This window comes from Symphalangus syndactylus, chromosome 17, assembly GCF_028878055.3.
Source record: "Symphalangus syndactylus isolate Jambi chromosome 17, NHGRI_mSymSyn1-v2.1_pri, whole genome shotgun sequence".
Taxonomy (NCBI): Eukaryota; Metazoa; Chordata; class Mammalia; order Primates; family Hylobatidae; genus Symphalangus; species Symphalangus syndactylus.
Genome location: NC_072439.2, coordinates 13,054,604 through 13,305,136, shown reverse-complemented (window position 1 = coordinate 13,305,136; position 250,533 = coordinate 13,054,604). Strand labels below are relative to the sequence as shown.

General features: G+C 56.5%; 8 protein-coding genes and 1 non-coding gene across 24 annotated transcripts; 5 read left to right on the top strand and 4 right to left on the bottom strand.

Annotated features, from left to right (window-relative positions):
• Nucleotides 1-5,917: 5,917 nt before the first annotated feature.
• On the bottom strand, nt 5,918-12,023 carry HMG20B (high mobility group 20B). Of its 2 annotated transcripts, none has more exons than XM_055249049.2 (10): nt 11,945-12,023; nt 11,594-11,649; nt 11,141-11,249; nt 10,355-10,558; nt 9,290-9,410; nt 8,648-8,694; nt 8,328-8,400; nt 7,846-8,061; nt 6,868-7,000; nt 5,918-6,488 (listed from the first exon to the last, which is right to left on the bottom strand). In XM_055249049.2, exons 2-10 carry the CDS (start codon nt 11,629-11,631, stop codon nt 6,476-6,478), a joined length of 954 nt encoding a protein of 317 aa, XP_055105024.1. In that variant the 5' UTR covers nt 11,632-11,649; nt 11,945-12,023; the 3' UTR covers nt 5,918-6,475. The 2 variants fall into 2 exon arrangements, with proteins under 2 accessions (XP_055105024.1, XP_055105025.1); XM_055249050.2 differs by having other exon boundaries at nt 8,648-8,691; nt 11,945-12,009.
• Nucleotides 12,024-28,307: 16,284 nt separating this feature from the next.
• Nucleotides 28,308-41,747, top strand: MFSD12 (major facilitator superfamily domain containing 12). Of its 3 annotated transcripts, XM_055247493.2 has the most exons (10): nt 28,310-28,805; nt 34,741-34,951; nt 37,692-37,836; nt 37,913-38,095; nt 38,396-38,488; nt 38,579-38,671; nt 39,543-39,713; nt 39,794-39,888; nt 41,005-41,135; nt 41,253-41,747. In XM_055247493.2, the coding sequence occupies exons 1-10, from the start codon at nt 28,508-28,510 to the stop codon at nt 41,273-41,275; spliced, it is 1,443 nt and encodes a 480-aa protein (XP_055103468.1). In that variant the 5' UTR covers nt 28,310-28,507; the 3' UTR covers nt 41,276-41,747. The 3 variants fall into 3 exon arrangements, with proteins under 3 accessions (XP_063476750.1, XP_063476749.1, XP_055103468.1); XM_063620680.1 differs by lacking the exon at nt 37,913-38,095 and having other exon boundaries at nt 28,308-28,805; XM_063620679.1 differs by lacking the exon at nt 39,543-39,713 and having other exon boundaries at nt 28,309-28,805.
• On the bottom strand, nt 40,039-47,580 carry TEKTIP1 (tektin bundle interacting protein 1). Its single transcript, XM_055247233.2, is given in 5 exon segments — nt 40,039-42,048; nt 42,051-42,110; nt 42,259-42,384; nt 42,472-42,710; nt 46,662-47,580. Coding segments are annotated over 5 exon segments (861 nt in total). The 5' UTR covers nt 46,982-47,580; the 3' UTR covers nt 40,039-41,932.
• A 2,155-nt stretch (nt 47,581-49,735) lies between these two features.
• FZR1 (fizzy and cell division cycle 20 related 1) lies at nt 49,736-80,932 on the bottom strand. 2 transcript variants are annotated; one of them, XM_055247489.2, is made up of 14 exons: nt 80,727-80,932; nt 64,249-64,351; nt 61,149-61,274; nt 60,958-61,021; nt 60,755-60,882; nt 60,075-60,157; nt 59,384-59,567; nt 55,059-55,124; nt 54,102-54,204; nt 53,823-54,007; nt 53,273-53,506; nt 52,524-52,628; nt 51,405-51,506; nt 49,736-51,129 (listed from the first exon to the last, which is right to left on the bottom strand). In XM_055247489.2, the coding sequence occupies exons 2-14, from the start codon at nt 64,315-64,317 to the stop codon at nt 51,088-51,090; spliced, it is 1,491 nt and encodes a 496-aa protein (XP_055103464.1). In that variant the 5' UTR covers nt 64,318-64,351; nt 80,727-80,932; the 3' UTR covers nt 49,736-51,087. The 2 variants fall into 2 exon arrangements, with proteins under 2 accessions (XP_055103464.1, XP_055103465.1); XM_055247490.2 differs by having other exon boundaries at nt 51,414-51,506; nt 80,727-80,931.
• On the top strand, nt 65,992-66,060 carry LOC129467140 (small nucleolar RNA SNORD38). The gene has a single exon (XR_008652273.1). It is a non-coding gene; the product is annotated as a small nucleolar RNA SNORD38 (small nucleolar RNA).
• Nucleotides 80,933-81,057: 125 nt separating the features above from the next.
• DOHH (deoxyhypusine hydroxylase) lies at nt 81,058-98,349 on the top strand. 5 transcript variants are annotated; one of them, XM_055248763.2, is made up of 7 exons: nt 81,206-81,335; nt 86,782-86,915; nt 88,009-88,465; nt 92,390-92,734; nt 95,148-95,224; nt 96,786-97,023; nt 97,472-98,349. In XM_055248763.2, exons 4-7 carry the CDS (start codon nt 92,461-92,463, stop codon nt 97,789-97,791), a joined length of 909 nt encoding a protein of 302 aa, XP_055104738.1. In that variant the 5' UTR covers nt 81,206-81,335; nt 86,782-86,915; nt 88,009-88,465; nt 92,390-92,460; the 3' UTR covers nt 97,792-98,349. The 5 variants fall into 5 exon arrangements, with proteins under 5 accessions (XP_063476109.1, XP_055104738.1, XP_063476107.1 ...); XM_063620037.1 differs by having other exon boundaries at nt 88,009-88,542; XM_063620038.1 differs by lacking the exon at nt 81,206-81,335 and adding an exon at nt 84,416-84,684 and having other exon boundaries at nt 88,009-88,542.
• A 7,814-nt stretch (nt 98,350-106,163) lies between these two features.
• SMIM44 (small integral membrane protein 44) lies at nt 106,164-106,829 on the top strand. The gene is made up of 2 exons (XM_055247239.1): nt 106,164-106,365; nt 106,516-106,829. The coding sequence occupies exons 1-2, from the start codon at nt 106,164-106,166 to the stop codon at nt 106,755-106,757; spliced, it is 444 nt and encodes a 147-aa protein (XP_055103214.1). The 3' UTR covers nt 106,758-106,829.
• Nucleotides 106,830-108,984: 2,155 nt separating this feature from the next.
• SMIM24 (small integral membrane protein 24) lies at nt 108,985-114,236 on the top strand. Of its 2 annotated transcripts, XM_055247238.2 has the most exons (5): nt 108,985-109,159; nt 110,441-110,552; nt 110,903-110,962; nt 113,171-113,195; nt 113,250-114,236. In XM_055247238.2, the coding sequence occupies exons 1-5, from the start codon at nt 109,093-109,095 to the stop codon at nt 113,376-113,378; spliced, it is 393 nt and encodes a 130-aa protein (XP_055103213.1). In that variant the 5' UTR covers nt 108,985-109,092; the 3' UTR covers nt 113,379-114,236. The 2 variants fall into 2 exon arrangements, with proteins under 2 accessions (XP_055103213.1, XP_055103212.1); XM_055247237.2 differs by having other exon boundaries at nt 113,171-113,810.
• A 5,869-nt stretch (nt 114,237-120,105) lies between these two features.
• Nucleotides 120,106-225,885, bottom strand: NFIC (nuclear factor I C). Of its 7 annotated transcripts, none has more exons than XM_055248331.2 (11): nt 225,758-225,885; nt 203,284-203,815; nt 162,551-162,622; nt 154,469-154,543; nt 153,662-153,785; nt 152,875-152,999; nt 139,848-139,973; nt 136,215-136,399; nt 134,965-135,118; nt 132,632-132,717; nt 120,106-126,520 (listed from the first exon to the last, which is right to left on the bottom strand). In XM_055248331.2, the coding sequence occupies exons 1-11, from the start codon at nt 225,758-225,760 to the stop codon at nt 126,503-126,505; spliced, it is 1,500 nt and encodes a 499-aa protein (XP_055104306.1). In that variant the 5' UTR covers nt 225,761-225,885; the 3' UTR covers nt 120,106-126,502. The 7 variants fall into 7 exon arrangements, with proteins under 7 accessions (XP_055104306.1, XP_055104304.1, XP_055104305.1 ...); XM_055248329.2 differs by lacking the exon at nt 225,758-225,885 and adding an exon at nt 218,755-218,865; XM_055248330.2 differs by lacking the exon at nt 132,632-132,717 and having other exon boundaries at nt 225,758-225,853.
• Between the last annotated feature and the right edge of the window lie 24,648 nt (nt 225,886-250,533).

The window sequence follows — 250,533 nt, the reverse complement described above, 5'->3', positions numbered from 1 at the left end:
CTTGCAGCCCACAAGACCTAGCAAAACCTGCCTGTGCCCTCCCTGCCCTCCCCCTCTCCCTGTGTTCCCCCAGCTCCCTCGGCTCTAGCCACACGGGCCTCCTTGCTGTTCCTCCAATGTGCCAGGCACAGTCCTGCCCCAGGGGCTTTGCAGGGGCTGTGTCCTCTGCCCAGAGCACCTTTCCCCAACCTCTGCATGGTTCAATCCTCACCTCTGTCAGGTCCTTACTCTAATGTCGCCCCCTGTCATCATCTCCCAGACTCCCTCCTTGACTTTTTCTCCCAAGCATTTAATTTTTTTTTTTTTTTTTTAACCGAGTCTTGCTCTTGTTGCCCAGGCTGGAGTGCAGTGGCATTATCTCGGCTCACTGCAACCTCCGCCTCCTGAGTTCAAGCGATTCTTCTGCCCCAGCCTCCGGATTAGCTGGGATTACAGGCACCTGCCACCTTACCCAGCTAATTTTTTGTATTTTTAGTAGAGACAGGGGTTTCACCATGTTGGCCAGGATGATCTCGAACTCCTGACCTCAAGGAATCCTCCCACCTCAGCCTCCCAAAGTGCTGGGATTACAGGCGTGAGCCCCGGCGCCCGGCTGATATTTCATTTCATCTTGAGTCCTGCTTGTCCCCAGGACTGGAGGAATGTCAGCTCCAGGAGGGTGGGGGCTGTCCCCCTGCTCTGTCCCCATGCCCAGTGTCCAGGGCACAGTGCCTGGCATACAGCAGGTGCTCAGTGATCTTTGGTGAGGAATGAACGGATGTCCAGGTCACAGATGAAAGAGGAGACCCCAGGTACCAGGAGGCGTTGGTAAAAATCCGCTGGAATTCAATGCCGGGAACACCTACGTATCCATCAGATTCCTACCCAGGAATGTTGGCTCAATAAACAGCCATCCTGCCTGCAGTGGTGGGCCCTGCAGCAGAGCCAGACACAGCCTCCGCCTGGGAGGAGCCTCACAAACTGAACATGGGGAGAGAAAAGAAAGTAGCAAAAGGTTTTGGACGAGGTAAGAAAGTTTATGTAAGGCCGGGCGCGGTGGCTCATGCCTGTAATCCAGCACTTTGGAAGGCTGAGGCGGGCAGATCGCTTGTGGTCAGGAGTTCAAGACCAGCCTGGACAACACGGTGAAACCCCATCTCTACTAAAAACACAAAAATTAGCTGAGTGTGGTGGTGCACGCCTATAATCCCAGCTGCTCGGGAGGCTGAGGCAGAATTGCTTGAACCTGGGAGGCAGAGGTTGCAGTGAGCTGAGATCATGCCACTGCACTCCAGCCTGGACAATAGAGTGAGACTCTGTCTCAAAAAAAAAAAAAAAAGCCCGGGCCTGGTGGCTCGCCCCTGTAATCCCAGCACTTGGGGAGGCCAAGGAAGGCAGATCACAAGGTCAAGAGATCAAGACCATCCTGGCCAACATGATGAAACCCCATCTCTACTAAAAATACAAAAATTAAATTAGCTGGGTGTGGTGTCACGTGCCTGTAATCCCAGCTACTTGGGAGGCTGAGACAGGAGAATCGCTTGAACCCAGGAGGCAGAGGTTGCAGTGAGCCGAGATTGTGCCACTGCACTCCAGCCTGGGACAGACAGAGCGTGACTCCGTCTCAAAAAAAAAAAAAGAGAGGCCGGGCGCGGTGGCTCATGCCTGTAATCCCAGCACTTTGGGAGGCCGAGACGGGCGGATCACGAGGTCAGGAGATCGAGACCATCCTGGCTAACACGGTGAAACCCCGTCTCTACTAAAAATACAAAAAATTAGCCGGGCGTGGTGGCGGGCGCCTGTAGTCCCAGCTACTCAGGAGGCTGAGGCGGGAGAATGGCGTGAACCCGGGAGGCGGAGCTTGCAGTGAGCCGAGGTCGCGCCACTGCACTCCAGCCTGGGCGACAGAGCAAGACTCCGTCTCAAAAAAAAAAAAAAAGAGAGAAAGAGAGAGAGAGAGGGATTCACCTGCCTCAGTCTCCCAAGTAGCTGGAATTACAGGCATGCACCACCATCCTTGGCTATTTTTGTATTTTTAGTAGAGACTGGGTTTCACTATGTTGGCCAGGCTGGTCTGGAACTCTTGGTCTCAAGTGATCTGCCTGCCTCGGCCTCCCAAACTGCTGGAATTACAGGCGTGAGCCCCTGTGCCCAGCCCACACAACTTTTTGAATGTACCAAAACCTACCGGATTGTATACTGAAATTTTTTTTTAAATAAAAAACTGCTGCAAAATGGTATTTTCCAGGCCTGCCTAGAAATGGGAAACTCTAAATTTAAGGTGGTGGTACCTGTGCCAGGAAAGGGTGAAACTGGGGTGGGGAGTGAGGGGGGTTGGCAGTATCAGGTTGTCTGACTCGCCCATGGCGGCCGTAACAAAGCACCACAAACTGGATGGGGTGAGGTGGCTCTTGACTGTGATCCCAGCACTTTGGGAGGCTGTGGCGGAAGGATCACTTGAGCCCAGGAGTTTGAGACCAGCCTGAGGAACAAGGTGAGACCCCATCTCTATAAAAAATACAAAATTAGCTGGGTGTGGTGGCACGTGCCTGTAGTCCCAGCTGCTTGGGAAGCTGAGGTGGGAAGATTGCTTGAACCCAGGAGGTATAGGCTGCAGTGAGCTGTGATGGTATCTCTGCACTCCAGCCTGGGTGACAGAGCAAGATCCTGTCTCAAGCACAAAGAAACAGCTGGGTGCAGTGGCTTATGCCTGTAATCCTAGCACTTTGAGAGGCTGACCCTGATGGATCGCTTGAACCCCGTAGTTCAAGACCAGTCTGGGCAACATAGTGAGACCCCATCTCACAAATACCAATAAATTGGCTGGGTACAGTGGCTCATGCCTGTAATTCCAGCACTTTGGGAGGCTGAGGTGGGCGGATCACTTGAGGTCAAGAGTTTGAGATCAGCCTGGGCAACATGGTGAAACCCCGTCTCTACTCAAAATACAAAAATTAGCCGGGCGTGATGGCGAGTGCCTGTGATCCCAGCTACTCGGGAGGCTAAGGTGGGAGAATCACTTGAACCCGGGAGGTGGAGGTTGCAGTGACCTGAGATCCAGCCATTGCACTCCAGCCTGGGCAATAGAGCGAGACTCTGTCTCACAAAAAATAAATAAATAAAAAATTAGGCAGGAGTGATGGCAGGCACCTGTGGTCCCAGCTGCTCACGAGAACCAGGTGGGAGGATCACCTGAGCCCAGGAGATCGGCGCTGCAGTGAGCTATGATTGCGACACTGACTCCAGCCTAGGCAACATAGTGGGACCCTGTCTAAAAAAAAAAAGGCTGTCGGGCATGGTGGCTCACGCCTGTTATCCCAGCACTTTGGGAGGCTGGGGCGGGTGGATCACCTGAGGTCAGGAGTTCGAGACCATCCTGGCCGACATGGTGAAACCACATCTCTACTAAAATACAAAAAATGAGCCAGACATCGTGGTGGGCGCCTGTAATCCCAGCTACTCAGGAGGCTGGGGCAGGAGAATCGCTTGAACCTGGATGGTGGAGGTTGCAGTGAGCCAAGATCGTGCCATTGCACTCCAGCCTGGGTGACATGAGTGAAACTCAGTCTGAAAAAAAAAAAAAAAAGGCCGGGCGCGGTGGCTCATGCTTGTAATCCCAGCACTTTGGGAGGCCGAGGCGGGCGGATCACGAGGTCAGGAGATCGAGACCACAGTGAAACCCCGTCTCTACTAAAAATACAAAAAAATCAGCCGGGCGTGGTGGCGGGCGCCTGTAGTCCCAGCTACTCGGAGAGGCTGAGGCAGGAGAATGGCGTGAACCCGGGAGGCGGAGCTTGCAGTGAGCCGAGATCGGACCACTGCACTCCAGCCTGGGTGATAGAGCAAGACTCCGTCTCAAAAGAAAAAAAAAAAAAAAAAAGCAGCAGCAGCAACAATGTGGGATGGGGGTGGGCACAATGGCTCACACCTGTAATCCCAGCACTTTGGGAGGCCGAGGCAGGAGGACACTTGAGTCAGGAGTTCAAGATCAGCCTGGGCAACATAGTGAGACCCCCCCCCACTCCTAAAAAATAAAAAATAAAAACAAAGCACCACAAACAGGGAGACATAAAACAGCAGAAACTTATCCTCTCACAGCTCCAGAGGCCAGAATTCCACAATGAAGGTGTTGGCAGGGCCCCCGGAGCCCCTGGGTAGAATCCTTCCCGGCGTCCACAGCTTCCGGCTGTGGGTGGCCTTCCTTGATGTTCCTTGACTTCTAGACACATCACTCCAGTCTCGGCCTCTGTTGTCACTTGGCTGTCTCTTCTCTGTGTCTGTGTCTAAATTTTATCTTCTTATAAGGAGAGCAGTCATGTTGGACTTAGGGCCTATGCTACTCCGGTAATGACTTCATCTTAACTAATTATATCTGCAGTGACCCTATTTCCAAATAAGGTCACATTCAGAGGTTCTGGGGTTCAAATTATTCTCCGAATTTTTTAGGATGTCTTATGTATGCCATTAAACACAGAAGTCCCTGGAAAGGTTTCTCAATAAGCAACACACACACACACACACACACACACACACACACACACACACACGTACACAAAATAAGCCACACGCAGAACTCCCAGCAATCTGTATCTCCAAAAGAATGGAAAATGGGCATTCTACCGAAAACACGTACATGAATGTTCACAGCAGCATGACTCACAAGTAAATGGTAGAAATAGCCAAGTGTCCTTTGACAGATAGATGGGTCAATACGGTGGATTTATCCATACACTGGACCATGACTCAGCCGCCAAAAGGAATGAGGCTCTGATACAGGCCACAGCGTGGATAACTCTGGAGGACAATCATACTCAGTGAGAGAAGCCGGATACAAAAGGACATATAGGCCGGGCGCGGTGGCTCATACCTGTAATCCCAGCACTTTGGGAGGTGGAGGCGGGCAGATCACCTAGGTCGGGAGTTCGAAACCAGCCTAGCTAACACGGTGAAAATCCATCTCTACTAAAAATACAAAAAATTAGCTGGGTGTGGTGGCACACGCCTGTAGTCCTAGCTACTCAGGAGGCTGAGGCAGGAGAATTGCTTGAGCCAGGGAGGCGGAGGTTGCAGTGAGCCGAGATCGTGCCACCGCACTCCAGCCTGGGCGACGGAGCAAGACTCTGTCTCAAAAAAAAAAAAAAAAGGCCACACAGTGTGTGGTCCCATATCCAGGACACGTCAATCCACAGAGGCAGGAAGGGGATTTGTTGGTGCCAGGAGCTGGGGAGGGGATGAGAGTGACTGTTGATGAGGACAGGACTTCCTTTGGGGGTGATTAGAATGCGTTGAGATTAGATAAAGGTAACGATTGCACAAAATTGTGAATGTACTAAATGCCACTGAATTGTGCATTTTAAAATGGCTAAAATGGCCAGGCGTGGTGGCTCACACCTATAATCCCAGGGCTTTGGGAGGCTGAGGCAGGAGGATTGCTTGAGCCCAGGAGTTCAAGGCTGCAGTGAGCTATGATTGGGCCACTGCACTCCAGCCTGGGTGGCAGAGTGAGACCGCGTCTTTAATAAATAAACAAAATGGCTATAATGGTAAGTTTTGTGTTGCGTATTTCACACAATAAACAAAACTGTGGCCCACCCAAAGTCACTGTGCTACAAAGTGGACTTGAACCCCCGTGCGGACACAAGTTGAAGGATGAACTGAGCAGCCGTGACTGTCCCATGTGCTTCAAGTCCCCCACGTGTGCTGAGCCCACAATACACAACTTTAGGTGGGGGAGGGATGGAGACACCTGCTCTGCCATTGACTTGCTCTGCGAACCCCGGCAAGTTTGGGCTCCCATCTCCCTATCTGAGAAACTTCGAGGCTCTGCTAGAGGTAAAGAGAGCAGGCCTGGCGCCCCCAGCAGGGATGTCATGGGGGGCCCAGGCTGCACCTTCTGAACCCTCCACACCACCCCAAACAACCTTACACACTCACAAGCTTAAAACACAAATTTTACTTGTTTTTATTTAAAAAGTCCGGATCCAGCAGTGAGAAGGGGCCACCCCCACCAGGGTCCCTCAGCTGGAGGAGAGCAGGATGGGCAAAGCCGGCCCCCACCCATCTGGGGTACAGGCACGCGGGGGACACCCCAGGTAAGTCCCCACAAGGCAGCTTTCTATGTAGCCTATGGCACAGCCCCCCGTAGTAATTTGGGGGGTCCTGCCGTGTGCTAGGGGTGGGTTTTGTCTGCCCTGCGTCCCGGGGGTGGCCCGGAGAGCCAGTGTAGCGCGTGGCTGTCCTCCGAGGAGGGGCACCCTAGGCTGTGCGATTCTTCTGGGTGTATCGCGCAGCGAGTGCTTTTTCTGGGTTCAGGGGACTGGGGAGATTGAAAGCTAAAGAGATGCTGCAGAAATTTGATTTTAGGGGGGCTGGAGCCCCCAAGGTGCAGGATGGGACCAGGCCCCAAAGCGTGGACCCCCAGGCTCTCGTCCACGGGGTGGGGTGGGGCAGGGCCGCGCCCACAGCTTCTCCTCTGCATCGTGGGCCCGCCCACTCCTCACAGGTGCTCGCTGAAACGAGAGAGAGGAGGGCCCGGGATGAGGCCCTGGGGAACCCCAGAGACCATGGCCCATCAGCTGCTCCAACAGACGCCAGGGTTGGGGGACAGGCATCGAACCCATCTAACCCGGGCGCTGGGATCCACCCTGAGAAGCTTTAGGGAAGTTCTGGTGCCCCCGAGTGGGTCCCGCCGGCCCGGGGGTCTGGCAGAACATCCATGGCCATCCTAGCACTGGTGCATCGGGGGCGACCGCAGGTAGAGCCCTCCGGGAGGTGATCTCTAGTAAGCTGCGGAGTCCCACCCAGCAGCCCTTGCGGACCTGAGGAACCCCAGGGCGGGCACATCCGGGACCTGAACCCTGGCTCCGCCCCGCCTCGCCCGGCACACACCTGGCGACCTGGGCCAGGATTTCCTTGATGCGGACGATGAGCTTCTCGTGCTGGGCGGGGTCGCGCTCGATGGCTCCGTGCAGCCGGGCCATGTAGAAGTCCAGAGTGCCCAGCGTGGGCGTTTCGCCCGTGCCTGGGGGACAGGCGGGAGGGTCAGGCGAGGGTGCCGGGGAGTCGCGGGGCGGGGGCTCCAGGGGCAGAGGTAGGGGGTGACTTAGGGCGGGTCCGCGCGTGTGCTCAGAGGTCCGGACACGGCCAGCGCAGGAGGGGCGCAGCGTGGACTAAGGTAAGCTGGGGCAAGAGGATGGCGAGGACGGGGGCAGGGTGGGGACGCGGGGCTAGAGCTGCGGGCGTCCAGGGTCTGCTAAGGACAGTCACGGACGGAGGGAACGAGGTCGGGGAGGTGGGGATGACACCGGGGTGATGGGGTCGCGTGGGACGTGACTGGGGTGGTGGAGGGGCTCAGGGGTCAGCGGGGCGTGGGGAGGTGGGGTCAATGGGAGCGTGGCGTGGCGAGCGGGGAGGCTGGGTCAGTGCTCAGGCTGGTCGGGGGCTGGCGAGGGAGAGGGGCCAGCGAGGGTGGGGCCAGTAGGGAGCGGTGCCCGGAACCTCCGAGGTGGGGGCACAAAGGGGCTGCGGGAGGAAGCGAGTAAGCGGGGACGCGTCGGGAGAGGTCGTGGCCAGGAGGCGCGGTCGGTGGGGGCGAGGTCAGGGACCGGGCCGAGTAATGGGGCGCGGAGCGGAGCTCGGGGGTGGTCTGGGAAGAACCAGACGGAGCTATGGGGTAGGGGTGCGGGGGTCGGGGAGGAGGCGGAGCTGGGGGTGATGAGGGCGGGGCGATAGGCGGGGCCGGGTGACTGGGGAAGAGGGGACGGGGCGATGGGCGGGGCCGGGTGACTGGGGAAGGGGACAAGGGAGGGGGGAGGCGGGTGGGGCTGGGTGATCGGGGCGGGACTGGGGGATGGGCGTGGCCCGCACCCGGCACCGGCAGTGAGGCGAAGCTGGCGGTGAGCGCCTGGCGCACGGCCTGGAGCTGCTGCTGCAGCGCCAGCGTCCTCCGCTCCTCCAGCGCCAGCTCCTGCTCCAGACGCTCGCGCGCGCTGCTCATGCTCTGCGTGTGCCTCTGCAGTACCGCGTTCTGCTCCTCGAAGGCCACGTTCATCTTCCGCAAGCGCCGAAGCTCCGCCTCGCGCGCTGCGCCGAGGGGAGAGGGGTCAAAGCCTGCGCCTTCCCTCTCCCCTACCCCCGGGCTTTTGCCCGGGACGTGCCGCTGCCCAGGTTTCCCTCACTGCGCCCTCTGCCTCCTGCTCCACATCAGCTTCTGGAGCGACAGCGCGCGTCTGGACGCTCATAGGGAACCTCCCGATCCGCTTCCTCCAGCCTTGGGGCCCTCCTGGCCCACGCCCCCCTGCACCACCCAGTTCCACGGAGTTCGCATCAGGACCGCAGTTAACGCTCACCTTTGTTTTGGTCCAAGAACTCTTCAGTGAAGATGGGAACATCGAAGGTGGAGAAGCCATCGCAGTCCCCACCCTAAGACGAAGGGACAAGGTGGCAATTTACTGGTGGTAGGAGGCAGCCACGCTCTTTCTGGGTGTGCCCCAAGCCTAGGAGGGTCTCCTGGGGCACTCCGGTGGGAGTACAATCAACAGCGTCCCCACGGTGCAGCGGCACCGCCCCTGCTTGCACACATCTGGGCGAGCACTGGCTCTGACTCAGGGTTCTAGAAGCCTCCAGACCTTTCTCCCCCAGGTGCTTTGAGAGGAGGAAGCTCGCTTACCTTGTGTCCATTCAACAGAGTGTTCATGAGCCCAGAGCCCGAGTCTTCTGGCGGGAGAGGGGAAGGGAAGGGTCAGCCTCCCAGGCCGCCAGGGACCACGCCCTGCACCCTAGGTCAGCGCTGCTCAGCAGGCTCCAGCTCCGCACCTGAGTGCCCCGCGTCTGGGCATCCCCCATCGCTGTACCGAGTGAGCCCCCTTCACTCCTGTCTGGCTATGTATCTTTCCCCCGCCCAACCCACGGGACTGTGCCCCACGGAGGGAGACCCTGCCTGGGCTGAGGTCGCACCCCACAGAGCAGGACCCCAACTGCTCGCACCGGCCCCTCCCACCTTTCATTTTTCTTTTTTTGAGACGGAGTCTCGCCCTGTCGCCCCGGCTAGAGTGCAGTGGTGCAATCTTGGCTCACTGCAACCTCCACCTCCTGGGTTCAAGCAATTCTCCTGCCTCAGCCTCCCGAGTAGCTGGGATTACAGGCACCCGCCACCATGCCCAGGTAATTTTTGTATTTTTAGTGGCGGGGGGGGGGGTTCACCATGTTGGCCAGGCTGGTCTTGAACTCCTGACCTCAGGTGATCCACCCGCCTCGGCCTCCCAAAGTGCTGGGATTACAGGCGTGAGCCACCGCGCCCGACCCCTCCCACCTTTCTTGATCTTCTTCTCCTGGATCTTCTCCGTGCACATCTTATAGGCTTCAGACTGCTGGTACGCCCGCAGCTCCTTCATGTACTGCTGCTTCTCTCTCTCGGCCTCATCCAGGTACCGCTGGGGGGCAGCACCAGAAAGCTTGAAGCAGGGGAAGCCTCCAACGCCAGGACCCAGTCTTTATCACTCAGCTTTCACAGCACCCTCCCCTCTCCTGAACCTTCCAGAGCTCCCTATTGCCTCCAGGCAGACAGAACCGGCTCCTCAGCCTGTTGCTCAGGGACCTCCGAGCTCGCACATCACTTCCCATGCCCCGGACTCTTCCCCAACTCCAGCCCTGATAAACCACTCCCGGACGCGAGTCATGGGCAGGCACCCAACCTTCAACATATGCGGATGCCTGGACTCCCTCCCGCACCCGTTTCTCTCTTTGAAATCTCACTTACAGGGATGCAAAGCAGTGATGGCTTTTGTTACATTTCCGTGATGTTTTTGCAATTTTTAAACTAACAGGATATGAAAATCGGGTTTCACAAAAAATCCAGGCCCCATCCTGACTTAGACATATGTTTGTTGGTCATCCAGTTTTCAATCTGTCTTGCCGCTTGCTAGCCGCTCCCCCAAAAGCTGGTCATGGGCCGGCCATGGTGGCTAACGCCTTTAATATCAGTACTTTGGGAGGCTGAGGTGGGCGGGACATTTGAGGTCAAGAGTTCGAGACCAGCCTGGCCAACATGGCGAAACCCAATTTCTACTAAAAATACAAAAATTAGCAGGGCGTGGTGGCACGCGCCTGTAATCCCAGCTACCTGAGAGGCAGAGGCAGAATTGCTTGAACCCGGGAGGCGGAGGTTGCAGTGAGTCGAGATCACGCCACTGCACTCCAGCCTGGGCAACAGAGCAAGACTCCATCTCACACACACACACACAAAACAGCTGGTCATGGGTGGGCATTTCTCCAGGCAGAAGGAAAAACCCTACACGTGGAATCCTTTGGGGGTCGGGGCTACTGGAGGGTAGTCCGTGGACCCCGCCGGCCCTGCTTGGCGCCCCGCCCCGCCCACCTGCTTCTCCGTTGGCTGCAGCTTGCTCCACTCGGCGCCCAGCATCTTGGTGATCTCGGGAAAGGGCAGATCCGGGTGGCGCGTGCGGATCTGCTCGCGCCGCTCGTTCAGGAAGCGCACGTAACCCGTGACCGGTGCCTTGGGCCCATTCGGCAGAATCTTCTTCCGCTTCTTGCCCTTGGGCCAGCCGCGTTTCTTCACCGGCTGCAGAACCGGGCTGCGTCGTTGGGAGGGGGGCCTGGCGTACTGGGGCGGGGCTCAGAGGGGCATGGGCGGGGCCTAATGCTGTATAGGCGGGGATGGGGGCGGGGCCTAGCTGGGAGGAAGAACCCGGAAAAGATGGAGGTAGGGCCCGGTCAGCAGTCAGGACATGGTGGGTTAGAGGGATCCCTGGCCAGGGGTGAGGGGATCTGAGGAACTATGGGCCGAGGTTTGAGCACAGGGGTGGCGTTGACTTCAGTTGTGGGCGTGGCCTCTGCTTGGGGCGTGCTTTTTGCTGGAGAACGGGCCCACAGGACCAAGGGGAGGGTGCCGCCCCCAAGGAGTGTAAGTGGGCGGGACCTTAGAGTGGGCAGAGCTGGCATTGTGCGGTGGGTGGGGCCTGGACTTGGAGTGGCAGAGGACCTGTCAGGGGCGTGGCAGCTCGCACGGGGCGGGGTCTCAGCTTCCGGAGGAAAATCTGGGCTGTGGGCGGAGCCACGAGCAATTCAAATCCAGCCTGGGGCGGGGCTTCAAGGCTGGGGCGTGAGCCCGGGGCCTCCCCCAGCTCATGGCAGGGACTCTCACCTCCTCCTCGTGGGACCCCTTCTCGCCGGCGCGTGGACCCTCGCCGCGCTCTTGCTTGACAGTCACCACGAAGCCCCCATGCTGGCCCGGAGCCTTGCCGCCCGCCGGCCTGGAACCAAGGATACTGCGGTCAGCCCCGTCCCTAGTACCTCCCCTCCCCCAAAAGCCCATCCCAGAGCGTTTTGACCTCCGACGGCGGGGCTGCAGCGAGAGCGCAGGAGCCCGAGGAGGCAGGGTCTGATGGGGTCAGTATCCGGGGAAGGTGGGACAAGCGGGGCTCCTGGGAGGGACTGGAGGCCGAGGTGGGGGGTGCAGAATTGGGTGGAGGGAGAAGCCCCCTGACCCAGGTGGGGGAGTCTAGACTCCAGCGGGGGGAACTGGGTCAGGGGTTCAGGAGCTAGGCCTGCAGCCGGGAAGGTAGCGAGGGCGTGGGGAGGGGATCAGTGCACTCACGCGGCGGCCGCGCCGGGCTGCTTGGGGCCGTGGGACATGGCCGCTCCGGGCCGGACCTGGAACACGGACGCGGGCGGAGGTGAGTAGCGCCCGGGCCGCCCGATGGCAGACCGCGAACTGGGGTACCCCGCGATGGAGAGCCCTGGGATGCCGGGCCCGGAGCGCTGGGGGGGCCGGATCCGGGGGCGGGGAAGTCCTCGAGGGCGGGCGCCCCAAGAATCCTTTGTTGGGCGATTGCCCCCCGGGAGGCCTGGGCCGGTTCCCCCCGGGCCAGGAAAGACACCGGCCCGGCCCTGGGACCCCCGCACCCCCGCCCCCTCGCAGGGCCCGGAGTTCCGCGGCTGTTTTCACCTCCAAAGAAACTTTCCCGGACCTCCCGACTGCGCGACGCTCCAACCAACCGCCCGCAGCCCGCCCCCGCCGGCCGCCCCGCCCCTCCCCGCCCCCAGCATGCTAATGAAGGCCTCGGCGAACGGTCCCATTGGGTGAGGCCTTACCCCCGGGCGTGCCCATGCAGATACCGATCGGCGCGCCGGCCGGCGATTGGCTGGGGAGGCTGCTGAGCCGCGTGGGAGGTTGGTAAGGAAGGCGGCGGGCGGTGCGTCAAGTTCGGCTGCGCTCGGCCGCGCTCGGGACCAATCGGGAGCGCGTGGCGGACTTGCCGGGCGGAGCCTCTTAAAGGGCCAGTAGGAGAGGCGCGGACTCCTCCCTCTCTGAAGGCAAGACTCCCAGCCGCTGCCGGATGGGGCGACCGGCGGATCCGGGTCGGGCCCCGCCCCGGTTGCCATGGGGACGGAGGTGGGTTGCTAGGGTTAAGGTCCCGCGAGGCAGCCCCCAGCCCTAGGACAAGGTGGGACCTGTTCTTAACATCCTGCAAAACCTAGCGGAGAAGTTTCCTATTTATTTACCCAGGTTAGAGCCTCCGACGTCCGGAACCGAGGGCTTCTGGCCATAGGGACTGCTCTCCCTCTGGGGTCTCGGCTTTCCCTCCTGTGCAATGGGGACATCGCACGATACCCAGGACAGAGAGACTGGGATGCTACGAAGCTGAGAACTGGGTGTGGGTCAGGCAGGGGGAGGAGTTGGGAGCTGGGTTGGAAGTATTTGGGGAAAGATGGTGGTGAAGGGAGATTGCAAGGACTTCGTGAGGATGGGTCAGGAGGCTCCGCTCTGGTGGATCAGGGACCTCTCAGCAGCAGTCTAGGCTTCTGGCCCAAGTTGGGGCTGCTCATTTCCTCTTTTGTTTTTGAGACGGAGTCTCACTCTGTCACCCAGGCTGGAGTGCAGTGGCTGGATCTCGGCTCACTGCAACCTCTGCCTCCCGGGTTCAAGCAATTCTCTGCTTCAGCCTCCCGAGTAGCTGGGATTACACGCGCCTGCCACCACGCCCAGCTAATTTTTGTATTTTTAGTAGAGACGGGGGTTCAGCATCTTGGCCAGGCTGGTCTTGAACTCCTGACCTCGTGATCCACCCGCCTCGGCCTCCCAAAGTGGTGGGATTACAGACATGAGCCCCCACACCTGGCCCACTTCCTCTTCCTCAAGTCCCCTCAAATGTCACTTGCTCAGCCAGGCCTTCTCTGATTTTTTTTTTGTCTCTGTAAGTCGGCTTCCTCTCTGTGGCTTGCCTGTTTGGTTCATAGCAGTGCCCATGGTGGATGCTCAATACACATTCACTGAATCCGTCAAATGTCTAGGAGGCAGATGCAGCGGCTTTGGAAAACAGACTAGCATTTCTTCAAAGGGTTAAATAAATGTGGAATCACCATGCAATTCAGCAGTTCACTCCTAGGAATATACTCCAGACAACTGAAAACAGGTGTTCAAACAAAAGCGTGTACACAAGCGTGGGTAGCAGCATGATTCATAATAGCCAAAAAGTGAAAACAACTCAAATGTCCGCTAATGATGCATGGATCAATGACGTGATATATCCCTACAACAGAATATTATCGGCCATAGGCCGGGCGCAGTTGCTCACGCCTGTAATCCCAGCGCTTTGGGAGGCAGGTGGATCACTTGAGGTCAGGAGTTCGAGACCAGCCTGGCCAACATGGTGAAACCCCAGTTCTATTAAAAATACAAAAACTAGCCAGGCATGGTGGTGCATGCCTGTAATCCCAGCTACATGGGAGGCTGAGGCAGGAGAATCCCATGAATCGGGAGGCAGAGGTTGCAGTGAGCCAAGATTGTGCTACTGCACTCCAGCCTGGGCAACAAAGCAAGACTACGTCTCAAAATATATATATATTATCAGCCATAAAAAAAGGAGCGAGTCTCTGACACAAGTCACAGCATGGATGTACCTTGAAGACATCACAGTCAGTGAGAGACGCCAGACACAAAAGGCCACACAGTGTGTGATCAGAATGTTCAGGAAAGGCCCATCCACAGAGACAAGAGGGGGACGCGTGGGTGCCAGTGGGTGGGGAATGACCGCTGAGAGGGATGCGGTTTTCATTTGGGTGATGAAAGTATTTTACAAGTTGATTTCAGTGATGGCTGCATGACTCTGGAAATGTATTACAAACCATGGAATTGTATGCTTTAAATGGGTGCATTATATGTGAAGTAAGTCTCAATAAGCCCGTTGTCCTAAGATGCAGCCAGGGGCTGAGGAAGGCGAGCTGGCCCCAGAATCTGGACGGTTCCACACGCCAGATCTGGCTCTGTTGCTAAATCATCTGTCTGACCTCCCAGGCCTCCCCTGTGTCTCTCTGCCCGCTTAAAAATAGTCTAGGTGAGGCCGGGCACGGAGCCATCCCTCCCGGCCATAGTGAATAACAATTTAATTGAACATTTATTTTATTTTGTTTATTTATTTTATTTTATTTTACTTTTTTGAGATGGAGTCTTGCTCTGCTGCCCAGGCTGGAGTGCAGTGGCACGATCTCGGCTCACTGCAACCTCTGCCTCCTGGGTTCAAGCGATTCTCCTGCCTCAGCCTCCCAAGTAGCTACAGACATCCGCCACCACACTCGGCTAATTTTTTTTTTTTTTTTTTTTTTTTTTTTTTTTTTTTGATAGAGACAGGGTTTCACCATGTTGGCCAGGCTGGTCTCGAACTCCTGACCTCAGGTGGCTGCCCGTCTCGGCCTCCCAAGGTGCTAGATTACAGGTGTGAGCCACTGCACCCGGCCTTTTTGTTCGTTTTTTGTCATTTATTACTATGATTTATTTGCCAATTTTTATAGCATGAAGCCAGGAACAGTATACCAATTTATAATCCTAGAAGTGGAGGCTCTCTATTAAGGATGACTTGCCTTATAATTCTTTGGTTTTCTAATTAATTTTTATTATGCAAATCATGTTCACATCCATTTCACTTGTACAGAATTAAGGAAGTGCAGCTCAGCCCTCTTTAATTTCATTACATTTCCTATTGTCAGCTTATTGCTTTTCTTTTCCTTTTTTTTTTTTTTTTTTTTTTTTTGAGACAGAGTCTCGCTCTGTAGTCCAGGCTGGAGTGCAGTGGCGCGATCTCGGCTCACTGCAAGTTTCACCTCCCAGGTTCACACTGTTCTGCCTCAGCCTCCCAAGTAGCTGGGACTACAGGTGCACGCCGCCATGCCCGGCTAATTTTTTTTGTATTTTTTAGTGGAGACGGGGTTTCACCGTGTTAGCCAGGATGGTCTCGATCTCCTGACCTTGTGATCCACCTGCCTTGGCCTCCCAAAGCGCTGGGATTACAGACGTGAGCCACCGCGCCTGGCCTTTTTTTTTTTTTTTTTTTGAGACAGTTTCATTCGCCCAGGCTGCAGTGCAGTGGCATGATCTCGGCTCACTGCAACCTCCACCTCCCAGGTTCAAGCGATTCTCCTGCCTCAGCCTCCTGAGTAGCTGGGATTACAGGCACGTGCCACCAAACCCAGCTAATGTTTGTATTTTTAGTAGAGATGGGGGTGTCGCCACGTTGGCCAGGTGGGTCTTGAACTCCTGACCTCAGATGATCCGCCCACCTGGGCCTCCCAAAGTGCTGAGATTACAGGCGTGAGCCACTGCACCTGGCCGCATTTTCTTTTTCTTTTTTTTTTGAGACGGAGTCTGGCTCTGTTGCCCAGGCTGGAGTGCAGTGGCGCAATCTCGGCTCACTGCAAGCTCCGCCTCCCCGGTTCACGCCATTCTCCTGCCTCAGCCTCTCCGAGTAGCTGGGACAACAGGCGCCCGCCACCACGCCCAGCTAATTTTTTTTTTTTGTATTTTTAGTAGAGACGGGGTTTCACCGTGGTCTCGATCTCCTGACCTCGTGATCCGCCCGCCTCGGCCTCCCAAAGTGCTGGGATTACAAGCGTGAGCCACCGCGCCCGGCCCAGCCGCATTTCTTTTTAAAATATTTCCTAGCCACACACACACACATACACACACACACACACCACACTGCATTGGTTTGCTAGGCCTACAGTAATAATTATGACAAACTCAGGGGCTTAAACAAGAGAAGTTTATTGTTTCACAGTTCTGGAGGCCAGAAGTGCAAGAGGAGGGTGTGGGTAGGGCCGGGTCCTTCTGAGGGCGGGGGGAGAATCTGTCTCTGGTGTCTCCCAGTTTCTGACATTGGCCAGCAATCCTGGGCGTTTCTTGTCTTGTAGGAGTGACACCCCGATGCCTGCCTGCATCTTCACGTGGGGTTCTCCCTATGTGCGTGTCTGCACCCAAATTTCCTCTTTTGATAAGGACACCAGTCATATTGGGTCAGGGCCCGCCCTAATGATGTCATCTTAACTCATTGTATCTGCAATGACCTTTTTCCAAATACGGTCACATTCTGAGGCCTTGGGGATTAGGACAGCAACCTGTGCATTCTGTGGGGACATGATTCCACCCACAGCACATGCCTGCACACGTACACGTATGTGTACTCCTAATAAAGATGTGGGCTGGGCATGGTGGCTCACGCCTGTAATCCCAGCACTGCGGGAGGCTGAGGCTGGAGGATTGCTTGAACCTAGGAATTCGAGGCAGCCTGGACAACATAGTGAGACCCTGTCTCTAAAAAAAAATAATAATAATAATAAAAGTAAGCAAACAAATGTGAGGTCCTATTCCGCTGTGTATTATACCAGTGCCTTCATGCTGTAAGCTTCAACTGCAACCAGTTCTGTTTACTCAATAATGTCTCTCAGATAAAGGGTATTTTTTATTATTATTATTTTTTGAGACAAAGTGTCTCGCTGTGTCACCCAGGCTGGAGTGTAGTTGTGGGATCGCAGCTCACTGCAACCTCGAACTCCTGGGCTCAAGCGATTCTCCTGCTTCAGCCTCTCGAGCAGTTGGGACCACAGGTGTGCACCACCACACCTGGCTGATTATTTTAATTTTTGTACAGATGGGGTCTTGCTTTGTTGCCCAGCTCGCAGGCTAGAGTGCAGTGGCACCATTTCAGCTCACTGCAACCTCCGCCTCCTGTGTTCAAGTGATTCATCTGCCTCAGCCTTCAGAGCAGCCAGGATTACGGGCACACATCGCCATGCGAGACTCATTTTTGTATTTTTAGTAGAGATGAGGTTTTGCCGTGTTGGCCAGGCTGGTCTCAAACTCCTGGCCTCATGTGATCCTCCTGCCTCAGCCTCCCACAGTACCACAGTACTGGGATTACATGTCCCCAATAATTTTTTTTTTTTTTTTGAGACGGAGTCTCGCTTTGTTGTCCAGGCTGGAGTGCAGTGGTGTCATCTCTGCTCACTGCAAGCTCCGTCTCTCGGGTTCACGCCATTCTCCTGCCTCAGCCTCCCAGGTAGCTGGGACTACAGGTGCCCGCCACCACACCCAGCTAAGTTTTTGTATTTTTAGTAGAGACGGGATTTCACCGTGTTAGCCAGGATGGTCTCGATCTCCTGACCTTGTAATCCGCCCGCCTCGTCCTCCCCAAAGTGCTGGGATTACAGGCATGAGCCACCATGCCCGACCTTAAATTTTTAATAGATATTAATCAACATGGATGTTTGGACTTTTCTCCACCACCCAGGGAGAGTCAGGGTGTGGTTGGTTCTCCCAGGCCATGGACGATCTCAAACCTCCTGGGGCTTTTTATAGAGGGAATTTAATACAGGGCATTGCTTAGACAGATGCTGGAGAGCTGAGAAGGTGACAGGGAAGCTGAAAGAGAGCCACTGCACCAGCAGCCCCTGGCCCCAGGGCTGGCAGAACACAGGGCTGGTGGGACAAGGATCTCAGGCCTCTGAGGAGGGTCACCCCACTGCTGCTGGGCCCTCAGGAACTCAGGGAAGCAATCTGAGCCTCAACTGTGGGACTTGGGCAATTTACTAAACTTCTGTGCCTCAGTTTCTCCATCTGTTAACTGGGATAATTGCCTTGTCTACCTTTATGACGTTGCTGGCTCGGATTGTCCAGGGAGAATCAAATACCTGTTACAGAAAACGCTCTAGCTCAGTGGTTCTCATCCGGGGCCAATTCTGTCACAACAGGAAATACCTACTAATGTCTAGGGAGATTTTTCATTGTCCGACTAGGGGGTGCTACTGGCATCTACGTGGTTGAAGGCAGAGATCCTACGTGGCCCCCACCACAAAAAATGATATGGTCCCAAACGTCAGGAGTAGCGAGGTTGGTCAGGCACAGTGGCTTACGCCTGGAATCCCAGCACTTCAGGAAGCCGAGGCGGGCAGATCACCTGAGGTTCGGATCAGGGGTTCGAGACCAGCCTGGCCAACATGGCGAAACCCCATCTCCACTAAAATAACAAAAAACTTAGCCGGATGTGGTGGCACACGCCTATAATCCCAGCTACTCGGGAGGCTGAGGCAGGAGAACTGCTTGAACCCGGGAGGCGGAGGTTGCAGTGAGCTGAGATCGCACCAGTACACTCCTGCCTGGGCGACAGAGCAACTCTCCGTCTCAAAACAACAGCAACAACAAAAAGCTCGGAGTTCCAGGCCCCGCCGTGCCAGGAGGTCGCCGCGCTTCGTTACAGCTCCTCCCTGTTTTGCTGTCAGCACAAGGACTGACCAGCATCAATGTTAAAACATAAATCACAAGACTCACAGAATGCGCTCCTTCTGGCAACGGGAGACCAGATACTGAACAGGACCTAAGGCCAGGAGGGGCCTGGCGGAAACTGAGTCACGCAAAGACTGACTGAAGAGGCCGGGCACTTTGGGAGCCCGAGGCGGGCAGATCATGAGGTCAGGAGTTCGAGAGCAGCCTGACCAAGGTGGAGAAATCCCGTCTCTACTAAAAATACAAAAAATTAGCCGGGCGTGGTGGCTCATGCCTGTAATCCCAGCTACTCGGGAGGCTGAGGCAGGAGAATCACTTGAACCCGGGAGGCAGAGGTTGCAGTGAGCTGAGGTCTGGCCATTGCACTCCAGCCTGGGCAACAGAGTGAGACTCCATCTCAAAAAAAAAATTAGCTGGGCGTCGTGGTGGCCACCTATAATCACAGCTACTTGGGGGGTGGAGGCAGGAGAATCGCTTGAACCTGGGAGGCGGAGGTTGTGGTGACCTCAGATAGTGCCACTGCACTCCAGCCTGGGCGACAGGGTGAGACCCAGTCTCAAAAAAAAAAAAAAAAAAAAAAAAAAAAAAAAAAAAAAAAAGGTGGGAGGGAAGGAAGGACAGACTCCTTTTTTTTCTTTTCTTTTTTTTTTTTTTTGAGACAGAGTCTTGCTCTATTGCCCAAGCTGGAGTGCAGTGGCGCAATCTCAGCTCACCACAACCTCCACCTCCCAGGTTGAAGTGATTCTCCTGTCTCAGCCTCCTAAGTAGCTGGGATTACAGATGCGCGCCGGCACGTTGGGCTAATTTTTGTATTTTTAGTAGAGACGGGGTTTCACCATGTTGGTCAGGCTGGTCTCCAACTCCTGACCTTGCGATCCGGCCACCTCAGCCTCCCAAAGTGCTGAGATTACAGGCGTGAGCCACCGCGCCCGGCCAAGTTGTGTGGTTGAAGCCCCCTGGTATTCTATTTGGTCGGTGACTCTCACCTCACCCCCATTTTACAGAGAGGGCAACTAAAGCTTGGTGGCTTGTCAGAGACTGCCCAGATTTGATCCTGGCTTTGCTCCCCTGCTCCCCCGCCTCCACTGTGGTCGCCCTCAGATCTAAGGAAGTTTCAGTGCAGCCTCAGGAACCCTCACTGCTGCCCCCACCTCTGTCACCCCAGGCCTGGGTCACAGAAGATCAAGGAAGCCTCCGGTACTTGACATTCCCCACCCCAAGGCTGGGACTGCGGCCATCAGGACATCCGATCTCCGGCCAGGGGAGGGGGGACGCAGGCTTGGCGTCAGGGGGCCGCTGGTGATGGGCTGGGGACATCAAAGGCTGTGAGGATCTCTCCTGACTCCTCTGTCCTACCCCAAGGGCCTGAGCTTTCATCATGCCTTCCTGACATCTCTAGACAGGGCCTCTGATCTTTACCCCCACGTCCAACCCCCACTCTCTTTGGGGCACATGTCCTCTCCTGTGGCTTCCCCACGCACGCAGCTGAGGCCTTCGTTTGGAAGAAGCCACTCCTCATCTCCCACTGGACTTTTTAATCTGACTCAGTCCCACCCTCCCTCTAACCCCTACCATGGCTCCCTAGTGACCTCAGGGTAATGTCCCAACTCCTCACCTGCCATGTAACCGCCCTTCTTGGTCTGTCTCCTCTAGCCCTCTCCCTGATGAGGGGAACTGGGAGGGGTCATCCCTGTCTCCCCTCAAAAGCAGGGGCTTCAGAATCTTTGGGGCTCCTCAGCAAGACGTCAGACCTAGTTCCTGCTCACTCCACAAAGTCAGGGCTAGGAAATATTAGCTGGCTTCAAAGGGACAAAAACAGAGTCCAGGTGCCGAGGCCCATGCCTATAATCCCAACACTCCGGGATGCTGAGCCTCTGGGAGGACCACTTGAAGCCAGGTGGTCGGGACCAGCCTAGGCAAAACGATGAGGCCGCATCTCTACAAAAAATTTAAAAATACTTTGGGTGGCTGGGCGCAGTGGCTCACACCTGTAATCCCAGCACTTTGGGAGGCTGAGGCAGGGGGATCACGAGGTCAGGAGATCGAGACCATCCTGGCTAGCAGGGTGAAACGTCATCTCTACTAAAAATACAAAAAATTAGCCGGGTGTGGTGGCGGGCGCCTGTAGTCCCAGCTACTCGGAGAGGCTGAGGCAGGAGAATGGCGTGAACCCAGGAGGTGGAGCTTACAGTGAGCCGAGATGGCGCCACTGCACTCCAGCCTGGGGGACAGAGCAAGACTCCATCACAAACAAACAAAAATACTTTGGGTGGTCAGGCGCAGTGGCTCACGCCTGTAATCCCAGCACTTTGGGAGGCTGTGGCGGGTGGATCACCTGACGTCAGGAGTTCGAAAGCAGCCTGGCCAACATGGTGAAAATCATCTCTACTAAACATACAAAAATTATCCGGGGGTGGTGGCGCTTGCCTGTAGTCCCAGCTACTCAGGAGGCTGATACAGAATTGCTTGAACCCAGGAGGCAGGGGTTGCAGTAAGCGGAGACTGCGCCATTGCAGTCCAGCCCAGGTGACAAAGCAAGACTCTTGTCTTCAAAAACAAAAAAACTACGTTGGGTATGGTGATTCATGCCTGTGATCTCAGCACTTTGGGAGGTCAGGAATTTTGAGAACTGACCCACAACTTGGCGAAACAGCAACATGTAGAAACCCCGTCTCTACTAAAAGATACAAAAATAGCCGGGCCTGGTGGCAGGTGCCTGTAATCCCAGTTACTTGGGAGGCTGAGGCAGGAGAATCTCTTGAACCAGGGAGGTGGAGGTTGTGGTGAGCCGAGATCATGCTACTCCACCCCAGCCTGGGCGACAGAGCAAGACTCAGTCTCAAACAACAACCACAACGACAACAGCAAAAGGACAAGAATGCAGAGATGTGTTGGCGCTTTGACCACACCCTGCCTCCTCCGCTGGATCTGCCCCAAAGGGAGGCGGGATTGTGCGTGGTTCTTGACCTACAAAGGAGGCTGAAAAAGCAGTGGACAGTGAGGCACCTGTTCCTCCACACTCAGGTGGCATTCCACAGCCAGCACATAAACAAAGAGGTCACGTGGAGCTGAGTTCAAATCCCACATCTGCCTCTTGTTAGTCCCGTGCCCGCCCACAGGTCACGTCTGTGTGAAACTCAGTTTCCTTATCTGTAAAAGGGGCATGAAGGGCCGGGCATGGTGGCTCGCACCTGTAATCCCAGCACTTTGGGAGGCCGAGGTGGGCGGGTCACCTGAGGTCAGGAGTTTGAGACCAGCCCGGCCAAGATGGTGAAACCCCGTCTCTACTAAAAATACGAAAATAAGCTGGGCGTGATGGCCTGTGCCTGTAATCCCAGCTACTCGGGAGGCTGAGGCAGGAGAATCACTTGAACCTGGGAGGTGGAGGTTGCAGTGAGCCGAGATCGCGCCACTGCACTCCAGCCTGGCGACAAAGTGAGACTCCATCTCAAAAAAAAAACAAAGGCAGTGGCAGGGGCATGAAGGCTGCACACTGTGCCTCACGTCTGTAATCCCATCTCTTTGGGACCAGTCAGGTCAACATAGCAAGACTTCCATCTCTGACAAAATTAGCCAGCTGTGGTGGCAGGCACCTGTAGTCCAACCTGCTCAGGAGGCTGAGGCAGGAGGATCTCTGGAGCCTGGGAGGCCGAGGCTGCGGTGAGCTATGATCGCACCACTGCACTCCAGCCTGGGTGACAGAGCAAGATCCTGTCTCTAAAAATTAATAATAAAAGAGCATGAAGTGGTGTAAGACTTCCTAAGGATCTTGTGGGATGAAAGGAGATGAGGAATGGGAAAAACATTAGGCTAGTTTTTTTGTTTTTGTTTTGAGACTGAGTCTCACTGTGTCACCTAGGCTGGAGTGCAGTGGCGCGATCTTGGCTCACTGCAACCTCCACTTTCTGGGTTCAAGCGATTCTCCTGCCTCAGCCTCTGGAGTAGCTGGGATTACAGGTGCCCACCACCGTGCCTGGCTAATTACTGTAATTTTATTTTATTTTTTTTTTGAGATAGGGTCTTAGTCTGTCCCCCAGGCTAGAGTGCAGTGGCACGATCTCAGCTCACTGCAACCTCCACCTCTCGGATTCAAGTGGTTCTCCTGCCTCAGCCTCCTGAGTAGCTGGGATTATCAGTGCCTGCCACCACGCCCAGCTAATTTTTGTATTTTTAGTAGAGACGGGGTTTTACCATCTTGGCCAGGCTGGTCTCAAACTCCTGACCTTGTGATCCACCTGCCTTGGCCTCCCAAAATGCTGGGATTACAGGCGGGAGCCACTGCACCCGGCCCAATTTTTGTATTTTTAGTAGAGACGGGGGTCTCACCATGTTGGCCAGGCTGGGCTCGAACTGCTGACGTCAAGTGATCCCCTCGCCTCGGCCTCCCAAAGTGCTGGGATTACAGGCGGGAGCCAGGGCCCCCGGTCCCTAGGCTAATATTTCAAAAAGTCATCTTTCATTTCCCTTGGAGGACTCTAAAGGGGAACGTGCAAGGACTCTAAGGGGGAACGTGCCAAGCAGAGAGGAAGGAATTGGGGTTTTTATCTCTCCTCGTCCCTTTATCTCTCCGAGTCATCTGCCCCTTATCTCTCCTCCTTCCTTTCTAGGTTCTGTCTCTTGACCTCCTTTACCCCTCCCGCCCATTTTCAGTCTGGTTTTCATAAAACACTGTGACCTGCATCACCGTGGGCGGCCGGGGCTGTGGACCCCTTGGCTGTTTGAGCCTTGGGTTTTGTTTTCGTTTGGTTTTTGAGATGGATCTTCGCTCTGTCACCCAGGCTGGAGTGCAGTGGTGCGATCTCAGCTCACTGCAACCTCAGCCCTCCCGGGTTCAAGAGATTCTCCTGCCTCAGCCTCTCGAGTAGCTGGGATTACAGGCACAGCCACCACGCCCAGCTAATTTTGTATTTTTAGTAGAGATGGGTTTTCACCATGTTGGGCAGGTTGGTCTCAAACTCCTGGTCTCAAGTGATCTGCCCACCTTGGCCTCCTAAAATGTTGGGATTACAGGCTTGAGCCACCGCACCTGGCCTAATTTTTAAAATTTTTTTGTAGAGATAGGGTCTCAGCACATTGCCCAGGCTGGTCTTGAACTCCTGGGATCAAGCAATCCTCTCACCTCGGCCTACCAAAGTTCTGGGATTACAGGCATGAGCCACCATGCCAGGCCAGTTATATAACTCCTGTACCCATTCTAGATCAGGGGAAACCCAGGCTCCAAGAGGTTAAAAGACCTTCCTTCCTTCCTTCCTTCCTTCCTTCCTTCCTTCCTTCCTTCCTTCCCTCCCTCCCTCCCTCCCTCCCTCCCTTCTTTCTTTCCCTTTCTTTCTTTCTTTCTTTCTTTCTTTCTTTCTTTCTTTCTTTCTCTTTCTTTCTTTCTTTCTTTTTCTTTCTTTCTTTCTTTCTTCCTTTCTTCCTTTCTCTCTTTCTTCCTTTCTTTCTTTCCCTCTCTAGCCCAGGCTACAATCGACTCGGCTTGCTGCTGCCCGCGCCACAGACTGCCTGGGACTGCCGGCGCGTGCGACCGCTGCCTGCCTTTTCTCCTTTGGATGCAGGCACGCGTTCGCCATTCTTGGCCACGCTGGTCGCCAGCTCCTGACGCCGACTGCTCTGCCCGCCTCAGCCTCCCGAGGTACTGGGACTACAGACGGAATCTCGCTCACCCAGTGCTTGGTGTTGCCCGGGCTGGAGTGCGGTGGCGTGGTCTGGCCTCGCGGCAGCCTCTACCCCCCGGCCGCCTGCCTTGGCCTGCCAGGGTGCTGGGATTGCAACCCCTGCCCGGCCGCCGCCCCATCTGGAAAGTGAGGAGCGCCTCTGCCCAGCCGCCCCATCTGGGAGGTGAGGAGCACCTCTGCCTGGCCGCCCCGTCTGGGAAGTGAGGAGCGCCTCTGCCCGGCCACCCACCGTCTGGGAAGTGAGGAGCGCCTCTGCCCGGCCGCCCCGTCTGGGAAGTGAGGAGCGCCTCTGCCCGGCCACCCACCGTCTGGGAAGTGAGGAGCGCCTCTGCCCGGCCACCGTCCGGGAGGAAGTGAGGAGCGCCTCTGCCCGGCCGCCCCGTCCGGGAGGAAGTGAGGAGCGCCTCTGCCCGGCCGCCCCGTCCGGGAGGAAGTGAGGAGCGCCTCTGCCCGGCCGCCCCGTCTGGGAAGTGAGGAGCGCCTCTGCCCGGCCGCCCCGTCCGGGAAGAAATGAGGAGCGCCTCTGCCCGGGCGCCCCATCCGGGAAGAAGTGAGGAGCGCCTCTGCCCGGCCACCCATCGTCTGGGAAGTGAGGAGCGCCTCTGCCCGGCCACCCACCGTCTGGGAAGTGAGGAGCGCCTCTGCCCGGCCGCCCCGTCCGGGAAGAAGTGAGGAGCGCCTCTGCCCGGCCGCCCCGTCCGGGAGGAAGTGAGGAGCGCCTCTGCCCGGCTGCCCCGTCGGGAAGAAGTGAGGAGCGCCTCTGCCCGGCCGCCCCGTCCGGGAAGAAGTGAGGAGCGCCTCTGCCCGGCCGCCCCGTCTGGGAGGTGAGGAGCGCCTCTGCCCGGCCACCCATCGTCTGGGAGGTGAGGAGCGCCTCTGCCCGGCCACCCATCGTCTGGAAAGTGAGGAGCGCCTCTGCCCGGCTGCCTCATCTGGGAAGTGAGGAGTGCCTCTGCCCGGCCACCCATCGTCTGGGAGGTGAGGAGCGCCTCTGCCCGGCCGCCCATCGTCTGGGAAGTGAGGAGCGCCTCTGCCCGGCCACCCATCGTCTGGGAAGTGAGGAGCGCCTCTGCCCGACCACCCATCGTCTGGGAAGTGAGGAGCGCCTCTGCCCGGCCACCTATCGTCTGGGAAGAAGTGAGGAGCGTCTCTGCCTGGCCGCCCCGTCTGGGAAGTGAGGAGCGCCTCTGCCCGGCCACCTATCGTCTGGGAAGAAGTGAGGAGCGTCTCTGCCTGGCCGCCCCGTCTGGGAAGTGAGGAGCCCCTCTGCCCGGCCGCCCCGTGTCTGAGTAGAAGTGAGGAGCTCCTCTGCCTGGCCGCTCCGTCTGGGAGGTCTACCACGGAGGCCAGAAGCAATGTGGGGGCTGGACGTGGTGGCTCACGCCTGTGGTCCCAGCACTCTGGGGGGCGAGGTGGGTTGATCACTTCGGGCTAGGAGTTCGAGACCAGTCTGGCCAACTTGGCGAAACATGAAGAATACAACAGACAAACCAACCAACCAACTCAATGACAACAAAACAGGTCCACCCTGGAGTCATACTCTAATTTTTTCTATTTTCCTCCCTTTCTGATCCTTTATCCCACTTTCTTTTTCTTCCTCTTCCTTCTCCCTCTTCTTTGTCAAATAGAGGATTGAGTTATTATCACTGATCCATATAAAGTCCCTCTCTCATTTATTTTAACTCCCACCCCCATTTCTATTCCCCGACTTCCCATGTGCAACCTTCCTAATATGTTTGATACGCATCTTTTTGTTTGTATGTATTTTTAGAAAATGTTTATTGTTTTTGTATGCAAAAAAAATTAATAAAAAAAAATATATATATTAAAAAAAAAAAAAAAAAAAGACTTGTCCCAGGCTGGACGCAGTGGCTCACGCCTGTAATCCCAGCACTTTGGGAGGCCAAGGCGGGAGGATCACCTGAGGTCAGGAGTTTGAGACCAGCCTGACTAATATGGTGAAATCCTGTCTCTATTAAAAATACAAAAATTAGTCAGGCATGGTGGCGGGCGCCTGTAATCCCAGCTACTCAGGAGGCTGAGGAAGGAGAATCTCTTGAACCCAGGAGGCGGAGGTTGCAGTGAGCTGAGATCCTGCCACTGCACTCCAGCCTGGGAGATAGAGCGAGACTCTGTCTCAAAAAAAAAAAAAAAAAAAAAAGACTTGTCCCAAATAGAGCAGCAGAGAATCAGTGGAACCAAGTCTGGATCCAACGATTCTTCTTCCAGACTGCAAGGACCTTTTGTTTTGTTTTGTTTTAGAGCTGGGGTCTTGCTGTTGCCCTGGTTGGAGTGCAGTGGTGCAATCATACCTCACTGCAGACTGCAAGGTCTACAAATACTGCTGTAGGCCGGGTGCGGTGGCTCATGACTGTAATCCCAACACTTTGGGAGGCCAAGGTGGGTGGGTCTCTTGAGGTCAGAAGTTTCAGACCAGCCTGGCCAATATGGGGAAACCCCATCTCTACTAAAAATACAAAAATTAACTGGGCGTGGTTGTGGGTGCCTGTAGTCCCAGCTACTCGGGAGGCTGAGGCAGGAGAATTGCTTGAACTCGGGAGGTGGAGGCTGCAGTGAGCTGAGATCACAACACAGCACTCCAGCCTGGGTGACAGAGGAGACTCCATCTCAAAAAGAGAGAGAGAGACAGAAAGAAAGAAACTGCTGGAGACCCGATGCAGAGGCTCATGTTTGTAATCCCAGAGCTTCTGGAGGCCAGGGTGGGAGGCTTGCTTGAGACCAGGAGTTTGAGGCCAACCCTAAGCATCATAGTGAGACCCCATCTCTCCAAAATTAAAAATACAAAAATTAGCCACGTGGTGATGCGTGCCTGTAGTCCTAGCTACCCAGGAGGCTGAGACAGGAGGATTACTTGAGCCCTGAAGATTGAGGCTGCAGTGAGCCATGATTGCACTAATGCACTGCAGCCTGGGCCACAGAGCAAGACCGTTTCTTTCTTCCTTTTTTTTTTTTTTTTTTTGAGGCGGCGTTTCACTCTTGCTATCCAGGCTGGAGTGCAATGGCGCGGTCTTGGCTCACTGCAGCCTCCGCCTCCTGGGTCAAGCGATTCTCCCGCCTCAGCCTCCAAAGTAGCTGGGATTACAGGCACCTGTCACCACGCCCGGCTAATTTTTGTATTTTTAATAGAGACGGGTTTCACCATGTTGGCCAGGCTGGTCTCAAACTCCTGACCTCAGGTGATCTGCCCGCCTCGGCCTCCCAAAGTGCTGGGATTACAGGCGTGAGTCACCGCGCCCGTCTCAAGACCCTGTTTCTAAAATAAAAAGAAGAAAGAAGAGAAAATGCTGCTGGAAGGAGTAGGGCCTGAGTTAGTGGGAACAGCACGCACCACCTGGAGGAACTTGAAACCCTCAGTCCGGTGACCCGTTTGTGGGAGGACGTTGGTTGGAGGGGGACGGTCGCGCGCACAGGCCTGGGAGTCACAGACGCCTGACTCACTGCGCGCCTCGGGCAACTCTGTTCCTTGCCTGTAGAATGGGAGTGAAATTTGCTCCACCACGTGGGGCTCGTGGCAGGCAACGCTCGTTAAAGGCCAGCTGGTACTATTATGTTGATTACCCCCATTATTACCGTTAGTAACCAATTAATTAGTGTTGTTGCGTCCTCTCCGCGCCGGATCACGTCTCTCTAGGCCGGAGAGTCAGCGGACCCCGGAAGTCAGGGGACCCAGAGGCCAGCTCGGGCTCAGACCTCCCCCGAACCCCAAATCCAGAGCCCATTCCGCCCGCTCCACCCCGGCCCGCAGTGGGCTGTCCAGCTCCGGGTGGACTGGGGTGGCGCGGGCCTGGAGGCCGGGTCTGGGTGGGAGCCGGCGGTGCCCCCTGGTCCATTTCCTTCCCCAGTCTATGGGGGTGCCGGCCACTCACGCTGCGGGGTAGGGGGTCGCTCTCATACCCGGCGGGCGCTAGGACCGCGCGGGCGCCCGGCGTAGAGGCGGAACGAGCCCCGCGGCCACGCCCCTCCCTGGCGACTGGCTGCGGTTCCCCGGGGCGCGGCTCCGATTGGCTCAGGCGCCGGAACCTCTCCGCCCCGCCCCGCCCCGCCCGGCGCAGTCCCCCGGCTCTGGGGCCCGGCGGCCGCAGAGTCGAGCGTGGGGCGGACGCCGCGGACGTGGGTGAGGGCGCGGCCGTAGGAGAGCGGAGTGCGGGGTGCCCGGCGCGTGGTGGGGGTCCCCGGCGCCTCCCCCCACGGCACCCCAGAAGGCCTGGCCGGGGTACCCTCCGCGGAGCCCGGGGGTGGGGGGCGCGTGCCCGGCGCCGCGATGGGCCCGGGACCCCCAGCGGCCGGAGCGGCGCCGTCCCCGCGGCCGCTGTCCCTGGTGGCGCGGCTGAGCTACGCCGTGGGCCATTTCCTCAACGACCTGTGCGCGTCCATGTGGTTCACCTACCTGCTGCTCTACCTGCACTCGGTGCGCGCCTACAGCTCCCGCGGCGCGGGGCTGCTGCTGCTGCTGGGCCAGGTGGCCGACGGGCTGTGCACACCCCTCGTGGGCTACGAGGCCGACCGCGCCGCCAGCTGCTGCGCCCGCTACGGCCCGCGCAAGGCCTGGCACTTGGTCGGTAAGCGTCCTGGCCCCGCCACCTGTCGGGCAGCCCCTCCGAGACTCCGCGACCCGGGAGCCTCTTCCCTCTGACCCGTCACTCGCCGTCTGCCTGCCCCGGGATCGGAGTCTCCCCTCGGTCTGTCTGTCCTGTGCCCCGAGCCTCCCTGCACTGTCTGTCCTCGGCCTTAACCTCCCCTATGTATCTGTCTGCCCTATGAGCTGAGTCTTCACTCCTCTGCCTGTCCCCTGGCCTGAACCTCCCCTACCTGTCTGTCTGTCTGTGCCCATGGCCTGAGCCTCCTCCATCAGTCCCACCACCCAGCCCCCTCTCTCTGCCTGCCTGGGACCTAAGTCTCCCCTGTTTGTCTGCCCCATGAGCTGAGTCTTCACCGCTGTCTGTTCCGTGGCCTGAGCCTCCCCCGTCTGTCTGACTACCCAGTGGCCCCTCTGTGGTGTCACTCCTGAGCCTCCCCTGCCTATCCCACCATCCATCCTCCCCCGTCTGTCTGCCCCATGGCCTGAGCCTCCCCCGTCTGACTGTGCAGTGCCTCCCCCATGTGTCTGAGTGTGCAGTGCCTCCCTCATCTGTCCAACTGTGCAGGGCCTCTCTATCTGCCTGAGCCATGAGCCTCCCCAACCTGTCTGCTTGACTGCCCCGTATCTCCTGTCTGTCCCTTGGCCCAGCCTCCGCTGTCTGTCTGCCTCAGAGCTGCTGTCTGACCTGCAGGGCCGTCACCATCTGACTACATGACTTTCTAGTGTCAATGCCTTTGTCCTTTTGACCTCCCGGGCCACCCTGAACCCTCTGGAGGGTTGGTGGTGACTGCTGAGCGCCTCCTCTGTCAGTCTGTCTAGGCTGAGCTCGTCTATTAGGGTGACCAACTGGGACAGCTATGGCTGAGGGACAGTCAGGCACCCTAGAGCCTCCTCTCTCTGTCTGTTCTGCCAGGGCAACCTGGTGCGTGGGCGGTTTGAGGGTGCTGCCCCGGGAGTTGAGAGTTGGGAGCTGCCTGGGTGGGACTGGAGGGTCAGGGGTCTCTGCCCTGTTCTTGCATTGCCTCTGTCTGGCCAGGGTCGGGGACCCCCTAGGTCTGGGGGAGGTGCCCTGATTACAGAGGACTGTTGGGAGGGCAGGAGGCTGGCGTCATGGGCTGGGTCACCCTGCCCCAGTGCCCATCAATAAGACTGCAGGGCTGCCTCCCAGCGGCCCTTCTCTCCCCGCCCGGACCCTGGGCCTGAAGATAGTCGGCCTCCTTCGCTGCTCTTCTTGCCCTCACAGAAGAAGTGCCGGTTGCGTCCTGGCATTTGGGACACGTGGCGTTTCAGCAGGCAGGGCCAGGAATCCTGCTCAGTTCTTGGAATTCCAGGCCACAGGAGGGGCAGGCGGGTGCCTCCTCACCCTTGGGAACAATGACTGGGGTGGGTGGTTGGACCCAGGCTCTGGGTGATGACATTTTTTGCAAGAGGCAGTGCATCTTCAGTGGTCTGAGGGTGGCAGGCTCCGCAGCAGGCCCAGCTTGGGGACTGGAGTTTCATGTTTCCTATGTCCGTGCTATTCCCGGGTTACCTGAGGCGGCGGCAGACAGGGAGGGGACTCGCTGTCCCTTCCTTTTTGGTTACGTTGGGATTGGTTGCTGAGCGAAGCCCAGGGCTCCCAATGCCTCTTTGATCATAATAGTTAGATAAGCTCTTTGACAGACACACGGGATAATTTCTGGGCAGGCTGGGTGCAGTGGCTCACCCCTGTCATCCCAGCACTTTGGGAGGCCTCCTCACCTGAGGTCAGGAGTTTGAGACCAGCCTGGCCAACATGGCAAAACCCTGTCTCTACTAAAGTACAAAAATTAGCTGGGCATGGTGGCGCACGCCTGTAATCCCAGCTACTTAGGAGGCTGAGGCGGGAGAATCGTTTGAACCTGGGAGGCAGAGGCTGTAGTCAGCCGAGATCGTGCCACTGCACTCCAGACACAGTGAGAGTCTGTCTCAAAAAAAAAAACAAACAAAAAAACAAAAACAAGAAAACACACAGAAAAAGCAACTGAAGGCTTTATGTTTTTCCAAAGCAGGCCTCGGGGAACAGGTGGTCCAACTGGACACCAAGGCGTCCACCGTCACCCCTCTTCCCCGCCTCGGGGAGGGCACGTGCCCCGGGAGCTGAGAGTCGGGGGCCACCTGGGTGGGCCTGGAGGGTAAAGAGGGTCTGTTGGGAGCAGAAACCCAGGCAGACGCTCTTGATACCTGAGCAGGTGGCTTGAGTGAAGGTCATCCTGGCAATGGCACCCACTTCTGTATTTCACCCCCAAGTCTGGGGCTGGTGGCTAAGGACTCACTTTGCCCTTGAACAAGTCCTGGGGGGCTCCCTCCCAATCCTGAGAGGACCCTCAGAGTCAGACACAAACACTCCTGTGGGTGGGCAGATGGCACAAATGGGCTTCAGAAGGAAGGACATTAGCTTTGAGGTTTTGAAGGATGGGTAGGAGTGTGTGGAGGGGCGCATTCCAAGTAGCAGAAACAGCTGTGGAAAAGGTAGGAACAGTCCTCACTTTGAAGCCGCGGAAGCAGGAAGTGGTTCAGAGTAGACGGAGCTTTTGCTGGTGCCCACGTGAACTCTATCTTCTCAGCTCCCTGTGGGGCAGGAACTTTTTCTTGTTGTCGTTGTTGAAACAGAGTCTCAGTCTGGAGTGTAGTAGCAGGATCTCAGCTCACTGCAACCTTCGCCACCCGAGTTCAAAGGATTTTCGTGCCTCAGCCTCCTGAGTAGCTGGGACTCCAAGCGTGTGCCACCAAAGCCGGCTAATTTTTAAATTTTTAGTAGAGACAAGGTTTCACCATATTGTCCAGGCTGGGCTTGAACTCCTGACCTCAAGTGATCTGCCTGTCTCAGCCTCCCACAGTTGGGATTACAGGTGTGAGCAACCGCGCCTGGCCATGGGCAGGAACTTTCAGTACCCTACTTTCTCTTCTTTTTTTTTTTTTTTTTTTTTTTAGCCAGAGTCTTGCTTTGTCGTCTCCTGGGCTGGAAGGCAGTGGCGTGATCTCAGCTCACTGCAACCTCAACCTCCTGGGTTTAAGCGATTCTCCTGCCTCAGCCTCCCGAGTAGCTGGGACTACAAGCGTGTGCTACCACGCCCGGCTAATTTTTGTATTTTTAGTAGAGACAGGGTTTCACCATGTTGATCAGGCTGGTCTCGAACTCCTGACCTCAGGTGATCCATCCGCCGCAGCCTCCCAAAGTGCTGGGATTACAGGCGTGAGCCACCGCACCCGGCCTCTTCTTTTCTTTTCCTTTCTCTTTCTGTTTCATTTCTTTTCATTGTTTTTTTTTCTTTTTTTTTTTTTTTTTTTTTTTTTTTTTGAGAGATGGAGTCTCACTGCAAGCTCCACCTCCCGGGTTCAAGGGATTCTCCTGCCTCAGCCTCCCCAGTAGCTGGGACTACAGGCGCCCGCCACCACGCCCGGCTAATTTTTTTTGCATTTTTAGTAGAGATGGGGTTTCGCCCTGTTAGCCAGGATGGTCTCGATCTCCTGACCTCATGATCCGCTCGCCTCGGCCTCCCAAAGTGCTGGGATGACAGGCGTGAGCCACCGCGCCCGGCCTTGCTTTTTTTTTTTTTTCTTGACAGGGTCTCGCTCTGTTGCCCAGACTGGAGCGCAGTGGCACGATCACGACTCACTGCAGCCTCGACCTCCTGGGTTCAAGCAGTCCTCCCACCTCAGCCTCCCGAAGTGCTGGGATTACATGATCCACCACTCCTGGCCACTATCCCTGTTTTCTGAAAACTGAGGCCTAGAGAGGCACAGTCACTTGCCCAAGGTCCCCTGGCCAGGCAGCCTGGCCCCAGCAATGGTTAACCCAGACTGGCCAGCGGCAACAGGGAGTCCGGCCAGGAAGGGACCTTCTCACTGGAGTCCACAGTTCATGCTCTGCCCCCGGATGACCTCCCCCAGGACCCCAGGAATCTGTGCAAACCCTCCCAGGCCCTAGTTCCGGGGAAACCAGCAGGAGAGGCTGGTTTCGGTTTCACTTCCCAATTCCAGTTCTCTGGGGGCAGGCCCAGGGTCTGGGGATGAGGTCACCTCCGGAGCCTGGAGGGAGGAAGGAGGTCCAGCCGCCAGGCTTGGTACAGGGACCCTTCCAGGTGCCCCAGGCTGGCAGGAGGGGAGTGCAGGGCTGCAGGGAAGGAGCCTGGCTCCGGCTCACTCTAGAGGCCTTGATTTTCCCATCTGGAAAATGAGGATAATGACACCCACGCCTCCAGGCTGTGTCAGCGCCACTGTTGTTTTTCACTGCTCAGAAGATACTGAAGTAACAGCCGGTTCGGTGCTTCACACCTGTAATCCCAGCACTTTGGGAGGCCGAGGCAGGCAGATCACTTGAGGCCAGGACTTTGAGTTCAGCCTGGCCAACGTGGTGAAACCCCGTCCCTACCAAAAATATAAACATTAGCTGGGTGTGGTGAGATGTGGTGGCGGGCGCCTGTAATCCCAGCTACACGGGAGGCTGAGGTGGGAGAATGGCTTGAACCCGGGAGGCAGAGGCTGCAATGAGCTGAGATCGCACCACTGCACTCCAGCCTGGGCAACAGAGCGAGACTCTGTCTCAAAAAAAAAAAAAAAAAAAGGCCAGGCGCAGTGGCTCACGTCTGTAATCCCAGCACTTTGGGAGGCCGAGGCGGGTGGATCACCTGAGGTCAGGCGTTGGAGACCAGGCTGGCCAACATGGTGAAACCCTGTCTCTACTAAAAATACAAAAATTAGCTGGGTATGGTGGCACGGGCCTGTAGTCCCAGCTACTTGGGAGGCTGAGGCAGGAGAATCGCTTGAATCCAGGGGGCAGAGGTTGCAGTGAGCTGAGATCTCGCCACTGCACTCCAGCCTGGGCGACAGAGCAAGAATCTGTCTTTAAAAATATATATATACATATATATATATATATGTATATATATAATTTTTTTTTTTTGCCCGAGTTCCATGCTGGGTCTCCCCAGGCCCCTTGGAGGCTGCTGTCTGCAGAGGGAAGTTGGCAGGAAGCCGGCAGACAGAGAATTCCCGGGTGCTCTGAAGGGTGAGGTAGGGGCAGCAGGGGCCAGGAGAGAGGTTTTTGAGGAGGTGACATTCCCGCTGAGCCCAGAGGTGAAAAGGAGCCGGTCTTGCTAACTGTGAGAGAAAGAGAGCTTCCCGAAGAGGCACGCCCATGCAAAGGCCCGGGGGCAGGACCGCCTGGTGTGTTGAAGGACTGTGAGGAGACCTGCATGGCTGGAGCAGAGAGAGAAGGGGGAGAGACGGAAGGGCAGAGCAGGGCACGGAGGGGACAGGGCAGGTCGCAAAGGGCTTCGTGGGCTGCGGGGAGGATCTTACATTTGTTCCAAGGTATCTTAGGGGTTTTTTCTGAGGATGCGAAGAGCTGGGACTTGCCACAGCAGATGTCAGTTGGGGACAAGTGCTATTTCCAGACTGTCACTGGAGGCCAGGGCAGTCTGGAGGCCAGTGTTCCAGAGAGTGGTCACCTTAGGAGCTGACAGGGATGGCGGAGCTTAAGGAGGGCAGGGTCCAGCCCAGCCCCGCCCAGCCCCACCTGGGCCTCCCGCTTCCCGAGGCCCCATGGGAGGCTTGATAGTGGCCGAGGGGGAGGAGCTGGGGGGGGCTGTGGCTGTAACCGGGGCACCTGTTGGGGGCAGGTTTCCGGGGGACCCCCTGCGCCTGGGTTCTTCTGACTTGCAGGCTGAGCCCAGGCACCTGGTGTCAGATTCCCCTTTTGTCACCAGGGGCCATAAGCCTGGGGGACCCCGGCTGCAGACCCTCGCTCCTGCGTGACTCTGTGCATGGCGGGGGGGGGGGTGGCAGTCTCCATCTGCGCCTCAGTTTCCCTCTCTCTTCCCTCCGTATCCTCACCCTGGGAACCCTGGCTGGTGCGGGACGGCCCTGTGACTGACCACCCCACCCGTCCACAGGCACTGTCTGCGTCGTGCTGTCCTTCCCCTTCATCTTCAGCCCCTGCCTGGGCTGCGGGGCGGCTACACCCGAGTGGGCTGCCCTCCTCTACTACGGCCCGTTCATCGTGATCTTCCAGTTTGGCTGGGCCTCCACACAGATCTCCCACCTCAGCCTCATCCCGGAGCTCGTCACCAACGACCATGAGAAGGTGGAGCTCACGGCACTAAGGTGGGAGCCTGGGCACCGTCCCCCACGGGCAGGGTGGGCCCCGGCTCGGCGTATCGGTCAGTGGCACTGTGTAATGAGTGGCCACAGACTCGGCAGCTCAAGACCACGCCGTCTTTTATGTTTATTTTTTTGAAAGGGGGTCTCACTCTGTTGCCCAGGCTGGAGTGCAGTGGTGTGATCTCGGCTGACTGCAGCCTCAACCTCCTAGGCTCGTGATCCTCCTGCCTCAGCCTCCTGAGTAGCTGGGACTACAGGAGTGTGACACTACACCCAGCTGTTTTTTAAAGTTTTTGTAGGCTGGGCACAGTGGCTCACACCTGTAATCCCAGCACTTTGGGAGGCCGAGGCGGGTGGATCACGAGGTCAGGAGATCGAGACCGTCCTGGCTAACACAGTGAAACCCCATCTCTACTAAAAATACAAAAAATTAGCCAGGTGCAGTGGTGGATGCCTGTAGTCCCAGCTACTCGGGAGGCTGAGGCAGGAGAATGGTGTGAACCCAGGAGGCGGAGCTTCCAGTGAGCCAAGATCGCGCCACTGCACTCCAGCCTGGGCAACAGAGTGAGACTCTGTCTCAAAAAAAAAAAAAAAAAAAAAAGTTTTTGTAGAGATGGGATCTCACTATATTGCCCAGGCTGGTCTTAAACTCGGGCTCAAGCGATCCTCCTGCCTTGGCCTCCCCAAGTGCTGGGATTACAGGCGTGAGCCACCACACTTGGCCATCACACATTTCTCCTCTCACAGTTTCTGGGGGTCAGGAGTCCAGCATGGCTGAGCTGGGGGGAGAGGGCTGTTGTGCTTCAGGGTCTATCTTGAGCCTGCATTCAAGGGGTTGCCCAGGGCTAGCGTCTTATGGAAGGCTGGGGGCGGTCCCTCCTCTGTGCTCACATGGTTGGTGGCAGAATTTGTGGTCTTGCACCTGTGGAGATCATGGTGGCTGCTGCTTCTGAGGCCAGCAGGGAGAATCTCTGATCCCAGGAAGCCCTAAGCCCTCTCTCCCAAAGGATCGCCTGATTTGGCCAGGCCCACCCATAATAGTCTCCCTTGAGACAGAATCTCCCTCTGTCAGCCAGGCTGGAGTGCAGTGGCACGATCTCGGCTAATTTTTTTTTGTATTTTTAGTAGACATGGGGTTTCACCATGTACCATGTTGGCCAGGCTGGTCTCGAACGCCTGACCTCAGGTGATCTGTCCGCCTTGGCCTCCCAAAGTGCTGGGATTACAGGAGTGAGCCACTGCGCCTGGCTTTTTTTTTTTTTTTTTTTTCTTTTTGACAAGAGTCTCACTCTGTCACCCAGGCTGGAGTGCAGTGGCACCATCTCGGCTCACTGCAACCTCCACCTACTGGGTTCAAGTGATTCTCCTGCCTCAGCCTCCCGAGTAGCTGGGACTACAGGCACCCGCCACCACCCCCGGCTAATTTTTATATTTTTAGTAGAGATTGGATTTCACCGTGTTGGCCAGGCTGGTCTTGAACTCCTGACCTCAGTGATCTGCCCGCCTCAGCCTCGCAAAGTGCTGGGATTACAGGCATGAGCCACCGCGCCTGGCCAGTAGTCTCCCTGTGGACACACCCGAGCTGACCAAGGTCCTTGGTTATAACACACTGCAAAGTCCCTTTCCCTCTGCCATAGAATGCCACTTAGCCCTGGCTACATCCTGGGAGTAACATCCATGGTGGACTTACAGGTCCTGCCGCCACGGGGAGGGGATGGGACAGGCAGGCTTCTCTGGGGCTGCCTTAGAATTCTTTCTGTTACACCTGGATACAGCGGTTGCCCGGCTTATCCGCTAACTTGCTAGAGGTGCTGGAAGAGGTTCTTCTGGTTATGAGGATGATGTTTTGAGCACCTGCTGTGTGCTTGGCTTAGTTCTAGGCCCTTAACATGAATCTCAACTTCTTTAATCCTCCTTGTGAGCTGGGAGGTGGGAACTGTTCTCTCCCGCGTATTCCAGAGGAGGACTCAGCCCCAGCTGGTGCCCAAAGCCAGGGTCCGCACAGTGCCTTCGTGTTGAGGGAGCCCGTTGTCTCCACATCTGCCTGTGTATCACCAGCTCCGCCCACTCTGGCCTCCTCCCCAACCCCGGATTTGAGTTCCCCATTATGGCCATGAGACAGAGGTGCAGGCGCTAACGACACAGGTTGCCCAATGCCCAGGGCCCGAGGGCCCCATCTGACCGGGGCCAGACCCCAGGCACTTCCTACGTGCCATCGCTTTGCCAGCTGACCCCCTGCTGTGCTCACGTGGCCTCCGGAGGTGGCATGGTTCCCGCTTTCAGAAAGAGAGACTGATTTGTGGTGGGATTCCAAGGGCCCCCTGGGGGGCTCTGTGCCTGGCCGGGCTGCGGGCAGGGGCTGGCCTGGATGCTTCTAGACCAGGGAGCCCTCGCCCTGTAGCTGCCCAGCATCTGGGGAAGAAGAATTCTTGAATTCTGGCCTCCGAGTCTCTGGGCTCTCAGACTTTTGGGTTGTAGCCTGGACTCCGCTTGGCCGAGTCACTGCACCCTGGTCTAGGCACAAAGGGTGGAGCTGCGGGTCACTGCTGTCCCGCGTTAGATAATGTGCAGGCTGGGGAAACTGAGGCCAGCACGGGCTTCCTGGAGGCCACCCAGTGTGGCAGTGGTTGGAATCACCTGTCAGTCAGGGGTTCCTCAGGCCTCTCTGATGGTGCAGCCATGTGGGGAGGAAGTGGCCCTGGTTCCTGGCATCTTGTTGAGTCCCTGCCCGCCTGCCCGCCAGGTATGCGTTCACCGTGGTGGCCAACATCACCGTCTACGGCGCTGCCTGGCTCCTGCTGCACCTGCAGGGCTCGTCACGGGTGGAGCCCGCCCAGGACATCAGCATCAGCGACCAGCTAGGGGGCCAGGACGTGCCCGTGTTCCGGGTGAGTCGCCTGAAGTCCTCAAGCCAGGGGTGGGGGCTGGGTCAGCTGCCACTGACTGCTTCTGCCGGGTCCCCAGAACCTGTCCCTGCTGGTGGTGGGTGTCGGCGCTGTGTTCTCACTGCTGTTCCACCTGGGCACCCGGGAGAGGCGCCGGCCGCACGTGGAGGAGCCAGGCGAGCACACCCCCCTGTTGGCCCCTGCCACCGCCCAGCCCCTGCTGCTCTGGAAGCACTGGCTCCGGGAGCCAGCTTTCTACCAGGTGCGTGCTGGGGGCGGTGGGGCTGGCGTGGACCTTCTCTCCCACCCACCGGGCCTTTGCTCTGTGGGGCAGCTGCGTCCAGACACACAGCACATGCAGCCCCTGGTGCAGCCCACACCGGGGCAGACATCACTCATCAAGTGCTGCTTTCCTCTCCCTGGCCCCCCCCCACTGGGCAGTCACTACCAATGGATCAAATGCCAGTTGCAGGGCACCCACCCCGGCCCCGATGTCCCCTGCTGGTGGGAGTGGAGAAGGCCCTCCTGACCCCTGCCAGTCCCTCTGTCGGTCTGCCCACAGGTGGGCATGCTGTACATGACCACCAGGCTCATCGTGAACCTGTCCCAGACCTACATGGCCATGTACCTCACCTACTCCCTCCACCTGCCCAAGGTGAGCAGATTGGGGCAGGGACGCTGGGATGGGACGGCGCCAACCTGGCGAGCCATGACTGACACGCCATGCCTGGCTCTGCCTCTGCAGAAGTTCATCGCGACCATCCCCCTGGTGATGTACCTCAGCGGCTTCTTCTCCTCCTTCCTCATGAAGCCTGTCAACAAGTGCATTGGGAGGAACGTGAGTAGGCGGGGACCGGGGACAGCCGGGGCGGAGGACGGGGTGCCCTGCAGCCCAGATCCCACCTGCTCCGGGTTCCAGTCTCAGATGCTCCCAGACCTCCGAGTTCCCGCCTTGTAGAAGCCCCAGATCTAGGCCGGGCGCGGTGGCTCACGCCTGTAATCCCAGCACTTTGGGAGGCCGAGGCGGGCGGATCACGAGGTCAGGAGATCGAGACCATCCTGGCTAATGTGGTGAAACCCCGTCTCTACTAAAAATACAAAAAAAATTAGCCGGGCGTGGTGGCGGGCACCTGTAGTCCCAGCTACTCGGGAGGCTGAGGTGGAAGAATGGCGTGAACCCGGGAGGCAGAGCTTGCAGTGAGCCGAGATCGCACCACTGCACCCAGCCTGGGTGACAGAGCGAGACTCTGTCTCAAAAAAAAAAAAACAAACAAAAAAAGGGAGCCCCGGATTTGGGAATGAGGAATTCTAGGATCCTGGCTTCTGTGTGTCTTGAGTTTATACACTTGCAGCCATAGAGCTCTGGCGCTTTCTGTCCACCCTGTGCAGCTACTGAGGGCTTGAAATGTGGCCGTGGGGACTGAGGCGAGTCCGTCGTTTGCTTTCGTTTTAACTGACCTGCCTTTAGGCAGAATAGCCACATGTCTCCAGCCGCTACGGCGTGGACAGAAAGCACAGCTTCAGCAGGGCGGATCTGCAGAGCCTTGGACTTGTCAGGGCCAGAGCCAGGGCTCCTTAGGGGACCATCCAGCTCATGCCTTGTTTGCTGGGGTTGGGGGTAGGGGTGGCGGATTGAAGACCAGAGAGGGCGGGCGCCAGGCTTGGGGGCACCCAGTGGCATGGGCCTGACCCTGGGGCTGTCCCTGCAGATGACCTACTTCTCTGGCCTCCTGGTGATCCTGGCCTTTGCCGCCTGGGTGGCGCTGGCGGAGGGACTGGGTGTGGCCGTGTACGCAGCGGCTGTGCTGCTGGGTGCTGGCTGTGCCACCATCCTCGTCACCTCGCTGTCCATGACGGCTGACCTCATTGGTCCCCACACGGTAGGGCTGGTAGTCGGGCGGGGGAGGCCGGGGCCTAGATCTCGGGGTGCACACTGACCACCTTGCCTGTGTCTCCACAGAACAGCGGAGCGTTCGTGTACGGCTCCATGAGCTTCTCGGATAAGGTGGCCAACGGGCTGGCAGTCATGGCCATCCAGAGCCTGCACCCTTGCCCGTGAGTGCCGCTGTTCGTTCATTCATTCTTTTGTTCAGCAAGAGGGTATTAAGCGCCTGCTGTGTGTCCAGCAGTGTTCTGGGTCTGGGCATCCAGCTGTGGACCAAGGACACCCACCCCAGTGGGAGTCATAGGCCGGGGAGACGTCTCGTGTCTTCCACTGAGCACTTCATTTATTCATTCAACAAACGTTGGGTCCGTGTGTGCAGTGCTGAAGACACCGTGCAGAAATAGATCGGGGGTGAGCCCAGCTGGAAGGCAGCCCCGAGTCCGTGTAACCCAGACCCACAGAACTCAGGGTTCAGACACGGATGGTTCTAGACCACGGCATCACAGCATTTACGCCTGTAGAGACCCAGGGCTTGGAAACCAAAGCCGGTCTGGGCCTGGCGCAGAGCCAGCTGTGTTAATAGTCACAGAGGTGAACGTGTGGTTGGGACCGGCGTGGGTGGTGTGTAAAGGTGAGAAGCCTGGACAGCCAGGGCAGGAAGTCAGGGAGGGCTTCTTGGAGGAGGTGACGTGGACCTGACACCTGCAGGATGTCAGAGCATTCCAGGCCAATGGGGAGGGACAAGTAGTGCCAAAGCCCTGGGGCGGGACCACACGTGGCGTGTTGGAGGAACAAGGAGGAGGCCCGTGTGGCTTGAGCAGAGGGAGGAGGGGAGGGCAGAGAGGGGACGGGGCAGGTCGTGCAGGGCCTGCTGGGCCATGGGGAGGACTTGGGCGCCATGGAGAGCTGTGGGCAGAAGACGGACAGGCCTTGACCCAGGCGCTCACAGACGCCCTCTGGTGGTTGCTGCCGGGAGGACAGCTGGTGGGGGAGAGGGTGGAGCCTGGGACCAGGGTCGGGGGCGGGGGGTGCGGGCGGGCCATGCTGGGGCTGGACCATGGGCAGACAGGGAAGGGGAGACGTGGTGGATTCGGCATGGACGCTGGAGGCCAGGCCGACAGGACTGGCCGAGCTGTTGGGTGTGGGACAGGAGGGAGGGAGTTGCAGGGACCCCAGCTCCTGGCTTGGACGGGATGGAGCCGCCGTCGGGTTGGAGGGGAGGAACAGTTTCAGCTTGGGTCGGGGGGTCCCCGCGGTGCCTACTCATCCCCCGCCTCCTCCCACAGCTCGGAGCTCTGCTGCAGGGCCTGCGTGAGCTTTTACCACTGGGCCATGGTGGCCGTGACGGGCGGTGTGGGCGTGGCCGCTGCCCTGTGTCTCTGCAGCCTCCTGCTGTGGCCGATCCGCCTGCGACGCTGTGAGTCCCGGCCCATCCCTCCCTTCCGAGACACCACACCAGGGTGGGGGCAGGGGCGGGGGTGGGCGTGGGCACCACCACACCCTCTCTAATGCCATTTCCACCCCTCCCTTGCAGGGGACCGTGACCCCCGGCCTTGACTCCTGACGGCCTCCTGCACCTGTGCAAGGGAACTGCAGGGACGCACAAGGATGCCCCCCAGGGCCTTGGGGAGAAGCCCCCACTGCCCCTCACTCTTCTCTGGACCCCCACCCTCCATCCTCACCCAGCTCCCAGGGATGGGGTCGGTTGAGGGCAGCAGGGATGCCCGCCAGGGCCTTCTGAATCCAGGGGCTTGCAAGGACCCCGTGGGTTTTGAGGGTGCCCCATTCTAATCCATCCCAGCCCTCTGGAGGATTTGGGTGCCCCTCGGCAGGGAGCAGGAAGTAGGAATCCCAGAAGGATCTGGGGGAACCCTAACCCTGAACTGAGTCCAGTTCACCCCTCATCTCTGGCCTGCAGGAGACTCAGCCACGGGGTGGTGGGCTGGGCCTGGACCCCGCCGTGGTGGGCAGCAGGGCTGCCCAGCAGGCTTGGTGGACTCTGCTGGCAGCGAATAAAGAGATGACAGTGGCCTGGCTCCTGTCTGCCGGGGTGGTGCCCTGAGCAGGGGTAGCCCAGGCATCTCAGCCCTGCCCTGGTTGTGGGCAGCCGGCGAGCCCAGCGTCTGCCTCTGTCCCGAGCCTCTGGTCCCCTGGGACTAGGTTAGTGCCCCCTCATCTGGGTGCAGAGAGTGGGTGCGTCCTGGCAGCATGCGTTTATCGGGGAGTGGGCGTGAGGGAAGGCGGGGGCTGCTGGCAGGTGGAGGGGTAGTACAGTTCCAGGCCCTGCTCCCAGTAGTTCTGGGCGGTGCCGGGTGGGCGCTGGGGTGCGGGGTAGGCACGTAGTCTGATGCCCTCCACAGTGGCTCCACCCTGTACCGGTTCCTTTTGATCACTGTGGGTGGGACCCGGGTCACCATGTGCCCCCACCTCCTCGCCGTTGGCCAGCAAGGGGCTCCTGGACCTCCCCGGGCATTTTCACCCTGGCCTAGGTGGCCTCGTCCCCCTGGCCTCCCAGGGACCTGCCCTGCACCTGACTTCACCATATTCCTTGCCCCGGATTGGCCTGTCTTTCCATAGTGCGCTCCCCCACCGGGTGCTGGGGGCCTGGTACCGGGCAGGGATGATGGGGTCGTGCCAGACAGTCTCCCGCAGGTGCTGGGTGTAGGCTGTGGTGGGACAGGGGCTGGCAGTCATTCCTGTCCCCCTCCAGCAGGCCCGGTGCCCAGGGCGGGGGGGGGGTGGTGGGCACTCACCCGATGGCATGCTGCGCTCACGGTGTTGGTAGCAGCCGTGCCAGCGGTTGTAGGCCTCGCAGAAGGGGCTGGCCGGGGCCCGCGGCAGGTTGTACCAGGCTTCCCAGGCGTCCGAGTTGGTCAGGCCTGTGTACCACAGCTGGCCGGCTGCGTCCTGTCCCATGGGTGTGTACTTCCAGCATATGGCCTGCCTGATGGCTGGTGGCCAGCGGGGACCCTCCAGGGACAGGTAGTCATCGCTGAGGGTGGGCAGGGGGCAGAGACTGAGCCCATGTCTACAGCAAGTGCTTTGACCCCTTTGCGATGTCTGCCAGGGTGGACGATGTACAGGCCTGGCCCATGGCGTGGGGCCTCCCTCCCTCGCCACTTGGTGTCTGTCCTTCAGCCCTGGACCCCTCACCCCAGAGCGGGTGCTTGAGGAGAGAGGCTGACTCCCCCTCTCCCCACACATCGCACCCCAAGCACCCAAGTCAGCACTAAACCTTTCTCTTCTGAGCTTTTCTTGCCTGGAGAAGAGGGAGGGGAGAGGACGAGGGCCCTGGCTACTCCTGGGTTCCTACAGTCCTTGTCCAGCCTCCAAGACCCACAAGTCCCTTCCTCTGGGAAGCCCCGCTGGCCTGGAGGTGCACCAAGAAGTGGTCTGGGGCTGGCACTGAGCCATGGCCCAGGGAAGACTGGAGGACCCACTAGGCCAGGTCTGTGGCTCATGCTTGTGAACCCAGCACTTTGGGAGGCTGAGGCAGGTGGATCATTTGAGGTCAGGAGTTCGAGACCACCCTGGCCAGCATGGTGAAACCCCACCTCTACTAAAAATATGAAAATTAGCCAGGCATGAGGGCGGGGGGGCGCCTGTAATCCCAGCTACTCGGGAGGCTGAGGCAGGAGAATCGCTTGAACCCGGGAAGTAGAGTTTGCAGTAAGCTGAGATCGTGCCACTGCACTCCAGCCTGGGCAACAGAGTGAGACTCTTCTGTCTCAAAAACAAAAAAGAGACTCAGAAATGTTTTATGCTTTGACCTTGCTCTTGGGAATATGTCCCAAGAAAGTCACCCCAGAGAACAAGGTTGTTGGCCCCAAGATAGTCTGGCAGGGCTCAATCTCATCTGCCCTGCACGGAAAGCCTGGTTCCAGCTCTCATGGCAGGAACTCGGCTTAAATCCTGACTAGACGCCCAGGTGCCTACAGAACATGGGAGTAGCCTGGTCAGTTACAGAGCCTGTTTGAGGGACCCCACATAGACATGGCTTTTCCACTAGAAAGGCAATTTCAAGATCTGGGGAACCTCCCCCTTTTGAAATGAATTGCAAGACACGTGTAGCTTTTAAAACGCAATTAAAACAGCACAAAATTGGCTGGGCGCGGTGGCTCATGCCTGTAATCCCAGCACTTTGGGAGGCCGAGGCAGGTGGATCACCTGAGGTAAGGAGTTCGAGACCAGCCTGGCCAACATGGTGAAACCCCGTCTCTACAAAAAATACAAAAATTAGCCAGGCATGGTGATGGACACCTGTGGTCCCAGCTACTCGGGAAGCTGAGGCAGGAGAATTAGCTTGAACCCGGGAGGCGGAGGTTGCATTGAGGCAAGATCGCGCCACTGCACTCCAGCCTGGGTGAGAGCGAGACTCTGTCTCAACACAAAAAGCAATTAAAACAGCACAGAATAATATTCAAAGAGAAATGAGCCCCTCACCTCTGCTGTCGGCCCCGTACCCACCTGCCACTCACTACTTTCTGGTGTTTCCTCCCAGGAGCAGGTGGTACCTGCACCCACCCCCGTTATTACACACTTGCGGGAGCCCGTTCACTGCATCTCCTTTTTTTTTTTTTTTTAAATAGAAATAGGGTCTCGCACCGGGTGCGGTGGCTCATGCCTGTAATCCCAGCACTGTGGGAGGCCGAAGCAGGTGGATCATGAAGTCAGGAGTTTGAGACCAGCCTGGCCAACATGGTGAAACACCATCTCTACTAAAAATACAAAAATTAGCCGGGCGCCTTTAATCCCAGCTACTCAGGAGGCTGAGGCAGGAGGATCGCTAGAACCCAGGAGGCAGAGGTTGCAGTGAGCAGAGATCATTCCACTGCACTCCAGTCTGGGCAACAGATCGAGACCCTCTTTTTTTTTTTTTTTTGAGACAGAGTCTTGCTCCGTTACCTAGGCTGGAGTGCAGTGGCACGATTTCGGCTCACTGCAGCCTTGACCTCCTGGGCTCAAGTGATCCCCCCACCTCAGCCTCCCAAGTAGCTGGCATTACAGGCACGTGCCACCATGCCTGATTTTTTTTTTTTTTTTTTTTTGAGACAGAGTCTTGCCCTGTCACCCAGGCTGGAGTGCAGTGGCGTGATCTCAGCTCACTGCAACCTCCGCCTCCCAAGTTCAAGTGATTCTCCTGCCTCAGCCTCCCGAGAAGCTGGGATTGCAGGTGCCTGCCACCACACGCGGCTAATTCTTGTATTTTTAGTACAGACGGGGTTTCACTATCTTGGCCAGGCTGGTCTTGAACTCCTGATCTCGTGATCCACCCGCCTCGGCCTCCCAAAATGTGGGGATTACAGGCGTGAGCCACTGTGCCTGGACTTTTTTTTTTTTTTTTTGAGACGGAGTTTCGCTCTTGTTGTCCAGGCTGGAGTGCAATGGCACGATCTCGGCTCACTGCAACCTCTGCCTCCCAGGTTCAAGTGATTCTCCTGCTTCAGCCTCCCGAGTAGCTGGGATTACAGGCATGAGCCACCATGCCTGGCTAATTTTGTATTTTTAGTAGAGACAGGGTTTCACCATGTTGGTCAGGCTGGTCTCAAACTCCTGACCTCAGGTGATCCGCCTGCCTCGGCCTCTTAAAGTGCTGGAATTACAGGCTGAGCCACTGCGCCTGGCTGCCTGGTTGATTTTTTAATTTTTTATAGAGATGGGGTCTCACAGCTAGGCGCAGTGCCTCACGCCTATAATCCCAGCACTTTGGGAGGCCAAGGTAGGCAGATCATGAGGTCAGGAGATCGAGACCATCCTGGCCAACACCTCGTCTCTACTAAAAATACATAATTAGCCAGGCGTGGTGGCGCATGCCTGTAATCCCAGCTACTTGGGAGGCTGAGGCAGGAGAAAGGCTTGAGCCAGGGAGCTGGAGGTTGCAGTAAGCCAAGATTGCACCATTGCACTCCAGTCTGGCAACAAGAGTGAGACTCCGTCCAAAAAAAAATAAAATACAAAAATTAGCTGGGCATGTAGCACAAACCTGTAGTCCTAGCTACTCAGAAGGCTTGAGACGGGAGAATCCTTGAACCTGGGAGGCAGAGGTTGCAGTGAGCCAAGATTGTGCCACTGCACCCTAGCATGGGCAACAGAGTGAGACTGTATCAAAAAAAAAAAAAAAAAGAGAGATGGGTCTCATTATGTTGCTCAAGCTGGTCTTGAACTCCTGGGCTCAAGTGATCCTCCTGTCTCAGCCTCCCAAAGTGCTGGGATTACAGGTGTGGGCCACCATGCTCAGCCACCATCTTGGTTTAATTTCTTTCCTTGGAAATGGAGCAAAGGGCTTTCACTCTTCTTTTTCATGGCTGCATAGTATTCCATAATTATTTAAACAATTGCTAATAGACACTGTATTGGGGTGACTGGTATACCCCCAAAATCACATCTGCCCAGAGCCTCAGGACATGGCCTTGTCTGGAAATGGTTTTAGCAGATGTAGCTAAGATGAAGTCACCCTGTGTTAGGATGGCCCCAAATCCAGTGCCTGGAGCCCTTATAAGGAGAGGGAAACTTGGATGCAGACAGGAAGGCCGGGTGAAGACAGAAGCAGAGACCGGGGGCCAAGGAGTGCCTGGGGTTGCCCAGAGCCACCACAGGCTGCGAGAGGTGTGGGACAGACTCCCTCAGCCACAGAAGGGCCCAGCCCCACACACGCCTGGATTTCAGAGGGCGGACATTTCTGTGGCCGAAGCTTCCAGTGCATTTGCAGTCCTTGGAAATGGCCAGACACATTTGTTCTCGGCCTGTCTCCAGGTCTGTGGCCCCCACAGTGAGCGGCCACAGGCCGGAGGGGAACAGGAAGAGCTGAAGGGGACGTCACACACATGAGCCTTTTAGGAATAATGAGTGACACGTGCAAGACCCCAAACCAAACCCCATGTAACCTGATACCCAGGGAGGGAGGGAGGGGCTGGGAGGGGCTCACCTGTAGAGAGGTGCTCACCTGTAGAGCGGTGCTGGGAAGCTGGCCTCGAGGATCCCCGAGGGGACACAGGGCTGGGCAGCCTCTTGCCTCAGGGTTTGCATGTCTGCCTGGGTCCCCAGGGCTCCTGCCAGGAAGGCCTCTGAGGCCACTGTTGACAGCATAAAGGCCACCCAGTGTCTCGGCAACCATGCTGACCGCTCCCTTCTCCCAGCTGCGGGGCGAGGTGGCCTCAAGGGAGGGGAGGGCTGGAGAGTCGTTCTGAGTAACAACTGGGGGTGACACAGTGTGGGTGGGCAGGGGCAGGGCCAGGGCCACTGCCAGGTGGGGTCTGTGGCCATGAGCCCCCAGCTCTATGCACCCCCAACCTGGGGTCTGGCCTCTCCATCTCCACACCCCCTTGAGGGGCTTCTGTCTCCCCCTGCACCTTCGATCGCAGGCACCTGGCACCCCAGCTCCTCTCTCCTCACCCATTCACATCCAGTCCGTTTGTAAAATACACCCAGGATGAGACCTGCACACGGCGCCTCACAGCAGCACAATTTGTGACAGCCCGGGGCAGAGAACACCGAACACCCAGTGAGGGTGAGGGGATCAGCACGGCGCGGCCACCCACGCACTGGAACGAGACTCAGCCACGAGGAGGTGCAAAGCTCTGACCCAGGCCACAGTGCAGATGCACCTTGAGGATGTCACACTCAGTGACAGACGCCAGACACAGAAGGGCACGCTGTGATCCCATTTCTAAGAAATGTCCAGGACAGACCGATCCACAGAGACAGGGAGAGGATTCGTGGGTGCCGGGACTGGGGAGGGGGATCTTAGGATGACTAGGTGACGTAATGGGGACAGGGCTGCCTTCTGGGTGATAAGAATGTTCTGGAATCAGAGGGGGTGGCTGCACGGAGTGGTGAAGGTACTGAACATGCCACCTCACTGTAAGATGGTAGATTTTGTATTTTACCACAATAAAAAGCAAAACAAAACAAAACAAAAACATAAAACGAAAACCAACAAACATCCAGAAACCTCCTGCCCTGCCCCTCCTCTGGCTGGGCCCGGCCTTGGGTGGGGGCGGAAACTGCACCCTGGTCTCAGCTTCCCCTGCCCATGTCAGGTCCCCACAAAGCCGACTCTGCCTTTCCCATCTGGACACGCACCCAGGAGCCCCACTCCCTTAGGGTACGTGCCCAAGTCCTCCCTGAGGCCCACAAGGCCCTGCACGCCCTGCCCTCCTCTCCTCACTCTGTTCCTCCCGCATACCAGGTGCCGTCCTGCCCCAGGGCCTTTGCATGGCTATGCCCTTTGCCTCTCACCCAGGCGTCCCTGCCTCCTCCAGCCCTGGCTGAAATGCTAGGCTTGTGGTGAGCCTCTGATCCAAGGCCGCCCTTTGCCAGGGCCCCCTCTCCATCCTTGTGATGCCGCCTCCTCACTTCCTCATAAGCTCCTCTGTCTCTGGGCTGTGCCCCCCATGCCAGCTCCACATGGGCCAGGTCTGCTCGGTTTCATCATCTCCAATGCCCAGGACGGGGCCTGCCCCGGCTCCCTCACCCTATTCTCAGGCACTGCGCAAGAGCGAGCCTCAAAACCACCTGGGGCCTCCTGGCAGCCAGGTACCCACACAGCCTCCCCTGCAGCCCCTGGCCCCAAGGCCTCCTGGCTCCCTCAGCCACTTCCCACCATTCCTCCTGTTCTCCTCCCAGACCCCGGGGAGGCACCAGCACCCCCTGGGCCAGGCTCCTGCCTCCTGCACCTCTCATCGCAGAACCTGTGGCAGCCTGAGTTTTTCAATTCTTTCCTTCTCACTGCACCAGCTACATTCCAGGATCAACAGAAAAGTCGCAGCCCGCCCTGCGGGGCCCTTGGTCAGCCTCCCCCTCCATCCAGGCATCTCCCAGCCACTGCCAGGGTCCCCCCAGGAAGCGATGGCCCCACTGGCCTTGATCTGCCTGTTGGGTGGAGTTGACAGCAGAGGCACCTGCCCCAGCGCTGCTGAGCGGCCCCCGTGCCCCGCAAGGCCTGACGTACGTACGCTCCCCTGGGGTCCCTCCACCTCTTCTCAGCTGTCCTGGGCCGTGGGGAACCAAAGCCCCCATTTCTACACGAGCCCTGGCCCATCATCATGGGCCCCTCCCACCACAGCCTTCACCCCACTTGCTCTGTCCCTCCTGGCCCCATCTCGCCAGCCCTGGGGGTGAACTCAGCCCAGCAGCGCCCACCCTCCCTCCCTGATGGTGTCAACCGAGCACCTCCTCCCTGCAACAGGGCCGTCCAGCTGGAGTGCTGGGACTCGCCTGGAGTCCAGTCCTTGGCCCTGCAGGACTGTGGCCGGCGCCCCGGCAGACGGGCCCGGGAGGGGTCTCTGTGGCCTTTGAGGGCTGAGTTCCCCATCTGTGAAATGCAGGCCTGGGAAGCCCCTCAGAAGCCGCCTCTGCAGCTCCAGGGCCAGATGGGGGCTCTAGGGCAGGACCGTGTGACCCCACCCAAGCCAGGGACCTAGAGCCAGCCAGCCCCGGCCACACATGAATCCACGTGTTTAATGACAGCATCACTGCATTACATGAGAAACAAGGCTGGTCTGTCCTGGGAGCTCCCCCGCCCCCTAGCATGGGCAGAACCAGCCCCAACACAAACCTCACGCCGTCCACCTGGCCCCGCAGTGGTTCCCAGTCCCAGGAGGAGCCTCCGAAGGCCCCTGTGGGTTGCGCACTGAGCCGGCCAAGCCCTGACGCCCACAGGGACAAGGCAGCTCTTTGGCAACTGCAGGGGCTGCTGTGGGCAGGGGCGGGCATGGGCGAAGCCAGGGTTGGTTTTCTTATTTAAAAACCTTGAAACAGTAAGACCTTGACCACTGAAAATCCACACTGCCACATGCACCAGCACCCCCTGAGCAGGCAAGCAGCGAGGGGTCTGCGCCCCACCTGGACAGAGGTGGGGACAGTCTCTCCAGTGAATGTGGAAGATCGACCCGCTTGAAATGACGGGGCTTTAAAACCAGGACCCCGTCCCCCAGGAGCAGTGAGTAGGTGGGTCCTGGCCCCTTCCCGTCTAGCCTCAAACATTTCCAGGACTGGTCAACAAAAACACAAAACAAATCCAAAGAAAAGTCACAAATACATATGTACACATGCACGCCAACCCCACTGGGGACAGACACCAGGCTGTTGGGACGTGGGGAGTGAGGGTTCCCAAGCACAGCAGGGTGGCGGGTGGGACCCTCCAACCCCAGCCCGCCCCACCCTCTCCACGTCCCCACCGATGAAATGGGAAGGGGCGGCGGGGGGTAGGGGAGGCAGTGCTCAGCTCAGGCCCCACTCCTCTGCCTTGCCTCCCTCCCTGCCTGCTGTGCGGCCTGGGAGCATGAGACAGAGGAGCAGAGGAGCCTGGGAAGCTTCTGGAAGGATGGAGGGCGCCCACCTCCTGGACCCCTTGGGTCTCCTTGGCTTCCCCACGGCTGTTGGCGCTGGTGGACAGGACAGGCGAAGACACGGGCAGCCTGGGGGTGGGGGCCGCACCACCGCTGGCCTCCACAGGACCCAGCCACCCAGCAGGCACAGGGGACGCAAGTCTTGCGCAGGGAAGGAGGACACTGGCCCTGTGAGGGCAGGTGTTGGCGAATGCACGAAGACATGGCATCTGTTGTGCTCCCCTCCAGCCAGGGCAGTGAGCAGGTCCGGGTTCAGTTCTCCTGGGGTGACAAGTCCAGAGCAGACGTCCTCCTCCGGTGTGAGGGCGACGCTTGGCCAGGATGCACAGGAACGTCTGAAGCCCACTGACTGCCGGGTGATGGCCATGACACAGATGCTTCCAGAGAGACTCCTGCTTCGAGCAGTGACAGCAGAGGTGGCTGCAAGGACGCCATGAAGCCCAGGCAGGGACTGTCTCCTGGATCCACAGGCCGGCTCCGCCAGTGGCCCCGAGCCACCTGCCCAGGCCTACACGCCTTGGTCTGGCCTTGGGGATGGTCTTGGGTTTGACATGGTGGGGCTGCAGCCATGAACGGGCAACCGGGGGTCTCAGGCCCCCTCCAATCAGCCCTGGCGTCTGGTGGTCTGTTCCGTGCAGACATGGACAGTTCCAAGAAGAGCAAGCGGCTCCGGTGGGCAGGTGATGAACAGACGGAGGCAGTGAGGGTCCCAGGGGGCGTCCATCACTCTGAGTACAGACGGTCTGAGCTGGAACCGTCCAATGTGGTTGTTGCCCTTTGGGAAGGGAGCCAGAGCCCCTGATGCTGAGGGTCCCCGACCACGTGCCCACCCCAGATACTGGTGGACATGGTTCACAATCAGGCATTTAATGAGACTCCAGGATCCTCGGGCCCAGCTCCCCGCCCGCCCGGCCGCCTTCCTCGGGGGACAAGCGCTGGGAAGGCAGGGTCCATGCAAGCTGAGGAGCTGGGGTCCTCCGACTCTGGACGGCTGGCGTAGTGTGGTCCTGCCCGGCAGGTTTACCGGATCCTGGTGAAGAGGTTGAGCACAGACACGGACTCCTGCAGACACATGGGGATGGGAGACGCGCTGAGCAGCAGCCCCAGGGAGGAAGCTGCCTGGTGGGAACCCAAGGCTTTGGGGCTTGGTCCTGAGGGGCCGGGAGGTGCCGGTTCAGCCTCGGCCTGCCACACTGCCCCCGACACATGACCCAGAATTTGAGGTGAGGGAAGCTCGGAAATGGGGGAACCCAGGGGAGGGTATGCCTGAGGACACAGTGGGGACAGGGACGACCCTGGGACAGGCTGGGGCGGGGGTGAGTGGCGCTGATACCGACCCACTTTACCTTTGTCGAACGGGTTTTGCTAAAGACGTTCCAGAACCTCAGGGTCTCGTCTCCAGCACCAGTGACGATGGCCTCCCCATCAGGGGACATTGCCTGTGGACAGGAGGGAAGCACCCCATGTCTCTGGGCCTCTAGGTGCCTCGGGACAGGGCTGGGGGACTGAAGGAGAGGGGAGCAAGGTGTGGGGTGACTGGGCCCCCCAGACTCTGGGGCCAGGAGGAAGGGGCAGGCTGGGGCCACCACAGGCAGAAACCGAGGTTGGAGCCTTTTTTTTTTTTTTTTTGATTTTAAGATGGGTCTGGCTCTGTCGCCCAGGATGGAGTGTGCAGTGGGACAATCCTGACTCACTGCAGCCTTGGCCTCCTGGGCTCAGGTGATCCTCCCACCTCAGCCTCCTGATTAGCCGGGACTACAAGCGCGCACCACCACACCTCATTTTATAAAAATGTTTTGTAGACACGGGGTCTTGCTATGTTGCCCAGGCTGGTCTTGAACTCCTGGGCTAAAGCGATCCTCCCACCCTGGCTTCCTGAAGTGCAGGGATTACAGGCGTGAGCCACCGCACCTGGCCAAGGTTGGAGCATTTTTGCAAAAACACAAAGGACACCCCCTTTGCAAGAGGGGCTCATCAACTCTGCACAGATGAGGGACTGTCAGATGCGCGGATGAAAGCACAGAACGTTTTTCAGGGAAGAAACGAGATCTTGGCAAGTGAGGGCACGTGGGGACAGGGACACCTCCTGGCCCCCTTCCAGCCACATGCACACAGTTACTGTGTAGGACGTTCACAGGGTCATCTGAGTGGTCAGCTGTGAGTTGTTTTTGGCTTTCCTCTTCACCCCTCTTTTTGGGGAAAATAAACAAAGAGGCTGAGGTCCTCCAGGAGGACATGCCTGCACCTGCAGGGCTGGGGAGTTCGGTAGAGCCCATTCCAACACTGGCAATACAACCAGCACCAGATGCCCTGACAGCCAGTCCCGGTGCTGGGTCCTGCGGGGTTTTAGATCTGCACACCAACCTCCCTAAGAACACAGGACAGGGTGCTCTGGGGCGGCCACGGCAGTTTGTCCAGAATCCCGGGGCACCTTGAAGTGCCTGCCGTGCACTCACCAGGTATAGCACGCGGTAGGAGTGCCCGGTCAGCTTGGCCACCTGGGTCAGGGAGGGGTACTTCCAGACAAGGATCTGGTTCTGTGAGTAGCCGTGCGTGCTCACCTGGAGGGCGGAGGGGGCGCTGCGGTCGGTGGCAGGGAATGAGGAAGGGCACTATGCCTGCTGCCTCACATGCACCCGCCTGAGCCCATGTGAGAGCTCGGAGCCGCCAGCCAGCCCGGGAGGAGCAGGGGATGCTGGGATGTGGCTCTGCCACCCAAGTCCGTCTGGGACGTGTGGAGGCCACAGGTGGAGCCCTCCACCCACCGCCAAAGGCTGGAGCCCAGCAAGGACCCAAACAGGGCCCACAGCTCCTCTGCCCCGCCTGCAAGTCATCCCTGAGACTGTCCTGGTGACACGCCCGGAGTGGCTGGAGCAGGCCAGGGCGCTCAATGGAGCCCGCTTCATCCTGGGCCTCCCCTCTAAGCAGAGGCAGCCATGGGAGCTCCCCGGCTCCTCACAGAACCGCCAGGTGTGGCTGTGATGGGGGCCCAGAGGCCCCAAGTCTTGCCCCAGGTGAGGCCCTGATGGCGCCCAGGGGCCTTGCTGTCCCCCAACTCCCTGCCTCCCCACCCGGCCTCCCTCGCCCATCTCCCTTCAGAGCGACTCTGACCCATCTCCCCACAGGCTGCTCTCAGATGGCAGGCAAGGGGCCAGCAGGACACACATCCTGAGGCCTGGTGGGAGGCCTGGCCGCCCATGCTCACCAGCTCGTTGGCGTGCTTGGACCAGGCCAGATTGCACACTTGGGAGCCTGTGTCGATACACTGCAGCGGCTGTCCTGTCAGCGTGTTCCAGAAGCGGATACAGCGGTCGGCTGTGCCGCCCCCTGAGGCCAGCAGCCCGTGCTGATGCGGGGACCAGGCGATGGCCTTCACGGCTGCCAGGTGCTCCGTATACTGCTGCACGGGGCTCAGGCTCGAGTGATTCCAGACCAGCAGCTGGGGAACAGGGGCTGTGAGGCCAGGGCTGTCCCAGCCCTGTGGTCCCATAGGCTGGTCCTCACAGGGGTGATGACCTGCCCCGGTACCCCACCCCACACCCCTCCTGCTGCTCCCTCAAGGACCCCTGAGGGCACACGCTCATCACCCTGTGCCGCAGGGCAGGACTGGCTGAGCAGGAAGGACAAGCCCGGGGCCCTGCTGATGGCTGTGGAGTGGGCCCCGCGCCCGCCCCCAGCCCAGGCTCTTCCGTTCCTGCCATCGTGAGGGGTGCGACTTCTGGGGAAGGGGAAGCCCAGGCTCTGGGCAGGGGTACCTTGTTGTCGTTGCCCCCTGAGGCGAGGAGCTGGTGGTCCGTGGACCACTTGAGCCCGCACACCTCCTGCCGGTGGCCCTGCAGCCGCCGCTCCGACTGCAGTGGCGGGGTGCGGATGTCCCTCTGCAGGATCATGCGGTCGCGGCTCCCGGACGATAGCTGCTCAGCGTTCCAGGCCAGCGCCCCTGGAGGCCAGGCGGAAGCGGGGATGAGCCTCTCCTGCCCTCGGGGAGCTGGGGCCTCAGGGAGCTCACCAGCCACGAGACCCGGGCTCCTCACCGACGCGTGCCGTGTGGCCCTCCAACATGGACAGCTTCTTCCCTGCGGCCGCATCCCAGATCTGCACAAAGCCCTTGTGTGTGCCCACCGCCACCAGGTTCCCCTAGGATCGAAGGCACGGGCGGAGCATCGGTGTCAGGTCTGGCTCGGGGACTGTGCCCATCCTGGACTTGGTCACGCCAGGCTCTCTCCTCACCAGGGCTTTGGGATGGTTTCTCTAAAGACTCTTGAATGCACGTCCCTTCGGAAGAAGCTTAAACCCCCCTCAGCACATTCTGGGGTGGCGGGCACAGGCGCACGCGGCGCCTGGGTTTGTCAGAGTCCAGCCAAGACTCAGGGTATGTGGACCTTCCCACATGGACATTTCACACAGAGGGAAGGAGAAACTGCAGACACCGAGCTCCAGGTTCCACACATGCCCAGGAGCTGGGCAACACGTGTTGCTGTCTGCGACTGACTTTGAGGCGCATGAAAATCTAAGATGGATGGAGGGAGGGTGAGCACACAGGCCTGGACACAGCGAGTGGTTACAAGCGCTAGGGGCAGCCCTGGGCAGCTCTGGGCGGGGGGCACAGACCCTCCCCATGACATGCTTCAAAGCTGCTGCTGAGATGTTTTCATCATAATCTAAAATGGAACTAAAGCCCACTCGACCCTGAGTGGAAAACGGAGCTCCAGGGGAGCGAGTCCCAGATGGGCAGGTCCCATGGAAGGAACTAGGGTGTTATTTCCCCACTGGTCCTGCCATCCTTTCTAGGGGCCGGGCGGGTGCCTGCCCATCCCTGTTACTCCCTCTACTAGGACCATACCAAGCCTGGGGACAGCGGGGGACACAGACCTATGCTTGGACACAGGCGACCTCAGGCCATGCACTAGCCCCTCTGGGTCTTCAAGGCCACCAACACTGTCAAGGGCCCATCAGATCTCCCAGGTGGGGGCCAAGCCCTCTGCACTCACCCGCTCAGACCAGCCCACGGAGGTCACTGAGTCCCCTTCCACCGAGAGGTCACAGAGCCGCGTCACCTGGAAGCAGAGGTCAGTGTGAGCTTTGCTGCTGGTCTCGAAGCCCCAGTCTATCCATGTGTACATTCAGCCCTCCACTGTCTCACCCATCCGCGCTCCCATCCACTCTCTCACCCATCCGCTCTCCCATCCACTCTCCCATCCACTCTCTCACCCATCCGCTCTCCCATCCACTCTCTCACCCATCCGCTCTCCCATCCACTCTCCCATCCACTCTCCCATCCGCTCTCCCATCCACTCTCCCATCCACTCTCTCATCCATCCACTCTCCCATCCATTCTCCCATCCACTCTCTCATCCATCCACTCTCCCATCCACTCTCTCACCCATCCGCTCTCCCATCCACTCTCTCATCCATCCACTCTCCCATCCACTCTCTCACCCATCCGCTCTCCCATCCACTCTCCCATCCGCTCTCCCATCCGCTCTCCCATCCGCTCTCCCATCCGCTCTCCCATCCACTCTCTCACCCATCCGCTCTCCCATCCGCTCTCCCATCCGCTCTCCCATCCGCTCTCCCATCCGCTCTCCCATCCGCTCTCTCATCCATCCACTCTCCCATCCACTCTCCCATCCACTCTCCCATCCGCTCTCCCATCCGCTCTCCCATCCACTCTCTCACCCATCCGCTCTCCCATCCACTCTCTCACCCATCCGCTCTCCCATCCGCTCTCCCATCCGCTCTCCCATCCACTCTCCCATCCACTTTCCCATCCACTCTCTCACCCATCCGCTCTCCCATCCACTCTCCCATCCACTCTCTCACCCATCCGCTCTCCCATCCACTCTCTCACCCATCCGCTCTCCCATCCACTCTCTCACCCATCCGCTCTCCCATCCACTCTCCCATCCGCTCTCCCATCCGCTCTCCCATCCGCTCTCCCATCCACTCTCCCATCCGCTCTCCCATCCGCTCTCCCATCCGCTCTCCCATCCGCTCTCCCATCCACTCTCCCATCCACTCACCCATCCGCTCTCCCATCCGCTCTCCCATCCACTCTCTCACCCATCCGCTCTCCCATCCGCTCTCCCATCCGCTCTCCCATCCGCTCTCCCATCCGCTCTCCCATCCGCTCTCCCATCCACTCTCTCACCCATCCGCTCTCCCATCCGCTCTCCCATCCGCTCTCCCATCCGCTCTCCCATCCACTCTCTCACCCATCCGCTCTCCCATCCGCTCTCCCATCCGCTCTCCCATCCGCTCTCCCATCCGCTCTCCCATCCGCTCTCTCATCCATCCACTCTCCCATCCGCTCTCCCATCCGCTCTCCCATCCGCTCTCTCATCCATCCACTCTCCCATCCACTCACCCATCCGCTCTCCCATCCACTCTCTCACCCATCCGCTCTCCCATCCGCTCTCCCATCCGCTCTCCCATCCGCTCTCTCATCCATCCACTCTCCCATCCGCTCTCCCATCCGCTCTCCCATCCGCTCTCTCATCCATCCACTCTCCCATCCACTCTCCCATCCACTCTCCCATCCGCTCTCCCATCCGCTCTCCCATCCGCTCTCCCATCCACTCTCTCACCCATCCGCTCTCCCATCCACTCTCCCATCCGCTCTCCCATCCGCTCTCCCATCCGCTCTCCCATCCGCTCTCCCATCCGCTCTCCCATCCGCTCTCCCATCCGCTCTCTCATCCATCCACTCTCCCATCCGCTCTCCCATCCGCTCTCCCATCCGCTCTCTCATCCATCCGCTCTCCCATCCACTCTCTCTCCCATCCACTCTCCCATCCACTCTCCCATCCGCTCTCCCATCCGCTCTCCCATCCGCTCTCCCATCCGCTCTCCCATCCGCTCTCCCATCCATCCACTCTCCCATCCGCTCTCCCATCCGCTCTCCCATCCGCTCTCTCATCCATCCGCTCTCCCATCCACTCTCTCACCCATCCGCTCTCCCATCCGCTCTCCCATCCACTCTCCCATCCACTCTCTCACCCATCCGCTCTCCCATCCACTCTCTCACCCATCCGCTCTCCCATCCGCTCTCCCATCCGCTCTCCCATCCACTCTCTCACCCATCCGCTCTCCCATCCGCTCTCCCATCCGCTCTCCCATCCGCTCTCCCATCCACTCTCTCACCCATCCGCTCTCCCATCCGCTCTCCCATCCGCTCTCCCATCCGCTCTCCCATCCACTCTCTCACCCATCCGCTCTCCCATCCACTCTCCCATCCGCTCTCCCATCCGCTCTCCCATCCGCTCTCCCATCCACTCTCTCACCCATCCGCTCTCCCATCCACTCTCCCACCCATCCGCTCTCCCATCCACTCTCCCATCCGCTCTCCCATCCACTCTCTCTCCCATCCACTCTCCCATCCGCTCTCCCATCCGCTCTCCCATCCACTCTCCCATCCGCTCTCCCATCCACTCTCCCATCCACTCTCTCACCCATCCGCTCTCCCATCCACTCTCTCACCCATCCGCTCTCCCATCCGCTCTCCCATCCGCTCTCCCATCCACTCTCTCACCCATCCGCTCTCCCATCCGCTCTCCCATCCGCTCTCCCATCCGCTCTCCCATCCACTCTCTCACCCATCCGCTCTCCCATCCACTCTCTCACCCATCCGCTCTCCCATCCGCTCTCCCATCCACTCTCTCACCCATCCGCTCTCCCATCCGCTCTCCCATCCGCTCTCCCATCCGCTCTCCCATCCACTCTCTCACCCATCCGCTCTCCCATCCACTCTCTCACCCATCCGCTCTCCCATCCGCTCTCCCATCCGCTCTCCCATCCACTCTCCCATCCACTCTCTCACCCATCCGCTCTCCCATCCACTCTCCCACCCATCCGCTCTCCCATCCACTCTCCCATCCGCTCTCCCATCCACTCTCTCTCCCATCCACTCTCCCATCCGCTCTCCCATCCGCTCTCCCATCCGCTCTCCCATCCACTCTCCCATCCGCTCTCCCATCCGCTCTCCCATCCGCTCTCCCATCCACTCTCCCATCCACTCTCTCTCCCATCCACTCTCCCATCCGCTCTCCCATCCGCTCTCCCATCCGCTCTCCCATCCACTCTCCCATCCACTCTCCCATCCGCTCTCCCATCCGCTCTCCCATCCGCTCTCCCATCCGCTCTCCCATCCACTCTCCCATCCACTCTCTCACCCATCCGCTCTCTCATCCGCTCTCCCATCCGCTCTCCCATCCGCTCTCCCATCCGCTCTCCCATCCACTCTCCCATCCACTCTCCCATCCACTCTCCCATCCACTCTCCCACCCGCTCTCCCACCCGCTCACCCATCCACTCTCCCATCCGCTCACCCATCCGCTCTCCCATCTGCTCAACCATCCACTCCCTCAACCACTCTCACCCATTCTCCCATCTGCTCACCCATCCGCTCTCCCATCCTCTCTCCCATCCACTCCCTCAACCACTCTATCCACTCTCCTGCCCACTCTCCTGTCCACTCATTCAGTCTCTCATCACTCCACGCCCATGGGGTCGCTGGGTTGGTCACTGCTGGGACCTGGCAGGCTCAAGCAGGATGTGGACAAAAGACACACACATGCAGGGGACACAGGCCTGCATGGGACGAGCAGAGGATGGGAGGAAGCTGCCCACAGCTGCAGGGCTCCTGCTGCCGGGAGAGGACGCTCAAATGGTGAGGGCAGGGCCCAGAAGGGTATGGGATGCTGCCGGCGGGAGCAGCTCATAGGCTGCAGGGAGGGCGCCAACCCTCGCTCTCCCAAAACTACTCGCATGGCGTTATCCCTGAAACCCCCACCCCAGCAGGCAGTGTCTGCTGCCGCCCTGCACCAGCAACCCAGGCTCCCTGTAGGGACCAGCAGGCCCCGTGCGCCCAGAGGCCACTCCAGGACAGCAGCCACTCGGTTGTCATAGTGGCCCCTGGGCTCAGCTAGGCTGGGACACCTGTCCCTTCTCCTCTATAGAGCTGAACAGAGATTGTGGCTCCAGTGGGGACCCCATGCTGCTGCAGATGCCACTGCTGGCTGGGAGGGCCGTGGCTGGGAGGGCTGTAGCTGGGAGGGCAGTGGCTGGGAGGGCTGGGAGGGTTGTGAGGGTTGTGAGGGCCGTGGCTGGGAGGCCCTGACTGGGAGGGCCATGGCTGGGAGGGCTGGGAGGTTAGTGGCTGGGAGGGCTGTGGCTGGGAGGCGGGGAGGCCCCAGCTAGGAGGGCCATGGCAGGCACCTGGCTCGTACTGATACTCCCTGGATCCCGGTGGGTACACTGAGGTCTGCTGGGAGCTGGGGAGGCCCCCGTGCACATGGACACCCCACGCAGCACCCACCTGGCTGGTACACGCGCTCCACAGGTACACGCAGGTGCCCAGCCCCACGCTGAGCACGTTGAGGGACGACCAGTCCACCAGATTGAGGTAGAAGTCGTCCTGCAGCTCGGGCGCGTCCAGCACCTTGAAGGGGATCTTGGAGATCTTGCGGGTGGGTTTCCGTGGGGACCGGAGCAGCTTCTGGCTACAGAGGCAGCCACGTAGCATCCATCAGCCACGGCACTTGGGTCACCTCTTGCAAATGCACGGCAAGTATCTCCTCCCCTGCCAGCCCCAGGAGCCCAGTCCGGCCCCTCCAATCACCACTGCCACCATGTGATCCTAAACCCGGGGACAGCCCCACAGCCCTTCACCCTCAGATGTCTGGCTGCCCTGGGCTCTCTTCCACAGCTGTGCTGGCTCTGCTGCCCACACCTCCCCCAGGCAGCCCTTCCTGACTACCCTGCCCCCTGTCTGAGGCCAACACTGCCAGGCCGTGGTGTGCCCTCGGTGAGGGGGTCTCTGGGCCGCTGTAGGCCGGGCATACACTTCTATTACTGACCATGGCCTCATGAGGGGCTGGGCCCCCTCCACTCTAAGGACTCTGCGGGAGGACAGTCACAGCTCCAGGCCACTATGCCCTGGGAAGCCCCCTTCAGCCTCACCCACCAGGACCTGCAGGGACACAGCTGCTGAGGAAGCCAGGACCCACCTCTTGTTGCTGACGGGAGACAGGGAGTAGGGAGACACGTCGTTGCCATCATCGGGGCTGGAGCGCTTGGTGCTGAGAGAATACTGCGGAGCGGGGGACACACCAGCTGAGCACATGCCCAGGCCGCAGGACCCTCAGAGCCCCCCCAGCAGCCCACGCTCCTGGTACAGCTCATAGCCCTAAGGCAGGTGCTGGGACCCTGTGCGGAGCAGCTGTGAACAGAAAGGCGCCTTCCGGGCAGGGACTGTGGACCCCCTCCCCTTCCGCCCTCTCTCGAGGGACCCAAGCCAGGCTCTGTGTGGTCCTGCCTTCGGGATCCCGGATCATGTGGACAGAGCGGGGCCCTGTGGGAGGACCCAGTGCTGCCTCCCGCGGGCAGGACCCCCACTGGCTTGGGTGTTCGGGACCCCAGGTAGCATCGGTGTGGGGAGAAAAAGCCCAAGAGGCTGAGCCTGGATTCCTCCTGCACCCCCACTTCCCAGTTCACCTGCTGGGCCTCCAGCCTCAGATCCCAGAGCACCAGGGCCCCTGACCTGACTAAGGAGCAGGGTCAGGGCAGGGGGCTGAGCTGCGGCCAGGCCCGAGAACCAGGCTGGGGGAGGCTGAGCTGGTGCCCGGGAGGTGGGGGCTGGGGAGGCTGCCACTGGGAGCCAACTCCCAGGGGGGTGCCGCAGGCTCACCGTGAACAGACCCTTCTTCTCAGGTGTGGAAGGTTGCAGCCTGCGGTCCTCAGTCTGCGGGTCCTGCACCTTCTCGATGCCGGCGCCCAGCAGCTCATTCTTGAGCAGGGCGGAGTAGGCCAGGCCGTCTGTGGGCACCAAGCACAGTGAGGCGGGGCAAGGTGGGGTGGGGGCCTGCAGGGCAGATGGGCTGGGACCCTAACCTTTGCCGTTGTCTGAGGTGGCGTCCTTGGCTTTCCGGTTCTGACTGGGAGACTTCTCATTCTCCTGCAGGGAGGAGAGCAGAGAGGGAGGGGTCGAGGCACCCGCTTGTTCCTGGCCCTAGAGCAAGGAGGCTAGGAGGGGCCCTGGGCCTCCCGGGGGGGTCCCATCTCCTGCCCAGCCGGCCCCTCACATTGATCCTGTGGAAGTTCACACTCCAGTTGGCTCCGGCTCTGGAGGGGATGAAGCGGTCTCCATGCTTGCTGGGCGAGGACACTGGGGAGCTGGCAGGTGTCAGGGTCCGCCGCATCTCTGTGACCTGAAGGGCATCAGCGGAGGGCTTTCTCTCAGCACTGAGAGCCCCCCGAGAGCGCCCCCAGGCCAGCCTCTCTCAGCCTCTGGCCACTGAGCAAAGGGGGCTTTGATCTTGAAAACCCAAGGGGTGGGCCAGGCGTGGTGGCTCATGCCTGTAATCCCAGCACTTTTGAGAGGCTGAGGCGGGCGGATCACGAGGTCAGGAGATCGAGACCATCTGGCTAACACGGTGAAATCCCGTCTCTACTAAAAATACAAAAAATTAGCCGAGCGTGGTGGTGGGCACCAGTTGTAGTCCCAGCTACTCGGGAGGCTGAGGCAAGAGAATGGCATGAAACCGGGAGGCGGAGCTGGCAGTGAGCTGAGATTGCGCCACTGTGCTCCAGGCTGGGCGACACAGCGAGACTCTGTCTCAAAAAAAAAAACAAACAAACAAAAAGAAAACCCAAGGGGTGGAGCCACACAGTCACTCGTGGTCACTCATGGTCAGGGATTTATGTGCCAGAAGCCTCCGGGAGATGCCAGGCCCACGGGCAGGCTCAGCCTCCCAACGCTGCCAGGCAGGAGGATGGAGAGGGCAGGGCCACAGGATGGGGTGGAGTGGCAGGAATGGGGGCCACGGCGGAGGGGACAGAGCCAGGGAGCACGAGACCCCATCTGCCCTCCCAGCGCCGCACAGGTGCCACGCATTCACTGTTTCTAAATGATCACAGACGCAGGCCTGGATAGCACAAGACATGGAACAGCTATGCCCAGAACCACCTGGGAGTGCGGTCCCCTCATCCCCATTTCCTGCCGCCCACAACACCCGTCTAACCCTCCAACCCCATGTGACTGTCCCCACACCACCCACAACACCTGTCTAACCCTCCAACCCCATGTGACTGTCCCTGCACCGCCCACAACACCCGTCTAACCCTCCAACCCCATGTGACTGTCCCCGCACCACCCACAACACCCATCTAACCCTTCAACCCCATCTGACTGTCCCCGCACCGTCCTTTTTCTATGAGGGGTCTGTTATGAGCTGACCAGTGTCCCAAAAAGGATACTGTGAAGTCCTGAGCCCCGCTACCTGGGAATGGGACTCTGTTTGGACACGAGTTTCTTGCAGATGTGACTATACTCAAGAGGAAGCCATTAGGGTGGGCCCTGATTTGATGACAAGCATCCTCATTAAGAAGAGGAAAACATGGACACAGAGACTCAGGGAGATGGTTCCGGGATGGACGCAGAGGCCAGAGGGACATGGTCACAGCCACGGATAGCAGGAGCCCCCAGAAGCTGGGAGAGGCAGGAAGGGTCCTCCCCTGGAGCCTCGAGAGGAAGCGTGGCCCTGCCCACACTGTGACCTCTGACTCCGGCCCCCCAGGACTGGGAGAGGTTCTGCGAGTGCTGCGTGGGCCCCGTCTGCGGCCTCTCTGGTGGAACCCCAGGAAACACAGGCTTGCATAGGGTCATATTCCATCTGCTGTCACATCTCCCTGCCCCCAGCCCGTGACGCCGTCATGGCCCTGACACTTTGGAGGGTTCCAGGGCTGTCTCTCTGCAGCCTGGCGCTCTGTCTGGGTCTGAAGGTGGTTCTGTGTCATGAAGTCCAGGCTGTGCTGGGTGACTGCGGGGCAGAAGGGGTGTGTGGAGAGCTCTCCCAAACTGCCAATGCCCGCTCCTGCCCCGTCTCCTGTGCACACCCTGGCCTGGCTGCATCTGTGAGACTCGAAGTGCACTGGACGGAGGGTGCTGGGTCCTCGCACTGCGCCCCGCCCTCCCACACACTGCTGGGCCCGCAGGGACACAGGGTGCTCATGCTCCCACTGTCCTCCTGGCAGCCCCGAGAGTGCTCTGGAGGCCGAGGGCCGGCACTGGGGCTGCTCCTGCTGCTGGGCACCGTGGTGCCCAGACCCTCTCTGTGCACACAGATACCCCTGTATTTATGCCTCTCTCTCTCTGAAATCCCTGAGATCGCAAAGACCCCTCTAATTCCACACCACTTTTCTTCTGCAGTGGCCCTGTCCCTTTACCAGTGGGGACCCTGCTACATCATGCACGATCCTGGATCTGCCTCCCTGGCTCTGCCCTGTGGAGGCCGCACTGCACAGGGGGAGAAGGCGGCTGTGGTGGGCTCCAGCAAGTCCTGGGATCCAGGCTTTGGGGTCTAAAGCTGAACGAAGCCTTGAAGGTGAGCCTGCCCCAGGCCTAGCCCAATGCCTGGGCACAGAGGTTGCTGGCACTGAGGGAGCCGCGATGGGACAGCCCTTCCCCACAGGCCCATGCCCCTCAGACCCATCTATGCAGGCCAGCCCATGGGGGAGGGACTCGGGACAATGGCAACTTCGTCTTTGAGAATAATGGCTCGGGCGTCTGTCACAGAGCAGGGACTGGTGGCTGTCCAGGCTAAGCCTGATGCTATTCTGACCCAGGCTTCGTGTTGTGTAGACAGCAACAGGAGTCTGGCCCCTCAGCCCCCAGCAGGAGTGGGGTGGGGAGGCAGATGAGGGATGTGGCTGTCACACAGCAACCGCCAGCCCCAAGAGCCTGTGTGGCCAGTGGCCTGCCCAGAGCACAGGGCAAGGCAAACAGCTGGGCTGGGGAGGCAGGATGGAGCGCAAGGAAGGACAATGCCAGGGCCCCCCAAATCCCACAGGGTTCCGGATGCGCCTGGGCCTAGGAGACAGGAACGGGTCTCCCTAAAGGCTCTGCAGGCTACCCTGTGCCTCTGCCCATGCGGCCACCCCACTCCACCACTCCGGGCCTTTTGCCTCCTCGTCCATCCAAGCCCCGCTGGGCTCTGACTATGGCCCTGGGGGTGGCAGCAACCCTGACAGCCCAGGAGGCGGAGGCCCCATGTGACCTGGGGGACCGGGACCCGAGTGGTCCGTGGGGCTTTAGCGACAGTGGGGGCACCTGAGGCTGCTGGCCAGGGCAGAGGCAGCTAGGGTAGGGGGAGCCACAGTGGTGGGCGGGGCGGGGGCACTCACGCGTGGCATCGTGTTCTCATTCTGGATGACGATCTGGCGAAGCAGGCGCCGCTCATAGTCCTGGTCCATGGCGAGGCAGGGCTCGGCCTGCAGCAAGGTTAGCCTGCAGCGGGAAGGGCAGGAGAGGTCAGTGGGGCAGGGCTGGCTGCCCGGGGACCACGGGACTCGCCTGCATCTCCAGGCCCTGGGAGCCACAGTGACTGTGGGCTCCTCCAGCCAGCCCTAGCCTCATCCTAGGTGAGGCTCCTCCAACCCAGGCCTCAGCTGCTGCCCACAGACCCTCCTAGCCTGTATATCCCACACCCTGTTCTCCTGCCCGGGAAAGGGGCTTTCTGCCCTGGAGGCCCCAGGAGGGAGGCAGGGGCTGGGGAGAGGCCTGGAGGTCCGACAAGGACTCTTCCCTGAGCGTGGGCAGCCTCCATGTCCCGAGGAGCCACAGGGACCCACGCGCGGGTGCATCTGCAAGGGGGTTCAACAAGCCACACCAGCTCTAAGGCAGTGTCCAAGAGCTGGCCACGCACAGGCCCCGGGCTAGCCACGTGGGTCCAGGCCAAGGTAGACCAAGTCACGGCTCCAGGGTCATCAGCCTCCTGTGGACAAGCCACATCCGCACTCAGCTACAACCAAGGTAACATCCAGGGGCCCATGCAGAGCCCACACGGGACCAGGCTCAGCCAAACCAGGAAGGCCCCTCCAAGGGGGCGGCATTTATGTTGAGGCGTGAAGAAAAGTGGCAGTGAGGAGACCGGCAAAGAACATTCCAGAGCGAGATGCACAGCCCAAGGCAGGAAGGGGGTTTGCACGAGAACAAAGTGAAGGTCCGTGCAGGCCATGGAGATAGAAGGTAGCCTAGGAACAACACTCTTCCCACCAGGGCCAGCAAACCACTGCCCGAGGCCATGTGCAGGCTGCCCGTCTGTAAATACAGTGGTTCTTTTTGTAGACAGGGTCTCCCTCTGTCACCCAGGCTGTAGTGCCATGGCACAATCACGGATCACTGCAGCCTCAACCTCCTGGGCTCAAGTGTGGTGGCATGCCACCTGTGGTCCCAGCTACTTGGGAGGCTGAGGTAGGAGGATCGCCTGAGGCTGGGAGTTTGAGGCTGCAGTAAGCTATGATCATGCCACTACACTCCAGCCTGGGTGACAGAGCAAGACTCTGTCTCAAGAAAAAAAAAAAAAAAAAAAAAGTGAAAAAATTTACCTAAAGTTTACCATCTTGACCACGTTTAAGTGTGCAGTTCTGGCCGGGCGCGGTGCCTCACGCCTGTAATCCCAACAGTTCGGGAGGCCGAGGTGGGTGGATCACGAGGTCAGGAATTTGAGACCAGCCTGGCCAACGTGGTGAAACCCCGTCTCTACTAAAAATACAAAAATTAGCTGGGTGTGATGGCGCATGCCTGTAATCCCAGCTACTCAGGAGGCTGAGGCAGGAGGATCGCTTGAACCCGGGAGGTGAAGGTTGCAGTGAGCTGAGATCATGCCACTGCACTCCTGCCTGGGTGACAGAGCGGGACTCTGTCTCAAAAAAAAAAAAAAAAAAACAAAAAAACGTAAAACGTACAGTTCAGTGGCGTTAATCACATTCCCGTGGTTGTGCAGCCACCACCACGGTCATCTCTAGAACTTTCTCATCTTCCCACACTGAAACTCTGTCCCCATGGAACACTCACTCCCCATCCCTCTCCCCAGTCCCTGGTGATTTCTTTGGCAGGTAAGTTCCTCAATCGTTAAACACAGTCTCTGTCAGTGATGAAAGCTTTGTCCCGTTCTGCTATTGACGTTAAGTGATGATAAAGTTACGTCTAAGGAAGAGAAACCCACAGTTACCACATGACCGAGCACTTCCTAGATACACACCCAGGAGAAGGGGAAAGGCACAGGAACTGGTACACAAATGCTCACAGACGCACAATTCACAACAGCCAAAAGACGGCAAAATCCTACATACGCATCAACAAGTGAGGGACGAACCAGCGCAGCCTTCCACATGCCGGAACACGACCCAGCCGTGAAAAGGAGCAAGGCTCTGACCCAGGCCACAGCGTGGACACGCCCTGAGGACGTTGCACCCTGTGAGAGACACTAGACACAAAAGATCTGGGAGGGCCCTGGAGGAGGCTGACTCACAGAGACCAGAAGGGCGGAAGCGACACCTGCCTTTTTAGGAAGCAGACACCTGAGGCATGCACGGGCTTGCGTCACCAGGTAGGGACAGACCCATGCGGGTTTGGTACTGCTCCTGTCATCCTGAGCACCACTCTGTCCTGAGATACTGAGGCGGTCAGCCTGATTGCCACCTCCACAGCCCCAGGCGGCCTCTGACGAGCTCCCGGCCTGGGGTTGGAGATAGGATCAACCACATGGCTGTTTCTTCTGCAAGAGCCCGCAGGCAGCGCTGCCTGGGCCCGCAGTCACGGGACACATGTGGTCCACATGGGGCTGGTCAGGCTCTGAGGGACAGGAGTGTACAGCCCACACTCCTGTGGTAGTGGGTTTTCGTGGCTTATCTCATGTCCCCTCTGCAAGGCCTCATGGATGGGTGCCAGCGCCCGCCGCCTGTGCAGAGGACACGAAGGCAGAGTGCAGGGCGGCAATGCCCACGACCACATAGAAGGCCCAGGGTCCTCTACATGGCTCAGCCCAAAGCACAGGGTGGCCCACACGGCCACAGAGCAATGGCCAGCAGCTCTCCCTCCTTCCAGCCTGCCCCCTACTGGGGCCAGGTCACGTCACCAGCCTCTTCCCCACCCCCTTCTCCCTCGCCCAGACTGGCCTCTCCCCACCCACAGTCCCCACCAGTTCTCCACAGGGCACAGCCGCCTCCCACAGCCCCAAAGGCCCACGTGTCCCCACCACACCCGACCACTCCTGGGCCAGCACTGGCCATCCCAGGACAAGAAGAGGCCTAAGCATCTGTCCCCAGGGAAGACAGCCTCTGGGGGACAATTTCCCGAGCCTGGAACCAGAGGGGCTATAGAGACCTGAGCCCCAGGAAAGCTGTGGCTGTAGGGGGCCCCCCAGGACTGATTTGCAGATGAACAGGGAATCTACGCAGATCCTGCGCCCCAGGAGAGCTGTGGGTGTGGGGCCCCCAAGGACCAATTCGCAGATGAAGGGGCATCTACACAGATCCTCCAGCACTTACAGAAAGGAAACCGCGGAGCAGAGGCCACTGGCAAAGGCAGTACTGTGGCATGAAAACCCCACCCTGGGGACAGGGGCTCCTGGGGGGGTCTCTGTCGGAAATGCAGTGCTTGGTCCAGGCCGTGCAGAGGTGGTGCGTGCAGCCACAAAGGACGTCAGCCATGGCCATGGTTGGGGAGGACAGCTGGAAACATCGGCTTCACAGGCAGCATCGCCCAGACAGTAGCTTGTACCCCTTGGCACACCAAAAACCAGGCAGGACCTGAACACTGAGCTTCAGTGCAGGGGTGAGGGAGCCGCTGCTCAGACTCCAGGAGTCCCAGAGCCAAGCGGCGAGGAAATTGTTCAAGTCCAGCAAATCTGAGGCCAGAGGGAGGCCAGCCCTCCGCCCTCCTTGGGGTAGATCAGCCACCACCGTCGACTCCATGCAGGTCACCCAGCACTGGCGGCTTCACAAGCCCCATGCAGCCAGCAGGTGACTCACCACATAGACGCGGCTGCCGCAGGGCAGAGACGATCCGGACTGCTAGGGGCGTAGGGTCCTGACCCCAGGACCTGTGCCTAGGCCACCTTGCAGGGCAGCAGGGACTCTGCAGGTGTGACTGAATGTTTCAGAGGGTAGCAGGTGTGGACAGGGCTTCCCAAGACACTTACGCTCCCCACGGTCCTTGGAGGCCCTCTCTCTGCCCAGCCCTGCGCAGGGTGCCCTGCCCTCTCTCTTTCCTCTCTGTGCCCCCATGGCCCCGACTTCTGACAGCCCCATCCTGTGTTGGATGTGGTGGCGAGGGTCATTCATTGTCCAGCACACATGAACGGAGCCCTCCCAACGAGAGGGCCACAGCCCCACCCACCCACTGGAGTGAGCTCCCTACTGGAGGGGGCAGTGGGAGAAAATCAAGCTGGTGGAGAAGCATTCCAGGTGGTGGCATGTGCTGCCAGGAAACACTTTTTTTTATGGAGACAGGGTCTCTAGCTCTGTCACCCAGGCTGGAATGCAGTAGTTTGATCATAGCTCACTGCAGCCTCCACCTCCTGGGCTCCAGCTATCTTCCTACCTCAGCCTTCCAAGTAGCTAGGACGAGAGACATGCACCACCATGCCTGTTAAAGGAAGTACATTTGTAAAAGTGGCCCCCAACAACCAGCTGCCAAAGTAAAAGCAAGATGGACAACGGCACCAGCAGACTCCAAATCCCAGCACAGGACAGTCTCCCCAAGACCTGGCACCTTGCAGAGGGACCCATGGGCACGGGAGCGCAGGCACAAGCGGAACGGCTCCAGGACTGCATTCCATGCCAGCACCGCCCCTGCTCCAGATCTGACTTTGCGGGTGAGGCCCAGCCCTTCTCGTGTCCTGGTGGGAGCCTCTCTGGCTTCTGTACCTTCAGCACCCTTGGCCAGGCCTTCTCCAACAACGGAAAAACCTTGTAATACAAATCTTACTCATTAAAGAACTTAGCTCCCAGGCACAGCAGGAGGATACCAGGAGTTTGAGATCAGCCAACATGGCGAGACCCTGTTTCTACAAAAAATACAAACATAGGCACTGTGGGGGGCTGAGGTGGACGGACCACCTGAGCTCAGGAGTTCGAGACCAGCCTGACCAACATGGTGCAACCTCGTCTCTACTAAAAAATAAAAATGAGCTGGGCATGGTGGCATATGCTTGTAATCCCAGCTACTTCGGAGGCTGAGGCAGGTGAATCGCTTGAACCTGGAAGGCGGAGGTTGCAGTGAGCAGAGATCGCGCCACTGCACTCCAGCCTGGGTGACAGAGTGAGACTCTGTCTCAAAAAAAAACAAAAAAAAAAACAAAAAAAAAAACAGTTAGTTGGGTGTGGTGGCATACATCTGTAGTCCCAGGACTCAGGAGGCTGAGGTGGAGGCTACAGTGAGCTGAGATTGCACCATTGCACTCCAGCCTGGACAACAGAGCAAGACACTGTCTCGGAAAGAAAAAAAAGAACTTAGTTTAGTTACAAATCACAGCATTTCAGATGACCCTTTTTTGTTTATTTTGTTTCACACAGAGACCTTGGTGATGCAGTTCATTTCCAGAGACCTAAGTGTGGACAAACAGGAGCGCCTTGGAGTTTTTATCTTTTTAAAATTTTTATTCAGTTATTTTTCTGAGATGGAGTCTCACTCTTTTTGCCCAGGCTGGAGTGCAGTAGTGCAATCTCGGCACACTGCAACCTCTGCCTCCCAGGTTCAAGCAATTCTCCTGCCTCAGCTTCTCAAGTAGCTGGGATTACAGGCACTTGCCACCACACCCAGCTATTTTTTTGTATTTTTAGTAGAGAGGGGGTTTCACCATGCTGGTCAGGCTAGTCTTGAACTCCTGACCTCAGGTGATCCACCCACCTCAGCCTCCCAAAGTGCTGGGATTACAGGTGTGAGCCACAGCGCCTGGCCAGGATTTTTATTTTTGAGACTGGGTCTCACTCTGTCACCCAGGCTGGAGAGCAGTGGTGCAATTATGGCTTACTGCAGCCTTTGCCTCCTAGGCTCAAGTGATCCTCCCGCCTCAGCCTCTGGAGGAGCTGGGATCACAGGCGTACTCCACCAGACCCAGCCACTTTTTGTATTTTTTGTAGAGATGGAGGCTTCCCATGTTGCCCAGGCTGGTCTCAAACTTCTGGGCTCAAGCGATCTGCCTGCCTCAGCCTCCCAGAGTGCTGGGGTTACAGGTGTGAGCCACCGCGCTCAGCTGGCATTTTTCCAGAATGAGAAAATGTAAACAAGTGTGACTGGCAGCAGTGGCGGTAACCGCATGCACTGAGGCACATGCTGGCAGAGTCTGGTTGTGATTGGCTAAATATCATCCCCCACCTTCCCCAGAACACTGATGCTACCCTGAAGTCAGCACTGAAAGCAAATACACAGGGCGCCAGCTGCAGCTGCACACGGCCCCTGGCACGCATCGCTGCGCAGCAGCACATGGCTGCACCTGAGAAGCCCTCCGGGTTAACAGAGACGCTGTGGGCCAATGACGCAAACGTTGCCAGGCGGGCGGCAGCTGTCAGTCTACTGGCCGCACAACTCACTCACGCTGCCCAAGGCTGGTGGGCAAAACCACAGGGCCCAGGCCTGCCCAGCAGCCTGAGACCCAGCTCCTGTCTGTCCCTGCAGTGAGGGCAGGGGTACACAAGGCAGGTGTGCAGACTGTCTTCCCACCTCCGAGATCTGGAGGGTCCTGTGTCCCGGGCCTGGGGCCTCCCGGGGCACCTCACCCGGACACTTGCCCAGTGCTGCTAGCGGCGCTCAGCTCAGCTCCGGGACCCCCAGCGACCCCTCTAAGCCCCTCACTCAGCTGTGCTGCAGGAAGAACAAAATCCAGGAGCCATAAGAGACATGGCTGTGGAATTCAACACCGGGAAAACTGGGAGTCCGCAGGGCAGACACACCACCAACACAGTTAAAAAACAGATGACAAACTGGGGGAAGCACCTGCCATCCACAGGACAGCCCAAAGTAGCAAAGGACACCAACAAACCGCACAGGGAAAGGACCAGTCCTCCCTCACAGTCGGGAGCTGCCAGTCCAACTGAGGACACCACCCTCCCGCCTGTCAGACGGGGGAGGCCGCGGGCTGGGGGACTCGGCCTCACCATCCCAGGCGTGGGGAGAGACAGCCACACGCACTCATGGTTGGCAGAAGCTGCAAACTGCTACGGCTTCAAAGGAAGGCAATTTGGCAACTGCTTCCAAAATTTAAAAAATGCACATCCTCTGTGATGCAGTATTTCTACTTCTAAGAATTTATCCTTAGAAACTCCGTGTACGTGTGTGCAGAGATGGAGTCACTGCAGCAGCTTGTCAGAATGGAAGATGCAAAAGGCCACCAGACAGGGGGCGGAAGAGGCTGTGAGACCCACTGCACAGAAAAATGGCCATGCAGAGCACACTGCTCCCAGAAGGTTCGAAAAGCGGCTGGTCATGGGGTGGGTGGGGAGAGGATGGAGAGGACGGAGATTGGGGAGAAAAGAAGCCTTATTTCTCCTGGCACCTCATTTTGTACTTCTTGAATTCTTTATTTTTTTTTTTAGAGACGGAGTCTGGCTTGTCACCCAGGCTGGACTGCAGTGGCGCGATCTCTGCTCACTGCAAGCTCTGCCTCCTGGTTCATGCCATTCTCCTGCCTCAGCTTCCCGAGTAGCTGGGACTACAGGCGCCCGTCACCATACCCGGCTAATTTTTTGTATTTTTAGTAGAGACAAGGTTTCACAGTGTTAGCCAGGATGGTCTCAATCTCCTGACCTCGTGATCCGCCCGCCTCGGCCTCCCAAAGTGCTGGGATTACAAGCGTGAGCCACCACGCCCGGCCTGTACTTCTAGAATTCTGTATCATGTGAACTGTGAGGTATTCAAAAAAATAAACCACGGGCAGAGATGGGCCAGGCGGGCTCCGGGTGAGACCGGGCACCACCACATTCTCACTCCTTTGCTGGATGCTCAGAAGGTTTCATCGTAAAGGGTTAGAGGAGAGAAATCAGGATCTTAAGTTGCTGTTAAGTAATTCCTGGGCACAGACAACGTGTGTGGCCGTGTGGAAAGGCTCAGACCGGATCGAGGGAGTTTAGCAGCAACCTGGACCCTCGCTGCAAATCAGCAGTGAATCAGTGAATGACTTGTGCTCCGCCAGTCCCTGGCCCAGGGGTGCCTGGTGGGGATGCTGCTGTGGCTCTGTCTGTGTGGCCGACACCTGCAGCTTGGTTGCCCTGGTCTGGGTGGTGGACCCGGGCCCTGGGCCACCGGGTTTCCTGCTGCCCCATCCCCTTGGCAGGGCACTGCCCGGTGGGTCCTGCAAACCCACTGGACCAGCTCATAGGGAAGGTCCACCTTTCACCCTCTGGGCCCCAGAATGAAGAGCCAGGAGGCCCCCTTCTGCCACTGCCCCAGGCAAGCCTTCAGTCTCCGAGCTTCTTCCTGTTCCCCTGGGAAATGGGCATGACCCAGTCACCTGACAAAACAGTGACAGGGCCCCTGTACAGAGGAAGACACCCTGGGATAAATACATGGAAAAAAATGGAGTCGGCCCCTGCTCACACCAGACACCAGAATAAGCCTCCGACGGGGCAGATAGCACAAACCAGGGGGACCCCAGGTCCTGAGACTCACTTCCTCTCTCCCTCCCACTCAGGGTGTGGATTTCAACGTGTGCAGCCTCCTGGGACCTCAGCAGGGCAGAGGATCATGGGACACAGAGTCTCTTGGGGGTCCACGGAATCCCATAACCCAGGGGGTCTTAACCAGGGTGATTCTGCCCCCAGGGTACGATATATGGTGATGTCTGGGGACATCTGTGGTTGTCATGACTGGGGGTACCCCTGGCGTGGAGTGGGTGGAGGCCAGGGATGCTGCTCAGCACCCTGCAGTGCCCAGAATGGCCCCACTCCAGAGAACGATCCGGCCCCAATGTCCACAGGATGCAGGGGCAGAGACCCTTGCTCTAGGGCAAAACCAGGGAAGTGACTTGAATGAGCGAGACCTGGAGAGTGTGGCCAGGCACCCCCAGCCCCATCCCCACTGCACCAGTGGGGAGAGGAGGAAAGGGAGCCGATGAGGCACTGTTTGTGGGGGCCAATGACACGGCACGATTTGTCTCTAGGCTCGACTTTGAGGTGTCCTGAGTGGGGACGCAAAGCGTGAGGGGCTGTCTGCCATGTAGACAGGGCCTGGGAACAGCACCGGTGCAAAGCCCCCAAGGTCTCACCCGGTGCTGGGTCTTCCTCAGGAACACAGCACTCTGGTTCCTGGAGGCCCAGCCAAGCTTCTAGTCCTGCAAGGCCTTGCTTGGCTGGAAAAACTGGTCCCCACTGTTTTCATATTTTTTTTCAGGCTCTTTATCGGACAAAAGGAATTGAAACATCCCAATGACGGATCTTTTATGACTCATGTGTTGAGGCTATGGTCTGGATGTGCCACCTATGGTATACACCAGGGTGTCCCCCAACCCCGGCCCTGTGGACACTGGGGCAGGACCACCTTGGGTAAGGGTAACTCCAGCCTGCAGGTGAGGCGGCACTTGCTACCCACAGGGGACATGGAGCAGGTAAGGGAGGAGGGAACACCGACCAGAGCTTCATGGGTGCCACCACATCCCGTGCGGGCTCCTGGCCCAGGGGCAGAGCATCGGAACACACGTGGGGCTAGGAAAGAGGCAAATCTTGCCCGTGCCCACCGGCTGGCACAGCTGGAAGCACTCAGTGTGCTTGACCGAATGTCCTCGGGACAGCAGGCGGGCAGGCGCCATCGCATCTTGGGGCCTGGGACAGCACCCTCTGCTCAAGGTCCCCATGCAGTTGGTGAGGGCAGAGCTGGGACGTGAATCCAGCCAGTCTGGGCCTGGCTCTATGCCCACCCCCTGGACCTTGTCCCAGGAGGCAAGGTGTCCTAGACTCAGTACTCGGCCCGGCCCTGCCCACGGGGAAGCTGCAAGGCACTGCCTTCTGCTGGAGTCTCCGCAGAGTGGTTCCAGCAGGAGGCCTCCAACTAAGGATCACTGGATGGTGGTGACAGAGCTCGGGGGTGGGCCAGGACACAGCCCCTCACAGGTCCCGACCCCTGCAAAGTTGCTGGATGGCGGTGACAGAGCCAGGGGGTGGGGTGGCTAACAGCCCTCACAGGTCCCAACGCCTGCAAAGTTGCAAAGTGCTCCTGCCTGAGGGGTCCCAGGTGCCCCCAGACCACCTGTGAGGCCCTGGCCCAGCTGCCCTCCCAGGGAGCCCCCTCCTCGTGTGAAAGGCAAGGGACTGCACTCGGTGCCTGGGCGTGATGTCTAGCCATCCTCTACGGGGCTGGAGAGAAGCACCAGATAAGAAAGACCCCCCACAGAAAAATGGGGGGTCACACAGCTATCCGCTGTCGCTCTCACTGGATCTGGGAGTTTCTGGGGGGGGGGGGTTTGCCTCCTACCCTGCGCCCAGGAGTGTCCTTTATGAAATACGGCTTCACAAGCGTCACCTCATCCCACTAATCTCATTCCCAGCTGCTCCTCAGAAGGGGACTCTAGATGGCTCTCTCGGGTCACATTTGGATGCCCTTGGTGTCATGATGCGATTAAGGGGGCAGTCGTGCCAGCCGCATAGATGGCCTTGTCAGAGCACGTGAGCCCCCCACCAGCACCACGCCACCCAGCACACGCGGCCCTTGGCCCTGCAACTCCAGGGACCCAAGGCGGGTGAAGCACCCAGACACCCTTATTGCCAGCCCTCCTTGTGCCCTCCCATGAAAGCAAACCAAGTCCCATGAAAAGGTTCTAGCAGGGTCCATCAGAAAGAGTGTGGGCTTTCCACGGGATCAGCCCAGGCTTTGAGTACCAGCTTCGACCCTTCCTGGCCACGAAGCTTTGGGCAGCTTCACCTCTTGGGACATCAGTCTCTTCATCAGTTAAGCAGGGATAACACTGCCTGCCTGGGAAGCTGTGAAATCAGGCATGAGGTCTACGAGGCAGCAGGCACCCGGCATGACCCAGAGAAGGTGCTTAGTGAGAGCTGGCTGGGCCCAGGACTCATGACAGGTGCATGTAGGGCCCCGGAGGTGCTCAGTGGATGCTGGCTGGGCCCGGAGCTGATGACAGGGGTACGCAGGTCCCCAGACTGCTCCCTGCTTCTTCATCCTTGGGCATGGCGGTGCCTTGGCAGCCAGGATGCTGCCCCAGTGACCTCCTGTCCAAAGATCATGACACTTATCTCCTCCCATGCTGCCCCCGTCAGTCTCAGAGAGGAGGGAGGACGTCAGAGAAATGGGGCTCCCGGGGCAGGTGGCCATGGTTGCAGAAGTGGACTGACACAGGGGAGAGGTGGCCTCTGGACCAGAACCAGAGCCGGTGCCTAGTGGAGAGACTGCTGAGACATAGAGATCTCTGCAGGGAGCAACCCCCACCTGCAGAAGAACAAGCTGAGCTGGCGGCCTCTGACCTCTACAAACGCAAAGATACAGCCAAGAGTAGCCAGGTAAAAAAGGGTGGGGCCCAGACCCTCGGCAGGGGACAGCGCGCCTTCCAGGGTGCCCGTGTGAGCCAATCCGAGGTGAGTTACTGTTGGAGGCCGGTGCCTGGGCCCCGGGAATACACCCCGTGTGCATCATTCATTTACTCACACCGCCACCTGCCAGCCGACACCTCCCCACCAACCAGCCATGTGCTATGTGGGTTCTAGGTGCTGACCCAGGCGCCGCAAAGCAGAGCCGAGCTGCTGCCCCCACTGGGTGTGCAGCCTATTTTTCTTTTCTTGTTTTTAAACTATAGACATGGGGGTCACGGTCTCCCTATGTTGCCCGGGCTGGTTTCGAACTCCTGGGCTTAAGCGATCCTCCTGCTGAGGCCTCCCAAAGTGCTGGGATTCCAGGCGTGAGCCTCTGCTCCTGGCCGGCAGGCAGTCTAGAGTAAACGGCAGTCTAGAGTGGATGAGAAGCATCTCTAGGGTCCTCTCGGCCAGCAGCTCTCACCCTCTTCCCTGTGTGGGGGACAGCTCCCACCTCCGGCACACTCCAGTGAGAAGTGCTCTCCACACTTCCAAATGGTGCCTGCAGAAAAAAGACCCGAGGTCTCTCATCTCCAGCCTCCTGGTACCACCGAGTACCCACAGCCCTGTCTGACTTGATGACACCTTCAGACCTAAAAGACACCTGGGTCTCCGGCAGCACAAAAGGCTGCAGTGCCCCACGTGAGGAGGAAGGCAGCATGGCACCACGCCTGCGGCCTCTCAGGATTGGATGGAGCGCCATCAGGTTCCCGAGGCCCGCACATCTCTGCGTCTCTGTCTGTCTCATGCAGCTCCCACCCACGGGTCCCAGGCGAGGTGAGGCGGCAGCAGTAGAAACCCAGTCCGGGGAGTTCAGGGCGGGGGCCCCAACCTCAGCGCTGTGGACCTTTGGGCCGGATCGCTTTCTATGGCAGGGAGTCCTGGGCTCTGCGGGGCGCTGAGCAGCATCACTGGCCTCCACTCACTCCGTGCCAGGAGCGCCCCCCGTTGTGACAACGCACAGATGTCCCGAGATGTTGCCCAGTGTTCTGTGGGGCGGAGTCACCCAGGTGGGGAATGCATGGATGAGGGGGATCCTGAGGGGGATCCTTAGGTGGAAGAGTTGCTCCCCAGGGCAAACAGACCAGCACTGGCCTCCCACACTCCTCAGCCCTCCAGTGAAAGCAGACAGATGCCCACTGCCCACCCTCTCTCTGCTCCCATCATCCTTCCACCACCGACCCAGCGGCCTGCAGGCTGGGGGGGATGAGAATATAGAGGTTCCCAGGCCAAATCTGATCTGGGAGAGAGGAAGATTCACCACAGAAGGGAATGTGTGCAAAACGGCACAGGAATCTGAACAGCCTGCCGCTCTCCAGAACCCAGCAGTGTGGCCGGGCATGCTGGCTCCGCCAGTAATCCCAGAGCTTTGGGAGGCCAGGGCAGGAGGATCACTTGAGCCCAGGAGTTCAAGACCAGCCTGAGCAACATGGCAAAACCCCGTCTCTACAGAAAATACAAACATTAACCAGGTATGGTGGCACGCCTGGAGTCCCAGCTACTCAGGAGACTGAGGTGGGCAGATCACCTGAGCCTGGAAGGTCGAGGCTGCAGTGAGTTGTGATTGCACCACTGCACTCCAGCCTAGGCAACAAAGTGAGACTCTATCTCAAAAAAAGAAAAAGAAAAAAATCAGAACCGTGCAGCAATTTGGGAAGGCTGGGGTGGAAGGGACATGCTGGGGGCGGGAGGACAAGATGGAAAGGTTAGAAGGCAGGTCTCTAGAGCTGGGCTCATGGTGGTTGCATGGGGGTGACACCATCAGACACGATCAGCCGGCGAGAGGAGGCACCAGCGCCTCAGTCACAGAGCAACAAGGACGGTCGCCACACAACCACCAGTGCCTGCCTCTTCGCAGCAGCTAGACTCACAACAGGCAGACACTGGAAACAGCACCAATGTCCACTGAATAAGGAGACGCACAAAACCCGGTGCCTCCACACCACGGAACATGACTCAGCCACGAAAAAGAGCAGGGCTCTGACTCAGGCCACAGCCTAGATGCACCTTGAGGACATCACACTCAGTGAGAGATGCCAGACACAAAGGGCCACACAATGTGGGATTCCATTTCTATGAAATGTCCGGGACAGGCCCAGCCACAGAGGCAGGGGAGACAGGTGGTGGTGGCTGATGGGGTCAAGGCTGGTTTCTTCCTGAGGTAATGAGAATGCTCTAGGATTGGACAGAGGTGATGGCGGCCCGAGCCTGTGAACACATAAAAACCAGGGAACTGCACGCTCTAAAGCAGTGAATCGTGCGGCAGGAGAAGTGTATCCAAATAAAGCTACTACGAGCAAAAATTACATAAAGTAAGAAGGGACAGTGAAGAAGCCTGAAGGAAGAACCAGACGGAGTAGGAAGCCAAGAGAGAGTGGGGGTGTTCACCGTTGTGGGGGCGGCGTGTCATTCGTGGTCAGTGGCGGCTGAGTGACTGAATGAGGCGTGGCCAGGCAGGCTGCTTATGTGCCCCTCATCCCATCCATGAATGAGGACACTGAGGCAGAGGAAGGCAGTCACCTGCCAAGGCACACAGGGACCTGGGGCTGCTGGGGACATGAACGTCCCTGGATGAGAACATAAGTGGCCCAGGAAGGGGCTCTGGCTCTGTGCTGAGTCCAGTGGCTGGGGAGAACAGTGACATGTGGGCAAGGCAGTGACAGGCAGAGTTGAGGAGCAGGTCACTGGTGACCACAGGGAGGTGTCGGGGGCAGAAGAGAGATGAGGTCAAACACTCCCTTTCCTGCTGACAGATGCCCAGGTCCCTGTGGCAGCGCCAACAGGGGGCCTGCTGTGGGCAAGCACACAGCCCAGGGCACTGCACAGGCCAGGGGCGGAGTGGGGACCAGGCAGGCACGCTCACTGCCCTCATGGGGCTCACAGTCCAGACATTGGGGACAGGCTGCTTTGTACTGGGCCATCCTGGGCACAGTGGGGCACTGAGCAGCATCCCTGGCTCAAATACTGCCAAGTGTCCCCTGGGGACAGAGAGCTTTGTCCCCGGGCGGTGGAGAGCTTTGCTCCAGGAGAAAGGAGTCACAGGGCTGGGATCAGTGAGTTCCTAGAAGACCAAGCCCCTGGATCTTCACCTCTGCCAGGAGTCCCCGGGAGCGGCCCTACCCACACAGACTTTCCATCCTCTCCCCTCTAAGCGACACCAAGCAAAAGGTCCTCAGAACCAATTCCATTCTGGGCCTCCCAAACCCAGAAGTTCTCAGTCTACAAAACCCCTCTACCAGAAACCCCATTAAACAGTAGGTGGTTTGAAAATCAATGTAAGGCCGAGCGCGGTGGCGCATGCCTGTAATCACAGCACTTTGGGAGGCCGAGGAGGGCAGATCGCCTGAGGTCAGCAGTTGGAGATCAGCCTGGCCAACATGGTGAAACCCTGTCTCTACTAAAAACACAAAAATAGCCGGGCGTGGTGTGCACACCTGTAATCCCAGCTACTTGGGAGGCTGAGGCAGGAGAATCACCTGAACCCGGGAGGCAGAGGTTGCAGTGAGCCGAGACAGCGCCACTACACTCCAGCCTAGAGCGAAACTCCATCTCAAAAAAAAAAAAAAAAAAAAAAAAAATCAGTGTAGCCCCACCTTGAAGACCAATCCGGCTTGTCTGTTTCTAGAAACTCCTCCTCCAAACCCCAAACCCCCACCCCCACCTAAACCCCCACCCCCACCACTGCCTGCAGCCAGGGCACAGGTTCTGAAATTTGACCTGGGAAGCAAGTCACAGGGGCAAACTGGTGGGCATCACCTTGCCAAGATACCCTCCCCAGTAAAGCACCGGACTTGCCTTTGAGCAAGTGTCTGCTCCCTTAGCAAAACCCTCTGCAACCCAACTCCGCTCGCTGCTCAAGGCGCCGGGCAGCGGCCAGTGGCCAGCACACCTGCCTCCACTTGGGATTCCGAAGGAAATGACAATCGGGTGTTGCCAAAACACACGGGCCCCTGACACAGAAGGAGGCCCACGCGGAATTCCACATGACAGACGGCCCCCGACACATCCACTCCGGGGACCAAACCTAGGTGATGCCGTCGGCTTCTATCCCCACCCCCACGCCGAGAGAGACCACCCCGCCTTCACTTCAAAGGCCCCGCAGGCTACCCTCATGCCGGTGGTGTGTGTCCTGGGTGGATGGTTTTGCCTTAAGTAAATCACTCTCCTTCAAAGCATATAGGTTGGGGTGGGGGCCTCACCACGGAGAGGCATGAGGTCATCGCCCGGTAGACTGCGGCGGGGCGGGGGAATCTGAACCAGAGAGGCGCCCTGAACCAGAGGATGAATTTGGGGTGGAGAAAACAGGGGAAAAGACAAAACAGATTTAGGCTGAACATCTGCATATTGGGGGTCTCAGGCCGTGGGGTGGGGATAGGTCTGGACGGTGGAAGAGAGGGAGCGGGTGTCGCGGGTTTGAGTAGCGGTAAAATGGCTCTGAATGGGGGACACACTCCATATTCTGGGGATCCGAGATGGCCAGGCATGCGTTTGGAAGAAGACACGGGGCAGGACGCAGGACGGAGGTTCAGTTCGGAGGAGGGAGGGGCTTGTGCATGGATAGCTCGTCTGAGGCTTTGGTGGGAGAGCTGGATTTGGGGGAAATGGGGGCTGGCAGGGGCACGCTGGGAGGATGGGGGAGCAGAAATCAGCGAGACGAGGTGAGACGGGGACATCCATGCACTCGACCCGTGCCTGCGGGGACTGGTGGACACAACAGTGACCACAGACACAGGTTTCCGGGTGTCCCGGGCTGGGACTGCATTTTACTGGGGCGAGGGGCTGGTTGCGGCCTGGGCGAGCCATCGCACACCACAGGCTCAGCGATGGGGGGGCGGCTTCATGTGGGCAGGACCCAAGCTGGGAGGGTCTGAACTGGGAAGTCCGCGGGGATGACAGGCCAGGGAGAAGTCACTCGGGTTAGGAGGCGGGGTCTGCTGTTCTAGGGGTGCGCAGTGGGGTCCCCTGGTTGGGGGTGCAGAGTTCAGCCTATTTTAAAAAGAACGGTGGACGCTGACGGCGGCTGCGGGGAGGTCACGACTTGCAGGTGGCGTGGGGTGGGGGTCACGGCCCGCCCCGACGTGGGGGGAACGCTCGGATTTGGGTGTTAACTCGGGAGACGGGGATGCTGAGGTCACCCAGGCCTAGTTCGGCCTGGGAGGCGGCATTCAAGGGGACTGGGGACTCCTGGAGGGGCCTGAGCTGGGGTGGGGGTTGCAGCCCACCCCGCCGTCCCGGCTTTCGGGGGTCGCAGTCGAGCTCCGCCACCTAGGGCCCGGGGGGCGGGTCCCCGACCCCGGCCGCCTCACCTGGCTCGCTGCCGTCGCTCGCTGGCTCCCGCCGACCCCGCCTCTCCTGGCACCGCACAGCGCCCGCCTCCGGCCTCCGCAGCTCCCGCAGGCCCGGCCGCGGCCGCCGCTGAGGGTATCCCGGGCTCCGCGGTCCCCAATATGGCGGCGGTCGCTCCTCCGCTGCCTCCCGGCTCCCTCCCTCCGCGGCGCGCGCTCGGCCGGCCGCGCGCACTCCCGCAACTCGACCACGCCCCCACGCCGGCGCGCGGCGAATCGCGGCCACGCCCCCCGCCTACCCCACACACACAGCCAGGCCCTGCCCACTCCGAGTGGCTGCGCCTGCGCGCGTTGGGCATCTCGGGAGGACGTGGCGTCTCCCGCAATTCAAATCAATACAGGAAGCGCGGCTCCACGCGTTGCCCAGGGCAACCACGGCCGGAAGAGGACGGGCGGGGTGCTAGACGTTGCAGAAATGGCTCTGGTAGATGGAGGGGGTGGTTGCCATTGAGGACAGTCGCGGAATGGGGCGCCCCAGGGCAGACCTTTCCTAGGGTAGATCGAAGCCAGGCACACCTCAGTGCGGCATTGACGTCGCGCCTAATGAGCGCAGATGGGACCCAACACCAGGTGCGTGTGCCGAACGTACAAACGTCACTGCTGAGAGTCATTCATTTATTCAACAAACATGCATCGCGCTCCTGCTAAGTGCTGCTCCTCCATGCCCCGGTGAGACAGCAGGGAACAAAACAGGTTTTTAGGCCAGGTGCGGTGAGTGAAGCCTCTAATCCCAGCACTTTGGGAGGCCGAGGCGGGCGGATCACCTGAGGTACGGAGTTAATCCCAGCTACTCGGGAGGTTGAGGCAGGAGAGTCCCTTGAACCCAGGAGGCAGAGGTTGCGGTGAGCCGAGATTGCGCCACTGCACTCCAGCCAGGGTGACAGAGCAACACTACGTCCTTTTTTTTTTTTTTGAGACGGAGTCTCGCTCTGTTGCCCAGGCTGGAGTGCAGTGGCGCAATCTCAGCTCACTGCAAGCTCAGCCTCCCGGGTTCACCCCATTCTCCTGCCTCAGCCTCTCCGAGTAGCTGGGACTACAGGCGCCCGCCACCACGCCCGGCTAATTTTTTTGTATTTTTAGTAGAGACGGGGTTTCACCTGGTCTCAATCTCCTGACCTCGTGATCCACTCGCCTCGGCCTCCCAAAGTGCTGGGATTACAAGCGTGAGCCACCGCGCCCGGCCTAACACTACGTCTTGAAAAAAAAAAAAACAGGTTTTAAAAAAAATTATGGGCCGGGCACGGTGGCTCACGCCTGTAATCACAGCACTTTGGGAGGCCAAGGCGGGTGGATCACCTGAGCTCAGGAGTTCGAGACCAGCCTGGCCAACATAGTGAAACCCCATCTCTACTAAAAATACAAAAAATTGGCCGGGCGTGGTGGCTCACGCTTGTAATCCCAGCACTTTGGGAGGCCGAGGCGGGCGGATCATGAGGTCAGGAGCTCGAGACCACGGTGAAACCCCGTCTCTACTAAAAATACAAAAAATTAGCCGGGCGTGGTGGCGGGCGCCTGTAGTCCCAGCTACTCGGAGAGGCTGAGGCAGGAGAATGGCGGGAACCCAGGAGGCGGAGCTTACAGTGAGCCGAGATCGCGCCACTGCACTCCAGCCTGGGTGACAGAGTGAGACTCCGTTTCAAAAAAAAAAAAACAAAAAAAATACAAAAAATTAGCCGAGCATCATGGCAGGCACCTGTAATCCCAGCTACTCGGGAGACTGAGGCAGGAGAATTGGTTGAACCCAGGAGGCAAAGGTTGCAGTGAGCCAAGATCGCACCATTGTACTCCAGCCTAGGCAACAGAGCAAGACTCAGTCTCAAAAAAAAAAAAAAAAAAGGTTAAACATAGAATTGCCACATGACACAGCAGTAACACTCCTAGGTATCTACCCAAGAGAAATAAACATGTAACATCCACGCAAAAACACACACCCATGTGCATAGCAACTTTATTCATAACAGCCACAAAGTGCACACAACCCAAATGTACATCAACAGATGAAGGGAAAATGCTCCATTCATACAATGACACGGTGTTTTGCAATATGAGGCAATGAGGGCCGGGCGCGGTGGCTCACGCTTGTAATCCCAGCACTTTGGGAGGCCGAGGCGGGTGGATCACGAGGTCAGGAGATCGAGACCACGGTGAAACCCCGTCTCTACTAAAAATACAAAAAAATTAGCCGGGCGTGGTGGCGGGCGCCTGTAGTCCCAGCTACTCGGAGAGGCTGAGGCAGGAGAATGGCGTGAACCCGGGAGGCGGAGCTTGCAGTGAGCCGAGATCGCGCCACTGCACTCCAGCCTGGGCGACAGAGCGAGACTCTGTCTCAAAAAAAAAAAAAAAAAAAAAAAAATATGAGGCAATGAGGCTCTGATACAGGCTACAGCTTTGATGAACCTCGAAAGCATCGTGCCCAGTGAAAGAAGCCAGACACAAAAAACCACATAGTGAGTGACTCCATTGATACGAAATGTCCAGATAAGCAAATCCATAGAGACAGGAAGAGGATTAGTGGTTGCCAGGGGCTGGGAGAGGGGGATCAGGAGTGACTGGAATGGACTTTATTTTGGGGGATTGATGGATATGTTCTAAAATTGATGTGATGGCCATGAGCTGTGGCTCACACCTGTAATCCCAGCACTTTGGGAGGCTGAGTCGGGCAGATCACTTGAGGTCAGGAGTTCGAGATCAGCCTGGCCAATCTGGTGAGACCCCATCTCTACTAAAAATACAAAAATCAGCCGGGTGTGGTGGCGCGCACCTGTAGTCCCAGCTACTTGGGAGACTGAGGCAGGGGAATCACTTGAACCCGGGAAGTGTAGGTTGCAGTGAGCCCAGATCATGCCACCACACTCCAGCCTGGGCATCAAAGCAAGACTCTGTCTCGAAAAAAAAAAAAAAAAAAAAGTTGGCCAGGCACGGTGGCTCACGCTTGTAATCCTAGCACTTTGGGAGGCCGAGGCGGGCGGATCACGAGGTCAGGAGATCGAGACCACGGTGAAACCCCGTCTCTACTAAAAATACAAAAAATTATCCGGGCATGGTGGCTGGTGCCTGTAGTCCCAGCTACTCGGGAGGCTGAGGCAGGAGAATGACGTGAACCCGGGAGGCGGAGCTTGCAGTGAGCCGAGATCGTGCCACTGTACTCCAGGCTGGGTGACACAGCCAGACTCTGTCTTGAAAAAAAATAAATAAATAAATAAATAAGAATAAAAATAAAATAGGAGAGGAGAGGGAGATTCTGACACAGAAATACAGAGACAGACACACAGGGGTCAAGGCAAGGTGATGACAGTGGCAGAGATTGGAGTGACGGAGCCACAAGCCGAGCAACACCAAGGACTGGTGGCCACGCCCAGAAGCTGGAAGAGGCAGGAAGGATCCTCCCCTGGAGCCTCGAGAGAGGGCACAGCTCTGCAGACAACTGGATTCCAGACTTCCGGCCCCCAGGGACTTGCTCAATCCCAGAGGACCCACAGAACAGAAGACGCAGACTTGGTTCTTCCGTGCTATCAGTTTCTCGCAGGTCTGCGGAGGCCAGATGCCAAGTTCTCTGACTTACACAGGCCTGGCTTTTGGCTGAGACCTCGATATCTGCGTCCTGCACCCTAAGATTATCTCCTTCTGGGGAGCATCCTTGGGGCCAGTCACACCTGGCACCCTGCCCTTGTAGCCTTCCTGAGTCAGCACAGCTCCTGGTCCACCGGAAGTCCTCCGTAAACAGCCTGCGCCACAAACATGTTGAGATGACGTCCTCGCAAGGCGGCTGAGGGCTGCAGTGATGCCTGTTATCTGCAGTCAGCTTTCCAACACATAGGAAGGCAATACAATAATTAAAAAAAAAAGGGGTGGACCGGGCGCAGTGGCTCACGCCTGTAATCCCCAGCACTTTGGGAGGCCGAGGCGGGCGGATCACGAGGTCAGCAGATTGCGAGCACCTTGGCTAACATGGTGAAACCCCGTCTCTACTAAAAATACAAAAAAATTAGCCGGGTGTGGTGGCGGGCGCCTGTAGTCCCAGCTACTCCGGAGGCAGAGGCAGGAGAATGGCGTGAACCCGGGAGGCGGAGCTTGCAGTGAGCCGAGATCGCGCCACTGCACTCCAGCCTGGGCGACAGTGTGAGACTGCGTCTCAAAAAAAAAAAAAAAAAAAGGGAGGAGTGTCAGCTCCATGAGGCTAGACACTGTGTCTGTTTTGTCCTGTGTCCTCTGTGCCCAGGACACTGTCTAGCACACAGTAGTTGCTCAATAAGTATTTGTGAATGTTGTCTTAAACTAGAAGTTGGCCTTCCAAAAGGATTTCTTTGCTATGCACAGCATTTTATGTTTTTTCATTAATTTTTTTTTTTTTTTTTTTTTTTGAGACGGAGTCTCGCTCTTTCACCCAGGCTGGAGTGCAGTGGCGCGATCTCGGCTCACTGCAGGCTCCGCCCCCCGGGGTTCACGCCATTCTCCTGCCTCAGCCTCCCGCGTAGCTGGGACTACAGGCGCCTGCCACCTCGCCCGGCTAATTTTTTTTTTGTATTTTTAGTAGAGACGGGGTTTCACCGTGTTAGCCAGGATGGTCTCGATCTCCTGACCTCGTGATCCGCCCGCCTCGGCCTCCCAAAGTGCTGGGATTACAGGCATGAGCCACCGCGCCCGGCCATTAATTTTTTTTAAATTATTTTTTGAGATGGAGTCTCACTCTGTCACCCAAGCTGGAATGCAGTGGCGTGATCTTGGCTCACTGCAACTTCCACCTCCTGGGTTCAAGCGATGCTCCTGCCTCAGACTCCTAAGTAGCTGGAATTACAGGCACCCGCCACCAGGCCTAGCTAATTTTAATATTTTTAGTAGAGATGGGGTTTCATCATGTTGGCCATGCTGGTCTTTAACTCCTGACCACAAGTGATCCACACGCCTTGGCCTCCCAAAGTGCTGGAATTACAGGCATGAGCTACCGTGTCCAGCCATGTTTTTTTATTAATTGCTCTTTTTTTTTTTTTTTTTGAGACGGGGTCTTGCTCTTCACCCAGGCTGGAATGCAGTGGTGTGATTACAGCTCACTGGATCCTTGAACTCCTGGACTCAAGCTATCAAGCCATCTGAGTACCTGGGCCTACAGGCATGAGCCACCATGCACAGTTGATTTTTTTTTTTTTTTTTTTTGAAGATGGAGTCTTGCTCTGTTGCCCAGGCTGGAGTGCAGTGACAGGATCTCAACTCATTATAACCTCTGTCTCCCAGGCTCAAGCAATTCTCCTGCCTCAGCCACCCAAGTAGCTGGGATTACAGGCTGAGCCACTGCGCCCAGCCAAATTAAAAAAAATTTTTTTCCTGTTGAGATGGGGGCTTACTACATTGCCCAGGCTGGTCTTGGAATCTTGGTCTCAAGCGATCATCCTCTCACCCCACAGCCTCCCAAAGTGCCAGGATTACAGGTATGAGCCACTACTCCTGGCAATCACCCACATTTTAAAAATAAGAGATTGCAAGCAGGGCACGGTAGCTCACGCCTGTAATCCCAGCACTTTGGGAGGCAAAGGCAGGTGGATCACCTGAGGTCAGGAGTTTGAGACCAGCCTGGCCAACATCGTGAATCCCTGTCTCTACTAAAAATACAAAAAGTTAGCTGGGTGTGGTGTTGCATGCCTGTAATCCCAGCTACTCGGGAGGCTGAAGCAGAAGAATCGCTTGAACCTGGGAGGCAGAGGTTGCAGTGAGCCGTGATTGTGCTGCTGTACTCCACCCTGGGTGAGAAAGTGAGACTCTGTCTCCAAAAAGAAAAAAAAAAAAGAAAAAAAATTAGGCGAGGTGGCATGCGTCTGTATCCCAGCTACTAGGGCAGCTGAGGTGGGAGAATCGCTTGAATTCGAGGCTGCAATGAGCACTGAGTGTACAACTGCACTCCTGCCTGGGTGACAGAGAGAGACTCTGTCTCTAAAAAATAAATAATTTAAAAACATTTAAAAAAAGAAAGAAAAGATAAAAAGCAAAAATAAATAATAAAAAAGCTCCCACTTTTCTTGTCTAGACAGCATTCTGGTGACACCAGTGAGGGTTTGGACCCCGATCCCCACGGGAGCAGTAAAGATGAGTGAGCTGATTGGATTCTGACTCTATTTCAGAGGGAGAGTCTACAGGCCCGTGGATGGATAGAAGGAAGAGGTGAGAACGATTAATGTGGGGTTCATCTCTCCAGCTGTTCCTCTCAAAATCTTGTACTCATCCTTAGGATTATTTTTCTAGATTCCCACATCCAATCCGTCTATAAATCCTGTTTGTTTCTTCTTGAAAATTAATCTGGCACCTGCATATTTCTGTTCTCTCTGCTTCTTTCTTTCTTTATTTTTTGAGATGGAGTTTTGCTCTTGTTGCCCAGGCTGGAGTGCAATGGCACGATCTCAGCTCACCACAACCTCCGCCTCTGAGGTTCAAGCGATGCTCCTGCCTCAGCCTCTCAAGTAGCTGGGATTACAGGCATGCCCCACCATGCCTGGCTAATTTTGTATTTTTAGTAGAGATGGGGTTTCTCCATGTTGGTCAGTCTGGTCTCAAACCCACGACCTCAGGTGATCTGCCCGCCTCGGCCTCCCAAAGTGCTGGGATTACAGGCGTGAGCCACCGTGCCCGACCTTGTTCTCTCTACTTCTAACCTTGCTCTTCCATTGTCTGTTTCCTTTTTTTTTGAGATGGAGTTTCACTCTTGTCGCCCAGGCTGGAGTGCAATGGCTCACCGCAACCTCTGCCTTCGGTGTTCAAGCGATTCTCCAGCCTCAGCCTCCTGAGTAGCTGGGATTACAGGCGCGCACCACCACACCCAGCTAATTTTTGTATTTTTAGTAGAGACGGGGGTTTCACCATGTTGGCCAGGCTGGTCTCGAACTCCTGACCTCAAATGATCCACCCACCTCGGCCTCCCAAAGTGTTGGCGTTACCGGTGTGAGCCACCGTACCCGGCCTCTTTCAGGTCTGTCTTCAAATGTCACCACCTCAGATTCTGGCCACCCTTCCTGAAACTGCACACCCTATACATACACCGCCCTTGGCTACCGAATTTTTTCTCGTTAGCCTTTTTTACCATCTAATAGGTATTGCATTTACTTATCGTGTTATTTTCTGTCTCTCTAACAACACTGGGAGGCGTACGAGGGTAAGGGCTGAAGGCTCTCTTGTCCTCAAGGCCCATGTACTATTTATTACGTACATGAATGAATGAACGACTGCATTTCTTCTTTTTTTTATTCCTCACCTACTTAAGGTTCGAGCTCCCTCAGCCCATTGGCCACGCCTCTGGAGTCTGACCACGCCTAGAAACACTGCGCATGCTCTGTCGCTAGCCAGCCCAGGCTCGGCGCTGAATCGGCACAAACCAGTCTCACTTCTCGTATCGCAGCGGGGAGGTTGGAGAGAATTTTTTCCCATAAAAGGGCATACGTTGCCCGTCCCCTTCCCCAAGGAATGCACTAGGAATACTGTTCCTGTGTTTGCATGAGCTGTGGCACCGCACCGACTCGGGCTTCCGGGCCTCCCTCCTGCACGGGAGCCTCTCACTAGGTCTCCCCCGGGGCTGCGTTGGTGCCGTCCGGCACGGTCACGTGGGCGAGAAAATGGCGGCCCCCAGACCGCACTGCGAGCGTCGCGGCAGGTGAAGAGGTGGTGGCAGAGGCGCATGCGGGTACTGGTCGGGCCGACAGGCCCTGAGTCTCCAGAGCTCGGTGAGGCGTCCCGGAGGCGGCGATCACGGTGTGGGGCCCGGGTCTGGCGGGCGGTGGCACCAGGATCGCCTCGTTAGGTAATCCGGTCTCAGGGATTCGTTGACTGTGGATGGGGCGGGTTAAGGGGTCTCGAGTCCCGGCGATCTCTTTCCTCTGGGATTTTTTACATGAAAGAGTGCCCGCCTCACGTCCTGAAGCTCCTATGTCGTACGATTGGGTCTCGATGGTCCCCAGTGCACTGCCAGCTCGCACAGGCCTGGCCTCTGATTTCTGATGACCCCTCTTTAAAGGTGTCACTCTCCTTTGATGGTCACCTGTGCTTAGGTGGCTACATTGCCCTCGTCAAGCCCAGGCAGCCTTGCTGACGCCACTGTTAACCAGAGAGGGCTGCCGGCATGCCATAGCCTGCCTGTCTTGAGATGAAGCATCCGCCAGGTTCTCAGCCGATCTGGAGGAAAGAGAGGGGTCCCTTCTCCCCTCCTTGGCTGTGTTCTTTCATCCTAAGTCATTCAACAAAGCGTTGGTGGTTTAGAGCCCGACTCTGGAGCCAGACTTCCTGGATTCCTAACTCTTCACGCTGCTCCCAAGCAAGTTCCCAAGCACAGTCCCAAACTGTGCCTCAGTTTCCTCACCTGTAAAATGGGGGCGATCTTAGTAACTACCACGTAGGGTAGTGATGTAGATCGAATGAATTAATGAATGTAAAGAGCATGGAGTGCCTGGCGCATAGCAAATGCTACATAAGTGTCAGCTGCTATTGTCACGGTTATCGTATTTAATTAATTTATTTATTTTGAGACAGGGTCTTGCTTTGTCGCTCAGTCTGGAGTGCAATGGCACGATCTCGGCTCACTGCAACCTCCGCCTCTCGAGTTCAGGCTATTCTCCTACCTCAGCCTCCCGAGTAGCTGGGATGGGGGTGCCCACCAGCACGCCCAGCTAATTTTTGTATTTTTAGTGGAGATGGGGTTTCACCATGTTGGTCAGCTGGTCTCGAACTCCTGAACTCAGATGGTCTGTCCACCTCAGCCTCCCAAAGCCAGTTATTGTTTTTATTGAGGCCCTACTGCGTGCAGGTCATTGCATTAAGTGCTGGCAATACAACAGTGACCAAGATAGACTCAGTCCCAGCCTTCAGAGTTCTATTCTAATGAGGGATAAGACCAGTCACAAGCAACTAAACCAATACTTTCCAATATGGTATCTAGGAGTCTTAGGCGCCATGGAGAAAAATAAAGCTGAATAAGCGAAAAGAGGTGGAAGAGTAACATTGTCCATTGTGATCAGGGAAGGCTTCCATGAGGAAATGACATTGGAGACTCAGGAAAGCGAGAGGATGAGCACGGGTGTTCCTGGACCAAACTGAGGGTCGGGCTGCTATTTCTCGTGGTCCAATAACGAGATGCAGATTAACTGGGGAGGAAGACAGTTTTTATTTCTCTAACCAGTTACAGGGAGAAGGCCTGGAAAATATCGCCAGACCAACTCAAAATGACAAAGTTTTCCAGAGCTTATATACCCTCTAAGCTATACATCTACATGTAAGAGTGCATTCATCTAAAGACTTAAGTGACTTCTTTTAATGGATAACCAAGATCTGAATCCTGAAGACTTTCCTTTGGAACCTCAGTAAATTTACTTAATCTAAATGGGTCCAGGTGCTGGGGTGATCACCCTTATCTCGTCTCCAATGGGTCCAGGTGCTGGGGTGATCACCCTTATCTTGTCTCCTGCTAAATCATGGAGGTTTGGAGAGTTCTTCAGACACCCAGTAAAACTTGTTTAATCCTAAACGGGTCACGTTAAGAATTCCTTCGTTATTGGCTGGGCACGGTGGCTCAAGCCTGTAATTCCAGCACTTTGGGAGGCTGAGGAGGTGGATCACCTGAGGTTGGGAGTTCGAGACCAGCCTGACCAACATGGAGAAACCCTGTCTCTACTAAAAATACAAAATTAGCCTGGCATGGTGGTGCATGCCTGTAATCCCAGCTACTCGGGAGGGTGAGGCAGGAGAATCACTTGAACCCTGGAAGCGCAGGTTGTGGTGAGCCAAGAAAATGCCACTACACTCCAGCCTGGGCAAAAGAGCAAAACTCTATCTCAAAAAAAAAAAAAAAAAATTCCTTCATTATCTAGTCATGCCTTAAGGCCCAGGAAAGGCCTGGGCAAAACTCTTGGTGGGCTTTTGTTACACTCCAGCCTTTGTATTAGGGCACTGGCTCTTTTAGCTTTTAATGTTTAACTTAACCACTCAGTCAGTGCTGAAACAGTTATGGAGGCCTGTGTTAGTGAGGCCTGGCCTGCTACGTGGGGACATCTAGGGAAGAACGTTCCTCATGGAGATCACAGCAAATGCAAAGGCCCTAGGGCTGGACTGGGCCCAGCATGTTGGAGGAACAGCAAGGAGGCTTGTGTGGCTGGAGCGGAGCTAGAGAGGGAAGAGGTGATGGGAGATGGTCATGAAGGGCCTTTGGGACTGTCAAGTAGTTGAGTGAGGAGGCATAGGAGGATTTTAAGCAAGGGAGTGATATGGTCCAGTTTACACATTTTTTTTTTTTTTTTTTGTTTTTTGAGACAGAGTCTCACTCTGTCGCCCAGGCTGGAGTGCAGTGGTGCAATCTCGGCTCACTGCAAGCTCCGCCTCCCGGGTTCACGCCATTCTCCAGCCTCAGCCTCTCCAAGTAGCTGGGACTACAGGCGCCTGCCACCACGCCCAGCTAATTTTTTTGTATTTTTAGTAGAGACGGGGTTTCACCGTGGTCTTGATCTCCTGACCTCGTGATCCACCCGCCTCGGCCTCCCAAAGTGCTGGGATTACAAGGGTGAGCCACCGCGCCTGGCGGTCCAGTTTACATATTGAAAGTTCTTCTGAATCTGTTATCTAAGCTGTGTAACAAAAATCCCCATAATGGCTGGGTGTAGTGGCTGATGCCTGTAATCCTAATGCTTTGGGAGGCTGAGGCAGGATGATCACTTGAGCCTGGGAGTTGGAGACCAGCCTGGGCAACACAGAAGTGAGACCCCATCTCTACAAATAATAATAAAAAAAAATTAGCTGGGCATGCTGGTGTGTGCCTGTAGACCCAGCCACTAGGGAGTCTGAGGCAGGAGGATCACTTGAGACTGGGAGTTCGAGGCTACAGTGAGCCGTGATCATGCTACTGTACTCCAGCCTGGCGACAGAACAAGATCCTGTCTCAAAAACAAACAAAAAAACATACTTGGTTACCTTCAACAACAGTAAACAGTGTGGCACACAGTTGCTCTGGGCCTGGCTTAGCTGGCTGGCTCTGGGTCTGGCCTCTGGTAAGGCCTCAGTGGAGACAGTCTGGGGCTGCATCATCTGAAGGTTTGCCTGGGGCTGGACGAGTTGCTGCCAGCCCACTTCTCTCACATGGCTGTTGGTGGGAGGGCTCAGTTTTTTGCCACGTGGGCCCCTACAAAAGACTGCTTGAGCATCCTCACAACATGGTCACTGGCTTCCCCTAGAGAGAGAACACGGATGAGACTGTTGTGCCTTTTATGCCCTAACCTTGGAAGTCTTGCTCTGTTCCATCTTCTTGGCATTCACATGGGTCAGCCCTGTTCAGAGTAGGAGGGGACTATATAAAGCCTTGAATATTGGGTGGGGATTGCTAGGGCCCTTTTGGGGGTCAGCTGTCCCTCTGGCTGCTGTGTGGAGAGCAGACAGTGGAGGTCATTTCTGATAGGCCTATAGGTGAGAGGCGGTGCAGAGACTGAGGCCCAGAGAGGGACAGCAACTTACAGAAGCCTGCACAGCTAGTAGGGGGGTTGGAGCTGAGCTTTCAGCGCAGATGCTCAGGTTGGTCAGTGGGTAGGAAGTTGCCCCACCCAGGTCCTAGGAACAAGCCAACGCACTGGTGAAGGGGGCTTCTAACCCGGGCTTTCATATTTCTGCCATAGGTTCTTACGTCCCGTGTCCCCAGGTTTAGCCTGAGCAGGGTTGTGGAAGGCCGGGGCCCATCGACAGCACGATGGTGACGGAGCAGGAGGTGGATGCCATCGGGCAGACGCTGGTGGACCCCAAGCAGCCCCTGCAGGCCCGCTTCCGGGCGCTGTTCACGCTGCGCGGGCTCGGCGGCCCAGGTGCCATTGCCTGGATCAGCCAGGCCTTCGGTGACGATTCTGCCCTGCTCAAGCACGAGCTGGCCTACTGCCTGGGCCAGATGCAGGATGCCCGCGCCATCCCCGTGCTGGTGGACGTGCTGCAAGACACCCGTCAGGAGCCCATGGTGCGCCATGAGGCAGGTGAGCACCTGTCTGTGTCCCGGGCAACTGCTCCCTCCTGCCTCACTTCTTCATGACCCCACATGTCCCCGTCCTCACTCAGGTGATAAATATCAGGGTGATCAACTGCCCCATAAAGCACCAGATAGTAAATACCTGCAGCTCTGCCGCCAGACAGCGACTCAATAAAGCCAGCGTAGGTAGTCTGTCACCAAATGGCTACGGCTGTGTGCCCAGACAACCTCAACTGGGCAGGGGGCGGTGGCTCAGGCCTGTAATCTTAGTACTTTGGGAGGCCCAGGAAGGTGGATCATTTGAACTCAAGAGTTCAAGACCATCCTGGGCAACATGGCAAAACCCTGTCTCTAGAAAAAATACAAAAATTAGCCAGGCATGGTGGCATGCACCTGTAGTCCCAGCCACTTGGGAGGCTGAGGCGGGAGAATCGCTGGAGCCCGGGAAGTCAAGGTTGCAGTGAGCCATGATCGTGCCACCACACTCCAGCCTGGGCCACAGAGTGAGATCCTGTCTGTAAAAAAACCAAAAAACAAACTTCATTTGTAAATGCTGAGATTTGAATTGCATATAAATTCCACCCATCAGGAAGTACTATCCCTTTGATTTTTTGTTTTAAACCATTTATTTGCTTGCTTTGAGTCAGAGTCTGGCTCTGTCGCCCAGGCTGGGGTACTGTGGTGCTGTCTTGGCTCACTGCAACCTTTGCCTCCCGGGTTCAAGTGATTCCCCTGCCTTAGCCTCCCAAGTAGCTAGCGTTACAGGTGTGTGCCACCACGCCTGGGTAATTTTTATATTTTTAGTAGAGATGGGTTTTGCCATGTTGGCCAGGCTGGCCTTGAACTCCTGGCCTCAAGTGATCCCTCCTGCCTCGGCCTCCCGAAGTGCTGGGATTACAGGCGTGAGCCATCGTGCCCAGCCTTAAACCCTTAAAAGTGTTTTAAAAACCATTCTTTGCTCATATAAAAGCAAGCGACAAGCCATAGATCCCCAACCCCTAATGTATATTAGATTTACTCCACTTATTGGACACACATTTAGTGAGCACCTACTGTATGCCAGGCTCTGTCATGTATGTAAGAGACAAAACAGTTACAATACAGATACAAGCTGGGCATCGTGGCTCACGCCTGTGGTCCCAGCTACTCAGGAGGCTGAGGCAGGAGGATTACTTGAGCCAGGGAGGTTGAGGCTGCAGTTAGCCATGATCACGCCACTGCACTCCAGCCTGGGCAACAGAGTGAGACCGTGTCTCAAAAAAATGGACTGTTCAGGTCGGGTGCGTTGGCTCACGCCTGTAATCCCAGCACTCTGGGAGGCTGAGGCAGGTGGATCACCTGAGGTCACGAGTTCAAGACTAGCCTGGCCAACATGGTGAAACCCCATCTCAACTAAAAATACAAAAAAAGTAGCTGGGCATGGTGGCCGGCGCCTGTAATCCCAGCTACTTCGGGAGGCTGAGGCAGGAAAATCACTTGAACCCAGGAGGCGCAGTTTGCAGTGAGTGGAGATCGCGCCATTGTACTCTAGCCTGGGTCACAAGAGCGAAGCTCTTTTTAAAAAAATAAAAAACAAAAGAAAGGACTCTTGTAGCAAGGGACCTAGACAGCAAAGGAGACCAGTGAGGCAGGTAGTTGGTGCGTCTGTGCCACTGGGACTGTGTTTCTGTAACCAGTGAACTCCTTTGCAATTAACGCGTGGGAGGTGCCTGACACAGAGCGTGTGTTGGCGCATACGGGACTCTTCCCGGCGGAGGGAGCCTGCCAGGCAGGTGCACAAATGCAAACCGCAACCTTCAGGAAAGGCAAAAGCCACCAGCTCAGCCGCCTCACAGGCAGGGCCCTTGAGCTCGATTCTGAGAAAATTCAAGGAACATCCGCACCTAGGGCTCTACGGAGAGCCGCCGACAGCCTTGCTCTGACCTGGGCTTGCGACGCCTGCACTTGCGCCTGTACCCGAACCCACCTAAGTGTAGCCCCAGTGGCCCCAAATTCTGGAGTCTCCAGCCGGCAGGCCCGGCCTGTTTTGGGCTTTTTTTTTTGAGACAGGGTCTCACTCTGTCGCCCATGCTGGAGTACACTGGTGTGATCATGGCTCACTGCAACTCTGACCTCCTGGGTTCTTGGAGCTGCTTGTCAGCTGTGATCCCGAGTCGTAGGGATATACTCGTCTCCCTGTCTCATGGTACGGGCCAGGATGGGCTCCATTTTGCTCTGAGCGGCAGGTGGGTGCGGTTCCAGGCAATGCCTTGCTCTGGGGAAGGGATGCTGATTGGTCCAGCGGGGAGCCTGTACCCACTGCTGCTCCAATCAGCCGTGGGGCAGAGCCGTGGGAGGGGTGTCCTCTGGTCCCACAGGTATCCGGGCATTTTCCACACATCCACCCCACCAACATGAGCTCTCCGGCTGCTTCTTCCCAGGGGAGGCCCTGGGGGCCATTGGGGACCCGGAAGTTCTAGAGCTCCTAAAGCAATATTCCTCGGATCCCGTCATTGAGGTAACCAGGTCCCCGCTTGTCTCCCTGCCAGTCTTGGGTCCCTGGGAAGCCCTGCCCAGCCCCGCCCCAGCCCGGACCTGGAGCAGTCTCAGACCCTCCCCATCTCTGGTTGCCAGGGTGACCACTTGGCCAAGGATGCCCCAGGGATTAGGGAGGCGAGGGCGACAATCCGGACAGACACTTGCTGCGCCCCATTTGGCAAAACGGCGACACCCAGCTTTGCTCACCCACTTCCATCCCGGGCCTTGAGCCCCTGAGCCGGCCTGACCCCCTTTCTCTGAACCCCCACGTCCAGTCCCTCTGCCAAGACCCCTCTGAACCCACCCAGTGCCCTCTACCTCTGATACCTTGCCCTGGCCTGCCAGACCTCTTCAGGGATCTCCTGCTACCTTCTAAAATTTCTTCTTGTTTTGTTTTTTTTTTTGAGATGGAGTCTCGCTCTGTCACCCAGGCTGGAGTGCAGTGGCGCAATCTTGGCTCACTGCAAGCTGTGCCTCCCAGGTTCATGCTATTCTCCTGCCTCAGCCTCCAGAGTAGCTGGCACTACAGGCACCCACCACCACGCTCAGCAAATTTTTTTGTATTTTTAGTAGAGACGGGGTTTCACCATGTTAGCCAGGATGGTCTCGATCTCCTGACCTCGTGATCCACCCGCCTCGGCCTCCCAAAGTGCTGGGATTACAGGCGTGAGCCACCGCGCCCGGCCCAAAAATGAAACAAATTTTTATTTTATTAGTTTTTTCTTTATAGAGACGAGGTCCTGCTCTGTCGCCCAGGCTGGTCTTGAACTCCTGGGCTCAAGCAATCCTCCTGCCTTGGTCTCCTTAACTGCTGGGATTATGGGCATGAGCCGCTTCATCCGGCCCCATCGTTCATTTTTGTGGCTGAGTCATGTTCCGTGGTGTGGACGGCCCATGCCGTGTCCACTCACTGTGGCTGGATGCTTGAATTATCTCTGCTTTTTAGCCGTTATGAGTTATGCCGCCACGGACATGCGTGTGCATGTGTTTGTGTAGACATGCCTGTTCCTTTCTCCCCTGCCACCTCTCGTCCACATCCCACCCCGACCCTCAGTCTCTCCTCCTCTGGGGCAGCAGGGGGTACGTGTGACACTCAATTCCGCTGTTCTGTTCCACGCTTAAAGCTCTCACGATACCTCATCACCTTTAGGACAAAATCCCAAGCCCTTACAGTGGCCGGCAAGCCTTACCCAGTCAGGCGGGGCCACACATGTTCCTTTGGCCCTCACCACTCCCGCAGGGTCCTGCCTCAGGGCCTTGGCACCGCTGCTTCCCCATCCCCGGGTCTCCACCTGACTCCCTCCCTAAGCTGGCTTAGGTCTCTGCCTCCACATCGCCTCCTCCCTGAGGCCCTCCCCAGCCCGCCAGTCCCCGAGTCACTCACAAGTCAGCCACCCCTGCTGGCTTACTTCCTGCCCGGAATGATGGGTTAGTCACCCTGCCAGTGTCTCTCTCCCCTGCTAAGCTGCCATCCCAGGGGGTGGGGAAGGGCCCCTGCGACCCCCCAGGGCCAACCCGCTGCCCGATACCCCTCCCCGCAGGTGGCCGAGACCTGCCAGCTGGCCGTGCGCAGGCTGGAGTGGCTGCAGCAGCACGGCGGGGAGCTGGCGGCGGGACCCTACCTCTCCGTGGACCCTGCCCCGCCGGCTGAGGAGCGTGACGTGGGGCGCCTGCGGGAGGTGCTGCTGGACGAGTCCCGGCCGCTCTTCGAGCGATACCGCGCCATGTTCGCCCTGCGCAACGCGGGAGGCGAGGAGGCCGCCCTGGCGCTGGCCGAGGGTGAGGAGGGGCTTCTGGGGTGGGGTCCTGGGCATTGCCTCGCTGTGAGGTTCAGTGATGGCATCTGTGCAGTGGGGCCGTGGCCTGTCCCCGGGAACGGCATCCCGGGCCTGGCCCCAAGCATTTCCCATGGGGCCTGTTAACCCGTGCAAGCGTCCCTCGGTCCCCATAGCTCCCAGCTTTTCCCGCCCCAATAGCTGCGGTCAGTTCCTCTGGGCAGCCCTAATCACTGGGGCTGGGGGCAGGGGTGTCTTCAAGATAGAACACCCCAGGTTGGGTGTGGTAGCTCACGCCTGTCGTCCCAGCACTTTGGGAGGCCGGGGTGGGAAGATCTCCAGGACTTGGAGACCTGCTTGGGCAAGATAGCAAGACCCCATGTCTCACAAAAGAAAAGACAGCTCCCCTTCCCACCCGTCCTGGTCCCAGCGAGTGTCCCTCTCCCCTGCAGGTCTGCACTGTGGGAGCGCCCTCTTCCGCCACGAGGTCGGCTACGTCCTGGGACAGCTGCAGCACGAGGCTGCGGTGCCCCAGCTGGCGGCCGCCCTGGCCCGGTGCGCCGAGAACCCCATGGTACGGCACGAGTGCGCGGAGGCCCTGGGCGCCATCGCCCGGCCCGCCTGCCTGGCCGCGCTGCAGGCTCACGCGGACGACCCAGAGCGCGTGGTGCGTGAGAGCTGCGAGGTGGCTCTGGACATGTATGAGCACGAGACCGGGCGGGCCTTCCAGTACGCGGACGGCCTGGAGCAGCTGCGCGGGGTCCCTTCCTAGGGCCCCGCCCTCACCTGGGGCTCCTCGAGGACTCTTGAGGGCCGCTCCTCCCCCGCAGAGCTTTGGCGTCTAAACCGGGTGTGTGTGAATCGGTGTCATCGCTTGTGTCTTGCTGGGCGCACGGTTGCGGTTGCTGTCCCCCTCCTCCGTCTGGGACCGAGGAGCTGCCCTTGTGCTGTGACTCCCTGAGTCCCCTGACCGCTCCCCGGGGCCTGGCGCAGGGCTGTAGCGTGGAAGTTTCCAGGCTTGGGGTGGGACTCTGCGGGAGGCTCCGGGATGCCCGGCTCAGGACAGGGGAGGACTGTGAGGGAAACCAGGGGAGGATCGCGAGGGAAGCCAGGGGCAGAGCTGGGGCTCTGGGAAGAGGCTGGCTTTGTGGTGGCTTCAGCTTCACTAGGAATTGGGCGCAGGGACTGGGGGTCTCTGACTCCCTACCCCGAGGCCTGGGTAGGGACGGGGTGGTGGTCCCTGAGTGGGTCAGGTAGGGCACAGGGACCAGGGAGGGACAAGCAGACCTCAAAGCGCTGCCCAGATGGAATATTAAATTATTTTTGCCAAGCATTGACTCCTCTGAGTGTATTGGGTGAGGGGAGCGTGGGTGGGAGGGAGGGGTGGCTTTGACTCCTCTGAGTGTATTGGGTGAGGGGAGCGTGGGAAGGAGGGAGGGGTGGGGGTTTTCAGGGAACGTTCCCCGAGAGTGTGTGGCTTCTGGGCGGGGGGGCGGGGGGACGGTTGTATCTGCAGCCATTGGCTCTGGGATCTGTCCTGCCACTGACTCTGAGCCACCATCAGCGATGGGCAGGCCTGCACCTGTTTTATGTACGGTTACCTGGTCAGATCTGCCCAGCCAACTCCCTCCAAGGGGGCTCTGGGGAAACTGCCCTCCAGCCTGGCCCTTCCCGGACCCCCATCTTCCCCCAGCTCCTGTTTTGGGTGCAGTGGGAGGGGTTCTGTGGTCCAGCTGAGAGCCCAGACATGGCTTCCTCTGCCGGCTCCCCCAGCCCTTCCATGTGTGGCTGGGGACAGCCCACTTACCTCTCTGTAAAATGGGCATAGCAGTAGAATCACAGGTGCAGAGCTCCTGGTCTGCAGCCAGAGAGGCCAAAACCAGAAGACAGGAGGCAAAACGCGACGGGAACCGACTATCCACTGAGCTGTGTTCTTCACTGGAGCGCTGGATCCTGCCCCGGGGCATCAGTTTAGCTTGTCATGGGGTGGGGGGTGGGAGTGTGCAGCTGGCATCTAGTCAGGTAGTCAGGGATGCTGGAAGACACCTTCCAGCACTCGGTCCCCACAACACAGAACGATCCGGCCCCAAATGAGTGCAGAGGTTGAGAAACCTGCGTGGAAGTCACATGTTTGATTATAGGTTTTTAATTTTAATTTATTCTATTATTTTTGTTGAGATGGAATTTCACTCTTATTACTCAGGCTGGAGTGCAATGGCATGATCTCGGCTCACTGCAACCTCCGCCTGCCGGGCTCAAGCATTTCTCCTGCCTCAGCTTAACAAGTAACTGGGATTACAGGCATGCACCATCACGCCCAGCTAAATTTTTTTTGTTTGTTTGTATTTTTTTTTTTTTCTTGAGATGGAGTCTCGCTCTGTTGCCCAGGCTGGAGTGCAGTGGCACGATCTCCACTCACTGCAGGCTCCGCCTCCTGAGTTCACGCCATTCTCCTGCCTCAGCCTCCCAAGTAGCTGGGACTACAGGCACATGCTGCCACGCCCAGCTAATTTTTTGTATTTTCAGTAGAAACGGGGTTTCACCGTGTTAGCCAGGATGGTCTCGATCTCCTGACCTCATGATCCGCCCGCCTCGGCCTCCCAAAGTGCTGGGATTACAGGTGTGAGCCACTGCACCTGGCCTGTTTGTATTTTTAGTAGAGACAGGCTTTCACCATGTTGGTCATGCTGTTCTCAAATTCCTGACCTCAGGTGATCCACCCACCTTGGCTTCCCAAAGTGCTGGGATTACAGGCATGAGCCACCACGCCCAGCTTTTTTTTCCCTCCCCCCGAGATGGAGTCTTGCTCTGTTGCCCAGGCTGGAGTGCATTGGCACAGTCTCAGCTCAATGCAACCTCTGCCTCCTGGGTTCAAGTGATTCTCCTGCCTCAGCCTCCCGAGTAGCTGGGACTACAGGCACGAGCTACCATGCATGCCCAGCTAATTTTTGTATTCTTAGTAGAGATGGGGTTTCACCACGCTGACCAGGCTGGTCTTGAACTCTTGACCTTGTGATCCGCCCGCCTTGGCCTCCCAAAGTGCTGAGATTACAGGCATGAGCCACTGCGCTTGGCTCACCACTTTTTTTTTTTTTTTTTAATTTTTATTTATTTATTTTTTTATGGAGAGGGTCTCGCCCTGTCTCCCAGGCTGTAGTGCAGTGGCCGATCACTGCAGCTTACTGCAGCCTCGACCTCCTGGGCTCAAGCAATCCTCCTATCTTGGCCTCCCAAGCAGTTGGGACCTCAGGTTTGCCCCCACCGTGCCTGACTAATATTTGTATTTTTTGTAGAGACGGGGTCGCAATATGTTTTGTTCTGTGTTGAGACAGGGTCTCACTCTGTTGCCCAGGCTGGAGTGCGGTGGTGCAATCTCAGCTCATTGCAACCTCTGCCTCCCAGGTTTAAGTGATTCTTGTACCTCAGCCTCCTGAGTAGCTGGGACTACAGGCACGTGCCTCCATGCCTGGCTGATTTTTGTATTTTTAGTAGAGACAGGGTTTCACCATGTTGGCCAGGCTGGTCTTGAACTCCTGGCCTCAAATGATCTGCCTTCCTCAGCCTCCCAAAGTGCTGGGATTATAGACATGAGCCACATGCCTGGCCATCTTGTTTATGTTTTAGAGACAGAGTGTTGCTCTGTTGCCCAGGCTGGAGAGCAGTGGCTCGATCTAAGCTCACTGCAACTTCTGTCTCCCAGGCTCAAGTGATCCTCCCACCTCAGCCTCCTGAGCAGCCAGCATCCATTCTACTGTAGTTCCGTGTGGCTCTCTCTCTTGCCATCTGTTCTCTCTGTCACTTTCTTGTTGGCCTCCAACCTCCCTCATCCTCACTCAGCTGATGACCTTGCTTTCGGCTTCAGTGAAAAAATCAAACAGACCTTCCGTGCACCCCCACCAACAGCTGTGCCCGCCTGCCTGTCCCCGTGCCATGCATGCTGCCTCCCCTCCTGCCCGCTAATGCTGGCTGATGAACTGTTGGTTCCGCTAGCCAAGACTTACCTAAGATCCTTATGGCTGTGCAACAAATTACTCCAAACTTAGCAGCTTCAAACAGCTGGACTTGGGTCACATCGTGTCCTCCCAAAAGGCTTGTCCAGGTGGTAACCCCTGGTACCCATAAATGTGACCTGATTTGGAAATAGAGTCTTTGCAGGTGTTGTTAAGGATCTCAGCATGAGATCATCCTGGATTTAGGGTAGACCCTAAATCCAATGACCGATGTCCTTATAGAGACAGAAAAGTAGACCTGAGTGCGGTGGCACATGCCTATAGTCCCAGCTACTGTAGAGGCCAAGGCAGGATCACTTATGCCCAGGAGTTCAAGACCAGCCTGGGCACCATAGTGAGACTGCATCTCTTTAAAAAAAAAAAAAGACAAGGCCGGATGCGGTGGCTCACACCTGTCATCCCAGCACTTTGGGAGGCTGAGGCAGGTGGATCACCTGAGGTCAGGAGTTCGAGACCAGCCTGGACAACATGGTGAAACCGCATCTCTACTGAAAATACAAAAATTAGCTGGGTGTGGTGGTGCACACCTGTAATCCCAGCTACTTAGGAGGCTGAGGCAGGAGAATCACTTGAACCCAAGAGGCAGAGGTTGCAGTGAGCTGAAATCACATGCCATTGCACTCCAGCCTGGGCGACAAGAGCAAGACTCCATCTTAAATAAAGAAGACAAGAAAACCCCCAGAGATAGAGGAAAGAAGGCAGATACCTTTCCTGTTGGTCACGAGTCTGGGAGCAGCAAGTGTATCTGGATGTTTCTGGCTTTGGGTGTTTCATGAGGTTGCAGTCAAGCTGTCGGCCAGGGCTGCCTCATCTGAAGGCTCAATTGAGGCCGAAGGAGCCACTTCCAAGGTGGCACCTTCCAATGCGACATTGGCTGCCTGAGCCACCTCTTTTGCTCACCAACTCCTGGTCCTTCTCATCAACTCAGCCATTACTTCAGCCATTCCCCCTTTTCTCTCCTGCTTCCTTGATTTCCTCTCTTTACCCATCAGCACAGACCAGCTGTAATTTTTTAAAAACAACAAGAAAAAGCTGGGCAAAGTGGCTCACACCTGTAATCCCGGCATTTTGTGAGGCTGAGGCAGGTAGGTCACTTGAGGTCAGGAGCTGGAGACCAGCCTGTCCAACATAGTGAAATCCTGTCTCTGCTAAAAATACAGACATTAACTGGGCATGGTGGCCCACGCTTGTAGTCCCAGCTACCCGGAAGGCTGAGGTATGAGAATTGCTTAAACCTGGGAAGTGGAGGTTGCAATGAGCCGAGATCGCCCCACTGCACTCCAGCCTGGGCAACAGAGGGAGACGGAGTCTTAAAGCAACAACACCAACAACAGCAAGAAAAACAAAACCCTGGAAACTAGTCTCAGCTACTTGGGAGGCTGAAGCAGGAGAACCACTTGAACCTGGGAGGCAGAGGTTGCAGTGAGCAGAGATCATACCACTGCACTCCAGCCTGGGTGACAGAGCGGAGACTCTGTCTCAAAAACAAACAAAATTCAAATATAAAAAGCCACCCTCACCGGGCGCAGTGGCTCATGCCTGTAATCCCAGCACTTTGGGAGGCTGAGGCGAGTGGATCACAAGGTCAGGAGATCGAGACCATCCTGGCTAACACGGTGAAACGCCGTCTCTACTAAAAGCACACAAAAAAAATTAGCTGGGCGTGGTGGCGGGCACCTGTAGTCTCAGCTATTCGGGAGGCTGAGGCAGGAGAATAGTGTGAACCCGGGAGGCGGAGCTTGCAGTGAGCAGAGATCGCGCCACTGCACTCCAGCCTGGGCAACAGAGAGAAACTATTTCTCAAAAAAATAAATAAATAAATAAAATAAAATAAAAAAAGCCACCCCCTTTTTTGGTAGAGACAAAATCTAGCTCTGTCACCCAGGCTGGAGTACAGTGGCATAATCTTAGCTCACTGCAGCCTCCAGCTCCTGGGCTTAAGCAATCTTCCTGACTCAGCCTCCCAAGTCCCTGGGACTACAGACGTGAGCCACTGTGCCTGGCAAGGGTCGCTCTCTTTTTTGTTTGTTTGTTTTTGAGATGGAGTCTCGCTCTGTCACGCAGGCTGGAGTGTAGTGGTGGGATCTCGGCTCACTGCAACCTCCGCCTCCCGGGTTCAAGCGATTCTCCTGCCTCAGCCTCCCGAGTAGCTGAGATTATAGGTGCGTGTCACCACGCCTGGCTAATTTTTGTATTTTTAGTAAAAGATGAGGTTTCACCATGTTGGTCAGGCTGGTCTTGAACTCCTGACCTCGTGATCAGCGTTCCTCAGCCTCCCAAAGTGCTGGGATTACAGGCTTGAGCCACCATGCCTGGAAAGGCTCACGCTTCTACACATCGTTGCATTTCCTCCTCCCAACACCCCAGGAAACTTTACCCACCCCATTGTAGAGAGAAGCCAGGGAACCCTGGAGAGCCAAGGTCATGCTGTGACAGGCAGAGCTGGGATTTGAACCCAGGTCTTCCTCACCACCACCTCCTACTGCCTTGTCCTGGCTCCCTGGCCCCTGGCTGCACGGAATTCCTTGTGTTTCTCCCCAGGTTTCTCCTCCGCAGTGTTCCTAACTCAGGAAATGGCAACACCATCATTGCAGGCATTTAGCCTAAAAACAGGTTTGGTTAATGAAAAATCGATCCGAAGGGTGGGTGCGGTGGCACATGCCTGTAATCCCAGCACTTTGTAAGGCTGAGGCAGGAGGATCGCTTGAGCCCAGGAGTTAAAGAGCAGCCTGGGTAACATAGTGAGACCCTGTTTCTATAAAAAAAAAATACGGCCAGGCGCGGTGGCTCAGGCTTGTAATCCCAGCACTTTGGGAGGCCGAGGCAGGCGGATCACGAGGTCAGGAGATCGAGACCACAGTGAAACCCCGTCTCTACTAAAAATACAAAAAATTAGCCGGGTGTGGTGGCGGGGGCCTGTAGTCCCAGCTACTCGGAGAGGCTGAGGCAGAAGAATGGCGTGAACCCGGGAGGCGGAGCTTGCAGTGAGCCGAGATTGCGCCACTGCACTCCAGCCTGGGCGACAGAGTGAGACTCTGTCTCAAAAAAAAAAAAAAAATACAGAAAATTAGGTAGGTGTGGTGGCACAGACCTGTAGTCCCAGCTACTCAGGAGGCTGAGGCAGGAAGATCGCTTGAACCTGGGCAGTCAAGGCTGCAATGAGCCAAGATCCCACCACTGCACCACAGCACTCCAGCCTGGGTGACAGAGCAAGGCCCTGTCTCAAAAAAAAAGGTCCATCTCAAATCTGCCCACTTTCCTTCCACTAGGACCAGCTCAGTCCCCTCCTGGCTACCCCCTGGCCCCCACAGTCTGTTCCCCCCAAAGCAGCCACCAGGGGGCACCTGTGAGCACCTGGGTCCCGACCCGTCCCTCCTCTGCCTACAGCCCTCCATGGCTCCCACCTTCCTCAGGGTCTAGGCCAAAGTCTTCCTCACAGCCTACAGGGCCCTGCAGGACCTGCCCTGACAGCTCCCCATCTTCCCCTCCCCCCCACTCCCCCGGCTCACTCTGCTCCAGCCACACTGGCCTCCTCACTGTTCCCCCAACACGCCAGACACAGTCCTGCCCCAGGGCCTTTGCAGGGGCTGTGCCCTCTGCTTGGAACTCTCTTTCCCCTGGATCTCCCATGGCTGGTTCCCTTTTTCCTCCAGGTCTTTGCTCAAATATCACCTCCTCAGTGATGGCTTGGCAGCCCTATTTTTTTTTTTTTCTTTTTTGAGATAGTCTCACTCTGTCACCCAGGTTGTAGTACAGTGGTGCAATCATAACTCACTGTGGCCTTGAACTTCTGGGCTCAAGCAATCCTCCTGCCTCAGCCTCCTGAGTAGCTAGTACTACAGGCACGCACCACGCCTGGCTAGTTTTTAAAGTTTTTGTAGAGATGCAGTCTTGCTATGTTGCCCAGGGAGGTCTTGAACTCCTGGCTCAAGTGATCCTCTTGCCTCAGCCTCCCAAAGTGTTGGGACTACAGGCGTGAGCCACTGCGCCCAGCCACACCTCCCTTTCTAACCTAATATGTCATTTATTCTAAGGTTACGTCTCTTTCTTAGCATCCATCTCCCTCCCTGGAATGTCCGATTTTGATCTATTTTTTTTTCCTTTTATTATTTTTTATTTTTTTGATACAGAGTTTCGCTTTGTTGCCCAGGCTGGAGTGCAGTGGGATGATCTCGGCTCACTACAACCTCCACCTCCCAGGTTCAAGCAATTCTCGTGCCTCAGCCTCCCGAGTAGCTGGGACTACAGGCGCCCGCCACCATGTCCAGCTAGTTTTTGCATTTTTAGTAGAGACTGGGTTTCACCATGTTGGCCGGGCTGGTCTCGAACTCCTGTCTCAAGTGATCCGCCCACCTCAGCCTTCCAAAGTGCTGGGATTACAGGCGTGAGCTACTGCGCCCGGCCTGGTCTTTCTTACTCATAGCTGTGTCCCAGCACCTAAGAGAGTGCCCAGTCATAGTCACTGCTCAATACATATTCGATGAATGAATGAAGAGCCAGGCACAGTGGCGAGGACCTTTAGTTCCTGCTACTCGGGAGACTGAGGCGGGAGGATTGCTTGAGCCCAGGAGGTTGAGGGTGCCGTGAGCTATGATCGCGTCACTGCACTCCAGCACCCAGGGTGACAGAGCGAGACCCTGTCTCAAAAATAATAACAATATTAGCCAGGCGTGGTGGCGTGCACCTGTAATCCCAGCTACTCTGGAGGCTGAGGTGGGAGAATCACTTGCACCCGGGAGGCGGAGGTCGCAGTGAGCTGAGATCTCGCCTTTGCACTCCAGCCTGGGTGACAAGAGTGAAACTCCGTCTCAAAAAAAATTAAATAAATAAAATAAAATAATAATAATTAAAAAGATGAATGAATGAAGAGAGTGAGCCTGCCATGAGGAAATCTGGGCAGGGCGTTCCCGGGAGAAGGAAGCGCAGATGCGGAGGTCCCGAGGTGGGGACGGCTGGGCAGAGTTGTGGCTGGAGCTGAGCAGGTAGGTTGCCGGCGGGCGGAAGTGGTTTACAATGCGATTAACCCAGGCAGATGGTGGCCGTGGGGCAGCCGCCCAATCCTCTTAGCTCAAAGCCCCTTAATACTTCCGCTGTGTGGGTCACCTCCGGGCCTCCCCTGTGCCGGGCGGACACCATGCCGGGGCTGGCGGCCGAGGGGGAGGCCGAGGGCTGGAGCCCGTCCCCGCCACTGTACGAGGAGTACCGGCCGCCGCCCCTGGACAGCATCCGCCTGCCCAGGTACGTGCTGTACCTGCTGCTGGCCACGCTGGTGGTGGTGGCCGTCGCCTACGCCATCGTTGGGCACCTGATCAAAGACCTCGCCCACGACCTGGCCGGTGAGCTGCCCCCACCGAAACCTAGCCGGGGCTGATGCTGGGTCACCCTGGGTGGGTGGTCGGGGGATCCAAGGGCTTCTCCTAGCTGAGAAGGGGACAGAGGAGGGTGGCTGGGGCCGGGGAGTTGCCTCACCAGCTCCCTTGCCGCAGACTGGGTGTTTGGCCCGAAGCCAGACCAGGAGGCAGCACCCCGGGAGCTGCGCCCCAGCCTGACCGGCGAGGACTTGGAGGGGCTGGACCTGCAGCTGGCCCTGGCCTGGCAGGGCGAGGAGGAAGCTGGCGGGGGTGGCGAGGGAGCCCCCTCTGAACCCCCGCCTCCTCCGGAGCCCCGACGCCCCTCCATTGCCTTCAAGGACCCCCCATCCCGAAGCTCCTTCTGGAATCTGATGTGAACTTGAATCCTGAATCCGGGTTCCAGACGCTTTGGCGGTCATGTAGACAGAACTTATGCGCGCCGGAGCCCTTTCTGCAAACCCTGAGCTGCCCGGTCGCAGCGGATGGCTTTCTCCTTCCCAGCCGGCAGGTTCCGGGGGTTGGACGCTGGCGACTTTCACATACTCAGAGCCTGCCCGGCTCAGCCTCAGCCGAGCCATCAGCAAACTCTAAACTAGAAACACTAGGGCGATTTAAAACCTTGTAATATTATCAGCCAACCTCACCGAGTGCTTAGCGCGTACCTGCCGCTGTGCAGAGCAGGCTTTTTCTATGCAATATCTCATTTAATCCTCCAAGGTAGGACTGATCGCCTCCATTTAACAGATGGGGAAACCGAGGCATGCAATGATGAAGTGGCTTCGCCGAGGTCTCAGAGCACAGAGTGCTTTTCTCAGAAAAAGCCCAGGCAACTGACTGACTTTGGAGGGCAGGATCTCCAAGGCGGGTCCCGCCCTCACCCCCCTCTGCTGGGCTCCCCTATCTCCAAATCTTCTCCAGCCCCCACCTCGGCTGCTGGGTCTGCTTGTCTCTGGGGGGTGGTCCTGACTTCCTAACCAGATCGAGAGCTCCCAGACAGCACCAAGGCCTCCTTCCCTTCCCAGCCCTGCACAAGATGGGATACACAGTCAGAGTTTAATAGATGCCTGCCTGGCTGGTTCAAGCAGACCTGTGGCCGTCTTGCGGCTGGGATGTGTGAGCCACGTCCTGCTGTGTGGCCGTTCTGCTCAGCGGTCATCCGCAGACCTCTGGAAGAGAGGGAGTGTCAGCGACTCAGCAGGTGCTCCATAAACACCTGTGCGACGACGCTGGGCCTTCCTACCACTCGTCTGGGCCGTGGCTGCTCCCGTGTCAGCTGGGGCGGGGTCCCCCTTTGCCCGGGCAGGGCCCGCTATCTAATCAGCCGAGGCACCAAGGTTGAGGACAGGAGAGCCTGGAGCCTGAGTCATCAGCCCTCCGGGGCATCCCCACATGAGAGCATCCAAGTTTGCAGGTGGACCACGGGCATGTGGCCTCCGCACACCTTTCCTGTCCCTGTGTGCTCCCACGGCTGCTTGTGGGTCCTCAGGGGCCAAGAGCCTGGGCGAGGCAGGATAACATGGGGGCGAGGCAGACCTGGCTTCAAATCCCAGGGCAGACCTGCTGCGTGACCTTGATTGTCCTGGGCTCTGCACAATGAGACCGGCACCATTTCACGGGGCATTAAGAAAAGGAAATGCGATCTGTGAAACTGCCGAGCACGGAGCCTCGTGTGTACCCTGAGAGCACAAAAGGTGACTCTCAAATTTGCTTTTAGAGACAAGGTCTTGTTCTGTCGCCCAGGCTGGAGTGCAGTGGTGCAGTCGTAGCTTGCTGCAGCCTCGAACTCCTGGGCTCAAGCGATCCTCTCACCTCAGTCTCTTTGAGTAGCTGGGACTACAGGTGCAGGCCACCATGCTCAGCTAAGTTTTACATTTTTTATTTTAGAGACGGGAGGAGGTTGGTCTGGAACTCCTGGCCTCAAGTGATTCTCCCGCCTTGGCCTCCCAGAGTGCTGGGATTACAGGCGTGAGACACCGTACCGGGCCTTGGTGACTCTTTATATTTCTATTTTTGTATTTCTTTTGAGACAGGGTCTTCTGTCACCCAGGCTGGAGTGCGGTGGTGCGACCATAACTGGCTGCAGCCTCAAACTCCTGGGCTCAAGTGATCCTCCCACTTCAGCACACCCTAGTAGCTGGGACTGCAGGTGCCTGCCACGCCTGGCTAATTTTTCTATTTTTGTAGAGATAGGGCTTCACAAAGTTGCCCAGGTTGGGCTCAAGGATCCGCCCGCCTTGGCCTCTCAATGTGGTGGTATTACAGGCGTGAGGCGCCGGGCGGGCGCACCTTTCTTAAGATATTCCAGTTGTATTTGTGAGTTCCCCCTGTGTCCAGAGTGGCAGGGGGCCTGGGCCCGGACGGGAGGTCGCAGCCATCTCAGCTCAGCCCCTGCAGCAGGGATCATGAGGGGGTGGCCCTGAGGCTGATGGTCCCCAGGGCAGGGTGCAGGGAGGAGGGACTCCCTCAGTTAATTGTTACACAGGTCCAGAGTCTGGCCTCCCGGAGGGAGAGCGATGGGGCAGGAGCTGGCAGGGGAGGGACAGGATGCCCAACCAGGTGGTGCCAGGGGCGGGTCCCGCTCCCAGGTCTCAGGCATCCCCCGCCCCGGGACCGCCTGTGCCTTATCACGGGCAGGCAGGGCCTCGCCCTCACCAAACCTGTGGACGCCGACCCGGGACCGCCGCTGTCTGACTACTGGCTCGCTCGACCGTCATGGAGTCCCTGGGGGCCCTTCTGGTGCTGGAGTTTCTGCTCCTCTCCCCGGTGGAGGCCCAGCAGGGTAGGTGCAGGAGGGCGGGAGGGGGCGTCGCGGGATGGGGGAGTTGGTCAGGTGATCACCATCTCCCAGTTTTCCATGGTGAGAAAAAGGAGAGGGGGCAGGAAGAAAAGGAAGGGGGGCTTGGAGGCCCTCCTCAACCCCCGCAGTCCCGCCCGGCCTCCCCCTCGCTGGGCTCTGCCCTCTTCTATAGGGGCCCCCACACCGCCCACCTGAGCCTTTCCCCTCTCCAGCCCTTCTGAGCACACCTGGCTGAACACCCCCACCCCCTTGAGCTCGGCCCCACTCTGAGCTCCCGCCTCCTTTACAAGCCCCTCCCCATCTGAGCCCCCTCCTCTTTTGTAAACCACTCCTTCTCACTCCTCCTCCTTTACAAACCTCTCCCCGAGCCCCTCCTCCTCTGTAAGCCCCTCCCCTCTGAGCTCCTCCTCCTTTATAAGCCCCTCCCACTCTGAGCCCCCTAGTTCACAAGCCCCTCCCCATCTGAGACGCTTCCTCTTCTGTAAGCCCCTCCTTCTCACTCCCCTCCTTTATAAGCCTCTCCCCGAGCCCCCTCCTTTGTTGTAAGCCCCTCCCCTCTGAGCTCCTCCTTCTTTATAAGCCCCTCCTTCTGAGCCTCTGCCTCCTTTATAAGCCCCTCCCACTCTGAGACCCTCTCCCCTTATAAGCACCTCCCCTCTGAGCTCCTCCTTTATAAGCCCCTCCCCCTAAGCCTCTGCCTCCTTTTATAAGCTCCTCCCAAGAGCTCCTTTGTTGTAAGCCCCAACCCCCCAGACTCTTCTTTATAAGCCCCTCCCCATCTGAGACCCTCTTCTTCACAAGCCCCCCCCATCTGAGCCCCCTCCTCCTTCATAAGCCCCTCCTCTGAGCTCGTCCTCCTTTATAAACCCCACCCCTGAGCCTCTCCTTTTTCATAAGCCCCTCCCCTCTGAGTTCCTCCTTTATAAGCCCCTCCCTTGAGCCTCCACCTGCATTATAAGCCCCGCCCCTTCTGAGTCCTCCTGATTTGTAAACTCTGTCCCCTCTGAGTCCCCCTTCTTTTATAAGCCCCTCCCCTCTCTGGTCCCCCAGGCTCCCTCCCACTCTGGTAAGGTACCCTCCCCCTCTCTAAACCCTCCCAACCCCCCCTAAGCCATCCTGGTCTCTGAAGCTCTGTCCCTTTCCAATATCCTCTCTGTCGGAGCACCCCCAGTGACCTTCTCTCTCTCCTTGCTAGGGTGGTGGGGGAATGGGGGTCTTCTGCCCTGTCCTTCCTCTGAGTCAAACCTCCCCAACTTCCTGCAGCCACGAAGCATCGCCTGAAGCCGTGGCTCGTGGGCCTGGCTGCGGTAGTCGGCTTCCTGTTCATCGTCTATTTGGTCTTGCTGGCCAACCGCCTCTGGTGCTCCAAGGCCAGGTGGGCGCCCGCCCCCACCCCGCTGCCCCCACAGCCCTGCCCAAAGCGCTGCCCCCGTCCCCAGCTTCCCAACCCTCTCTGGTACCCCCATCACCAGCCTCGAAGTCCAAAGTTCTCCCATTTCCCTGCTGCTCCTCCAACCCTACTCTCAGAGCCCAGACCCCAGGCCTGCACCCGCCCCTCTCCCCAAGACAACCAGCCTGGCAGCCCAGCCCTTCCTTGCGTCCTGGGGTTCATGAGCCCCGGCTGGGAGGTTGAGACAGAGGCTGAGGCTGTCACACAGCTTCCTTCCCTTTACCGCCCCCCTACTCCCCTCCCGCCCCCTCCCACCTTTCCCTTTATCTCTGCAGGGCTGAGGACGAGGAGGAGACCACGTTCAGAATGGAGTCCAACCTATACCAGGACCAGAGGTACTATGCGTGCGGGTGTCAGGGGTCTGTGTGAGCCCCTCCTCGGGGTGGGGGAATGGGTGTGCACAGATGACCTTACTGTCCTGAATCCTTCAAGCACATTCCTGCCCTGGGACCTTCACCTTTCCTGTATCTTCTGCCAGCTCCTTCTCCTCCTCCAGTCCCCACTCAGGGGTTTCTAGCCTGGCCACGAGCCTTCCTGACACTGTCCCCACCCCCAAGTCTGATTCACACTTATCACCAGCGGAGCTGTCTTAGTCGTTCACTAATTTTGAGACATTATGTGGTGCCTTCCAGTTGTACAGGCAACTTAGCTTTGGTCCTGGCTGTGTCCTCATACCCAGCATTGGGCCTGGAACACAGGAGGTGCTTAATAAATACCTGTTGAAGAAGACTGTGGTGTAGTATTGTGTAGGTGTCTGTACAAGGCCTAGGTATGGGCAACCCACCTGGACTCAGTGTCTCCTATGGCTCTGACTTCTTCCCAACCTGAGGAATCCCATAGAGGGCTCAGGGACACAGACATCCATCATCCATCCACCCATCAGCCACTCATCCACCCACTCACCCATTCACCCACTCACCCATCCATTCATCACCCACCATCCATTCATCACCCATCCATCCATCACCCATCCATCCATCACCTACCCATCCACCCACCCACAATCCATCCACCCACCATCCATCTATTATCCACCCATCCATCCATCCATCCATCCATCCATCTATTCACTCACCCAGCTGCCCACCCACCCATCCATTCACTTACCACTTATCCACCCGCTCATCCATCCATCCATCACCCATCCATCCATCACCTACCCATCCACCCACCACTATCCATCCACCCACCACCCATCATCCATCCATCCATCCATCCATCACCCATGTATTCACTCACCCACCCCCCCACCCATCCATTCACCAACCCATCCACCCACTCACCCATCCACCCACCCGCTCATCTGTTCACACACCCATCCATCTACCCACGCATCTATCCGTCAGCCATCCATTCACCATCCATCCACCCACCCATCTATTCATCCACCCATCAATCTATCATCCATCCATCCATCCATCCATCCATCCATCCATTCATCCATCCAGGGCTGGGGGCTCTGTCTTGGGCAAAGGCTTGGGGACAGGAGTAGGAGAGTGGGAGGTGGGAGGTGACCAGCCTGGCTGGGAGAGTCTCAGCTGAGTCCAAGATGTGCCTGAGGGAGAGGACCTGAGTGGTGGCTTTGTCTAAGACCTGGCTCAGCCCCAGTAAAATATGATTCCTATTCCCAGGATATACTGGGGGATCTGGATCCCACCTGTGCACCTGTACCTGTAGCTTCCTTTCTGCCTTTTTCATTCCTCCATCCATCCACCCAACCATCCACCTGTACATCCATCTATCAGTCTGCCCATGCAGTCCTCACCCTCCAACCACCCATCCATAAGTCCACCTACCCGTTAGCCCATTGATCTGTCCACTCACGGACACACCCACCCACCCATCTATGCATCCATCGAATTATGCAGTCTTCACTCTCCAACTGTCCATCTATCAGTCTACCTATCCATTAGCTCATTGATCCATTCCCCCACCTACAGTCTCATTCATCCTCCATCTACCTATCCATTGATATGTCATTCTCTTCTTCCTCCAATTCATCCACTCATCTACTTATTAATCTGTCCCTCCCTCCATGCAACCATCAGTTCACCTAACTGCTTATCTACTCATCCATCCATCCATCCACTTATACATTCGTTCATTGATCTATACATCCGTCTATACTCCCATCCACCATTCTCCATTCTCCATCCCCCCATCCACTGATCCATCATTCTCTCCTTCCTGTAATGTATCCATTTATCTTCCAATTTATTTGTCATCTGCCCAGCCACTGCACCCAGCCTCAAAAGCAGCCTCCTTCGCCAGGGGTAAACTGAGTCCCAAGAGGCAACAGGGGCCCTTTGGCTTATGTCCATCCATCCATCCATCCATCCCTCCCTCCCTCTATGGAGCAATTGAGTCTTAGTTGCTGTCTTTGTGAAATGGAAATCGTGAAGCTGCATATTTAGGGTTATTCTGAAGACTCACTGAGATACTGCTTGTAAAACACTCATCACATGGGCTGGCTCAAGTGAGTGGCCATTAAATAGGAGTGTCTCTGTTTCTTATTATGGTTTGGGGCTTTTGTATCCCTACAGTGAAGACAAGGGAGAGAAGAAAGAGGCCAAGGAGAAAGGAGAGAAGAAAGAGGCCAAGGAGAAAGTAGAGAAGAAAGAGGCCAAGGAGAAAGAAGAGAAGAGGAAGAAGCAGAAAAAGGCAGCGAAGGAAGGAGAGAGCAACTTGGGACTGGATCTGGAGGAAAAAGAGCCCAGAGACCATGAGAGAGCAAAGAACACAGCCTTGTGAAGATTCCTGGCTGCCTCTTCCAGGCAGTCCCTCAGAGATGCCTCTTCTGCCCCCTAAAAGCAATGTCCTGGACTGGAAGCCCGTGAAATGACTCCATCTGGGATTCAGAATACAGTGTTCTCAAGTGAAGAAGGCTTGGAACCAACCCCACCTCCCTCAATGGGGGCTCTCTGGGCAAACATGGTTTTCATGCACCCCTCTTCCTGAGCTTGGTCGCTGCCTGGTGATTTTTCTTTATACTCGGAGAGCATCCCTGGTTGAAGTGACACCCGCAATCCTCCACGATCTCGTGGCTCCACCTGCTTCTACCCGCTGCCTGATTTCTTTTCTTTCTGCCTAACATCTACCGACCAGAGCTTCCCCTCTCCCATGCACCCACTCCCAGCTGAGAGCTGCTTCCCGATGGCCTGCATTAAAGCATTCGTAAGAGTCCTTTGGAAGGGCTCCTGTCATCTCTTGGGACTCAGTTTACCTCTGGGGAAGGAGGCTGCTTTTGGGGTGGGGGGCGATGGCTGGGCGGATGGTATGGAGGCTCAGGCTGCACAGGTGCCCAGACACCCTGAGCAGATTAAACACACCCCCGGCAATCTGGTTTTTTGCTATCCTGAGCCCTGGACTTTGAGCCCTGAGCACCGTCTCCAGGGAAATCTTTGCTCCTTCCCCCACCTCCCCATGTTTTGGGGCACGTGACTTTGTTCCTGGGAGCTGTATCTTGGGAGGGTGCGGGTGCCCCAGGGCCCTGCAATATCTTGGAAAGGGACTAGCACTTCCTTTTCCCAGTTTCTGTTCTCCTGCTTCCCCTCACCTTCTCCAGGCCCTGGACCTTGCCCGAACAATGACCATTTCTCTTTTATTTGAGATGGAGTCTCGCTCTGTCACCCAGGCTGCAATGCGATGGTGTGATCTCGGCTCACTGCAACTTCCGCCTTCCAGGTTCCATCAATTCTCCAGCCTCAGCCGGGCCACAGTGACCATTTCTTAATGAGGACCTTTTTCTTTTTTCTTTTTTTTTTTTTTAGACAAAGTCTCACTCTGTCGCCCAGGCTGGAGTGCAGTGGTGCAATCTCAGCTCACTGCAACCTCTGCCTCCTGGGTTCAAGTGATTCTCCTGCCTCAGCCTCCCAAGTAGCTGGGATTACAGGCACGCACCACCACCCCTGGCTAATTTTTGCATTTTTAGTCAACATGGGGTTTCACCATGTTGGCCAGGCTGGTCTTGAACTCCTGACCTCAGGTGATCCGCCCACCTCGGCCTCCCAAAGTGCTGGGATTACAGGCATGAGCCACCAGGCCCAGCCCATTTCTTTTTTTTCTGTTTTTTGAGATGGAGTTTAGCTCTTGTTGCCCAGGCTGGAGTGTAGTGGTGTGATCTCGGCTCACTGCAACCTCTGCCTCTCGGGTTCAAGTGATTCTTCTGCCTCAGCCTCCTGAGTAGCTGGGATTACAGGCGTGAGCCACCGCTCCCAGCCTGGCCCATTTCTTAACGAGGACCTTGATAAAGGCTGGCATTGGGGCTTTGTTGTGGGGTCTGGGGCAGGGGCTGGGGTTCTGGTAGGATTCAGCTCAGAGGGTGGGGAGCTTCACTTGGAGAACTCTTCTAAGACCATCCACTAGGGGGTGAAAAATCCTCAATAAATAACTGGTATCCCTGCAATCCCAGTGCTTTGGGAGGTGAGGGTAGGATCACTTCAGGCCAGGAGTTCAAGACCAGCCTGGGCAACACAGCAAGACCTGTCTTTACAAAAATAAAATTTATTTTATTATTTTGTTTTTAATTTTATTTTTAATTTTTATTTTTTTTGAGATGGAGTCTCGCTCTGTCGCCCAGGCTGGAGTGCAGTGGCGTGATCTTGGCTCACTGCAACCTCCGCCTCCCGGTTTCAAGCGATTCTCCTGCCCCAGCCTCCCGAGCAGCTGGGATTACAGGCGCCCGCCACCACGCCCGGCTAATTTTTTTGGTATTTTTTAGTAGAGATGGAGTTTCACCGTATTAGCCAGGATGGTTATTTTTTGAGACAAGATCTCTGTTTCCCAGGCTGGAGTGCAGGGGCAGGACTTTTCCACTAGGGGGCGCTTGGAAATTAAAAAAAATTAAATATTTTGTAGAGACAGGGTCTTGCTCTATTGCCCAGGCTGGAGTGCAGTGGTTCCATCATAGCTCATTGCAGCCTTGACCTTCTGGGCTCAAGCAATCCTGCTGCCTCAGCCTCCTGAGTAGCTGGGACCACAGGCACGTATCACCACACTCAGCTTTTTTTTTATTTTTTTATTTTTGAGGCGGAGTCTCCGTCACCCAGGCTGGAGTGCAGTGGCACGATCTCGGCTCACTGCAATCTCCACCTCCCAAGTTCAAGGAATTCTCATGCCTTAGCCTCCTGAGTAGCTTGGATTACAGGCATCTGCCACCACACCTGGCTAATTTATACGTTTTTAGTAGAGACGGGGTTTCGCAGTGTTGCCCAGGCTGGTCTCGAACTCCCAGGCTCAAGCAATCCGCCCTCCTCAGCCTCCAAAAGTGCCAGGATTACAGTTGTGAGCCACCGTGCCTGGCTAATTTTATTTTTATTTTTTGATAGAGCTAGGGTCTCGCTATGTTACCCAGGCTGGTCTCGAACTCCTGACTTCAAGCAATCCTCCCATCTCGGGTCTCCCAAATTGCTAGGATTACAGGCATGAACCACTGCACCCAGCTGCATTTGGAATTTTTTTGCGGGGGCATTTTGGGTGGTCACAAGCCTGCGCCCGTTTTAGGGTGGGGAGTCAGGGGTGACCAACCCAACAGTCTGCAGTACTGGGACAGCCCTCACCTCCCAGGCCAGGAATCTCATCACCCAGGGGCCAAGGGTGATGAGACACGACCAAGGCTTTCCGTAAGATCCAAGGGGAGGCTAAGTTTCCACCCCGCTGAGTTTCCACCCCAGCTCCAGCTGATCCCCTGACTCCAGCTGAGACCCCCTGACCCCGGCTCAACTCCTGCTCTACAAGAAGCCTCCTCTGGCCTGGCTGGAGCCCCACTTTCCCCCTGCAGAGAGGAGCTGGGATGGGGGAGGTGGGGGGGGGGGGGGGTCCCCGGTCTGCCCACAAGGGGGCGCCAAAACCTCGCTGCTGAGGGTAGTGGGGGCCACCCAAGTTGGGAGTGGGACGTGGGAAGGGACCTCGGACCCCCCATCCTCTGTGTCCTCGGTGCCTGTCACCAGGAAGCGGCGTGGGGCCGTGTCAGCGAGGACGCACTGTGCCTGCTGCCCTGTCAATGCACCTTACCTCGCTTCTTTGTGCCTCAGTTTCCCCATTTGCAAAAAAGGATCGTCCCCGCCTTGTGGTCTCGTGGGTAGGATGGAAGAAGCCCATGGGGCAAAGTGAGTTTTTCTGGCCCAACTTGGGGTCTCTTGGGGTTTTGGAGTGGGGGGCAGGATGGAGGGCCCCATCTCAGCCCCCCAAGAAATAGCCTCTCATACTCTTTGTTTTTTGTTTTTGTTTTTTGAGACAGGGTCTTGCTCTCTCGCCCAGGCTGAAGTGCAGTGGCGCGATCTTGGCTCACCGCAGCCTCTACCTACCAGGCTCGAGGGATCTTCCCACCTCCGCCTCTCAAGTAGCTGGGACTACAGGAATGCACTACCATGCCGGCTATTTTTTTTTTTTTTTTTTTTTTTTTGAGATAGGGTCTTGCCCCATTGCCCAGGCTGGAGCGCAGTGGTGCGATCTCTACCACCCAGGTTCAAGCAATTCTCCCGCCTCAGCTTCCTGAGTAGCTGGGATTACAGGGGTGCACCACCAACCCGGCTAACTTTTGTATTTTTAGTAAAGACAGGGTTTCACCATATTGTCTAGGCTAGTCTTAAACTCCTGACCTCAAGTGATCCACCTGCCTCTCAAAGTGCTGGGATTGCAGGTGTGAGCTACCACACCTGTCCCCTCTCACACTTTTTTTTTTTGTTGTGTTTTTTTTTTTTTTTTTTTTTTTTTGAGACAGAGTCTTGCTCTGTCGCCCAGGCTGGAGTGCAGTGGCGCGATCTTGGCTCACTGCAACCTCTGCCTCCCAGGTTCACGCCATTCTCCTGCCTCAGCCTCCCGAGTAGCTGGGACTACAGGTGCCCACCACCACGCCTGGCTAATTTTTTTGCATTTTTAGTAGAGACGGGGTTTCACCGTGTCAGACAGGATGATCTCGATCTCCTGACCTCATGATCCGCCTGCCTTGGCCTCCCAAAGTGCTGGGATTACAGGTATGAGCCACCGCACCTGACCACACTTTTTTTTTTTTTTTTTTTTTTTTTTTTTTTTTTTGAGTCTCCCTCTGTTTCCTAGGCTGGAGTGCAATGGTGAGATATTGATTCACTGCAACCTCTACCTCCTGGGCTCAAGCGATTCTTGTGCCTCAGCCTCCTGAGTAGCTGGGATTACAGGCGCATGCCACCGCACCTGGCTAATTTTTGTATTTTTAGTAGAGATGGGGTTTCGCCAAGTTGCCAGGCTGGTCTCGAACTCCTGGGCTCAAGGGATCCAAGTGCCTTGGCCTCCCAAAGTGCTGGGACTGCAGGCGTGAGCCACCGCACCCAGCCCCTCTCACACCCCTGATTCTCCCGGGCCCCAGCCTCCCTCCCCTCTGACCTCAGTATGGAAGGGGCCCCCGGGCTGGAGGGACAGAGCTGGACACGGTCATGCCCCTGAGTGGTCAGGGCTGGGTCAGGAGGGATTGGGGGTAGAAGCTCTGCTGGGGCAGGTGGGGAAGGCTTCCTGGAGGAGGGTGTGTTGGAACCAAGTTGGGGCCCATCCTTCTGCCCCCAGCCCTCCATGGCTCCCACCTCCTTCAGGGGAAAAGTCCAAGTTTTTCCTATGGCCCACAAGGCCCTGCACGACCTGCCCCGTCCCTTCCCTGCCCTTCAGTCCTCCCTCCATCCCTCTCCTCACTCTGCTCCAGCCACACGCAGCTCCTCACTGTTCCTCCAATGAAGCAGGCATGGTCCAGCCCCGGGGCCTTTGCGGGAGCTGTGACTTCTGCCAGAATTTCAGGATGCTCCTTCCCTCCCTCCCTCCGGGCCTGTCTAGATGGGACCACTCCCCACGCTTCCTCTGCTCATTGGCCTACTCATCACTTACCTCCTCTGACATCTTTTACTTCTATTTGATTGATTGATTGATTGATCGATTGATTGGAGACAGCATCTTGCTCTGTTGCACTCCAGGCTGGACAGCAGTGGTGCAATCACAGCTCACTGCAGCCTCAACCTCCAGGGATCAAATAATCCTCCTGCCTCAGCCTCCTGAGACTGCAGGTGTATCACCACGCCCAGCTAACTTTTTAAGTTTATTTGTACAGATGGGGTCTCACTATGTTGCCCAGGTTGGTCCTGAACTCTTTGACTCAAGCGATCCTCCTGCCTTGGCCTCCCAAATTGCTGGGACTACAGGCATGAGTCGCTGCACGCGGCCACTTCTATTTGTTGTTCATTGTTCTTCCTGACCTGGAGGAAGCTGTAGGCTCCAAGAGGGGAGCTGAACTTCAGTGTTTTGTTCACTGCTGGGTCCTAGGGCTTGGCACTCAGGAGATGCTCAGGAAGTCTTTGCTCAATGACTGGGAGTTTGCCAGGTGGCAAGAGAAGGCATTTTGTGCGTTTACTGAGCACCGACTGTGTGCCAGGCTTGGATTACTCCAAGGAGCAAGGGAGGTGGCGGAATCCCCTGTGCCTGGCATGGAGTGGGTGCTCCGTAGATGCCTCATGGAATTCACCGATAGCTCTGAGACTGCTGGGGGAGGGAACCAGGCTGGAGAAAGGTGGGAAGGCTTCCTGGCAGAAGAGGACACCAGTGTGAAAGGTCTGCACAGATGGGGAGGCAGGAATGAGCAAAGGCCCAGGGGTGTGAAACGGCCCATCCTACAAACGGGAAGAGGTTACAGCCACCAGGGGCATTGCTGGGACAGGTCTGGCCTCGGAAGCTCATTCAAAGCCACCATCTAAAGTGGGTCTCCCCCAGCCCTGGGCACTGTGGACATGGGTGCTGGATCAGTCTCTGGGGTGGGGCCATCCTGGGCACTGCAGGGTGCTGAGCGGCGTCCCTGGCCTCTACCCACTCCATGCCAGGAGCACGCCCCAGTCATGACAACCACGGATGTCTCAGACATCACCCAGTGTCCTCTGGGGGGCAGGATCGCCCTTGGGTGAGACTCCCTGGGTTAGGGGATTTCATGGACCCCCCAGTAGACTGCGTCCCATGATCCTCCACCCTGCTGAGGTCCTAGGAGGCTGCACACATTGGAATCCACACCCTGAGTGGGGAGGGAGCGAGGAGGAGAATCCTAGGAGCTACAGGCCTCCCTGGTTTCTGTCATCCACCCCATTGGGAGCTTACCCTGTGTCTACTGTGAGCAGGGAGCAAATCTGATTTTTTTTCCCTCCAAACAATCAAAGCAGGTCTCTCCGCGCCAGGCACTGTGGACGTCTTGTGTGGATGAACCTTGGTCCCGGGCACTGCAGAATGCTGAGCAGTGTCCCTGACCTCCACCCACTCCACGCCAGGAGCATCCCCCAGTCGTGGCAACCACAAATGCCCCCAGATATTGTCTAATGCCCCCGGGGGACACTTGATCTGAAGCTTTCAGAATCCCAGCCTGCCCGTTCACAGGGTTTGGGGGTCCCCCCCAGCTCCCTGCAGCCTCTGCCCCTCACTTTTCCAAAGGACACAGAGCAACCCCCACGGGACACGGAAAAGAGGACCCAGGACAGCCAGAAAGAGTCGAAGCATAGCTTGTTTAATTTTTATACATTTTTTCTTTTTTCTTTTTTTTTGTCTTTTATTGAATCTTTTATGGAATCCCCCTTTTTTCTTTTTTTTTTCTTTTTTTTTTTTTTGCATAGGGAACAAATAAACAAAATAATGACAGCCAGAGTCACTTTCTGTAAATGGTACTTAGGTAGGCGCGTCCGCGAAAACCAAAATGACTGCATAATATACAAGGTTATGATTGGAGTATGATGTGAGGGGCGGGGCGGGGTGGGGGGGAGAGCCGGCGGGTCTGCCCAGGTGTCCCCTTGTCCCCCTCCTGTCCTCGCCATCGAGAGGAGAAGTAGGAGGAGGAGGGGAGGGCGGGGGACCCGCTGGAACCTTCTCTGGATTGGGTTCATGAGCATTTTTGTGGGTGTGTATGTGTGTGTTATCCGGTGTGCAGTAAGCAGAAAGCTAGAAGGAGTAAACTATCCTGGTGATATCAGTAAAATACAAAATGGAAACAACAACAAAAAAATCTCAAAGGGAAAAGGAAAGGAAAAGCAACACCACCCAAAGAGTAAGGGAGGGGAAAAAATAAAGAAAAAAAAAAAACCCAAAGGAAAATGTTTTGTCCCTCCCTCCTGCCAGCTGCCCCCCAACCCCCCACTGTATGCCCTGCCCCATCCTGTCCCCCGGAGCCTTTGCTTGTTCTTTCTCTGTGTGAGAATGCTTGGGGCTGGGTGGGCAGGAAGCTGGGGGCACAGGCTGGGACCCCTGGACTTGAAGGGGCTTTGGTTTTAGGGGGGCCTGGCTGGGACCCAAGACGAGAGGATGGCGTGTGGATGCAGTTGAGGGGCCGGGGCAGCCCATGTCCCCTTTTCGGAGGGCTCTCTTCCAGCCAGGAGATGTGCATGGAAGGCTGGGGGGGTGGTGGCTTGGGGGTGCATGACTTCCTTCCTCTCCGGGGGCCCTTATTCCTGTTGGATCCCCTTCCTTCCTGTCTCAGGTGTGAGCAAAGCCTTGGGGAGAGGGCTGCCAGGGACGGGGGGTGGGGCAGGAGAATCCCAAAGCCACACCAGCAGACATGTGAGGCACTGCTTGGGAAAAGTCTGTTTTGGTATCACTGGCAACAAGTCCTGCTGGTACTGCTTTGGGTCTGCCTCCTCACCTCTCCCTGGGGGGAGGTCAAGGGTGGTGGATGACCCCACACTCTGTACCACTGAGCAATGGATGGGCAGTGGTGTCAGTTTGGAGGTGAGACTCTCAGGAAGTGTTTGACATGGCAGAAATGGGGAAAGACGGAAGGATGCGGAGGAAGCTGGATTGAGAGACGTATGTCCCAGCGCCCTCCAAAGAGAAAGTAAAATCCGGGGTCTCAGAGAGAGAATCCAGACCAAGATAAAAGGTAGCCACTGTATATTCTGTATTATGAGAAACAAATTCCAAAATTATATATATGTATAGTATAGCCCTACACTGGAGGTCAAAGTACCATTGGGGAGGCCAGGGTGGGGAGGGGGCCTGCTTGCTGTCTCTTCTGGAGGGCTGGACAGTTGCTCCTGCCTCCAGGACCTGTCTGGCAAGGGACAGTCGGGTGCAGCCAAGTCTGTCTGTGCCTGGGATGCTGCTGTGTCTCAAGGTCCTGGGGCAGGGAAGGTGGAATTGTCTGCCGCCTGGGGACCTGCAGGGGGACCCAGGTCTGGCCCCTAAGTGGCTCTCCCAACCGAGTCTCCTTTGGCATTCCTTTGGGATCTGATTGTCTAGCCCAGGGGGGGGCCCTGGGGTCAGAACCTGGGCATGAAGGACTCCAGATCCTGCTCTCCCCAGGCAAATAGGGCTGGGTCTTCCTACTCCTCCATGCCCCATCTCCACCCGGGTCATTGTCAGGTGCCCCGGCAGAAGGGGGACAATTTGCATATATTTGGGAGCCCTCCCTATTCTTTCCCACAGCATGGGCAGACCCCAGAGTGAGACTGGGGTTGGGGGGGCCTGGCATAGGTGTGGTGTCCATAGCAGGGGTGGGTGATGGGGGCTTCAAGAGGGGGGTGGGACAAGATTTGAGAAGATGTCAGTTTCATACATGTAAAAAAAAAAAAAAAACCAACCCAAAACCAACACTCCCTCCTCCATCCAGGGATGATGGCACCCCCTTTTGTGAACCCAAACTGCAGAGGTGGGCGTGGAATCCTGCTTCCTGGTGTTTTTGTCTTACTCTGTCTGCAGCAAGGTGCCTGGGAATTTTGCCCTACAGGGACCCTGCAGCTTTTCCAAGAAACAGGGAGGCGGGGAGAACTAAACCACCCACAACACGCTGCCTGGCATGGGCTTTTGCCTGCTGCACTCAGCCAAGGTGCCAAGTGAGCCCAGGAGGCAAGCTCGGGGTGAGAAGGGTGGCGCCCAGCCCAGGACTCTGGGCCCCCGGGTGTGGGCTGTGCAGGGACGTGATGGTCCCGATGGTGATGGTGCCACCCACTCCCTTTGCCACCAGTTGCTCCCAGTTCCCTGGCAAGACAGATTTGCTCAGGAGGGGGGCAGAAAAAAAAAAAGCTAGAAATCAGCTACATGGATGCTGTGCACAGCCAGCCCGGGCTCTCTGGCCAGTGGATATTACTTAAGGACAGTGTCGTGGCCAGCTGTGGTGGTCTGGACTCTCCCTCTGTGTCGCCTGGGGAGACTGCTGAGGTGACTTTTTGGAAGAAAACACGAGATGAGTGTATGATGGTGGCTGTGGAGACCACCCAAAATCCCGGGGTTGGGGGCAATGGTGAATGAATGGGACCATCTGCGTGGGTCCCTACACGAGATGCTTGGAGGGGCTGGAGGTGGTGAGGGCTGCAGGTTGGAGAATCCCAGCCCTGGGTCCTCCCTGCCTGGCTGCCCCACTAACCATCTGGCTATTGTCTTAGCTTTGGTCAAGTAAAAAGCAAAGGAAGCTGGAGTTAAAAACAAAAAGAAAAGAAAAAAAAAGAACAAGAGAAAATAAAATCAAGGACAAGACAACAGCATGGTCGGCCACCGGACCACGGCCTGTGACTCGGTGCCGCCTGGCTGTCCCTGCGCCCTGCCGGACCCTCGGCTGGGCCTCCAATGGCTGAACCAGGCCCGTGGGTACAGACAGACGACAGATATTGCATATATCAGGTTTTGTTTTTGTTTCATACCGGATACCCTTCATATTCACAGCTGGAAGACAGAGACAGGGGATGGGGGACAAAGGAGAGGGTGGGAGAGAATGCCACCTGGGGTTGTCTCCGGATAGGGGAAAAGAGGTGCTTTGGCAAGAAGGGTGGGGGTGCACGGGGCAGGGGAGAGGGGGTGCCTCTGAGGTGGGTGTGGAACAGCATTTGACCCTGAGCCAGGGGTACGCCAGCCTGCATGAAAAGTGGGGAGCGGGGAATCTGGCTGCGGGCGGGGTGGCCACCCCATGGTTGGAGGGACAGCCTGCAGTGGGTTGGTGAATGGTGTCTAGGGGCCGGCCCATGGCCTAGGGACCAATCAGAGAGGAGAGCCCTTTTCCGGGGCCAAGATGGGCCCCGGAGGTCTGTCCTCTGGGCAGGGGATTCAGAAATGACCCCTCTGGGTACCCGAGAGCAGGGTTGGGGGTGGTAGAGGCTGAGCACCAGGGGGCACCCCTGAATACAGCAGGAGGGGAGACAGGACCAAGGACAGCCAGGGGCTGGGTAGACTTGGGGGCAATTGTTTTCAGTGGCTTGATTTTTAGATTTTTAGCGTGGTTTTTCTTCCTTTTTTTTTTTTTTTTTAGATTCTCACTTTCTTTTTATTTTTTACAAATAGAAATACATCCCTTTTCAATTTTTATTTTTTATTTCATGTCACTGTTTTGTCTTTTTTTTTTTTAACTACACGAGCAGAACATGCAGCTATGTGTGTGCGCTGATATTGTTTAAAGGTAATACTTATTCTCGGAAGGCAAGGCACATCTTGTGGTAGAAAATTTCGTGCAAATTAGGAAACATGGAATTTTTTTAAAGGTTTTTTTTGTATCTTTTTTTTTTTTTTTTTAAAGAGGAAGTGGGGGGTAGAGGGGGCGAGGGACAGGGAGATAGAGCCAGGGATAATCTGCCATGCATGTGTGTCAGCGCCGCCAGCTGACCTCGGGAACCAGGTCGCAGGAGTCCTTGACTAAGCACCATGCAAAGTTAGGTAAAGAGTTGGTTCTCGTCGCGCCCTGACCCCTCGGGAGCCCGGCTGGCCTCCCTCCGCCACTCCACGACCCCCACACCCTGGCTGAGAAGCTTCCGGACAACCCACTGGCACAACCCGACCACCCCCTCCCCCGCCCGCCCTCCTGGAGAGCGGCCCACGCTTTGATCCCCAAGGGCCACCGGGGGAGCGGGGCCCCGAGGACAGACGGACGGACGGACGGACCAAGGGCTCGAGGCCAGAGGATGACGAACCTCTCTTGGGCGTGATGGGGAAGGGTCCTGGGTCTTTCTCTTTAGGAGCGAGCGGGTTCGCCAAGCTCCTGAGGCTCGTTTGGGAGGAGAGTCTGGTTTTCGGGCGCAGGGGGGTGGGGCTAGGGGCAGGTGAGACCCGGAGACCTGCCCTGGCTTTTTGGCCTGGGTCGGGGGAGGGGGCCGTGGTGGGGGGAGTTTTTCCCTAGGCATGGAGGTCAGTTGGGGCTGGGCTGGGTGGGCCGGGGAGGGGTCCTTGTGTTTGAACTCGGTGGCCCTAAAAACACCTAACACCCCTCCCAGGCCTCCCCTAAAGATGGCGATCCTGGGGTGGGGGTGGAGGTGTGGATGGGGCCAGGGAGCCGGGGTGGGGGGGGCACCTGGCGTCCCCAGCTTAGTGTTTTTGGAGCGGCTCAACGGAAAAACGCTTAGCAGATGGGAGGCCCCCCCTACGCGGCCGCAGGGGGCCCCGAGGTGCGACGCCGAACCCCCCGAAAACCCTCCCGTTCCGAGCGGGGACCGCTGGCGTCGGCCTCCTCTCTCCTCTGGGGGCCCAGCCGTGACGCACGTCCCCCGGCTGGGCCCCGCGTCGGGGGGAGGTGATGAAAGTGCAAACAGCAGTCCCCCTTCGCTGGGAGGCACCAGGGAGGGGGGACGCTCCAGAATGTAAGGCACTGGCAGCGGAGGCGTGGGGGGCGCACCGGTTTCCCCAGAGCCCACCCCCGCGCCCCGGCAGGGCAGGACGCTTGGGAGGTGACGCCCAGCTGTGCCCCTCGGGCCACGCAGGGGCCCCATCTCTCTAGCTCTGGGGATGGGGCACGGCGATGAGGGTTGACTGGAGGGGCTGGTGGAGGAGCTGGAGGGGAGGGGGAGGAGGCCCGTGGCCATTCCGTGTCCCAGCTGGATAAAGGGGGGGGCGGGTGGTGGGAATCAGGCACTTAAACCACTCGCTCTCACCTCCCACCGCCAGGGGCTGATGGGGGCGCTCCAGATGGGCACCCCCAACTCGGGGAGCTCTGGGTGTCCCGGCTCCTCCATCCCCTTCCTCGGAAAGTGCATTTCTTACAGTGTGTGCAATGTGGGTCCCTCCCTTTGGGGGTGTGAGCCGGGCGAGGTGGGGGGGCCTCCTATGCCGGGGGTGGGGGGTGGGGGGGCCGGGGCCAATTGCATAGACTTCTCCTCCCAAACGGGCGGGCGCGAGGGCTGAAAGAGTCCCCAGCGAGACAGCGAGTCGGCCGGCGCTTTGGGAGGGGCTTGTGGGGAGGTCCCACGGCAGGCAGGGCCCCCTCGAGGGGCAGCAGGTGCCTGGGCCTCGCTTCCTCCCCTGGCCAGGGCTAGCAAGCGCCACGCACCCCCGTGACAACACCACTCGCCTGCCCCACCCTGCCCGCCTCTGCGGTCTCCGCTGCCCGGCGGGGGTCCGCTGTGTCTCCCTTTCCCGCCAATGGCTGCGTCCTCGGTGGGGAGTGAGGGGCCGGTCCGTGTCCGGCAGAGGCGCGGGGGCCCGGGGAGAGGTGGCCTTGCTGGGTGTCGCGCCTGTCGGCCCTGGGCACAGGCTCCAGGCTGTGCTCACCTGGTGTCCGGACAGAGCCAGGGCCTCCGGGGCGCGGGCGGGCGGCCGGCGTCTGTCCTTCCCGAGCAGCAGGCGGAGAGGAGATGAATAATTTAGGAAGAAGCCCTGTCCCGGGTCTCCCGTGGGGGTGGCAGGGCCTGGCCCTCCAGTCCTGCGGCCTTGGCGTCCCGAGAGGTGGAAACATTGCGTCTTTACCTTGTGTCTTCTTGCTTGGGTGGGTTTTTATTTTTTCTTCTTCTTCTTTTTCCTTTTTTTTCTTTTCCTCCTGCGTGTGTGCGTCTATGTGTTTTGTCTTTTCGGCCGGGCTGGGAGTCGGCAGGGGTGTTCTTGTTCACTCTAATTTTCCACCGAAAACGTGGGCCAGGGGCCGGCTGTGCTGCCCCCTGGGATTCCTGGGACGATGGAGAAGGGGCGAGGGAAGAAGACCTTTGCTATCCCAGATACCAGGACTGAGTGGCCCAGTGGCGACAGAGAGAGGGAGAGAGAGAGAGAGAGAGAAAGGGAGAGAAGTCGAGGGGTCAGACTCTGCTGCAGACATGGTTTACCTCTTCCCACACTCACCCCCCACCTCCTGCAACCCTGTGACCTCAGTTTCCCCATCCCAGGCTCTAACAACCTGCTGGGTGACCCATGGCAAGTGACTCTGTCTCTGAGGAAGGCTGCCAGACACAGTACAGGATGCCCAGTGAAACTGCAGTTCTGGTTAACACAGAATTCTTTTAGTATAAGTCTAGCCCATGCAACACTGGGGATATACTTATACAAAAAAAGATCCATTTATCTGGAACTGTATTTGATATTTTATTTATTATTTTATTTTATTTTATTTTTTGAGATGGGGTTTCGCTTTTGTTGCCCAGGCTGGAGTGCAATGGCATGATATTGGCGTACTACAACCTCTGCCTCCCGGGTTCAAGCAATTCTCTGCCTCAGCCTCCCGAGTAGCTGGGATTACAGGCGTCCACCAACATGCCTAGATAATTTTTGTATTTTTAGTAGAGATGGGGTTTCACCATGTTGGCCAGGCTGGTCTCAAACTCCTGACCTCAAGTGATTCACCTGCCTTGGCCTCCCAAAGTGCTGGAATTACAGGTGTGAGCCAGCGCTCCCGGTCTGGAACTTAATCTTACTTTATTATATTATTATTTATTTATTTATTGAGACGGAGTCTCACTCTGCTGCCAGACTGGAGTGCAGAGGCATGATTTTGGCTCACCGAAACCTCTGCCTCCCAGGTTCAAGTGATTCTCTTGCCTCAGCCTCCCAAGCAGCTGGGATTACAGGTGCGTGCCACCACACTCAGCTAATTTTTGTATTTTTAGTAGAGACGGGGTTTCACCATGTTGGCCAGGATGGTCTCACTCTCTTGACCTCGTGATCCCCCCGCCTCGGCCTGCCAAAGTGCTGGGATTACAGACGTGAGCCACTCTGCCTGGCCTTTATTTTATATTTTAAAAATTATTTTCTTCTCTATTTATTATTTATTTCTGAGACACAGTCTTGCTCTGTTGCCCAGGCTGGAATGCAGTGCTGTGATCTTGGCTCTCTACAACCTCTGCTTCCTGGGTTCAAGTGATCCTTGTGCCTTAGCCTCCCAAGTAGCTGGGATTACAGGCCTGCCCCACCACACCCAGCTAATTTTTGTATTCTTAGTAGAGACTGGGTTTCGCCATGTTGGCTGGGCTGGTCTTGAACTCCTGGCCTCAAGTGATCCGCCCACCTTGGCCTCCCAAAGTGCTGGGATTACAGCCGTGAGCCACTGTGGCCAGCCAATTTATTATTTTATTTTATTTTGAGACAGGGTCTCGCTCTGTTGCCCAGGCTGGAGTGCAGTGGTGCCATCATAGCTCACTGCAGCCTCCACCTCCTGGGCTCAAGTGATCCTCCCACCTCAGCCTCCCGAGTAGCTGGGACCACAGGTATGTACCACCACACTTGACTAGTTTTGTTTTTGTTTTTGTTTTTTTTTTTGTAGAGATGGGGCTTTGCCATGTAGACCAGGCTGGTCTTGAACTCCTTCCTCCCAAAGTGCTAGGATTACAGACATGAGCCACCACATCAGCTGCCTTGTTTACTTTATAAAGAGTTTTTTTGTTGATTTTTTGAGACAGCGTCTCGCTCTTGTCACCAGGCTGGAGTGCAGTGGCGCGATCTTGGCTCACTGCAACCTCTGCCTCCCGGGTTCAAGTGATTCTCTTGCCTCAGCCTCCCAAGTAGCTGGGATTACAGGCATGCGCCGTCACACCCAGCTAATTTTTGTATTTTTGGTAGAAACGGGGTTTCTTCATGTTGGCCAGGTTGGTCTCAAACTCCTGACCTCAGCTTATTCGTTTGCCTTGGCCTCCCAAAGTGCTGGGATTACAGGCATGAGCCACCGCACACGGCCTCGAGAATGTTTTTAAAAAGTAAACAAGAGGCTGGGTGCGGTGGCTCATGCCTGTAATCCCAGCGCTTTGGGAGGCCAAGGTGGGTGGCTCACCTGGGGTCAGGGGTTCGAGACCAGCCTGGCCAACATGGTGAAACCCTGTCTCTACTAAAAAATACAAAAATTAGCCAGGCGTGGTGGCACGTGCCTGTAATCCCAGCTACTTGGGAGGCTGAGGCAGGAGAATCGTCTGAATCCAGGGGGCGGAGGTTGCAGTCAGCCAAGATCGTGCCATTGCACTCCAGCCTGGGTAACATAAGACTCTGTCTCAAAAAAACAAAAAAACAAAAAAAACAAAAAAAATTCTCCTCTTTAATGATGCGCCCAGTACCCCCATGAAGGAGGGAGTAGGTCTCCCTCCACTGCTCTGTTTTGTGTGAAGAAAGTGAGGCCCAGAGAAGTCAAGGAACTTGCCCAAGGTCACCAGCATGGAAGTGGCAGAGTGGGAGCTTGAACTCAGGCCTGTCTGGCTCTGGCTCTCATTTCTGCTCCGGCCCAGGGCCAAGCCCCTCGCCTGCCTCTCAGGACTCCCTTGGCATCTTCTGAGCACTGTCCTGGGCGTCCAGGGCCCATCCTGTCACAGGTCCCCCGGATGGCCCCCCCTCGCCCCACAGAAGCTCACTAAGCACAGCGGGGCTGAGGATGACTCTCAACCTCCCAGAGGCGGGAGACCGAGGCTAAGGGAGGGGAGGTCTGCATGGGGCTGTACCCAAGGTCACGTCATTTGGGGACAGCTCCAGCCTCAGTCTCTGCAGAGAAGCCGCTGTCCAGACCCCTGCCCTGGAAAGGCAAACTCCAACCCCAGATGGAGCATCCAGGGTGGACTGTGAGGGGAGGGCTGTGCCTCTGGACCTGGGGAGACCCCTCCGCTCCCCCACTGAGGTTAGAGGCGGGGCCTGCCCCCACCCCTGCAGCAAATCATTCAACAGAGCCCGTCCAACCAGGCAGCCACTGGGCCAGCCCATCTAACTGGCACCACAGTGGTTCCCAGCGCTCCACCTCCAGCCAAGTTCAAGTTCATCTTGGCCATTACCTCATGTCTGGTTTCTGTTGGCAACCGACAGACTCTGGGCGTGACCCTCCCCGTGGTGGACCATCCTCCCCTCAGCCCTTCCTCCCTCCTCCCTCCCCTCCCCTCCCCTCCCCTTTCTGCCTGGCTGTGGCCCCAGCAATGAGGCAGGGGTGGGGTGGGGGCGCCCTCAACTCCACATCCTCCCACTCAGCTGAGGGGAGACTGAGGCAGTGGGTGTGAAGGGTGAGGTTCGGGCTCTGGTATCCTGCTGGCCTGGCTGCAGCCGCCTGTGTGGCTCCGAGCATGTGGCTCAACGCCTGCCTTGCCTCCCACCCTCGGTTTACCCACCTGCTTACGTGGGCTCCCGTGCAGGAGAAATGTAGGGACGTGGAGGACATCACAGAGGGGAGGGGCCGGGGCCTCAGAGCCACCCAGCTTCACAGTGGGGGGATTGATAGGGAAGGACACGGGGGGATGGGTGGGTAACTGACCAGGGCGAGATCAATTAGCATAGATCTTGGGGAGGGATATTGATGGGGGGAGAGTCCATGGACTGGGGGGTGTCGGGAGCTGGAGAGGCAGAGGGAAAGGCGCGCCCACCCAGGCTTTGAAGGAGGAGGGGGCAGAGGGAAGCGAATCCGCCAGGAATAGAGGAGGCGGAGGCAGAAGTGCTGACTGGCCAGAATCAGAAATGAGAGGCCTCCAAGCTCAGGGCCCTTTGAGCGGGAGTGGGGTGAGGGGAGAGCGGGGTCTCACTGCTTCTTCCCTCCCTCTCTCCGGGGTCTGCAGGGAGGCAGCGGCGCACGGCCTCACCCCAGGTGCTCTTAGTCCAGTCAGGGCAGCGGCAATGTGGTCCTCCCCAGAACTGTGCTCCCCGGACACCCAGTTTGGGGACCTCACCTTCCCCCCAACCCATGCCCCGCTGAGAGCCTCTTGACAATGTGTCACCTCCCTTCTGTGCCCCAGAAAGTTCTGACTCCCAGGCCTGGCGGGTGGCCACTCCCTCCCTCTAAACCCTTCTAGGGCTCCCCACTACCCCAGAGCAAAGCCCACATCACCTGTCTGGCCCCTGCCACCGGAGGTCTCTCACATTCCAGCCAGTTCCCAACCCCCCACACACCATTGCCTATGCTGGGCCCCCTGCCAGTGCCGCCCCACACCCCATTCTGCCAGCCCTGGTCTCACCCTTTCTGGGTCCCCAGAGGGGTCCAGCCAGTCAAGAGAGGGATGCTGAGAAAGGTGCCGCCCTTGCCTGCCTCAGTTTCCCTTCCCTCCCAGGCTCGGGTGGGGTGGAGCTGGAGCCAGCGCAGTCTGAGAGAAGGGTCCTGGGCCCTGGCGGGAGGGCCTGGTCAGAGGGTTTGGTCCAAGGCAGAAGCTGGGGAAGGGTTAAGCGAGCGGGCTGGGCCTCCTCCCACCGCAGCTTTTATTAGCTTTGGTTTCTGAACCACTTAAGACATTCCCAGCCTCCCGCTGGGGGAGGGAGAGATGTGGGGTGCGGGTGGCAGAGGTAATGCTGGGCTCCATCAGCACCAGGCGGGGGAGAGGTTGGCCACAGGGGGCCCAAATCCCAAAGCGAGGAGTCGTGGACATCTGCTCGCTGGGGGACCGTGACCAAGTCACTCCCTTCTCCGGGGCTCTGTGGGTGCAAGGCAGGGTGCTTAATATTTAGGGGGTGTGGGGAAGTCTGAACCTTTCGGTGCCCTTTCTGTCCCCCAGTGCCCTTCAAAGGCTCTTGGTGCGGGTGCCCAAGGCCAGAGGAAGAGACAGAGGTTCAGAGTGGGTGAGCCAGCGCTGGGCTGAAGCCCTGGCTCCTGATCCAGGATTCCCTCCACCCATAGCACACGGGTCTCCTCTGAACTCAGGAGAAGCAGCCTCAATCCCTGCTTCCTCCTCCGGCTGGTTTTGTGGAGCCTGGGAGGAGAGGGAGGGGCTGCCTACAGGCGTCCTGGGTACCCAGCACAGGGAGGGAGGCGGAATGCCATGTCCCCTCCCCCACCCCCCGTCCGCTCAGCCAGGACAGCCCCGCAGGGTCCTGGGGAGGCCCTTGCCCGTGGGCTCTGCAGCAGGAAACCTCCCTCAGTGGCCGGAAGATTTGAACACAGCCCCTGGGGACCCCATACATCTCTACGCTCTGCAGTTCTGTGGCCACCGGGTAGCCCAGAGCTCGTTTTTCTCTGTGTCTGGACCTCCAGGGCCGTGCCTGCGGCAGCTGCTCCTACATCCTCCAACCCTGTCCCCAACACAAACCGGGGAGAGAGCAGAGGCTCAAAGGTCCAGCCGCTTACCCAGAACCCGCAGACGCGCTCACACGCTCCTGGCCTACACAGAGCCCCTTATGGGGGTGGGGGGTGAGGGACACCTGGGCCTGGGGCTAAGGCTGCCCTCCCATGCCCCCACTCCCTAGACTACTGTGCAGCCTCAGGCAACTCACTTCCCCTCTCTGAGCCTCCTCTGTCAACCGCCTGCCTGCCTGCCTGCCTTCTAGGGGTGGGGGGACCCCGGCCATGCTCACTCAGCTGCAGCCGTCTGAACATGAATGAGCATGAACACTGGCCCCTGCCCCATCCTGTCTGTCCCACTGACGAAGCCTCTCTGCCCCGACCCCGCACACTGGCTTTGATGTGGGCTGAAGCCTGGGATGGGGGCTTGGATGCTGTCCTGGGAGTCCCCACGCCCCGCCATGGGCTGCCTCAGTTTCCCCCGGCCACCCCGTGGTCCCTCTAGGCCTTGGCGTGGATGGAGGGGACAGTGATGTGCTGTGTGACCCTGGGCAGATCCCCTTGTCTCTCTGGGCCTCAGTTTTCCCATCTATACCATGGGAAGCAGGTGGTAATGACACTGGTCCCATAGCTCTACCACGACGGTCTCCAGGAGACGCCCCTGGGGACCCCACAGGCTGAGTCTGGGGCCACACCCCATCCCCCCAGGACCAAGGTGGAGGGAAATTTGGCCTCAGGGAGAGGCCAGGTGGGGGCTCGAGGCCCAGGTGGGGTGTGGGAGGCTGGCGCCCCTGTGCCGGGGGTGTGGCGTGGGACCCAGCAGGCCCTCTTCGCCCTGAGCCCCCCGGGCCGGCCCCTCTGCCCTGCCCCTCCCGCCCCCCCCAGCCGGCCTCTCGGCCCCTACCTGTGCCTGATAAATGCCCGCAGGATCCCTTGGTCCTAATCCCACAAAGGAACGGTTTGCAGGGGACGTGTCGGGCGGAGAGTAGGCTGCAGGGAGGAGAGAGACCGAGAGCCCGTTAGCGAGGGGTTGCGGGAGCTGGGGCGGCCCTGGCCCCAGAGAGGGTGGCCACCGCCAGGCGTCACACAGCCGGGCCTCTGCACCCGGTGCCTGGGGTCTCCGAGCCTGCCGCCCTCCCCCGGTTGAACCGGGCCCCCTTGAAAGGCCTGAGGTCCTTGGGAGGCAGGGATCCTGACTCGAGGGGCCTGGGGGTCACGGCTGAGATCGCCCAGGTGGGCGGGGTGTCTGCTGAGAGGGAAGGCAGGATGGCTCCGTAATTCACAAAACCGCCCGTGAATTATTCAGGGTGTGCAGTGCCCGCCCGGTCCTGCCACTGAGGGCTGCCTCTGCGTGGGGTGCATGAATTATTGAGGGCGTTTTATTTATTAATCTTCCGAGAGGGCAGAGGGAGGGCTGGGTGTGTGCATACATACAGATGTGCATATTTATATTTCAGTCTCAGCGATTATATTTTGTCAGCGTGTGAGTAACTCACGGCCTGGTGCTACAGCGGGGATGGGGGCCTCAGACAGGCTGGGACCCAGGTAGGGGGAGAAGAAGCTGCAACAGGCGGGGTCCCCAAGTTGTCCTGGCTGGGGTTGGGGGGAGCTGGAGGCAGCGAGGCTTACGGGGAGAAGCAGGGGTAGATTTGCAGTTAAGAGCCCCGGTGCAGGGAAAAGGGGGTGGAATCCATGCCTATCCTGCATTTATTAAGTGTCTACTGTATGCCAGGCTCTGGGCATGATCCCACCGAGCCCTGAGCAGATCCTACGCAGTATCCTGCATCTATTAAGTGTCTACTGTATGCCAGGCTCTGGGCGTGATCCCATCGAGCCCTGAGTGGATCCTACGCAGTATCCTGCATTTATTAAGTGTCTACTGTATACCAGGCTCTGGGCATGATCCCACTGAGCCCTGACTGGATCCTATGCAGTCAACACTCCCATTTCACAGATGAGCAGGCAGGGACAGCTGGCAAGAATGACCACAGCTGCCTGACACCACGCAGCATCAGGTGCCATACGGAATGTCCTCTCTGCCTCCCTGACCCACATCACCGGCTTGTTCCCCACTGCCCTGTGAATTGGGCACCAAGGTGAACACATTTTGCAGCTGAGAAAACTGAGGCTCAGAGAGGGGAAGACACCTGCCTGAGGTCACACAGCAAGAGAGCTGCAGAGGCGGGATTCCAGCCCAGGGTGGATTTGGGGCTGATCCCCTCCAGCCAGTGATCAGAAGAAGCCGGTTTTTATGGGCAGGCAGCCCGGGTTCTGGCACGCAGTGGGGACGGGGGGAGGAACGCCGGGGCAGGGAGAAGAGGAGCTGAGGGCACCTAGAAGGAACCGCGGCCACCAACTGCTTGGGTGGGGTGGGGGTCTCATTTGGAGAGTGAGGGACAGAGATGCTCAAAAATGGGGTTGAGGGGCAGATGGAGTCCATGGGGAGAGCTCTCTGGGTTCAGAGATGTCTGGCGCCCTGTGAGGGTGGGTGACCCACCCAAGCCTGCATGGGGGTCGCGGGGAGAGTCTGGGGGTAGAGCCACTGCGGAATAACGGGGTGGACCTCAGGACAGGGATGCCAGGACCGAGGGGCCGTCCAGCGGCCACCCAGAACCACATCCAGAGAGTGCAAAAGTCCAGAAGGTGCAGCGGCCGCCAACCCAGGGGCTTCCGGGTCAGGTGGACAGGCGAAGAGGGTCCCATCTAAAGGTGTGGTCCAGCCCAGGCCACCCAAAGGAACTGGGCCTGGTGTAGCTCCTTTCTCCCCAAGAAGCCAGAACTCTGGAAATGTTTACGTAAAACGTCCTGATTTTAAAATGATCACAACTGATTCTCCTTTGCCACAAACAAAAGACCAGTCTGGGGGTCGAGTCTGGCCCTTGGGCCGCCACTGTGAGATCGGTGTCCACTGTCAGCTGCTTGACACACCAGGGAGGGTTTTTGACGGCCCACGGCAGGCACCGGGGTCCCCCAGGCGATTCGGCGAAGGGGACAGACCCTGGACTCTCACCCTGGACTCTCACCCTGGCCTGTGGCTTGGTCTGGCCAGCCCTTAAGGCTGCCTCAGCCCTACATGGGCCCAACCACGTGGCCCCTGGGCTGTTTTCTGGAGACCCACCAAACTCGCCAGGCCCCGCAGGGTCGGGTCTGACCTCTGACCTGGCAGTGGGGCTGGGGAGGGGACAGGCCCCCCTGCGGACATCCGCCCCACCAGGGCACCGCTTCCCGCGTGCTTACAAGGCGAGGTCGGCGACGTGGCTCCTCCCTCGGAGGTGGTGGCGGGTTTGGTGGCAGGGGGGAGCGCCAGCCGTGGCAGCCCCGGGGGCGGAGGTGCCAGCATCTGAGCAGAAAGGCAGTGGCTGGGCATTTTGAGCTGACCACTTCCATTTAACTGGGGGAACAGAGAGACACGTGGTTAAGGGGTGGGCTCCCCCTCTACCTCGGGCTGCTGGCGCCGGCCGCCCCCGGCTCTGTGCACGGCCCGGGCGGGGTGGCAGGCTGGGGGGCCAGGGCGCGGGTGTGAGCATGGCGGGTTTGGTGGGTCTGAGGACAGCCGGAGGTGGAGGGGCCTGGGGATGCCCGCTTGCTGGTGTCACTCAAAGCCCGGCACTACTGGGGCCGTGCTCACTGCATCTCCTCCGTAAACCCCCTGCACGCCAACTCAACTGACTTCCTTCCGAACAGTGCCACCGCCTCCTAACAGCAGGTTCTCTGCGTTTTTCCTAATTCACTGTGAGCACGCCATCATCCACCATCATCCACGGCCTGGCCCGTGGTTCCAAAGTCCGAAAAGCTCTGAACATCCAAAGCTTCCTGTGGAGTCTGGCAAACGCTGTCTTACTCGAACTGAGTTTGGTGGTTTTTTTGTAATCAATTTCTTTCTGCCCCCCCGCCCCCCAATCTTTTTTTCTTTTTGAGACAGGCTCTCGCTCTGTCACCCAGGCTGGGGTGCAGTGGCACAATCACAGCTCACAGCAACCTCGACCTCCCAGGTTCAAGCGATCCTCCCACCTCAGCCTCCTGAGTAGCTGGGACTACAGGCGCCCGCCACCATGCCTGGCTCATTTTGAAGTTTTTTTTTTGTAGAAACTGGGTCACGCTATGCTGCCCAGGTTGGTCTTGAACTCTGGGCTTATGCAATCCTTCCGCCTTGGCCTCCTAAAGCGCTGGGATCACAGGCGTGAGCCGCTATGCCCAGTCCTTCCCTGCCTTGTGTTAACATGAGTACGACTCATGCAGTTGCTGGGACCTACGGGTGCCACCCAGACCCCACAGGGTGCGCCGTGACGCGTCTGAAACCCTGACATCCGAAAGCATCTCAATTCTGACCCAATCCAGCTGCCTCCCAGCACGACAGAGGAGGGGACTTCAGAACCGAGTCCTCAAGACCCTTTTAAGCAGAGGTTGTGCCTTCGTGTGAGCACGTGGCCCCCGGGAGGTCACCTGGAGCCGCCAAGAGAGGCCTGAACACGCCCCGCCCGACTCACCGGTCCAGGTTGCTGGCTGGCTGGGTCGCAGGCCAGCGAGACAAGATCTTTGAGCGGGTCCTGGGGGTTGAGATGAGGTGGGTAGCGGATGGCCGTGTGGGGGAAGTAGGTGGAGGCCGTCTGGGGTAGGATGGACGTCGTAGGGAAATGCAGAGCGGAGGACGGGTGTGGGCTCCGGGCGATCCCTGCAGAGACAGTGGGAAGCGGGGGTTACTTGGGGGCTCCAGCCGGTCTGCTCTGTGACCGTGTGACTGTGTGTCTGTGGGTGTGATTCCTGCCTGCATCTCAGTGCATTTAGTAATATAACCACCAAAAAAACCCAGCAGCACTGACCACATTTACGCCTAAATTCCCCGACTCCCACGGCAACCCCACTGGGGCTGTGATATTATCCTTGTGTTTTAATTTAATTTTTTAGTTTTGTAGAGATGGGGGTCTTGCTATGTTGCCCAGGCAGGTCTCGAACTCCTGGGCTCAAGTGATCCTCCCTCCTCGGCCTCCCAAAGTGCGGGGATTACAGGTGTAACCGACTGAGCCTGGCGTTTTTGTTTGTTTGTTTGTTTGTTTTTGAGACAGTCTCCCTCTGTCACCCAGGCCAGAGTGCAGTGGTATGACCTCAGCTCACTGCAACCTCCACCTCCTGGGTTCAAGCAATTCTGCCTCAGCCTCCCAAGTAGCTGGGATTACAAGTGCACACCACCATGCCCGGCTAACTTTTGTATTTTTAGTAGAGATGGGGTTTCACCATGTTGGCCAGGCTGGTCTCGAACTCCTGACCTCAGGTGATCCGCCCACTTTGGCCTCCCAAAGTGCTGGGATTACAGGCGTGAGCCACTGCACCTGGCCCCGTCTTTTTTTTTTTTTAACAGAGGATGACAGGGTGGCCTTCAGGGGATGTGTCACCTGCCTGGGGCCATACGGCATCAGGTGGCAGACCCGGAATTTGAACCCAGCCCATCTGGCCCCACAGTCTACACTATAAACCTAGGGTTGGCAAGCTCTTTCTACAAATGGCTGAATAGTGATCTTTTTTTTTTTTTTTTAAAGAGATAGAATCTCACTTTGTCACCCAGGCTGGAGTGCAGGGGCATGCTCATGGCTCCCTGCAGCCTCGACCTCCTGACCTCAGGTGATCCTCCTGCCTCGGCCTCCTGACCTCAGGTGATCCTCCTGCCTCAGCCTCCTGACCTCAGGTGATCCTCCTGCCTTGGCCTCCTGACCTCAGGTGATCCTCCTGCCTCGGCCCCCTGAGTAGCAGGGACTGCCAGCGTGTCCCACCACGCCTGGCTAATTTTTTGTATTTTTAGTAGAGATGAGGTTTCATCATGTTGCCCAAGCTGGTCTCAAACTCCTGGACTCAAGCAATCCACCCGCCTCAGCCTCCCAAAGTGCTGGGATTACAGGCATGAGCCACTGTGCCCGGCCTAATTCCAGCACATAAAGAAATCCCATCTCCATCAGCCGTCACTCCTCACCTCCTCCCCCAGCCCCAGCACCCATACATCCCCTTCCTGCCTCTGTGGCTGGGCCTGTCCTGGACATTTCATAGAAATGAGATCACATGCTGTGTGGCCTTTTTGTCTGGCTTCTCTTACTGAGCATGACGTCCTCAAGGTGGCCTGCGTCAGAGCCTTGTGCCTTTTCATGGCTGAGTCATATTCTATTGTGGTGCCTGCCTTTTCCTCTTCCTATACAGTTCAGTGATTTTTAGTATTTTCACTATTTATAGCAATCACTCCCCCGTCTCCCCAGCCTCTGGCCAGATAGTAAATATTTTTGGCTTTTGGCCACATGGTCTCTGCTGTAATTACTCAGCTCTGCCAAGACAGGGTGGGAGCTGCCACAGGACATATACAAAGACGTGGTCGTGGCTGTGTGCCAATAAAACTTTATTCGTAAGAACAGGCAACCAGGGGGCCGGCGTTTGCTGACCCCTGGCCCAAATGACTGCTTTGATTTGCGTCTGCCTCTTTGTGTGCATGACTGTGTAAAGAACTACATATTTTATCACTAGAACATGAGGTGGTAAGCAATATTTGAGGCTTCCTACAATTCACCCCCCTTAATCCCAATGGCAACCATGGGAAGTGATTTTTTTGTTTTGTTTTTTTCAGATGGAGTCTTGCTCTGTTGCCCAGGATGGAGTGCAGAGGCGCAATCTCGGCTCACTGTAGCCTCCGCCTCCCAGGTTCAAGAAATTCTTGTGCCTCAGCCTCCTGAGTAGCTGGGATCACAGGCACGCATCACCACACTGAGCTAATTTTTGTATTTTAGTAGAAACGAGGTTTCACCATGTTGTCCAGGCTGGTCTTGAACTCCTGACCTCAGGTGATCCGCCTGCCTTGGCATCCCAAAGTGCTGGGATTAAGGTGTGAACCACTGTGCCTGGCCGAGGTGGAGATGTCTCTCTCTTTTTTTTTTTTTTGAGATAGAGTCTCGCTGTGTTGCCCAGGCTGGAGTGCAGTGGCACGATCTTGGCTCATTGCAAGCTCCACCTCCCGGGTTCATGCTATTCTCCTGCTTCAGCCTCCCAAGTAGCTGGGACTACAGGTGCCTGCCATCATGCCCGGATAATTTTTTGTATTTTTAGTAGAGACGGGGTTTCACCATGTTAGCCAGGATGGTCTCGATCTCCTGACCTCATAATCCGCCCGCCTTGAACTCCCGAAGTGCTGGGATTACAGGCGTAAGCGACCGCACTTGGCCTTCTTTTTTTTTTTTTTTTGAGACAGGGTCTTGCTCTGTTGCCCAGGCTGGAGTGCAATGGCGTGAACTCGGCTCACTGCAACCTCTGCCTCCCGGGTTCAAGCGATTCTCCTGCCTCAGCCTCCCAAGTAGCTGGGACTACAGGTGCATGCCACCACACTCAGCTAATTTTTGTATTTTTAGTAGACAAGGGGTTTCACCATGTTGGCCAGGCTGGTCTTGAACACCTGACCTTGTGATCCGCCTGCCTCGGCCTCTCAAAGTGCTGGAATTACAGGCATGAGCCACCGAGCCTAGCCTTTTATTTTGAGATGGAATCTTACTCTGTTGCCCAGGCTGGAGTGCAGTGGTATGATCTCTGCTCACTGCAACCTCCGCCTCCCAGGTTCAAGCAATTCTCCTGCCTCAGCCTCCCCAGTAGCTGGCACAGGTGCGCGCCACCACGCCTGGCTAATTTTTGTATTTTTATTAGAGATGGGGTTTCACCATGTTGGCCAGGCTGGTCTCGAACTCCTGACCTCAGGTGATCCACCCACCTCAGCCTCCCAAAGTGCTGGGATTACAGGCGTGAGCCACTGTGCCCCGGCCTCATCGGCAGCTTCTGATACTGCCTGTCCATCAGTGTCTGGGGTTGGAATGCGGGGATTAGATCGAGACAGGGGGTGAGGGGAGTGAGGTGAAGTTAGGTTGCAGCCTCTTCTTATACAGGGGGGAAACTGAGGCTCAAAGGGACTGAGTCCAACCTCTCAGCTGGGCTGGAACAAGGCCCTGGGCACTCTCCACTACGGCACCTCTATGGGTTTTTGCCCACCTGGAAGACTACAGCAATAGGACTCATGGTCAGATATCCAGTGGGACTTCCCTGGCTGTGAGAGGCCTGATTGGAGGGCCCGCCGCCCCTCCCCGCCAGGGGCCCGTGGCGCTTACCGCTGTGCACGGCGATGACAGGCCGGTGGTGCTGGGTGAAGCTGGAGAGACGGGGAGAGTCCTGGGGGGACGGGCTGTTGAATGGTGACTTGTCCATCTCTGTCTTCTTCACCGGGGACGAAATGCCTGTGGAGGGGACGGGACGAGAGAGTCACAGGCTGGTCACACCCTGGGAGCCCTGGACCTTCCCCGAAGCCAAACTCCGCAGGGATAGAAGCCTCCTCACCCCGCCTCCTCCTCCCCCAGAATCCTGAGCGGGAGACAGCCCATCACACAGAGGAGTAAACGGAGGCTCAGAGCAGAGAAGGGGCTGGACAGGGCGGCACAGCCGGGGGATAGAGAGCTGGGTATCAACACGTGCCCCTGGGCCTCGCTCCCAGCCCTCGCCTACTTTCCTTCCAGAGAAATGGGAAGGCTCAGGGCTGCCCCATCACCTAGGAGTCACCCGAGCCCTAGAGAAGGCGGCAGGGAGGGCAGAGACAGATCCGAAGCCCAATTAGACCTTGACTGGCTAAGGGCGCACAGACAAGCCCCAGCTCAGCTCTGCCTTCCCTCATCCACGCGGGAGGAAGGAACGGAGCCTCCCTGGGGCTGAAGTGAGGTGCATCCACCCTCTGCAGTGACTTGCTGGCATCACTCTGCAGACAGGGGCCTCACTACCTCCCAGGCTGCCTGGGACAAAAGCCCCAACAGCCCCCAACTCAGCAGCTCAGCCCCTCACACCTTCCTCAGTGAATCAACGAATGAAGAAACAGACGGAGGCCGGGCACGGTGGCTCATGCCTGTAATCCCAGTGCTTTGGGAGGCTGACGTGGGCAGATCACTTGAGGCCAGGAGTTCAAGACCAGCCTGGCCAACATGATGAAACCCTCTCTGCACTGAAAATACAAAAATGAGGTGGGTGTGGTGGCAGGTGCCTGTAATCCCAGCTACTTGGGAGGCTGAGGCAGGAGAATTGCTTGAACCTGGGAGGCGGAGGTTGCAGTGAGCCGAGATCACGCCACTATACTCCAGCCAGGGCTACAGAGTGAGACTCCATCTCAAACACAAAAAACAGATGGATAGTTGGGTGCAGGGGCTCACGCCTGTAATCCCAGCACTTTGGGAGGCTGAGGCGAGTGTATCACCTGAGGTGAGGAGTTTGAGACCAGCCTGGTCGACATGGCGAAACCCCGTCTCTACTAAAAATACAAAAATTAGCCGGGTGTGGTGGTGGGCGTTTGTAATCCCAGCTACTTGGGAGGCTGAGGCAGGAGAATCGCTTGAACTCAAGAAGCAGAGGTTGCAGTGGGCCGAGATCACACCATTGCACTCCAGCCCAGGCAACAAGAATGAAAACTGTGAAACTCTGTCTCAAAAACAAACAAGCAAGTAAACAAACAAACAAAAAACTGATGGATGGACTCAGGGAGGCTCACCCACCAAACATCGGCTTCCCTCCCCCTCCAGGCACCCCCCTGGAAAGCCCCTGGGTGTGGGGGGAGCAGGTGGTCCAGGGTTCAAACCCCGGCTGGCCATGAGGCTGTGTGACCTGGGGCGAGCTGCCACATCCACCCCTTTTCATAAAACAGGGGATTCTGTAAAGCTCTGGAATTTCCATCGGGAGCAGTGTGGGAGTGGCGGCTGTGAGGATTGGGCCAGGGGTGCCTGTGCAGGTGAAGCCCACGGCCGTCCCAGATCCCTGGGCATCAGGGCATTCTCTGAGGATGCCTTCAGCCCTGCTTTCCGAGGGAACGTCAGCCACCCAGCTCGAAGAATGTTAGTTACTGCAGGAGCCGCTGCTGTTGCTGCTGTTTGGGGTGAGTGGGGAGATGACAGGGTGCCCCTTGACACTTTCATCCTGTCTTCAAAATGAAGCGGGAACACAGAGCCCCAAAGAGGGCCATTTTGGGTATTTCCAGGAGGCTGGGGTGGAGTCCCAGCTTTGGAGCCGAAATGCCTGGCCTTCTGGGGGCTGTGTCTCTCTCTCTTTTTTTCTTTGAGATAGAGTCTCGCTCTGTCGCCCTGGCTGGAGTGCAGTGGTGCGATCTTGGCTCACTGCAACCTCCGCCTCCCAGGTTCAAGAGATTCTCCTGCCTCAGCCTCCCGAGTAGCTGGGATTACAGGCGCCCACCGCCACGCCTGGGTCATTTTTGTATTTTTAGTAGAGACGGTGTTTCATCATGTTGGTCAGGCTGGTCTCAAACTCCTGGCCTCAGGTGATCCGCCTACCTCGGCCTCCCAAAGTGCTGGGATTATAGGCATGAGCCACTGCGCCTGGCCAATTTGTCACCCAGGCTAGAGTGCAGAGGCACGATCATGGCTCACTGCAGCCTCAACCTCTTGGGCTTAAGTGATCCTCCCACCTCGGCCTCCCAGGTAGGTGGGACCACAGGCATGCACCATCATGTCCAGACAATTTTTTTTTTTGAGATGGGGTCTTGCTATGTTGCCCAGGCTGGTCTCAAACTCCTAGGCTCAAGGGATCCTCTTGCCTTGTTCTCTCAAAGTGCTGGGATTACAGGCGTGAGCCACAGTGCCTGGCCCCAGGGAAGCTTTGTCAAGTGAGGGATAAGGATCACATCTTGCCTGAGAAATGCAGTGTCCTGGGCCCTACCCTATCCCTGGAAATGGAATCTCAGGGAGGCATGCCCTGGACAGCCACATTTTTAGAAAGGATTTTTACATTTCTTTTAAGGTAAAACATATCTACTGAGACCATCCAAACAGGGTGATGAGTTTAGCTTGCCTTCGACCTGGCCCTTGGAGTTCCTTACTTCCAGGGTCTCTCAGATGGGCACTGTGGACACTGGGGCCGGATTGTTCTCTGGGGTGGGGCCCTGCTGAGCAGAGTCCCTGGCCACCACCCACTTCATGCCAGGAGCACCCCCCAGTTGTAACAACCACAGATGTCCCCAGACATCACCAAAAGTACCCTGGGCAAGAATCACCTGTGGTTGATACCCTCTGGGTTAGGGGATCCCATGGACCCTCCACGAGACTATGTCCCATGATCCTCTGCCCTGCTGTGGTCCTAGGAGGCTGCACACACTGCAATCCACACGGAGTGAGGAGGGAGAGAGGAGGTGAGTCCCAGGAGCTGGGGTCCCCCTGGTTTCTACCGTCTGCCCCGTCAGGAGCTTCTTCTAGTGTCTGGTGTGAGCAGGGACGTAACTCAGTATTTTCCAAATAATTCACGCAGGATTTCTTAGTCTCAGCACTGCTGATGTGGGGGCCAGATCGGTCTCTGTAGGGAGCTGTCCTGGGCACTGGAGGGCGCTGAGCAGCATCCCTGGCCTCCACCCACTCCGTGCCAGGAGCGCCCCTCAGTGGGGACAACCACGGATGTCCCCAGATGTGACCTGGTGTCCCCGGGTGATGCCCTGATGAGAAACGGTGAGGATGTCACCGTGTCTTGGGTCTCCTGCTGATGGTTCCATAGGCACCTGCAGGCATTTGTGTGGCACAGCCCCTCCCCAGTCCTGTCCCCACCTCCTCCATCCTCCCAGCATTGCTGCATCCTTCCCCGAATGGGGTTACCACTCAGGGAACTTCCGTCCTCTCTGACGGCTGCAGCCCGGGGGAGCCCAGATCCAGGACCCAGCTGTGGGGAGACGTGCAGCTCTTCATCTGCTTTTGTGGTTATGGAACCAGCTGTCCCCATGGCCCTGCACACACCATGCTGTGAGGAGTGAAGGTGTCACCGGCACACACCCCAGAAGCAGGTCAGCAGTTCCCGGGATCCGGGAACACCCAGCTCTGGAGGAGGCTGGCACCCAGGACACCCACACGGGGGGCAGGAAGGATGACACCTCCACTCATGCCCAGCCTGTGAACACTCACAGGGGAACACTCCTGAGGCCTTGGACGTCGAGGCTGAGCCACCCAGAGAGGCCCCACTGCCCAGTGGGATGCCATGAAGTCTGTGACCAGGCTGGGCCCCAGCAGTCAGGCCCGGGCTTTTCCGGGGCAGGAGCATGTGGCAGGAATGAGGGTGGCCTGGAGCCGGGGAGGCCAGGCTGGTCTTGTCAGCACAGGTGTGTGCATGTGTATGCCTGTGCATGTGTGTGCGTGCATGTATGTGTGTATGCCTGTACGCATGTGCATAGCTGCATGCATGTGTGCATGTCTGTGCATGTGTGTGTACGCATGTGAGCATGTGCACATGTGCACACCTGCATATGTATGCCTGTACATGCACGTTCATATCTGTGTATGTGTGTATGCCTGTGCATGTGTCTATGTGTGTGAATGCGCACACGCGTGTGCACGTGAATATATGCATGCATGTGTACGCGCGAGCATGCATGTTCATGTCTATGTGTGCGTGCACGCACATGTACACGTCTGCAAGCATGCATGCATACGTGTGCATGCCTGTGCACATGTGCGTGCATCTATGTATGAGCATGCATGCGTGTGTGCAAGCGTGTGTGTTTGAGTGTGTGCAGGGCCACGGCGGGAACGAGGTTAGGGTTGTCAGACGCTCACTTAGGACGATTTCCTAGAACAGCTTGTCCTGGATGGAAATAGTCTGGCTCAGACTCCACCCCCGGCCGCCACATCCCTGCAGACACCGCTAGAGCTTCCTGAGATGGGGCCGGCGGGAGCCAGGGCAGGGCAGGAAGGAGGGGGGAGCGCGGCCCAGGCACTGCGAGAAAGAATAAGCCGGCATGCTCCCGGCAGGCTCTGCAGACACTGACTGCACCCCGCCTCCAAGCATCCTCTGTCTGTTCAGCAGGCATGCCTGGGACCCCTGTGGGACCTCCCTGTTCAGCCAGCGGGCATGTGAGTCCCCCGCCCATCTCAGAGGCCATCTTTCCTCTCAGGGAACACATCCATATGCCCCTCCCGCATCCTGAATGACCCGTCTGAGAATAGTGACTGTAAGGAGGACTCAGGCCCGAGGGCTCCCCCGTCACAGCTTCTTCCTGTCTGTTTAACACACACGCCCATCTGACCTCCTCTCTGTATTTGACCAAAGGCCCTCATCACCCCTTCGGGGCAGCCATTTGTTTGCTCAACAAACAAGCCCATCTCCCACTGAAATGCCAGCTCCCCCAGGGGGCCAAGGCCCACTCTTGCTGGGTCTCTAGGGTCCGGGGTCAGGAGGGGGCCCTACACAGGGTGAGTGGAGTAGACAGAGGCACCAATGCAGGGCATGAATCTGCTGAGGACAGCAGTGACCACTGGGCGTTGACAGTGCACCAAGGTCTCCTCTGGGCCCTGTGGACACTTGGGACTGGATCATTCTCTAGGGTAGGACCATTCTGAGCACTGCAGGGTGCTGAGCGGTGTCCCTGGACCCACTCCATGCCAGGACCACCCTGCAGTCGTGACAACCACACATGTCCCCAGATGTCACCCAGTGTCCTCTGGCGGCAGGATCACCCCTAGGTAAAACCCCCTGGCTCAGAGGATTCCACAGACCCCCAAGAGACTCTGCGTCCCATGATCCTCTGCCCTGCTGAGGTCCCAGGAGGCTGCACACATTGAAATCCACACCCTGAGTGGGAGGGAGAGAAGAGGTGAGTCCCAGGGGCTGGGGGTCCCCTGGTTTACACCGTCTGCCACACTGGGAGTTTATTCTGGTATGAGCAGGGGGCAGACTTTTTATTTTTATTTTTATTTTACTTTTTTGAGATAGGGTCTCACTCTGTTGCCCAGGCTGGAGTGCGGTGGTGCAATCATAGCTTACTGCAGCCTTGACTTCCTGGGCTCAAGCGATCCTCCCAACCTCAGCCTGTCGAGTAGCTGGGACCACGGGCACACGCCACCACGTGCAGCTAATTTGGTATTTTTTTGTACAGACAGGGTTTCCCTATGTTATCAAACTCCTAGCCTCAAGCGTTCCTCCAGCCTTGGCCTCCCAAAGTGCTGGGATCACAGGTGTGAGCCACCACACCCAGCCTCAATTTTTTTCCACATAATTAATACAGGTTTCTCAGCCTCAGCACTGTAGACATCGGGGCTGGCTCGTTCCCTGGGGAGGGGCTGTCCTGGGCACTGCAGGGTGCTGAGCAGCGTCCCTGGCCTCGACCCACTCCATGTCAAGAGCACCCCCAGTTGTGACAACCACAGATGTCCCTAGACACTGGCCAGTGTACCTGGGGGTGGGGCAGCATCGCTCTGGGTGAGGACCTTCTGTGAAGGCACCAGCCTCCTCTCTTAATGTGGTCCTCACAGCTGCCCCGTGCAGAGCTTACAGGAGCTGCGTCCATTTCACAGATGTGGAGGCTGAGGCCTGATGGGGGAAGTCACTCACCTAAGGCCATAGAGCCAAGGTGGGGTGGAGGTAGAGTTGGAACCCAACTCTGTCCCTCCCCAGGCCATGCTGCACTAGTCTCCACCCTGGGGTTATAAAAAGGGATGGGCGGGCCGGGCTCGGTGGCTCACGCCTGTCATCCCAGCACTGTGGGAGGCCGAGGCAGGAGGATCACTTGAGGTCAGGAGTTCGAGACCAGCCTGGCCAACATGGTGAAACTCCAACTCTACTAAAAATACACAAATTAGCTGGGCGTGGTGGCGGGCGCCTGTAGTCCCAGTCCCAGCTATTTGCGAGGCTGAGGCAGAAGAATTGCTTGAATCTGGAAGGCCGAGGCTGCAGTGAGCCGAGATCATGCCACTGCACTTCAGCCTGGGCAACAGAGGGAGATTCTGACTCAAAAAAAAAAAAAAAAAAAGGGTTGGGGGAAGCCCGGCGTGACAGAGGAGAGCAATGGATGGGGGCTGCCTGCCCTACCCTGTGTAATAACTGCCTGTGGACGGGACCTGTGTCGCCTTCGAGGGGGAGCTACACAAGCAGCAAAAACAAAGCACAGCGGGGGCTGCTCGAAGGCACCTTCCTCCACCCCACGCAGCCGGGTAAGCAGGGAGACCTCAGGAGGCGGCGGCCAGGAGAAAGGGCACTCCTGGCCCAGGCCCCAAGTGGGCAAAGCCTAGAGGCTGGAATGTGGGGCCTGGAGGCGTGGTGTGGGGGCCTTGCCTGGCATGGGGCTGGCATGATCCCCCCAGGCCTCTGTGAGCCTCAGGGTGGGGGACTGGCTGAGCACTGCCCGGGAGCAAAGGCCCCAGGGCCGCCAGAGGAAGGGAGAGCTGCTCTAATCAGCTTAACCCCCTTAATGAGCGGCTAATTGGGGGCTGTCTAGACAGGAAGCTGGAAAGGGTGGGGAGGGGGAGGAGGAGGAGGAGGAGGAGCATCCCAGGGTGGTGGCCAGCGGCCAAGGGCACCTTCGGGAGAGACCCTGCCTGCCCGGGTTCCTGTTTTGTGTCCTCCCTCTGCGGAGGCACCTGGCTTGGGACGGCCTTGCAGGCTGCAACAATAACCCTGGCCCTTCCCGTGCCCCCAGCCCCTCTGGCCCTTCCTGTGCCCCTGGCCCCTCTGGCCCTTCCCTTGGGCCCCCTGGCCCTTGCCTCGGTCCAGCAATGAGGTTACAGCTGGGCCCCACTGGGAACCTCAGGGACCCCACTCCAGCCCAGGGGCCAGGCCTGTTCCGAGGCGTCCCCCTTGGGACTTCAGAGGCTGCGAAATGTTTATCGATGCAGGCCACGGCGATGGGGAGAGGCCCAGGAAGCACTGGACATAAGCTCGGGGCTGTGCCCCTTCCTTAATGTGGGACCTTTGGGCCTCAGTTTCCCCACTTGTCAACTGATGGCCAGGGGCAGCCCTGATCTCACAGAGTGTTGCCAGGGAGGGGAAATAACCCGGCTTAGGACATCACAGATGCCCCATAAAACAAAGAGAGCAAGGTGCCCTGAGTGGGGCCGCTGGGAACGGCCACGTGGTTCTGTGTCCCTGTGCACCTGCTTGCGGCTGGGGTGACCTGGAGCAGGTGACATCACCTCTTTGAGCCTCAGGGTTTCCCTCTGCAAAATGAGGTGCCTGCCAGTCACCTCGGCAGGGCTGTCTGGGATTAAAATGTTGGGAAGGGACATAGAGAAAAAGCGGCGAGCCGGGTGCGGTGGCTCACACCTGCCATCCCAACACTTTGGGAAGCAGAGGCAGGAGGATTGCTTGAGCCCAGGAGTTTAAGACCAGCCTGGGCAACATAGGGAACCCTATCAATACAAAAAGTACAAAAAATAGTCAGGAGTGTTGGCAAGTGCCCGTAGTCCCAGCTACTTGGGAGGCTGAGGAAGGAGGATGGCTTGAGCCCAGTGGGTGGTGACTGCACCACTGCACTCCATCCTGGGCGACAGAGCAAGTCACTATTTGGGGGGAAAAAAAAAAAGGCCGAGCGCGGTGGCTCACGCCTGTAATCCCAACACTTTGGGAGGCCGAGGCAGGTGGATCACCTGAGGTCAGGAGTTCCAGACCAGACTGGCCAACATGGTGAAAACCCGCCTCTGCTAAAAATACAAAAATTAGCTGGCCGTGGTGGCGGGTGCCTGTAATACCAGCTATTCGGGAGGCTGAGGCACGAGAATCGCTTGAACCTGGGAGGCGGAGCTTGCAGTGAGTCAAAATCGCGCATTGCACTCCAGCCTGGGCAAGGCAGATTCTGTCTCAAAAAAAAAGAAAAAAAAAAAGTGGCCCAGACCAGGGGTCACGTACCTTCTCCCCCCTCCGTTTAGGTCCTTTGCATATGCCACTGGCTATATATAGGGGAGATTCTGCCCTCAAGAGACATTTGGCCAGGTCTGGGGACATTTACGGTTGTCACCACTGGGGGGTGCTCCTGACACGGAGTGGGTGGAGACCATGAACTGCACAGCACCCAACAGTGCCCGAGACGGCCCCGCCCCAGAGGATGATCTGGCCTCAAACATCCACAGTGCAGCTCCCGAAACCACGATTCTCCCTGCTGGGAATGCCCTCCTATCATTTTCCCTGCGGATAAATCCACTTAAATCATCCCGGTTGTAGCTTAGCCGCGAATTAATAATAAACCCAGTTCTCACGCCCCAAGTGCGTGCTTTACGTAAAGTCCAGCCCTGGGCCACGGGTGTTAAAATTCTTCCGGTGTTTGGCCAGGTGCGGTGGCTCACGCCTGTAATCCCAGCACTTTGGGAGGCCGAGGCGGGCGGATCACTTGAGGTCGGTTGATCACTTGAGGTCAGGAGTTCAAGACCAGCCTGCCCAACATAGTGAAACCCATCTCTACTAAAAATACAAAAATTAGCTGGTTGTGGTGGTGCACACCTGTAGTCCCAGCTACTCGGGAGGCTGAGGCAGGAGAATCACTTGAACCCAGGAGGTGGAGCTGAGATTGTACCACTGCACTCCAGCCTGGGTGACAAGAGTGAAACTCCATCTCAAAAACAAACAAACAAACAATCAAACAAACAAAAACAAAATGAAAGTGACTTTTTTTTTTTTTTTTTGAGACATAGTGTCGCTCTCTTGCCCAGGCTGGCGTGCACTGGCACGATCTCAGCTCACTGCAAGCTCTGCCTCCCGGGTTCACGCCATTCTCCTGCCTCAGCCTCCCGAGTAGCTGGGACTACAGGTGCCCGCCACTGAGCCCGGCTATTTTTTTTGTATTTTTAGTAGAGACGGGGTTTCACTGTGTTAGCCAGGATGGTCTCGATCTCCTGACCTCGTGATCGCCTGCCTCGGCCTCCCAAAGTGCTGGGATTACAGGCATGAGCCACCGCGCCTGGTCAGAGACAGGAATGTTATAAAGACGCAGATGACAATGACCTCCTGTTTCCCGGGTATGTCGCATGGGCCAGATGGTTGCTTCACGCACATCCTACCCTTCCTCCTCCCGTAGCTCCCAAAGAACAATTATTATTCACATCACCCCCATTGTGAAGATGAAGAAACTGAGGCTTAGAGAACTTAAGTGATGTGCCCCAGGTTACGCAGCACACAGAGCTAGACACGGGCAGGGCTGGGATCTGAACCCAGGTCTCTCCAATGCCTGAATCTGACCTCTTAATCCTAAAGTTATACTGCTTCTAAAAATCCTACAGGTGGTCGGGCGCAGTGGCTCACGCCTGTCATCCGAGCATTTTGGGAGGCCGAGGTGGGTGGATCACCTGAGGTCAGGAGTTTGAGACCAGCCTGGCCAAAATGGTGAAACCCTGTCTCTACTAAAAATATAAAGATTAGCTGGGCGTGGTGGTGGGTGCCTGTAGTCCCAGCTACTTGGGAGGCTGACGCAGGAGAATTCCTTGAACCCAGGAGGAAGAGGTTGCAGTGAGCCAAGATCTCGCCACTGCACTACAGCTTGGGTGACAGAGCAAGACGCCATCTCAAAAAAAAAAAAAAAAGGCCGGGCGCAGTGGCTCACACTTGTAATCCCAGCACTTTGGGAGGCCGAGGCGGGCGGATCACAAGGTCAGGAGATCGAGACCACGGTGAAACCCCGTCTCTACTAAAAAATACAAAAAATTAGCTGGGCGTGGTGGCGGGTGCCTGTAGTCCCAGCTACTCGGAGAGGCTGAGGCAGGAGAATGGCGTGAACCCGGGACGCGGAGCTTGCAGTGAGCCGAGATTGCGCCACTGCACTCCAGCCTGGGCGAAAGAGCAAGACTCCGTCTCAAAAAAAAAAAAAAAAAGGGGGGGGCCTGGCATGGTGGCTCACACCTGGCATCCCGGCACTTTGGGAGGACGAGGCGGGAGGATCACTTGAACTCAGGAGTTCAAGACCAGCTTAGGCAACATAGTGAGACCCCATCTCTACCAAAAAATTAAAAAAAAAATTAACGGCGCATGGAGGTATGCAGCTGCAGTCCCAGATACTTGGGAGGCTGAGGAAGGAGGATCACTTGAGCCTGGGAGGTCGAGGCTGCAGCGAGCTGTGATTCTACCACTGCACTCCAGCCTGAGTGACAGAGGAAGACCCTGTCTCAAAAATAAAGTAGGCGCCATGGGTACAGGGATGACAGAGGAAGAAAGGAGACGAAACAAAGCTGGTTGGAGGCAATTGCTCACGCCTATAATCCCAGAACTTCGGGAGGCTGGGGCAGGAGGAGCACCTGAGCCCAGGAGTTTGAGACCAGCCTGGGCGACACAGCAAGACTCTATCTCTTAAAAAAAAGAAAGAAAAAAAAATTAGCCAGGCATGGTGACATTTGCCTGTAGTCCCAGCTACTCAAGAGACGGAGGTGGGAGGATCGCTTAAGCCCGGGAAGTTGAGGCTGCAGTGAGCCATGATCCTGCTACGACACTCCAGCCCGGCTAGGGTGAGACCATCTCAAAAACAAAAGCCACAAATTTCCATATTTATTGGGTGCCTATGTGTTATGTGCCAGGCCTGTTTTACGGACATGAGACGTATTAATTCACTTAATCCCCATGACAACCCCAGGCAAGCAGTACTACAGGTACTAACACACCCATTTTACAGATGAGGAAACTCAGTGGGCAGGGCCCGGGAGGCTCAGAAAGCTGGAGTCACTAGGAAGCTGTAAGGGCTGAGCTATGGACCCCAGCAGGTGGACTACAGACCCCACGTATGTATCCACTGGGCTGCTCCCTGGGGCCCTTGAGGATAAGGTACTGCACAGAGCAATGCTTGTAAAATTTAGGGGCACAAAGTCGGTTGCGAATCTGAGGATGGATGCCAGGGACACCCTCTCCAGCATAACACAAGTCCACAGGCCATTTTGCACAGTTTCCTGAAAGTCATGGGTGCCGGCAGGCCTGAGAGCAGGACCTTAGAGTAAAAGCGATTCTTTAGATGAGAACTGTAGTGGAGATGGGGACCTCAAATAAGGGAAATCTTTAGAGAAAGAGCTTGGAGAGACAGTAAATACACATAATCCCAAGGAGCTGGCGTTCAATGGAAAAAAGGCCCTGTGAAGCTGCGGACCCTAAAGAACAGGAACTCTATAAGAACGACACCCCAGGCCGGGCGCGGTGGCTCACACCTGTGATCCCAGCACTCCGGGAGGCCGAGGCGGGTGGATCACCTGAGGTCGGGAGTTTGAGACCAGCCTGGCCAACATGGTGAAACCCTGTCTCTACTAAAAATACAAAAATTAGCCGGGTGTGGTGGCACACGCCTGTAATCCCAGCTACTTGGGAGGCTGAGGCAGGAGAATCGCTTGAACCTGAAAAGTGCTGCTTGCAGTGAGCCGAGATTGCACCCCTGCACTCCAGCCTGGGCAGCAGACCGAGACTCTGTCTCCAAAACAAACAAATAAACAAACAAACGAAAAACAGAGGCCGGGCACGGTGGCTCACGCCTGTAATCCCAGCACTTTGGGAGGCCGAGACAGGCGAATCACCTGAGGTCGGGAGTTTGAGACCAGCCTGACCAACATGGTGAAACCCCGTCTCTACTAAAAATAGAAAAAATTAGCTGGGCGTGATGGTGCAGGCCTGTAGTACCAATTACTTGGGAGGCTGATGTAGGAGAATCGCTTGAACCTGGGAGGCGGAGGTTGCAGCGAGCGGAGATCGTGCCATTGCACTCCAGCGTGGGCAACAAGAGCGAAACGGGAGGGAGAGAGGCAGGGAGGAAGGAAGGAGGGAAGGAAGGACGGACGGACGGACAGCCCAGAGGACCCTTCTGAAGAGAGAAAAGCAAGAGGATAAAATCTTCCTAGAAAAGGATGCCATGGGAATGGAGACCCTACAGAAAAGAGACGAGTCTCCTACAGAACCAGAAGATCCCATAGAGATGGGAACCTGGTTAAAAAAAAAAAGTAACTTCAAGAAGGACCCCAATGAGAAGGGATCCGGCATCTCAGGACCTTCTAGCGGGAAAGAGGACAAACAAGGTCCCTACAGACGAGGGATTCTATGACAGATCCCAGGAGGAGGCGTCCTGTTGATCAGAGTCACTACTGAGTCCATCCTGCAGCTCGGGGACCCCATAGAGATGTGGCATTCACGGCTGGAGGGCAGGAAAGTCAGGCAGGGGACAATCTCTGCCCTCCTCGGCCTCAGCGGAACCAAAGAGATCCGAGAACGCGAGCCCGGACCGTACTTGCAGCCAAACGCAGCTCGGCGCGACTACAATTCCCAGGAGGCCCCGCGGCTCCAGGCCGGCTTCCTGCCCCGCGGCGCCCGCGCAGTGGCTGCCGGAAGACGTAGTTCCCGCCGCGGTAACTCCGACCGGAAGGCCGGGTCCGCCCCTGCCGCCAGCCCTACCTCCTTCCATGTCCTCCGTCCAGTTGCGGCTGCTACTCGTGGGCGAGCTGGGCGAAGTGTAGTAATCGCCGCCAGGGCTAGTGTCCACGTCTTCCTCCATCGAGCCCGATTTGTGCCGCTTGCTCCTTATGGGCGAGGGAGGGGGAGAGGCTGGTTACCAGGGAGACGCGGGGCGGGGGGGCGCGGTGGCGGCCTTTGCTACTTCCGGTCCTTAAGTGGGCGGGGCGAGGGAAGTAGTATCGCGAGACATCGCGGGAGCCGCGGGCGTTCGGCCCGTTCCCTATGAACGCCTGTTCCAACCTGTCCATTGCTTGGATGGGACACCCCGGCCAGAGGCAGGAAGGGACTCAGCAGAGGTCGGACACCAAGCTAGCATGGTGGCGACCAAAACCCAGGCAGCCTGGCTAATCCCCGGCCACCTGTAGTCCTCAGAACTGCCTGTTAGGGGTATGATCCCATTTTATGGATGGGGAAACTGAGGCACACACAATGTGACCCGCTCGAGGTCACAAAGCATATTTCAGCAAGAACCTGTGTCTGCATTCTTCGGGGTGGTGGGGGATCTTAAGGGCTGGCTGAGCCAGCAGAACTTGAGGCTGGGCTGTCAGGGCTAGGGGAAGAAGCACGTGGGGCTGGCTGGGTTTTGAAGGATGAGTAGGAGTTTCTCAGGCCAGGTGAATCGTGAAAAGAGGTATTCCAGGGAGAGGAATGAGTCAGCTCGGGCCAGAGGGGATGGGTTGATGAATGGGGTCGTGAAATGCCCAGAGGTGGGGACCTGGGTACTTACCCACTGGAGGAGGTGCTGGGCAGCGTTCTTCTCAGGCCAGTGCTGGCCGGGTTCAGGTCGTATGCCAGGTGCCCCTGCAGCTCCCCCAGGGAGAAGTTGGGTCCTGTTCCGGTCACCACGGGTGCTGCAGAGGGTGACAGAGGAGAGTGAGGCAGGAAGCAGTGCCCAGTGCTGCGGTTTGCTTTAGAGAGGTAGGGAAAGCCATTGGGTGCAGTCCAAAGGGGGACCCCTTTCCCATATTGGCCCAGTTCCTAGGGTGGCTGAAACCAGTTTCATTCTATGGATCAGAGGACCAAGGCCACTGGGAGAGGCCAAGAGCACACTGTGAGGCAGAGGCGTAGCCAGAGCTGGAGGCCAGGCTCTGCTGATCTGGACAGGGAAGGTGTCAGTCAGGGCTAAAGAAGGACAGCGCCCAGGACCCGCTGGGGTGGGATTCACAGGGTGTGTGATGGAAAGCTCTGGGTCCCCAGCAGGTCAGCAGGGAAAGCAAGGGGACAGGAGGGGCGGGGTCCTTTGGGGTCTCCTAGGACAGGACAGTGGAGGCCCCAGGGAGGAGGAGGGATGCTGGGGCAGAAGGTTCCTTAGTTGCCATCCAGCATTTAGATTCTGTTTCCTGGGGAGGTGGGAGGGAGCCCTGACCTTGGGCTCTGGGAAGGGCCTGGCTACCTCCCTTTCTAGGAACCTTGGCTTAGTGACACGGGGGGTGTCTGGCAAGGACAAGGACTAGGGTGAGGGGGGTGGGCTCCTTCCTCCCTGCGGCCCCCTCCCCTCTCCAGGACCCAGCTCAGGGCTGACAGGAACACTCACTCCGGGACACTTGGATGAGCTCAGTGACGCTGAACACGCCAGAGGTGACAAAGCTCTCCTGGAAGTCAGTTGTGTCTGGAACAGGAAGACAGCGAGGTCAGTGGGCTGAGCCGGGCCTATTTCCCTTCCCCACACTCCAGGGCTGCCTGGACTCCTGGGGGCTGGCCCGAGCCTGGGCTTTCCCCCTGTCCATCCTGTGCAGTGGGGGAATGACAGCTCCAGTCTGATGGGGAAGGCCCCACGGGGGGGGTCCTTGTCCAGCGTGGGCCTTCACACAGCCTTCATCCGGGTTCCCCCATCCTGTGGAATGCTGCATTCAAGTGAACAGCAGGCCGGGCACAGTGGCTCATGCCTGTAATCCCAGCACTGTGGGAGGCCGAGGCAGGAGGATCACTTGAGCTCAGGACTTCAAGACCAGCCTGGGGAACAGTGAGACCCCATCTCTACAAAAAGTGTTAAAATTAGCCAGGTGTTGTGTCCGTGCCTGTAGTCCCAGCTACTCAGGAGGCTGAGGCTGGAGGATCACTTGAGCCTGGGAGGTGGAGGCCGCAATGAACCATTGTGCCACTGCACTCCAGCCTGGAAACAAAGCGAGACCCGCTCTTAAAAAACGAGTGGAAAGCGGAGGCCTGGGCTCACATCGGCCCCATCGCCTGCCTCAGTGTGTGATCTGGGGCAGGTCACTTTCCCTCTCTCAGCCTCCAGGTTTCCCTGATCGCAAAAGTGAAACCATCAACCCCATCATCGGGGTTGTCATGAGATCTGCATCCAACTGCCTGGGAGGGGCGGCTGGCTTGCTTTGCACACTGTCACCCTTCGAGATACTCTGGCTTCCTGTTCTTCTCCCCTCCAGACTGGGAGGTCTGTGTGGGCAGGGATGTCTGTCTGCCCCGACCCTGCAGTGTCCTTCGTGCCTGGACCAGAGCTTGGCACCCAGCAATGGGTCAGTTAAAATGGGGCATTGAATGGGGGGCCCACCAGCCGCAGTTAAAACCCCCAGTGTCCCCGGCATCGCTCCTACCTAATATCAAAGGAAGGGAGACTGTCCTCTCTTGACTGGAGTGGTTTGGACCCATTTCACAGATTTGGAAATCAAAGTTGTCCCCGAGAGGTGGGGAGCCTTGGCCAACCTCAGACAGCTTGGGGACAGCCCTGTCCTGCCCTTGGACACCCTTGTAGGAGGGATTCATGGACTCAACAGGTGTTTACTAAGCATCCACAGTGTCTGATTCTGAGCGGGGCCCCGGCACAGCAGGAGATGATACAGACGGAAGCAGTCACCCCCGTGAGACTCAAAGTCCAGTGTGAACGACAGACAGCAGCCAAGATTAATAGGTCAGCAAAAGTCAACGAGTGTTCCTAGCAGCACTGTTCACCACAGCTCATACTGGAAAGCCACCCAAATGTCCCTTCAAAAGATGAAGAGATAAACACAGCGTGGTCTATCCACACACTGGAATAGGACTCAGCCGTGAAAAGGATGCCGGGCGTGGTGGCTCATGCCTGTAATCCCGGCACTTTGGGAAGCTGAGGTGGGCGGATTTCGTGAGCTCAGGAGTTTGAGATCAGCCCGGGCAACATGGCGAAACCCTGTGCCTACAAAAAATATGAAAATTAGCTGGGTATGGTGGTGTGTGCCTGTAGTCCCAGCACTTTGGGAAGCTGAGGCAGGTGGATCACTTGAGCCCCGGAGTTTGAGACCGGCCTGGGCAACATGGCAAAACCCCATCCCTACAAAAAGTACAAAAATTAGCTGGGAGTGGTGGTGCACACCTGTAGTCCCAGCTACTTGGGAGGCCGAGGCGGGAGGATTGCTTGAGCCCTGGAGGTCGAGGCTGCAGTGAGCTATGATTGCACCACTGCACTCCAGCCTGGGTGACAGAGCAAGACTCTGTCTCAAAAAAAAAAAAAAAAAAAAAGGAAAAAGAATGAGGCCCTGGGCTGGGCGCAGTAGCGGTGGCTCATGCCTGTAATCCCAGCACTTTGGGAGGCTGAGGCGGGTGGAACCACCTGAGCTCAGGAGTTCAAGACCAGCCTGGCCAACATGATGAAACCCCATCTCTACTAAAAATACAAAAATTAACTGGGCATGGTGGCAGGTGCCTGTAGTCCCAGCTACAGGCTGAGATTGTGCCATTGCACTCCAGCCTGGGCATCAGAGTGAGACTTCATCTCAAAAAAAGTAAATAAATAAAAATAAAAGAACGAGGCTCTGACACAGGCTACAACATGGATGCACCTTGAGGACATCACTCAGTGAGGGACGCCAGACACAAAAGGCCACACAGTGTGTGATGCCATTTCTTTCTTTCTTTTTTTTTTTTTTTTTGAGACGGAGTCTCACTCTGTCGCCCAGGCTGGAGTGCAGTGGCATGATCTTGGCTCACTGCAACCTCTGCCTCCTAGGTTCAAGCGATTCTCCTGCCTCAGCCTCCCAAGTAGCTGGGATTACAGGTACCTGCCGCCGCGCCTGGCTAATTTTTGTATTTTTAGTAAAGATGGGATTTCACCATCTTGGTCTGGCTGGTCTCGAACTCTGATCTCGTGATCCACCCGCCTTGGCCTCCCAAAGTGCCGGGATTACAGGCGTGAGCCATTTCTCTGAAATGTCCAGGACAGGCCAAGCCGCAGAGACAGGAAGGGGATGCGTGGGCACCAGGGCTGGGAAAGGAGATGCGGAGTGGTGGCTGATGGGGATGAGGTTTCTTTTAGGGAGGATGAAACGTTCTGGAATTAGGCCAGGCTCGGCGGCTCACATCTGTAATCCCAGCACTTTGGAAGGCTGAGGCGAGAGAATCACTTAAGGTCAAGAGTTTGAGACCAGCCTGGCCAACGTGGTGAAACTCCGTCTCTAATAAAAGTACAAAAAATTAGCTGGGTGTGGTGGTGTGTGCCTATGATCCCAGCTACTCAGGAGGCTGAGCCACGAGAATTGCTTGAACCAGGAAGGCGGAGGTTGCAGTGAGCCGAGATAGCACCACTACACTCCAGCCTGGGGGAAAAAAATGTTCTGGAATTAGATAGAGGTGAATGTACTTAGTGCACTTTGACTTGGACACTTAAAAATGGCTACAAATGATACATTGTACATTATGCACATGTTACTACAAATTAAAAGCTCATTAAGTAAAATGCGAGGTGCATCAGCTTGTGGTAAGGCAGGCGGCAGGTGGGGAACTCGCTAGGGTGGGGAGGGAGGCTATTTTACACCCAGGGCTCAGAGAAAGCCTGACTGCGATGGTGGCATTTTACAAAGACCTCAAGATGAGACTGGATAAGAGGAAGGAACTTGTTAAAATCTGCAAAGCTCCGAGAACAGCGCCTGGCAACCGCCCCGTGACTGTTGGCTTCTCTGATGGGGATGATGTTTCATCACCTCCCTGAGGGCCACGATGTTCCCGGCACTGGGAACAGCCCGTGCAAAAGCCCCGGGGTAGAAACGCACTTGGCAAGTTGCAGGCCAGCAGGGTTGCAGTGGAAAGAGCCAGGGAGCCTGGTCGGTTTGGAGGTGGCACAGGCTCTTGGCTTTTGGGCGGCGGTGGGAGCAGTTTCTCTCCCGGCCCCCAGGGGGCAGCACGGGCTGCAGGGAGCTCACGGCTGTGTCCAGTTCTGCAGACCCAAACCCCCGCCAGTCCCCCGTTACAATCTTTCCTTTCTTTTTAGAGACAGAGTTTTGCTCTGTTGCCCAGGCGCCAGTGCAGTGATGCAATCATAGCTCACTGCAGCCTCGAACTCCTGGGCTCAAGTGATGCTCCTGCCTCAGCCTCCCAAGTAGCTGAGACTACAGGCACGCATCATCATGCTTGGCTAATTTTCGTATTATTATTATTACTTTTTGTAGAGATAGGGTCTTGCTATGTTATGCAGGCTGGTCTCAAACTCCTGGGCTCAAGCGATCCTCCTGCCTCAGCCTCCCAAGTAGCTGGGATTACAGGCATGCATCTCCATGCTTGACTAATTTTTGTATGTATGTATGCGTGTGCGTGTGTGTGTGTGTGCAGGCTGGTCTCAAACTCCTGGGCTCAAGCGATCCTCCTGCCTCAGCCTCCCAAGTAGCTGGGATTACAGGCATGCATCTCCATGCTTGACTAATTTTTGTATGTATGTATGCGTGTGCGTGTATGTGTGTGTGTGTATATATATATATATATATATTTTTTTTTTGGTAGAGATTGGGTCTTGCTATATTACCCAGGCTGGTCTTGAACTCCTGGGCTCAAGCGATCCTCCCGCTTCAGCCTTCCAAAGTGCTGGGATTGCAGGCGTGAGCCACCGCACCCGGCCCCCTGTTACAGTCATTTGCTGAGTGAAGACAATGAACCCTGCCCCGTGCTGGGAGGTTCAGGGCCACACATTCTGAAGAGGACAGAGCGGTGGCCCCCGAGTGTCCAGGAGAAGTGGCCAGAGCCGTTTCCTGCTGACCCAGCTGGCCAGCTGGTGTCCGCACGCCTCCTCCGCCTCCCCCCACCGGGGTTTCCTGTTTGTGCAGCGCCTGCTCAGCTCCATCTCTGGGGGACTCCCTGGCGAGCTGGGAGGACGTGATTTCCTCTTCCAGACGCCCAAGCTCCCCAGGGGACCAGGCCAAGCGCCGCTGCCCCCACCTCCCTCCAACATCTGGCTTGGAGAGAGGCGTCTGGGGATCACAGGAGGCCGAGGAGGACCCGGGTCACAGACGGAGGAGTCACCAGGGGCCATTGAGGAGTAGCCTCAGGCCTGTGAACCTCCGAGAACCTTTCAGCCTCCCTGTACACGCCTGTTCCGGTCCTTCCAAGAAGGACGCCTCACCCACTCGCTTTCTCTTCCTTCCTTCTTTTCCTTTCCTTTTTTTTTTTTTTTTTTGAGACAGAGTCTCACTCTATCCCCCAGGCTGGAGTGCAGTGGTGTGATCTTGGCTCACTGCAACCTCCGCCTCCCGGGTTCAAGCAATTCTCCTAGGTCAGCCTCCCGTGTCCTCCTAGTACAGATGGGGTTTCACCATGTTGGCCAGGCTGGTCTTGAACTCCTGACCTCAGGTCATCCACCTGACTCGGCCTCCCAAAGTACTGGGATTACAGGTGTGAGCCACTGCGCCCTGGCCCCTTCCTTCTTTTTCTTTTTGAGTTGGAGTTTTTACTCTTGTTGCCCAGGCTGGAGTGCAATGGTGCAATCTCAGCTCACTGCAACCTCCGCCTCCCGGGTTCAAGCAATTCTCCTGCCTCAGCCTCCCGGGTAGCTGGGATTACAGGCATGTGCCTCCACGCCCGGCTAATTTTTGTATATTTAGTAGAGATGGGGTTTCTCCATGTTGATCAGGCTAGTCTCAAACTCCTGACCTCAGGTGATCCACCCGCCTCAGCCTCCCAAAGTGCTGGGATTACAGGCGTGAGCCCCTGCACCCGGCCCTTCTTTTTCTCTCTCTCTCTCTTTCTTTCTCTTTCTTTCTTTTTTTTTTTTTTTTTTTTTTTTTTGATGGAGTCTCGCTGTGTCTGCCAGGCTGCACAATCTCGGCTCACCACAACCTCTGCCTCCTGGGTTCAAGCGATTCTCCTGCCTCAGCCTCCCGACTAGCTAGGATTATAGGTGTGAGCCAACATGCCCAACTAATTTTTGTGTTTTTAGTAGAGATGGGGTTTCACCATGTTGGTCAGGCTGGATTTGAACTCCTGACCTCAGGTGATCCGCCTGCCTTGGCCTCCCAAAGTGCTGGGATTACAGGCGTGAGCCACCGCACTCGGCCCCTTCCTTCTTTTTCATCTCTCCTCCTTCCTCTCCCCATATATCCTCTCTTGTCTTTTTCTCTCTGCTTCATCCCTCCCTCTCTCTTTCCTTTCTTTCTACAAATGTTTATTGAGCACCCACTCTGCACCAGGCCCCATTCTAAGCCCTGAGGGCACAACAGAGATCTAGACAGAAAAAGCCTCTGCCCTCGAGGAGGTGACATTCCACTTGGGAGATGAGCAAACACCCGTGCAGTCACTAAGCAACTAAGCAAATCCATAGGCAATCACTAACTTCCTCTGAAGGAAAGAAAACAGAGGGCTGAGATTGAGGGTAGCCAGGCTGGGCGCGGTGGCGCACGCCTGTAATCCCAGCACTTTGGGAGGCCGAGGCGGGTGGATCACAAGGTCAGGAGATCAAGACCATCCTGGCTAACACGGTGAAACCCCATCTCTACTAAAAATACAAAAAATTGGCCGGGCGCGGTGGCTCACGCCTGTAATCCCAGCACTTTGGGAGGCCGAGGCGGGTGGATCATGAGGTCAGGAGATCGAGACCATCCTGGCTAACACGGTGAAACCCCGACTCTACTAAAAATACAAAAAATTAGCCAGGCGAGGTGGCAGGCGCCTGTAGTCCCAGCTACGCAGGAGGCTGAGGCAGGAGAATGGCGTGAACCCCGGGGGGCGGAGCCTGCAGTGAGCCGAGATCGCGCCACTGCACTCCAGCCTGGGTGAAAGAGCGAGACTCTGTCTTAAAAAAAAAAAAAAAAAAAAAAAAAGATTGAGGGTAGCCACAGGCTGCTTGTGCTGAAGGGGTTTAGGGTAGACCTCTCTGAGAAGGGGGCATTTGAGCTGAGACCAGGGGAGATTTGGAGAGAACAAGCGAGCACTTAGTAAGCTGTTTAGACAGAGGTAACAGAATGTGCAACGGCCCTGAGGCAGGACTGGGCCTGGTGCACTGGAGGAACAGCAAGGAGGTCTGTGTGGCTGGGAGTGGGTGAAGGGGAGAGAGGGAGGAGGGGAGAGAGGGAGGAGGGGAGGACAGGGTGGGGATGGGACAGGTTGTGCAGGGCCTTGTGGGCCACAGGGAGGACCTGGGCTTTTACCCTAAGAGAGGTGGGAGCCATAGACGGCTGTGGGCAGAGGAGGGACGGGCCCTGACTTGGGGGCTCACAGGCGTCCTCTGGCAATAGTGAGAAGGACAAACGGCGGGGGACAAGGGCAGGAGCTGGGGGCTAGGATGGAAGTGACTGCTGTGGTCTAAGTGAGGTAAATTTTCCCACTTCCTATCCCTACGACATAGAATTACACTGTCCTACTCATCTATTAGACACCACATGAGGGCTGGGTGTGGTGGTTCACACCTATGATCCCAGCGCTTTGGGAAGCCAAGACAGGAGGATCACTTGAGCTCAGGAGTTTGAGACCAGTCTGAGCAACATAGTGAGACTCTGTCTTTACAAAAACAATTTAAAAAATTTTAAAAAAGCCGGGTGTGGTGGCTCATGCCTGTAATCCCAGTACTTTGGGAGGCCGAGGTGGGTGGATCACGAGGTCAGGAGTTTGAGACCAGCCTGGCCAACATGGTGAAACCCCGTCTCCACCAAAAATACAAAAATTAGCCGGGTGTGGTGGCGCATGCCTGTAATCCCAGCTACTCGGGAGGCTGAGGCAGGAGAATTGCTTGAACCTGGAAAGTGGAGACTGCAGTGAGCCGAGATTGCACCCCTGCACTCCAGCCTGGGCAGCAGACCGAGACTCCGTCTCAAAAACAAACAAACAAACAAAAAAACAGAGGCCGGGCGCGGTGGCTCACGCCTGTAATCCCAGCACTTTGGGAGGCTGAGGTAGGTGGATCACCTGAGGTCAGGAGTTCAAGACCAACCTGGCCAACATGGTGAAACCCCGTTTCTACTAAAAATACAAAAATTAGCCGGGTGTGGTGGCGTGCACCTGTAATCCCAGCTAAATGGGAGACTGAGGCAGAAAAATCACTTGAACCCGGGAGGTGGAGCTTGCAGTGAGCCGAGATTGCGCCACTACACTCCAGCCTGGGTGACAGAGCGAGACTCCATCTCAAAATAAATAAATGAATGAAAGCAAAACAAAACAAAACAAACAAAAACCCCCAAATGTCCCATGGGACTGTAGAACCCTCCGGGGTCTCCCATGGGGCGAGCACCTCAGAGCCCAGAAGCTGCGAGCTCAGAGTCGTGGGTTCCAACCCAGCTCCCTGGTCGCCCCTGGACAGGCCCCTTAACCTCTCCGAGCCTCAGTCTGCTCATCTGTAAAATGAGTGGTGCCAAGCAAATGATTCCCAAGTAAAAGACGAGGGCAGGGCTGTGCCCTCCGCCCTTCACCACCACGCTGCCCCCAGACTCACCCAGCGTGATGGGCTTACTGTCCTCCTGGTCAGAGCCCATCCCTGTCCGGGGACTGCCACTTTGCTCTGCGTCTGCAAAGAGAGGAAAAAACATTGGTGACGTCACAGAGACCCCACCCCAGGAACAGATGAGGTGTTGATGCTGGTGGCCCATCCTGGGCTGGGCCAGTGCTGTGGAGACAGACAGTGGCCCCGAAACACGCCCAGGCCCCGGGGTCTCTGCTGGGGCCCTTCCCTTGGCTGCTGCCCTAGAGGGTCACGGACATCTGGCCAGGCACCCTGCAGACACCAGCTAGGCCCTGTGAGCGCCAGTGTACCTGTATGTTGGGTAAGCCCTCTGCTTCTGCAGGGGCAGCTCAGTCGTGGGTAACAGCTTAGACACCTGGAGTCTTAACAGACTGATGTTCAAATCCCAGCTGTGCCGCTTTCTTGCTGTGTGACCCTGAGCAAGTCACTTGCCCTCTCTGAGCCTCATCTGTAAAACGTTCAGGCCGGGCACAGTGGCTCACACCTGTAATCCTAGCACTTTGGGAGGCCAAGGGAGGCAGATCACCTGAGGTCAGGGTCAGGAGTTTGAGACCCGACTGGCCAACATGGTGAAACCCCATCTCTACTAAAAGTACAAAAACTAGCCAGGTGTGGTGGTGCGCACCTGTAATCCCAGCTACTCGGGAGACTGAGACAGGAGAATCACTTTAGCCTCGGAGGCGGAGGTTGCAGTGAGCCAGGATTGCACCACTGCACTCCAGTCTGGGCGACTGGAGTTGGAGGCCAGCCTGAGCCACATAGCAAGACCCCATCTCAGAAAATAAAATTAAACAACAACAACAAAAATAAAACAGCCAGGCACGGTGGCTCACACCTGTAATCCCAGCACTTTGGGAGGCCAAGGCAGGAAAATCACTTGAGGTCAGGAGTTGAAGACCAGCCTGGCCAACATGGCAAAACCCCGTCTCTACTAAAAATACAAAAATTAGCCGGGTGTGGTGGCACTCTCCTGGAATCCCAGCTACTCAGGTGGCTGAGTCAGGAGAATCGCTTGAACCCAGAAGGCAGAGGTTGCAGCAAGCAGAGATCATGCCTCTGCACTCCAGTCTGGGCGACAAGAGCAAGGCTCTGTCTCAAAATAAATAAAATAAAATAAATAAAATAAAATGAGGTTCAGCCATTCGGCCCCGCCTTAGCCCTATGCAGGAGGTCTATCACTATGTCCGTTTTACAGATGGGGAAACTGAGGACCAGAGAGGTGAGTCCCGGAGACGTCACGTCCCTTAGCCTCAGCCTCTGCCCCTGTAGTCCCAGGGACCCGGCTGTTAGTCCTAGGTTGCCATTCAGGGACCCCAGAGAGAGGAGGCTGAGGGGTGGTCTCTGTGATGGCGACTCCCCCACTGCCCGCCCAGCTTGGGTGCTCCCTCTGCCCCGGCGCCCACTCCTCCATCTTATCTAAAAATAATTAGGTTCCTTGGCAGACGCGCAGGCAGACAGACGCTGAGCTCAGCGTTATCGGCTCTGGCAGCCTGGATGCAGGACGAGTCACATCCGCCCCCTCTAGAGCCCTGACCCCTCCACGGAGGGCTGAAGCTGGGGGGCAGGTGGACAAGCCCAGCCAGGCAGACCCCCTCCCCAGCCCCACCCACGGATCACCCAGGTCAAAGACGAAGGTGGCAGGAACCAACGTCGAAAGCCGCAGGAAGAGAATCACGCCCCTCCCGCCCACCCGCCAGACCCCAAGGCCAGGATGCAATCGCTGTGTGACCTCAGGCAAGTCACCTAACTGTCCTGAGCCTGTTTCTCATCTTCCACGTGGGCCCAAACATTGCCCAGGCCTTATCAGAGCTGGGAGGTAGCGAGGAGAGGATACTCCTGAAGCACTTGAGGGCATTTGGAGACCTCAATCACGACAGAGTCCGCCCCGTTATTACTTTCTTCCATTTTTATTTATTTATTTTTATTTTTTTGAGACAAGGTCTCACTCTGTCTCCCAGGCTGGAATGCAGTGGTGCGATCGCAGCTCGCTCTAACCTCCGCCTCTCGGGTTCAAGTGATTCTCCCACCTCAGCCTCCAGAGTAGCTGGGATTACAGGCGTGCGCCATCACGCCTGGCTAATTTTTGTATTTTCAGTAGAAACGGAGTTTCACCATGTTAGTCAGGCTGGTCTTGAACTCCTGACCTCAAGTGAGCTGCCCGCCTCAGCCTCCCAAAGTGCTGGGATTACAAGCGTGAGCCACCGCGCCTGGCTGTATCCATTTCATAGACAAGGAAAGCTGCGGGTCAGAACCACGAGCAATATTCTCCCTCCCAGGCCCCGTGATGGGCTTTTTCATCAGGGTTATTTTATCCACAGTTTTGTGCTGGGATCAGACACCTGAGCCAAGTACTGTCTCCGACAGCCCCCGGGTCTTTGTGCTCCTGCGCAGGTCACTTTCCGTTCTTTTTTTTTTTTTTTTTTTTTTTTTTGAGACAGAGTCTCGCTCTGTTGCCCAGGCTGGAGTTCAGTGGCGCGATCTTGGCTCACTGCAACCTCTGCCTCCTGGGTTCAAGCGATTCTCCTGCCTCAACCTCCCGAGTGGCTGGGATTACAGGTGCCTGCCTCCATGCCCATTTAATGTTTTTTTTTTTTTTTTTGAGACGGAGTCTCGCTCTGTTGCCCAGGCTGGGGTGCAGTGGGCAATCTCACTGCAAGCTCCGTCTCCTGGATTCATGCCATTCTCCTGCCTCAGCCTCCTGAGTAGCTGGGACTACAGGCGCCCGCCACCACATCCAGCTAATTTTTTGTATTTTTAATAGAGATGGGGTTTCACCGTGTTAGCCAGGATGGTCTCGATCTCCTGACCTGGTGATCCGTCCGCCTCGGCCTCCCAAAGTGCTGGGATTACAGGTGTGAGCCACCGCACCCAGCCTCACTTTCCTTTCAAGGCCTGAGTTTCTTCATCCGCAAAATGAGATGATGATTAAGCCAGGAGCAGTGGCACAGTGGCTCATGCCTGTAATCTCAGCACTTTGGGAGGCCGAAGAGGGAGGATCGCTTGAGGCCAGGAGTTTGAGACCAGCCAGGGCAACATAGTGAGACCCCGATTTTACAAAAAATACAAAAAAATAGGCCAGGCGCAGTGGCTCACTCCTGTAATCCCAGCACTTTGGGAGGCCGAGGCAGGCGGATCACTTTGAGCTCAGGAGTTCGAGACCAGCCTGACCAACATGGTGAAACCCCATCTCTACTAAAAATACAAAATTAGCCGGGCATGGTGGTGCATGCCTGTAATCCCAGCTACTTGGGAGGCTGAGACAGAAGAATCACTTGAACCCCGGAGGCGGAGGTTGCAGTGAGCCGAGATCACACCATTATTGCACTCCAGCCTGGGCAACAAGAGCAAAACTCCATCTCAAAAAAAAAAAAAAGAAAAAGAAAAAAAATTAGCCAGGCATGGTAGCAGGCACCTGTAGTCCCAGCTACTCAGGAGCATCGCTTGAGACTGGGAGGTCAAGGGTGCAGTGAGCTGTGATCATGCCACTGCACTCCAGCCTGAGTGACAGAGCAAGACCTTGTTTTAAGAAAATAAATGGAGACCACTCTCAGGGTTGCTGTGGGAATGATCAAAGCAATGATATTTCCTAGTGCACGGAGCCTCTGGAGTTAGCTTGGCGCTGTGCTAATGGCTTTGCACACACCGTGTGTCCAGCACCCACTGATTGCCAAGACCAAAGATGTCATAAACAGCACAGGAGCAGGGCCCGGTGCCTCAGTTTCCTCATCAGGAAACAGAGGAGCAGATGAGAGAAGCCATTCCTCCAGCTAGGCTGCCCCAGCCGTGGCCATCTGGGCCGGACAGCAGCTGAGGGGAGTGTGCCCAGCTCGGCCCCAAGCCCTGCAGCCGATCCCAGGCTGGGGAAGCCAGCGGCCCCTCGGAGCTGGCCAGTTCCCTTTGGACTGCCTCAAGGCTGGGCACCGGTGGCCAAGATGTTGGGAAGGACCCAGCCTGGGCAGCCGGCCGTCCGGGCTCCAGGCCGTGGGCACAGGACCCTCTTCCGGAACCGGAGCCTACACAGACTGAGCAGGTTGCAGTGCCCAGCTGGCGTCTGGGTGTTTCCCTGGGAAGGAGAATGTTTCTTGGGCATGTACTAAGTGCCAGGCCCCCATGGTGGCTCCCAGCATGAGCTTGCGAATTGGGCAGCCAGGGAGTGGGGCCTTGGATGCATCCACGCCTCACTCTTCTCATCTGTGAAATGGACACAACCATAGCACCCTCTCTTGGAAGCTGTTTATGAGGGACAAGATGGCAATGAATGAGACATTGGCCGGGCGCGGGGCCTCACGCCTGTATTCCCAGCACTGTGGGAGGCCAACGCGGGTAGATCACCTAAGGTCAGGAGTTCAAGACCATTCTGGCCAACATGGTGAAACCCCATCTCCACTAAAAATACAAAAATTAGCTGGGCGTGGTCGTGGGCACCTGTAATCCCAGCTACTCGGGAGGCTGAGGCAGGAGAATCTCTTGAACTTGGGAGGTGGATGTTGCAGTGAGCCCAAATCGGGCCATTGGCAATCTAGTCTGGGCGACAGAGTAAGACTCCATCTCAAAAATAAAAAGTGATGAATGAATTATTAATAAAACTCCCGGAACCATGGCTGCCATAGTGAGAGCCTCACCAGGCAGAGGGCAGCTTCACTACTATTGCTATTTGATTAATATCGCTATTGTTACTGTCTTTGATGGTGTTATTTTGTATCTGTATTTTATTTATTTTATTTTATTTTGAGATGGAATCTCACTCTTGTTCTCTTGTTGCCAGGGCTGGAGTGCGGTGGCACGATCCAGCTCACTGCAATCTCCGCCTCCCGGGCTCAAGCAATTCTCAGCCTCCCAAGTAGCTGGGATTACAGGCACGTGCCACCACGCCCAGCTAATTTTTGTTGTATTTTTAGTAGAGATGGGGTTTTGCCATGTTAGCCAGGCTGATCTCTTTTTCTTGTTTTTTGTTTTTGAGACAGGATCTTGCTTTGTCACCTAGGCTGGAGTAAGGTGGCACAATCACGGCTCACTGCAGTCTTCAACTCCTGAGCTCAAGCTGTCCTCCTATCTGAGCTTCCCAAGTAGCTGGGGCCCCAGGTACATGCCACCACATATGGCTAATTTGTGTATTATTCGTAGATACGGGTTTTTGCAATGCTGCCCTGGCTGGTCTGGAACTCCTGGGCTCAAGCAATCCACTCTCTTTGGTCTCTCAAAGTGCTGGGATTACAGGTGTGAGCTACCATGTCCAGCCTCTTTTCTTGCCTTATTGGTCTGGCAGAACTTCCAGTACAATGTTCAATAGAAATGGTGAAAGTGGTGCCCTTGTCTTGTTCCTGATCTCAGGAGAAAACATCCAGCCTCTCACCACTAAGTACGGGGTTAGCTGTGGGGTTTTGTAGCTCCCTTTCTTGGGTTAGGGAAGTTTTCTTCTTTTCCTATAGTCCTAGGAATTTATGTGTTTTTTAATTAAATTAATTTTTTTTTTTTTTGGAACAGAGTCTCGCTCTGTCGCCCAGGCTGGAGTTCAATGGTGTGATCTCAGCTCGCTGCAGCCTCTGCCTCCCGGGTTCAAGCAATTCTCCTGCCTGAGCCTCCTGAGTAGCCGAGATTACAGGTGTGTGCCACCTGTAATCTAATTTTTTAATCTAATTTTAATTAGCCCAGCTAATTTTTGTATTTTTAGTAGAGATGGGGTTTCACCAAGTTGGCCAGGCTGGTCTCAAACTTCTGACCTCAAGTGATCCGCGTGCCTCATCCTCCCAAAGTGCTGGGATTGCCGGTGTGAGCCACTGTGCTCGGCCTAATTTTGTTTGTTTGTTTTTGAGACAGGGTCTTGCTCTGTCACCCAGGCTGCAGTGCAGTGGCATAATCATGGCTCACTGCATCCTGGACCTCCTGGGCTCCAGCAATCCCCCCACCTCAGCCTGTCGAGTAATTGGAACCACGGGTGAGCACCACCATGCCTGGCCAAAATTAGTGTAGTTTTAAAAATAATATGCTATAAATATATGCCATCTCATTTTAATTTTTAATTTAATTTCTTATTGTGGCAAAATATACATAATATTTACCATTTGAACCATCTTTACACGCACAGCTTAGTGGCATTAAATGCATTCCAATGGCTATGCAGCCATCACCACCATCCTCTCCAGAACTTTCTCCTCTTCCCGAACTGAAACTCTGTCCCCATGAAACACTCACTCCCCATTCCCTCCCCAGCCCCCGACACCCCCGCCCCCATCCTACTTTCTCTCTCTATGAATCTGATGACTCTAGGGACCTCCTAGGAGTGGACTCAGACAGGATTTGTCCTTCTGTGTCCAGCTTTTCTCAGTTGAGCTTAATGTCCTTAAGGTTCACCCGTGTGGGTAGCCTGGTCAGAATCTCCTTCCTTTTTATTTGGCTGTCTCATTTTATGTATTTATTTATTTAGTTGGAATCTCGCTGTGTCGCCCAGGCTGGAGTGCAGTGGCACGATCTCGGCTCACTGCAACTTATGTCTCTCGGGTTCAACCAAATCTCCTGCCTCAGCCTCCTGAGTAGCTGGGACTACAGGCTCCTGCCATCGCACCTGGCTAATTTTTGCATTTTTATAGAGACGGTATTTTGCCATGTTGGCCAGGCTGGTCTTGAATTCCTGACCTCAAGTGATCCTCCTGCCTCGGCCTCCCAAAGTGCTGGGATTACAGGCGTGAGCCACCGCGCCCAGCCAGCCGTCTCATTTTAAATCATCTCTAAAACCTGGGAATATTTCTCAACCATCTGCTGACCATTATTCCATCATTTGGCTCCTGAAAACTCCTCATGTTCTAGAGCCATCGGTATGAAAGTCACAGCCACATATGACTTTTTACATTTAAGTTAGCTACACTGAAATAAAATTACACAGGGCATGGTGGCACATGCCTGTAATCCCAGTACTTTGGAAGGCCGAGGCAGGAGGATCACTTGAGCCCACGAGTTCCAGACCAGACTGGGCACCATGGCGAGACCCCGTCTCTACAAAAAATACAAAAGTTAGCTGGGTGTAGTGGCATGCCTGTAGTTCCAGCTACTCTGGGAGCTGAGGTGGGAGGATTGCTTAAGCCTGGGAGGTGGAGGTTGCAGTGAGTTATGATGGAGCCACCACACTCCAGCTTGGGTGACAGAGTGAGACTGTGTCTCAAAAAAAAAAAAAAAAAAAGAAAGAAAGAAAATTAAATTTTAAGTTGCTTGGTTGCACAAATCACATTTCAAGCACCAAAGAGCCACATGTGTCTGGTGGTGACCAAGTTGGACAGCACAGAATATTTTGCCATCAGCGAGGAACATTCTAGTGCACTGTGTTGCCCTGGCTGCTTCCATGAAAAATTGGAAGAAAAGAAAAAGAGGCGGCAGGGCGTAGTAGCTCACGCCTATAATCCCAGTACTCTGGGAGGCCGAGGTGGGCGGATCACGAGGTCAGGAGATCGAGACCATTCTGGCTAACATGGTGAAACCCCGTCTCTACTAAAAAATAAAATAAAAATAAAAATAAAAAAAATTAGCCGGGCGTGGTGACGGGCACCTGTAGTCCCAACTACTCAGGAGGCTAAGGCAGGAGAATGGCGTGAACCCAGGAGGTGGAGCTTGCAGTGAGCCGAGATTGCGCCACTGCACTCCAGCCTGGGAGACAGAGCCAGACTCTGTCTCGAAAAAAAAAAAAAAAAAAAAAAGAAATGAAAAAGAAGCACAGATAATTCCTCCTCCTCCACCTACTTACTAGACACCCAGCCTTAAAATGGCCCTTCTTTCGGTCTGAGCAGATGTGTATAAAGTGCATAATGTCTCAGTCTGGCTAACTTCCACGGCCCCAAGATTCCCCAGACCCCAGTGGGCAGCTTCCATCTGCTGAGTTTTTACTGTGCTGAATTAGCACTTCCTGACCCCATCTGATTAAATCTGCTCAATTTGTGAGGTTGGTCAACCAAGGTCCAGTGCGCAGAGTGTATTTCCCAAAGCTGGTGTCAGATTCAAAGCAAAGTTGTCTGCCTAGCTCAGAAATTCTGTTGTTGTTCTGTTTTGAGACGGGGGTCTCACTATATTGCCCAGGCCGGTCTCTAACTCCTGTGCTCAGATGACTCTCCTGCCTAGGCCTCCAAAAGCACTGGGATTACAGGTGTGAGCCACCATGTCTGGCTAGAATTTTATGTTTTTACAAAAATGTAGGCTGGGCACGGTGGCTCACGCCTGTAATCCCAGCACTTTGGGAGGCCGAGGCAGGTGGATCACTTGAGGTCAGGGGTTCGAGACCAGCCTGGACAATATGGTGAAACCCCACCTCTACTGAAAATACCAAAAAAAAAAAAAAAAAAATAGCTGGGTGTGCTGGCATGCGCCCATAGTCCTAGCTACTCGGGAGGCTGAGGCAGGAGAATTGTTTGAACCTGGGAGGTGGAGTCTGCAGTGAGCCGAGATTGTACCACTGCACTCCAGACTAAAGAACCAAGCACTTGGCAGGGCGTGGGGGCTCACACCTGTAATCCCAGCACTTTGGGAGGCCGAGGTGGGTGGATCACATGAGGTCAGGATTTCCAGACCAGCCTGGCCAACATGGAGAAACCCCGTCTCTACTAAAAATACAAAAATTAGCCGGGCGTGGTGGCCGGCGCCTGTAATCCCAGCTACATGGGAGGTTGAGGCAGGAGAATCACTTGAACCCAGGAGGCAGAGGTTACAGTGAGCCGAGATCACGCCATTGCACTCCAGCCTGGGCCACAAAAAACATAAAAACAAAAAAACAAAAAACAAACTAAGCACTATTAGATCCCCAGCATCACAGAGTTGGGGTTTGCAGCATTTTAGATTCTCTGTGGAGGGTTCTGGAATCAGTTCGTGGGTTCTGACATTAGATGAGCAAACTAGAAGGGGTTGCCTGTTCTTGCACAGTCAGTTAAGTATGGTTTGTTTATTTTATTTTATTTTATTTTTATTTTATTTATTTTATTTTATTTTACATTTTATTTTATTTTAGATGCAGTCTCGCCCTGTCTCCCAGACTGGAGTGCGGTGACGCGATCTTGGCTTACTGCAACCTCCACCTCCCAGGTTCAAGCGATTCTCCTGCCTCAGCCTCCACAGTAGCTGGGATTTACAGGCGCCTGCCACCACGCCCAGCTAATTTTTGTATTTTTAGTAGAGACGCGGTTTTGCCACGTTGGTCAGGCTGGTCTCGAACTCCTGACCTCGTGATCCGCCCGCCTTGGCCTCCCAAAGTGCTGGGATTACAGGTGTGAGCCACCGCACCCGGCCTGTCTTTTCCATTTTTAAAGGGTTGTAAACAAAAGAAAAAATAGGCAACAGAGACCGCATGTGACCTGCCTAAAAGCCTAAAATGTTTACAGTGTCACTGGCCCTTTACTAAAAGAGTTGGCGGGCTTCTGGCTGTGTGTCCTTGGGCAAGTACTTCCACATCTCCGAGCCTGGATTTCTTCATCTGTACATTGGAGCTGCACTATAGTGCCATTAGTTCTTTCCTTTGACCACTCAGCAAACAGACTGCAGAGAGCCACCCGGATGCCAGACGCCCAAGGGACACAGCGGTGACAGAGACGGACAAGAATCCCTCCCCTCGAGGCACTGATGTTCTAATGGGAACACGACAGGAAATGAGCAAGTCAGCAAATAAATCAAGAGGGTCATTTCAGATCGTCAAAGTGCTAGGGAGGTTGGGAGACCGAGGCGGGAGGATCACCTGAGGCCTGGAGTTTAAGACCAGCCTGGCCAACATAGCGAAACCCTGTCTCTACTAAAAATACAAAAATTAGCCAGGCGTGGTGGTGCGTGCCTGTAATCCCAGCTACTCCGGAGGCTGAGATGGGAGAATTGCTTGAACCGGGGGAATGGCTGCAGTGAGCCGAGATTGCGCCATTGTACTCCAGCCTGGGCGACAGAGCGAGACTCCATCTCAAAAAACAACAAAGTAATGCACAGTGAGTAATTCCTTTGACTAGGTTGGGCTGCAAATGTTGCCTCCATTGCCTCACAAATCTTCGTAACTCCTCTGCAGCAGACACATGATTACCGTCCCCATATGGGGACGGTAATCGCCAGCTGGGGAAACTGAGGCACAAAGCTAGACAGCAATGGCTTCAAACTCACAGAACACCAGCTGGTGGTGATGGGTCTAGAACCAACGATCAGCCACCCTGGCGTCTCACAGTTGAGCCTTTGCTGTAATAGTGATTCTGTGACACTCTGTTAATCCTTTTAGGAGGGGTCTCAGTTCCCCTCACTCCAGGGCTCCTTCTCGTTGGCAGTTTGGAATGATTCCTGGTGTTTGAATCCCATTCTCTGGCCAGTTAGATAAAGCCCCAAGGCCAGGTGCGGTGGGTTATGCCTGTAACCCCAGCACTTTGGGAGGCCTAGGCAAGTGGATCACCTGAGGTTGGGAGTTTAAGACCAGCCTGGCTAACACGGTGAAACCCCATCTCTACTAAAAATACAAAAATTAGCCGGGCATGGTGATGAATGCCTGTAATCCCAGCTACTTGGAAGGCTGAGGTAGGAGGATCATTTGAACCTGGAAGGTGGAGATTGCAGTGAGCCTCAGGCTGGGACCTTCCAGGCCCTGTGTCCACTGTCAAAGGTCCTTTCTGCCATCCGTGTGGCTAACTGTGATACTGGGGACAGCTGGGACAGAACAAATCCTTCAAGGCTTCCTCCTCTGTGCTTCATTCTACCAGAAGCCTGGCCCCTCCCACTCAGCCAGACCAGAGAAATTTCAGAGCATCCCCACCTGGGGCCACTGAGGTGGGAGTCGGGGTGTGGAGTGAGAGAATAGCATTGACAATAATTATAACGACATCTGCATGTACAGATGGTTTACTGAGCTCCAGATGTCAGGCTTTGCCCTAGGTGTTGTTTAATGCCTTTTAACCATCCTTGGCTGGGGCTGACAATCTCCAGGATACCCAGAGAGGGTAAGCAAATTACTCAACGTCACACAGAGAGGGATGTGGATGCACCAACCCAGTTTTGTCTGCACCTCTCTTTAAAACCTAGGAACGGGCTGGGCACAGTGGCTCACACCTGTAATCCCTGCATTTTGAGAGGCCAAGGCGGGAGGATTGCTTGAGGTCAGGAATTCAAGACCAGCCTGGGCAACATAAGGAGACACCCTCTCTAGCAAAAATAAAAATAAAAATAAATTAGCTGGGCATGGTGGCACGTACCTGTAGTCGCAGCTACTTGGGAGGCCGAGGTGGGGATTGCTTGAACCCAGGAGTTCGAGTCTGCAGTGAGCTGAGATCACACCACTGCACTCCAGTGTGGGCAACAGAGCAAGACCCCGTCTCTACAAAAATATAAAAATTAGCCCGGCGTGGTGGCCTGTGCCTGCAGTCCCAGCTACTCTGGGGGCTGAGGTGGGTGGATCATCTGAGCCCAGGAGCTCGAGGCTGCAGTGAGCTATGATGGCACCACTGCATTCCAGCCTGGGCGACAGACTGAGACCCTGTCTTAAGAAAACAAAACCAAAACATATAAATGAACATCTTTTCAAATTTTATACGATGTCGATTACAAGCTTTAAAATGTTTGCGGTTTGTGTGTTTTCTCCTGGCCTGGTAGACACCCTCTGAAATTTGTTGCTTTCTGCAGCTGAGCTCAGTCCAGTGCAAACACATGATGCACAACAGCCATGCACGCTGGATGGCACTGACGGCGCGGACAAACTGTTCAATTTGGCACCTGGTGCTGGTCAATATATATTCATGATTGCACAAGCAAACACAGACACAGGAGAAACTAAAGCCAGGCCAAGGACTTGGTGAATCAAAGTTCATGCTCCTCACAGCCGGGCTGGGGGTTTCCTATGGGTGTGCTGCTGGATGTGAGCAGACTTTACCCAAACCTGGGGTTCAAGGTCAAAAAGGTTCAGCATGATTGAGGAGTTTTCAGGACAGTGCAGGACTTTTCAGAGCCTTTAAAATGCACTGGAGGGCCGGGTGTGGTGGCTCACACCTGTAATCCCCAGAGGCCAAAGAGGGCAGATCACTGGAGGTCAGGAGTTCGAGACCAGCCTGACCGACATGGTGAAACCTGGTCTCTACTAAAAATACAAAAATTAGCCAGGCGTGGTGGTGCATGCCTGTAGTCCTAGCTACTCAGGAGGCTGAGGCAGGAGAATTGCTTGAACCCGGGAGACGGAGGTTGCAGTGAGCCGAGATCATGCCACTGCACTCTAGTCTGGGCAACAGAGCAAGACTCTGTCTCAAAAAAAAAAAAAAAAAAAAAAGCACTGGAGGGCTGGGCATGGTGGCTCACACCTATAATTCCTGCACTTTGGGAGGTCAAGGAGGGAGGATTACTTGAGCTCAGGAGGTCGAGACAAGCCTGGGCAACACAGGATACCCCATCTCTACTATTTTTTTTAAAAAGTTAGCTGGCTGTGGTGGTGCACACCTGTAGTCTCAGCTACTCAAGAGGCTGAGGCAGGAGGATTTCTTGAGCCCAGGCGGTCGAGGCTGCAGTGGGTGAGCTATGATTGAGCCACTGCACTCCAGCCTGGGCAACAGAGGGAGATCCTGTCTCCAAAAAAAAAAAAAAACAAAACAGCACTGGGGTTTTTAAAGAAGAGGTGGCAAGTCCCAGACTTGTCTGATTTTGGGGTATCTTATGGAAACAAGGGCTGTACCCTGAAACCTGCCTTCGATGGAGTTCCAGCCATAGCACGACCTGGCCACGTGGCCCTGGACCAGTCACCACCTCTGTCGGAGCCTCCAACCTCCAGCGGTTCTCCGCTCATCTGTAAAGCGGGCGTTTCCAATCGCTGCCTCACCTTACAGCTCTGTTGCTCTGCTCAGAGGAGCTTACGGAGGGGAAGGGGATAGCTATAGGTTTTGTGATAAAGTCTGTTTTGATGATAGCATTTTGCCAAGCTCCGGGAGTTAAATGAACATTGCCCCTCCTCTGCCCGCAGCCCTCCATGGCTCCCACCTCCTTTGCGGGGAAAAGCCCACCTTCTCCCCGTGGCCCACAAGGCCCTGCATGGCCCGATCAGTCCCCTCCCTGCCCTCCCCTCCTTCCTGTCTCCCCTTCCTCACTCTGCTCCAGCCACGGGGCCTCCTCACTGTTCCTCCAACACACCAGGCATGGTCCTGCCTCAGGGCCTTTGCACGGGCTGTGCCTCTTCCTGGAACACTGTTCCCTCAGCTATCTACGTGGCTCATTCTCTCCCTTCATTCAGGACCTTCCTCAAATATCTCCTTCTCAGAGAGACACAAATGGCTCTTTCAGCATCATTTAGCATGGATAACCATACACATGCTAGTGTAAGAGAGGTTCTGGTTCTGGAAAGCAAATTGTATTTCTTTTTTTAATTTTTAATTTGTATTTATTTATTTATTTTGAGACAGACTCTTATTCTATTGCCCAGGATGGAGTGCAGTGGCACAATCTCGGCCCACTGCAACCTCCAACTGCTGGGTTCAAGTGATTCTCCTGACTCAGCCTCCCAAGTAGCTGAGATTACAGGCGCCCACCACACCTGGCTAATTTTTGTATTTTCAGCAGAGATGGGGTTTTGCCACGTTGCCCAGGCTGGTCTCGAACTCCTGAGCCTCAAAGTGATCCACCCGCCTCAGCCTCCCTAAGTGCTGGGATTACAGGTGTGAGTCACCGTGCCTGGCCTTCTTTTTTTAAAAAAATAGAGACGCGGCCGGGCGCGATGGCTCATGCCTGTAATCCCAGCACTTTGGGAGGCCGAGGCGGGTGGATCACGAGGTCAGGGGATCGAGACCATCCTGGCTAACACGGTAAAACCCCGTCTCTATTAAAAATACAAAAAAAAATTATCCGAGCGTGGTGGTGGGTGCCTGTAGTCCCAGCTACTAGGGAGGCTGCGGCAGGAGAACGGCGTGAACCTAGGAGGCGGGGCTTGCAGTGAGCCGAGATCATACCACTGCACTCCAGCCTGGGCGAAGGAGCGAGACTCCGTCTCAAAAAAAAAAAGTAGAGACGCAGTCTTGCTATGTTGCCCAGGCTGGTCTCAAACCTCTGGGCTCAAGAAATCCTCCCGCCTCTGCCTCCCAAAGTGGGGGAAACACAGGTGTGAGCCACCGCAGCCAGCCAGCAAATTGTATTTCAAACGACACCCTCATCTGGCCGGGAGCCAGGTCTCTTGACTTCCCAGGTCCGTCAGATCCGTGAGGTGTCATGGACAGCCAGGAATGTCACTGCACCCTGTAGCCTTTGCTCAAGCAAACACATGATGCACAACAGCCACACACGCTGGATGGCACTGACGGCGCGGACAAACTGTTCTCTCCTGTCCGTGGCCGCAAGCCCAAATTCAGTCCATGCTAGCTCATGACAAAGGCATCGCCGTGGGCTCTGGCCCCACCCTTCCCGCTGCCCGGGAGCACCCACCCCCTTTGCAAGGGACAACTCCCTGCGTCCGGCGGCTGAAGCTTCCGCCGTTGGTGACTAGGAGGTCAACACACACCCGACACTCACAGAACAGGTGTTTACTGACTACCTACTACTCGCCAGGCCTTGGGGGGTGGCAGAGAAGCAAGTGGGGAGGGAGACGGGCAGAACCAGCGCACGGAGGAAGCCTCAGATCATTTCACACGGTTCTAGGTTCTAGAGAGGCAATGAAACTGGCGAAGGGAGAACGGCTTTGGGGGCGGTGTTGGAGGGAGGACTCAGGGAGAACCTCTGAGGATGTGACGGTGGCTGTCCAGCACGAGGAGCCCAGCCGTGTGGAGAGCTGGGGTGAAGCGTTCCAGGCAGATTCGGTGACAAGGGCAAGGTCCATGGGGCAGGGATGAAGATGGATGTGTGAAGGGCAGAGACAGACCCCAGGCTGCAGTGTGGTGGGCAAGGGAAAGCGGAAGGAATGGAGAGGGGAGCGGACCACTCAGGGCCGTGTGCATTGCAGTGAGAAGCCTGGGTTTTATCCTGCAGTGCGAAGATGAGTGATGTGATCTATGACACAATCCATTTTAGACTTTCAAAAGTCTCTGGGCCGGGCACAGTGGCTCACACCTGTAATTCCAGCACTTTGGGAGGCTGAGGTGGGAGGATCACTGGAGGCAAGGAGTTCGAGACCAGCCTGGACCACATAGCAAGACCCCATCTCTACAAAATATTTTTTAAAATTAGCCGGGTGTCAGCCAGGGGTGGTGGCTCACGCCTATAATCCCAGCACTTTGCGATCACAAGGTCAGGAGTTCGAGACCAACCTGATCAATATGGTGAAACCTTGTCTCTACCAAAAATATAAAAATTAGCCGGGTGTGGTGGCAGTCGCCTATAGTCCCAGCTACTTGGGAGGCTGAGGCAGGAGAACTGCTTGAACCCGGGAGGCGGAGGTTGTAGTGAGCCGAGATGGTGCGACAGAGCGAGACTCCGTCTAAAAAAAAAAAAAAAAATTAGCTGGGTGTGGTGGTGCGCACTGCACCTGTGGTCCCAGATACTCGGGAGGCTGAGGTGGGAGGATTGCTTGAGCCTGGGAGTTTGAGGCTGCAATGAGCTACGATAGTGCCACTGCACTCCAGCCTGGGTGACAAAGTGTAACCCTGTCTCAAGAAAAGAAAAATTGCGTGATGTGTGTCTTACCACAGTTAAAGCAATTTTTAAAGAAACTTCTGGCTGCTGAGTGACTTCTGGACTCTCGGGTGTTGGGAATCTTGGCTTGAACACAACACTCTGGCCCAGGAGGGGTGGCCCAGCATTGCACGGAGTGGCCATATTGAATTGATCTTTTGGCTGTAGGAAGGACAGGACTTGCTGAAACCATAATCACACTTATTTAAAAACCTGGCGGGCTGTCAGAAGGCCTAGAATGTCCACTTGGGCCCCAGCAGGGCATCTGCTGGACCTCACGGAGCCCAGGTTTCCAGCATCGGCCGCCACCGTGAGCTCGCCTGGTTGATTTTCCAACGTTAGCCGGCTTCCAAATGTTGCTGGCTCTGCCGGCTGCCACGTCCGCCTCCCAACCTCAGCCAGCTAAAGAGAGAACCAAAGCCAGGCCCTGGAATTCCCAGCTACTGGGTGTCACCGGCCATTTTTAAACATTACCCAGCGAAGTTTCAACTTTCTCTGTCCTGGAAGGCAATGGAATACACGCGTGACCTGGGCCTGAGGCCTCTGAGCTCCTGCTATGCCGTCTTCCCTGCCCCTCTCCCTCCTAGGAAACCTCCAGCCATACTTCGCAGCCCAGCTCCGACATCTTCTCTGGAACACCCTCCCCAGCCCTTTCTGCAAACGTTTGTTCTAGTCCCCAGCACCCTGGGCTGTGTCTGGTTCTACAAATAAGTAAAAGTTCAGCCGGACGCAGTGGCTCACGTCTGTAATCCCAGCACTTTGGGAGGCCAAGGCGAGCAGATCACAAGGGCAGGAGTTCGAGCTCAGCCTGACCAACATGGTGGAAACCTCGTCTCTGCTAAAAACACAAAAATTAGCGGGGCGTGATGGTGCATGCCTGTAATCTCAGATACTCAGGAGGCTGAGGCAGGAGAATTGCTCGAACCCGGGAGGCGAAGGGCACGGTGAACCGAGATTGCGCCACTGCACTCCAGCCTGGGTGACAGAGCGAGAATCCATCTCAAAAACAACGACAACAACAAAACAAAAACAAAACCAAACAATTGGGCCGGGCGCAGTGGCTCACACCTGTAATCCCAGCACTTTGAGAAGCCAAGGCGGGCGGATCACGAGGTCAGCAGATCGAGACCATCCTGGCTAACACAGTGAATCTCCGTCTCTACTACAAATACAAAACTATAGCCGGGCGTAGTGGCGGGCGCCTGTAGTCCCAGCTACTCGGGAGGCTGAGGCAGGAGAATGGCGTGAACCTGGGAGGCGCAGCTTGCAGCGAGCCGAGATCGCGCCACTGCACTCCAGCCTGGGCGACAGAGCGAGACTCTGCCTCAAAAACAAAAAAACAAAAACCAAATATCTAAAAATCCAAGTTCTCCTCATCTCCCCACAGCACTCAAGGCCCTGCACAGCCTGCCTCTGCCTCCTCCCTCCCTTCCTCCCCTCGTCCCTCTCTCCCCCTTGCTTACTCTGCTCCAGCCACACAGGCCTCCTCGCTGTTCCACCAATGCACCAGGCATGGTCCTGCCTCAGGGCCTTTGCACGGGCTGTGCGCACTGCCTGGAACACCGTCCCTGCAAATGCCTGCCTGGCTCACTCTCTTGCTTTATTCAGGCTTCTGTTCAAATGTGGTTTATCGTCCACAGCTCCCGGCACAGAATCTGCGCTTGAAGTGAGGGAAGTTTGAGTTTTTGCCTCCTCACATCCCTCCTGAGAAATGTGACCACAGGGTTCCCGTGTGTGTCCAGTTACGTTGCAACCTGCTTTGCATTTCCCGAGCCTCTGCCCCCATCCTGTGCCAGCATCTGTGCAAACCCCAGCCTCAGGAGAAAACTGTGATGCTTTCATCCAACACACGTCTTGAGCACCTACTGTGTACCAGGTCCCGTCCTAGGTACTGGGGACAGAGCAGTGAAAAACACACAGACATTGACTGGACACAGTGGCTCATGCCTGTAATCCCAACACTTTGCGAGGCCAAGGCAAGAGGATCACTTGAGGCCAGGAGTTCCAGACCAGCTTGAGCAACATAGTGAGACCCTATTTCTACAAAAAAAAAAAAAATAGGCAGGGCACGGTGGCTCATGCCTGTAATCCCAGCACTATGGGAGGCCGAGGCAGGCGGATCATTTGAGGTCAGGAGTTCAAGACCAGCCTGGGCAACATGGCAAAAACCCCATCTCTACTAAAAACACAAAAAATTAGCAGGGCATCGTGGTGGGTGCCTGTAATCCCAGCTACTTGGAAGGCTGAGGCAGGAGAATCGCTTGAACTTGGGAGGTGGAGGTTGCAGTGAGCCAAGATCGTGCCATTGCACTCCAGCCTGGGCAACAGAGTGAGACTCCGTCTCAAACAAACAAACAAAACCCAAATTTAGCTGGGCATGGTGGTGCGTGCCTGTGGTCCCAGCTACTCAGGAGGCCAAAGTGAGAGGATTGTTTGAGCCCAGGAGGTCGAGGCTACAGTGAGCCATGATCAAGTCACTGCACTCCAGTCTGGGTGACAGAGCAGGACTCTGTTTCAAAAAAAAAAAAAAAAAAAGAAAGAAAGAAAGAAAAAGAGGCCGGGCGCGGTGGCTCACATGTATAATCCCAGCACTTTGGGAGGCCGAGGCAGGCAGATCACCTGAGGTCCAGGAGTTCGAGACCAGCCTGGCCAACATGGTGAGACCCCTGTCTCTACTAAAAATACAAAAAAATTAGCTGGGTGTAGTGGCAGGCACCTGTAATCCCAGTTACTCAACAGACTGAGACAGGAGAATCGCTTGAACCTGGGAGGTTGCGGTGAGCCGAGATTGTGCCATTGCACTCCAGCCTGGGCAACAAGAGTGAAACTCCGTCTCAAAAATAAGTAAATAAATAAATAAATAAAATTAAAATAGAAAGGAATTCCAATCCCTGATCCTCCATAGAGAACTTCCTCCTTCCTAAGGCGCTCTAAGGAGGGAAGCAGCTGTCAGTTTCGCCAGTGCTGTGTGACCTCACTAAAAGCACTCTCCCTCTCTGAGCCTCCACATCCTGGCAGTGCAGATGACCTAAAACCCCTGCCCAGCCCTTGTCCAGAGCCTGTCTGGACAAATCAAAGGAGGAAAAAACACAAGCTCATAGATGTTCTCTGCACTCCTCGCCCGCCCCAGGGACAGGGAGGAAAATCTGGATGTGACCTGGGGGGCCCGAGAGGCAGAGGCGTGGACGGGGTGACCTCCAGGACGCCGGCCTCCACCCCGGGCCTCCCCAGCCTCGTCCTTCCTGCGTTCCTTAAGTCTGGCCCATACTTTCCATCTCCCTCTCCCCTGCCGCCGGGCCGCCTGGGCTCGAGCCAACCTGCTTCGGAATCACTTTCAAAGAAAAGTTTCTTTTTTCTTTCCACCCGGCCCCCGCCAGCTCCACGGCCTGGCTCCGGGCCCTCCCGGGCTCTGGTGGACGCCTCCGTGTCCTGTGGGTCAGGTCAGCGGCCACCACCGCCCCCGGACCGTCCCCAGCATCGGGCTGCTGGGACTGGAGGCCCAGTGCTGGCCTCGCCCTCCCCCAGGTCTCAGGGCTGCCTTTGGGGACCCCTGGGGACTCCGGTGTCACTCTTTGCGGGTGTCCGGACTGGGCAGCGGGTCTGGAGGCCACAGGGCCCTGCTCAGAGGCCTGCGGGCAGGGACTCGCCCCGTGCTGGGAGCGCTCTGGGAGGCTACGCCGCCCATGACATCATCCCTCTGGCGGCCATTTTCTCGCCTCTCCCTTCCCCTGTTCCAGATGTTTCTCCGGCCTTGGCGGCCATTTTGTAGGTCTGGGCGGCGCAGGCTGGCACCGGCCTCGGGCACCCGGCCCTGCCCTCCTGGGTGGAGTGGGGACACCAGGAGAGGGTGACGACGGAGCCTCTGGGGCACCCCTGGGTCGCCTCCCCCTGCCCCTCTGCAGCCTCTGAGGGGTTAAACACGTGGTGCCAACAGCAGGGCGGCCTTGCCAAGCGCCCACCCGCGCACGGCCACCCAGGGCTCCCCACGCCTCCGCGCCCCCTCCCCATTATCTGCCACTCGGCACCAGCCACTCCAGGGATGTGAGGAGCAAGGTTAAAAATACCCGCACACACACCCTCACCCCCACCCCCTCCCGGTCCCGCCAATGTCAAATGTGTCAACGCCACCCCGGGTGGGGGGGAGTGGACTGAAAATAACTCGCTGTTTACATTTGGAGCAAATTCTTGGCTTCTCCAGCAGCCAAGCTGAGGCCTCCCCGCCCCCCCACCCCCAACACCTTCCTGGCAGGCCTGGCTCGGCGGCTGTGTAGGGGGGAGAAGGGCAGGCCTCGGGGGGAGCCCTGGGAGCCACATGTGCCCACGGGCTGAACGCACACGCACGCGTCCCCATGGAGAGGCTCCGGAAGGGATGGGGGGAAAGGGGCAGGCCGGGGGTTGGGGGGTGGAGAAGGGAGCCCCGGGAGCCACATGTGCCACTGGCTGAGCGCACACACGGGCGTCCCCATGGAGAGGCTCCGGAAGGGATCAGTGGCCACACGAGGCAGGCAGGGCCAGGCGGAAGCGCCCGAGGACGCTCTCTGCCAATGTCGGGCACCGGGTAGGGGCCCCCCCGCCAGGCGCGGCGGGGGGTGGCGGGAGGAGGCGGAGGCCCCTCCCGGCTTCCCCTTCCTTCTGATATTTCTTGGGGCGCGTCTCCAACTGGGCAGCCCCTGGGGAGTCCGGAGGACAGGAGGCAAGGCTGGCGGCCCAGCCAAAGGAGGCAGGAGGAAGGTGCGGGAGCCCGGGCAGGCGCCCAGGGGAGGGCTCTCCGCAATTCCGAGGCCTGCCGGTGCTGTGTGGCTTCAGGCAAGCCCTGCCCCTCTCTGGGCCTCCAAGAAAAAACAAAATACCAAACGCCCTGGCTGCGGCGTGGGGTCAGGAGAGTAGGCTCCATGCCAGTCTTGCTTGGGGATGGAGAGGTAGACACATCTCCGCCCTGCTCTGTGCCTCAGTTTCCCTTGCTGCAAAAAGTAGATGTCAAGTTGTAAACACATCAGATTGTAGAGTGTTCTGCTTTACAAAGGGGGAAATGGAAGATCCGAGAGGGGAAGGGGCTTGCCCCAGATCTCATGGCCACGCAGTTGGGCAACGGAACTTGAACCTAGAGGTTTAAATGTTGCCTTGAATGTGGGAGGGGGCTGGAAACCAGAGGGCACAAACCCGAAAAGGGGTGGAAGGAAACTTTCTCCTTCCCAAGCTTTCATGTGGCCTCTCCCCCCAGAGCCTGGTACACAGGTGGTGCTTGATAAATGCTTTTACACAGCTGGCACTCAATAAATGCTTGCAGCCAAATGAGTGTGATTATTCCAGCAGAGCCTGGCACATGGTAGGCACCCAATATGAACTTGTTGCATGAATATTTGGGATTCTCCTAATAGGATCTGGTATACAGCAGGTGCAAAATAAATGCTTGTCAGGGAAAGGAATGTGAGTAACATTAAGAGATTTGGGAGAGTATTCAAAGTGGAGGACTAGGACCACAGGCCCTGCACAACCTGTCCTGTCCCCTTTCTGCCCTCCCCTCTTCCCTCTCTCCCCCTCACTCACTCTGCTTCAGCCCCAGGGGCCTCCTCGCTGTTCCTCCAATGCACCTGGCCCAGTCCTGCCTCAGGGCCTGTGCACATTCTGTTCCCTCTGTCTAAACAGCTAACTGCTTGCTCTCTCTCTTGAGATCTCTCCCGGTCTCAGCTCAAATGCTCCCTTCTCAGAGAGTCTACCTTGATCCCCTTCACCTCAAGCAGCCTCTGGCCACCCTCAATCTCAGCCTTCTGTTTTCTTTCCTTCAGAGGAAGTTAGTGATTGCCTATGGATTTCCTTAGTTGCTTAGTGACTGCACGGGTGCTTGCTCATCTCCCCAGTGGAATGTCGCCTCCTTGAAGGCAGAAGCTTTGTCTGTCTAATCTCTGTTGTGCCCTCAGTGGCTAGAATAAGGCCTGATACAGACTAGGTGCTCAATAAATATTTGTAGAAAGTAAGTTGAGAGGGAGGGATGAAGCAGAGAGAAAGAGACAAGGAGAGATGGTACATGGGGGAGTGGAAGGAGGAGACATGAAAAGGAAGGAACGTCTGGGCGCAGTGGCTCCAGCCTGTAATCCCAGCACTGTGGGAGGCTGAGGCAGGGCGGATCACCTGAGGTCAGGTGTTCGAGACTTGCCTGGTCGTCAGCATGACAAAGCCCCATCTCTACTAAAAATACAAAAATCAGCTGGCTATAGTGGCACATGCCTATAGTCCCAGCTACGCGGGAGGCCGAGGCAGGAGAATTGCTTGAACCCTGGAGGCGGAGGTTGTAGTCAGCTGAGATCGTGCCACTGCACTTCAGCCTGGGTGACAGAGCGAGACTTCGTCTCGAAAAAAGAAAAAATAAAATAAGAAAGAAAAGAAATGAGAATAGGCTGGGCGCGGTGGTTCACACCTGTAATCCTAGAACTTTGGGAGGTCGAGGTGGTTGGATCACTTGAGTTCAGGAGTTTGAGACCAGCCTGGCCAACATGGTGAAACTCCGTCTCTACTAAAAATACAAAAATTAGCTGGGTGAGGTGGTGCACACCTGTAGTCCCAGCTACTCAGGAGGTTGAGGCAGGAGAATTGCTTAAACCCGTGAGGCAGAGGTTGTAGTGAGCTGAGATCGCACCACTGCACTCCAGCCTGGGCGACAGAGCAAGACTCTGTCTAAAAAAAAGGAAAAAAAAAAAAAAAGAGAATAACCCTGCCATGTGGGTGGTGTACCTGGATTGGGGCTGGGACCCTGGCAGGAGCCCAGAGCCCCACGGGCCACCCGGCCGCCAGGACCCATATCCCAGCTTGCCTGCTAACAAAGTCCTGATTGCAGGAGAGCTCCCAGGCGTGCCCAGTGCCGTGCCGCTCCCGTCTCTGCATGTGCCCAGGCAGGTGCGGCTTGCAGGCAGGAGACGGGGCAAGGAGAGCAAGGGCCAGCCTCAGATAAGGTATAAATGACCCAGGTGAGCAACTGAATCCTCACACCATCGGAGTTTATCTGGATTCTGCCCCCTCCTCTGCCTCTGTCCCTGCTACCGCCTGCTTGCGCCAGGGCGGGCCACTCTGCCCTGGTCCCCAGCTCCTGCCCTCACCCCCCACAGTCTGTCCTCCCTGCAGCAGCCAGAGGGCGCCTGTGAGCACCTGAGTCAGGGCTGGTCCCTCCTCTGCCCATAGCCCTCTATGGCTCCCACCTGCCTCGGGGTCAAAGCCCAAGTCCTTCCTACTGCCCACCAGGCCTTGCACAAACTGCCCTCCCCTCCTCCTCCTCTTCCTCTCATCACTCTGCTGCAGCCACACGGGCCTCCTCACTGTTCCTCCAAAGTGCCAGGTGTGTCCTGCCGCAGGGCCTTTGCACGGGCTGTGCCCTCTGCCTGGAACGCCTTCCCCCAGTTCTTCATATAACTGGTTCCTCCTCATCTCTCAGGTCTCAGCTCAAATGTCGGGTCCTCAGACAGCCTTTCAGGGACCTCCCCAGCACAGCCCATCGTTTCTTTTCCTCTGGGCTTCTTCATTTTTCTTGATAGTCCTTATCACTAAACTGACATTTATTTCTTTTTATTATTATTATTATTATTATTGTTATTTTGAGACGGCGTCTCGCTCTGTGGCCCTGGCTGCAGTGCAGTGGCACAATCTCGGCTCACTGCAACCTCCGCCTTCCGGGTTCAAGCGATTCTCCTGCCTCACCCCCTGCCAGTAGCTGGATTACAGGTGCATACCGCTATGCCTGGCTAATGTTTTGTATTTTTAGTAGAGATGGGGTTTCACCATGTTGGCCAGGCTGGTCTCGAACTCCTGACCTCACGTGATCTGCCTGCCTCGGCCTCCCACAGTGCTGGGATTACAGGCGTGAGCCACCGCGCTAAGCCTAAACTGACCTTTATTTCTTGTTCTTTGCCCATCGCCTGAACCAAACTGTGAGTTCCACCAGGGCAGAATTTTTTTTTTTTTTTTTCTGAGACACAGTCTCGCTCTGTCGCCCAGGCTGGAGTGCAGTGGCGTGATCTCGGCTCACTGCAAGCTCCGCCTCCCAGGTTCACACCATTCTCCTGCCTTAGCCTCCTGAGTATCTGGGACTACAGGCGCCTGCCATCACAGCTGGCTAATTTTTTTTTGTATTTTTAGTAGAGACGGGGTTTCACCATGTTAGCCAGGATGGTCTCGATCTCCTGACCTCATGATCCACCCACCTCGGCCTCCCAAAGTGCTGGGATTACAGGTGTGAGCCACCGTGCCTGGCCAGGGTCGAATTTTTATCTGTCCTGTTCACTGCAGTAACCCAGCACCTGGAGCAGTGCCTGGCATACAGTGGGAGCTTACTAAATATTTATTGGCTGCAAAGTGGTTCCACTGGATGAGTGCTGACAGCGTCTGTGCTCCGTGCTGTCCTAAACTCTTTATGTTTTTAAAAATTTTTGAGACAGAGATTTGCTGTGTTGCCCAGGCTGGTCTCAAACTCCTGGGCTCAAGTGATCCTCCTGCCTCAGCCTCCCAAAGGGCTGGGATTAGAGGTGTGGGTCACTGTGCCCAGCCTATTTTTATTTTTATTTACTTATATATTTTTTGAGATGGAGTCTTGCTCTGTCACCCAGGCTAGAGTGCAGTGGCATGATCTCGGCTCACTACAATCTCCGCCTCCCAGGTTCAAGTGATTCTCCTACCTCAGCCTCCCCAGTAGCTGGGATTACAGGCTCCCACCACACGCCCAGCTAATTTTTGTATTTTTAGTAGAGACGGGGTTTCCCCTTGTTGGCCAGGCTGGTCTGGAACTCTTGACCTCAAGTGATCCGTCTGCCTCGGCCTCCCAAAGTGCTGGGATTATAGGCATGAGCCACCATGCCCAGCCTATTTTTATTTTTTCAGACAGGGTGTTGCTCTGTCACCCAGGCTGGAGTGCAGTGGCCCAATCACAGCTCACTACAGCCTCAACCTCCCAGACTTGAGCAATCCTCTTGCCTCGACCTCTCGAGTGGCTGGGGCCACAGGCACACATCACCATGCCTGGCTAAGTTTTATTTTTTGTAGAGATGGGAATCTCACTATGTTGCCCAGGCTGCTCTTGAACTCCTGGCCTCAAGTGATCCTTCCGTCTCAGCCTCTCAAAGCACTGGGATTACAGGTGTGAGCCACCATGCCTGGCGGGCATGTAAACTCTTGACGTGTCTTATCGACTCTCCCTCAGCAACCCCATGGAGCCGGCGCTATTTTATACATGGGGAAACTGAGGCCCAGAGAGGGGATGCCACCAGCCTGAGGCCACACAGTGAACAGGCAGCAGGGCCAGGACCCTCCAGGACCTCACGCCTTCCTGCACTGCCCCACTGTGCAGAAGGGGAGGCTGAGGCTCAGAGACAGGGACTTAACCAGGTGACACCCACAGCCAGCGTCACAGCCCAAGCCTCTGCCCAAGCACTGGGCGTGGCCCTCCGCTCAGCTGAACCTCCGCCCTGGGGAAAGAATATAGTGATGATAAACAACATCCACAAAGATAATCATAACGACATTAATGGTGGCCTTGCTGAGAGTAGAGTCCGCAGCTCGCCTATGAATTTGCACCAGTGCCCGTGGAGGGAGCCGCGGGGAACGCTGGTCCCTTTAAGAGCCTCCCCCTCCCCAGCTGGGCGCTGGCCCGGCCTCCCCTTATGTAAGCAGGCCGGCTGCCCTTGCATAAACTGGTTACATAAGGCAGCGAGGCACAGGCTTGTCCATCCGGCAGCAACCTGTCCCGGGCTGTCTGTGGGGCCGGCCCGGAGCATGGGAGCGTCGTAGCCGCCCGGAGCGGTCACAGGGTACAGCCCGGGTCCGAGGGCCTCTGGGTTGACTCCTGTCTGGGGGATGCCTGGGATTCCCAGAGACAGCACAACCCCCTCCCAGGCAGGAGAAGGTGATGGTTTCCAGTGTGTGAAAGGATGGGGCTGTTTCCATTGCTCTGAAGGTGAAACTGAGGCCCAGAGAGGGCAGGGGAGCAGCCTGAAGCTGCACAGCCCCGAGCAGAGGGAGGAGACGATAACACCAGAGTGAGATCCAGGCTGGGTGGCCTTCCCCTCTCAGCTCACTGCAACCTCTGCAGTGAGGCTTCCTCAGCAAGGCCTGGTATGCAGCTGGCGCTCAATAAGTGCGCCAGTGGAGGTGACACTCGGCAGTGTTTCAGGCCCTTCTCCCTAATACCCTCTAATTCCACGAACCGACTCAATCCTTGCGTAGCTGTCTGTGAAGCTAAGACAGCCATCGCCTCATTCTACATTTGGGGAAACTGAGGCACAGAGCAAGGTGAAGAAGGAATTGCCAAGTCTGCACGGCAGATGAATGCTGGGCTAAAACAGCAGGTGCTCTATCAATGCACAGTGGGCGCAGGAAGAGCGTCAACTGTGTGCAAAATCCCGGATAATATGCCATCTGCCCAGCAACCCACAGGGGTGGCTCCAAGGAGCCCCCTGATCTAGATGGGGAAACCGAGGCACAGAGAGATGAAGGGATTTATCCAAGGTCAAGCCCAAACCCTATCACGTCTCCTTCTCCAGACAGGCCTCCCCCAAGCCACGTGGGTGTGCAGGAACACAGCTCCCCACCCCCATCAGACACATGAGTGGTCCACCTTTGGGAGGGGGTGGGATTTGGGAGTGGATGCAGCCTTCCCCGCTCACATTCTTTCTGGGCACTGGCCCTTTAAGGTAGCCACGCTGCCTGGGCACGTCCCAGGGTGACCCCCAAGGGGTGGGTGTGGCCAGGAACAAGAGGCCCATTCAGCTGCCCCATGGCCGCCACCTCCGGGCAGCCCACTGGGTGGGATGGGGGGCTGGGAGGAGACTCCCAAGGCCGGGAGAGACGGCGAGGTGGGGTGGGAATAGACAGGGACTGAGACAAAGCAGCTTGGGGAGAATCAGAGGTAGAGAGAGAGAGACAGAGACAGAGGCACAGAGACACCCGACCTCAGATGCAGCTCACACCTCCCTGATTCCCCAGGTCTAGGGGTTTGAGGCCTGCCCAGCCCCCAGCCCGGCCGCAGCCCCAAAGCTGCTCCTTGAGCCAGCTGAACCTGCGGCCTGCTCACGGGCACCAAAGCTCTGTAGGCCCAAAGGCAGGATCCGGAACGTTCCAGGGCAGTCCCTGCCACACCCCAAACAGCTCCTTTATGTGGTGCCCACTGTGGGCCCTGGGATCTCCCAGGCTTGGATTTAAATCCCGACTCTGCTCCTTAGTTGTGTGACCTTAGGCCAGTGACTTTGCCTCTCTGGGCCTCAGTTTCCCCATCTGTTAAATGCCATTAATGATCATTCCAACCTCAGTGGGTGGTTGTGAGACGGTGAGGTAGCTGCCAACAATGTAGTTTCCTAAGGGCTCAGATGAGCCAGGCACCTGGTAAGCCCTCAATACGCCTGCAATCCCCCTGCAACGCACCCCAAACACACATGCAGACACCCCTGCCTCCCACTAGATGCCACAACCGATCATGACGGCCACTGCTTTTTTGTTTGTTTTTTTTTGTGATGGAGTCTCACTCTGTCACCAGGCTGGAGTGCAATGGCGCGATCTCAGCTCACCGCAACCTCTGCCTCCTGGGTTCAAGTGATTCTCCTGCCTCAGCCTCCTGAGTAGCTGAGACTACAAGCATCTGCAACTACGCCCGGCTAATTTTTGTATGTTTAGCAAAGACAGGGTTTCGCCATGTTGGCCAGACTGGTCTCGAACTCCTGATCTCAGGTGATCCGCCCACCTTGGCCTCTGCAAGTGCTGGGATTACAGGTGTGAGCCACCGCACTCGGCCCCAGGCCATTGCCTTTGAACAAAGCTGTGCAAGCTCTGGGCTACAAGCGGCCATGGTGTCCCTGTGGGAAGTTCTCACATGGCTCTGCCCACCAGAAGGGACGCCTGGTGGTAGGTGGGCTGGGATCCAGACCCAGTGAGGGTGTGCCCGAGGCCCCATAACAGCCTCTTGGAAACACACACTTACTTACAGCCAGGCTTCCCGTGCCTAGCATTCAAAGCACAACAGACAGTAACTGGGGGTCACCACCAGTCCCCACAACTGCTCTCCTTGTGCCCAAATCCTCCCGCCACAGTGGAGTCCCGCTCCAGCCCTAACCAATATGGAAGAAAGCTCAAAGAGCCTGCAGTCCCAGCATGGGCCACATAGTGAGACCTCCTGTCCATGAAAAATAAAAATAAGGCTGGGCGCGGTGGCTCACGCCTGTAATCCCAGCACTTTGGGAGGCTGAGGCAGGCAGATCACCTGGGGTCAGGAGTTCGAGACCAGCCTGGCCAACATGGAGAAATCCTGTCTCTACTAAAAATACAAAAATTAGCCGGTGTGATGGCGGGCACCTGTAATCCCAGGTACTCGGGAGGCTGAGGCAGGAGAATTGCTTGAACCTGGGAGGTGGAGGTTGCAGTGACCCGAGATTGCGCCACTGCACTCCAGCCTGGGCAACAAAGCAAGACTCCATCTCAAAAAGTAAATAAATAAATAAATAAATAAAATAAAAAATCAGCCAGGTGTAGTGGTGCACACCTATACTACCAGCTACCTGGGAGGCTGAAGCAGGAGGACCACTTGAGCCTGGGAGATTGAGGCTGCAGTGAGCTATGATTCCATCACTGCACTCCAGCCTGGGCAACATAGTGAGACCTCATCTCTACTAAAAAAAAAAAAAAAAAAAAAAAAATCAACCATGGTGGTATGTGCCTGTAATCCCAGCCCCAGCGACTTGGGAGGCTAAGGTGGGAGAATCGCTTAAACCTGGGAGTTGAAGGCTGCAGTGAGCTTTGATCGCACCACTGCACTCCAGTCTGGGCAAAAGAGTTAGAGTCTCACTCTGTTGCCCAGGCTGGAGTGCAGTGGTGCGATCTCGGCTGACTACAGCCTCTGCCTCCCGGGTTGAAGCGATTCTCTTGCCTCAGCCTACCCAGTAGCTGGGATTACAGGCATGCACCACCACGCCTGGCTGATTTTTGTATTTTTAGTAGAGACAGGGTTTCACCATGTTGGCCAGGCTGGTCTCGATCCCCTGACCTCAAGAGATCTGCCCGTCTCGGCCTCCCAAAGTGCTGGGATGACAGGCGTGAGCGACCGCGCCCGGCCTCCTTGGATTTTCAAGCAACCAGTTTGGAAGGTCTAGAACCTGCCCTCACGTTTTCAAGAACCCAACTTGGGAGACTGGAGATCTGCTTCCGAATTCTCTGGAACAGCAGCCTCCAACCTTCTTGGCCCCAGGGACCGATTTCATGGAAGACTATTTTTCCAGGGACCGGGTGAGTGGGGAGATGGTTCTAGGATGAAACTAGACATTAGACATTAGTCAGATTCTCATAAGGAGCACGCAACCTAGATCCCTCCTATGTGCAGTTCACCATGGGGTTCGTGCTCGTAGGGGCATCTAAAGCCGCCCGCTGATCTGACGGGAGGCGGAGCTCAGGTGAGAATGGTCACTTGCCCTAAGCTCAGCTCCTGCTGTGTGGCCGGGTTCCTCCCAGGCACGGTACCCATCTGTGGCCTGGGTGTCGGGAACCCCTGCTCTGGAACTCAGATGTCTTAGCACGGCCTGCCCAGTGCAACAGCCACTGGTCACATGTGGCATCCAGTGCTTGAAATGTGGTCTGTCCAAATTTCAGACTTAGTGTAAGCAGGGGAAAAAAAAAAAAAAAAAGAGAAGATCATGAAATACCTCGATAACTTTTTTTTTGAGTTGAAGTCTTGCTCTGTCACTCAGGCTGGAGTGCAGTGACACACAATCACAGCTCACTGGATCCTCGAATTCCTGGGCTCAAGCGATCCTCCCACCTCAGCCTCCTGAGTAGCTGGGACCGCAGGTTCACGCCACCACGCCTGGCTAATTTTTAAATTTTTTTGTAGAGACAAGGTCTTACGATGTTGACCAGTCTGGTCTCAAACTCCTGACCTCAAGCAATCCTCCCACCTCAGCCTCCCAAAGGGCTGGGATTTCAGGCGTGAGCCACTGCACCCGACCAATAGACCAATAATTTTTCCTATTGTTTATGGATTGCAACGGTAATATTCCGGATGCCCTGGGTTAAATAAAGTAATGTTAAAATTAAACATTTTAATGTTACTACTCAGGAGGCTGAGGCAGCTACTCGGGAGGCTGAGGCAGGAGAACTGCTTGAACCCGGGAGGCGGAGCTTGCAGTGAGCCGAGACTGCGCCACTGCACTCCAGCCTGGGTGACAGAGCAAGACTCCGTCTCAAAAAAAAAAAAATAAATAAAAATAAAGATGGGACTTAGAAGGGACAAGAGCCAAGGCCCTTCTTGGGCAGCTCTGGGCAATGCCTCACCCCTCTCTGGGCCTCAGTTTCCCCATCTGGACAACACATCCGGTGTCCCCAAATGCCCCCTGCTTCACCCCTCACCAACCCTGACCATCTGTGACTTCCTGCCCACGCCCAGCTGGAGGGAGGGGGCTGGCCTGGCAGCTGGCTGGAGGGGGCCGTGGGCACAGAGCTGTCCCTAGCTGCCCTCAGCCTCCCCTTGGCTTCCCAGGCACAGGGCCAGGGTGACAACTGCAGCCCAGCCATAACGGGGGGCATCACAGGTGCAACAAGGCGTCTCCCCCTCCCACTGGCTCTGGGAGGGCCGGGCCCCACCCGGGTGAATGACGGCTCCCTCAGGGGCTGTCTCGGGAGTCCTCAAACAAATGCATTCATGCAGAAAGTAGCATTCTGCTGCGTAGGGGCATCTGCGGGGTGGTGGAAGCACCTACTCCTCAAAGAGCCCACCAGTTCCCAGCATTCATCACATGCAAAGAGTTACTTTTTTCATAGATACTATCTCATTTAGGCCGGGTGCGGTGGCTCACGCCTGTAGTCCCAGCACTTTGGGAGGCCAAGGTGGGTAGATCACCTGAGGTCAGGAGTTCGAGAACAGCCTGGCCAACATAGTGAAACCCCCTCTCTACTAAAAATACCAAAATTAGCCGGGTGTGGTGACGTGAGCTTGTAATCCCAGCTACTTGGGAGGTTGAGACAGGAGAATCACTTGAACCCGGGAGATGGAGGTTGCAGTGAGCCAAGATCACACCACTGCACTCCTGCCTGGGCGGCAGAGCAAGACTCCATCTCAAAAAAAAAAAAAGGGGGGGGATATTATCTCATTTAAATTGCTAGGCACCCCCTCTGCTCAATTCACAGATGAGGCAGTAAAGCACAGAGCTGGCAAGAAACTCACCCAGGGTTGCACAGAGTCTGCAGGGCAGAGCTGGACAAGAACCACAGTGATGACGATCATGATAACGACAAAAATAACTACTGTGCCGTCACCGCAGACACCGTTTTTCTTATTTATTGTTCCATGATTATATGTGACATGTTGCTAATTATTAACATTGTTACATATATAACATTTTTTTTTGAAACGGAGTCTCACTCTGTTGCCCAGGCTGTAGTGCAGTGGTGCAATCTGCTCACCGCAACCTCCGCCTCCCAGGTTCAAGCGATTCTCCTGCCTCAGCCACCCAGGTAGCTGGGACTACAGGTGTGCACCACCACACCCGGCTAATTTTTGTATTTTTAGTAGAGACTAGTTTTCACTATGTTGGCCAGGCTGGTCTCAAACTCCTGACCTCATGGTCTGCCGGCCTCGGCCTCCCAAAGTGCTGGGATTACAGGTGTGAGCCACCGCGCCTGGCCTACGCCTGGCTAATTTTTGTATTTTTATTAGAGATAGGGTTTTACCATGTTGGCCAGGCTGGTCTCGAATTCCTGACCTCAAGTGATCTTCCGGCCTCAGCCTCCCAAAGTGCTGAGATTACAGGCGTGAGCCACCGCAGCCAGCCATAGATACAACATTATTACTTGTTATTATCATTATTCACAACTAGAACTACATTTTTAGATTGTGGTAAAATCTAGATAACATAAATTTACCATTTTTGCGGAGGGGGGCGGTTCTGGTTTTGAGACAAGGTCTTGCTCTGTTACCCAGGCTGGAGTGCAGTGGTGTGATCATAGCTCACTGCAGCCTCAAACTCCTGGGCTCAAGCAATCCTCCTGCCTCAGCCTCCTGAGTAGATGGGAACACAAGTGCGTGCAACCATGTCCAGATAATTTTTAAATTTTTTGTACAGATGAGGTCTCGCTGTGTTGCCCAGGCTGGTCTTGAACTCCTGGCCTTAAGCAATCCTCCTGCCTCTCTTTTAACCACTTCCAAGTTCAGTGGCATTAACCCAGCATTAAGCGTATTCACAGGGTTGTACAACCATTACCACCATCCTCTCCAGAAGCTTCTCATCTTCCCAAACTGAAACTCTGTCCCCATGAAACATTCTCTCCCCAGCCCATGGCACCCCCCCATCCTACTTTCTGTCTCTGTGAATCTGGCGACTCTAGGGACCTCCTAGGAGTGAAATGACACAGGATTTGTCCTTCTGTGTCTGGCTTATTTCACTGAGTGTGACATCCTCAAGATGCATCCACACTGTAGCCCATGTTGGAATTCCCTCCCTTTTTTAGGCAACAAATCACTTTTGAGTGCTTACTGTATACCCGGCCCTGTCCTCACGCTTTTCATGCACTAATTGGATCCTATGCAGCCCTATTAGGTGGGCAGCATTATTCTCATCCCCATTTGATGGGGGAGGAAACTGAGCCCGCAGCTGCAACGTCGCTTGTCAATATCATGCAGTTACTGAGCAGATGGGTGTGATCCTGGGCCTCCCGGCTGCACGACATGCCCCTCATTCTCCCTGACACTGTGCTCAGCTCCCTGGCCAGTCCTGGTGTGCTCTTATCTGCTCTGGGAGCTGGACCCCCACCTGCCCGTCCCTCTTTACCACTGATGTGTGCCCCGTGGACTCCTGCCGTTGCTATAAATACACCATCAGCTGGTGTCTGCGACTCACGCCCGGCAGCCACCTTCTCTGCACAGACGGACAGCTGGCACACCTGGCTGCCCAGCCCTGTGGGGATACCAGGCTGCTGCTGCCAGGGACCCCTCACCCCTCTGCTGTCCAGACACCTGGAAAGGGTGACTCGGTCCAGCTTCTGGCAACAGCCACTCCACGGCGCCCCCACTGGCTCACTGCGTTGGGAAAAGGAGGTCTAGGGTTTTATGGCGGCACTGGGATCTCCCTCCTTCCCTCCTGGGGTTGGGGAGAGAATCCAGGGAGGAAATGAGCATTTTTTTGTTTGTTTGTTTTGTTTTTGGGACAGAGTTTCGTTCTTGTTGCCCAGGCTGGAGTGCAATAGCGCAATCTCGGCTCACCACAACCTCCTTCTCCCGGGCTCAAGCGATTCTCCTGCCTCAGCCTCCTGAGTAGCTGGGATTACAGGCATGCACCACCACACCTGGCTAACTGTTTGTATTTTCAGTAGAGACGGGGTTTCTCCATGTTGGTCGGGCTGCTCTCGAACTCCTGATCTCAGGTGATCCACCTGCCTCGGCCTCCCAAAGTGCTGGGATTACAGGCGTGAGCCACTGCACCCGGCCAGAAATGAGCATTTATTGAGTGCCTCCTGTATGCTTCTCAGAGACCACTGACTCCAATCCTTAATGCAATGGGCACAGCTCTGATTCTCCCCATTCTACAGAGGCGAAAACTAAGGCTCAAAGAGAAGAATGTGCCCCACACTACCCGGAGCACACAGGAACACAAATTCTGTCCACCGTACAAATAAACAGGCACTGTCGCCCGCGCTCATGGCCTGTCTCCCCAGTGCAGCACCCACAACTGGGATGAAGATCAATAAAGGCAGAAGAGGACAGGAGGCTTTCAGTGAAGACCCGGCTTGCTCCTGTCTGTGGCCCACAAGGCCGCCCCTTCCCACCCTCCACTCCCCTCAACCCCAGACCAGAGAGGGCAGGACTTTTCTCAAAGCCACACAGCAAGCCAGGGCGGCACCGTGGCTGACCCAGGCCCCTCACTCCCAGGTTGAGACCCTTTCTCCTGTCATCAAGCTCAGGGTGAGCTTTATGGACACCGTGGACCCAGGCTTGGTCCCCTTCCATAGGGTTCACCTCATTCATTCATTCATTCATTCACTCCCTGAGTGTGCACGGCCTGCACTGTATGGTCTGCATGACTCAGAGGGTATGGCTTCCACTAGATAACCTCAAAGGGCACTTTTAGTTTGTTTTTGAAAAAAGGTTTAAGGGGTTTCAATACAGCCTCCCTTTTTTTTGAGACAGAGTCTCACTCTGTCGCCCAGGCTGGAGTGCAGTGGCGCGATCTCAGCTCGCTGCAACCTCCGCCTCCTAGGTTCAAGCGAGTCTCCTGCCTCAGCCTCCCGAGTAGCTGGGATTACATGTGTGAGCCACCACACCTGGCCTCAATCACCCCTTTAAAATAAACGGTTTTTAGAGATAAGGTCTTGCCTTGTCACCCAGGCTGGAGTGCAGTGGTGGGATCACAGCTCACTGCAACCTCCAACTCCTGGGCTCAAGCCATCCTCCCGCCTCAGCCTCCTGAGTAGCTGGGACTACAGGTACACACCACCACACCTGGCTCATTTTTAAAAATTTTGTTGGGGGGTGATGGTCATGCTATGCTGCCCAGGCTGGTCTCGAACTCCTGGCCTCAAGTGATCCTCCTGCCTCAGCCTCCCAAAGTGTTGGGATTACAGGTGGGAGCCACCTCGCCTGGCCTCAATCCCTTTTTCAAAGGGGTTCTGGATTCTCCTTCCGGCTCTGCCCCTGAGGAGCTGTGTGACCTTGGACAAGTGACTGACCAACTCTGGGTCTCTGCTTCTTCCACTAGAACACGAGAGAAGGCCAAAGTCCCTTCCTCCTTGGATGGGGGAGAGAATTAAACCAGTTAGGGTGAGCACACAGAAGGTACTCCACGTGTGTTTGCCGCCATCATTATCGCTGTTGGGGTCCTTGCTCCCCAGTTCCATCCAGGAAGCGCTGGGGACCTCCCCCTCCCATGTTTCTCCTGCCATCCTCTCCAGGGCACCCGGGGCAGCCTCTCTGGCGTGCTGTGAGCTTCCCGGGCCTGGTTCTGCCCACCGCGCCATTCCAGGCGCTGGACTGCAGGAGCTTGGCACGACGCAAGGCGGGAACGGGAGGCTGGCCCACGGCGGCGTCAGCAGATGGGCACCATCTGGGCTGGCGGCTCGGGGCGGGCTGGCAGCTGCTGGGGCGGGCGGGCCTGGCAGCCCCTCCCCCGCCCAGCCCTGGCACAGTGCCTGCCCGCGCCTCAGATTTCTTGGGCTGCCAGAGGGGGCGGGGAGGCCTGGCTGGGTTTAGGCCCTGGGCGGGCAGGCGGCTTCCCTCTCTGGGCCCTGGTTCCTGCAGGCTCCTTCCCCAGCACGTGGCAGGTCGGAGAGCACCCGGGTCACCCTCTCCCGCCCCACCCCCGGCTGGGCACCCTCACTGGAAGGCCACAGGACGGCCCTCGCCACTCACTACCCCCTGAACATCGCAGCCAGCTCCATGAGCTGCTCCTGGGCTCCAGGCCTCTGCACCGGCTATGACCCCCCCACACTGCTCCCTCCGTCCAGCCTCTCCAGGCTCCCTCACCCCCTTCAAGTCTCACCTCAAAGACGCCCCCTCAGAGAAGCCCTCCCCACCCAGAGTGGCCCCCGGCCCCCCTCCATGTCCCTCCCTGCTTTGTTTTCCTGCCGTTCCCTGACACCCTCTTCTTATTAATTTTAATTTTTATTTTTTGAGACAGAGTCTCACTCTGTCGCTCTGGCTGGAGTGCAGTGTCACGATCTCAGCTCACTGCAACCTCCCGGCTTCCAGCGATTCTCCTGCCTCAGCCTCCCGAGTAGCTGGGACTACAGACGCCCGCCACCACGCCCAGCTAACTTTTGTATTTTTAGTAGAGATGGGGTTTCACCATGTTGGCCAGGCTGGCCTCGAACGCCTGACCTCAGGTGATCCGCCTGCCTCGGCCTCCCAAAGTGCTGGGATTACAGGTGTGAGCCACCGCGCCCGGCCCCCTCTCTCACTTGTGATGTTGCAAGTGGTGGCTCCTTTCAGCCCCATGGCAGATGCCCCTCCACCTCCATCCACCCTGCACCCCTCCAAGATGCCAGCCAAGGCCCTATGCCCGATGCCCGTCCCTCCCTCTCCCTCTATCCCAGGGCCTCAGCTGCCCAGCAGGGCTGATGAAAGCCAGACACTGCACTCTGGCTGGGCCGGGACGCTCCACGGCCAAGGGGACTCTCGCTTGGGAAAAGGAAGCCGGTGGCCAGTCTTCCTGCTGTCAGGGTGACAACCACTGGGATCAGCGCTGAGGCCTGGGGGCCAGCCACAGCCTGGGTACCCTACATAAGACCTCAGCCTGTGGGGTCCTCACACAACCCTGCCAGAAGGTGACCACACCACGCCAGCTGGCTGCCCCCTCACACACCATAATTTCCGACCATCCCCTTCTGACATTAGCGGAGGATGAGGCAGGTGTCAAGGACAGGGCAGAGGCAGCAGCTGCTTGTGGGTCCAAATCCCAGCTGGCCCAGTCTCGGGTGTGACCACAGCAGGTCAGATCCCTCCTCTGAGCCTCTGTTTCCTCCTCTGTAAAATGCGTGCAACAGGCCGGGCATGGTGGCTCACGCCTGTCATCCCAGCACTTTGGGAGGCCGAGGCGGGTGGATCACTTGAGGCCATGAGTTCCAGACCACCCTGGCCAACATGGTGAAACCCCGTCTCTACTAAAAATACAAAAATTGGCCAGGTGTGGTGGCGGGCGCCTGTAATCCCAGCTACTTGGGAGGCTGAGGCAGGAGAATCGCTTGAACCCAGGAAGTAGAGGTTGCAGTGAGCCAAGATCGCACCACTGCACTCCAGCCTGGGCGACAGAGTGAGACCCTATCTCAAAAAAAAAAAAAAAAAAAAAATGCATACAGCAATGATCCTTGCCTCACAGGGCAGCTGTGAGAATGGGAAAGAATTTCCAGCCAGGCAGGTGGCTAATTTTTTGTATATTTGGTAGAGATGGGGTTTTACCATGTCGCCCAGGCTGGTCTCGAGCTCCTGGGCTCAGGAGAGTCACCTGCCTTGGCCTCCCAAAGTGCTGGGATGACAGGCATGAACCACCACATCTAGCCGGAGTTGGGGTTTTCCATATGGGAAAGACTTTCTCTGTCCAGGGAACAGCATAGGGAAAGGTCTGGCAGTGGGAGATTATCATCAGAATGAGGAGGATGGGCCGGGCGCAGGGGGTCACGCCTGTAATCCCGGCACTTTGGGAGACCAGGGCAGGAGGATCACTCGAGTCCAGGAGTTCGAGAGTAGCCTGGGCAACATAGTGATACCCCATCTCTGCAAAAACCAAAAAACAAGGCCGGCCACAGGGGGTCACGCTTGTAATCCCAGCACTTTGGGAGGCTGAGGCGGGTGGATCACCTGAGGTTAGGAGCTGGAGACCAGCCTGGCCAACATGGCGAAACCCTGTCCGTACTAAAAATACACTAATTAGCTGCGTGTGGTGGTGGGTATGTGTTAGTCCCAGCTACTCGGGAGACTGAGGCGGGAGAATTGCTTGAACCCGGGAGGCAGAGGTTGCAGTAAGCCAAGATTGCGTCATTGCACTCCAGCCTGGGAGACACAGCAAGAGTCTGTCTCAAAAAAAAAAAAAGAAAAAAACAAACCAAACCAATAACAAACAAAAAACCAATCCCGAAGAGGATAATGTTAGTAATGATAGCCATGAAGGGTCCTAGCCCTGTGCCTAGTGCCTGGTCTTCACGATGCCTCGTGGGTGGTTTACTGAGCCCTCACCCTGGGCACTTGACATTTCCCACAAGGCAACCATTTTTGAGCCCCCCAGTTGATAGACAAGGAAATGAAGCACAGAGAGGATGAGTGTCTGGCCCCACGTCACCCAGACAGTGGGCAGCTGAGCTGGGGTTGGAGTCCAGGCCCAGCTCTCACCCCATGAGGAGCTGGAGCATCCACAGTGGGCAGGTGGCAGGGTTTGGCGGGGGTGTGTGTGTGCCCTGCTGGGGCCAATTGGGGGAGGGTGTGGCCTGCTGGGGCCAATTGAAGCAGGGATTCCCTTGGGGATGAAGTGGGCAGGCTGGGGGCGAGGGAGGGTGCAGCCTTCACTCAGAGAGGCCAACCTGACCCGGGGCACAGGCCTGCGTGCTGAGCAGAGGCGGGAGGGGCCGGGTGGGGGCGGGGAGGCGCCCAGAGGTGCTGACTGCAGCAGAAAGCTCGCTTCAAAATTGTATCAGCTCAGCGCGGAGGAGGTGGGGGCAGGGCCCAGGGCGAGGAAGATGTGTGGTGGCAGAGAGGTCTGGCCCTGTGTGACGATGAGCACCTCCGTCCCCACGGTGGCCCCTGCTCCCAACAGGCAGTCGCCCGGCCCACCTCTCTGCCCCCACCGTCCCCAGTGCCCCCTCACAGCCAACCCCAGCAGGTTTGTTGCTCATCAGTAGGGGTGGGGGAGGAGAAAGATGCTAAGGTCAAGGTCAAAGAATCAAGATCAAGACTGGGTAACTGCTGGGCACGGTGGCTCACGCCTGTAATCCCAGCACTTTGGGAGGCTGAGGCCAGTGGATCATTTGAGGTCAGGAGTTCAAGACCAGCCTGGCCAACATGGTGAAACCCCGTCTCTACTAAAAATACAAAAATTAGCCAGGCATGGTGGCAGGCACCTGTAATCCCAGCTACTGGGGAGGCAAAGGCAGGAGAATCGCTTGAACCTGGGAGGTGGAGATTGCAGTGAGCCGAGATTGCGTCACTGCACTCCAGCCCGGGCAACAGGGCGAAACTCCATCTCCAAAAAAAAAAAAAAAAAAAAAAGACTGGGTAACTGGTGTGGTGCAGTGACTCTTGCCTGCTGTAATCCTAACACTTTGGGAGGCCAAGGCGGGAGGATGGCTTGAGCCCAGGAGTTTGAGGCCAGCCTGGGCAACACAGCAAGACCCTGTCTCTACAAAAAAAAATATAGCCGGGCACGGTGGCTCACGCCTGTAATCCCAGCACTTTGGGAGGCCGAGGCGGGCGGATTGTGAGGTCAGGAGATCGAGACCATCCTGGCTAACAAGGTGAAACCCCGTCTCTACTAAAAATACAAAAATTAGCTGGGTGTGGTGGTGGGTGCCTGCAGTCCCAGCTACTCGGGAGGCTGAGGCAGGAGAATGGCATGAACCCGGGAGGCGGAGCTTGCAGTGAGCCGAGATCGCACCACTGCACTCCAGACTGGGCGAAAGAGCGAAGACTCCGTCTCAACAACAACAACAACAACAAAAATATATATATATATAAAATATTAGCTGAGTGTGGTGGTGTGCACCTGTAGTCCCAGCTACTTGGGAGGGTGAGGCAGGAGGATCGCTTGAGCCTGGGAGGTCGAGGCTACAGTGAGCCGAGATCGCACCACTGCACTCCGGCCTGGGTGACAGAGAGAGACCCTGTCTCCAGGAAAAAAAAAAAAAAGAAACACTGGGTAACTCTGCCCTGCTCTTCTTCCACACACCCTAGAGCCTGGGAGCCAGTGACCCTGTCTCACCCTTGCACCGGCTCTAGAAGGTGGCATGGCTGTTACTCCCATTGCACCAAGGAGGAAACTGAGGCACAGAAAAGGGATGTGTCCATACAGCTGGGGAAAAGAAGGGCTGTGTCTGGAGCATGGGCAGTCTGGCCCCAGGGTCCCCCTTGTTCCAGCAAATGCCCCTCCCTCTCAGGCTGTGCAATTGCCTGTTTCTATAGAGTGCTGCCTGGGCTGGGGCTGGGCTGGTGACCTGCGTGGGTCTGCGTCTGGCGTACACCCATCCCACATGCTCTGGCGGCCCCTAGGTGTGTGGGGGTTCACGCATGCTCCAGACACGGCCTGGATGGGCATGGCAGGGGTGTGCTGTGCACCCACTCAGGTCTTGGGATGCAGCTGACACCTCGCACGTGGCTACACGCATGATCTTCTGGAACCTCCCATAGCCCCATCCAGCTACGGACTCTGATCATCTCCACCATTTGGCAGGCAGGAGAAACTGAAGTCCAAGAGGGCCACGCAGCCAAGAAGCTGCAGGACCAACCCTGCTCTTAGCACCTGGACCAGAGGCACAGGCATCAGGCCTCTCACCTCCACGCTCCTGCCAGGCCCCCTGGGGCATCTCCTTGTTCCCTGTGGCCTGGCCATCCTGCAGAGCTCAGCTCAGCTGCACCTCCTCCTCTGGGAAGCTGCCTTGGATTTCCTCACCCCCACAAAGCTTGCTGGTCTCAACATCAGGCATTTGACCACCGGCAAACACCCCTCTGGCAGGGCCAGGCTCATCAGGCCTCTGCTGGCATGGTCTGACAGTCAATCAACCAACAAGCATTCACAGAGAGCAGTTCCAGGACTCTCCTGGCTCTCTCTGAAGGGCTGGGATGGCCTGTCCCTCTCCTCTCCTCACCCTTGCTCCCAGCAAGGCTGTCTGTTGCGCCCAAGACCATCTAGGACATTCTCATCCCCGAGACCTCAAGAGCCTTCCTGCCTCCTCCCTCAGACGTGAGGGTGAGATCCTGCCTCTACCATTGGAGTGCCACAGCCCACCTGCCTCCTCCGTCAAAAAAACCTCCTTGTACCATCTCTCACTTGAGACCTCTGCTAGGCCTGCCTCCTCCATCTGACCTCCATACCCCATCAGCAGCCACTCTGGGCCCTGCATGCACAGGCCTCCTCCCTCAGATGCTCCTTGCACCATGTCACTCACATTAGACGCTCTCCCAGGCCCGCCTCCCCGCTTGGACCACCACATCACACCTACACACACCAGACTCCTCCCTCAGACCCTCCTTGCACCATGTCACCCCCATCAGATGCTCTCCCAGGCCTGCTGCCCCGCCTGGACCACCACATCACACCTACACACACCAGACTCCTCCCTCAGACCCTCCTTGCACCATGTCACCCCCATCAGATGCTCTCCCAGGCCTGCTGCCCCGCCTGGACCACCACATTACATCTATATGCACCGGCCTCCTCTCTCAGACTCTCCTTGTGCCATATCACCTACTTTAGATATTCTCCTAGACTCGCCTCCCCTCTCAGACCACCACACCACATCTATACCCACCAGCCTCCTCTCTCAGATGCTCCTTGCCCCGTGTCACCCCCATTGGGCACTCTCCAAGGCCCACTTCCCCTCTCAGACCACCACATCACACCTACACGCACCGGCCTCCTCCCTCAGGCCCTCCTGGCCCCGTGTCACCGCCATCAGACACCCTCCCCACCAGCCGCTCGGCTCAGGCCGCCACACCTCACCTCGCTCACGCACGAAGTAGGCCAGGTAGAGGTCCAGCTCCTTGACGGCCACGCCGATGTGGTGCGGCTGCACGCACAGGACCGGGTGGCCGCACTGCGCGGCCTTGACCAGGCGCTCGCCGTCGGTGCTCTCCAGCGGGATGCCCTTGAACAGGATGACCATGACCAGGTCCAGCCGCCACACCTTGTCCGCCTGCCGGAGACAGTCGATGCGCCGCATCTTGCCCTTCTGGTCGGGGTTGGAGAGCACGCAGCCCGGCGCCTTCTTGCCGGTGATGCTCAGCACGAAGTCCTCGCGGCACTCGGGCCGGATGTCCTTGCGCAGCTTGGCCAGCAGCCGCGACGCCCACTTCTGCTTGACCTCGGGCTTCTCGCCCAGCAGCTCGTCCTTGACCGCACGCTCCTCGTCCTTCGACATCCGCTTCTCGTGCTTCTTGAAGTACTTGCGCTTCCGCGCCTGCAGGTTGAACCAGGTGTAGGCGAAGGCGCGCACGTGAGGCAGCAGGGCCTCGATGAACGGGTGGAACTCATCCTGCAGAGGCCAGAGAGGCGAGAGGTCAGGGGCGCCAGGGGTGCAGAGGGCGGACCCACTGCCCGGCCCCGAAGGCTGAGGTCCGAGGGGCCCTGGACAGACCCGCAGAGTTGGAGGGGCTGGGCAGAGGTGGGCAGGGGGTCGCTGCACACCCGTGCACACCATCGGAGGCACGCAGAAGGCCCGGGGACCCAAGAGAAGTTTATCAGGGACCTGCAAGAACCCATCGCCCAGATGAGCAAACTGAGACTTGGACTATGTGAGAGGCACAAATCAAGGCGGAAGTTTGTGGAGAACCATCTTTTTTTTTTTTTTTTTTTTTGAGACGGAGTCTTGCTCTTAACGCCAAGGCTGGAGTGCAGTGGCGCAATCTCAGCTCACTGCAACCTCCACCTCCCACATTCAAGCGATTCTCCTGCCTCAGCCTCCCGAGTAGCTAGGATTACAGGTGCCCACCACCACGCCCAGCTAATTTTTGTATTTTTAGGAGAGATGGGGTTTCACCATGTTGGCCAGGATGGTCTTGATCTCCTGATCTCGTGATCCGCCCGCCTCGGCTCTCGGCCTCCCCAAGTGCTGGGATGACAGATGTGAGCCACCGTGCCCAGCCGTGGAGGGCCTGTCTTGAACCCCAGCATGCAGATGGAGCAAGCTAAGGGGGCCAAGTGGAGGCTCATGGACAACCCATTGTACAGACGGGTAAAACTGAGGTTGGGAGAACAAAGATGTCAGGGACCCATTCTCTGCCTATTGCAACTAGGGTTGGGCTGGGTGTAATGGCTCACGCTTGTAATCCCAGCGCTTCGGGAGGCTGAGGAGGGAGGACTGCTTGAGCCCAGAAGTTTGAGACCAGTCTGAGCCATATGGTAAAACCCCATCGCTACAAAACAAATGAACAAAGCCAAAAAAACAAAAATTAGCCAGGCATGGTGGTTTGCAACTATAGTCCCAGCTAGTTGGGAGGCTGAGGTGGGAGGATCATTGGAGCCCAGGAGTTTAATGCTGCAGTGAGCTGTGATGGTGCCACTGCACTCCAGCCTGGGCGACAGAGCAAGACTGTCAAAAAAAAAAAAAAAAAAAAAGGCTGGGCATGGTGGCTCACACCTGTAATCCCAGCACTTTGGGAGGCCGAGGCAGGTGGATCACCTGAGGTTAGTAGCTCAAGACCAGCCCAGCCAACATGGCAAAACCCCGTCCCTACTAAAAATACAAAAGAATGTAGCCAGGCATAGTGGAGCACACCTGTAATCCCAGCTACTCAGGAGGCTGAGACAGGAGAATCGCTTGAACCTGGGAGGCAGAGGTTGTAGTGAGCTGAGATTGTGCCACTGTACTCTAGCCTGGGAGCCTGGGTGCCAAGAGTGAAACACTGTCTCAAAAAAAAAAAAAAAAAAAAAAAAAAAAAGATCAAGGCCGGGTGCGGTGGCTCACGCCTGTAATCCAAGCACTTTGGGAGGCTGAGGCGGGCAGATCACGAGGTCAGGTGATTGAGGCCATCCTGGCTAACACGGTGAAACCCCGTCTCTACTAAAAAAATACAAAAAAATTAGCCAGGCGTGGTGGCGGGCGCCTATAGTCCCAGCTACTCAGGAGGCTGAGGCAGGAGATTGGCGTGAACTTGGGAGATGGAGCTTGCAGTGAGCCGAGATTGCGCCACTGCACTCCAGCCTGGGCGACAGAGCAAGACTCCATCTCAAAAAAAAAAAACAAAAAAACAAAAAAACAAACAACTAGGGTGGGCGGCCAAGCATGGTGGCTCACACCTGTGATCCCAGCACTTTGGGAGGCCATAGTGGGTGGACTGCTTGAGCCCAGGAGTTCAAGACCAGCCTGGATGACATAGCGAGGCCCCATTTCTACAAAATCAAAACTTATTTAGGCGTGGTGATGCATGCCTGTAGTTCCAGCTACTTGGGAGGCTGAGGTGGGAAGATCAATTGAGCCCAGGAAGTCAAGGCTGCAGTGAGCCAAGGTTGCACCACTGATCTCCAGCCTGGGTGACAAAGTGAGACCCCTGACTCAAAAAAAAAAAGGAAAGAAAAAAAATGAGGCTGGGCGCAGTGGCTCACACCTGTAATCCCAGCACTTTGGGAGGCTGAGGCAGGCGGATCACTTGAGGTCAGGAGTTTGAGACCAGCCTGGCCAACATAGTGAAACCCCATCTCTATTAAAAATACAAAAATTAGCTGGGCATGGTGGCACATGCCTGTAGTCCCAGCTACTCAGGAGGCTGAGGCAGGAGAACCCAGGAGGCAGAGGTTGCAGTGAGCCGAGAGCTCGCCACTACATTCCAGCCTGAGCGACGGAGTGAGACTCCGTCTCAAAAAAAAAAAACCCGACTGGGCGCGGTGGTTCATGCCTGTAATCCTAGCACTTTGGGGGACCGAGGCAGGCAGATCATGAAGTCAGGAGTTCAAGACCAGCCTGGCCAACATGATGAAACTCTGTGTCTACTAAAAATACAAAAATTAGCCGGGCGTGGTGGCGCATGACTGTAATCCCAGCTACTTGGGAGGCTGAGGCAGGAGAATTGCTTGAACCCGGGAGGCGGAGGTTGCAGTGAGCCAAGATCACTCCACTGTACTCCAGCCTGGGTGACAGGGCGAGACTCCGTCTTGGGAAAACAAAAAACAAAAAAACAAAAAATGACTACAAAAGCTTGTTCCTACAGAGCAGATGTACAGACAGGCCTGGCTGAAGTCCACAGGCAGACACTAGGCCCGCCTGGAGGTTGGGGACTGATGGAAGGGTGGGGGGATTTCTGTATCAAAAGATAAGAGATCCAAGCGCACCAGGATTAATCAGAGGGAGGAGAGATCCTGGGTGGAGTCTTCTCCCTCCTTTCCCCTTTCCATGAACCCACTGTGCTGATACAGAAACTGAGACCAGAGAAGCAGACGCTCAGCCGTGAAGGTTCAGAGCTGGGGAGAGGGGCCACCCCGTTCCCTGCAGACCCATCCTGGAGATGGAAAATCCGAGGGCTGGGAAGGCGCTAAGACTGGGCCAGAGCTGGGACTTCAACCTATTCCCAAATCATGACGAATTGGTGTCTGAGGGCAGTCACAACACCCATGCTACAGATGAGGAAACTGAGGCCTTGAGGGGGAACCCGGCCATGGCGGGCAGAGGTGGACTGGAACCTGCACTCATCTGATTCCCCACGAAAATAACAGCAGCCCCTTGGAGAAAAATGTGGAGCAGTGGGAGGCCCCCAGCTCCCTGTCTGGGTGTGGGGAGGCCCCTCCCATTCTTCCCATTTTCCAGCAAGGGAAACCGAGCCAGCATAGCATTTGGGATCTCGGCTGGGGACTATGGCTAACGCCTGTAATCCCAGAACTTTGGGAGGCTGAGGTGGGTGGATCACTTGAGCCCAGGAGCTCAATCCCAGCCTGGGCAACATGGCGAAACCCCATCTCTTTTTTTTTTTTTTTTGAAACAGTTTCACTCTTGTCACCCAGGCTGGAGTGCAGTGGCACAATCTCGGCTCACTGCAACTTCCGCCTCCCAGGTTCAAGAGATTCTCCTGCCTCAGCCTCCCGAGTAGCTGGGATTACAGGCACACACTATTACAGGCACACAGTATCATGCCCAGCTAATTTTTGTATTTTTAGTAGAGACGGGGTTTCGCCATGTTCGCCAGGCTGGTCTTGAATTGCTGACCTCAGGTGATCCACCTGCCTCTGCCTCCCAAAGTGTTGGGATTACAGGCGTGAGCCACTGTGCCCGGCAGTCAAAACCCTATCTTTACAAAAATTACAAAAATTAGCTGGGCATAATTTTTGTGGTGCGTGCCTGTAGTCCCAGCTACTTGGGAGGCCGAGGTAGACGGATCACTTGAGCCCAAGAGTTTGAGACCAGCCTGGCCAACATGTCAAAACCCCGTCTCTACTAAAAATTACAAAAATAATTAGCTGGGCATAATTGCTGTGGTGCACACCTGTAGTCCTAGCTACTTAGGAGGCTGAGGTGGGAGGATCACTTGAGCCTCAGAGGTCGAGCCTGCAGTGAGCTGTGATTGTGCCACTGCACTCCAGCCTGGGGGATAGAGTAAGACCCTGTCTCTCAAAAAATAAAAAATAAAATAAAACAAATTTAAAAAATCTGGGACCTGGTTTCTCAGCCTCAAGGTGGAATAAATTCAAGGAAGAAGAAGAGAAAGAGAAGCAAAACTGCCTTTCCATCTCCCTGCCTTGACCGGGCTGGGCTAAGCATTTTGGACAGGAGTGATCCCTTCCTAGCACAGAAAGCTGTCCTCCTCCCCCCAGCTCTCAAAGGGCTACATTGTTATTAATGATGCGATGATTGTTATCATTACAACTTACACTGCTATTGGGATTTTTTTTTTTTTTTTTTGAAACAGAGTCTCGCTCTATCACCCAGGCTGGAGTGCAGTGATGCGATCTCAGCTCACTGCAAACTGCAGCTCCTAGGTTCAAGCCATTCTCCTGCCTCAGCCTCCCGAATAGCTGGGACTACAGGCACCCGCCACCATGCCCGACTGATTTTTTGTATTTTTTTTTTTTTTTTTTAGTAGAGACGGGGGTTCACTGTGTTAGCCAGGATGGTCTCAATCTCCTGACCTCGTGATCTGCCCGCCTCGGCCTCCCAAAGTGCTGGGGCTATTGTGATTTTTATTACTTTTTTTTTTTTTTTAAAGAGATGGGTGTCTCAGCCTGGTGTCGTGGCTCATGCCTGTAATCCCAGCAGTTTGGGAGGCCGAGGTGGGTGGATCATCTGAGGTCAGGAGTTTGAGATCAGCCTGGCCAACATGGCGAAAACCTATCTCTACTAAAAACACAAAAAATTAGCCAGGTATGGTGGCAGGTGCCTGTAATCCCAGCTACTCGGGAGGCTAAGGCAGGAGAATCACTTGAACCCGGGAGGCGGAGGTTGCAGTGAGCCGAGGTCGCGCCACTGCACTCCAGCCTGGGCAACAAGAGCGAGACTCCATCTCAAAAAAAAAAAAAAAGACAGGCGTCTCACTGGAGTGCAGTGGCACGATCTCAGGTCACTTGGGCCCTGAACTCCCGGACTCAAGCGATTCTCCCATATCAGCTTCCTGAGTAGCTGGGACTACAGGTGCAAACCACCATGTCTGGCTAATTTTTATTTTTGCAGAGATGGAAGTCTCACTCACTATGTTGCCCTGGCTGGTCTCAAACTCCTGGGCTCAAGTGATCCTCCCACCTCGGCCTCCCAAGGCACTGGGAGATATTTTCTTTCCTTTTTTTTTTTTTTTTTTTTTTTTTTTTCCTGAGACAGTGCCTCACACTGTTGCCTAGGCTGGAGGGCGGTGGCATGATCTCAGCTCACTGCAACCTCCGCCTCCTGGGTTCAGGCGATTCTCATGTCTCAGCCTCCCGAGTAGCTGGGATTCCAGGTGCGCCACCATGCCCAGCTAATTTTTGTACTTTTAGTAGAGACGGGGTCTTGCTTTGTTGCCCAGGCTGGTCTCGAATTCCTGGGCTCAAGCGATCCTCCCGCCTCGGCCCCTCCAAGACGCTGGGGTGTTTTCATTACTATGGACATGATTGCTGCGATGATCATTTTGATTGCAGACAGTCTTCCAGGAAGCAGGGAACAGCCTGAGGCCCCGCTGCGCGTTCTGTGGCATGGAAACTAAGGCTCAGAGAGGGGCGGAGACCTGGCTGAGGTCCCACAGGGTCTCAGGGCCAGTGTGAGGATAAGAACCAGGGCCCTGACCCCCTGGAAGGCCACGGGTCCCTTTCTCAGAACAGCCTGTTCTCTGTAAGATTGGGGTCTCAGGAAGGTAGGGAGACGTTGACCCTGGACTCCCACTGTGTGTGCCAGCGGATGTGGCTGGACTCTGTCCCATTTCCAGGCCGGGATGGGCAGAGCAGCCGCTGCCAGATCACCCTCCCTGCTCTGTGTTCCGCGTCCCCTTGGGCCGCCTCCGGCCATGGGGTGCTTCGCGGGGAGGGGCGGGACATCAGATTTCACCTATTACTGAGGCTCTGAAAATAGCCTCCCAGCCAGTGAGACCAGAGTCAGCTTGTACCAGTGAAGCTCCCCCACCCCAATGTCCCCCAAAGCGTGAGTCACCGTAACAGCTGCGGCGGGGACCGGACCTCAGGGCCCTTTTCCGCTGCCCCCGCTTCCCCAGCCAACCTGCTAAGGCAAAGGGGAGGTGGAGGGGGCCTGGCCCAGGCCCTGTCCAATCTCGTCCCTGCCCCTGACTGGATGAGACCCAGAGATGGGGAGCGGTTTGTCCAGGGTCACACAGCCGGTCAGCAGAGCTGGGACCAGAGCCCAGATAGTCTGGCCAGGGAAGCCGGGCAGTGGGGGCGGCTGGGTGGGGGGGATAGTGGGACGCGGCAGAGAGGATCCATAGAGGCGCCCGTGGAGGGGATGCCAGGCGGGCAGGAGGCCCGGACAATGGTGTCCGGCTGGGGCCGTGGCTGCCACCCAAGCTCTGGCGCTTACTGGGGCTGTGATAAGAGGCTGCTGGAAGGGACAGGGGAGGCATCCGTGATGGGGGCAGGGATCACTGTCCCCCCAACTCCTTCTCTCCCCAACCCCCCTCTCTCTCTGAATTCCCCCTCCCCACTTCTTAGCCCCTCTCCTCTGAATTCCTTTTCTCATCTGGCCCCTCCTAGATCTGAGTTCCTTTCCTCCTCCCTAACTGCCCCTCCCTTCTCTATGTTCCTCCCCTTCTCTGTGCCCTTTCCGGGGACAGGTGCCAGGGAGGCGGGCAGGGGTGGCGGCCCACGTCAGTGGTGACCCCGGCTAGTTACAGAGGCAGGAACACAAACAGCTTGTAACTGGGTCATGGACCTGCTGCCCCATCCTCCCTTGTCCTCCCCAGGGGATCAGACCAGGTGAGAGGCAGGGCCCGGTTGGCCGGTTGTCACTGTTTGTCCCACATGACCTGCAATAACCAGGGCCTCTTCCCCAGGGACCTCCTACTGCCCTCAGAGGCCCAACTGGCAAAAGAGATAACCAAGACAAGCTAGATACTGAAAATCCTCCCAAACTCCTACACATCCCTCAACGCCCTATCTCCAGTGTCCCCTCCTTCAAGCAGCCTTTAGTCCTCAACCCAGAGTTTCCCAGATCCAGCCAGGACCATCCAGTTCTATCACCTCCCCATCCCCAATCCTGAGGCCTAGAGTTGAGGCACCCACTGTCGGAGAAGGTGGCTGGGTGACAGTAATGTCTATTTTCACCATCTGAATGGCTGGGGAACAGATCACCTGAGATAAGCCTCAGTCTCTCACTCTGTACAATGGGCAGAAAGGAATATTGCAGCCTGCTGGAGACAGGGGAGCGTGCCTGGTGACCTTGTTCCTTGCAAGATGGTGGGGAGAAGGGGAACAAGGCCAGGTCTTTCCTGGAAACCCCAGCTTAGCCCACTGGGACTTCCTGACCAAAGAGAGCAGCAGCAGCTGGGAGAGAGACATCTGGACCCAAGACCTTGCTGAACGACCATGCCATGCACTGGGTGATGCCCCTCACTCACCTCCCTGTGCTCCTCCCACCCTGAAAGTCCAGGCCAGCAAACCAGGACATGAAACTCCAATTTCCAAACCAAAAGTTTCCAGGTAAAAGTGACTCAACAATCCTTCATGAGAATCTAGCTCATTACCTCCTTAGCACTTATCCCAAATTCCTATGCATCCTTCAAAGCCCTAGTCCTAATGCCTTCTTCTCTGGGGCAGGTGACTTGTCCCTGGTCACACGGACAATCCCAGGCCCATCCGGCACCAGTGTCAGGCTGTACCCTTGGGCCGCTCCTTCCCCTGGCTCAGAGAATCACAGCCTGTGGACATGTGAATGGTTCCCAGAGAGGGAAGATTCATTCTGTTGCTCAACAAACATTTAGTGAGTGCCTGCTGCATGCCAGTCCCAGGCACGGTGCCAAGGACTTGGCAGGGACCTGGGCTCGGCCCTCACCTGGATCCAGATCTGGAGTAGGGACGGATGGTTAAAATCAGCAAAATATGTAATAAAATGTCAAGTTGGGCAAAGTGCTCTGAAGAAATTTAAGAGTTTGAGGGACCAGAGAATCTCTGGGGTGAGGGGTGTTTTTTAGCTTGGGGTGGTCCAGGAAGGTCTCTTGCAGGAGGAGACACCTGAACAAAGTCTTGAGAGATGGCACTCCAGGCCAGGAGCTTTTCTGATGGAGAAATGGGTCGTGTAAAGGCCCTGGGGCAGGACCACGCCTGGCGTGTTAGAGGAACAGCGAGGAGGCTCATGTGGCTGGAGCAGAATGAGCAAGGGGGAAAGAGAGAAGAGGGGAGGGTTGAGGAGGGGACAAGGACAGGCTGGGCAGGGCCTTGTGGGCCACAGTGAGGAATTTGGGTAAACGGAGTCCACAGGGTTCGAACTCTCTGCCAAGGTAGTGAGTCAGCAAAACGAACCCTGGGTCCCCTACTTCCCTCTGTGCCTTGATGTTCTGGGAGGACAATGAGGGCTGAGCCAGAGGGGCCAGGAGGTGGAGGAGAGAGGCAGGGAGCGAGGCTGTGCCTCTTAGAGGCTGAGCGTTTGCTGAGCTATCATGTCTACTGCAAAATGGGGGCCGGGCACGGTGGCTCATACCTGTAATCCCAGCACTTCGGGAGGCCAAGGCGGGCGGATCACCTGAGGTCAGGAGTTCAAGACCAGCCTGGCCGACATGGTGAAACGCCATCTCTACTAAAAACACCAAAATTAGCTGGGTGTAGTGGCACACGCCTGTAATCCCAGCTACTTGGGAAGCTGAGGCAGGAGAATCGCTTGAACCCGGGAGGCGAAGGTTGCAGTGAGCCCAGATTGTGCTACTGCACTCCAGCCTGGGCGACAGAGCGAGACTCCGTTTCAAAAAAAAAAAAAGCCTACTGTGAAAGTGAGGACTATCATTGCGCCCACTACCTCGAGGAGGAGACTGAGGCATGAAATCTTCCACCCAAGTCACACAGTCGGGAAGGAACTGAGCTGGGACCAGTCCTTGGGCCTCCTGGCACCCCACCCCCACCCCTGGGCCCCTTGAGCAAACAGTCTTGGGCCAGAGCGTCCAGCGACACCTGATCTGCACCGTGCACACTCTCCGAGTCCCACATGGTTCCCTTCCCCTTGTTTGATCCCCAAGGTCGGTCGCAGGCCACATCCTCAAGGAGTCCTGGTCACCTCGTTTCCTGCCTGCCCCCGACCCAGCCTAGACTGTCGGTCCCACAAGGGCACAGCTTTGATCTGTTAGCATCTCCGGCATCCAGACCACTGAAGCAACGCTGCCATCTTCTGCCTCTGGGACCCCCCTCATCCATGCACCCCCATGTGTAAGGAAGGCTGGTACCCACACAGGGCTGGTCAAACTCAGGGAGACCCTGGACAGGGCTGGGCAGGGAGAAAAGACTAACAGAGGCCGGGCACGGTGGCTCATGCCTGTAATCCCAGCACTTTGGAAGGCCGAGGCAGGTGGAGCACCTGAGGTCAGGAGTTTGAGACCAGCCTGGCCAACATGGTGAAACCCCGTCTCTACTAAAAGTACAAAAGTTAGCTGGGCGTGGTGGCGCATGCCTGTAATTCCAGCTACTTGGGAGGCTGAGGTAGGAGAATCACGTGAACCCAGGAAGTGGAGGTTGCAGTGAGCTGAGATCACGCCACTGCACTCCAGCCTGGGCGACAGTGCAAGACTCCGAGAGAGAGAGACAGAGAGAGAGAGAGAGGGAGAGAGAGAGAGGGAGAGGGAGAGAGAGAGAAGGAAGGAAGGACGGAGGGAAGAAGGGAAGGAAGGAAGGAAGGAAGGAAGGAAGGAAGGAAGGAAGGAAGGAAGGGAGAAAGATAGAGAAAGAAAAAAGAAAGAAAGACTAACAGAAATGCCACGTTGGAGAGGTGTCTGAGACTGGGCCTTTCCAGGTCACCACTGTCCTTGTCACCCAGCCCAAAGCTGGGCTTACGCTGCGCAAATACACACAGAGGGAATGGAGGGAAATTGGAAAATGCCTCTGGGGTGTTCAGTGCAATTACTAGTTTAGCAACAACCACAAGCACAGCAGCACTTATTTGGCACCTACTGTATACCAGGTGTTGGACTAAGGTACATCGATGTCTCTGAGGAAAGTGCCATTATGTTTCTTATTTTATGTTGGCGGAGAAATGGAGGCTCGGGAAGACCAAAGTCCCGCCTCTCAACCAAAAGCCATTCATTCATTCATTCATTCATTCATTCATTCATTCATTCATGCAACAGGTATTTATTGGGCACCTACTGAGTACCAAGCCCTGCACTGTGGACCTCAGAAATGTCCTGCCTCCCCGGAGGTTGCAGTGAGCCAAGATCGCACTGCTGCACTCCAGTCTGGGTGACAGAGCGAGACTCTACCTCAAAAAAAAAAAAAAAAAAAAAAAAAAAAAATTGTGCTGCCTCCCTGAATCTGCAGCAGCCCTGAGGAAGTGGGGGTTTCTGCTGACTTCATTTCAGGGCAAGAAATGGTCCGGGGTGGGGGCAGGTCACCCACCAGAGTCAGGAAAGAGGAGAATTAGTTTAGCAATAATCACAAGGACAGCAGCACTTATTTGGTAGCACTCTATAGCAGTTATTTGGCACCTTCTCTCTACCAGGTACTATATTGGGTTTGGAGCCTCCTGAGCAAGATTTTGAGGCAGATCTGAGGGGTACTCTAGGTCTGTGTGTTGGTGATCCCCATCGGGGCAGATCCGAGGCAGGCAGAGCTGTGTCCTCGTCCGTGTGGTTGTCAGGGAGTGTGCACGCATGTGCACCCAGTGTGTGGCCATGGATGTGTCCTGGTCAGGACATGGGTGCCCGCACACCGTGTGTTGCAGGGCAGACCGGCACCCAGGTGAGGTCGGTGTGGACACAGGCGGGAGAGTGGGGGGCGGGCCGTGGCAGAGGCAGGAGGCCCAGGCAGCGTTTCCCATCCATTTGGTGTGAGAGAGAGGGAGGCCAGCTCAGAGAGACAGAGAGATGGAAAGAAGAGGAACAGAGAGAGAGGGAGGGAGGGAGGGAGGGAGAAAGAGAGAGACAAAGAGAGAGAAGATAGAAGGAGAGAGGGAGAGAAGGGAGACGGGAGAGATAGAGAGAGAAAGGAAGAGGGAAAGATGGAAAGGGAGACAGAGAAGGAGAGAGGGAGAGAGAAGAGGGGAGAGAGGAGGAGAGAGAGAGAGAAGGAGAGAGGAGAAGAGAGCGAGATGGTGGGAGAAAGGGAGGGAGACACAGAGAGAGAGACAGAGAGAGAGAGGAGAACGCTGACTCTGCCAGAATCCCAGCTTTGGTGATTTACAGGGCGCTTGGCCCTGGCGCGCAGAGGCACCTCCGCCGCAGAGAGGGGAGGGGGAGAAACAGAGAGAGATGCACAGAGAGACCAAGAGAGGGAGATACACCAGGAGAGTGGTGGCGCCTCGTAGAGAGTGAATCAGAGGCCACCAGGCCCCGGGTGGGGGGCACACGGGGAGAGACTGCCCACCTGCCCAAGCCGCCAGATGGAAAATGGCCTGAACCCCAGCTCTGCCAGCCCCACTGTGCCACCTCAGGCAGGCCCTGGCCCTCTGACTCTTAGCCCCTCTCCCAGCACTGAGGGGCTGCAGGCCCCCTGCTCCTGGTAGGCACCGCCCAAGCTCCCTCTAAGAACCTACACTGGGCCTGGGCTCTGCTGCCTCCCCCACCCCCACCTATCCCCAGGGCCCAGGAGATGCTTAAGGAAGATCTAGAAAATCCAACAAAGGTTGGGGGTCTGGGGTGGGAGGACAGCCTCTCCCAGCCTCAGTTACCCTGCGGGAGAAATGGCAGCAAAGCACACTCTGCTCCAAGAGGGCATGGGACGAAGGAATGAAGGAAAGAATGAATGAATGAGGCAGGGACCGAGTGGCGGGATGGAGGTGGCCCAGGGAATGCGCCATGCTGCGGCCAAGAGGGACTTGGCCCCAAACCCGGAATAACTAACGTGGCGGTGGCGGTGGCGCCGGCGGGAGGGAGGCAGGGAGGGAGGCCCAGAGCAGGCGCGGGGAGGCCGGCCTTCCCGCCGGCAGGATTTATGGGAGCCACAGGCTCCACACAGTTCCTCTTAAGAGTAAAAGTGAAAAAGCGCTTGAGTCACCGCCGAGCCTGGTCCGGGGCTCCCAGAATGCCCCAGGGCCGCCAGCGCCCACTCCCCCCTCGGCGGGCTGGGCCCGGGTGGCACAGAGCGGGCTGGCACCGAGATGCCCCCCACCCCCCGCCAGCCTCGGCTCCCGAGAAGGATCCGGGTCGGATCAGCTAAAAGGGAGCTATTTTCGGTTGGGCTCAGGTTGTAAAATTAGCTGGGAAAAGCGGGAGAGGGAGGCCCAGAGACAGAGAGAGACAGGGAGAGAGGGGGCAAGGGGAGACACGCAGAGACAGAGAGAGGAGAAAGGGAAGGTGAGACAGAGATGAAGAGACAGACAGACATATCGGAGAGAAACACAGTGACAGAGAGGAAGGGGCAGAGAGAAAGAGACAGAGAAACAGACAGAGACACATCGGAGAGACATACAAAGAGCGCAAGGGGAGGGAGAGACAGAGAGACAGAGACACATCAGAGAGACATGCAGAGACAAAGAGGAGAAAGGGATGGTCAGATAGACATGAAGAGACAGAGACAGTGAGACAGACTGAGACATCAGAGAGACAGGATGAGAAAGAGAGACAGAAAGAGACCAATAGTGACTGGGAGTGAAACAGAGGCGGGGAGAAACAGAGACACAAACACACACAGAGAAAGACAGAGATAAACACACACAAAAAGAGACCAAGATGAGAGAAACGGAGGGGACGTGACTCGGGAAACTGAGTCAGGCAGCCAGGACTTGGGTGGGAGGCTCCTGCATGGGGCACTTAGCGTCCTTCTGAGTCCCCCAGCCCGCCCCGCTGGCTACCCCAGACCAGGCTGGGCCTTGGGGGAGCAGTGGGGATTACATTCAGGCTGAAGAGAAACTGGAAAGGGGGTCCCCAGCTCCACTCCAGGGCTGGGGTGGAGGGCGGGGCAGAGAGGAGAATCGCAGGGGAGGAGGGAGCCCCCTGCACTTGGCACTCGCCGTCCCCACCCTGGCCTGGGAGCTCTCTGCTTCTGTCTCGCTGCCTGTCTCTGTCTTCTCGTCTCTGTCTCTTGCACGCAGCACCCCTGGATAGTTTTTAGTTTTTAGCCTCTCTGTTTTTCGGTTTCCACAGACAGCCCGCCTGGCTGGTCCTTGCCCTGTTCCTGGAGAAACTGCAGCTGAGTTAGCAATTCTCTGAGGCAAAGCCTGGACTGTGGTTCTCGCTACCCCCTAACCCACCCCAGCAACCAGGATGTCTCCCAACCAGCCCTGATGGGGGAATTCCAGGGTGCACAGGCAGCCTTCCAACCTCCCCAGCCTGGAACAGCCTCCCTTCAGCTCAGCCCTCCCAAATGGCTCCTTCCGGCTGGCGAGGACAGAGCGGGGACACCTCAGTCACCCCATAAGCCCAGAGACTTCAAAGCCTGCCCAAGGTCACACAGCGTGCCCACTCGAACCCTAGTTGTTCTTGGAGAGCTTCAAAGAGATGCCTTCTTCGGAACCCCTCCCCAAAGCTGCTCAGAAAGGGAAACTCAGGCTGGGACGAGGACTTACCCAAGGTCACTCAGGGGATCACAGGTAGGACAGACCTCAGACCCCCTCAGCACCAGCTCCCACATTCCCTGTCGGCTGCAGGGGGCCGGTGAGAAAGACCGTACCAAGGACCATGCCTGGCGTGGGGGGTCCCTCGCTGCACCATGCCCTGGGGCGGAAGCCGGGGACGCACATACTCCCCACACAGTGCTCCTTAAGACGGGCCTGGCCCTCGCTGGAATCGCACCCCCCACGTGCCGGGACTTTACAGTTTGCCCGCCATACTGCCCCCTCTCCAAAACCGGCCTTAGCCGCACGTCACTTCAGGGGAAACTGAGGCCAGAACCTCTCCAGCCTAAAGACACACAGCGTAAGGAGGAAAGCAGCGGTCTAGAAAATGGAACTTGCAGACCTCGGGGTCCCCGGGGAGCCTGGGGCTGGAAGGAGTCCCCGGGGGGGAGCCGCCCCCTCCCCACACACCCCCTCGGCCATTGCACAAGGCTCGGCCCCGGGGCAGTCTGGGAGTGCGGCCAGGGGTGAGAGGCTACGGGAGGGGGAGGGGGGTGAGAGGCTACGGGAGGGGGAGGGGGAGGGGGCAGGGGCAGGTGCCGGGCTGGCGAGGGCGTCCGCAGCGCCGCAGTGCCCGGGCCAGACCCGGAGCGCCGGGCCTCCCGCTCCTCCCAGCGGCAGCTCCAGAATCCAGAATCGATGCAGCGAAAATACCGGGACGGTGCTGGGGGGGTTGCAAAGGGGGGGCACCGAGCCGGGCCGCCAGAGCACCCTTCCCCCTCCCGGGCCTCCAACTTCTCCTGCCCCCTCCCCCTCCATGCACACGTGGGCCAATAACGGGGGAAAGGCGGCCGAGGGCCAGGGCGGCCCGCACAACCTTGGTGGGGGGACAAGAGGGAAACACATGAGAGGTCCCCTTCTCTCCAGCTGGGGAGACCCAGGGTCCAATCACGACCCCCTAGATTCCTCTCAGAGGCAGGCGGGGGGCTTCCCGCAGAGCCCTTGCTGGAGGGGGGCCAGCCCCCACCCCGACCTTTCCGAGTGTTGGGGCGGGGGTGCGGAGTGCGTCGGAGTGGGGGGGGGGCGCAAATCTGCAGATCAAGCCCCACATCCGGGAGAGGTCCCGAGAGTCGGGGGTGGGGGGGGCTGGGCGGGAGTCCCGCGTAGGGGGTCCGCGGTAGGTAAGGGTGTGGAGGGGTACCCAGCCTGACCCATCCCCCCACCGGACCCCAGCCCTCGGCACGGGGGGCATCCCGGGCAGGGATGGCGGGAGGGACGCGCGCCTTTTTCGTCCCGCCTCCTCCGGCTTCAAAACTCCGGGGCAGGGATGCGGGGGGCGCGGGGCACGGGGCGCGGGGGCGCCGGCGGGGGCCGGGCGAGGACCGTACCTGGGTGAGGCAGAGCGGGGACGAATACATCCCGGGCGCGGCGGGAGGCGCAGGGCCGGCCGGAGCGGGCGCGCTGAACTTACTGAGTCATTTTTCCAAACCACCCCCCCGCCCCCCCCCCCCCCGCCCGCCCCGCGGCCGGCGCGCTCTCCTCGCCGCCTCCTCCCTCGGTCTCCCTCCTCCTCCCTCCCGCTCTCCCTCTCTCGCGCTGCTGCCCGCCTCGCTCTCTGTCCCTCTCTCCCTCCGTCTCTCTCTCTCTGTCTCTCTCTTCCTCTCTCCCCCGTCTCTGTCTATCTCTCTCTACCCTCTGACACCCGCCCACCCCCCATTTCTCTCCCCTCCCACCCCGAACCTTCCACTTCTCAACACCCAACTTTCAAAGAAACGAGGGAAAAAAGGGCGCGAGCGAGAAAGGAGAGCCTCCCCCGACGTCTCAGGACCCCCCCTCCCGTATTTACACAATGCCCCAGGGCACTAAACCGGGACCCCAGGACTGCAGGGCAACCCCCACTCGGATCAAGCGGAGGGAGGGACTGGGTTGTTTCTGGACACTGAAGGGCCAGAGGTGGATTTTTAAGGCCCCCCCTCCCCACCCCCCCATCACCCCCGAGCTGGCCGGGAAGTTGGAGGAACGAGCCAGGGGGGAGGGAAGGAATGAAGAAGTGACGTGCGCAGAGGCCGGCCAGCGCGCCTCTTTCCCCTTAAAGATGTACGACCCTGGGTGCACGGTGAGCTGGTCCCACAGCACCCTGGCTCCCTTCTCCCCCCAGAGCCAGGCAGGGGCTGCGGGTCCCCAGCTAGAGGAGCTTGTGTGCAGCCGTCCCTTCCTTGGCCAGAAGGGCCCAGGCTAACACGGGAGGCTCCAGAATTTGCTCTCTTCACCCAGCACCCAAGGGGCAGGGGCAGGGTGGCCTCGCCTGAGTGTCTCTCCAGCACCCCAGGAGGACGGCGTCCAGGCGGGATCTCCAGCTGGCCAGATAAACCCTTGCAGCCTCCCCCTGGGTATCCAATAATTTCCACCTGCCTCAGGGGTGTGCCCTTTTCACAGATCTCAAGACTGAGGTATGGCAAGTGTGGCTTCGAGCCAGGCCATCTGGCCCCGGAGCCCACATTCTGTTCTCCTTCTAGAATAACAGGGCAGAGACCTGGCCTGCCTCTGTCTGAGCCCCCAGGGCATCTGATGACAGGGCCCCAACCCTCCCCCGGTTCACTCCCTGGATCCTCCCAGGCTTGCTCAGAGGCTGCTGTGTCTCTCATTCCCACCCCAAGGGTTCTCCCCTATAAAGTGGCTTAAAGGTGCCCATCCTGTGGGATTGCTGGGGATAAGGACAATGACCTTAGCAGAGCCTTGACCTTCGGTCAAATGTCCACTAAAGACACATTCTTAGAAAGCTTGGCCATTTCACCTTATCTCTCTGAGCTTCCCAAGGACAAATGATAACCCTCTCACCAAGCTGGGGCAGGGGCCCCAGGCCCAGGGGCACAGGAGATACCAGCACCCATTATCCTCGGGCGTTACAGGAGAGGAAACTGAGGCCCAGAGAACGGAAGCCACTTGCCCAGGGCCTGACAGGTAAACTAGGAGGGAGCAGAATTCCTGGAGCGTAGGTTCCCTAGGCCACCCACAGGCTCCTCTCTGCATGACAGTGACATTATTCAAACAATGCTTAGTACATCGCGAACGCTCCATAAATGTGTGTGTGTGTGTGTGTGTGTGTGTGTGTGTGTGTGTGTGTGTGTGTTTTAAACCCACTGTGCAGCTGTGGGGAGCATTTGAATTAAACGGTGAGAAGTGTGTCTGGAAATCCACATACTAATATAACGTGAAGCAATATTTTATTAAAACACGCTAGGGACACGTATAGGGTGAATTCTAAAATTCACAGACATTTAAAAGTTGCAGTTGACTTCAGACAATCCTCCTAGACTTCCAGACCCTGTGCCTTCCACCCTCCCTCCCCTGTACAGACCACCCTGCCTGCAACCTTCATTCAGCAACTTAGAATCCTTTGGAAGGTGAAGTTTAGAGAGCAGAGACTGCCCCTCTTGGAACTTCGGTTTCCTCATCTGTAAAACAGCTATGGTAACAGGACGCATCTTGGAAGGTGGGGAAGGTTGGAGTCTTTGCATAGCATGTGGGAAGGCTGTGTTAATATTATTGGTGGTGGTAGCTGCAGGGAGAAGCTTCTGCAAGTGTACAAACAGCAGCCTATATCCCAGTTTGGGTGGGAAGGGCCCCCCGCAGCACACACAGTTGGTTCCCTAAACTGCAGCGCAGGCTCGCTACTTGGGTCTATGTCTCCTCCAGCCAGCAGCTTTATCTCTCTGCACCTCGGCTCTCCCTCCGTGAAATGGGGCGACGCCAGCTCATAACCCTCCAGGTTGCAGGCAAGTCAGCAAATACCTGCCCGGGCTTACAGCAGGGAACTGTACATCGTAGTTTCTTTAAAAAGGCAATCGGTGGATTTGGACCTGCGTGTGGAGGGCCTGGGAGATGGGTGCATGATTTAGCTCCTGACGCTTTCCAGCACAATCTGGCTCATTTTTTTTTTTTTTTTCAAAGCACTCTCTCTACAGTTATTTCACTCTTCGGCATCTCTGTAACTGTCCCAGATACAGGAGCACAAAAGAGTTGACTGCCACCTATAAAACTAATGCCCACAATTTGGAGGCAGCCATGCTGTCCATCTGTGTGGGAATCCCGGCACAGGCCGGGACACTATGCAGCTGAGTAAAACCAGCGGCTCCCAACTGGTGATGTCCCCAAGAGACAAGTGAGGGGACAGGAAGCTGGAGAGCTCTCCCCCTTGGCACTGTGGACACTGGGGCTGGATCACTCTCTGGGTTGGGGCCATCCTGGGCACTGCAGGGCACTGAGCAGAGTCCATGGCCTCCACCCACTCCATGCCAGGGGCACCCCCCGGTCGTGACAAACACAAATGTCCTTAGACATGGCTAAGTATCCCATGGGAACAGAATCACCCCTGGCTGAGACCCCACTGCTGTAGACCCAGCAAGGAAATTCAAGATCTCATTTAGGGTTTTAAAGAGTACACATGTATTTATAAACATATATACAGTATCCTTTACACACACACACACACACACATCTCCTTTGGCTGGGTGTAGTGGCTCACGCCTATAATCTCAACACTTTGGGAGGCCGAGGCAGGCAGATCACTTGAGGTCAGGCGTTCAAAACCAGCCTGGCCAATGTGGCAAAACCCCATCTCTACTAAAAATACAAAAATTAGCCGGGCATGGGGGAGGGTGCCTGTAGTGTCAGCTACTCGGGAGGCTGAGGCTGGAGGTTCGCTTGAACCCGGGAGGTGGAGGTTGCAGTGAGCCGGGATCATGCCATTGCACTCCAGCCTGGGCAACAGAGCAAAACTCCATCTCAAAAAAAAATATATATATATATATTATATATATATACACACACACACACACACATACACATATATCTCCTTTATGGAAATACACGAGTATTTCCACAAGTACATCCTTTATGGAAATATACACATATGCACATGTATCCTCTATAAGAATGTGTATTTCTCACTCCTGCAAATGCTCCAACTATAGATGGTAACATTCTGGAGCGGGGTTCCACCCAGGAATGGGGGTGATCAGAAGGATTGGATGTTTTTTCCTCTGGATACAGTTGTATCCTCTTCGTATGATCACTAATGGCTTCAGTAATTAAAGGAAAACTTAAGCTGAATGCAATTCACAGAGCAACTCAGGCAGGGGAGACAGGAACCCCCAGCCCCCCACGGGAACCCCACAGCCACCACACCCAGAGAATAAAGGACATAATTTTGCAGGAAATGATTAGACAGCAGTGCAGTGTGCAGTCAGCCTTCCCCGAGCCCCGCACCTGCTCAGCAAGGGGCTCACAATGCCAGCTCCCCAGGAACCCTGCAGGGGTCCCATGTGGTCCCATTTTACAGATGAGAAACTGAGGCTGTAGGAAGGGATGTTAAAGTCATGTGAGTTAAAGGTCAGATAGGCCGTTGAGGCTGGTACAGACAGACACACACACCACACACTACAACCTACAGAGACACACAGACACACATCGTGCGGACTCAAACAGCTGCAGACACAGACTCCACACAACACCCAGCTACATACATACTCAAAGATACAAATACACGCACAGACTCACACAAAAACAGACCCATATATCATCACAGCCTTCCCCACACCTGACCTCAAATACCTCCTCAAAGAGGGGCGAGCAGAGACACACACACACACACAGACCCACATGGCACACACACAGCCACAAACACACCCTCCCAACTCCCCACAGGACGCTTCTTTACAAGCACAACACACGGACATAGCTGCCCCCACACAAGTGCAGACACAACCACAAACACGTGGGCACTTGTCCACAATCACACACACACTCCACACAAAACCACACACTCTTACAAGCACACACACACCCACAAGTGGAACCCCCCCGGTATGCCAATAGAGGCACACACAGAGTCACATACGCACCATCACAATGACACACAGCACGCCAACTCCCTGCTCCTCCTGCACCAGCTCTGCCCAGAGCTGGGCTCTTGGCCTTGCAGAAACGCGGTGGGGACAGGGAAGGGCAGGAGGGTGAGATGTGGTTGTCTACCCCCGGCAAGTGCGGTGTTTGTGTCCGTGAGTGCGTCTGCCCATGTGTGTCTGTGCACGCCTGTGTGTGTGACGTCTGTCTCTAGACAGGCCTGTGTGTCTATGTGAGTCTCTGTGTGGTTGTGTGTGCAGCGTCATGCAGACACAGACACAGGCACCGTGAGGGAGTGTCGTGTGTGTGTGTGTGTGTGTGTGTGTTTAATTATGACTTCATGCACGTGTGTCCCGCTGTGCACAGGACCCAAAATGGGGACAGAGGGCCATGCCGTGTGCTGAAGGCCAGGGCGTCCAACCGTCCCTCCGGGGCTGCGGAGGGCGAGTGCGGTGAGTCTGAGGCTGGGAGTGGGTGTGGGGGATGGTGACAACCTGAGAATGACCTTGAGTGTTGTTGGGGGAGGTCTCTGTGTCATTGTGGGTTTTCTCTCCTTCTTGACATCCCAAACAGCCCCCCATGATGGGATGTCAAGAAGAAAGCGAGAGACACCAGCCTGGCCTTGGGCTTTTTATATTTAGAAAATTATATCAAACGCACTGGGGGTGGGGAGCGGCGGGGATTTCCCTGGAGGTGAGAAAACAGCTCTCTGTGCCCACAGCCTCTGGACCATTGGGGGCAAGTGCTGGAGGCGGGACTGCGGGACCAGTCCCGGTGCCCCTAGGCTCTCCCCAGGATAGGATAATAGGGGTCTCCTTAGCCACCTCCCCAGCCCGTCCTAACCCCTGTGCTGCTGTAACCACCCACCCCTCGGGACTTCCACGGCCTCTCAGGGAAGGGGGAACCCCCGCCGCCCCGCCCCCCTCGAGGCAGGTCCCCGCGCAAGCGCAACCCCTGGCGAGCGACGTCTGGTCTGCGTGCCGAGTGATCGCGTCCCGGCGCCACCTCGCGCCCGAACCTCCAGCCAGGACCCAATCGGGCCAAGAGGATGGGGGACCTTGAAGGCTGGGGGAAGTGGAGGGGACGTAGGGGATAGGTAAAGGGACAGAGTTTTGAAAAGGTGGAGGGAGCGCTCTTCCTCCGCTGCCCAGGCAGTCCCCAGTTACAGGGAAAAAGGAACTGGGGTAGGCGAGGCCGGGAGTGGAAGGCAGACCCTTCCCCTAGGGGGACGCTCAGCGCCAGTCACTCGCACACAGCAAGCGGCACCCAACTGTCCCCGGGAACGCGGCCACTGGACAGTTCTCCACTCCCTGGCGAACCCCCCAACCGCCACACACCCACACGGGGACACCCCACGGTCACCCAGGGACACACGGCTCCGCGGACACGCAGCCCAGCCATAGTTTCACAACACCGTCCCGCAGGGACGCGCGCACAGCTGCCCAGTTATCCAAAGACACAAGTGTCCCGCAGCCGCACAATGCGGGCGGCGCTCACAACACAACACACGCCAGCACGTGGATGTGCAGACACACGCGGACATAGAAAGCGGCGGAGCCGACGCGCTGGGACCCGCGGCCCCAAGGCAGGTACACTACCAACCCGCCGCGCACACCCCGGACGCTCCCCCAGACGCCAATGCCGGCCCGTTAAGGAGCGCATGGGCTCCCACGCACCCCTCGAGGTGCGCACGACACCGACGCCAGTCGACCGGACACCGGAACCCCAAGTGCAGCCACCGCCGCTCCCGGGCCTGGGGCGCGCCAGGCCGAGACCCGGGGATCCCTCCCAGCTAGGGACCCCGCGCGCGCGGCGGCGGGGCCGGGGTCTGCCGAGGGGCGGGGCGGGGCGGGGGCGGCGCGAGGCCAGGCGGGGCGGCTGCTCCTGCGCGGCGCCGAGCGCTGCCGCCCGCCCGGCTCCAAGTTCAAGGCGCCCGGCGGCGGCCGCGGCGCGCTCTCCGCCCCTCTCCGCAGCGGCCATTTTCCGCTAGCTGGCGCGCCGCGCTCGCCCGGGCCGGGGCACCCCGCGGGGGCCGCCGCGACCCCCGCCCCACGCGCCGTCCCGCCGTGAGCCCCCTTCCTGGCCCGGGCTCCCCCACGGACTGCGCGCTCGGGGGTCGTGCGCCCAGGGCCGCGCCCTCCCGCCTGGGGTCTGGCCCGGGGAGGGGGCGGGGGCCCGGCCTGGGGTTGCGGGGGCCTTCTCCGGGGAGCCCCGCCCTCCCCGCCAACTCCGCGGCGCCCGCGAGGGGCCCCCCACTTGGGGTCTCCCGCGGCGCCCCGAGCGCCAGCTCCGCCCCCAGCCGGGGTGCGGGGGGGGGATCGTGGGTAAGGGTCCCGTGGCGACTGGCGAGTGGGGGTCCCCGCCTCGAGCCCCTCCTCCGGGCGGCCCCCGCCCCCTGTCCCCCCAGATCTTGCAACTTTCGCCCGGAGCCCACGCACCACCCCAAAAAGTCCCCGGGCGAAAACGAAAGTGGGTGCGGCGACGTACCATGGCGCTGCTGCGAGGAGGCGAGGCCGGCGCCGGAGCGAGCGCGCTCGGTCCCCGGCGAGGGGGGGCCGCAGGCGGCGGGAGGAGGCGGCGAGGGAGGGCGCGCGGGGGAGGGAGCGAGCGCGCCAGGGAGGGGGCGCGCCGCGCCCGCCCCCCAGGCCCGCAGGACCCTCCCCTCGGCCCGCCCTCCCCCCGGTCCCGCGCGCCGCCCGCGCCTCAGGCTGCTCCGCGCCGCGGCTCCGGCTGCGGCGGCTCCGGCTGCGGCTCCATCCCCGGCCCGGCCCGCGCAAGGGGAGGCCCGGGGAGCGGCGGCAGCGGTGGCGGCGGCGGCTGCAGGTCGCGGGGCCCCGGCCGGGCTCGCTGCGGAGCGAGCGGATCCACCTTCGCCGCGGCGCGCGCGCACACACACGCGCACACACACACTCGCGCGCAGGCGACTCGGGGACACCGGCGGGTCGGGCCTCCTCGACTCAGCCACGGACACACACACACCACACACGGACACGCGCAGAGATCCCCGCGCGCGGCGCCTACAGCGTGTGACGGACACACGGCCCGTGGGTGTCCGCCGGGCACACAGGGACCCATGCTCGAAGCCGGTGGGGCATCTGGGACACACACTTTCTGCAGGAGGTCAACACAGACGCACACTCGCAGCCTGTGGGGCTGGCACCCCGAGATCACACAGACGCACAGTCCCAGAGAGACACCCAGACCTCAGAGGGACCCACACGCCGACCCCCGGGACCCCTTCCCGAGCCGCCCTAGCCGGTGACTGCGGGTGTCCGGGGACACGCGGCTACACACACGCACAGCAGGGAGACGGGACAGACGGGGACACAGACAGAGACTCCGACACCGAGGGCGACAGACCTGGGGGCAGGGGTCCCGCAGGGGCTCCAGGCAGGGGGCGGCGAGGGAGCGCTCGCAGCGGCCCCCGTAGGAAGTGGGGGGCAGCGGGCGCCCCCTCCCCCGGTCAGGATTAATGGCGAGGCCTCCGCAGCGGAGGAGGGGCCGGGCCGAGGTGGGTCAGCGCCCCCGCCCCTGCCGCGCGAGCCGCTGCGGGTTGGGACCGGCTGCCGCAGCGCCCCCCCAAGCGCTCTCCCGCAGTCCCCCTCCTCTGACAGCCGCAGAGTAGGCACCGCCCCCTCGCCCCCACCTGCTCTGCGTCTGGCGCAGCTGGGGGAGGTTGCAGGGGGTGCAGGGGGGGAGTGTTGCTCCGACCTGACGGGTGAAAGGGGTTCTGCTATGGTCCTTCTGTCTGTCTTTCCCCAGTTCCACCCCCCCCATACACACTGAGGATCCAGGATTTCAGGGACCCCTTTGGGGGAGTGGTTCCCTGCTCCCCCAGGGAGGACGCCAGGGTGGGGGTGGGAGCAGGCGGCACCCCGGGAGGAGAATCAGTTCCTGGAGTGCCCCTTCGGAGCGATGGCTGAGTCTGGGGGTTCTGGAAGTTGAGTCTGGCACTCTGGGAGCTGAGCCGTTCTAGGAGACGGTGATGCCAGCAGCTCTGCCCACATGGTAGGTGCTCAGTAAGTGTTGTCTACGCTAAGGATGTCTCAGCCAGCCCTGAGGCATTTACCCTGTGCCCTCATCTTCAGAAGCTGAAGCTTTCCCATTTCATTTCTGCAGTCTTCGCCCCATAGTTCAGAAGGAACCAATGAGGCCCAGAGAGGGGTCAACCTGGGGTCAACCAGCAGGGACCCTAATGCTTTCTCCAGGGGTGTGGCAGGCACCGAGGTTCTGCAGGCCCCCACCGCTCCCGCAAACCTGAGGCAGGACCGACAAGGGAAGGGTTAGCGACTTAGAGACCCCCCTGCTCCCTCCCCCTCCCGCCCGTCTCTAATCGGCCTCTGCTAATCCGCAGCTTGAATCCTCACCCGCTCCCCTGCCTCGGGGAATTAGGTACCTGGGGGTTTGGAGGGGAGGGGAGGGATGAGTTGATAGCAGCCAGGAAGTAATGAGGGGCGTAGAGACAGTGGAGCACTGATGTAGTGCCTCTCACCCATTACTGTGCCTACGAACCCTACACCTGCCTGGCATTGCGTGAAGTGCTTGACATGAACCTACTCACTTACCCGTCACCGCAGCCCTCTAAAGTGGGTGCTATTACCATCAAGCCCATTTCACAGATGAGGAAACTGAATCTCAGAAAGGTTTAGATACTTGCCTGAGGTCGCCGAGCTGAGAAGTGGTGATGGTTGGGAGCATCTAATTTTAGCATCTTTTGTGATCTGAATGGGCTTAGAATTTCCCAGATCATCAAGTCCTGGTTCCTTTTTACTTCACACTTCTTCCCTCAATCTGTCTATTTCCTCTCACATTTTATAACAAGCAGAGAGAAGAAACCAGGCTGCGCTTTCAACACTTTGCTGGAAATTCCCCTAGGCTACATATCCAAGTGCACTGCTTGCAAATTCTGCTTTCTGCATCAACACAACTACATTTCTGCCCCTCTACATGAAGGGACCCCTTTTTCCATAGGGGTCAACTTGATGTTCTACTCCAGAACATTCCCCAGGGACAGCCTGATGAGCAAACATATTTAAAAGGTTCAGCCTTACAGAGACCAAAGAAAGGTGGAAAAACAATAAGAATCTGCTATGTTTTGGCACTCCTCGAAGTCACTGCAGATTTGTAAATGGATAAAACCCGGTGCTGGTGAGAATGTGGTGAAACAGGCATTTTCATCATTGCTTGAATGGGTGTATGAATTGTAAAAGCACTTTGGCTTGTGTGGCACAGGCCTAAGACAGGCTCAGATTTTATGGTCTAAATTTTGGGAGCGTATTCCAAACTTGAGAAAACATACATATATGGGGCCAGGCTCAGTGGCTCACCTGTAATCCCAGTGCTTTGGAAGGCAGAGGTGGGAGGGTTGCTTGAGGCCAGGAGTTTGAGACCAGCCTGGGCAACATAGTGAGAACTCACCTCTACAAAAAATTTTTAAAATTAGCTGGGCGTGGTGGCACACACCTGTAGTCCCAGTTATGTGGGAGACTGGGGTGGGTGGATTGCTTGAGCCTTGAGATTGAAGCTGCAGTGAGCTGTGATCACACCACTGCACTCTAGCCTGGGCAGATCACTCCAGAGTGAGATCCTTTCTCAAAAAACCAAGAGAGGCCGGTTGTGGTGGCTCACACCTGTAATCCCAGCACTTTGGGAGGCCGAGGCCGGTGGATCACTTGAGGTCAGGAGTTCAAGACCAGGCTGGCCAACATGGCTAGACCCCATCACTACAAAAAAAAAAAAAAATACAAAAATTTGCCAGGTGTAGTGGCAGGTGCCTGCAGTCCCAGCTACTCAGGAGGCTGAGGCAGGAGAATCGCTTGAATCCAGGAGGCAGAGGTTGCAGTGAGCTGAGATCACACCACTGCACTCTAGCCTGGGCAACAGAGTGAGACTGTGTCTCAAAATAAAGAAACAAGGGGCCAGGCACAGTGGCTCACACCTGTAATCCCAGCACTTTGGGAGGCTAAAGCAGGCAGATCACGAGGCCAGGAGATTGAGACCATCCTGGCTAACATGATGAAACCCCGTCTCTACTAAAAATACAAAAAAATTAGCCAGGCATGGTGGCAGGTGCCTGTAGTCCCAGCTACTTGGGAGGCTGAGGCAGGAGAGTGGTGTGAACCTGGGAGGCAGAGCTTGCAGTGAGCCGAGATCGCGCCACTGCACTCCAGCCTGGGCGACAGAGCGAGACTCTGTCTCAAAACAAACAAAAAAAAACCCAAACAAACAAAAAGACAAACAAACAAAAAAACCTTGTTTGTCATTATCACCCCACAGATCTTTTTAGACATTTTTTTCCTAATCACCCCACATGAAAATTTAGTAACATAGATGTCCTGTATATTTGCTTATATACTATATGTATATCAGCGTTTTGCTGTATTTTTTTACATTAAAAGGGTTAAGTTTTTTTCACCCCTCCCCCGCCATGAATCAATTTTTGCCCTTGTTGAGAATGCATGCCGTAAAGAATAGGAAGACCTTCCAATGGAATCTCATACAGTCTTTTAAAAAGAATCAAGTTCGTTACTCAGAAGGGTGAGGCAGGAGGATCATTTGAGGCCAGGAGTTCGAAACCAGCCTGGGCAATATAGTGAGACCGCCCCCCCATCTCTTAAAAAAAAAAAGAATGAAGTTCCAATAAGTAAATTACAACCACTCAAAATAAAAATGTGCAGGCTGGGCACAGTGGCTCAGGCCTGTAATCCCAGCACTTTGGGAGGCCGAGGCGGGCGGATCATGAGTTCAGAAGGTTGAGACCATCCTGGCTAACGTGGTGAAACCCCCATCTCTACTAAAAAATACAAAAAAATTAGCCAGGCGTGGTGGCAGGAGGCTGTAGTCCCAGCTACTCAGGAGGCTGAGGCAGGAAAATTGCATGAACCCAGGAGGTGGAGCTTGCAGTGAGCTGAGATCGTGCCACTGCACTCCAGCCTGGGTGACAGAATGAGACTCTGTCTCAAAAAAAAAAAAAAAAAAAATAAGTGCAAAGCCTGAGAAGGCATATTACAAAAGAGGAAACACGAGCATCTGACAAATATATGAAGAGTTGTCCAACATTGTTAGGAATCCAGGACATGTATGATAAAGTCACAGGCCCCATTTTACTCCCATTTCACTGCCCCCTAGTTTAAAATGTCCAGCAATACCAAGGGTCAGAGGCCATGGATACACAAAGCTCTTCCACACTGCAGTCTCTCTGGAAGACAGATTGACATCAGCCACAATGCTGAACATGCATGCGCCAAATAACGTAGCCTTTGCTCTCCTAGATAAATATCCACAGGAAACATGACCCAGGATATTTATGACTGTGCTATGCAAAACGCAAAAACGGCTGGGCACAATGGCTCATGCCTATAATACTAGCCCTTTGGGAGGCTGAGGCAGGCAGATTACTTGAGGTCAGGAGTTCAAAACCAGCCTGGCCAACATGGTGAAACCCTGTCTCTATTAAAAGTACAAAAAAATTAGCCGGCGTGGTGGCAGGTGCCTGTAATCCCAGCTACTTAGGAGGCTGAGGCAGGAGAATCTCTTAAACCCAGGAGGCGGAGATTGCAGTGAGCCGAGATCATGCCACTGCACCCTGCCCTGGGTGACAGAGTGAGACTCTGTCTCAAATAAATAAATAAATAAAGACCTAGTGCAGTGGCTGAGGCCTGTAGTCCCAGCTATTCAGAAGGCTGAGGTAGGAGGATCACCTGAGCCCAGGAGTTCCAGGCTGTAGTGTGCTATGATCATGGCTATGAATGCTACTGCACTCCAGCCTAGGCAACACAGTGAGACTCCATCTTTAAAACAACATGATTTTCAAAAATCTCATATATGTATTATATATTATATGTACATATATAATAATTATTATTATTACTTTTTGAGATAGGGTCTTATTCTGTCTCCCAGGCCGGTGTGCAATGGCATGATCATGGCTCACCACAGCCTCGACCTCCCAGGCTAAAGTAATCCTCCCACTTCAGCCTCCTGAGCCGTTGGGACCACAGGTGTGTCACCACTCCCTGGCTAATTAAAAAAAAAAAAAATGATTTGTAGGCCAAGCATGGTGGCTCACGCCTGTAATCTCAGTACTTTGGGAGGCTGAGGCAGGTGGATTACCTGAGGTCAGGAGTTCAAGACTAGCCTGGCCAACATGGTGAAACCCCATCTCTACTAAAAATACAAAAATTAGCCAGGCGTGGTGGTGGTGGCAGGCACCTGTAATCACAGCTACTTGGGAGGCTAAGGCAGGAGAATTGCTTGAACCCAGGAGGCGGAGGTTACAGTGAGCTGAGATTGCCCCACTGCACTCCAGCCTGGGCCACAGAGCAAGACTCTGCCTCAAAAAAGAAAAAATTGTAGACATAGGGTCTCCCTGTGTTGCCCAGGATGGTCTCAAAAGAACTCCTGGGCTCCAGCGATCCTCCTGCCTCAGCTTCCCAAAGCACTGGAAACACAGGTATGAACTACCGTACCCAGCAGTCACCCCCATTTTGCAGATGCAGAAACTGAGGCCTGGAGAGTTAGTAACTATCCAGAGCAACTCACTCGTCAACTCTGCCGCTGCAGCTCAAAAGCAACCATAGGCAATAAGGAAGCAGATGAGCATAGCTGGGGCCAGCGGCATTCTTAGTGTCCGGAGTCTTTCACTCGGCATCATTATCTGAGATTCGTTCATGTGGTTCTGTGTATGACTGTGCATTCTTTTATTAGGGATGGGGATTGAACTGTATGGATGTACGATGATTTGCTTGCCCATTGACCTACGATTAGATATGGCAGAGGGGGTGTTTGCAGTCCTGGACTCTCAGAAAGTTGCTGGGAACCTTCCTGGAGGAGCTTTTATGCATTTTTTTGGGACAGAGTCTCGCTCTGTCGCCCAGGCTGGAGTGCAATGACCTGATCTAGGCTCACTGCAACCTCTGCCTCCTGGGTTCAAGGGATTCTCCTGCCTCAGCCTCCTGAGTAGCTGGGATTACAGGCACCTACCATCACACCCAGCTAATTTTTGTATTTTTAGTAGATATGGGATTTTGCCATGTTGGTCAAGCTGGTTTCAGACTCCTGACCTCAGGTGATCTGCCCGCCTCGGCCTCCCGAAGGGCTGGGATCACAGGTGTGAGCCACCACATCTGGCCTCACGGAGGAACTTTTATATGAATATTTGCTTCTGGCTAGGCGTGGTAGCTCATGCCTGTCATCCCAGCACTTTGGGAGGCCAAGGCATGAGGATTGCTTGAGTCCAGGAGTTCAAGACCAGCTGGGGCAACATGGCAAGACCCCGTCTATACACAAAATACAAACATTTAGCTGGGCATGGTGGTGCACACCTGTAGTCCCAGCTACTCCAGAGGCTGAAGTGGGAGGATGGTTTGAGCCCGGGAGGCAGAGGTTGCAGCGAGCTATGATCATGCCATTGCACTCTAGGCTGGGCAACAGAGTGAGACCCTGTCTCAAAAATAAATAAAATAGGCCAGGTGTGGTGGCTCACGCCTGTAATCCCAGCACTTTGGGAGGCCTGATGGGGTGGATCATCTGAGGTCAGGAGTTCGAGACCAGCCTGGCCGACATGATGAAACCCTGTGTCTACTAAAAATACAAAAATTAGCCAGGCGTGGTGGTACATGCCTGTAATCCCAGCTACTCAGGGGGCTGAGACAGGAGAATCGCTTGAACCTGAGAGGCAGAGGTTTCAGTGAGCCAAGATCATGCCATTGTGCTGTAGCCTGGGCGACGAGGCAAAACTCCGTCTCAAAGAATTAATTAATTAATTAAAATAAAATAAAAACATATGCTTCTTGGTCAAAGGCTGAGGAATGGGATGGGTCCCCTACAAAGTGCATTTCTATAAAATTCATTGCATAGTCATTTGCTTTCTTTCTTTTCCTTCCCTTTCTTTTCTTTCCTTTTCCTACAGGGTCTCACTGTGTTGCCCAGGCTGGAGTGCAGTGGCATCATCACGGCTCACTGCAGCCTCCAACTCCTGGGCTCAAGCGATCCTCCCACCTCAGCCTCATGAGCAGCTGGGACTACAGGCATGTGCCACCACGCCCAGCTAATATTTGTATTTTTAGTAGAGATGGGGTTTCATCATGTTGCCCAGGCTGGTCTCAAACTCCTGGGCTCAAGTAACTCACCCGTCTTGGCCTCCCAAAGTGCTGGGATGACAGGCGTGAGCCACCATGTCCGGCAAGAATTTTTGTTCCCCTTTAACAGAGTGATTTAGCTCCTGGGTCTCTACTGTAGGGAAGGAGAAGGGCGTCTCAGGGCACTGATAGGACCTGTCCAGCCTGCGTTCATATCCTGGTAGCGTGACCCTGGGCAAGTCACTTCAACCTACAGAATCTCCATTTTCCCATCTGCAAAATGGGGAGTTTATGGAGGTTGGAGTGAGCATGAAATAAGTTGATATTTGCAAAGTGCCCAGAGACAGGACTTAACACATAGTGAATGACGTAGAAGTGATTGTTACATAAAAGCAAATCTAGCTTTAAACGCGAGGCTGTCCCTGCAGCTCCGTCTTAGCAACTGGGAACAGCTTAAGTGTCCAACAATAGGGGACTGTAGAGGACATTTCACGAGATGGCAGAGTGAGGCTTCCAAAAATTGTCAGTGGTCTGGGAGACATAATGATGATGGGATGTTTATAGGGGACAACATAGGATATAATTTTTTTTTTTTTTTTTTTTTTGAGACGGAGTCTCGCTCTGTCGCCCAGGCAGGAGTGCAGTGGCGCAATCTCGGCTCACTGCAAGCTCCGCCTCCCGGGTTCACGCCATTCTCCTGCCTCAGCCTCTCCGAGTAGCTGGGACTACAGGCACCCGCCACCACGCCTGGCTAATTTTTTGTATTTTTTTAGTAGAGAAGGGGTTTCACCGTGGTCTCGATCTCCTGACCTCGTGATCCGCCCTCCTCGGCCTCCCAAAGTGCTGGGATTATAAGCGTGAGCCACCGCGCCCAGCAACATAAGATATAATTTTTGTATGAACCATATATATATATATATATTTTTTTTTTTTGAGATGGAGTCTCACTCTGTAGCCCAGGCTGGAGTGCAGTGGCACGATCTCGGCTCACTGCAAGCTCCGCCTCCTGCATTCACACCATTCTCCTGCCTCAGCCTCCCGAGTAGCTGAGACTACAGGTGCCCACCACCATGCCCGGCTAATTTTGTTTTTGTATTTTTAGTAGAAACGGGGTTTCACCGTGTTAGCCAGGATGGTCTCGATCTCCTGATCTCATTATCTGCCTGCCTCGGCCTCCCAAAGTGTTGGGATTACAGGCATGAGCCACCGCACCCGGCCAACCATATATTTTTTTTTTACCTTTGTACATTTGTGTTTTGACACAGGGTCTTGCTCTGTCACCCAGGCTGGAGTGCAGTGATGCAATAATAGCTCACCGCAGCCTTGTCCACCTGGGCTCAAGGGATCTCCTACCTCAGCCTCCTGAGCAGCTGGGGCTACAGGAGTGCACCACCACACCTGGCTAACTTTAAAAAAAATTTTTGTAGAGGTGGTATCTGCTCTGTGGCCCAAGGTGATCTTGAACTCCAGGGCTCAAACGATCTTCTCATCTTGGCTTCCCAAAGTGTTGAGTTTACAGTCATGAGCCACCTCACCCAGCCTGAAACACATTTTTTTTTTTTTTTTTTTTTGAGATGGAGTTTCGCTCTGTCTCCCAGGCTGGAGTGCAGCGGCATGATCTCGGCTCACTGCAACCTCTGCCTCATAGGTTTAAGTGATTCTCCTGCCTCAGCCTCCTGAGTAGCTGGGATTATAGGCACGCACCACCACACCTGGCTAATTTTTGTATTTTTAGTAGAGATTAAAATGGATTTCACCATGTTGGCCAGGCTGGTCTCGAACTCCTGACCTCAGGTGATCTGCCCTCTTCAGTCTCCCAAAGTGCTGGGATTACAGGCGTGAACCACCATGCCTGGCCTGAAACACAGTTTGAATAACAATACCAAGCACATTTTGTGCCCAGCATTGTTCAAAGTGCTCATGATACATTAACTCAGGGGTGGGCAAACTTTTTCTGTAAAGAGCCAGAGAGTACATATTTTCATCTTTGCACGACATATCATCCCCATTGCACCTGCTCAGCTGTGCCCTAGTGCACAAAAGCTGCCATAGATGGCATGGTCATGAATAAACGTGGCTGTGTGCCAATCAAACTTTACACACACTGAAATGTGAATCACATGTACTTTTCGTGTGTCACAAAGTATTCTTTTGACTTCTTTCTACCACTAAACAATGTAAAAAAACAAAACCGAGCAGGGTGGCTCATAGTTGTAATTTTAGCACTTTGGGAGGCTGAAGCAGGAGGATCGCTGGAGCCCAGGAGTTTGAGATCAGCCCGGGCAACCTAGAGAGATCCCATCTTTACAGAAAATTTCAAAATTAGCTGTGTTTGTGGAGCGCACCTCTAGTCCCAGCTACTCAGAAGGCTGAGGAAGGAGGATCATTTGAACCCAGGGAGGCTGAGACTCCAGTGAGCTGTGATGACACTACTGCACTCCAGCCTGGGCAACAGAGGCAGACCTCATCACTAAAAAAAAGTTAAAACTTTGAGAGGCCAAGGCGGGCGGATCACTTGAGGTCAAGAGTTCGAGACCAGCCTGGCCAACATAGGAAAACCCCATCTCTACCAAATAATAATAATTTTTTTTTTTTGAGATGGAGTCTCACTCTGTTGCCCAGCCTGGAGTGCATTGGCATGAGCTTGGCTCCCTACAACCTCTGCCTCCAGGGCTCAAGCGATTCTCCTGCCTCAGCCTCCCAAGTAGCTGGGATTACAGGCACATGCCACCATGCTGGGCTCATTTTTGTATTTTTAGTAGAGACGGGGTTTCCCCATGTTGGCCAGGCTGGTCTCAAACTCCTGACCTTGTGATCTACTACCTCGGCCTCCCAAAGTGCTGGGATTACAGGCGTGAGCCACCGTGCCTGACCAAAAACTGCAATTACTTTGGCACCAACCTAATGGTATCATTCCCAGTCTACAGATGAGGAAGCAGAGGCACAGAGAAGTTGAGGCACTTCCTCAATGCCACACAGCCAGCGTTAAGTCTGGGATTTGAATTTGGGCAAGTTGACTTACAAAGCCCATCTCCTTAAGCCCCAATGGCTCTACCTTCTATCTCTTAGCAGCAAAAAAGAGCTGTGAAAAAATGAAAAGAAAGTGAGGGATGGCCAGGCACAGTGGCTCATGTCTGTAATCCCAGCAGTTTGGGAGGCCAAGGTGGGCAGATCACAAGGTCAAGAGATCGAGACTATCCTGGCCAATATGGTGAAACCCCATCTCTACTAAAAATACAAAAATTAGCTGGGCGTGGTGGCGGGTGCCTGTGGTCCCAGCTACTCGGGGGGCTGAGGCAGGAGAATGGCATGAACCCAGGAGGTGGAGGTTGCAGTGAGCCGAGATCGTGGCATTGCACTCTAGCCTAGGTGACAGTGCAAGAGTCCATCTCAAAAAAAAAACAAAACAAAACTGAGGGATGAGGTTCGAGAAGAGGAGAAAAGAGGTTAAAATTGCAACAATGGGCTGGACATGGTGACTCACGCCTGTAATCCCAACACTTTGGGAAGCCGAGGCAGGTGGATCACCTGAGGTCAGGAATTCGAGACCAGCCTGGCCAACATGGTGAAACCCCCTCTCTACTAAAAAAACACATGAAAATTAGCCGGGCGTGGTGGCATGCACTTGTAATCCCAGCTACTTGAGAGGCTGAGGCAAGAGAATCGCTTGAACACGGGAGGTGGAGCTTGCAGTGAGCCGAGATCTCGCCACTGCACTCCAGCCTAGGCAACACAGCAAGACTCTGTCTCAAAAAAAAAAAAAAAAAAGAAAAGAAAAAAAAAAGCAACAATAGCTATGGCTGTTTTGGCTGTTTCTTGCCTGTTTGTTTGTTATATTTTTTCCTCTTTCTCCACACTTCTGCGGGGACGTTATACAAATTGAGGGTAGGGGGAAGGCAACCTCACAAGAAAAGCCACTGTGGCCACTTTTGCAGAATTTGCTCGGCCTTCAGATGTTTCCTCTGCAAGGTATCCTCAGTGCCCCTTGATCCTCCAGAGCCCCGAGAGGCTAACAGCAGCAGGTATGATTAAGCCCATTTTATAGATGAGGAAATTGAGGCCCACAGGTAGGTCTGCAGCCTTAATAACAGCTTAGGTAGTCAGGCCCCGGGTTCCGGCAATTATCCCATTTCATGCACAGACAGCCCCAGGCCAGGCAGGGGAGCCCTTATTACCTCGTTTGATAGAGGAGGCGTCAGATGAAGGAAGGTTACCCAAGGTCACACGATGGGACCGCTGGCATGGCCGGATCTGCTGGGGTCATACCCCTGAGAGCGGGCTCTGGCACTAGGAAGGAACCCAGGCAGCTGTGCCTTCCCTGAAAACTCAGTGCTGAAGCTCCTGGAGCAAAGACTTATGACCAGGTTAGTGCAGCCGGCCCCACTGTGCCTGGGGCCCCTCCATCCCTGTGCAGCTCCACGGGCTGGGACAGAGTTCAGATGCGCATAGCCCTTGCCCCTCCCTGGAGTTATTTTATTTTATTTTCTCTCTCTCTTTTTTTGTTTTGTTGTTTTTTTGAGATGGAGTATCGCTCTGTCTCCCAGGCTGGAATGCAGCGGTGCAATCTTGGCTCACTGCAACCTCCGCCTCTGGGTTCAAGCTATTCTCCTGCCTCCTGAGTAGCTGGGATTACAGGCACCCACCACCACACCCAGTTCATTTTTGTATTTTTAGTAGAGACGGGGTTTCACCATGTTGGCCAGGCTGGTCTCAAACTCCTGACCTCAGGTGATCCGCCTGCCTCGGCCTCCCAAAGTGGTGGGATTACAGTCGTGAGTCACTGCACCTGGCCTAGTTTTTAAATTTTTGTAGAGATGGGGTCTTGCTATGTTGCCCAGGCTAGTCTTGATCTCCTGGCCTCAAGCGATCCTCCTGCCTTGGCCTCCCAAAGTGCTGGGTTGACACTGGGTGCTGGGTGGGTGGGGCCACCGTACCCAACTGATAACTCATGTTTTAACACAAACTTTCTAAGAATAAAAGTGATTGCAGAAGATCCAGAATGAATGAAGTACCAATATTTAAATAAAGATCGATTACATATTACTGATTTGGGGGTTTATTTTGGCCTTAGGCTGCAACGTGACTCTTCTTGGCCTTGTGGGTCCATGGGACTTGAAGTCCAGATCCCAGGTGGTGCCTGGGAGGAGACTGAGGTGGACGAGAAAGGCATTCCAGGAGGAGAGGATGGCCCAAGCTAAGGTCTGGAGGCAGAAAGCCTGTCGAACCACTCGTGGGAGAGGTGGCAGCTGCCAGCTGCGGGCCGTGAAGGCCAAGTCTGATGCCCTTTGAGCGGGCCACCCCCTTTCTGCCTTTGCAAAATGCTGGAAAGGGGGTGGAAGAGCCTCTGTCCTCTCTTCCCAACCAGAGTGTGATTTTTCAGGGTGAGCCCAGCCTCGGCTTGGCTCCAATTCCTTCTTCCTGCCAACAGCTCTCTCTCTCCTCCTTTTGATTCTGTCGCGGAGTTGGTGGGGCTGAGGATGCAGGGGAGACAAAAAAAAGCACTGCCTCTCCTTCCCCCACCGCTCCCGGGAGGAATTTGACATGGCAGTGGGCCCAGTCCTCGCCGTCCCCGGAGCTGCCCTCGCCAACTATGACGTGGCCGCTCTGGGGATCTTCCGAGGATGGCACCGGTTTCCCAGCCCCAGGCACAGGGGCACGGAGAGGGCTCCCTGCCTCAGTTTCCCCACTGGGAGGGCAGCGGGACTGCTCCAGAGACCCTGGGTCCCCTCAGACTCGGCTCGGCCCCCACCCCCACCGCCTGTGACCATCTGTTCATCGTTGAAAACCTCATGGCGTTGGGGTTTTGCTGGTGGAGTCCAGAGCTAAAGGCGGGGACCCTGGGCCAGAAATAGGGAAAGAGGGGGCTCGCCGGGGCCTTGCCTACCACCCCCACCAAGACGGTCTGAGCTGGGCTTACAGGTTGAGTGTGGGGTCAGGACCCTGCGGCATTTCTGCACCCACCCACATAGACCCATCCCCACCATCTCCAGGGAAGCCATCCCACAGGACAGCCCCTGGCCAGAACCGAGCTCGGGCAACCTTGTGGCATAAAGTTCCCCCTACACAAGTGTGGCCACTGCCGGGCTTATGCCCCCTCCTCTGATTCAAGAAGAAAATCACCAGGACCCCTGCTTGGCCGTCGGTGTGATGAGGGGCTGAAGGCTGCTGGAGGTGGCTGGTCCTACCTGCTCCTCCCTCTCCCACCCAAAGGACCTCTGGGGTTCCCCCAGGGCTGGGGAGGGTGGCTGGAGTGGGAGAAGGAGGGCAAAAAGGGGCACAGGGACTGATCTGGAACATGGAGGGGATAAGGATAATGGCAGCTGCCTTTCAGCAATTCATGCACCCGCATTTATTGAGCACCTGCTGTGTGCCAGGCCCTCTTCTGGGCTCTGGGGTTGCTGCTACTAAGAACAAAACAAAGTCCCTGCCCTCGTGGCTCTGATAATCAGACAGGGGACACAGGCAGTGACCAGGACACAGAAGGAAAGTGGACAGCTTGCTGCTGAGTCCTACTGAGGAAAGGAGGCCAGGGAAAGAGGGAGGCGGGTGGGGCAGGCTTAAGGGTGCAATTTTTTTTTTTTTTTTTTTTGAGACAGAGTCTCGTTCTGTCACCCAGGCTGGAGTGCAACGGCACAATGTCAGTTCACTGCAACCTCTGCCTCCTGGTTTCAAGCAATTCTGCCTCAGCTTCCCAGTAGCTGGATTTTAGGCGCCCACCACCAAGCCCGGCTAATTTTTTGTATTTTTAGTAGAGATGGGGTTTTGCCACATTGGCCAGGCTGGCCTCGAACTCCTGACCTCAGGTGATCCATTCCCCTCGGCTTCCCAAAATGTTAGGATTACAGGCGTGAGCTACCACGCCAGGCCAAGGGCGCAATTTTAAGAAGCTGAGAATTGAAGGAGGCAAGGGAGGAGCCATGGGGAGCCGGGGTGGGGGGGTGGAGGGGAAGAGCATTCCTGGTCTGTGCAAAGGCCCTGGGGCAGGATGGCACCTGGCGTGTTGGAGGAACAGCGAGGAGGCCTGTGTGGCTGGAACAGAGTGAGCGACAAGGAGTAAGCGGGGAGGGGAGGGCAGGGAGGGGACAGAACAGGTTGTGCAGGGCCTCTTAGGCTGCAAGGAGGACTTGGGCTTTGATCCTGAGGGAGGTGGGAGCCATGGAGGACTGCGGGCAGAGGAGGGATGGGCCCTGACTTGGGTGCTCACAGGCGCCCTCTGGCTGCTTCAGGGAGGACAGGCCGTGGAGGGGCGAGGGTGGGAGTGGGAGCATCCGGTCAGAGGGGACGGCACAGGTCCAGGCGGGCTATGACAGGGCTGGACCTTGGTGGGAGCTTGTGTACCTGCCATGTGCCGGCCACTGTGTGGGGTCCTTCCCTCCCCTCTGCATCTGGCCCCCAGGTAGGCATTCTCATTCCGCCATTTGACGGATGAGGAGACTGAGGCTCAGAGAGGGAAAGGACCTGGCTCTAGTCCCACATCACATCCCTCCACTGCCTAAAGCCCTCCATGGCTCCTCACTGCCCTCCAGGCGACAGAGTCCTCCCCGAGGGCCACAAAGCCCTGCCTGACCCACCCTGTCCCTCCCTGCCCTCGCCTCCTCCCTCTCTCCCTCTCCTCCCTCCGTTGCAGCCACAAGGGCCTTCTCGCTCTTCCTCCAACACATCAGGTGCCGTCCTGCCCCAGGCTGTTTGCATGGGCCGTCTCCTCTGCCTGGAATGCCCTTCCTCGAATGTGGCTGTTTCTCTACATCCACCGTTCATCTTCACATCCTCAGTGACTAGCACATAGCAGGTGCTCAATAAATGTTTAAGGAGGCCGGTCGTGGTGGCTCACACCCATAATTCCAGCACTTTGGGAATTTGAGGCCAAGGTGGGAATTCCACTTGAGGCCAGGAGTTCGAGGCCAGCCTGGGCAACATAGCGAGACCCTTGTCTCTATTTAATAAATAAATGCATAAAGATTTAATAAGTGACATTGAAATGTTAAGGAGAACCCTGGCTCTGGTTAGGTGGTAACAGTCTGGGGGGCACACCTCTGAGAAGGTTGCTGTCCCAGATCGACCCTCAGTGCCCACACATCAGGAAGCATCAGCTGACCTGCGTCTGCAACCAACAGAATGAAGAAGAAATTTTAGGACCAAAGGGACCCACCTCAAGCCCTTTCATGGGGCCAATGGGCTTCACTTGGGGGGCGTGGCCTTCCTCACTGGGACATTCTCATTGGCCAGGACATATGCAGCCATCTTCTGATAGGCCACACAGCAAGGCAGCCGTCTCTGATTGGGCCCTGCCTTCCGGCAGCCGTCCGACGCCTAAGGTTCCACCGGTTGTCCCGGTGCCCAGGTGTGAGTTGCATTTTTCTTTCCTGGCGGTTCCCGCGGGGCTGAGGCCGTGGCAACTGCTCAGGCTTGCTGGCATGCCGCCCTCAGATTTTGCAACAGTGGCATGGCCTAGGCCCCTGCTGGCAGTTCCTGGAACCCTGGCATGGTAGGGGGTGTTGGCCCGCACCCCTGCTCGGCTGTGCCTGGAGTCATGCCCAGCGCAGAAGCTGGCTCCACCCCACTGTGCTGTGTGACCCTGCTCTAGACTTGCCCCTCTCTGAGCCTTTATTCTCTTCCACTAAACGGGAACTTTGAACAGTAACCACGATGCCGGGCAGTGGTTCTCAACGGGGTAATTCTGCCCCCCAGGGGACACTTGGCAATGTCTGGGGACATTTTTGGTTGTTATGACTGGGGCAGGGGTGGGTGGCTGGGTGGGGGGAGCTGCTGCTAGCATGCAGTAGGTGGAGGCAGGGATGTTGCGCAATCTCCCGCCATGCACAGCGCATTCCCCAACACACACATGCCGATCTGGCCCAGATGTCCACAGTGCTGAGAACTCAGCTGCGGAAATCTAGCAGTTTTGGAAACGGGAAGACGTCATGCCCAAGGAAGGAGCTGCATCATTATTTTTGTTATTTACTCAACATTTATTGACTTGCTACGATGCGCCAGTCCTTCAGAGGGCTGGCTTTTTATTACATTTTAAAAATGTTTTAATTTTTATATTTATTTATTTGAGACAGAGTCTCACTCTGTCGCCCAGGCTGGAGTGCAGTGGCGTGATCTCGGCTCGCTGCAACCTCTGCCTCCTGGGTTCAAACAATCCTCCTATCTCAGCCTCCCGAGTAGCTGGGATTACAGGCGGCCGCCAGCACACCTGGCTAATTTTTGTCTTTTTAGTAGAGATTAGGTTTCGCAATGTTGGCCAGGCTGTCTTGAACTCCTGACCTCAGGTGATCCGCCCGCCTCGGCCTCCAAAAGTGCTGAGATGACAGACGTGAGCCACTGCGCCTGGCCTGTCCCATTTTACAGATGGGAAAACTGAGGCTGAGAGAGGAAGGGGTCTGTCCCCGGGATCCATGGCCACATGCAACACGCAGGGTCCTAGGTCCCCTCGCACTCGCACCCAGGCCGTGCAGGGCAACATGGTGGGACTCAGTTCCCAAGCGTGGAGGCTGCTGCTTGTGTTTCTGCTGAGTCAGGCCCCCAACCCCTCCTGCAGCCCTCCCAAGAGGTGGGGCTTGCTCAGGATGTGGTTCAGGGTCTGTTTGGGCTCACCCCTAGAACCCTCCCTCTCAATCTTCCACACGGCTGGGGAGGAGAAGCTCGGCAGCAAGAGGGATGAGGGACAGACAGCTGGTAGCCCTTCCTGGGTTGGCAATCCATAGAGCAGGACATCTACCCAATGTTTCTCCCTCACTGGACACATTACTTGTTCTTAAAAGTGAAGCACTTTGGGGCTGGGCGCGGTGGCTCACGCCTGTAATCCCAGCACTTTGGGAGGCCGAGGCGGGTGGATCACGAGGTCAGGAGATCGAGACCATCCTAACATGGTGAAACCCCGTCTCTACTAAAAATACAAAACATTAGCCGGGCGCGGTGGCGGGCGCCTGTAGTCCCAGCTACTCGGGAGGCTGAGGCAGGAGAATGGCGTGAACCCGGCAGGCGGAGCTTGCAGTGAGCCAAGATCGTGCCACTGCACTCCAGCCTGGGCGACAGAGCGAGACTCCGTTTCAAAAAAAAAAAAGACGCAGAGCAATGAGCAGGTGGATGATGGCCCTTGTGGGGTAGATGGGGAAACAGAGGTTCAGGAAAATGCAGCCTTTTGCCCATGGGCCTTGGGGCTCCAGGCCAGGGAGCTGGTGCCCTGAGTTCTCTGAAACCCTCCGGACACCGTGGCGAGAGCTGGGCTTTGGAGCTGGCTGAGCTGGCCCCGGTTTTCCCGCTCGCGTGCTGTGCAGCTTTGGATGAAGATGTGGAACCAAGCTTGGCCCTGCCCAGTAGGGAAAGGAGACCACAGAGCGTGGCAGAAGAGCGAACCCCAGCCCCTCTGTCCCATAGGCCTGGCACCGTGGGTGTGGGCACAGGCATCACCTGGCCCTCCAGAGCCTGCCCACACACTCCAGGCCCTCATGCCCAGCCTGGCGGAGCCCCAGGGAGCCAGCCTCCGAGATCGCAGTCACAGCCTTCCAGCATCTATCCCTTCACAGATGGGGAAACTGAGGCCTGGGGTGCTAGGACCTCACAAGGTGGGCGATACGAAGGGTGGCGATGCTGCCTGCAGGTCCTGGAGTCCTCCCAGCTGAGGGTGTTTCCCCGGCCGAGCCTCTCTCACCATATCCCGTGAATGAACTTGCCCAAGCTGCTCCTGTTTTCCAGGCCCCAGTTTCTCCATCTAAGAGGAACTCACTAACACGCCTGGCAGGGGCCATGGCACGGAAGGGAACGTCACCCACGTCTGTGTAGAGATACTGTGGTTTCCAGCCCTACAGAGCCCACGGAGGTCCCATTCCCTGACCCCTCCACCAACACCCCTGTCTTCAGAGGTTCAAATCTCGGCTCTACCACTTACAGAGCACGGGACCTTGGGCAGATGGTGGCCTTGCTTAATGCCTCAGTTTCCCTATCTATAAAATGGGGACAGTCATATGACTGTGGCTGTCACTAAGTGCTGTTTGCCCCAGAGACCTTCCCCCCAGTCCCACACTCCCTTCCAGGGCAGGGCTGGGGTCTCCTCTTTGCACCATTGGGTGGGGGGCGCCCTCTACCGCTTACCCGCAGCTTTGAAAAGCCCTAAAGAACCAGTCTCCCTCCCTCGATGTGAGAGGCAACTCCTGCTTCTCTCGCTCTAAAAAGGGAATTCTGGGCCAGTGCGGTGGCTCATCCTGTAATCCCAGCACTTTGAGGGGCCGAGGCGGGTGGATCACCTGAGGCCAGGAGTTCGAGACCAGCCTGGCCAACATGGTGAAACCCCTGTCTCTACTAAAAATACAAAAGTTAGCCGGGCGTGGTGGCATGCACCTGTAATCTCAGCTACTCGGGAGGCTGAGGCAGGAGAATCGCTTGAACCTGGGGGGCAGAGGTTGCGATGAGCCGAGATCGCCCCATTGTACTCCAGCCTGGGCAACAGAGTGATACTCTGTCTCAAAATAAATAATTAATTAATAAAATAAATAATTAATTAATAAAATAAATTAATTAAAAAAAGGAATTCCAGCTGGGCGTGGTGGCTCACACCTGTAATCCTAACTTTGGGAGGCCGAGGCAGGCAAATCAGTTGAGGTCAGGAGTTCAAGACCAGCCTGGCCAAAATGGTGAAACCCCATCTCTACTAAAAATACAAAAAAAAAAAAAATTAGCCGGGCATGGTGGCACATGCCTATAATCCCAGCTACTAGGGAGGCTGAGGCAGGAGAATCGCTTGAACCTGGGAGGCAGAGGTTGCAGTGAGCCAAGATAGTGCCACTGCACTCCAGCCTGGACAACAGAGCGAGACTCTGTCTCAGAAAAAAAAAAAAAAAAAAAAGGGAATTCCATGGCCTTTGCCCTTTGCCCTCTGACCTCCAGCCTCAGGTCGGGGCAGCCAGTATGCAGTCTCCCAGCCAGTGGCCGAAAGGAGCAGGACGATGGTCCTGGCAGCCCAGGGACACATCTGGATGGGGGCACTGAGGCCAGAGCTGGCTGAACACTGGCTCAGGGTCACATGATGGAGCAGCCTAGGGTATGGGGGCCCTTCCTTGGGGAGGAAGCCTCGGGGTCAGGGATGGGATCCCTCTGCCACTGGAGGTAGGGAGCAGGCAGCTGGTACCCAAGGTGGGTGGGTAACGACAGGAAGTCGGTTACGGAGGGAGCCTGTCAGTTACTGAGGAGGCAGTTGTTGGCACTTTGATTTCCTGCCGTGCCGCAGCTTATGTAAAGGGCTGGGAGTGGCCGGGCACCCTGACACCCCGTCCACCCTGTGCCACCCCGGGGCTTGTTGTACAGAGAAGGGAAGGAGAGGCTTGGAGTGGGATGTTTGGGAGCTTGCAGCCATAAGGCAGGGACGTGAGCCTGGGCCCCTTGGGACCTGGCACCATGACCTCAGTTCTCTGTCCCCCGCCCCCAGCCTCCCTCCACTGGGCTCCATGGGGGTGTAGGGTGAGAGGTTCCCAGCCTGGTTTCTCAGCTCCCAGCCCTGCCTCTGACTTGCTTAGGGAACATCAACTTCAGTTTCCCACGTGTGCAATGGGCCTGGTTTCTTTCTTTACTTTTTTTTTTAGTTTTTAATTTTTTTTTTTTTTTTTTTTGAGATGGAGTCTCGCTCTGTCGCCCCGGCTGGAGCGCAGTGGCGCGATCTCAGCTCACTGCAACCTCCCCCTCCCGGGTTCAAGCAATTTTCCTGTATCAGCCTCCCGAGTAGCTGGGACCACAGGTGCATGCCACCATGCCTGGCTAATTTTTGAATTTTTAGTAGAGACGGGGTTTCACCACAGTGGTCAGGCTGGTCTCGAACTCCTGACCTTAGGTGATCCACCTGCCTCGGCCTCCCGAAGTGCTGGGATTACAGGCGTGAGCCACTGCGCCCGGCCATTTCTTTACTTATTTTTGTTGTTGTTATTTTGAGTTAGCAGATACTTTCATGTTAATATATGTCAGGGCCTGTTCTAAAATGCATAGCTAGGTGTGGTGGCTCATGCCTGTAATCACAGCACTTTGGGAGGCCAAGGCAGGTGGATCACGTGAGCCCAGGAGTTCAAGACCAGCTTGGGCAACATGGGAAAACCCCATCTCTACAAAAAAAAAAAAGTAATATAAATTAAGAATAAATGCATTATAAGGATTAACACGATTAATCCTCTTGGGGGATCTGACTGCTATGATGATCCCCACTTTACAGATGGGGAAACTGAGGCACAGAGCAACCAAGCAGCACAGGGTGGCAAAGGTGGTAAAGGAGGGGATGGGAACCCAGGCCCCTCTGTGGGTGGACTGCCCTGATGGTGGGGAGGTTCGTGTTGGCTTCCCCAGGACACACATGGAAATACTGGGTCTTCATGAGGGCCAGGGCCAGGCTCCAGGTCAGCAGTGGGTGAGCAGAAAGCCAGACACCCCTGGTTGCCCTCTCTGGGTGATGGTGCCCAGTGTTCCACATCAGAGCACCCACGGGGCATTGTGGACATCTGGGAGGCCCAATTGGCCACCACAGTCACGGTGCTCCAGGGCCAGTCTGAGGGCGAAACTGTTCCCTGGGTGTCTGCAGTGTGGGCTGGGGGCAGGCAGTGGCTCTCACCCGGCATCCACCATGGGCCACGCTCACTCCTTGCATGGGCGTGTTCTCAACAACCTGGGGGTTGGGACCACAGGGATCCCATTGTTTCGGAAGAGGAAGCTGAGTGCCGAGTGGAGAAGCCACATACTAGGGGCCCAGCAGAGTCCGAGCTTGACTCAGTGCCCTTGGCCTTGGCCTCTCAGACTCACTCCACTGGCCAAGCCTGTCCAGCCCCACGCCCCTGCCACTGGCAGGACTTGGTGTGTGTGGTTGGGGGAGGAGCAGGGCTGGGTGGCTGGGAAACCAGGTAGGGGTGTGACCAGAGTGGGGGGTGCTGGGTCTGCAGCCCCCTCCCTCCTGGAAGAGACCTAGCCTGGAGCACCCCACCCCCAGCCCCGTTGGCAGAGCGATTAAAGAGAGAGGGATGAGGGAAAAAGCCTGAAAGAATTAAACAAACAAAGGGAGAGGCCGGTTTATATAATCTCTGGTACAACGTGTCCTCTTGAGCCAGGATTAGGCCCTGGCGTTTCCCAGGCAGCCGTGGGGGCGGGTGGCAGACGCCCTGCTCCCTCCTTGCTCTGTCCCACTGCCTGCCCTGGCTGCCTCCCTCCCCGTGGGGGCCCTTCTGTATCCCCAGGTTGGGGAAGCTCCAAGGTGGGGCCAGGTCCAGCTGGGAGGATGCCAGCTCTGCCTGGGAGGTGGGGGCAGGTCTGGGAATCATGCCATCTGGCAGATCCACTCCCAGGCCTGCCCTACACAACCAGCTCACAACCTTGGACAGGCCTGAGACCTTGGTTTCTCTTCTGGGAAGTGATTTTGTGAGGCTATAGGTATTTGGAGCCTGGCACACAGTTGGCGCTAAATAATTGCATGCCTCCAATAACTGTGGAAGCTGGAATCGGGGCTATAATCACGATCAATTGGGTATCAACAGTAACAGTCACAATAATAATAAGATCTAATGAGCAGTTTCATTTCTCTTTATAGCATTCATCCTTCTTGGACATTAACATTTTAATTCACGGTTTGTGTCTCTCCCTGGAGTCCCAAACCCTTGAGAAGGACAGGTGTCTGTGTCACTTGTTTGCTGCTGGATCTCCTGTCTAGGACAGAGCTGGACCCGCAGCACGTACCTTGAACATAGTTCGAGAACTGAGGGCTGAACCGTTCATGTGTATTGAGTGCCCTCTCAGGACCACGCTTTGCACTCAGCACAACTGTATTGCATTTGAGCATCGCGAAACCGGTCAGGAGGGTGCTTCATTATTCCCATTTTTCCAGAGGGGGAAACTGAGGCTCAGAGAAAAGGAGTGACCTGCTCAGTCACCCTGCAAAAAAGTGACAGAGCTGAAATTCAAATGCCGCCCTCCTCGCTGTCAAAGGCTCCTTCTGGGCCAAGTTGCTGACTGGCTCTTCCCAGGCATGGGTGTCTCTGAGACTGGGGCCAGAGGAAACATTCAGGGCTGCCAGGGATGCCCGGGACTCTTTCTCCACCCACCCATCACGCCTTCCTGGGTGTCCGGGTATGGGAGTGGGGCTGTCATTTCAGGCCCCTGCACCGGGGGAAATGTGGCATGGCAGGGATAGAGTGTGATGGGGAGGAGGTACCTGGCCTGGTCACATCGGTGGCTATGGTACTGTTGTATGGGACAGACAGCCCAGCCCTGGTACCCTCACTTCTAGCAGCCAGGCTGGGGACCCAAGAGGATGGGGCTGTGGCCACCCCCAGATGGCCAACTTATTTTTCCAGTAACTGTTACTCAGCTCCAAGATCTGGGAGAAAGGTCACGGCCTTGGCCAGCAGCAGTAGCTGGGACTGGATGAGAGAGAAGCTGGATTCCCCAACCCCCCAGCCCTGGGCCTGGCTGCCTGCTGTCCCCAGGCAGGTACCTGCTGCTCTGGGAGGCACGACGGGGCTGTGGAGGCTCCCTGAACCCAGATAGCCCCTCAAACTACCCCACAAGGTGGCCCTCGTATTGGTCCACCCCACAGTTCACTCACTTTCCCTGCAGCCACCTGTCCCCAGCACCTCGAAAGCAACTGAACCCACCAGCAGCTCCTTCTCCTGATCTCCCCACTGAACCCACTGGCACAGAACTGGGGAGAAACAGGTGGGTAGGAGGGATCTCTGTCCCACGAACCTGCCAGGCAACACACAGCTCCCTCCAGCCTTTTTTTTTTTTTTTTTTTTTTTTTTTTGAGATAGAGTCTCATTCTGTCACCCAGGCTGGAGTGCAGTGGTACAATCTTGGCTCACTGCAGCCTCCACCTCTTGGGTTCAAGCGATTGTCCTGCCTCAGCCTCCTGAGTAGCTGGGACTACAGGTACGCACCACCACGCCTGGCTAATTGTTGTATTTTTAGTATAGACAGGGTTTCACCATATTGGCCAGACTGGTGTTCAACTCCTGACCTCAGGTGATCTACCCGCCTTGGCATCCCAAAGTGCTGGGATTACAGACGTAAGTTACGGTGCCCAGTGCTTTTAACCTTTAATCTCTCTCTTCCTTCTGTTCTATTCCTTGTCTTCTCCGATGGGCAATTCTTTGCCTGATTCCCTGAGCCAATCACAAATGATGACAGCGTCTCTGTGGTCTCACTGTGTGCAGGAACTTCAACTATGTTGTATGTATCCCTATTAACAATGCTTGGGCTGGGTGCAGTGGCTCACGCCTGCAACCCCAGCACTTTGGGAGACCAAAGCTGGAGGATCACTTGAGCCCAGGAGTTCGAGACCAGCCGGGGCAACTTAGGGAGACCCCATGTCTAAAAAAAGAAAAGAAAAGAGAAAGAAGAGAAGAGAGGAGAAAGAAGATAAGAGAAGAGAAAAAATTGGCCACGAATGGCAAGTGTCTGTAGTCCCAGCTACTCAGGAGGCTGGAGGCTGGGGTGGGAGGATTGCTTGAGCCTGGGAGGTTGAGGCTGCAGTGAGCTGTGATTGAGCCACTGCACTCCAGCCTGGGTGACAGATCAAGACCCTGTCTCAAAAAAAAAAAAAAAAAAAAAAAGGAAGGGCACATCTATATAGCAAAAGACATGCATGGGAATGTTCATAGCCACTTTATTCATAAAAGCCCCAGATTGGAACCAACCTAATGAAGATCCACACAAGAATGGATGCAATGAAAAAGACCCCCCTGGCCAGGCTCACGCCTGTAATTCCAGCACTTTGGGAGGCCAAGGTGGGCGGATCACAAGGTCAGGAGTTTGAGACCAACCTGGCCAACATGGTGAAACCCCATCTCTCCTAAAAATACAAAAATTAGCCTGGTGTGGTGGTGCGTGCCTGTAATCCCAGCTACTCAGGAGGCTGAGGCAGGAGAACTGCTTGAACCAGGGAGGCAGAGGTTGCAGTGAGCTGAGATCATGCCACTGCACTCCATCCTGGGCGACAGAGCAAGAATCCGTCTCAAAAAAAAGAAAAAGAAAAGAAAGAAAAAGAAAAATAACCCCCTACATTGACAACAGGGTGGTTATGAGTTGGACTGCACCTCCCTAAATTCATATGGTGAAGTCCTAACACCCAGGACCTCAGAAGGTGACCTTATTTGGAAGTAATGTCTTTGCAGATGGAGTTAGTTAAGATGACATCATCCCCAAGTAGGGCGGGACCCT

Excerpts from the sequence above, each read along its gene's own strand:
- DOHH (XM_063620039.1), top strand. The coding sequence starts at position 92,461 with ATGGTGACGGAGCAGGAGGTGGATGCCATCGGGCAGACGCTGGTGGAC. Across the intron at positions 92,735-95,147 it reads CATGGTGCGCCATGAGGCAG|GGGAGGCCCTGGGGGCCATT; the intron begins GTGAGCACCTGT and ends GCTTCTTCCCAG. Across the intron at positions 97,024-97,471 it reads CGCCCTGGCGCTGGCCGAGG|GTCTGCACTGTGGGAGCGCC; the intron begins GTGAGGAGGGGC and ends TCTCCCCTGCAG.
- SMIM44 (XM_055247239.1), top strand. The coding sequence starts at position 106,164 with ATGCCGGGGCTGGCGGCCGAGGGGGAGGCCGAGGGCTGGAGCCCGTCC. Across the intron at positions 106,366-106,515 it reads CCTCGCCCACGACCTGGCCG|ACTGGGTGTTTGGCCCGAAG; the intron begins GTGAGCTGCCCC and ends CCCTTGCCGCAG.
- HMG20B (XM_055249049.2), bottom strand. The coding sequence starts at position 11,631 with ATGTCCCACGGCCCCAAGCAGCCCGGCGCGGCCGCCGC. Across the intron at positions 10,559-11,140 it reads AGGGGTCCCACGAGGAGGAG|CCGGTGAAGAAACGCGGCTG; the intron begins GTGAGAGTCCCT and ends CCGGTTCTGCAG. Across the intron at positions 7,001-7,845 it reads CGCCTCACTGCCGGTGCCGG|GCACGGGCGAAACGCCCACG; the intron begins GTGCGGGCCACG and ends CCTGTCCCCCAG.
- SMIM24 (XM_055247237.2), top strand. The coding sequence starts at position 109,093 with ATGGAGTCCCTGGGGGCCCTTCTGGTGCTGGAGTTTCTGCTCCTCTCC. Across the intron at positions 109,160-110,440 it reads CCCGGTGGAGGCCCAGCAGG|CCACGAAGCATCGCCTGAAG; the intron begins GTAGGTGCAGGA and ends AACTTCCTGCAG. Across the intron at positions 110,553-110,902 it reads CTCTGGTGCTCCAAGGCCAG|GGCTGAGGACGAGGAGGAGA; the intron begins GTGGGCGCCCGC and ends TTATCTCTGCAG.
- FZR1 (XM_055247489.2), bottom strand. The coding sequence starts at position 64,317 with ATGGACCAGGACTATGAGCGGCGCCTGCTTCGCCAGATCGTCATCCAG. Across the intron at positions 61,275-64,248 it reads ATGAGAACACGATGCCACGC|GTCACAGAGATGCGGCGGAC; the intron begins GTGAGTGCCCCC and ends GATGCCCTTCAG. Across the intron at positions 52,629-53,272 it reads CCAAGCACGCCAACGAGCTG|GTGAGCACGCACGGCTACTC; the intron begins GTGAGCATGGGC and ends TCCGCCCTCCAG.
- MFSD12 (XM_055247493.2), top strand. The coding sequence starts at position 28,508 with ATGGGCCCGGGACCCCCAGCGGCCGGAGCGGCGCCGTCCCCGCGGCCG. Across the intron at positions 34,952-37,691 it reads GTGGAGCTCACGGCACTAAG|GTATGCGTTCACCGTGGTGG; the intron begins GTGGGAGCCTGG and ends CCTGCCCGCCAG. Across the intron at positions 38,489-38,578 it reads ACTCCCTCCACCTGCCCAAG|AAGTTCATCGCGACCATCCC; the intron begins GTGAGCAGATTG and ends CTGCCTCTGCAG.
- NFIC (XM_055248327.2), bottom strand. The coding sequence starts at position 218,784 with ATGTATTCGTCCCCGCTCTGCCTCACCCAG. Across the intron at positions 139,974-152,874 it reads GACGGAGGACATGGAAGGAG|GCATTTCGTCCCCGGTGAAG; the intron begins GTAGGGCTGGCG and ends TCCCCTCCACAG. Across the intron at positions 136,400-139,847 it reads TGTCATCGCCGTGCACAGCG|GGATCGCCCGGAGCCCACAC; the intron begins GTAAGCGCCACG and ends CTGTCTCTGCAG.